The sequence below is a fragment of the Ursus arctos genome, unplaced genomic scaffold (genome assembly GCF_023065955.2).
Source record: "Ursus arctos isolate Adak ecotype North America unplaced genomic scaffold, UrsArc2.0 scaffold_27, whole genome shotgun sequence".
NCBI lineage: Eukaryota > Metazoa > Chordata > Mammalia > Carnivora > Ursidae > Ursus > Ursus arctos.
In genome coordinates, this window is record NW_026622952.1 from 1,732,713 (window position 1) to 2,021,070 (window position 288,358).

General features: G+C 39.3%; 6 protein-coding genes across 19 annotated transcripts in view; 4 read left to right on the forward strand and 2 right to left on the reverse strand.

Moving 5' to 3' along the window:
- Window positions 1-2,919: 2,919 nt before the first annotated feature.
- HOOK3 (hook microtubule tethering protein 3) lies at window positions 2,920-107,515 on the reverse strand. 2 transcript variants are annotated; one of them, XM_026485726.4, is made up of 22 exons: window positions 107,235-107,515; window positions 99,119-99,204; window positions 81,186-81,258; window positions 77,643-77,693; window positions 75,980-76,112; window positions 71,735-71,802; window positions 63,893-63,955; window positions 62,413-62,496; window positions 57,210-57,373; window positions 52,880-53,020; window positions 51,112-51,313; window positions 46,846-46,956; window positions 46,191-46,278; window positions 39,667-39,736; window positions 37,106-37,246; window positions 27,366-27,453; window positions 22,520-22,554; window positions 19,064-19,146; window positions 17,353-17,453; window positions 15,705-15,809; window positions 15,461-15,532; window positions 2,920-12,791 (listed from the first exon to the last, which is right to left on the reverse strand). In XM_026485726.4, exons 1-22 carry the CDS (start codon window positions 107,289-107,291, stop codon window positions 12,651-12,653), a joined length of 2,157 nt encoding a protein of 718 aa, XP_026341511.1. In that variant the 5' UTR covers window positions 107,292-107,515; the 3' UTR covers window positions 2,920-12,650. The 2 variants fall into 2 exon arrangements, with proteins under 2 accessions (XP_026341511.1, XP_057159320.1); XM_057303337.1 differs by lacking the exon at window positions 37,106-37,246.
- Window positions 107,516-107,695: 180 nt separating this feature from the next.
- RNF170 (ring finger protein 170) lies at window positions 107,696-146,365 on the forward strand. 11 transcript variants are annotated; one of them, XM_044379288.3, is made up of 9 exons: window positions 107,713-107,927; window positions 113,599-113,674; window positions 113,825-113,895; window positions 114,338-114,481; window positions 128,997-129,072; window positions 131,564-131,669; window positions 135,508-135,581; window positions 139,241-139,351; window positions 143,466-146,365. In XM_044379288.3, exons 4-9 carry the CDS (start codon window positions 114,345-114,347, stop codon window positions 143,733-143,735), a joined length of 774 nt encoding a protein of 257 aa, XP_044235223.1. In that variant the 5' UTR covers window positions 107,713-107,927; window positions 113,599-113,674; window positions 113,825-113,895; window positions 114,338-114,344; the 3' UTR covers window positions 143,736-146,365. The 11 variants fall into 11 exon arrangements, with proteins under 11 accessions (XP_026341513.1, XP_044235223.1, XP_026341515.1 ...); XM_044379289.3 differs by lacking the exon at window positions 107,713-107,927 and adding an exon at window positions 108,231-108,253; XM_026485730.4 differs by lacking the exon at window positions 113,599-113,674.
- An 8,850-nt stretch (window positions 146,366-155,215) lies between these two features.
- THAP1 (THAP domain containing 1) lies at window positions 155,216-166,986 on the forward strand. Its single transcript, XM_026485734.4, has 3 exons — window positions 155,216-155,555; window positions 158,665-158,860; window positions 163,288-166,986. The coding sequence occupies exons 1-3, from the start codon at window positions 155,485-155,487 to the stop codon at window positions 163,660-163,662; spliced, it is 642 nt and encodes a 213-aa protein (XP_026341519.1). The 5' UTR covers window positions 155,216-155,484; the 3' UTR covers window positions 163,663-166,986.
- Window positions 166,987-199,321: 32,335 nt separating this feature from the next.
- Window positions 199,322-202,062, forward strand: LOC113245537 (elongation factor 1-alpha 1-like). Its single transcript, XM_044379295.3, is given in 4 exon segments — window positions 199,322-199,724; window positions 199,727-200,063; window positions 201,327-201,847; window positions 201,850-202,062. Coding segments are annotated over 4 exon segments (1,383 nt in total). The 5' UTR covers window positions 199,322-199,372; the 3' UTR covers window positions 202,023-202,062.
- An 18,036-nt stretch (window positions 202,063-220,098) lies between these two features.
- On the forward strand, window positions 220,099-238,964 carry CHRNA6 (cholinergic receptor nicotinic alpha 6 subunit). 3 transcript variants are annotated; one of them, XM_048226377.2, is made up of 7 exons: window positions 220,104-220,433; window positions 222,564-222,703; window positions 233,269-233,313; window positions 234,663-234,772; window positions 234,864-235,156; window positions 235,448-235,842; window positions 237,833-238,964. In XM_048226377.2, exons 1-7 carry the CDS (start codon window positions 220,355-220,357, stop codon window positions 237,962-237,964), a joined length of 1,194 nt encoding a protein of 397 aa, XP_048082334.1. In that variant the 5' UTR covers window positions 220,104-220,354; the 3' UTR covers window positions 237,965-238,964. The 3 variants fall into 3 exon arrangements, with proteins under 3 accessions (XP_048082332.1, XP_048082334.1, XP_048082333.1); XM_048226375.2 differs by having other exon boundaries at window positions 220,099-220,433; window positions 234,864-235,842; XM_048226376.2 differs by lacking the exon at window positions 220,104-220,433 and adding an exon at window positions 229,092-229,132 and having other exon boundaries at window positions 222,657-222,703; window positions 234,864-235,842.
- A 13,096-nt stretch (window positions 238,965-252,060) lies between these two features.
- The window catches only part of CHRNB3 (cholinergic receptor nicotinic beta 3 subunit), a 59,287-nt gene continuing 22,989 nt past the window's right edge, over window positions 252,061-288,358 (reverse strand). Inside the window, exons 4-9 of the mRNA XM_057303367.1 lie at window positions 285,093-285,261; window positions 270,310-270,461; window positions 269,211-269,255; window positions 255,155-255,264; window positions 254,048-254,930; window positions 252,061-252,195 (exon numbers count right to left, since the gene is read on the reverse strand). Coding sequence (XP_057159350.1) covers window positions 252,061-252,195; window positions 254,048-254,930; window positions 255,155-255,264; window positions 269,211-269,255; window positions 270,310-270,461; window positions 285,093-285,261 — 1,494 coding nt within the window. The remainder of the gene's footprint in view (window positions 252,196-254,047; window positions 254,931-255,154; window positions 255,265-269,210; window positions 269,256-270,309; window positions 270,462-285,092; window positions 285,262-288,358) is intronic.

The window sequence follows — 288,358 nt, forward strand, 5'->3', positions numbered from 1 at the left end:
CTTAAATCTAGAATATATGAAGAATTTTCAAAATTTAATAAGAAAACAATCCAATAAAAACTTGGAAAATAATTTGAACATTTTATCTAAAAAGATGTATGGCAAATAAGAAAATGAAATGGTTTTTATGGGTCCGTAGGAAAATACAAATTAACACCATGAAATACTATTATCTACCTATTAGAATGGCTAAAATTAAAACAAAACAAAACAGACTCTTCAAACAAAACCACGACGAGATTCTACTTAACACCCATGGGGATGACTAGAATCAAAAAGAAAGACCTGAGTCTTGGCAAAGATGTACAGGAAGTGGATCTCTCATTCACAGCTAATGGAAATGTAAAATACACAACCCCTTTGTAGTACAGTTTGGTAGTTCTATTTTTTTAAAAGATTTTAAAAATGGATTCATTTGAGAGAAAGAGCACAAGCTGGGCAGAGACAGAGGGAGAGGGAGAAGCAGACTGCTCTCTGAGCTGTGAGCCAAATGCAGGGCTTGATCCCAGGACCTGGAGATCATGACCTGAGCCCAAGGCACACACTCAACCATCTGAGCCATCTAGGTGCCCCCAGTTTGGCAGTTCTAAGAAATTAAGTACATACCTACCGTATGACCCAGCCATTCCACTGTAGGTGTTTATAAAAGAGAAATGAAAGCATATGTCCACACAAAGGCTTGTGAAGAAACATTCATAATAGCTTTAATGGCAGTAGTCCCAAACTGGAAGCAACTCAAATGTCCACAAGTAGGTGAATGAATAAAAAAATTGTGGAATACTCATACAATGGAATACTATTTTAGTCATAAAGAAGGATGAATTATGGATACACACAATATAAAGAAATCTCAAATTATGCTGAGTAAAAGCCAGGGAGGAAATGAGTACATCCTATAGGATTCCACTTGCATTAGAATTATAGACGATGGAAAATAATCTATAGTGACAGAAAGCAGATCCATTGTTGTCTAGAGATGTGGATAGGTACAGGGGACCTAGGAGGACTTGGAGGGATTAGCAAGGCCCCCTTGGAGGGGCCTAAAAACACTTTTTGGGGTGATGGGTATGCTCATTGATTACTGTGATGGATTCATCACGAATGTATATGTCAAAAACTACACACTTAAAAATAATTAAAAATTAACAATTCATTAATAAAGAAGATATGAGAAATAACAGCATGTTTGTATGTTAATGGGAACGATTCATTAAGGGAAAAACTGAAAATTCAAGGGGTGGGTATCTTTGGAAACACATCTTTTAGAAGGCACGTATTGTGCAGACACATAGACATTTATATTCTCAACAATTTCCTTAAAACAGTTTTAGAAATTAACTATCAAAGTGTAGAAACATTCAGCCCATTTTATACGCAATTAACGAAATATGAGCATATTTGTGACTTTAACTTATTGGAGTCCTGTTGTCTACCAGGTTTTGCTCTCACCGAAGTTATGTGCCTGACTACCTGTACCTCCGTGACTGCGCTTGGCACAGGCACTGGCAAATAGGGAGAGACTGATGGCTTCAGAATAGGATCTTCATAGGAGAAATCCTCCTTCTGCCCGAGTGCCAAACAGCAGCAGCCAGGCTAACTTGGTCGTTCCCGCACTGAGAAGTGGAGTATTTGGGCAGCTCTTGAAGCTGCTCTGGTCTGTGACAAATTTGACAAAAGCGATGCTGTGTAGTTTCCGAGGCTACGTCCTAAGAAGCTCTGAAGCTTTCACGTGGGTCTCTGAGAACTCGCTCCGAGGAAGCTAGCTGTGTCCTAAGTTCATCCAGCCTGAGACCCCGTTTTGTGACTGTCCAAACGAGTCATGTCAGGAGGTTGTGTGTGGAGTTGCCTGGGCAGCCCTCAGGTGTTCCGTCACTATCAGTCTCGGTATCAGCTGTGCGATAGAAAGCCTTCGGAGGACTCTAGCCCCAGCCATCATCTAACCGAGCCTGAATGAGGGGTCCCTACTGAGAGAAGCCTGGTGTCTTCAGATGCAAGAGTGACACTATGCTGTTTAAAGCCATTAAGATTCGGAGTGGTTTGTAATGCAGCGATAACCTGAATAGTACAGAAATGTATTTTAGGCAGACTGGTAGGCTTTCACCTCCATGACGGTTCTATTAGGGAACTTTTCTGTGTTGTGTTTCGTTTGACCAAATCTTTGAAGGCAAAAACATTTTTTGGTTTATTTTTTGTGATTCAACCTACCTTTCTCCTTTGCTTCAGTATTAAATACCCAGAAGAGACACTCGATAAATGCTAGTATGGTATCCCCATGGTAAGGAGTGAAAAAAACTTATATTTATCTGACAGTAAAATGGGCACTATTTCGACTACATAGGTTTTTTTTTTTTTAAATCTTGGTGTTAATTTCACTTTGAAATTACTTAGCTGATTATTTTAACGTAATCAATTTCCACACTGCTATTGCCACTTCACCCGATACTGAAGATGTTGTATTTCAATAATGTTTAGTGTGGAGATGGGGAAAAGGGTAAATTTTAAGGGTGTACAAGGCAGGAAAAGGGGCTTTAGTCACCTAAATAGGATGCTCCAACAATAAGGCTTTACACTGTTAAAGAATGCAATGACTCTGCCATGGGTTCTTGCCGTTCTTAAGACTGACGGTGTTCACACGATAACTCTAAGACGGTAGAAGCCATGTTTAGTTTTTATCCCTTAAGAACTTTAGATAATCAGCTTACAACTACTGAGTACCCAGCCTAAATCAAAACACAATCTATGATAGGTACTGGAAAAAAACCTCAAGGAATATTCCTGATTTATAATAAATCAGTGGCATAATCTTTAAATTGATAGGACACTATGGCAAGTGTCAAAGGCAAGTGGATGCATACTATTAGGCAATTATTAAATATGTGTTTATCATGGTTTAAGAGCAGGAAAAAAATCTACACTGAATTTTTATACAAGTCTTTATTTACAACTTGTTTAACAACTGTACACTTTTTGCAGCCTTGAAAACATTTTTGTACTTGAATGGGAAAATATAGTTTGACCAAATCTTAACTTTATTCTTCATATACATATATTATATGCATACATATTAACATATACATATAATTAATACCATAACAAGTTGGCAGTCATAAAATTAAAATGAGTAAGTGATATCAAAAGGAAATACAATATAAGATTTCAAAAAAATTAAAAATCTGTCTTCTGGTGGTTTATTGGACATTATGTTGTGATTTTAGTGAAAATTTCTTACTGAGGCTGAGTCCTTCACCTCAGAAAAATAGTGAGAAAACCCACCAATCTAATATACAATAAATGGTCGGTAAACTTGGTAAACACATGGAAAAATCCTTGGATGCCATTACGTACAATGGTGCCGTATCTGTATTGATTCCATTTGTGAATGGAGAAATTTAGAGTCCTATGTGGATTTATGTCACTTTTGGATTACAGTGACAAAAAATGAAGTCATCAAATTATAAATTCATTAGTCAACCAGAAATCAGAATACACCTAGTAATACCCTTTTTGCAACAGCTACACTGCCAGGTGGATAACTGTGATGCCAAACAGGAAACTAACAACATTCATAGAACAATCGCTAATACTTAAGACAGGAGTATAAGGCTTTAGAGCTGGGACTGTAGTCAATACAACTCCAACTCCAATGTACTAAGGTGTTTTCCAGCTCATCTGAAAAGTTTAAAAAATACTATAGGAAAAAAAAGCCTTTTTCTATCCTCAAATCTTTGATAGAATTTATTAATCAAAATAAGGCAAATTATTAAATTATTAGATATGTTTGAATTTTACCATTCATTACACAACCAAAAATTGGGTGTTATAAATGGTGGGGCAATTGTCAAAACATGAAAACTGCAAAACAAGATAAACCTAGAAATTATTCTTCTAAGTGCAAAGCATTCTGAATTACACGTAACCTGTACACAGCAAAGTTAGTGACAGCAATGACATTTTAGTGCAACTAAATTTTAAATAACTAAGGCTATTAAAAAACAAAAGGCTACTATTAAAAAAAATAAAAGGCCTCAAATCATTGATTGGCATTTGTGTACAGTCATTTCCTGTATTTATACTAAAATACTATTTCAAGCATAATGAAAATTTCCCTTAACTAACAGAAGTCTCTGTAGTACACACATTAAATTAGGCCAACAAGAAAAAAACAAAAAACAAAAAGACCCTCAAATCACACCATTTATCCATCTGTACTTGAACAATAATAATTTCATAATTTGCTTGGAATTTGACACTACTGGATTGAGTCTGTTGCCTGATTTAAAACATTTAAAAAGGAAGAGGAAAGCATCATGACTTTCCAACAGGATAGTTTTAACTAAGCACCAAGCTGACTCAAAAGAAATATGATTAGTCCCTTATTTTCATTAAAAAACTCAAAGATGCAGCCATATACATCCTTTCGTTATGTTAAGAAGTGTAATAATAAATACTAAAAATGTTTAAAGTCACTAGAATAAAATGCTTGCTTTATACACGAAACTGAACTTGATTCATAATCAAAGCTCTTAAGAGCAAGAAACTATGAAGAAAACCAAAGAAGTAATTTGGATCGTGATGTGCCTTTAGGGGATAGATAATCAAATGCAATGTTAGGGAGAAATGTTTAAAGGGACAGGGGCGCCTGGGTGGCTCAGTTGTTAAGCATCTGCCTCCGGCCCAGGGCGTGATCCTAGCGTTCTGGGATCAAGCCCCACATCAGACTCCTCTGCTAGGAGCCTGCTTCTTCCTCTCCCACTCCCCCTGCTTGTGTTCCCTCTCACTGGCTGTCTCTCTCTCTGTCAAATAAATAAATAAAATCTTAAAAAAAAGAAATGTTTAAAGGGACAGAAACAAAAAAGCTTTCGCCACTTTCATTAGATCTACATATATTTAAAAATAACGGGATAAATGTTTAACAACTTGTATTCGTAAATAAAGAATTCACTAGTTTCTGCTCTAAATGTGTTAGAAACTATGTATAATCAGTTTGAAAAGACTACAAAAAAGGGGAGAAGAGCCTGAAGATACGAAGTTATGATTTATGAAATGATTTAATTATATCACTTGAAAAGTAAAGTGCTGAGAATCTGTTTAAAAATATATTGAAAACTAGGGGCGCCCAGGTGGCATAGCGGTTAAGCGTCTGCCTTCGGCTCAGGGCGTGATCCCGGCGTTATGGGATCGAGCCCCACATCAGGCTCTTCTGCTATGAGCCTGCTTCTTCCTCTCTCACTCCCCCTCCTTGTGTTCCCTCTCTCGCTGGCTGTCTCTATCTCTGTCGAATGAATAAATAAATAAAATCTAAAAAAAAAAAAATATTGAAAACTAGTTTCAAAGAATGGTGTTTTGATTTTTCCAATGTCTTTAAAAAGGGCTGGTATTAATTTTTTTGGTAAGAGAAACAGCTTTCTTCAACTATGGCAGTAAAACCTAAGAGTTATTTTAAGTTAATTGAATAATTTTTGACTGTATTTTCTCTTTGGGCATTACACCACTGTAAAAAAGCATTTTCTGCAATGATGGAAATGCTCTGTATTTATGCTGTCCAATATGGTAACCACTATCTCTGTGCAGCACAAATCACTTGAAATGTGGCTAGGTGACTGAAGAACCAAAGTTTTAATTTTATTTAATTTTAATTTAAATCCCCATGTGGCTAATGGCTAACAAATTGGAAAATGTAGGTCTAGAATCTGCTCTTAACGTAAATTAGCAAAAAGCCACTGGATGATAAAGGCATTTAGAAGAGAACTTATCCATTCAACAACTAATTAGTAGATATTCAAAACATTTTATTTTGTCTGTGTGTGTATGAGGGTATTTCATTTTTAACTTTTTACTTTGGGGAGACAAAAGCAAATCCTCCCTCAAAGGTCAGAGTCTACACTTCTCTATTTCAGTGTTACTCTCTTCTAGGTGACTTGCTTAAGCAAAGAGCATCAGGAGAACAGGGGGTAATGCAGAAGAAAATACTACCGAAACTTTTCACAGTATAAAAGCATTTGTCTCATGTAAAAGCATAAAACAAAACAAAACTCTAAGAGAATGTTCATATGAGTAAATCTTCCTATTCTTTGGCAGTAACCATGTGTCAATGTTTACCTAACAACAAATATTTCAGTTACTTTCGGACTATGATTTGAATATTCAAGTTACAAATGGAAAAGTCCTGACTCTTAAAGATACCTCTCAGTAAAACCAAGCTGAACACTTTGCTCTGTTCGAACTTAACAAGAGCCAAGCTCATTCAGCACATCTGTTACAGCAGAACGAGGAATATTTCTGTAGCATTCTGCCAGCTGCAGCGTCTGCCTTGTCCCCACAGCTAACCTCCACCTGTTCCCAGATTCTCTGACTTCAGAGCTCCTGGAACTTGGCTTGCTTTCCCCTGTCTTTGGGTCTAGGCAATGATGAAGAAACTACGAAAGAAAGTGAAGGGCAATTGATAGGTTTGTATTTTAGGAGGCAGAGCAAAGGTTAGAACATGTTCTGATGAACTAGAAGACTGGTTACTTTTTATTAACGCGACTCCAGAAAACAAAAAGTTTCAAATATATTGGCATTTGAGACAACTTGGTTTCAGGAGTATTGACTTATAAGTCTTATTAATGTGAAATATAAAATGTAATTAATGCTTAGTAGCCCCCATTCAGCTTCAAATAGATCTCTAGACTTAGATTTTCAGATCCCACTTTAGACATTTCAGGGAGAACACAGAGCCCATTTCTTTGGGTGATCTTTCACACTTTTCTTCTTGAGTGCTCCAAAATAAGGAAAAGAACCCTAGGGTAAAAGATACAAATCGAAAATGCCACAGAAAAGTAGAAGAGAAATAATTATCTAATATTAGTAAAGTGCTGTGAGTCTTGCAGTAAAGTATAAATAATACATAAATGATTAGATGTAACAGTAAATAATATTAAAGACACTCATCTCTAATAGTGACATATATAAACACTACAGAATGTATATACAGTACTCACTGCCCATAGGTTGACAAATACACCAAGAATAAACACGAGTCCCTTTTACTGATTTTAGCAATATAGTTGCTAAGCTAATTATTTTCGTTTGTCAACTTTGAGATCTCTTAAGTGATAACACCTGCTAAGAAGTCCCCCACATACATTAAAGCCACACATGCTTTGGTAGTTTCCCTTTTCTCACTTTGAGATTACTCTTGTCATGATAGTTAATTCTTCCTTTAAGCTCTGAGTAGATATAATTCAGGATATTTGATAGCCCCACACGCCTGAAAGTTTGAGGCTACAGACACTTTTTCTGATGATTTCATCTTCAAGACTCTATAAAGATCTAATTCTGAGCCTAGGGGTAATTTATCAGGTACGTAAAGACTCTCTTGAATATGTTTTTTAAAAACTCTACTCTTGCCTTCAATTTAAACAAAATTTTGTTGGTGGGCTACTATGTGTAATTAGGGAGGAACATAGAATTGAGCCTAAGGTTTCTAAACTAGATAAAGCAGCAGATCTAGAGAAGTTGGTAGTAATTTTCAGCCCACAGGTTTCTTCTCATCTTATCAAATCATAGTATCCTTAATGGCTTCAAGTCACTATCTTAGATTTAGAAATGGGTAAGAGTTTCAAAATAAAAATAGATGCTTTCCCCTCCACTGATAAACGTATAGTGAATATTGTATTGTATGCCCAGTTAATGCCTACTGAAGGGAAGGACGATCAGAAAATAAATTATATTTTTGTCTACTCTTCTTTAATGATCATGTTAAGGAAGTCAGAAGATTTTATGTAAGCTATCACTTTAGGAACATTTGTTAAGACAGTTATTTTTAATTGTGTTAGTACTTCCATCCGCCTGGATATTTGTTTATAATCAGGCCATTTTGTATCCTGATAATCCATTCTAATTTCTAGGAATGGATTTGCCTTAACAGCCTTCTGTTACTTTCTCAGATTTTTATGCTCACTTATAAATACAGCATATAAACCTATCTTACAGAATATTACTGGAAAATACTGGAAAATAGAAAAATAATGAAGAGAGACATCATATAATTGTTGATATATAATTGCTAGGAAACATGTATAGACCCCCTACAATTGTCAAAACTCATATACTTGCCATAATTAGGTTCAGGTCTCTTGTTTCTCAAACGAATGTCCCTTTCTCTATCAATTTAACCACAATGTGAAGAATCCTAGTTCAAGATCACATTAAATAAACTTCATAAGTTTTTATATTTCATAGATAACACATGTGAGTTGGATTGGATTGATAAAAAGCTATTTAACAACATAATCAATACATTCATTCTCCCCAAGAACATAATCAATGATTTAAAAGAGATGGATGTCATCACATTTGTGATTTTCATTTTATAAAAAGGAAGCTAAATATTAATACTTCTGTGATTTTGGGGAATGGGGAAGGGCAGAAATTAGCTGTGTCAGTAGCAAATTATTTTGTTTTTTGGGTTTCTGAGAAATGAACAGTTTTTACTACAAAACTTTAGAATAAAATTATTATGCTTAAACTGGACAATAAAACATTTTCAAAATTTTCAATAAAAGGAACATACACCAATTATTATTTAAATATGCTTTATAAAGTAAAAAATTAGATGACAGATACATTGAGAATAGCCTTCCTCATATAAAAACTTCGTGATATAAAATATTAAAATCATTATAGTTACAAAGAATAAGCTCTGAGACCACTTTTAAATGTAATGAAACTGGTTTGTGCAACTATTAAAATAAGCTGCTGTTTCAACAGTTGGGACTACAGAAAAAGAGATTATCATTATTGAATGGAAACCTCCTTAACTTATAAAAAGGGAAAATAAAAAGCACACTAACATAATTCTCAAAGACTCTGATACCCCATTTCTCTTGTTTAATACACTCCTTCATCTACTTCAGGGTATCACACGGGCTTCACTTTGAAGAAGCATAATGCTACATCGCCTTGACAAGAATCCCTTCATAATACAAGGGTAAGAAGTCCAAGTTTCCTTCCATAGTTTAATGCATAGACAACAAAAAGCATTTTGTCTTAATGTTATTCTGCAATTAGCAAAAAGCAAGACACCAAGCACTTTCCTCTCATTTTAGGATCACAGTTGTTCTTATCCACAGGGCTATAAACTAGCTAGGTTTACGCTAGCTGGTTTACACATGTTCCAACTGTTAACATCCCAAAGTCAGAGATCTAGACATCTGGGAATTAAGTGCAGAGAGTTAAGATAATTTTAAAAATTTAGATTTTTGTTTTAAGATACTTCTCATACTCGGATAGAGATTTTCAAATTTTTAACATGGTGTTATCTTGAAAAGATGAATGCTTGTCTGAGAACAAGAGACACTCAAAAATATTTATCATTAGCTAACAAAAATAAACAAAGCTGTTATTCAAAAGGAGATGTAAGTAAAGTAGCTAATAAAATTATCTTTTCTTCAGCCTAACTCATCTTTTACTGAACAATCACTTATTGCTGGTCTATCTGCACAGTGTGGATTTTCATGCCTGTGCAGGGACTAATGAGATAAAAGGCCAATGTTTCTGGCTGGAGAACATCTAGCTTAATTTTGTACAACTGAGCTTTTACTATATAAGCAAAACAATAAAACTTCAACAAAATTAATCCTATTATAATCTAATCATCTCACATCCCAGCAAGCCGATTTTACCAGGCTAGGGCTTATCAAACAAATAAGTCAATCTTAATCAATTTTGGAACATGGGTCCTTTATTTAGGGACTTCTTTTCCTTGGTTATTATCAAATAATTAGACAAATGATAAAAAGATATGATTGAGTTTTTGAAGCTCTTTTAAGATATGTACAGTTGTATTATTTATTCTTTTTCTATGTGGTAAACTATGACATTTGTCGGATTCTTTTTTTTTATTACAAACTTTGTAAATACACACTGCAGAACATAAATGTTATTCTTTCATATTCTTAAGTTATTTACTTTGTACTTTCTTACCCTGGTTAGAAGGAAAAGAGAAAATAAGCTTTTTGTTGATAAGAGTTCAACACTGCGGGGATGGGTCACCCTAACCTAATGCAGTAACACTGTACTTACTCCGTTGCTGAGGCCAGGGCTAGCTCCACTGTCCGAGCGAACTGTGGCTTCATGAAGCTACTGTATTCAAGGAGCTTGTAAAAATATAGCACAGTATAGCTCACATCTAGATAAAGCGCCCAGTGGCTTTCAACTTCCAGACAGACCATGCATCATCACAAACCTCCTGAGAAATTATTAATCATTACTGGAGAAATAGCAATTTATAAATCCTGTCCAAAGCTGGGCAAGAGAAACAGGGTTGTCACTGCTACAGCTAAGTTTTATTTCTGCTTTTTGAAAAAGCATCAGATGCTTAGAAATATAATTTCTTCTATGTAATGAAAGTAACATACTAAACTATAAGGGTAAAGGAGAGTGAAAGTTATGAATGTAAACACCAAAAAAATAGCATGCAACAGATGCCATAGAAAAATAAAAAGTAAACGTGCTTCTAAAAGCCTGGCACCTTTTCCTCCTGTTTAGAGAAATATATTTGAGTTGATAGGTAGGTAGGAGACCAGAGAAATAGAGAACTGAAATTAAAACCTCTCATCTCATAGGATATAATCCATTTAATGAATAGCTCATAGACTCTTTAATTTTATCTATCTTATTCCACAGGTAGTATAATTCCCAAATAATTTTAATGTTACCAAAGTTAGTGTTCATGTCCTGTTTTAAAACAGCTAAATCCTTATGCTATTTGAGAAATAAGGGGTTGGGGGTAGAACCATCTTAACTAGTTTTCAATCTTTTATCGTTAAAACTATGTTGATGAGGTCTGCTTAGCCTCCTGAAACCCCACAATGCATTCTGCTCATGCAGTTCTATTATTACAGATTCTTCCTGATTTACAGTCTTATCAGGTAGAAGCATTCACACTGCACTCAGACTTCTGTACTTGATGTAAAAAATTAGCACAATGCATGGAGTCATTTCTGTGTATACTCTTAATACCTTTCTTCAAGTACAGTTTCTGAGGACAAATGAAAACACTATTTTTAGGTCAATTTTCTTATTAAAAAAAAAAGTAAGGATTTAAAGTCAAATACCTGAATATAGTTTCTGAAAATTCTTAATTACATGTAGCTTGATTTAGTGTTATTTGTTTGTATTTAATATACAGGTCTAAAAGAAACCTGAACTTTCAAATAGCAAGTACACGAAATAAAATCTTATTAGAGGACCAATCTAAAACCAAAACCAGCCAACCCAATTTCAATAATTTGCTTTAAAAAAAAATTGGATATGATGCAAGAAAAAGGCTGGAGGGGAACTTAAATATAATTTGGGACCAAATTCTTAAGTCACTATGGAAAGTCAGAGGCATTTCATTTTCAAATGAATAATATTTCACATTTATACAGCACCTTATACAAAGTGCTTTACAATCATTATTACTTGACAGCCATTCCTCAATGTAAATAAACATGGTTTACAATCTGCCAACAAATCTAAGAACTCTGCGGCAACCAAATACTCAAGAGAATCTATTCGGTAGCAAAGTCTTGGACTAGTACATAGAATTAAGAAAAAAATGTTAAGAGACTTGTCATAACATCACATACAAGAAGTCACTTATTGATCTTAATGACTGATATTAGGATGTTAGGTTTAGTAATTACTGAGAAATTGAAGGGTTTATATTAAAGAGTAAGTAAAATGAGATGCAAGTCAACAAGGAAACTGTTCAAAAGGTAAGGCTACCTATTACTTGTAAGTACATGAAAGATGACTCTTTTAGATGTGGAGGGCAAATGAAACTATAAATGTCAGCCACATTGCTAGAATTTGATGTTCAGTTACTAGGCTATTCCAAAACGAGAAAAAAAATTAATGCACTGCCTGATTTTTTTTCTTCTGTAATTTCTCCCCAAATAACCTAACCAATGCATTTATCTTCTGTCAGCAAACAAGATAGCAAGAAATAATGAAATTTTATGTATGTTTTAAAAATATTTTCCAAATCTTTGGACAAATTTAGTTTCCTATAAAACAATGTGGAAAACTCATTTTTTCCCTCTAAATAAATCTATCAGGTGCCTTAGGTAACATGTGATTAGCACCTCTGCCAATGTATTTATGTCTTTGCAAAAAGTGCACTTGCCAACCATTTTATATAGTAAATATGCAAGTTATTTGAAGTGCATTTGGAAAACAATTGAAAACACAGATTAATACATCATAAAAAGATTAATTCCCTTTAAACAAAGACATTCTTATAAAGCATGGTAACACAGAGGCACAATAAAGAATATAAATTGTATATCAATTATTGGCAGAAAATCTAATTCATTACAAAGCCTACACCATTGGGGAAAGGACATTTTCATACAAAGAAAAGTACTACACTATTATACAACACTTTTAATAGGGCATTTAAAAATTTTTGGCACATTAAAAGGAACCGAAAGGACTACAAAATAAAGAACCAAGAAACTAAAATATAGATACAGGAGAGAAAGTCCTCTAATGAGAAACAACTAAATATCAACATAAAAGAGACAAAAAATAAGCTGGCTGAATTTCCTGAAATGTCGTCATATGTAACAGAAGTATGCTTTGAATGTAGGCTGTTTTTTTATTCTGATGGCAAGACTTGTCTACCTTGCTGTGGCTGGTTGAACGTGGCCCGGATAAGATCTTCTTGTGCTGGTTGCTTGTCTTTGCCTAGCCAGAAATGATTGCCCTGAACCTGTACTAGCAAGTCTATCTTCAGCCGCCTTTTTATGCAGGGTCATTCCCTATACAACATAGGAAAAAACAGTCATCAATGAGAAAAAGTAGACCATACTCTCACAAAAGAAAATTTCATCATGCAGAATTTGTCACGTTGCATCATAAGGCACAATTAGGGATGTTAATTCTGCTCATTATAGATTAAAATCTTATAGAGACATTTTAGTTCCAACAATTAGGTACAAATCTTCTCTTGGAAAAATTAAGGCTTAATTTTCTGAATTTACAATAACCAAAACACCAGATAACAGAGACAGAATTTTGGAAAACATTACCCATATTCAATCATACTTCCTTTTCAAATCAAACGTATAAACTGATCTCCAAGAACAAAGAATGCAATTGATTGGTACCAGTTGATTCACATGGGGCTGTGGAAATCACACGGCTTATTTTGAGTGGAAAACACAAATGCACATGTTGTTTCTTAAGGAGGAAGGCCACACTAGGTATAATACATACCACCGGGGTGTTTTTCTTCACTTCAGGCAGGCTTGTATTCTCAAGCAAATTAAGAAAAATTCCTGACAGTCCACAACAGAGGGCCCAACCGAGAGCAGGGAGTCTTTCTTGAAGACTGGAGTAGGATGGCCTACTAGCTTAGAAGGGAGAGGATATACAATTGCTGGGCCCACCTTAACAGGAGGGAGGAAACCTCTGAGAGTGTGCCTTTTAAACTGTTTTAAACTGTCTGTGAGGAGATCAGGGAAAAAGTGGTCTGGGTACTTATTTAATAAGCCAGTAAAGAACCCTGACCAGGGAAACATTAAGAATGGAGAGCGACTATTCTCACCAGTGATTGGCTACGAGTAAACTGATGGGAGGAAGTGGACACCGAAACAAGGAAGAAAGGAAGAAAGAAGCAACTGAGAGCCAAAAGGACAGCAGGTACCTAACCCAAGCTATGTGAAAATTCCTAGGGCTTTCCTAGAGTGAACTGGATAGACTGGCACAGAAGACGAAACACCAATCTTCCCATCACTTGTTAGCTTCTAAGGAAAACACTAGTCATGGCTTTGTGTCTTTAACAGAATTTAAGTCTCTCATATATACCCAAATAAACAACATTTCTCCATTTTCCCAATGAGAAAATCCAGAACATGTTTTTTACTCAATTTGTAATCAAAGCATTTAAGAATCTGAAGAAAACTGACAAATATCTATTGGTAATCCTTAAATTTATTAATGTGGCTACATATATTACCAATTCTATTTTATTTAAAATATACTATCTTTTTTTCACTTTCACATTCCACGCAACTTATTCCAATCCTTCACACACCTTTAGGACCCCAGTAGCCATGACTGGGTCGTGCTCTGAGATACTTAATGCCTTTTCCCAGTGCTTGTCACCTCCCTTCCATTCAGTAGTCTGAGACGCAGAACTTTCTGAATGTGTGTATGAAGCTGTTCCTGGCTATCTTACTGGAACATAACTTGTGTGCGTCTACTAGGAGTTATTCCTTTACTCCCTGAGAGCTGAAAAGTAGGGCTATTCTGTAATACCATGTCACAGAATAGGTAAGTTCAGTTCTACAACCACAATATGCGAAGTCCTACAAATCAATCAAATCTATGAAATGACCAATAAGGTTTAAGGGGCAGAGTTCCAAGGTCACTGACATTAACCTTTAAAGAGGACAAAGAGGAAACAGAATAGGTAGAGTCAGAACCAGTTCTCAGAGAACTTCCTTAAATAGTTTTTCCTTTTTTAATTTTTAATTTTCAAGAAATCTATATTTGTTAACCAAAATAGTATTCTAAGCCCAGTTTGATTTCCTTTGTTTTTTAGAATTGTGATAAAATTTGAAATATGTTGTTTTAACCACGACAAAAATAAATGTGAACATGTCATGAAATTATATGAATTTCTGACAAAGGTCAAATCCCATTATTAGGAGACCTGGGACATTACCCTTTAAGACACAGTATCAGTCACAACTGTAAAACAGAAACAACCACAAGATAACTGTAGGGGTGTGGGGGAGGGGAGGATGATGAAAAAAAAATCTGGTTCAATTTCTTGTCTTCGGCAACTAACATTTTGACAGGGCAGAAGTGGTCTTACTGGGAAGAAAAACAATGAAGAAAAAAGGGAAGTCTAGGACAAAAATACTGAAAAAAGTACAGCACACTCTTCAAATCCAGAAAATCTTACTGAAGCCCAGAATGTTGACAAGCATTTATTTTCCCCTGCAATATTTTAAACATTTTTTTGAGTTGGAAAATTCAGTTTCAAAACCTCCAGTTGTTCAGGGTTTAACACCCTGAACATTTTCCAAACCCTGTGAGAGAAACCACCTCACTCTAAGTACCACTCCTGCGAAGACAACAGGATAGCCCCTCAAAACAAACGCTACTGCATCTGTGCTTTGATATTATTAAAGTCCCCTTCTCCTAGAATAAAATGGTTCTCAGAGACAGAAATCAAACTGTCATTTATCTTTCTATCCTCTAGGAATAATGATGGTTTCAATACGTCCTAACCCTGTTTATGGTGGTTCTCATTTCTCCTTTTCAATCCTAAGATCAGCGTTAGGTTTGGTTAGTGTGTGTTAGGATAGCAATTACTTTCAGATTCATTTGGTAGAACTACTTCTATAATACAAGTAGTGTAATAAACATTACTTATTCACTGAACTTTGCAATGTGTTTTGAAGTGTTATTTTCTTACCATATTGTACCAGGCACTAACAATATATTTCTCCTCCATTTCTCTTTGACTCTTTGTTTTCTCATATTCTTTCTAAAAAACAAGCACATGTAAACATGTAAAGATGAAAAACAATTCAATATCAATAAAATGCAATTAGTTATCTAAATTCATGGACACAGTTGTATGTAGCAAGGCTCCTAGAAAATAAAGAATCAAAACCCAAATGTCTTATCGTATAGTATAGTATAGTATAGCAAACTACCTCTAAAGAATGGAACAGTCGGTCTCGTTCCTGGAGCTGATTTTTAAGAGCTTGTATTTCTGGTGCTGCTCCTTGATTCTGCTTAGGGTCTAAAGTACGGATAACCTGCAAAGAGGAACAAAGAAAAAAAATTTTTAAAGATTTTGTTTATTTATTTGAGAGACAGTGAGAGAACAGGAGAGGAGGGAGGGTTAGAGGGAGAAGCAAGACTCTCCACTGAGTGGGGAGCCCGACTTGGGGCTCGATCCCAGGACTCTGGGACATTACCTGAGCTGAAGGCAGACACTAAACTGATTGAGTCACCCAAGCTCCCACAAAGAAAAAATTTTAAAGTTTCAGACTTAAAGAACATAACATCTAAGGAAGCAGTTCTTTAAAAGAAAAAACCAAGGATAAACCTTGTAAGAATCATAAAGCTGTCTTAAAGGGTACTCTAAAATTTGAATGTATGAAATAATATTCAATTGTTACAACTTTTGATTATATAAAACATTTAGCTATGTAAAAGAATTAATTATAAGAATCCTGGCTTAAAATTAATAAATAATACTGTAGCAGCCATTACTGACAGGTGTCTTCCCTTTCCTCTGATGGTTAAAAAGTCTATCACTGTGACCCCATTGCCTCTTCTGCCAGTGGCCTGATTTAGGCATGGGCATATGATGCAATTCTAGCTGGCCAACTAGCGGTCTTCTGGGAACGGTCTTTTTGCTTTTTGGCTCAATACTGTTACTATCAAAACCTATCAAACCTATAGAAAACTGAAAGAGAGAAACAATAAAAATCCATTTCCTTTAATTCCAATTCACCAATTGCTGTACTGCCACATTTTCTCTTCCCTCCACAACCCACGCTTGTTTGGGAGCCTACTGTAAAGTAATCTGCAGACCTGGGAACACATAACCCCTAAGTACTTCAACATGCATCTTCTTAGACTAAGGACATTCTCTTACACAATCACAATACCAACATCATCTGTAAGAAAATGAACAATTCTGTAAGTCATCACTATTCAGTCCAAATCCACATTTCCACAGGTGTTTCCAAAACGTCTTTGATAAACCACTGCTCCTTCCACCCTCAATTCAGGACCCAAATATTAATGCATTACATTTGGTACTTTGGGCCCTTTTACATTAGAAGAGCCTCTTGTGCTCCCCCATACTCCAATTACTATTTTTGTTTTTCATACATTGACTTTTATCCCCAATTCTGGATTTATTTGATGATTTCCTGAAAGTGTTATTTAACTTGTTCTGGTAATCTCACTTTCCCTGGGAACTGAAAGTTGCGTCTAAAAGACTGCTTAGATTCAGGTTAAATATTATTGACAATGATATGCTATCAAGAGGCACAAGATGTTGTTGGTTGTCTACCATCAGTGTAGCTAATTTTGATTACTATCCCAAGGAGGTGACTGCCACTTACTTTCCACAGAAAGGACCATTTTCCTCTTCGTAATTAGTAACTACTCAGTGGGGTGACCTATTTTGATCACTGTTTCTTCCTTGGTGTTTTTCTTTGTCAAAAGATTTCTTTTGTTCTTCTCCTGATAGTTCTCGGTGTGAGAAGTCACTGTACATGTGCTTAACTGGATGACCAGTGACGCATGATCAGAAAGTGGAGAAGCCCAGAAACTCATACTTACACTTTTGGCTTTCTCTAAGTATTTTTTATATCGTTCCTCCATTTGCTTCATTTCCTCTTCTTTTTTCCGTAAAGCTTCTTGTAATTCTTCAATTTTTAAGGCTACAAATGACAGAATGAAGAAAGAAAAAACCTTTTTTTTTAGATTGTAACAACTTGAAAAGCATTTCAAATGACAAAATAAGTAGAAACTTTGAGAGATTGTTTGGTCTGTTCCTATTTATAATTTTATTTTAAAAATTCCTAATTTTTTGTTCTTATAAAAAGCTTTTTTTATGAATAAAAACTTCAGTTTGGAAATGCATAAATTAAAAAGTAACCATCAATGGATGAGTGCACGAACAAAATGTGGTCAATATGTATAATCAAATACTATTCAGCCTCAATTCTGATACATGCGATAACATGGAGACAATATAAGTGAAAATGAAAGACATTCTGTTAGAAGTAGGCCAGACATGAAAGGACAAATGTATGAATCCACTCAGATGAGTTACTTAGAACAGTTCTCAGAGAAGGAAAGTAGAACAGTGGCTCCCAGGGGCTGGGAGCACAGGGGAGAATGGGGGGTTACTGTTTAATGGGCATAGAGTTTCAGTTTAAGATGATGAAAAGTTCTGGAAATGGATAGTGCTGGTACAACAATGTGAATGTACTAAATGTCACTGAACTATATACTTAAAAAATGGTTAAAATGGTCATTAAAAAAATACTTTATTTATTTGACAGAGAAAGAAAGAGAGAGAGCATGAACAGGGAGAGCGGAGACCCGAGGGAGAGGAAAAGGGACAAGCCGACTCCCCACTGAGCATGGAGCCTGTCACAGGACCGATCCCAGGACCCAAGATCATGACCAGAGCTGAAATCAGATGCTTAACCAACTGAGCCACCCAGGTGCCCCTAAAATGGTCATTTTTATGTGATATATATTTCACCACAGTTGGAAAAGGTGGTGGGGGGGAAGGTCTATGTGCTGCTCCACATAAAAGCATTAATAAAGGGCGCCTGGGTGGCTCAGTTGGTTAAGTGACTGCCTTCGGCTCAGGTCATGATCCTGGATTACTGGGATGGAGCCCCACATGGGGCTCCCTATTCAGCAGGGAGTCTGCTTCTCCTTCTGACCCTCCCCCTTCTCGTGCTCTCTGTCTCTCTCTCTTTCTCTCTCTCTCAAATAAATAAATAAAATTTAATTTAAAAAAAGCATTAATAAAGTCAGGCTACCTACATGTATAAATATCTAAAGCAGTAAAAGTTTGGCTGATTTACATGCAACCAGACTATGAAAATAGCTAATTGCATAAAATATTCATTACCATCCACAGTTAAGGAAAAACTCAAAACTATAATTAGAAATACTGTAAAGATGATTATATACTCATTCTGTAAGACAAATTATTTAATTGGTAGAATATGTAATAGGACCTATTTCTGAAAGAAACAATTTTATATAAACTCATCACTAGGTGTCTGGTCTGGGTGGCTCAGTCAGTTGAGCATCCAACTCTTGGTTTCGGCTCAGGTCATGATTTCAGGGTTGCGAGATCAAGCCCAGTGTGGCAGCAGCTTGGGATTCTCTCTTCCCCTGCCCCTCCCCCCTGCACGTGTACTCTCTAATAAATAAAATCTTAACAAAAACACAAAAACTGTGGCAATTAGTAATATGTTAACTATACTCCAATTAAAAACAACTATACTAATTAGGAAAAACTCACAGCTGTTATTAAACCGTGGTTCAAGATCTTCAATAATGGCTCTCTTCTTCTGCAATTCATTATTGGCTTCATGAAGCTTCTCCCTGCAACAAAATACGTAACACATTGTCACCTACTACTGTTTCTGGTTTTTTTTCCACTTGAAATGAAAGATCTAAGTTCTTAATGCTTGGGATACACTTGCATAGCACACAAGTGCTACCAAACAAAAAAAAGATAAAAAGCCTAATCCACATGAATTTAGTATATGTTTTTAAAATTGGTAAAAACACACACACACACACACACACACACAAAACAGAGAAAAAAATCTCAGACTCTGAAGTAATAATAATTTCTTTTACATAAATATGCACAACAGGGTACAGAGAACTTAATGGTCTTCATCTTCTTTTCTAGGAATAGGATATTATATGAGTTAATTTAAAACTTTCAGAGGTTTTATAAGGCAGAAATCTTATTGCAAAAATGGTGCTAAAAATAAAAAGAGAAAGAACATTATCCACCAATAAGAAAGAATTAATGATACATGCACCTACATGGATAGATATCACAGAACAACACTGAACACAGGAAGTAAAATACAAAAGGGTAATACTGTAGGATTCCTTTTATAGGAAGTTCGGAATGTGTCAAAACTAATGAAAGGTGATAAGAGAGCAGCATAATGACTAGTTTGAGGATCGAATGAATCAATTAGAAGGGAGAATGAAGAATCCTGATGAGTTGCTGGAAGTATTCTATATGTTGATCTGGGATATTTATGTATGTAGAAAAACATTCATCAAATTTAGGAACTTAGAATTTGTCTACTCTATGTAAGTTATATTCCAATACAAAAGTAAAAAATTAACAGAAAGTAAGTTTCTTCCTGTTAGTTATAATATGTGTAATTCTCTACTTAGTTTGGCACTTTGTAATATGAGAGGGGAAAAAGGCTGCATAAATTGGAAAATATAGAAAAAAACTGAGAAGAAAACAGAGTACTTTGTTAAGTCTATTTCTGGTCTTTTCTATGGGTAATACTCTAACAAATCTATTTCTTTTTCAACAAATTGAGTGTGTGACATATCTACATACAAGATGAGTATATACAGTAGTTAAAAGAATAAGAAAATTTAAGCCCAGTAAACAGGTCATGAAGCAGAAATTATCCCAGAACCTTAGGGAACCCAAACCCAGAATTTTAATCTTTCTCATGACTTTTGTGATGAGTCTTTGTGTGTATTCCTAACCAATATATTGGTGAATTTTGCCAAATTTTTACTTTATACATTATACCATATGTATTGTTCTGTGACTGCCATCTTTTACTTAACACCATACTCTTGAGATTCATGTATATGGATGTGTTAGCCCTAAGTTACACATTTTACTGCAGTATAGTGTTCCGTTGTTTGAACATAACTCACTCTAGCTATTGTTTTACAAATTGGTGGTATTTGTATTGGTTCTACTTTTCTGTGATTGCAAACAGTATTCTTTCTTACTTTCTTCTACATGTCTCCTGACACCCGGGTAACAGCATTTCTAGGAATCAAGGGTTTATGTAGGGAGTGGAACTGATGGGTCACAGAATATGTGCATGTTCAGTTTGCTAAGTAAACTGATACATACTCAGTGGAGTAGACACTGCTGAACATCTTTGGCAATACTTAGTATGTCTGACTTTTAGTTTTACCAACTTGGTGTATGTAAAGTAGTCTTCATTGTAGTTTTTAATTTGCATGAGAATGACCACCTTTTGATATATCTATGGACTCTCTTGTGGACTGAATTTTATCTCCCAAAAAAGATATGGTGAAGTCCTAACCCCCAATACCTAGGAATGTGACATCACTTGAAAATAGTGTCTTTGCAGATATAATTAGTTAAGATGAGGTCATGCTGGATCAGGTTGGGCCTTAAGTTCAATGACTGGTGTGCCTATAAGAAGGCCATGTGAAGACAAAAGGTACAGAGAGGAGAATGCCTGTGAAGATGAGGTGATAAGAGATTGGAGTGATGTGTCTATAAGCCGGGGAACACCAAGGATTGCTAGCAGTCAGCCTGAAGAGGGGCATGGAACAGATTCTCCCTTAGAACCTCCAGAAGGAACCCATCCTTTTGACTTCTTTCATTTTAGACTTGTAGTTGCAAGAACCGATAGAGGATAAATTTCTCTTTTTTTAGCCACCCAGTTTGTGGTAATTCGTGGTATTTGTTATGGCAGCCACAGGAGACTAACAGGCCTCATCCTCACTAATAAATTCTTGTTGATTTACCATGTAATGGAACACAGAACAGTGGTCAGTTTTATGAAACAACAGGTATTCAAATTTTTTTGCAATACAGAAGTGGGAAAGAAAAAAGGACAGAATTCAGTACTGAATTCTGACTCTAGGTAACCTCACAGTGGCTAGAAGGTAACATTTTCTCTTCTATTAGTGCATTAAGAATTTGCCCATTGTTAGACTTGCCAGCAAGTATCAGTTCCTAGGATTATCTCACTTTTCCTATATTAAAAAAAAAATTGGATAGCATGAGACAAACTGCCAGATTATAGAACTTTTTTTCCAATCACAGTAGAGCAAGTCAAAGTTATCTCTATGATACTGAGGATGTCTGGTTTACCACAGTGGAACAGTGGAACACTCCCAACAGGCTAGTAATTCATGGCCACCCTACACTCAGTGTTTGTTAGGAGAGTGTTGCTAGAAAGTGATAGGAAGGATTAAAATTGTTAATGGGTGTGAGAAAAATAAAAAAACATCCCTAACAATGTCAACCTCAGCTAAAGATAAAGATGGATGAAGATTTTTTCTTCATGAGAAAACATACGTAATATTTAAATTTTACTTCATTTTTAGATTAAAAAGTCACTTTCAGATATATTTGCAATTCAAGGAGATGTTTGAAAATCTGCTACTGATAAGCTCTGTAGTACTTCAAAACTTTACTTAAAAAGGACGATTCAGCTGGCTATACTCTAGAGCTGGCAAACTACAGTCTGTGGGCCAAATTCAGCCTGTTGCCTGTTCTTGTATAAAGTTTTACTGGAACAGTCGCAACATTAATTTATCATCTATGGCTGCTTTCAAACTATAGAGCTAAGTGATTGTGGCATAGACCATGGCTTGCAAAGTCTAAGGTAACTGCTGTCTGGCCCTTTACCGAAAAAAGGCCTGGCCACTCCTGATTTAGAGTGTCTCAAACTCCTAGCTATAGTTAGAAATACTACCACAAAGATATAAAACTCTGGAATCTTGTATGAGAAAACAGCTCTAAAGCAGTACTTATTTTGTCTTAAGGACACTGGGAGGAGATGACCCTTTAGACACTATTAATATGTCTTCTAATTTCCCGTATCTTCAGGGGCCACCTGTGCCATTGTCTAGATACTCTGTAACCACCTAACAAAATACTTCTATTTCACTGGAGGATAGGAGAATGAGACTCAACAGCTTTTATACTTACAGATGTTCTTCAAGCTTCTTTTTTAGAAGAACTGACTGAAAATGGAAAATAAAAGAAATTTATTTAACATTTTAACTAACAAATTATTTTTAAAAAATAAAGAGTACAGTAGTAACAGACTCTGAATGAGTTCTCAGTAAGTTCTCTGGTCAAAGAGCTCAAAACACACAATGTACCTAAGTCTATTTCTTTTTGATTAGAGAGAGCACAGCCCATGAGTGATAGCAATTAGTATAAGATACCTAGAAACTGCATATTTGAAGTCTCTATTTATAGTCAGGAAGAACTGAATAGGGGCGCCTGGGTGGCTCAGTCGGTGAAGTGTCTGCCTTAGGCTCAGGTCATGACTGGGATCAAGCCCCACATCAGGCTCCTTGCTCAGCAGAGAGTCTGCTTCTCCCTCTCCCTCTGCCTGCTGCTCCCCCTGCTTGTGCTCTCTCTCACACTCTCTCTCTGTCTGTCAAATAAATAAATAAATAAATAAATAAATAAAATCTAAAAAAAAAAGAAAGAAAAAGAAAAGATGAAGAAATGAATAAAAAGGAACCAATAGGCAGGTAGAATTCTAGTAATAATAGATTTTTCCCTAACATATTTTTTATCTACTGTATTATTTTCCTTGCATCACGATAGAGACAGGTATCAATTTCCATAATTACTGACTTAGAGATTTCTGAATATGCACACAAATAATTTATGTGATTGTATGGGAACGTGAAGGATGCTGTATGCACAGAATTTAATTTACTGAAGAATGCAGCTTTGGCTGAGTATTTTTAAAAAAGTCTCTGGGGGCTGGGGGTGTGTGTGTCTGGGTGGCTCAGTCACTTAAGCATCCGACTCTTGATTTTGGCTCAGGTCATGATCTCAGGGTCCTGGGATGGAGCCCTGTGTTGGACTCCATGCTCAGCGGGGAGTCTGCTTGAGGATTCTCTCTCTAAAATAAATATAAAGTCTTAAAATATATAAAAATAAAAATAAAAAGTCTCCTAGGAGTGCCTGGATGGCTCAGTCAGTTAAGCACCTGACTCTTGATTTCAGCTCAGGTCATGATCTCAGGATCGTGAGATCGAGCCCTGTGGCAGCTAGCACTGGGCATGGAGCCTGCTTAAGATTCTTCCTGTCCCCCCAGGTCATGTGTGTGCTCTTTCTGTCTGTCTCTCTCTCTCAAAACACACACACACACACACACACACACACACTCTCTCTCTCTCTCCTAAAAAGCAGATTTTAGAATTGGCCTAAAAATAAAAAATAATGGCATTCTATAAAGGACGACTAGGTTTTGTAATTAAACTGAACACTTGCAGGGTCCAGATTATTAACAAATTCCATGAAACATTCCATTTTGAGATAAACTTAGCCAAACCCAATTAATACAGGCTTATAAAACAAACTGTCCAATCAGTCAATAGCAGCAGTGGGGCCCTTCACACGGAGTTCTTTGATTTTCGGTCACCTTATTTAAAAATGATTACTATAATTGTTTATTCAAGTCCATTGTAACACAGCTCTGGAATTCATCAAATTTACTTCTTTGCTCAGTATGTAAACTGTATCAAGATCAATGGACCACAAGGCCCCCTATCAGTGCTTCCCCCAAATATAAAAGAAAGGCAATAACCCTGTTAACTTTCAGTTATTGCTTTGTTCATTCTTTAGTACAGATGGTAAAATGAAAATACTTTCTAAATATCGTAATTGTCATTTTGCATTTATGTTTTGACTGGGCTCTAGCAAAATTAGTTTTAACTGAGATAATACACAATAATCATCTCATAAATGGTTAATACACCAGGCACTGCAGTCTCATGTTAATCTCACAACTGTGAGCAATTATTAGCCCCATCTTATAAGTGAGGAAGGTGAGACTGGGGAGACAGACATTCAGTAACTTTCAAGTGGCAGACCCCAAAACAAACGCCAGGTCTGAAAAAAACAAAACAAAACACATCTAAAAAACAAACCCGGGTCTGCCAGACTCCGAAGTTGATGCATGGTCTTTACTTCCATGCTCCCTAGGCTCCACCACCTGTCCACTGAAGACTGTTACTACTCAAATAGGTGGCAGGAGAAGGCCAGACTGCAACCGGAAGCTTCAAAATAATTTCTAAAAATGTACTAATCATAACAAGGAGGTAGAGCAGGAGTGGGCTGGGGGAAACAAATAAGAGCAGAGGTCTTTTTGGTTTGACTCGTTAAGTTTTCAATATCCTTTAACTATCTTAAGTGTAAAAGGCATAAACCTGTAAGGCAAATAACATATTCATTTGCATAAAATTCCCATAATTAAAAATTTCAATACCATCAACTATGATGGAAGAGAATGTACATAAAAAAAAATTTGCTCAATATATAGAAATGAATAGGAAGCCATACTTACAATAGCCTTTTGAGCAGAAACCATGCCAAGAGACAGAGAGGACATATTAGTATGAAGCAAACACAGCAGCCAATAGAAGGAACGATTTAGTAATTCATGAACAGAAGTAAAAATTATGCATTTTTTTTCAAAAATGTACATTTTTCTTTCTTCTATGGTCTCCTCATCCTGTCTTGTTCTCTTGAGTTTTACACACTGTGGCTAGCTCAAATTATCCATATGACTGGATATAACAATGCTTTTCTGCTTCCATGCTAAAAATAAATGACATAAAAATAATAATAAAAATGTGTAAACCATCCTACTCTGACTTAAGGTCACATGAAAGGACTGTGCTTTTGGTAACAGAAGTGGGCAGAAATTATGCTGTTCTTCAGAGAGGACCAGCTCCATTTGGCAGGTTGTTCTACATACTACCTGATATTCCTGAGATGCAACACTATAGGTTAGTGAAAAAGAAGACGAAAACATCAAGCATTTGCTGGATTTGAGGCATATCACAGTAAGGAAAGTTCCTATCTGAACCTTCTATCCATATAAAAGAACTCTAAGGGAATATCTAAGAATTTAGAGCAACACCTCTCTTTAACATCTGGGCAGATAAATTGACTAACTTATGCAAATAGTACTTTAAGGGCTGGCATCTCACTTCTGAAGTATGTGCTCTTTAAGTAATGGTGCACAGCATATTTAATTAGATTTGATTACCACAGTGATACCTAAATCAGGCTACGCAAAACTATTTTTTCCAGAATAAACTCCTTCTGTATGTTCTAACACAAGTAAGAGACTCGAGTACATATGGTGGCTGTTGCTATAACGCTAAGGCAGGGCTGACACTGACGCTCCGCCATTCTTATTTCCTATGTATCACACGCCCCTTCCCTTTCTCCCATAACAAATCAACAAAAAGTCTCCTCCAAGTTTTAGAGACCAAGCGATTTCACTGAAGAAATCACCTAGGTTCATCTCTAAGATAGTCTTAGTTAGCCTTATTAATATTTTAATATACTAATGTTGGTTTTGCTTCACCTCTTTCTGGCTTAGCATTCTGGATTAAAAACATGTTTAAAAAGTAAACCATGACATTTCAAACTAGTTCTATCTCAATAAGGGAATAAGGTTGTTTAGATGTTGGTGACCATTTTAGGAACTAGGAATCAATTTGGGAAACTAAGACGGACTACCCATACATTAATTAAAGGATAAACCAAAAACCAGTGATCTTAGGAAGAGCATACTGCCAATATAAAACAGACATATTTTCTGAAACTCATAAAATTAGGTCAATGAGAGCTTTTTAGATCTAAATTCGCTGGTTTTAAGTAATATACTGATTTAATACCCCTTCATTGGTTCCTTTTGTTTTCATACTCTCTTACGTTAATAAGACTGGATAGAAATGATGTATCTATAGTTTTGACGATTCTCCAAAAACTATCCATGAAAGCAACTATGCAGAGGTTTATACTCAAAGGTCAGAGTTTATAGCAAATTACACTAGCAACAATAAAAAAAGAACCAACTGTCTGAAGCAAAGATTGGTCACTAAAATAAGGTCCCCCTTCCTTTACAATATTTTTGAACATTCTAGTTGCAGTTCCATTGCTTATTAAACGGAAAGGATTTGCAAAATTTATTTACACTTTCATCAGAGACTGACTACTAATGTGCTACATAAGCACTGTGATAACTTAGATAGTAAGCATGAGAAGTTGAAAGTCCATCTAGTTCTGGCTCAACACATTTACTGTATTCTAATGTGAGCATGCCAGTCAAGCAGGCAAGGCTATGACAGATATGCAGAGTATAAGGAAATATTACAAAAAAGGTCCGTGAACTTATATTTGAGTGGGGCATGGTTGGGGTAGCAAGAGGGATTCAGAAATTCAGAGATTGTTATTTCTAAGGATAGCGTGATTTTTAAAAATATCAATTACACATAGAAAATTTCTACTTGAACATGCTAAATTTCTACCAGCATTTTTGTTGTTGTTGGCCAGAGGGAAAAACCCTGAACTCTGAAAACTGAGATAAATACGTTCATAACACAAAGCCTCAGGGAGCCCAGCCGGCCCAGTCAGAAGAACATGAGACTCTTGATCTCAGGGTCATGAGTTTGAGCCCCACGATGGGTGTAGAGGAACTTAAATAAATAAATACTTAAAAAAATCCTAGCTTCCCCACTTCCTAAAACAAACAAAAAACCCTACAATGCCTCGATTAATTCCTTAGTTAATAACTACAAATAAACTTCTAATTCCCAGCAGAGTGATTCCAATCAGTACAATGAAGTACTGTCTGGTCCTTTTCATAAGGAATGTTAGTAAAAGGAAAATATTGCTTCTTTTCTATAACCAATATAATTATAAATTATTCTGATAGAGACAATCAAATAAAAAACAAAACTTATAGCTTTTCTTAACATTGTGAAACTACCGGTTGGTACATATTAAAACTTACATCTTCTGCTTTTGAGCCTTGATCCTGTAAAGATTTTTGCAATTCTTCAACTTGTGACTGTACTTCCAGAAGTCTCTGATTCACCAGCCTAGAAATCAAATGCATATTAATTTTAGAAGTTTAGACTTACTTCTATGTTCTCCTTAGGTTGTCATATTGGTTAGAAAGACAGTATAATTAACAAAACAAACCCTCATGTTAACATAGTAGTACATCTCACTGTTCTGGTTATTTTTTGTTTCACTTGAAATTTCTATGCACAAGTATACTTATACATATCTAATTATCTCAAGTTCAAATCAATACATGTTTATCCAAACTATGTGTCAGGCACTATGTAGGTTCAGCAAGGTGCTAAAAGATCCCTATACTCAAGGAATTTAGTGGGGAGACAAAATGTTAAAATACAATATAAATACTTCCACACAGCACACAGAGGTACCAAAAAGGAATGACTGCCTGAAACAGCAAGAACTTTATCCTATTGTGTGGAGGAGTCAGGCTTGACTGAACTGAGACTAAAATAAGAAATAAAATACTTAAGTGATTAAGGGTGGAGAGCAGATTTAAGACAGAGAATATACCATGTCCAAAGCACACAGAAAATGAGAGGGTATAGTGAGTTTAAGAATGACATGTCTGAGCCTACCTTAAAAAAAAAATAATTTTTAAAAAGGGGGTGCCTAGCTGGCTCAGTCAGTAAAGCATGTGACTCTTTATTTCAGGGTTGTGAGTTCAAGCTCCACGTGGGCCGTGGAGCCTACTTAAAATTAAAAATAAATAAATAATAACAAAGTCTTTAAGAATGGTATGTCTAAAAACTAAATTATAAGGGAAAGAATGGCTAGAGATGAAACCAGAGAAGAGGAGAAGTTGGGTACAACCTTGCAAGAAGTGTGCAAGTATTTAGAACTTATCTTATAATCTGGCCTAAAATCTGACTGAAACGGAATAACCCACCCAGCCTTTAAAACAATGCTGATTCTGGAGCTCAATAATTCCCTAAGTTATTATGATGTAACATTCAGTACAGCAACTAGGTTCCCTAGGTCTTGGGCAATCACCCTAAAGGACTGCAAGAAGGGTGAAACTTAATCAGACAACATTCCAGACAGATCACATTGGTTTGAGAGAGGAAGATGTTATTAAAAAGGTCAAAGTGAAGGCATGAAGATCAGGAGGAGGTTACCACAGTTATTACTGAATATGTCTAAAAGAGGAGGTAACAAGGATGAAATGATTTAAAGGGCAAAAAAATACAAGGAATAAGAATTAATATGTAGGATTTTGGTTTGAGCTACTCAAAAACATTTACTGAGAAGGAGAATACAGGAGAAACATGTTGAGAAGGGAAGAGAAACTTATTTTGTATTTATTGAAAATGCAGTGCCTAGAGATATGTCAAACAGATCTTTGCATGTGAAGCACAAAGTCTGAATTGAAGACATAGATAGGAGAGCCATTTAGAGTTAACTGAAGCCATGAACAAAAATAATACTAACTAGGAAGAATGTGAAGAAGAGTGGAAAAGAGGAACAAAGATGGTCCATGGCCAGTCACCAACCACAGGGTAGAAAGAGAAACTTCACCCTGAAGAGAATTAGGAGAAACATAAGAAATTTTAACCGAAATTAAAAAAAAAAGTTTAAGGAAGGGGAAAATGATCAACAATACTGAATACAATAGACATGAGGAAAGATAAAGTCTCGAAAGCTCCCACTGGATTAGCCATTTAAAAGATACTGGTTATTTTAGTAGGAAACACAGTGAAATGGTAGAAGCGAGATTACCTTGAATTAAGGACAGAACAAGGTAATGAATTTTTAGAATCCAAACAGCCAGAAAATTCAATAAGCAATTTTTTAATTAAATAAAATGTAAGAGGGGCGCCTGGGTGGCACAGCGGTTAAGCGTCTTGTCTTCGGCTCAGGGCGTGATCCCGGCGTTATGGGATCGAGCCCCACATCAGGCTCCTCCGCTAGGAGCCTGCTTCTTCCTCTCCCACTCCCCCTGCTTGTGTTCCCTCTCTCACTGGCTGTCTCTATCTCTGTCAAATAAATAAATAAAATCTTAAAAAATAAATAAATAAAATAAAATAAAATGTAAGAAATTCTTACCATAAATGCTCCAAGTTCTATAATTATTGAAAATCATAGTAAAAATTCAATCAAATCTATAATAATAACTGAAGTTTTTCAAATCAAGGAACAGAAAATTTGGGTGCTTTTTAAATAGTGAAGGAACTATCTGGAAATCCATATCAACATGGGGAGATACATAAATACATTACCAGACCCTGTAACTTTGTTCAATCTTTTCAGAAATATGAGAATACATTTCAAACTATTAGAGTATTTCAACTATCCATCTTGGCCATTTTTGAAATTATGTAGTAAAAAGTACTGTAAACCTTGGTAATTAACATAATAAGTAATAAATCCATATCAAGATGCTCCTTTTAAGTATTTGAAAACAACTCACATATCTAGTGAGGGGGAAAAGACAAAAAATCAAAGCAATATAATTGTTAAAGTGTGAAGTATACACACACACACATGCACACACACAGGTATGAAACTCTACAAATATAAATGAAAAAAAATGAGCTCATCTTTTTTCAAAAAATGCAAACTTCAAAAAATCAAAATAAAGAAGCATTATAATACCCACTTCATGGTGTTGTTTAGAAGAGTAAGATAATATACAGAGTGTCCAGCAGAGTACCTGTACGTAATAGGCACTCTATAAATGTGAATTGCCTCTACCTATTTTCTCCCCCTTCAGAAGTTTAGTTAGTTAACATTTTAAGTAAAGTCTACTTAAATATAATTGTCAGGAGGGTATAGAAAGAGGGTGAGCTTGAAATCATACTAAACTCTGAGTAGAAAAGGAACAAGGTCATGTATACTCTGACAAAGCTCCCTGAGTGAGGCTCAGCAGGTGTTACAGATTTAAAAAATGCCAACTTACTGGGAAAACTAATTGGAAAGGACTTTGGAGGTTTGCTACAAACCTTTCCTTCTGACAGACAATATACTGGTGGTGAACAAACTGCATTTAAGTTAAAAGATTCAGTGGAACTAGTAAGAGGTTAAGTTAGAGACAACTCAGGGTAAGAACAAACTTATTAAACTCAGTAAGAACAAACTCAGAGTAATTCACTTAAGGGAAAAAGCATTCCACGAGGGGAAGACAGAAAAAAATGTTTTGCCAACATGGCAAAAGATAAATGGACAAGAAAGAGGGTACGGATGGGGCGCTTGGCTAGTTCAGCTGGTGGAGCATGTGGCTCTTACGCTCGGATTTAGTTCAAGCCCCATGCTCGGTGTAGAGATTGTTTAAAAATAAAAATCTTAAAAAAAAAGAAAAAAAGGTATGGATTAGGTAGAGGCTTTGAATTCAGGTAGCCTGGGTCTGAGCCCAAATTCACTCACCTGTAAAACTTTAATAAAGATAAGACTGCATATTTAAAATGAAATAACATAATGTTTGGAACAAACAAAATCTTAATAAACATTAGCTGCTATTATTATTGTTCTAGGTTCGAGATGGTCATACTTTGAAGGGAAGTTATCACTCAGTACTGTAATTCAAGAAATTACATCTGCCAGGAAGATGGCAGAGTAGGAGGACCCTAAGCTTGCCATGTCCCACAGCTACAACTAGAGAACACTCACATGAGTGTAAAAAACCCAGGAAACGACTTGAAGACTGGCAGAACAGACTTCACAACTAAAGGTAGGGAAGAGGTCCCACTGAAAAAGGTAGGAAGGGCAAAGTCAAGGTCTGGGAGTGAAACAGACCATGACTGCCCACAGTGGTGAGGAAGCCAGTGGCATGGAGAAGGGTAGAAAACACATGTTCACATCAGGGAATCCTGAACAGGGAGGACGGATCTCTGTAATATTTGACTTTGAAAGTGAATTTCATGAGTTCTTAAAACCAGCAGGACTTAAAGCCTGGAATTTAAAAAACTGGTGAGCTCGGCTCTGGTAGAGCTCTGACTGCAAAAGGAAGCAGTGCCCCAACCCTTAAAGAGAGAGCATGACCAACAGCAGTGTAGAAACAGCACAGAAACAGCAGCTTGAAAAACACCGAGGGCAGACATGGCCCGGAGAAACAGGGATCATGCAGAGACCCTTCCAGGAATAAAGGAACTGGTAGATGCCATTTCACTGCCCCCCAGCATAAACACACAGCCATCACTCCTACCTGACTTCTTTGCAGCAAGCACTACCTCATGGTTCTGCCCTTCCCAGTCACACTCCCCTTAGGCCAAGTGCTGCAGCCCCCCCCCACCCCCAGACTGGCGCAAACCCTGCCAACATCACATCTCCCAGTCTGTGTGTTTTGTGGGACCTCTGGTCTCATTTGTGGGGCAGATCTCACTTCACAAGCACACCTTTGCACACCTTGTTAAAACACTCCCCACCCCTGTTGGGGACCAAACACTACCCATAATAGGCAAAGAGAGCCTCTATAGACAACTGGAATGATGGAAAAAGAGGTCAAGACTCAGCAGAGCACACAAGTAGGACACACTCCCTGAAGTGCCAGGCCCTGGGGAACAGGTGACACTGCACTACAGGACCTCTTCTTCATTAGGCTGTTATCATTAAGAGCAAGAGAAGTAGCTGACTTTCCTAACAGAAACAGACACAGAACATAAGAGGAGGCACAGAAATATGTGCCAAATGCAAGAAAAGGACCAAACCACAGCAAGAGGCCAAAGTGAAATGGATGTATGTAACATGCCTGACAGGGAATATAAGGTAACGATCATAAAGATACTCACTGGACTTGAGAAAAGAATGGAGGACATCAGTGAGATCGTTCACACAGCATTAAAAAGGAACCAATCAGAGATGAAGTACATAATAAATGAAATTTAAAATGCACTTGATGGAATAAATAGCAGGCCAGATGAAGCAGAGGAATAAATTAATGACCTGAAAGAGCAATGGGAAGTAACCAAGATAAGCAAAGGAGAGGAAAGAAAATTAAGCAAATGTCCAAAGGTAATAACACCTGCATGATAGGGATCTCAGAAGAAGAGAGAGATAAGGGGGCAGAAAATTTATTTGAAGAAATAATAGCTGAAAACTTCCCCAATCTGGGGAAGGTAACAGATATTCAGAACCAGGAGGCACAGAGGACCCCCCTCCCCATTCAAACCAAAAATGTCCATACTGAGACACATAAGATGGCAGGAAGTAGGGATTAAATTTTTTTTTTTAAAGAATTAAGAGAAAAGAAAACAATTACATACAAGGGAAACCCCATAAAGCTATTGGCAGATTTCTCAGCAGAAACCTCGCACGACAGAAGGGGTGGCATGATATTCCTTTTTTTTTTTTTTTTAAAGATTTTATTTATTTATTTGACAGGATAGAGACAGCCAGCGAGAGAGGGAACACAAGCAGGGGGAGTGGGAGAGGAAGAAGCAGGCTCATAGCGGAGGAGCCTGATGTGGGGCTCGATCCCATAACGCCGGGATCACGCCCTAAGCCGAAGGCAGACGCTTAACCGCTGTGCCACCCAGGCGCCCCAGGCATGATATTCCAAGTGCTGAAAGGGAAAAATCTGTAGCCAAGAATACTCTATCCCACAAGGCTATCATTCAGGATAGAAGGAGAGATAGTGTCTCAGACAAAAAAAAACTAAAGAATTCATGACCGCTAAACCAGCTCTACAAGAAACATGAAAGGGGACTCTGAGCGGAAAGGAAAGGCCATAAGGGAGTATGAAAAGTAAAAACCATGAAAGTAGTAAAAATAAACATTTCTCTAAAATTCAGCCAAGGGATTCACGAAAGGAAAGAATGTAAAATATGACACCATAGCCCTAAAACATGGGGTGGGGAGAGGAGTAAAAAAATGGGTTTAAACTTCATTTAACTTATTATCACAGAAAAACTAGAAAAGAACAAAACAAGTAACAACAATAAATAAACAGCAATAAATACATATCTAACAATAATTACACTGAACGTAAATGGACTAAATGCTCCAATTAAAATACACAGGGTGACAGTAGATAGAAAAACAAGACCCATCTATATGCTGCCTATAGGAGACTCATTTCAGATCTAAAAACACTTGCAGATTGAAAGTGCGGGGATGCAGAAACATCTACCATGCAAATAGTTGTCAAAAGAAAGCCAGGGTAGCAATACTTATAATGGACAAAGTAGACTTTAAAATGAAGACTGTTAGGGGCACCTGGGTGGCTCAGTTGTTTGGGCATCTGCCTTCGGCTCAGGTCATGGTCTCAGGGTCCTGGGCTTGAGCCCCGCACTGGGCTGCCTGCTCAACAGGGAGCCTGCTTCTCCTGCTCCTCCTGCCCTCTCCCCGACTTGTGCTTTCTTTGCTCTTGCAAGTAAATAAAATCTTTATCTGAGAGAGAGAGAGAGAGAACAAGCAGGGAGAGGGAGAGGGAGAAGCAGGCACTTTGCTGAGTAGGGAGCCTGATCCCAGAACCCTTGAGCTGAAGGCAGACACTTAATCGACCGAGCCACCCAGGCGCCCCTCAAATAATAAAATCTTTAAAAACAACAACTACAATAAAAAGACTGTTACAAGAAACAAAGAAGGACGCTATATAAGGGAACAATCCAACAAGAGGATATAACAATTTAAAAAATTTATGCACCCAATATGGGAGCACCCAAATACATAAAACAGTTAATAACAAACATGAACTAATCTACAGTAATACAATAATAGTAGGGGACTTAAACACCCACTTATATCAATGGACAGATCAAACATATACCATACATAAAAATAAACTCAGAATAGATGAAAGACCTAAATGTGAGACCTAAAACCATAAAAATCCTTAAAAAGAGTGCAGGCAGTAATCTCTCTGACATCAGCCATCACACATTTTTCTAGATATGTCTCCTGAAGTAGGGAAACAAAAGCAATAACAAATTATTGGGACTATATCAAAATAAAAAGTTTCTGCATAGCAAAGCAAACGATCAACAAAACTAAAAGGTAACCTATGCAGTGGGAGAAGATATTTTCTTTCTTTCTTTTTTTTTTTTTGAAGATTTTATTTATTTATTTGACAGAGAGAGACAGCCAGCGAGAGAGAGAACACAAGCAGGGGGAGTGGGCGAGGAAGAAGCAGGCTCCCAGCAGAGGAGCCTGACATGGGGCTCGATCCCAGAACGCCGGGATCACGCCCTGACCCAAAGGCAGATGCCCAATGACTGCGCCACCCAGGAGCCCCGGGAGAAGATATTTTCAAAGGACATATCTGATAAGGAGTTAGTATCCAAAAGATATAAAAAACATACAGAACTCAACCAAAAAACAAAAAATTCAATTTAAAAAAGGCCAGAAGACATGAACAGACATTTAAGATTTTATTTATTGATTTGAGAGAATGAGCAAGTGAGCATGAGTGGGGGGGGGGGGCAAAGGGCAAGAGAGAAAGAGAGAAACACAAGCAGACTCCCCGCTCAGCAGTGTGCCCGACATGGGGCTCAATCCCAGGTCCCTGAGATCATGACCCAAGCAGAAGTTTGACGCTTAACTGACTGAGGCACGCAGGTGCCCCATGAACAGACATTTCTCCAACCAAGACATCCAGATGGCCAAGAGACACATGACAAGATGCTCAACATTACTCATCATTAGGGAAATACAGATCAACACTACAATGAGATGTCACCTCATACCTGTCAGAATGGCTAAAATCAAAGACAAGGGAAACAAGTGTTGATGAGGCTATTGAGAGAAAGGAACCCTCCTGTACTGCTGGTGGGAATGCAAACTGGTGCAGACACTGTGGAAAACAGCACAGAGGTTCCTCAAAAAGTTAAAAATATAGCCACTCTATGATCCAGTAACTGCACTACTGGGTATTTACCCTAAAATACAAAAACACTAATTCAACAGGATATATGCACCCCGGTGTTTACTGCAGCATTATTTTCAATAGCCAAACTATGGAAGAAGCCAAATGCTCACTGATAGGTGAATAGATAAAGAAGATGTGGTATATATAAATGGAATATCAGTCATAAAAAAGAATGAAGTCTTGCCATTTGCAATGACATGAGAGACCTAGAGAGTATAATGTTAAGTGATATAAGTCAGCCAGAGAAAGACAAATACTATATAAGATTTCATTCGTATGTGGAATTTAAGAAACAAAACAAATAAGCAAAGAAAAGAAAAAAAGTCAAACCAAGAAACAGACTCTTAACTATAAAGAACACGCTGATTGTTATCAGAAGGAGGTGGGTGTGGGGATGTGGGAGAGAAGGGACTGGGATTAAAGAGTACACTGATCATGATGAAAAAGTAAAATAAGATAAAATGATTAAAAAAAAAAAAAAGAACAAACACAATACTAAGTTGTAAATAGCTGTAAATGCCATCGGGACTTGGGAGGTATCCATCATCGACAACACAAGTGCTGTACAAATGACAAGTAGTTGTTTTGTTTCTGATGAGAGAAGACCAATAACTGTAAAGCCTGTGAGAAACAATGCGAAGCATTATAAAGGAAGTTGTGGGTGTTGATTCACTGAAAAAAATTAGGGTACAGAGAAGGCCTTCCTGTAAGATGGTTAAACTATAGCCTAGAGGCAAAGGATTATGGAGTTGAACAGAGGGTGCTCTCACCACGTGACTTCGTGATTGCCAGCTGCTTTCTGCAATTCCCTTTTCTCCCCTTTTCATTTTAAACTTTTTCTAAGTATTTTTAAAAAGTATTCATTCTCTATGTTCTAAGAATTGATCTCCTTCTGTTTATGCTTAATTGTGCTCTAATAATCACCTTGTATTTATACTGTTTGTTGATTCTACCTCAGCAACTTTAAAAATTAAAATGCCAAGAAGGGCAGGCCATGTAAAATTGTCATAACAATGTTGATTCACAAGACTGACTCATACCTGGGAAGTGCCAAATCAATCAGGCATAATAAACAAAGAATCTGTAATATCAGGCAAAATATGAAATCATTAATAAAAATGTCAAATCCCTCAAAAATGACAGTACATCACTGCACTAAGGAAAGGAAAAGACATCATATGTTTGGTATCTAAGAAACATTTCCAAAACAGGAAAGAACCAAAAGATTGTCATAACAAAATATAAAAGTAATCCTTTCCAAAGTAAGCTACTGCTTTAAAGTAGCTTTGAATGACTGCATAATTCAATATACTGAAAACTTACAAGCAGAAAAGTGTTTTTCTTGTTTCATTTGCAGATTCTAAATTCTCATAACTGAATTGTTTTTAAGATGAATGACATAATTTAAGGCTCACAAGAAATGTTTTTTTTTTTTTAAGTTCCTGTCAATTCAGTTATAATGGATCCTATTTTCTCACATCAACTGATCCTTCAACATATTAGCTTATAAAAACAGGGTCAACTTATTAATCTGGTAATGCATACAGCTGAAATTGTTGTGAAAGACTGAATTAATGATCAGACTCTTTTTCAATATTCTAGGTTTAATTACTAATTAGAGAGGGAAAAGGGGAGGGGCCTGATACCATTCTGCTTGAAGAAATAAAGAGGGAAATGCTGTTGCAAAGCGGCACAATACTTTTCCGCACGTCTGTCCATAAGTAGGAATATGGATTAAAGTCCTCTTAAAATGAAATGGAATAACACATTATCAATACTCAAAATACAACTCAAATCTTTGTTTAAGGGAATCAAAACCAAGGAAAAGAGAAAACCTGTGTCTAAATGCCATCTGTATACATTCCTACCTATTCTCTGTCTCCAGTTCATTCTTGCGTAGATTTGCATCATCCAGAAGACTCTGCAATAAGGCAATTTTTTCATTGTCTGAACCCTCTTGGTTAATTTTTAACATCTTATTCTCATGCTGAAGACGAATAAGTTTCTCCCTGAATGAGCAAAAGAAAAACTGATAATGCGGCACATCAATACAATATCATTATCAAAATCCAGCTGTGCACAATTACAGATTTCACAGAGAACAGAAATGAAAAAACAAAATACCTGCAAAGAATTTAGCTCTTGTAACTTGCTAAGACATTACATTTCAGGTGTTCAGTACTTTCTTTTCAGAATGGATAATCTGAAGATAACAGCATCTTCAAATATCATGATTTGTAATGAATGATATTTCAAAATTTTATTTCCTTTTTGGTTTAAATGTTTAAGCTATGAATGCATTTATATATTTGTTCCTTGGTTCTCATCAAAATCATGATCTCTAATGCTACACTTTTTTTTTTTTTAAAGATTTTATTTATTTATTTGACAGACAGAACAGCCAGCAAGAGAGGGAACACAAACAGGGGGAGTGGGAGAAGAAGAAGCAGGCTCCCAGCAGAGGAGCCTGATGAAGGGCTCGATCCCGGAACGCTGGAATCATGCCCTGAGCCGAAGGCAGACGCTTAACGACTGAGCCACCCAGGCGCCCCATCTAATGCTACACTCTTGAACCACTGATCACTTAGTGTCAAGATATAATATTCAATGAAGAATGCCTTCAAGATACGCATTCCACCCATTCCTATAAATATGTTAAATTGTTTTCTTGCTAATAAGCTGTATTAGAGCTGCATCTGCTATTTACACTTTTTCATAATCTTTTCATATCATTAAATATTATACATTAATGATAATATAATACTTTAAATGACATGTTAAACAATATAGATGAATTGTTACTTATTTAATCAATACCCAATTATTCAGAATTTGATTGTTACCAATTTTGAGCTTTAACGTGTTAGTAACAGTCAGTTTTATTGGTTATTTCCTTAGGATTAATTTCTAGAAAAGTAATTTTGTGGATATTTGTAGACAATATCCACATTCTGCCAAACTGCACAAAGAAAAGTTGTACCACCACACACAAAAAAATGTAATTATGTGCAGTGGTAAACTCATTGCAGTGATCATTTCACAATATAGACATATATGAAATCATCATGTTGTACACCTTCAACTAATACAATGTTATACTTCGTCTCTTTTACCATTTCATTTTCTTGATAGCTCTTCTGGAGACAGTATATTTGAATTTGTATTGAGTCATACTCAAAAAAGCCATTTTATTTGTTGAATCTTTATCATTTTTCTCTTCCTCAGGTTTAAAAATCCAACTGCATAACCTTAAAGCTTCCTTAAAAATTGTTTTTAAAAATTTTTATTTCTTTACTTACTTATAGATGAGAGAGAGTGGGCATGCATGCCTGAGTGTGGGGAGGGGAAGAGGGAGACAGAAAATCTTAAGCAGACTCCACACCCAGCACAGAGACCGACACCCGGCTCGATCTTATGACCCTGAGATCATCACCTAAGCTGAAATCAAGAGTCAGACGCTTAACCGACTGAGCCACCCAGGCACCCCAAAAATTGTTTTTTATTTTTCTGGTATAGCCATGTGCTTAGAAGCATTCATAAATAAAAAACGTTCATTCATTCTACAAATATTTTTGGTCCAATAATAAAGTACCACATCAGATGGCAGAAAAGTAAAAGGCATACAAGATGCTTCCGCTGTTGGTGCTGCATTATACTCCTTTTGTTTGTCCTCCTTACATAAATGCCAACAACAATAAATTAATATTCTCATCATTTATTCAACAAGTGACTGAATGCCTATGGTAACTTTCAGAGTTCCTAAAACTCTTACACAACCATGATTTCATTGAATACCCCTCAAAGATGTTATGAAGAGTCAAGGCCAGTGTCAATTTTAAAAGGGGGCAAATAGTCCCATAGAAGGTAAAAGCAATATTCAGCATTAATCATTCTCCTTCTGCTGGACAGTTGGTGCCTCTCCCCTAATTTTTCATTCTTACATATCAAGTCAGGTATATAGTGAAATAAATGGAATTTAAAAAAACGCTATGACTAAATAAGAATGTAAAGTAATATTGAGGGAAGAGTAGTAGAGATGGAGAAATATTCTGTCTACTATATCTTTCCCAGACCATTTCACGTAGTTAATAAATAAATCTTAGTGACTAATTTTGCAGGCTGTTGGCCAGGAGTAACCTTTGTCTTTAAGTCAAGTGGTTTCACTGCTAAATGTCTGATAAGGATACCCAATCACAAATATATTAGTTTGCTGTGAATGTGTAAAATATTGTCCTACTGAAGTGGGAAAATCAAGTCTCTTGGGCCAACTAAAGAAAGCTTCTGAAATGCTGCAGACATGGACATTAAATACTGAGTTCATGTTGAAAGTGTTAGTAACAATGAAGAAACTGATCTTCTTTATATTGCAAAGGAGTAAGTTTCCTCCAGGAACACTGTGCAGTACAACTGAATTTCATGATCTCCTTACCTGATTTCAGGCGTAACGATCTCTGCTGCCAGACTATCTGAAGATTCTTGACTTCCCAGAGGCATTAACCCTACAATTATACAAACATGGTTGCCAGGTTTAAGAGAGAGTACATCGATTTCCTTTAGTTTCTATATGAAACCCTACTTTAAGCATTAATTTTAACATTTAAAGTCTTTGTTTTAGTCAAGTAAAAGCCCATGTCACAGTTGCCTTATATTATCATCACTTTAACAGTTGTGAAGTGTATAACTGAGGGGCAGTAGCTCCATTCACTATCCTGTGGAACCATCACCACTACCTATTTCCAAAACATAAATTAGTAACCATTAAACAATAACTCTTCTTCCTTAGCCCCTCATAACCTTTATCCTACTTTCTGTCTCAATGAATTTGCCCATTCTAGATACCTCATATAAGTGGAATCATACCATTTATGTACCCTTTTGTGTCTGGATTACTTCATTTAGCATAATGTTTTGAACACTCAAACATGTTGCAGAATTTCTCAGGACTTCCTTCCTTTTCATGGCCAAATAATATTCCATTGGATATGTAGACGTATACAAATACATATATGTACATTTGTTTGATCTGTTCATCTGCTGAGGAACATTTAGGTTGTTTCCATCTTTTGGCTACTGTGAATAATGCTGCTACGAACATTGGTAAACCAGTATCTGCTTGAGTCATTGCTTTGAATTCTTTTGGATATTTACTTTGGAATGAAATTGCTGGATCATGTGGTAATTTTATATTTAACTTGTTGAGGAACCACCAAACTCTTTCCACCAGTGGCTCCCCATTTTGCATTCCTACCAGCAGGGTTCCAATTTCTCCACATGCCTCCCAAGAATTATTTTCCTCTCTTTCTTTTTGGTAATAATCTATTCCAAATGGATGTGAACCATCTCATTGTGGTTTTGATTTGCATTTCTCTAATGACATTGATATTGAGCACCTTTACATGTGCTTTTTTTTGCCATTGGTATATCTTCTTTGGAGAAATATCTACTCAAGTCCTTTACCTATTTGTGAGCTTAGTTGTTTTTTGCTGTTGTTGAGTTGTGTAAGTTCTTTATATATTCTGGGTATCAATCACTTACCGAATATATGATTTAAAAATATTTTCTCTCCATTTTATGGGTTGCCTTTTCACTATCTATACAGTTCTTTGATGCACAAAGGTTTTTAATTTTGATGAAGTCCAATTTTTTCCACTTATTGCCTGTGCTTTTGGTATCAATTCCAAGAAATCAGATGCAAAGTCATGACAATTTCCCCTGGTTTTCTTCTACAAGTTTCATAGGTTTAATCCTTACATTTAGGTCTTTTATCCATTTGAGTTCATTTTTTTAATATGGTCTAGGGATACAACTTCATGGTTTTGGATGTGGATATCCAGTTTTCCAGCACAGTATGTTGAAAAAGACTTTCAATTCCCCCACTGAATGGTCTTGACACCGTTGCTGAAAATCAACTGACCACATACAGGAAGGTTTATTTCTGGGCTCTCTATTCTATTGTATTGGTCTATATGTCTATCCTTATGCCTATACCCACTGCTTTGATTGCTACCTTTTAAGTTTTGAAATCATTAGGGTGAGTTCTCCAACTTTTTTCTTTTTCAAGACTGTTCTGGCTATTTAGGATCCACTAACATTCCATGTGAATTTTAGGATGGGTTTTTGTATTTCTGCAAAAAATGCCAATGATATTTTAATAAGGACTGTGCTGAATCCGTAGACTGCTTTTGGTAGTATTGTTATCCCAATACTTTAATAGTTTTCAGGGTGCAAGTCTTGCCTCCTTGGTTAAATTTATTCCCAAATATTTTATTCTTTTTGATCCTATTATAAATAAAATTTTCTTAATTTCCTTTTTGTATTGCTTATTATTAGTGTACACATATATAATTTAATTTTGCAGCTAATGTAACGGAGTCGCATCCTGCAACTTTGCTGAATTAATTTTATTAGTTCTAAGAGGCGTTTTTTATTTTGGTGATCATGTCATCTGCAGAAATAGTTTTAGTTCTTCCTTTCCAATTTAGATTTATTTTTTGGCCTAATTGCTCTGGCTAGAACATCTGTGCTATGCTGAACAGAAGTATAGAAGTGGCGGTAGTTGGTATTATTGTCTTACTTCTGGTCTTAGAGGAAAAGCTTTCAGTCTTTCATCACTGAGTATGATGTACACTGTGGGTTTGTCATATATGGCCTTTATCCATGTTGCGGAAATTCCCTTCCTAGTTCTCTTCCTAATTTATTGAGGTGTTTGTGTTTGTTTTGTGTGTGTTTTATGATGAAAGAGTGTTAGATTTTGTCAAATGCCTTTTCTGCATCAACTGAGATGATCAGGTGGTTTTTCCCTTCATTCTATTCATGTGGTACACTACATTGATTTCTGTATGTCTATTCTTACCTGAATTTCATACTTTTCAGTTATAGTAGCTTGACAGTAAGTTTTGAAATCAGAATGTGTGAGCTCTCCAACCTTTTCCTTTCCGTGATTTTTTTTTTTTTTTTTGTTATACTAGCTTTGTATTTTCATATAAATTGTTGGATCAGTTTGTCAATTTCTACAAAAGAAGTCTGCTTAGAATCTAATTGGGATTGCACCGAATCTTTAAATAATAAAGAGAACTGCAATCTTAACTAGAGTGAATTTTCTGATACCTGAACATGGACTGCCTCTCCCTATATCTAGATTTTTTTTTTTTAAGATTTTATTTATTTATTTGTCAGAGAGAGAGAGAGAGAGAGCACAAGCAGGAGGAGCAGCAGGCAGACAGAGAAGCAGGCTCCCCACTGAGCAGGGAGCCCGATGTGGTACTTGATCCCAGGACCCTGGGGATCATGACCTGAGCCAAAGGCAGGCACTTAACTGACTGAGCCACCCAGGAGACCCCATATATCTAGATCTTTATCTTGGCAATGATTTATAGTTTTCAGTCTACAAGTCTTACACTCCTTTGTTAAACCTATTCCTAAGTATTTTATTATGATACTATTGTAATTTCATCTTCAGATTATTTACTAGTAGTACACAGAAATATAGTTGGTATTTATATACTGATCTTGTATCTTGAGACTTTGCTGAACTCATTTACTAGCTCTATGATTTTTTTTCATTCTCCTTTCCAATCTGAATGCCTTTTACTTCCTTTTCTGGCCTGACTGCACTGCCTAGAACCTCTGATACTAATGATGGATAGAAGTGGCAAGAGTGAATATCCTTATACGCACACCTATGTTTATTGCAGCATTATTTACAACAGCCAAATTATGGAAGCAACCACTAGGTCCGATGACAGATAAATGGATAAAGAAGAGGTGCGCATACATACACACACACACACAAGGAATAATATTTGGCCATAAAAAGAATGAGATCTTGCCATTTGCAACAACATGGATGAAGCTAGAGAGTATAATGCTAAGTTCTCTCTCTCCCTCTCTCTTGGTCCCTCCCTACTCCCACTCTCTCTCTCAAAAAGAAAAAGAAAAAGAAAAAGAAAAAGAAAAAGAGACAAACCTAAAAACAGACTGTCACTTAACTATAGAAAACAGTTACTAGAGGGAAGATGGGTGGGAGGGATGGATGAAATAGGTTATGAGTTTACATAAGATGGCCTCTCTTGATGATATAGGAGCGGAGAGTTAAAGAATTAAGGCTTAAGCTGATTCCTAAATTTTGGGAAAACTCATATGGTTGATTAGAGATACATGAAAGGATTACCAAGGAGCAACAAGGGTCCAGTTACATTCAAAAATAATTTTGTGTGTGTGTATGTGTGTGTAAAAACATACACAATTTTCTCAAAAGCAAAAATCTATTACTGACAACTATAAACTAAAAAGCCTCCGCACAGCAAAGAATACTATGATCAAGATGAAAAGGCAATGTATTACGTGGAAGAAAATATCTGTAAACCATACATCTGGATAAAGGGTTAATATCGAAAACAAAGAATTCATACAACTCAACGGCAAAAACAACAATTAAGAAATGGGCAGAGGATATTAATAGGCGTTTTTACAAAGAAGACAAACAGATGGCCAACGGACACATGAAAAGATGCTCAACATCAGTCATCATCAGGGAAATGCAAATCAAAACCACAAAGAGATGTCACCTCACACCTGTTAGAATAGCTATTATCCAGAGGACAAGAGATAACAAGTTGTGATGATGTGGAGAAAAGGGAACCCTTGTGCATTGTTGGAGGGAACGTAATTTGGTGTAGCCATTGTGGAAAACAGTATGGAAGATCCTTAAAAAATTAAAAATAGAACTACCATATGATCCAGCAATTCCTCTTCTGGGAATTTATCCATAGAAAATGAAAATCCCAACTTGAGAAGATATCTGTGCCCTCACTATTTACAATAGTTAAGACATGGAAACAACCTAAATTTCCATCAATTGATAAATGGATAAACAATTGTGGTGTGAATGTGTATGTAAATATTATTCAGCCATAAAAAGAATGAAATCTTGCCATTTGTGATATTATGCACCTTGAGAGTATTATGGTAAGTGAAATAACCCAGATATAGGAAGACAAATACTGTGTGATCTCACTTGTATGTGGAATCTAAAGAAAACAAAACAAAAAACAAGAACACAAAAAAACCAAGCTCACAGATAGAGAACTGACTGGTGGTTGTCAGAGGTGGGATGTGGAGGGTGGAAAAATGGGTGAAGGGGGTCAAAAGGTACAAACTTCCAGATACAATATAAATAAGTCACAAGGATATTATGTACAGCATGGTAACTATAGTTAATAATACTGTATTGCATATCTGAAAGTTGCTGAGAGAAGATCTTAAACGTTCTCATCACGAAAAAACAAATTTTGTAACTGTGTATGTTGACGGATGTATTAATTAGACTTGGTGTGGTGACCATTTCACAATATATACAAATATCAAATCATTAGATTGTACACCTGAAACTAACATAATGTTATATGTCACTTATACCTTAATAAAAAAAAGAAAAAAATAAATATATATAATTTTCTTTAGCTGGCCCTGGTTAATTTGGAATAGAGAAAAAAACTTCAGGCTACCTGAGTTGGGGTTTGACAAGCTTTCAGCATAAGGAAAGATGGTGGTGATGAAAACATAGTTAAAATGGCTGCTAGGCAGGGTGTGTAAGCTGGAAAATGAGGCCAGAAGAGGGCTGTCCAGCTTATCAATAGAAACAACAGAGAGGGGGTTAAAGGTGAAATAGGTAGAAGGAATGAGGAGGAGAAAAAGGAAGGTGTAGTCAGAGGAAAGGAAGAATTCCAGTTTTGGGTAACTGAAAAGCCAAGGGGCTGGTAACTAGATTGGGAGTGAACAACTGGGACGCTGTCCAAGTCACCGTTTGGGCTCCACATCTGTCAGCATGATGACAAAAGTGGTAGGGACTAACTCTGAGCTAAGTGCTGCTCCTTTCTTGCAAGGAGAGTTCTACTTTGGACAGAAGTCCTATAACGGATTGATATCCACCCCACATCTCAGGTGAAAAAAAAAAAAAAAGTCACTGACTTAGAAAAGAGGTCATAAGAAACTTTCCAGAATAAAACTTCGCAGGTTATTTATTTATTTATTTATTTATTTATAAAGATTTATTTATTTATTTGACAGAGAGAGAGACAGCCAGTGAGAGAGGAAACACAAGCAGCGGGAGTGGGAGAGGAAGAAGCAGGCTCCCAGTGGAGGAGCCCCATGTGGGGCTTGATCCCAGAACACCGGGATCACACCCTGAGCCGAAGGCAGATGCTTAACGACTGAGCCACCCAGGCGCCCCCCAGGTTTATTATTAACAGAGATGATTTAGCAAATGTTTATGCTTTTGACCTAATAAAATTCAAATATTTAAATATAATTAAAATACAAAATAGGCAAGTAAATCTGGTCTCATTACTATAGCTTACTTGCCATAAAATCTGGGTAACAGTTTAGAATTTATATCAACTTCATGGCCTGTACACTAATTTTTCATTTTCATCATTTGGTGCAAGCACTTTAAAATGAATCTAAAAATTTTTTTAAAAATTTACATATTTATTTTAGAGAGAGAAAGAGATAGTGCAAGTGGTGGGGAGGGGCAGAGAGAGAATCCTCAAGCAGACTCCCTGCTGAGTGTGGAGCTCAACATGGGGCTTGATCCCAGGATCCTGAGACCATGATCTGAGCCGAAATCAAGAGTTGGCCACTTGGGGCGCCTGGGTGGCACAGCGGTTAAGCGTCTGCCTTCGGCTCAGGGCGTGATCCCGGCGATCTGGGATCGAGCCCCACATCAGGCTCTGCTGCTATGAGCCTGCTTCTTCCTCTCCCACTCCCCCTGCTTGTGTTCCCTCTTTCGCTGGCTGTCTCTATCTCTGTCGAATAAATAAATAAAATCTTTAAAAAAAAAAAAAAAAAAACGGTTGGCCACTCAACTGACTGAGCCACCCAGGCACCCCTGAAGCTAAAATTTCTACTGTTATCATAAGAAATAAATAATCTTGGCTACTGAACTGTTTCTACCTTGAGTTGTGAGCTGTCCTTCTTGAGCCTGTACACAACGAAGCTCTTCAATGGTTTCCTTCAGAGAATCCCTTTCTGTTCTTAACCTCTGGAGGAACATTGAAAAGAAGGAAAGTTAACTTTAAGGAAAATATTACAACAAACTTTTTCCCATTTAACAATACTGAATATCTACTATGTGCAAGGCAATGTTATCCAGTTAAACGTAAGAAACAAAAGTGTGTACTCTGTCCTTAAGTATAATTACATAAATAACATTCCTTTCGTTAGACATAAAAAAATCAAACAGCAAAGACTTTAAAGATTCATAAACCATTACAAAGTAAAAACATTTTTAAAAAATTCAAAATATGCTGAACAAAAAGAATGGTGTCCTCTGTATTAATTCTACAGAAAACGAAAAAGCTACACAAATTTATAGAAAGTAATGAGCAGAACAATGTATAAAAAGCAACAGTGGTAGAAAAGATAAAGATATGCAAAAGAAATTAGTGGAAGTAAAAATATTTTTTTAATCTTTTAGATTTCTGAAACACAAACATAAATCTATAATTTAAAAACAAACAGGATCTCTAATTTAAAAATTTATAAATAGAAGGAATTAAATATTATCTTAATTTTAGCAGTGCTCCAAACCAAAACGCCTTATACTCACATCCTTTTCTTTTTGAAGACTGTCAACTTTTTCTTTTAGCCGCTTATATTCAAAATCTAATTTATCTGCTTTCTTCGATTCTTCAGATAATCTATTTTGTAGTTCTACTACCTGATTCAGAAAAGTACCATTAATTTGTATAATTTGAAATATTAAAAATTTTCACTATTCTCTTCTGCAGAGCTATGAAAACTTCCTCCCCCCAAAATACTCAAAAATATGTGTATGATATAGCAGCCTACCCCAACAGAGAGAACCAGTAACAAACACCTACCCAGACGTTATGGGTTCTAAAACCAGATCATCCAAAGTAGCAATGAACAAAATTATGAAGAAACCTACAGGATGGACTTCCATTTTCTATTATACAGGTAACAAAGGAGTCTGAAACTCTTTCAGCACAAAGCCAAAAAACACAAGGGGAAAAAGTCGAATTGCACAGCTAAGCTTACAAGAAAGTAAGGGAAACCTTCAGAGGTGAAAACTGTGGTGAGAAGTTTGTGTGGAAGCTATGGGGTACCATGAAGTACCCACTAACTGTAAATACCAGGAACCTAGAGCTTTGAATTTAAAGGAAGATGAGGTTGTTAAACCACCTTGGGCTTTAAAAGGTGCTGAGTCAGTACACAGGTAGGTTAGGAAAAAATCCATTAGCTGGAAAAAACAGTAGGGAAGATTGCCTATCTTATAGCGAGTGCTCTGGGTTTAATGAAGTGTAACTTGAAATTTTGATTCTAACTATGGCCTGCTAATACGTAGATTTGCTTCCATTTTTACCACATGGCTTACCTGGCAAATCCTAACTCAAGCAATTAATTTAGTCTTGGTTGATAGTGCTGTGAAATATCTGGCCTAAATGAAACATGTGTTGTCTGGAGGAACACAACATCAAACCAAACGTCCAAATATTCCCGAAGAGAAAGATGAGCCAGATGAAAGCGCAAAGGCCGTAAAGAAGCCACTATGAACACCAGTTAGAAAAACATTAACAGTACAACAACAACAACAAAATAGTAGAATAAGACCTATAAAGATTTGATTGGAATTATCAGTTATAAAATACGAGGTTTAATACATAAAGAAAATAAAGACAGAAACCTAAATTACGAAAGAAGATGATCGGGCAGGTTTGACAGAACACTCAGAGAGAATTTGTAGAAAGAAAAATACTATCATTGAAAAACAGTATATTAAGCCACAGATCGAAATAGGTAGAGAGAATTCATGTATTATAGAATTGTAGTGCAATATTTCTAGTTGTAGAGTCCTTATTTATCTTGTAATTCACTGTTAATACTATCTCTGATGTTCTAAAATATGTTCAGGCATTTTTTTTTAAAAGATTTTATTCGTTTATTTGACAGAAAGAGAGAACACAAGGAGGCAGAGGGAGAGGGCCGAGCAGGGAGCCTGATACAGGACTCAATCCCAGGACTCCGGGATCATGACCTGAGCTGAAGGCAGGTGCCTAACCAACTGAGCCACCCAGGCGCCCCTGTTCAGGCATTCTTTTCTTCAAATAATGTCTTTCTATAATTCTTGCTGTTCTCTCTTCTGAAACTCTAATTAAAATCATCTCGTTTTAATTTAATATTCTTAAATTTCACATATAGTTTCTTTGGGGTACATTTATTTTGGGTAATTTCTCAGCCCACATTCATGTTCACTGATTCTTTCAACTTTATTGTGTGTTGAAGATTTCATAATAAAATGTCGGGAAGAAATATATCCAGCAAAAAAACTTGCTAGTCATTCATGGTGTACAGAGATATTCTACTTCTTTGACTCATTTTAAGCTAGTGTATCATTTTGATGCCTAAATCAGATCAGGAACATATGAGACAGAAAACTTCAAGTCAATCATGCAGTAAAAAGATTCTAGGTAAAATAAACAAAGCAAATTTAACAATGCGAAAACAACAAATCCTCAGTGACTATGAGATTTAACTCAGGAATGCAAGGATGGTTTAAGTATCAACAATCTGTTAATATAATCCATCACATTAATAGAAAGGAGGCGCAGTACCGGAATCTCTCCATGGTGTAGGAAAAGGAGCTGATTAAATTCAACATCCATTTAAGATAGACAACCTGAGTAAAATGTGCTAACACTATACTGGTAAAACATTTAAAGCATTCTATATAAAATTGACAAGAAATGGTTGCCTACTAAGATTACTTCTGTTCAGAGATGTATTACAGGTCAAACATGCTGATTAAGAAGGAACAAAAGGGTATGGAGTAGAAAAAAAGAAATAAAACTGCTTTTATTTGTATGACTTTGTACTTGTCATTGTATATGACTTCTGACGAGATACTCCACAGACATTATTAGAAGTAATATGAGAATCTGGCATGGTTGTAAAATGAACATAAAAATCAATTTCAATCATTTAAATGAGCAACAAACTGAAAATGGTATACCTTCTTTTGCTAATTGCAGTTACAAAATCCGAATAAGGTACCTAAGAGTAAATATAACAAAACATGTACATGACATTTAGAAGAAAATTATAAAACTTAACTGAAAGACACTGAAGACCTAAATAAATGGAAAGATGTATTCACCAATACGAACATTCATTGTCATAAAGATGTCAATTCTCCCCAAATTAATCAACAGAGTCAATGTTATTCCAATTCCCAAAGGTTTTGGATAAAAAGGAAAGGAAAAGGTCTAATAGACAGTTTTGAAAAAGAACAAGGTGTGTTATCTGTGTTATGAAATATCAGATTACTAAAAAAATCTATAAATAATAATAAGTGGGGTATTGGTGTAAGAGTAGACAAATAAACCAATGAAGCAGAAGAGAGTGCCAAGAAACAAACTTACATTTAAGATGGAAACTTTACATATGTGGTAAGAAAGAACTGCAGGTCCCTGTGGAAGAGACTACTAAATAAATGCCACTAGGCTGAATGGTTGCCTACATAGACAATAAGTATCCAATGGATCCTTAACCTAGCATCCTACACAAAAACTAATTCCATGTGGATAAGAGACCCAATTGTACAAAACAAACTTTAAATCTTTAAGAAAATAGAGATTGGCTTATACCCTTATGTAGGAAATGATTTCTTAAGACATAGAAGGCACAAATCATAAAAAGATATTTAAAGTTCATTATCTTAAAATTAATCTCAAAAAAAGTAAAGCGATTACAGACCAGCAGGAAATAAATGCAGCAAGTGTAACTGACAAAAGATTAATAGCAAGAACATATAAAGAACTTTCAGAAATCAGTAAGAAAAAGAAATAATACAATTTAAAAAATGAATAAAAGATTTAAAATGGGCCACTCACAAAAGAACTGTGATCAGTAAATATATCTGTAATTAGGGTAATGCAAAGTATAATCATGAGGAGACACTATTTCATATTCATCCAATTGGCAAAATTTCAAGTATGACAATACTATATGTTGGTGATGATGTGGAACAACAGGAATTCATAAAAACTTCTGTTTAGTAATACAATCACTCTGAAGAACAATTTAGCAACATCTAATTAAATGAAGATACTCTAAGGAAGAAATTCCTTATAGCTGCAAAACTTTCACACATGTATAGAAGAGGACATGTTCAATAATATGCATAGTGGCACTTACAATTAAAAAAAAAAAAAAGTTAAAACATCCTGTATGTCCTTCAACAGGAAAATGGGTAAATTGTGGTATAGTGACTCAGCAGGATGTCATACAGTGGTACAAATGAGTAAAGCTATACCTATCAACATAAACAAATTTCCCAAATATACTGCGCAAAGTAAATGACAGAAGAGTCCTTTTACTATATCATTTATATATTTCTGAACCATGTCAAAAATGTTATACATTATACATAAATGAACTAATATATATGCACCAAATGAATAAAGAGATGCATGGTAATGAAAACTACAAAAGAGCACAGTGGTTATTATAATGGGAAGGGGAAGAGTCTTTTATTCTTTAAGCATAGATACTTGTATTATTCTTTCACTTCTGCGGATTTTGTATTACATAATAATTTAAAAATAAAAAACAATAGAAGGATCTGCTACAGACACTAGTCAAAAACCTCTGGATAAGAATTAAGTTTCAACGTTAACTATACTGGAATTAACATTAAAAACTGAGTTAAAAAAAAAACAACAAAAAAACGTAAGTTTCGTAGGTAAAAAACAATACTGTGAAAACAAAAGTAAGTGGATTTTTGGTAAGCCACAATGTTATAATGGAGAACTTGCTTGAAAACATCAAGAAACTTTGTTACTATTCTTTTTACCTGTCTCTTATATGTCTCAAGTTGACTTCGAGCTGCATTGGCTTTTCTTAACTCTTCCTCTAGACTGACAGTGTTCTGCATATACATAGTATTCTTTTCTTCTAAGAGTTTAACCTGACGCCTCAAATCACCAAGATCTTCTAGCTTCTTTTTATATGATTCCACTTGGCCTTCTAGTTTAGACACTTTATCAGAAGAATGTCTAGAATGAGATGGGAAATCAGAAATCAGAAACACATCCAGAGTTGTAAAGCTGTTTTAATAGTGCTAACCCAAGAGGGACTGCCAGAAAAGAATACATTTTAACGAAATGATAAGACCAAAGGTGATTCCAGATTAATGTTTTGTTAAGGCTAAAAAATATGACCAAAATTATAGCAAAATGTGTAATGGAGAATGTTACATAATTTAAGGAAAGCAAGTGGTGGTGGTGGTGGTGTGTGGGAGGGGTAACCAGCAGAGTCACATGTAGCTCAAAGCAAAATAAATTGTGCAGGGTCCACATGATCTGGCAATTAGACTGTTATTAATGACCACAGGAAGAGTTATTTTCATGGAGTAGTGGGGGCAGGAGGTGGCAAATTTTAGGGAGTTAAGGAGACAATGTAAATTTCACCTTGTGTAATCTAAAATTTGTTCTGGAGGGACAGAGAGAGTAATAAGTCTTTTTTTCTAAGAGGAAAGAAACCTAAACATATAAAAATATGCTAAGGTGGGAGATCCAAATGTGAAGAGAAATGATGACTGATGTAACACAGTCCTTGTGTAAGCAAGAAGTGTTGAGACCCAGAGCACTGAAAAAGGGATCAGTACTGGACATGAGAAAGAATAACAAGTCTACATTCTCAAAGCAAAAATGAAAAGATAGGTGGGAATGCAGGGCAGTTAGGAGGTGCAGGAAGTCAGGACATGGAGAGTCCCACAGTACATGGCCCCTTTCCTTGATGCAGTAGGAGACAATATCATCTACTGAGACTAAGGCATGGAGAGGTGTGGGGGTGGGCATCCAGGTGAGAAGTTATGGAAATATGTACTAGCTATGACAGAAATGGGAGACAGAACTATCTATGATGACCAGCAGAACGGTGGACCACAGGTAAGAACCCAACGAAGAGTCGATCATGAATTTGTAGCAGGACAAAACTGTATCACTATGTGATTTTCTCTATTCCTTTCAGTATTCAAAGAGCAGAAGTAAAAATGGCTGGAATGATCCAACAGAGGATAGATTATACAAGTGAAATGGTCAGAAAACGAGGTGGCAGGGAGTGAAGGCACTTAGTGAGAGAACAGGCAAAGTGCAGAAAAAACGATCCAGCAAGGAAATGACGCCTCATGGGTGTGACAGCATCCGAGGAAGAGGAAGACTGAGTGACCAGAGGACTTGAAATTAAAGAAAAGGAGTCATTATAAGAAAAGCTCCAGAGCTATACAAGTATGAAGCGATGGCTGGAGGTTAATTTTTCCTTAACATTTATATAGCACTTACTTGCCAGATACTGTTCCAACTGTTCAGAAATATAAACTCAGTTCTGCATATAAATCTGAGAGAGGTATGTGCATCATCTCCATTTTACAGATGAGAAAATGGTTACACAGAGATAAAAGAAATGGCAGCACTGGAATGTGAGCTCAGGTAGTCCAGCAGGTGTAAGTCCTCTTAAACACCGTGCTATGTTCAGAGATCCTAGAGTCTGTAACATCATTGGTAGAGCTGTTTTGGGAGATGACAGGCCTGAGATTCTAACAAGATGGGAAGATTGTTTACCTAAGTACATCTATTTCATCTTTTAGAGACTGAGCTTCATCTGCCAAAGTGGTTAGTTCATCATTCTGTTGCCGAAGTTCAGAGATTTCCTTTTCTAACTCTTCACAGCGTATACGATAATCATCTTTGGCTGCTTCTAGTCTGTAACCAAAACAAAACAGACCAAGAAAGTACTATTTACTGTCTAACAATTCTCCTTTGAACAATAAAAGGAAATAAAAAACGTGAGCATAAACTCTTGAATCTTCTGTGACCATAAGCTCTATCTCCAAGTTTTAACTGTCCTGAAAACGGATTCCACTGGTCCAAGGCTTGCGGAAACTTCACAACTGATTACCACTCCTTTATTTAGAAAATTAGATGTCAAGAAATATTTTTCAAAATACAGCACATATAATTCATTTAAAGTTTTATTTCTGTGAAATTAACATGTTCCTTTGTTGAAAATTTACAAAATACAGAAAAGCAAAATTTTTATGTCATTTCTATTTCATTTTCTAGAAAAGTAATAACTAAATTGTATGCACCAGGCAATATTCTCAGTACTTTACATATGTTAACTCATTTAATACTCAAAATTTCTAGAAGGTAGGTTATTATTAGACCATTTTATAGTGGATGAAATAGAGGGACGCCCAAGGTTACAGAGATACTAAGTGGCAAAGCCAGGATTTTTAGAATGTCTAGAAAAAATTCAAATATTAGATTAACACTCATCCTCCTCTTGTTCTTAACTTTACTGAGAATTTCACATATCAAGCTTATTTTATACTATTCCTTGTCCTTTAACTTATGGACTGAAGGAACTAAAATAATAAATTTAATAGTTATTGTAATAGATAATAATATTCAACAGGTCCTGGGAAAAAGTTCATTTTAATATAGTACTGTACTGAATTTGCTCTGTTTTATTTAGGATTATTTAAAAAAATATTCATAAATGAGATGTTAGTACTCTTTTTTTTATGTTAGTATTTTTTTTAAATTATTTTTGCTAACTTTGATGTAAAGGTAGGGAAAAGTGGAAGCAAATGCTTATACTCCAGCTGTTATTGTCTAGAAAATTGGATTTAACTCCCCCCACCTAACTCTTTATATTTAAATATTTGAAATCTATAGACAATTTGAAAGATAAATCAGTGAATACCTGCATACCCTTTGCCAGATTCACCTATTAACATTTTGTTTCATATACTTTCTCTCATTCACTTAAAAAAAAAAAAAATACACACACACACACACACACACACACACACATGAATTTCTTGGAGAACAATCTGAAAGGAAGATGCAGAGGTCATGACCTTTCATTCCTAATAAATACCTCAGCAAGAAGGACAATCTTTCATACATCATCATAATACTATCACCATATCTAAGACAACTAATGTTAATTTAATAATATTATCTAACATGTAGTCCATATTTAAATTTCTCCAACTATAGTAAAAATATCTTATAGTTCCCTCTCCCCACCCTGAACCAGGATCCAAAGAAATTTTTCACATTGTCTTTACTGGTATTATCCCTTTGTCTTTCCCTTCTTTTGTTTTTTATAACTTTGGATTTTTTGAGTAGTCTTAGCCATCTTTAAGGATATTCCTTACTCTGATTATTTCTTCATGATTACATTCAGGTTAAGTATTTGGCAAAAATACTACATAGGTGACACTGGGTACAATGTGGGTGGTGCTGCTAAGTTTTGATGATTTGGTTAAAACGGTAAGTGCCAGATCTCACCATTAAAAGGTATATTGTCCCTTTTGTAATTAAAAATAAACTATGAGACTTAAATCTTAAAAGCTACCAATGCTCCAAAAAAAAAAAAAAAAAAAATTAAAGGTAGAAGGTCACAATAAAGATGAGCCAGAAGCATTATATCTGACTATAAAGAATAATAAAGGGGAAGGGCACCTGGGTGGCTCAGTCGGTTAAGTGACCAACTCTTGATTTCAGCTCAGGTCATGATCTCGGGGTCATGAGATCCAGTCCCGCGTTGGGCTCCCTACTCTCCTTCTCTCTCTGCCCCACTCACACGTGAGCTCTTTCTCTCTTGCTCTCTCTCTCAACAAAAAAATTAATAAATACTGAGATATATAAATATGTAGTACTAATAAAGTATTTGAGTTAAGTGCTTCAAAATATAAATTGCAGTATGTACTGCAATGATAAAAGCATTAGACACTATTTCCTTTATAATGAAAACGCAGGACAATTCTAAATATCACTTGCCCAAACCATATTTTAAAAGACTAGCCACAATTTAGAAACAAAAGGGTATGGTCATACTTAAATTCTACTATCTACTGATTCTGTCTTAGAAAGTCAAGATGCAGGGCACCTGGGTGGCTCAGTCAGTTAAGTGTCTGCCTTCAGCTCAGGTTGTGATCTCTCCGGGTTCTGGGATCGAGTCCCGCATCGAGTCCCGCATCCGGGTTCTGGGAGTGGGGTGTCTGCCTCTCCCTCTGCCCCTTCCCCCAGCTCATGTGCGCTCTATCTCCTCTCAAAAATAAATAAAAATAAAATCTTAAAAAAAAAAAAAAAAAAGAAAGAAAGCAAGATGCAGATGAAGGGTACTCAAAACTTTTTGGTCTCCTTCACACTCCTAAAATTACTGAAATTTCAAAGAACTTTTGTTTATATAAGTTTTATCTATTGAGGTTTATTTATCATATTGAGAAATTAAAACAAACATCTAAATACATTGAAAATAACAGCAATAAACCCATTATATTATAGATAACACACTGTTTATGAAAAATAACTATATTCTAAAACAAAAAGTGAGAAGAGTGGTGATGTTTTACATTTTTATGATTCAAATAATCCAGTTTAACAGAAGACAGCTGGCTTGTCATAGCTATTTCTATATTCACCTGTTGTGATGGCTTTTTGGCTGAAATTTATGAAGGAAATCTACCCTTGCACAGATACGTAGTTAGAAAAGAGGGGTCTGGAAGACTCTCTGAAAGGGTCTCAGTGAACGTGAAGGGGTCCTCAGACCACATCTTGAATTGCTAATGTAGACGACAGGAGGTGGACTGTTTCTAAAGTTTTAGAAAAGACTTAAGAATCATTTTTATTCTTTCCTGTTAAGGCAAGATATTCTACTTCTTACTGCTAAGTCCTTCAATTTTGTGGTTCTGTTTTGTCTGGCAGGACACCAAATTTTTCCTTTTCTTCTTTTCCCTTTCACCATCCAATCGCCAAAGGGCCATTCTTTCTCCCTTCCTTTTGGCCCTTCCCTTTCTTTTTTTTAAAAAAGATTTTATTTATTTATTTGACAGAGGGAGAGACGGCCAGCGAGAGAGGGAACACAAGCAGGGGGAGTGGGAGAGGAAGAAGCAGGCTCCCAGAGAAGGAGCCTGATGTGGGGCTCAATCCCATAACTCCGGGATCACAACCTGAGCCGAAGGCAGACGCTTAACGACTGCGCCACCCAGGCGCCCCATGGCCTTTTCCTTTCCGAGATGATGTTTAGAAGACTGTCCCTTTAAATCAGCTTGCCTTTTAAATAAGTCTGTCTCTATGAATCAGGCACCTGGTCTTTATATTATGTCTCTTTACACCAAGTGCCTGCAAAGGGCACCAATCTCTTTTAAACTCAGTGCCTCTATGTTTTTATGGTGTTTGGTCCTTTAAGATGACATACTTAACTATGAAAATTTTCCCCTGCAGTATGTAGTCTAATCTTTTTTTTATTTTAAAAGTAGTTCCAGATTTTGAGTGAATTTAATCTTTCTGGTGATCTCTCCAACTCACCCACAGGTCCCTTCACTAGTGTTTTTCTGTCTTCCTCTAATTTTTTTGTTAGTCTGCCTTTACTTGCCTCCAAGCACCTAGCAGGATTGGGTGGGACAGGTGTGTGGGATGTGTGGTTCATGTTTCTTTTCCTCACAGTTACATTTCAGATAAGGCTTTCTGTCTTCAGGTAATAATGAGTGTGTAGTGGTTTTTTTTTTTTTTTTTTTTCTAATTTATTTGTTTGGGGGTGTGGTGGGGGGACAGAGGGAAAGGGAGAGAGGGAATCCCAAACAGGCTCCATGCCCAGTGCAGAGCCCAATGTGTGGATTGATCTCATGACCTGAGCTGAAACCAAGAATTGGACACTTAACTGACTGCGCCACCCAGGTGCCGCCGAGGGTGTAGCTTTGACAGATTTTTCCTCGACATGAAGTTGTTTCATGTCATGTGGGAAGATTTGGGGGAAGTTGTTTATTTCATATCCTCCTTGGTCTGCAGCTACCCAAAAGTCCTAACATTACATTTTTAACATTAAAAGATAGTTACCAGATTTTTAGAAATCGGACTTTAGTGAGTGGTCTTTTACCTGAATGTTTCTTCTTGTAGCTGTTCCAGCTGAGTTTGGAGCTGCAGATGCCTTCTTCCTGCAGGACTGTTAGGATCTTCTATAGAATCAGATTGATTAAGTCTTTCCATTAATACCTGATTCTCTGCCAAGAGACTACTTTTCTCCTCTTGCAATGCTGCAACCTGTTAGAATACAGGAAGACAGCAATTATTTCTTCCAATTACACTGGCATCAGCATAATCACTTGTGAATTACCATTATGAAAGCCTGTTTTAATCAACTGCCACTTTATTATATTACTTTGGAATATTGCACAGGCAGAGCAATATGTAAGAGTAAGCAAGAATTCATTCTTTATATCTAAAAAGATAGTTCACAAATAAGATATGTAAATGGCAACTAAGCACACAAAAAGATACTCATGATTAATCATTAAGGAAATGCAAATTAAAACCACAATGTTATACCTATACACTCTTACTAAAATGGCTCAAATAAAAAATACTGGCTATACCAAGTGTTGGGAAAGATGTAGAACTTTTTTTCCCTTTGCTTTTAAAAGTAGGCTCCACGTGGAGCCCAACACTGGGCTTGAACTCATGACCCTGAGATCATGCCCTGAGCTGGGATCAAGAGTCAGATGCTTAACCGATGAGCCACCCAGGCGCCCCTAAAGATGTAGAACAAATGGAAATCTCATACATCTCTGGTGAGAATGTAAAATGCTTCAAGCACTTTGGAAAGCAGCTTTGCATTTTCCAAAAAAATTAAACATGCAACTACCACATGACCCAGCCAGTATTTACTTACTCAAGAGAAATAAAAGCACATGGCCACACAAAGACTTATAAAGAATGTTAACAGCAGTTTTGCTTATAATAGAGAAAAACTACAAACAGCAATAGGTGAATGGAAAAATTCTAGTATATTCATGCAATAGAATACTATTTGGTGATAAAAAAAAGAATTAACTACTGATACTATCAACATGAATGAATCACAAAATAATGAAAGAAGTCAGACATATAAAAAGGGTATATACAATGTATTATTCTTTTTATATGCAATTCTAGAAGATATGAACTAATCTATAGTGACAAAGCAGAGCTGGGGACTACAGAGGGAATACAAAGAGTCATGAGGAAACTTTCGAGGGTGATGGGTTCATTATATTAATTGTGGTAATGTTTTCACACATTCATACATGCCAACATGCATCAAAATTGTACACTTTAAATACGAACAGTTTATTATATGTTAATTATAGCTCAATAAAGTGGTAAAAACAAAAGTTAACTGTCATTTCTAATTCTCACTTGCCACCCCCCACTTTCTCTTGAGCTGACTCTGGTTGGGCTACTGGCCCCACCATTCCACAGAACTGCTCATCAGGGTCACTACTGACGCTTCCATGTCACTGTGAATAATCAACACATGACACAACCGATCACATCCTCCTCCCTGAAGCAGTTTTTCTCACTTGGCTGCCAGGACACCTTACTCTCCTTTCCTACCAGGCTTCTCTTTCTCCTTACTCAATTCCTCTAATGGGTTAGAGTGCCCTACAGCTTTCCTTCCCTACAGTGATGGCTTCCAGCTTCATGGCTGTAAACATCATCTATTCAGTGACAACTTGCACATTTCTATTTCTCATCTGGAACCCTAAACTGGGTATTACTTCCATGTGGATGTCTAATAGGAATCTCAAATTTAAATTGTCCAAGTGGAGCCCTTAATTACTCCTCATTCCCCAGTCCTTCCAGTCCTTCCCATTTCAGTGAAAAGTAACTCTATCCTTCCAGTTGCTCAGTCATAGTCCTTAACATCTCTACCTCATACCCACATCCAATCTGTCAGCAAATATCACTGGCTCTACCTTCACACATATTTTTAGCACTTACCAGCCCAAAATTCTGATCTAAGCCAACATATTTTTTTTTTTGCCTGGATTACTGCAACGACTTCTTAATTAGTCTCTTAAATTTGACCCTTGCCTCCCTTTAGTCTATTCTCCATACAGCAGCCCCAGTAGTCCATCAAAACAAAACTCAGATCACATGACTACTTTGCTCAAATCCTCCAATGGCTTCCCATTTACTCAAAGTTAAAATCTTTACAAAGGCTTATAAGGCCTCTCCAGACTGATTTCCACTTCACACACACACTCCTCAATGGGTACTCAGTAATGTTTGTTGAATAAATGAAGCTAAAATGCCAGCTCTATAATTGTCAGATTTCCATAAATGCATGAGTCTTTTCTCAGAACAGAGCAGTGGCTCTGTTCCATGGCACTGGCCTATTTCATTCATTTCTGCTCTTTCCTCCTTTTTAAAAAATGAGGTATGCCTATATATTTGCCAGAAGTCTTTTTCACACACAGAGAAAAAGGACACTACAGGCATACCTCATTTTACGGCACATTTCAGTACCGCAATTTTTACAATTGAAGGTTTGTGGCAACCAAGTCTACAGGCACCATTTTTCCAACAGCATTTGCTCACTTCATGTCTCTGCTACATTTTGATAATTCTTGCAATATTTCAAACTTTTTCATTATTATTGTACGGTGATCTGTGATCTTTGATGTTACTATTGTAATTGCCTTGGGGTGCCACAAAACATGCCCATATAAGATGGTGAATTTAATTGATAACTTTTGAGAACGTTCTGACTGCTTCACTGACCAGCTGTTCCTTTCCTCACTGGCCTCTCTCCTCAAGCCTCCCTATACCCCGAGACATAACAATATTGAAATTAGGCCAATTAATAACCCTACAATGCCCTGTAAGTATTCAAGTAAAAGCTTGTACATCTCTCATTTTAAATCAAAAGCTAGAAATGATTAAGCTTAATGAGGAAGGCATTTTGAAAGCTGAGAGAGGCTGAAACCTAGGCTCCTTGTACCAGTTTAGCCAAATTGTGAATGCAGAGGAAAAGTTCTTGAAGGAAATTAAAAGTTTAAAGCTACTCCAGTGAACGTGCAAATGATAAGAAAAAGAGACAGCCTTATTGCGGATACAGAGAAAGTTTTAGTGCTCTGGATAGAAGATCAAACCAGCCACAACATTCCCTTCAGCCAAAGCCTAATCCAAACCCACAATAACTCTGAGATATGTTTGTAATGAAAAATAATACACAACATGATTTAAGAAAAAAAAAATCAGACAAGATAAAGGAGCTTATAATGAAAAGTTAGTTTCCTGTTGAGTTTTTCTACTTGAAGAGACAACTAATTTTAACTTCCTAACTTCTCTGTTTTGGACTGGTATTTTACATTTCTAAGTGTTTTACACCACCATTTCGTGCTTCATCAACCTTAGACATTATCTAGTGACTCCTCTGACAGATTAAACTATACCTACTTGTGTCATCCTTCCTTTCCACAAATACAATTATATCACTATTCTTGTTTCCTTTACTGGTCATCTCTGCAATCCCAAACAAGTACTTATGGACTCCTTTCACTCAATCCCCTACCCGTTCATTCACTCACTCAAATGTTCATTGTGTGGCTACTATATGGAGCATGGACCACAGGACCATGGAAGGCATTCCCAGGAGGCCTAATCTAGTACTGGGCACATCTCAGTGCCCAATTAATATTTTATGACCAATAAAACAGGTGATTTTGAGCTGAAACTGGATGACTAGAAGGAACCAGCCATGTAATGGATGCTGTGCCTCAGAAGTGGTTCTTGATTCCCTTCGGGTAAGGCAAGAACATTAGTGACCTTACCTTTCCCTCTTGTCTCCTGTCCTCATCTACTGCTCTCATTTGTACTTTTACTTTGGCAATAACATTTCTCTACAGACAATTCTAAATGATGAAATTGGTTTATATTATTACTTTAGAGATCACATTATCAAGTGGGTTACTACTGTTTTCTGCGGAGCTAAATGTATTATAGGCCAACCCCTTCTCTTAACTTCTCTGCAACCCTGCCATTCACTTTGCAATCTGTCTATACCAAGGATTGGTAAGCTCTTCCATAAAGAATCAGTGAATATTTTAGGTTTTGAGAGCTATAGGTCTCTTTGGCAAGTACTCAACTCTCACTGTAGCATGAAAGCAGTCACAGATAATATGTGAAGAAGCGGGGCTGTGCTACAATAAGCCTTTACCTACAAAAACAGATGGTAATCCTAGTGTATAACTTTCATGTTATATTATCAGAGATTATATTCTAGTCATAAAAATAATCAACTCATTATTATTACTAATCTTAGCATTTGTGTAAAGTTTTCGAAATTCTGAAAAGCAATTAATGGCATTTATATTGTGACTAGATAAATATCATTACTGTATGACCCAGCAAGTGTGCTATGATTACACTTCCTCCTACAGGTAACCACAGCAATGACCAACACCTCTGCCTTTCAAAGTAAAATGTTTCTATTATAAAACATTATGAACTCTGTAGTCATGACCCAGCTTTAACAAGTATCAAAATATGGCCAATTATGTCTTATTTGTACCTTTCCTTCCATCCCCCATCTCCATAATTTTGAGGTAAATCGCACATAATTTTTTACTTATTTTTTTTAATTGTAAGAGCCTTCTTAAACTTTATCCTATTAAATTTTTTACTTTAACAATTCTATTTTTAATTTACTTAAGTGTTTGATTTCTGATTTTAGCATCATGTCCCAGATGGAGTATCTTTACTAATTTCACTGAGGGTTTTAAATAGATTCGATTAATCTCTGCTACTACCCCAAATTTCTCCACTTCCTCTAGGACTACTTTCCTGTTTATCTTGCTTTCTCTTTTGTAATGCAGATTTTCCTTAGTTAAGTAATCAAAGCAAGGGCAACTGTAAGCTATGCATTCATAAGCTTCACATTAGGGCTTATCTATAAAGAGCTGGACTTTATGTAAATTATGAGTATCTACTACGGGATATTGGCATACCCTACAAATGAGGGCTTTAAAAAAATCTCCCCACCCCTCTCTATAGCTAGCACAGATAGTCCTCCTTTCTTTTCTTGTGTCCTTATACCATTTTCATTTATTATCAATTTAATGGGGTTGCAGGAAGGAAAGAAAATTAATATATTTGATGAGTCTACTATCTTTAACCAAAAATCTGTTCCCCCCCTCCTTTTTCATTAATTAGGATTGCATGATAGCCAAACTATACTGTATGGTAGTACATAGTATGTTTGGTCTTGCTTACAGTGGTGCATTTCAAATAGGTGGTACACAGAAAAGATCTCTAACCTGCATATCCAGTTCATGGCATCTTTGAGCAATTTCTTCCTTTGCTGACAAAGCTTCATTTAGTTCCTCTGTAGTTTTCTTCAACTAGTTAGAAACAAAGAGATACAATAAACATTTCAATATGAAGTAGCAACAATTAATAACTACATAGGCACAGTAAGCAATTAAAACACTTTCCTCTCATTTCTTTCTGAGGGGCAGGGAGAAATCGAGAGCTCTTCTGACGAGTCCAAAGCAGCCATTTCTAACTTCGATTATCTTCTAGTCTTAAGTCTTGTCTTTTCTGTATTCTGAATCTGGTTCTTTCCTCTTATCACGTTTCCTTACACCTTCCTATCTGGGCTACATGATTCTTGGTAATGTTGATTCTGTAATAACTGAGGAATTTTCCCTTGATAAAATATGCAGGTTCTAGAGTATGGGCATTTCAATTGTTGAACTATATACTATTTCAACACATGTTCTTCAGTCGTATTAAACCTTTATGTTAATTTGTATAACACAGTTTTAAAAATACTTTATTATTCTGATTCTCAACACAAACCAAACATTTCTGAGTTGAGTCCAATAAACCCTAAGTTAGCAAAGCGTGGACAAATTAATTAATTAAAACTGATTACTTAATTTAAAAAACTGATTAAAAATTATATTAGCTTTTCCTTTCATGTGACCAAACTTCTGGGTAATACAGATAAAAAAAATTCATACAAGGCAACAACTTTAAAATTTAACACCACAAAGTAAGGGAAGCAAATTACAACTTGGGTTAAAATTTAATCATGCCCAAAGATTTTCCTACAAAACATTTAGAAACCACTGGGAAGAAAAGAGAGAGGATAACACGTCTATTCACACTTTGGAACAGATGTCTCAGGACAGAAACTGACAATGTAAGTCGCATTTTACTGGAAAGCAATAATTAAAATTACAAAATAACTTTTTGGTTAAAATCGCAAGAATACACGGCAGAATTCCTTCAAATACAGAATTCCTTCAAAAATACAGAATTCCTTCAAAAATACAGATTTCTTAGTGCATTTAACTATCTACTGACTGTTCAATCCTTCACAATGATGAAGGGTGGAGGAGACATCTGCAACGGAAAACTCATGTGAAATAAAAGGTATTTTGTATTATAAGTAAATCAAAAGATTAAAATGCATGCCACTTTCCAGGAATGCATTGTTGTGTTAAATGTGGCATACAGAAAGATATCGCCAAGGAAAAAAGAAAAATCATGACTAGCAAACACGAATTACAATGACTTAAATTCATTTTAAAGTGTGTCATGCAATATTTTAATTACGAATTATAAATTTAATTACAAATATGTAATATCCACCAGTAAAGTAGCTTAAGTCTTGAATTTAAGTAAAAAACAATTTATAAGCAAATTCAACTGAAGCATTCTTTTCATTAATATCTAAAGTTTATTCTTTTCAAACTCTACATGGATTAAAAAGAATGCAAAATTAGATACCTGGCGATCAAGGTCAACATAGGCATCGTTTCCAGCAGAGACAGGAGATTCCTTACTCATCAGCTGAAATTAAGATTTAAATGATTGTAACTATGAGGCAAAATTACATCATATAAAATATATTAGACAACACGAACACCCAGCCACTACAGAATTATAAAAATTAAAATGAAAACACAAATGTAAAAGGAACATCTTCCTATACACTGAAACTTTTCAGTCTGAAATTTTTTTCATCCCAGGATTAATGCCTTCATTTAAAACTACAGGTCTAAATTCTGGTGCTTGTTTTCACTGTAAGCCCAGTCATAAGAATCAAGACAAATCTTTAAGTTTAAAAAGTGGCTAAATATTTTAAAACTGACTTTTCAGTAAAAAACAGCAACACTTAAGTAAATCTATCTAAAGAATAAATACGGGCAACATCAATATTAGCCAAAATGAAACGGCTGATGTTTATAACACACACACACACACACATCTATGTCTTAGCCTCTCTCACCCTTGTGTTGCAAAGAGAGGATCCGTAACGTGTGAGGGTTTGGGGGAGAAGGGGATAAAATTCTGACTGTGACAAATGTCAGGGGCAGACTCAAATGGTTCCAATTTTCTATTGTTTCCTTATGTTCTGTCTGAAGGACAAAAGAAAGGGGGACAATTAGAAATGTGGGGATGCACTGTTGAGAGATCTTGTAATTTCAGCCTTCAGCATCATTCTGGAGAGAACTGAAACGTTACGTTCAGCTGTATTTTTTCCTCCTTATCAGAGGTTCTCAAAGTGAAGTTCTCAAACCATCAGCGTTGCCTGGAAACTCTTCAGAAATGCAAATAACTGGGTCCCAGCCCAGAGGTACTGACTCAGAAACTCTGAGGTTAGGGCTTAGCAACATATTTAATAAAGTCCTCCGAGTGATTCTGATACATACTGAAGTTTGAGAATCACTACTCTATACTAACCGATGAGAAGAGTTCAAAGTCCTTCAGCATAATTAGAAAAAAAAAATCTCAGGAAGAGTAAAAAACACTGCTTTCAGTGTTTATGTTTTTCTTGTGACAATCATAAGATTTTTAAGACTTCTTGCAACTGAAAAAAATCATTCCACTGTAAAGAATATACAATTCATAAAAATATAAAAAGAAAAAAACCATTATTCTACCATCTAGAAACAATCACCTTTATAATTTTGAACATTTAAGAAGCTACCATCCATGGGTGTAGCACACACAGGTCAAGTGAGAAAGACAAGCATACTACCGTGTGACACAGGCTGTGACAGGCTCAGAGAGGCAGCACCTAATCAGAGGTAGGTAGGAGAAAGTCTAGGAGTATTTTCCCCCAGTCTTTTTCTTTTTCTCACTGTTACAGTTAAGTCCTCACCATAACACAGCGACAACTCTGAATAAAAACCTAGGTGTCCCACACTCTGAATACCACCTTTTCTCAACCCTGGTCTCTCTCAATAACGTTTAGGTTATGTGCTCCTCAATTTGAGGTTTCCAAGCTCTATACCTCCCTCCTTTCTCCGGGGCTTCTAATGAGAATCCATCATTCTGATATTCACTTCCTTCCTTACTCTAGACTTTATAGTAAACATTACTGTTTTTGCCTGCTCACATTTACTCCTCCTCCTTCTGCTAACACCATCATCTTATTTTTGGGAATTTCCGTCCCCTGCTTTAGCTTCCATGGTTCATCATTTGTTTAACCAACTACCTTCTATTTCTAGTCTAGACTTTTCAGTCTATTACCTTGGTGACCTTTGTTAATATCTCAATTTTCTTATCTTCCATTCCTTCTTCCTAGCAAAATCTTAGCCTAAGATCAATTTACCTACCTATCTCTTCTGGCCATACACCAGATTGCTAAGTACTGAGAAAGTGAAAAAAAAAAAAAATTAAATCATAAAACACTGTTAATAGTTTCCAATTTCAACTGGGCCTTTAAAGTTGCCCCAAATGTACAATAATGCTTCCTCAGTCAGCAGTCTCTTTATTCCTTTGAGAGATTATTCTAAACCTTTTCTACTTCTCAAACCTCCGCACTCTTCAGCAGAAAAACCTGTCTCCAAATAAGAATTTCCCATGTCTTATCCACAAAACTGGCAATGTTCATGCCACCCTTTCCTTTTTCAATCTTGTCGTAAGACAACTGCTATTCTTCCCATTGAAGGCTAATCCCTCCACTTGTGCTCCCTGACCCAATCTCTTCTCAGCTTCTTTGGTAGGATGGCTATTATAAAAAAGATGGGCAGAAGTGCCTAGGTGGCACAGTCTGTTGAGTGTCCGACTCCTGGTTCCTCAGCTCAGGTCATGATGTCAGGGTCATGGGATGGCGTCCCACGTCAGGCTCCACACCCGCTCAGCACAGAGCCTGCTTGAGTTTCTCCCTCTCCCTCTGCCCCTCCCACTTGTGTGCTAAAATAAATGAATTTCAATTTCAATATGCCCAGAAGAATTAATAGCAGGTGTTAAAAAAAAACAAACCCTTATACTAACACTCACAGAATTATTCACAATAGACAAAACGTAGGAACAACCCAAATGTCCCTCAACTGATGAATAAACAAAATGCTGCACATCCATACAATGGATTATTCAGCCATAAAAAGGAACAAGTATTGATACATGCTACAAAATAACCTTGAAAAATATTATGCTAAATGAACAAAGACACGAAAAGCCACATATCATATGATTCCATTTAAATGAAATATCCAGAATAGGGAAATTCACAGAGACAGAAAGCAGATTACTGGTTGACATGGGCTGGAGCGAGGAGGAAATGAGAACTGCCTGTATAGTGGGTGTACAGGGTTTCCTTTTGTGGTGATGGAGAAAGTGCTGGAACAAAATAGTGGTAATGTTTGCACATTATGAACATACTAAATGTCAATAATGGCAAATTTTGTTATGTGTATTTTACCACAGTAAATAAATGTCAGCAATACCTGAAAAAAGAAACATAAATAGAATGTACCTGAAGAAAAAAAAAAAAAAAAGACTACCATTTAACAGAAGCCCTTCTTACTTCCATTATTCTATGCAGCTACCCCGTTTCTCCCCCAAAGTCCAATCAGTCACCAAACCTATTGATTCAAGCTCCTATAATTTTCAAATCTGTCCACCTGTCTCCACCCTGAGTGCCATAACCTAGTTCAGGCTTCCATCATTCTTCACTGGATAATTACCGAGGTCTCTTAACTGCTCTCCCTTCTTCTAGTCCAGTTTTCCTCCAAACCATTCTTCTCATCATACAGATTTTCTTAAATATAGACTTAAATGTATTTTCTCCTTAAAATCTATTCACTGATTACCAAAATCCCAACTCCCTAATGAAACTGCTCAATATTCTAATGATTTTAGGTCTCTTGTTTCATTTCTAAACACTCCCTACCTCACCATGTTTGCTACAGGCATTCGTCTTTCAGTACATCCAACATGCCACGTAGGTCTTGCTTTCTCTCGCCTCCTGTACTTTAGAACAATTTCTGCCCTTTCCTTATCTCATCTCATCCTTCCATGCTCAGTCAAGAGCCACCTTCTCTGAGAAGCCTTCCCTTAAGTTCCCAAACTGAGTTTAGCTACTCCTTTGCGGTACGCCTGGTATTTTTCCCATCATGGTACTTTTCATTTTGAATGCTTTGAATGTATGTGAATTGCTTGGTTAGCCATTTCTCCCATGAGATTTAGACTTTGCAGGGGCAAGAGACCAGGTGTGTCTTGTTCATAATTACATCCCGAATGCGTACTACAGCTCCTGGTGCATATTAGGTGCTTGATGGTATGTGCTAAATGAATAAAAGGAATATGCACATAAAAGACATACCATCTATTCTTAAAATCTAATTGTATGTACAATTTAATATATTGCTTGGTTCACTTGACATTTTAAACTTTTTTTTTTTTTAAGATTTTATTTATTTATTTGAGAAAGCAAGCAAGTGAACAAGCAGGGGGAGCAGCAGAGGGAGAGGGAGAAGCAGGTTCTCCACCAAGCAGGGAACCCAACATGGGGCTCGATCCCAGGACCCTGGGATCATGACATGAGCCCAAGGCAGACGCTTAACCGACTGAGCCACCCAGGTGTCCCTCACTTGAGAACGTGTGTGTGTGTGTAGGGAGGGGGATGCGCAAAGGGAGAGGAAGAGAGAGTCTTAAAGCAGACTCCACACTGAACACAGAGCCTCACGGGGTGTGGACCTTGGTTTTGTCTCAGGTTGTGTCATGTCTCAGGACCCTGAGACAAAACCAAGAGTCAGATGCTCAGCCGACTGCACCAGCCAGGCGCCCCCTAAGAAAAAGTTTTTAAAACAAATCAGTATCAGCTATATAATATTCCGCAAGATGTAGGTACCCTAAACACTTGCTTCCCAATGGATGCACACTGTTGTCGTATTTCTATTAATATAAAATAGTTTGGAGGTTCCTAGCTGGCTCAGTAGGAAGAGCATGTGATTCTTGATCTTGGGGTTGTGAGTTCAAGCCCCACACTGGGTCTAGTAGAGATTAACTTAAATAAACAAACTTCAAAAAAATTATATAAAACAGTTTGAGAAACACTGTTGTGCCCAATCTTGGTCTGAATTTTTAAATAATTCCTTGGGCTAGATTCATAGAATTAAAAATCATTGGTCACAGATTTTAATTTTAAAAATATTCCTGATTATAATTACAAACCTGTAATTTTAGAAAAATTGGCAAATACAGAAGAGCATAGAACATCCAACCATTTGGAGATGGCTAACATTTTGTCATTTTCACTCATCTTAATTTCTATTTTTAACAGAAATGGGATTATACTGCTCATGTGCTTGGTTTCCCTAATAAGCCTTACGCACACTGTTATATATTTTTCAAAAATATACTTAAATGCTACCCAATATGCCAATATATTATTCTACCATAATTTATTTATTTATCTGTGCCCCAACTGCTGGGCAGTTAGGTTACTTCTAATGTTTCAGTACTAGAAAATAATGCTGAAATAAACAATAAACAGTCTAGGCATGGGCTCTGAACCCAGACTGCTTAGACCTGAGTTCTAACTCTGCCACTATTTTTTGTGTGAACTCGAGGATACTCATACTATGTATGCTTCAGTTTCCCCTTTTATAAAATGGGGACAATAACAGCCTATACCTCAAAATATTAAATTTTCATTTTTTTAAATTTTGGTAAAAGATATAGAACATAAAATTTGCCATTTTAACAATTTTAAGTCTACATTTCAGTGGCATTAACTATAACTGTAGTGAATTTTAAATGAGTTAATAGACATAACGTGTTTAGTAAGTACCAGCACTACCTAGCACACAGCAGGTTTGAGATAAATGTCTGCCATTACTATTACTATTATGTATCTCTGTATTTCAGATGTCCTTAGGATAAATTCCTAAAAACAGAATTACAGATCAATTATAGTAAGGCAGAACTGTGAGTGGCCCCTTATTCTTTTTCCTACTTTTGCTTAGTAACAGACTTCTCATATTTTGGCTGGTTTTCTGACTACCCGGAATAAAGACCACATTTCCCACGGTTTCGCTGTGTGGCTACGTGAGTAATATCTGGCTAATATGGGTGAGAACTGCTGAAAGTTTATTTAGAGGAAGTGGCTAACTCTTCCTCCAGTCCTTCCTGATGGCTGGAAAGGGAATGTGATAGCTGAACTTGAGAAGCCACAGCTGAGGCACTAAGTGGGAAACACACATTAAGGATGGCAGACTAAGTAAGAAACAAGAAAGCTAGGTCCCTGATGACTACAGCGCAGAATCCAGGACCACTTAAGAGCAAAATAACTTCTATCATCTTGCTTGAGAGATCATTATTTTGACATTTTAACACTCATGACCTAATATCTCATATGATATAAAAGAGTATAATATTTTTAAAAAGATGTACCAGTTTATCTTCCTACCATCAGAGCTGACTGATAAACTGACCATCTTTTCAAAGATTTGCCTTTTTGAAAGGTCCTGTATAGTAAGGAATTTGGCTGGTCTTTGTCCTGTTACTGGCAAGCAGCCTCTCAATCTCTGGAATTTCCTTACTGATAAGAGTATCTTTGTTATTTGTGGGCCCCTAGGTAGTGTAAGCTAAAAAGTTGGATGACTCAGCCTGCTTCTTCCTCTCCCACTCCCCTGCTGTTTTCCCTCTCTCACTGGCTGTCTCTCTGTCACATAAATAAATAAAATCTTAAAAAAAAAAAAAAGTTGGATGACTCAAATTGGGGGCTGGCCATGCCAGAAAAACCAACCAAGTATCAGAGGACTGGGTCTTTGAGCCACTTGATAATCAGCCTGATTTCTGGGGGGGGAGGGGGAGGAGGAGAGCCGGAAACTGCATTCAACCCCATGGTCACTGATACAATCAATCATACCTACATAATGAAAGCCCGATAAAAACTCTGGACATGAAAACTCAGGTGAGCCTCCCCAGTTGGCAGTACTTTGGAACTGCTACACAGTAATGTGCTGGGAGTGTGATAAGTCTTGATTCCATGGAGAGGGAACAATAGAAACTTTGCATTTGGGACCTTCTAGACCTTACGGTATGCATTTTTGGGGTGGGGGGAGCTGGTTCCGGTTTGTATTCTTTTGCTATAATAATATTGTCATCATTCCTGAGTTCTGTGAATCAGAACCCTGAGGGGGTAGTGGGAACACCTGGATTTATTTTTAAAAAAACACAACTTTACTTAATTTGCACTTAGCACTTTTCACATTGTCTTTTGTATTTTTTTCTCTGTCAGTTGCATGTTCAAGTCCTACATTGTCCTCTAATATCCCTAACGGTTTGTTCCATTGCTTTCATGATTAAAAAATTCTCACATCCTGAGGTCAACTGGTTATTAATCTACATTTTATTTTTACTTTTATAGTTTTATGTTTCACATTTGATGGAGTTCAAGGCCTGCTACCCCAAAGTATAGTACCTTGGCACACTGAATACTTCAAGCTGAAGGGAACTGCAGAAATAGCAGGTACAGGAAGGATTTTCTATCTTCTCCTGAAGCAGGTCATGAAAGCCTCATGTGAGAGGTGCCCTCCCTATACTCAAAGGAAAGAAGCATCCTTTTCTCCGAAGATAAGAGGGATTCTGAAAGAATTCTGAATCAACAGGACCTGCTGTTTCTACCAGGTTACTACTCTTAGCTCAAATCCTTGTTTGTCCTATCATATTTTTCCATGATTCTCCACTCTTCATCAAACCTAGCACCAAAACACTCAGGTTTAAACCCTTCTTTGAAAAAATAAATAAAAAATAAACACTTCTTTGGTCTTCATTTCCTTAAGAAGGTCTCTATGTCATGTAAAACTTACATTAAATACATCTGTATCCTTTTTCTTGTTAATCTGTCCTTTGATACAGAGGTCTCAGCTGAGAACTTGGATAGGCAGAAGAAAAAGATTTTTCCTCCCCTACAGTTTCGGTATAAATATTTGTCTAGAAATAGCTTGGGGTATGGTTGGAGTTGGAAGACCCACTTTCTGCCAAACAAGAAACCAATAATTAAGTGTAAGGTAGACTGCTGGTTTAAGATATGTATTTATAATGGCTTTAGGAATTAGTCTACTATTTTTAGTTCATTGGGGCATTTTTAAAAATTAGGAGTAGTTACTGAATAGCTATATCTACAAGACAAATGTGTGAGATTTAAATACAAATGACAAATTTAAATGTACGATATTTTTAAATAAAAATGAGGCAAGCTATATCATAAGTGCAAAGAAAAAAATTCTCAAAAAATGAGGAGAATCTCTTTAAAATTTCTACGTCTACTGTTTACGTTCCAGTTTGCTCCTTTAATTTCTCACAAACAGTAAGCATAAAGCTCCAACATACCTCTTGAATGGCTGTCATGACAACGTGTTGAACAGATTCCTCCATCATCATAATGGCCTGGATGTACTCTGAAAACAAGAACAATCTGGAATGTCACTGTTCAAGTTAAAGATACTCAAGGAGTAAAGGCTCACACTTCATGAATTCTTGTAAGTAGTTTTCTATGTTTTCATTCTTCCCAGGAATTCTTCGTATGTGGTTAAATACATGCATCACAGGTAAAGTAAAGGCCGAAAATCACAGTATTTCTCTTTCCTTAAGATAACCCCCCCCCCCAACATCACCATTACTTACAAAGTTGAGGCTACAGGTAAAGGTCACAGGAATACAGTCTCTTAGGAATGTAAGACAATGAAATGGTAAAGCCTAAAGCCAGGACGGAAAGAACTCCTTATTACTATTCCTAAAAATTTAAAAATTATCTGTCTTTCACATTATACTTTGTCACAGGTTAAAAAAAACTCTGATGTCTGTGCTTTATTCTTGTGTGACATCAAAGCATTGCATCATGTACAATTCCTACCTTAATACTTTCTACTACAGAATAGAAAAATCTTAATAAACCTCAGCGCTGCATAGGACAAAGAATTAAAATGAAGATAGAAAGTGATACCATAATTAAACAAATATTGCATAACCCTGGGCTTTAAAATATACACATCACTAATAAGCTAAAATACCAACTTCGTCAATCTTACTTACCCTCACCACTACCAAGAAAAGAGAAGGATTTCTTAGCTGTCAGTAGGAAAAGATAATTTCTTGCCTTCTAAAAAAGCCCTAGAAGTAGTTTTCCTTATTTGCAAATTCAACAATGAATGGACAACGTGGTATTGAACAAAACGAACAAAAAATATCAACAGGCCAGCTGGGTTCTAACAAATATGGTAAATATGTCTTAAATAAGAAACATTTAGAAAAGTAATTAGGGAATTTTAGCCTCAACCTGCCTCTCTCCCTATACATCTAAAGAAACCTCTCCATACATACACCAAAAACTTGTCTCAGCACTTCAAGTATTGCATGATGAAATTGTTCAAGTGATCTTTTGGTAAGAGACTCATGAATTTGGAATGCCAAGCTGTATAATGCTTTGCGTGATGGATAACTCATTAAAATAAACCAAAGTATTTTGGCAGCACTACTAAATTATGACATTCTGACATTCCGGTTGTTAATGCCAAAGCTTTTCGTTAATCAAAAACATATTTTTAAGCAAGTGTTATTCCAAGGATACTTGTACCCAATCAAATGTGTGGTGACACATACAAATATACACAACACACTTATATCAAAGGCATTTCTTAGGACAACAGTAAGAATGTATCAGGACCACTATTTGAAAAAAAAATCCTTTATTTCAAGCTCAATTTTTTGTTCTGTTCTGTTAACAAGGAGCATCCTGTAAGTCTTGGAACACAAAGTAGTGCTTTTAGATATTCTGCTCAGAGGTACCAAACACAGAATCCCAAGGCTCTGGAGAAAATGGCAAAGCTAGGATGACTAAACAGCCCTTGAAATAAAAGACTGTGAACATGGAAAAGAAAAAGCAGTGGCATTGATAATGGGGAAGGAAAATTTAATGACAGCCTATTGGAAGTGAAGAAAATCACAGTGGGAACAGGGAGGTTAGGAAGTTAGTTAGGTGTGAGAGGGGAAGCGTTAGTTAAGAAGCGGTGTTGCCACGTCAAGGCCCTTCCCCGCGAACACCGTAAAATGCTACATGATAAAATGATGATGAGAACTATGTTAATGTACAATCTTTGAAAAGCAAAAACAGAAACAAAAACCCTACAAATCTTTAGTGTCCAAAATACAAATATATATGATTATTGGGTGCAGATCTATGAGGCAGTGCTGAGAATGAGGTGTGCTAGGTCAGCGAGATTATCTGGAAAACTTAGCTTTCAGGGCCAGAATTTACAGCAGATTAGTATAAAGAATATGATGTTTAAACATGGAGAGACATGGGTTGTTGTCCTTGCCTAGCCTTTCAGAAACCAGAAATCCTGGGCAAGTCTTAGAATACTTAGTTTTCCTCATGTGTAAAAAGTATTTTTTATTGTTAGTACCTAGTAGAGTACTAGGCAGAAGAGAGACACTCAGTAAATATTATTAGTGTGTCTCCTACTACTAATCTTTGCTTTTTCAATTTTAGCACCATTTATTTTCCCCAATTTGAGAAGTCAGATGGCCTAAATAAATGTATGCTAGGTCAATGTTCCGAGCAATCACTCCTTACTTCCAGTAACTGAAAAACTCATCTAAACATAAGGCCTTTTTTATTTGTATAGTGCTTTACGGATTACAAAGGAAATACGCACATACAATTTCATTTACTCCTCATGACCACCAGGTTTTGCATCCTCATTCTGTAGATGAAGAAACAGCGGCTGAGTGCCTAGTTCAATGTCAGTCAGGTAGCAAATGGAAGATCCACTTTAGTAAGCCTCACGTTATCCATCATAAATGTGCAGTGACAAGTAATACTGAACTCAGAAATTCATTTACTTTGATTCTTAGTTCTCAACTATGTTTCTGAAAACAGAGAATGCCCTCTGGATAAATATGATGTTAAAATCCTGTTAAAGTTTTCATCACTTATATACAATTTCAGGGGAGAAACTGAATCTAGGTGTTACAGGAGAAACTTGGTCTGTGTGAGAAGCTGGATAAATATTATGATTCTCTGATTTTCCATAGGACTATGGATATAGGTAACATCCTTGTGTTCTCCTATTTCTACCCTGTAGTAAATACAATTAGCCAACTCTTAACAGCTATATGCTTCCAAGAGTTGATGAATCTCTTAACAGAATAAACACGTAAGAGTCATTATCTGAATTCAGTGAATAATATTAAATAAATTTTTATACACCTTTTAAAATCAAAGCATCTAATTAGAGATTTAATATGTCTTGAATCTTATTTATACCAATCTTCTAACCTTTGACAAAAAGCATTTCGATATTTTAGTAATATACAAAACTCACAAATGTAGAAAATTCTCTATTTTAATTCTTGAGTTGAACTGAATAAACAAACTAAAACTTACTATATGAGCATGCATGCTAAAATCTAAAAGGAATGGGGACAAAGAGAAATAAATACATTGTTAGAAAAAACTCTCAGATCACAGACCAAATACTAGTCATAGCTTCAAGAAAACAATGTTGACCATTATTAAACTTGTCACAAGAACAATTAAAATGTGTAAGTCAAATAAAAATCTATTTTGTGTCAGTAGGGGTAAGGTAGAAGGAATAAGAAAAAAACGTTTGGGCTTAAAAAAAAAATCCATCTTCTATGAAAGTCATAGTCTAGTATAATAGTAAATACTGGCTCATCATTGTTTAGAGTAGTCCCTGTCTACCCTTCTGTTTCATCGCCCTTCATTCCTTCCTCACTATTCTCTAATTCTACTTGTGGTTTTCTTAAATCTCTCAAAGGTAACCTTTTTCTGACATTCAGTTCCTACTATTCAGATTACTCTTAGTCCATCCTCCTCCACATCTCTGCTTAAATAACTTCCCCGCCCATGCCTGCACTGGCCCCTCATTACACTTTACCTTCACAGCACTCAGCACCACTCAGATCACACAGTTGTGTGTGGCATTGCTTACTGCCCTACCCTCCACTCACCTAACAGTTCCACAGGGGCAGGTGCCATGTCTGTTCTGTCTAGCACTGTGCTCCTAGCCCCAGCATAATGCATGAGTTCAGTAAATTTTGTGAAATAAATCCTTCATATTCGCAATCTAAAGTATCCAATTTTAAGTTCCCAGAGCTGAACTGATCCAGTTTAACCTTCTCATTACTGATATTAATTTAGTTGGACCGTGTCCAATTAACAGTAAATTTCATCACATTCAGTATAGTTAAAAATAATCAACTCAAAGAATTATGCAGTCTTGCTTAAAGGGAAAGAATATCATCAGGATCAAATTTATTCTAAATTGCAAAACTCTTTCACTTGCAAACAAAGTACCAGAAAAATTGTGGAAAATGGCATTGTTTGGGGCACCTCGCTGGCTCATTTCGTAAAGCGCACAACTCTTGAGCTCTCAGAGTCATGAGTTTGAGCCCCATTTGGGTGTGGAGCCTACTTAGGGGGAAAAAAAATGGCATTGTTTGAGGGTGGCCTTATGAAGGTGTTATTGTTTGTACTGGTGATTTATATATAATATATACAATATGTATTACTTTCCTTATTTTAAATGCATACACTAACATCATATAAATTACCTTGCTTCTGTTCACAGTTCACAGCACAGCCTAAGATGAGTTGAAGCATCCTTCCAAGCTCTGCCGCATCAGAATGTTCACCAATTAGGTTCACATCAGGAAGGGTAAAGTCATTAATTTGCTGTCCTAAAATCTGAATGGGGACAAAAGAATTAGAACTACATTTACATTTTATGTTTAAATAAAATATCTGATACAGATTAGTTTGTCAGCACCAGAAACTCATTGCTAAGGACAGAGCTGTTATGTCAGTTTCACTCCCAATTTCTATTTTTACCTCCCATACCTAAATTATGACAACCTCCATCACCACAACTTAGACCCCAATCTGGTATGTACGTACACTGACCAAAGAAACTGAAAACTTTGACCTCTTCACCACCCCTAGAAAGACAAATTTTTTGAAGTTCAAAGTAGAGCCAGAGAAGTTCTGAACAAGGGGGCACCAGAAAGAGGGGAGATTAAATATAGGTTCATGCCCCAACAGTAAGATTCCCCCCAAATATGTTCACTCCATTTGACTCCAAAATGCTGATAGCCAAACACCTATATTAGGAAGGAGAATGGAGGATTCCTTTATGGGGAAATTGGCCCCAAATGAAATGAAATATATGCTGACAAATGGTTAGGTCCCTGTCTAATAAGCATACAGTGAAAAAAGAAAATCCTAAAAGCACAGAAGCAGGATGAATATGGCTCTAGTGTTATGGGTGAACAGGCTAAAGAGGTCATGCAGTGTCTGGTGGCTCATGGTAACGGGTATGAATCTGATTCTCAATACAACAGGAAACCATAAAAGACTGAGAAGAGTGGCATAATCAGACTTCTATTTTTAAAAATCATTCTGGATTTAGAGTGAAGACTAAAAATAGACTGTAGAGGGACAAGAGTGAAATCAAGCTTACCAGTCAGACTAGAAATCTAGGCGAGAGCTAATGATGGCTTGGAATAAGGTGGTAGCACTAGAGACAGAAAAAGCTGTATTTTGGAGATTTAACCAGTAGGTCTTATGATGATCACCAAAAGAAGGAAGGACTACAGAATTATTTATAGGTTTTGGGCTTGAGTAATAGGGTGGACAGCAGGATTACTTACTGAGTTGTGAAGATAAATGATGTAAGTATACATGTAGGTATAAATACAGGTAAACTTCTGGGGAAAAACAGTAAGAAAATAACACAGGCTTCCAGGCTATGCCGTGTCCATTTGATATTTGGGATCGTGAAATTTAAAGTAAAACTAGTTCCACTGCCTGATTTTTTCCCCCAAGCTATGCCTTGACTATTCTGATGCAGACTCAGAGGATAAACTGAGTTAATCCAGGGATGGGGGTTTGCCAAGGAAAAAAACTAAAGTAAGCAAGAGAGTTGACTATAATAATACCTGGATTCTAAACCACCTTCACAAGGGAAGAAAAGGAGAGTTAACAGATGGCAGAAAAGAAAGTACATAAATTCTCATCTACAAACTATCCATATTATAGTGAAAAAGAGCATTTACAAACTACCTAATAAACAGTTGTTTGAACCAACATCCTAAAAACCATATAATGGAAGATAAATGGATTACTCATTTTGAGGTAAATTTTCCTTTACTTGAAACTACTATAAAATTAAATTATCCTATAGTAATACTTCTAAGCAGAGTGAGAGAAAGTCCTTACCTCATGATTATAATCCAGGATTCCCTTTAAAATTTTCTTTAAATTGCTTATCTGTTTAGAAAGAGATAAAACAACTAGGTAAAAGGCAAGAACAGATCAAAATATAATTTAACATAAAAATTTTCTGGGGGCGCCTGGGTGGCTCAGTCGGTTAAGCATCTGCCTTCGGCTCAGGTCATGATCTCAGCGTCCTAGGATTAAGCGCCAAGTCACTGGGCTCCCAGCTCATCAGGGAGCCTGCTCTTCTTCCTTTCTCTCTCTCCCCCATCCCCTCCTCATGCTTGCTCACTCTGAAATAAAATCTTAAGAAAAAAAAAATTCCTGAACCAATTGTTCTATTAACCATAAATAAATATAAAAAATAAAATTCAACAGTATATGTGAATTACCATAATCATCAAAAAAGGACTATCAACGGCTTATGTGATCTCAAGAGATTTATAAAAAAAATTGTTTCCAATCATGTTAAATTTTCAACGTTATGATTACACTGACAAAAATTGGAAATCTCTTAAAGTAACCTAAGTATAATGTCTCCAAATTCTCTCCACTGTCAGAAAAGACTGTTGTTACTTTAGTTAAGCACTAAAGTAAATATTTAGGAGCCATATGGTTAAAAAAATACTATTATGTCTTGAAATGCTACTATAACAGTTAGCACTGCAAGATAGTTGTGGTATAAGAGGCATCCTGGGGGCTCGGTTGGGCATCTGACTCTTGATCTTAGCTCAGGTCTTGATCTCAAGAGTTGTGGGTTTGGGCCCCATCTTGGGCTCCACACTGGGTGTGCAGCCTACTTAAAAAAAAAGGAAAAAAAAAGCATCCTAGAAGCAAGATAAGATGAGGAATCTACATGTTTCCTCTCACTCAGCCACTCCAAAGCAAGAGTTCACTGGCCTAAACGTTATCTGAGTGAAATGACAGGTAGAATCACCTATACTATTTAAGCTATTATTCTTTTCCTTTTCTTTTTTGACCCAACTCATACAGTTAAAATTGTGTTAAATGTGTACACAATACGATTCTATTGACCATCTACCTAGCTGTCTGTACTCAATGTTAGTAGCTGATGTCCTAGGACAGAAGACAGCAGAATCTGTGACTATCAAGTAAAAGTGACTTAATCATAGCAGTGTGATCCAGTGCAATCAGACGTATTATTTTTAAGGCAAAAAAAAAATTTTTTTTTCAAGATGTGTGTACTTTTTTTTTTTGGAGAGAGAGAAAAACAGCACAAGCATTGGGGTGGAGGATGGGGAAAAGGAGAGAAGCAGACTCCCCACTGAGCACGGAGGCCGACTTGGGGCTCAATCTCATGAACCTGAGACCATGACCTGAGCTGAAACCAACAGTCAGATGCTCAATCGACTGAGCCACCCAGGTACCCTGAAAACTTATTTTTAAAAAAATCTCATAAAGAAAACATGTTTATACTTCTAGAAAAATTTGGAGACATGGAAAATATATAATACACTTTATTTCCTTTATTTTACAACGTTCATTTTTTTCATATTTTAACATTTGAAATTAAAATGTCTCAAAAATCAATGTGTTCATTTAAAATGGTAGTTTACTTCCCATTGAAAAGAGCTATATATGTTATAATCAATGGTATCTTAAAATTGAAGAAATATAACATAGGATAAAATATGGAGAATAGGAATGCAAATCAGAACTGACATTTCATAAAACAAAAAAACTGACACTTCCAGTTCTGAATGTTAAGAATATGATAAAGTTTCCCCCCTTCTCTATAGTACCGTCTGCCACACTCATGACACTGGAGACAGTGTGCATTTTACATGTGTGTTGTGTGCACGAAAGGTGGGGTATGTAACTCTCTCTTTGGTCAAGACAGCAAGCAAACACAAATTGATTAGTAGCATTATTTTAAAAAAATCCAGAATTGCTTTACACATGTTATAACATTAAAAAGTAATCACTTAGGCGTGCCTGTATGGCTTAGTCAGTTGAGTGAATGACACCTGATTTCGGCTCAGGTCATGAACTCAGGGTTGTGAGATCAAGCCCCACATAGGGCTCTGCACTGAGCCTGGAGCCTGCTTAGGATTCTCTAAAAAAATATATATATATACACATATATTATATATACATATATAAAATATATTTGTGTAAGTCATTTAATTGCCTATTCTTGAAAGAGTATTTAGAAATTAAAATAGTAGCTTAAACCAGTGTCCATTCACTCTAGCTTAGTAAACAAAGGAATTAAAAGGAATTAAATTTTGGCAGACCCAATATTTAAGCAACCAATGACTATTTTTCATCGAATATGTGTTTTATGGAAGAAATATAAAGACAAGCCAAGCTTAACATATCTCAAGTCCAGGGATTTCACATGCTTACTCATTTGCATTTCTGAGTCTCTACCTGACTATATCAAAGAGAAATGGTTTAGAGCTTTCCAAACTGGCAGTAATGATCATCACTGGGTCATAAAAATCAATTTAATGTAACAAAAATTATAGAGATGGGGAACAAATCAGTGGTTTCCAGGGAACAGGGTGAGGAGTGTGTGGTGTGGATGTGGTCATAAAGGCAGCACCATGGAGTCCTGCAGAGATGGAACAACTCTGTGTCTTCACTGTGGTGAGCATTACAGGAAACTACATTATCACTAGAGCTGCACAGAACTGTACACACAGGGACAAAAGGGCATATGTAAAACTGGTAGAACCCAAATGAACTGGCTTGTACCTATGTCAGTTCCTTAGTTTTGATATTGTATTATAGTTACGCAAGATGTAACCACTGGGGAAACTGGGTGAAAGGTACACAGAACTTCTCTGTACATTTTTTTTTGCATCCCCCTGTGAATCTAGAATTATTTCAAAATATAAAGTTAAAATAATTTAATGGGTTGCAACTAATATTTTTTCAAAATCAAAACATCAGTGCCTAGAATAAGGGAAAAAAACTTGTTCAACTCTGTATGCGCATATGTTTAGGTGGACAGGAGGCTGCAATGTAAACTGTGTTTCTTATTGTGGGTTTTAGCTTTCTCATAGAAGCTTGAGAAATACTGGAACTTAAGGCTACTAGGAAAGAAATTAAAATACTTCATTCTCTTAGTGTTCTGGGCTCAGTTAACAATGACCAATATTTTCTCATTAATAGCACTAGCAACTAACACTACATATGCACTAACCCAAGTACATTATATATACTAACTCATTTATTTCTGTGAGGTAGATCCTATTACAATCCTCATTTTACAAATGGGGATTTGAGGTACAGAATGATTACAAGACTTTCCCAGACAGCGGATGGTAGAGTTGTGATACAAACACAGGCACTGTGGCTCTGAGTCCATGCCCGCGGTCACTGTGTTTCACTGACTGACACTATATATGTATCTTTGTGAACAACTTCAGGTTACCTCCAATCTTTAATTCTGGATTATTTCACTACAGGCAATCTAGGCTTCTAAAGCTCACTGAACATATCAGATGAAAGTTCAACAAATATTATATACACACAACTAAAAGACTATCTAACAGACGGAAAATAAAAAGAAAATACCTTCAGCCTCCAATTATCTCCTACTTCGGTTTTGATTCTGTTTAGCCAATTTTCATCAAAATATGCAGGATCTCTGCAAATAAGAAAAAGCTAGCATATTAATCATGCAGCTATCAAGCTTAAAAAAAACCCTGAAACCTATCCCATAATTCACTTAACTGCAACATAAAAATATATTTACCACATATTCGCCACTAAATAACTCAGTCTGGAGACTGGATGCAATTATAGTAGATTTCTCTAAAATTAACCCGTTATCGGCACATCACAAAACATATGTATATTATCAAAAACAAACTAAAAGGTGAAAATGATTACAATTGATATAGTTTTAAAAACAAATTACAGATGAATAAGCTACCCTGAAATTAACATAATTTTTAGATACAATATCTAAAACCAGTCAAAATTGATGACACAATTTTAAACAGACAAAAGAAATGTATCAAGAAAAAGGTTAACATAAGCCTTTCAGTTAATATTTCAATAATCTCCATCAACTAATACTTTGAAAGTCACCAATAATGCTATTAAAATTTCAATTTCTGGGTTGCTGGGGGCTCAGTTGGTTAAATGTCTGACTTTGGCTCAGGTTGTGATCCCAGGGTCCTGGGATGGAGTCCCGCATGGGGCTCTCTGCTCAGTGGGAAGCCTGCTTCTCCCTCTCCTGCTCCCCCTGCTTGTGCTGTCAAATAAATAAATAAAATCTTTAAAAATTTTTCAATTTTTTTTTTTTTAAGGATTTGAGAGAGAGAGACAGAGCACAAATATGCAGCGGGGGGGGGGGGAAGGGGCAGAGGGAGGGATGGTCTTAAGCAGACTCCGTGTTCAGTGCAGAGCCCGACATGGGGCTTGATTTCACAAATCTGAGATCATGACCTGAGCCAAAACCAAGAGTCAGATGCTTAACTGACTGTGCCACCTAGGTGATCCAAAATATCAATTTTTAAATAATATAGAGTGAAAATAAATAAGTAAATAAATAGTATAGACTAAGGGGGCACCTGGGTGGCACAGTCGTTAAGCGTCTGCCTTTGGCTCAGGGCGTGATCCCAGCGTTCTGGGATCGAGCCCCACATCAGGCTCCTCCGCTGGGAGCCTGCTTCTTCCTCTCCCACTCTCCCTGCTTGTGTTCCCTCTTTCACTGGCTGTCTCTGTGTCAAATAAATAAAATCTTTAAAAAAAATAGTACAGACTAAGAACCTATTTTCTCACATGTAATACTAAGCATTAGACAAGATGGACACTGTTTGCAAAATGCTTAAAATCTAAGATAATACTAGTGTGGACAAATTGAAACACCTATGAATATACCTATACTTATTTTTCTTAGGAAAACCTCCCCAAACTACTACAAATAGGAAGAAAAAAATTTTTTTAGCCCAGCATGATCCTCATTTTAAAGTTTTTGAAACCAATGCTCTAAGACATGATTTATTCAAGACCACAGATTGAACACCTATGTTTGTCCTGCTTTAGCAAGTGCTAAGTCCAGAGATCTTTCCACAACACCACAACTGTCTCCATTCACCCCAAAAACATAATGGCAATGAGAGAAATATGTTAGAAAAAAAACTATATTTCAACTTAAACTGTCACTCAAACTGATACAATCAGCACTAAATTTTGTTCATATATTTAAATAAAGTAACATGCTACTTACAATTTTCAATGTCACTGTTAAAAAAGAAAAATGTATTTAGGTATAAAATTTATGAAAAAAGCAGTTACAACTAAATCAGTTCTAGAAATCTATTTTTTTATTTTATTATTTTTATTTTTTATTATTTCATAATTATTTTTGGAGCCTGTTATTTTGGAGCCATATAGCTTTTAAAAATAGCTTTATTGGGATATAATTTATATACCATACTATTCATCCATTTCAAGTATACAATGCAATGGACTTTAGTACATTCACAGAGTTGTATGACCATAACCATGATCTAAATATGATGTTAGGACATTTTCATCTTCCCAAAAAGAAACCCTTTATCTATTACCCATCACTGCCCACTTCCCTCTCTCTCTCCAGCCCCTGGGAATTACTCATCGCCTTTCTGTCTCCATGGGTTTGCCTATTCTGGACATTTCATATAAATGAAATCATACACTTTGTGGTCTTTTGTGTCTGGCTTCTTTCATTTAGGATGGTTTTCGGATTCATTCATATTGTAGTATGTATTACCACATCATTTCTTTTTTATGATTCAACAATATTCCATTTATGGATATAATACATTTTGGTTATCTATGTATCAGTTGATGTGCATTTGGGTTGTTTCTACTTTTTAGCTATTATGAATAATGATGCTTTGAACATTTATGCACCAGTTCTGTGTGGACATGTTTCTTGTGGGTATATGTTCAGGAGTGGAACTTCTGGATCCCATTGTAACTCTGTGTTTAACATTTGAAGCAAGGCCAAACTGTTTTCCAAAGTAGCTACACCACTTTACATTCCCACCAGCAATGTATGTTGGTTCCAATTTCTCCACAGCCTTGCCACCACTTGTTATTTTCTGTCCTGTTAATTACAGCCACCCTAGTGGATGTGAAGTGGTATTTCACTGTGGTTTTGATTTACATTTCCTTGATGACTAATCATGCTGAACATTAGCCATTTGTATACTCTCTTTGGAGAAAAGTCTATTCAGTCTTTGCCTGTTTAAAAATTGGGTTATCCTTTTATTATTGAGTTCTAAGAACTGCTTTTGGGTTTGGGTTTTTTTTCCCCCTTAGTATTCAAGAAAAAAAGCCTTCTCAGACATAAAACACGTAAATAATTTCTCACATTCCATGAGTTGTCCTTTCATTTTCTAAGAGTTCTATAGTTTTAGTCCTTCTACTTAGATCTATGACCCGTTTGTGTATGGTATAAGGGAGGAGTCTAAATTCATTCTTCTGCATGTGGATATTCACAACCATTTTATTTTTAAGCTTAATCTAGCTTTTTTAGAAGTTCAACAAAAGAATAAAAAAAATTAAGTAAGAGAAACTTGAGCAACCTTGCACAAAAAAGAGAAACTTATTGGAAGATCACTGAGGTATGTTATGGTATTAGGATAACTAGACCTCACAAAGTACTAGAATAAAGACCTGAAAGCTGTTAGGAACCCAGACAGTATGCTCCTTCTGACTTTCGTCTTTGTTTCTGCCCATCTATACCATCCTCTCTGCAGACTGACTTTTTTCTTTTTCTCCATATACAATGCTGACGACAGCTGCAGACAAGTTCCAAGTCTTCGACACTTTAGTTCAAACAAATAAAGACCAGCCATCATTCAGTCCCAATTCTAAATTCCCAGATCATTCCAAATAATCCAGATAGAGTCTGTTTTTCATCCCTAATCCAACTTATATGTGACCAAAAGGATAGAAGCTTGCAAGTAGGTCACACACAACTTTAGGGGGAACAATGACCACAGTTGGCAGGGTAAGGGTGAATTTTCAGAGAAAGTGACTATTATAAAATGGGCAGACCACCCCAGAAAGTATCCTTCTTCCTTAAAACCTCTTGTAAAAATAGATAATGCAAAGAAAAGCAACAATTGAGTGAATTTTACTAAAATACTAAGGAATCATTATAAAAATAATTCAGCAATTAGAAAATATTCAGTATTTTTTGGGGCGCCTGGGTGGCACAGCGGTTAAGCGTCTGCCTTCGGCTCAGGGCGTGATCCCGGCGTTCTGGGATCGAGCCCCACATCAGGCTCCTCCGCTATGAGCCTGCTTCTTCCTCTCCCACTCCCCCTGCTTGTGTTCCCTCTCTCTCTGGCTGTCTCTATCTCTGTCAAATAAATAAATAAAATCTTAAAAAAAAAAAAAAAGAAAAATCATTAAAAAAAAAAGAAAATATTCAGTATTTTTTGATACTTGAATAATCTAAAAAGCCAATCAAGTGTTAGTCTTTCCAACCAAAAAAGACACATAAGGCAAGCAATCTGAGTTTGGTGCTATGTGGCAGATGATTATTACTCAAAGCCAAAGGCACTGAGCTTACTAGCTAAGGGGCAATTCAGGGTCACACAAGTAAAAAATACTTACAGCAAGCTCATAACTTTATAAAAAAGAATGCTTTAAAATGTCTAAGAAGGTGCGCCTGGCTGGTTCAGTCAGTAGAGCATCTGACTTCTTGATCTTGGGGTCATGTGTTCAAGCTCCATGTTGGGGGCAGCGTTTACTTTCAAATTAATTTTAAAAATGTCTAAGAAATTAAATACTCCAAGAACTCCTAGGATACTTAATTTGCAATTTAAAACAATACTTATAGGTAAAAGAACTCGGAAATACCTGAATAAAATATTGCAAATCAAACACTATAATACAGCTTATATCTTAAAAGATCACCAAATCAAAATCTCAGAATCATCGAGCTAGGGAGGGAAGACAACAAAAACAACTGCTAAGCACCAATAATAATATACTAGGCACTGAATCAGGCACTTTACATTCACAATGACATTGCAAGGGAGGTGTTACTATCCCTGTTACCAATAAGGAATATCAGACTCAGAAATCAAGTAATTTCCCCAAGTTCAACCAGATAATTAAGTGGCAGAGTTGGCGGTAGAATCGTTTTTGTTAGATCAGGAAAGTTCAACACAAGACTGGTTCGAGCAAACAATACTAAGGTCCTGTGGCTCATTATCTCCTTTAAGCTGAATAAACTAGGTCAGAAGGAGAGAGGGACCAACATGGTTCATGACACTCTATGTTCATTTAGGGCAGGAATCTGTTCTGTCCTCATTCACTCATTCCCAATACCTCATATCTGACACATAGCAGGTTCTCAATAAATATCTGCAGACTGAAATACATTTGGAAAGTGGAGGTACTTTTAAGCTATCGATAAACTTCCCATCTACTACTTGGGCAGAACACAGCAACAATAGTAGTCTTACAGTCTTCTTACATCCAATGTGACTTTTCCTAGTAATAAACTTTGATTCAATATGTAGGCATCTAGCCATAACTCTGTTTCTATAAGTAGTTTACAATTTCAGCAATATTTTCTAAGTACCCCTTAATTAATGCTCTCGGGCTATGACCAAACAATATAAAGGCAACAGATCATAGTTCTGCACAGACACGTAAATAACAACTGATAATCTTACTGGAGTGTTCTTCATGAGTAAGAAGCTATCTTTAGCTGACTCTTGCTAAGAAAAAACAAATAGAAACTATGAAACATACAAAACCATTTCCTCAGATTCTTCCAGTAACACATCTATTTGACTATAATTTATGAACTGGTCCTAGCTTAAACTTAAAAAAAAAAAGGCCCATTAACTTTAATCTGCAACATAATTTCAGAAATATATTATCTGCCTGCACTTAATTGCCTTCACAAAAATAAACACATTAAATTTCATTTGTACTGCTAAAATTATTTAAGCACTATAATATTCTTATTGAACTCAGCCAAATTAAGATGGGTCCAAAACCAACACTGTATTTTGGTTCCATCTCTTAATATGGCATTTTTATTACAAACCTTAGTACTTTTTAGATACGTTGATTCTTAGGTCTGTTTTCTAATTATCTTTCAATTACCCAAAACAATCATTTTGGTCCCCTGCCATTAAATGTGTATTCAAGAGTTAGCTATAATAATTTTCACAACTATAATGACAACAAAAATATAGCAAATTATGCTTAGCCCCTACTACATTAAATTAAGCAATAAAGGCACATAAGGGATAGGCTTTAAGCCAAGAACCAGCAACTCAGGGTACTAAAAAAAGAAAAGTATCCATTTAAGAAGCTTTCCACCAGTGTCCACAGCTTGACCTTCATTCTCTCTCTGTTGGTCTATTTTCTTTGTCCCCCTTTCTTAAACTCTGAAAGCTAAGACTAATGGCACTTAGAGGCATAACTTACTACTTCTGCTTTTAGTTTTTCAATCAATATGTGGTTGCAGTATAATAAAAAACATATCTGGTCTTCGTCCCTGGTTCCTGGCACTGAGCTCCTAAAACCCTTAGAATTTCCTAAGTGACAGGAATGTCCTTTGTAATTTATAATGAGTGCTTTCTGACCATAACTGAGTTTATGCTAATGAGGTGATACATCGTGGATGAATCTAGATAGCTTCAGGATGGAGGCTGGTTCCAAAGGAACCAACCACATGACTGAGGACTGGAACTTTCAGTCCCACTTCGACCTCCAGAAAGGGGCTGGAGGTTGAGTTCACAATTTCAATCACATCTATGGCATGAAACCCCAAATAAAAGTCCTAAGCAGCAGGGTTCAGGGAGTTTCTAAGTTGGTGAACACACTGATGTGCTGGAGGGTAGCATGCTTGCAGAGAGCATGGAAGCTGCGAGCTCTGTGCTGCCCACAGCCCCATACCTTGCATGATGCATCTCTTTCATTTGACTGTTCTTGGATTATACTCTTCATAATGAAATTATAATCGTTAAGTATAAAGCTTTCCTGAGTTTTGCGTCATTCTTGAAAATTACTGAAAGCGCTGGGGGTAGACAGGAGTTCACAGGAACTCCTGAATTTGTAGTTGGCCAGGAAGAAGTGTGGCTGAGCTGAGGATTGCACATCCACCTGGCATGTGAAGTTGGGGCAGTTTTGTGGGACTGAGGCCTTAACTTGTGGAGTCCGCACTGACTCAAAAGTTAGCGTCAGAACTGAACCGCAGGACATCCAGCTGGTATCAGGGAAATTGGTGATGGAAAATGAGTGGTGGTGAACTATTCTTGGAGACAAAAGATAAATGATAAAAGCTGTTTTCTTTTAATTTCAAAGTCAAAATAAATCCACATTCATTCATTCAACAAACAAGGTACCAGAATGGTAACAAGTAGTCCAGATCACTTAGGATATACTATTGTTGAGTACTCTGGTTTTTATCCTGAGTGAAATGGGGTACCAATGTAGAGTTCTAAGCAGAAAATCTGACTTACTAAAAAATCACTCTGTCTGCTGGGTTCACATAAGGCTGTGGGCAGCCAAGTACAGAAACACCCTTATCAGGAAATTATTAACACGATAAAGGCAAGAGATGACGGTGGCTGATGTAGCAGGAAAAGTAACAATTCTTATCATAAAACTTTTCCAGGGGCACCTGGGTGGCTCAGTTGATTAAGCATCCTTGGTTTTGGCTCAGGTCATGATCTCAGGGTCCTGGATCAAGTCCCATGCTGTGCTCTGCGCTCAGCAGGGAGTCTGCTTGAGGATTCTGTCCACATCCCTCTGCCTCTCCCTCTGCTCGCGCATGCTCTCTCTCTCTAATAAATAAACCTTTAAAAAAACTTTTCCAAACATACAGAGAAGTAAAATATCATGAACAACCATATGCCAATCACAGAGAACATCCGGCCATACTTGCTCCATATTAGATTTTGACATTTTACTCCTAAAAACTCCACCACACATCTCTAATAAGGCACTTTTTCTGACATACACCTAAAACACAAACACTCTCCAGATACCATCTAATATTCAACCTATTTTCAAATTTCCTATATCATCCTCTAAACGTCTGCTATAGTTGATTTGTTCAAACAAGATTCAAGAAAAATCATGCATTGCATTTGTTTTTGCAATTGTGGAAAGAACACTTAATATGACATCTACCCTCTCAACAAAATTTTAAGTGCACAATATTAACTATAGGCACAATGTTGTACAGCAGACCCTAGACTTCCTCATCTTGTATAAGTGAAACTTTCATATTTACTGAAGAGCAACTCATCATTTGCCCCAACTACTAACTCCTGGCAACCATCATTCTAATCTCCGTTTTCATGCATTTGATTATTTTAGATATGTCGTACAAGTGGGGTCATGCACTATTTGTCCTTCTGTGATTGGCTTATTTCACTAAGCATAAACGTCTTCCAGATTCATCCATGTTGTTGCATATGGCAGGATTTCCAAGAACCATGCAACACATTTGGTTACTGTTTCTCATCTCTTCAGGCTCTTTAGTTTAGCATAGTCTACCCCCCCTTTCTTTTTTCTCATGGCATGGATTTGTTGAGGAGACTAGGTCAATTGTCCTGTAAAATATCTCACTTTCTGGATTTGCCTGATTGTTTCCTCATGATTTAGTGTAACTTGTTCCTCTAGGCTCTGCGCTTTTCTGTAAACTGGAAGTCAGAGCTAAAGCCCAGATATAAATATACTTTATAGATGTATTTTAAAAGTATAGTAATATCAGGATTTCCTGGCAGATTTGATGTCTGATGGGGAAAAAAAAGAAAGGTTTTATGGTTTGAGCAACTGGAAGGACATGCCAACAACTGAAATGAGAAAGATTTTTGACTGAGTGGGTTTTAGGTAGAAGACAGGGAGCTTAGTTTTAGATATGACAACTCTGAGAGGTCTTTTAGACTCAAATGCAGACACTGAATAGACAACGAGGTTAAGTCTGGAGGTCAAAGCAAAGATTCATGCTGGAGATACAAACTTGAGAGTCATTAGGATACGGATGATGTTTAAATCCATGAGTCATCAGTAAGTGAATGCAAACAGAAAAGGGGAGAGGAACAAGACCTGACTCCTTCGGCACTCCAGAATTAGGAAGTACGATAGAAGAGGAAAAATGAGCAAAGGAAATTCAGATCATCAGGTGAGACAGGAGAAAAATCCAGAGACTAACGGTATCCTGGAAACCAAATTTTTAAAAGTATTACAAGGAGATTAAGTCCTTTGAATGCTGCTGCCAGGTCCAGATAAGGACTGAGAACGGGCCATTAGAATCAGCAATGTGTAGATAACTGGCAGTCCTAACAAGTGCAATTTTAATAAAATGGTGGGGGAAAAAAATTCCTGACTTAAAAGTGGATTTAAAAGAGCAGGAAGATAGGAATCCGAAAGAGCTTGGTACAGACTATTTTAAAAAGTTTTTGCTACAAAGGGGAGGAGAAACTGACTGACAGAAGTGAGATCATTAGTATTTTTATTTTTATTATTTTTTAAAGATTTTATTTATTTGTCAGAGAGAGAGAAAGCGTGTGAGCAAGCACAAGCAGGGGGAGCAGCAGGCTCCCCGCCGATCAAGGAGCCAGACTCAGGACTTGATCTCAGGACCCTGGGATCATGACCTGAGCTGAAGGCAGACACTTAACCAACTGAGCCATGCAGGCGCCCTGAAATCAGAAGTATTTTTAAAGAGAAAAGAAGTAACGATTTGCTTGCATGCTGGTGGATATATCCAGCAGAGAAGGGAAAACTGATGATATAGGAAAGAGGGGCAAATTGGTAAAGTGATGATCCTGAGTAGGCGATAGGCAATGGGATGCAATATACAAAGTGCAAGTACTGACTTTAAGATAGAAACCTTCCCCACCAACCCTATAGCTCTACCTATCATAACAGGTAGCAAGACAAAGTCAAACTAATGCTGGCAGGTGGGTACATGTAGTCATGGGATTCTATGGAAATTGTTTTATTTGTTTCAACTTCCTCAGAAGTAGGATGTTTTATTTGTTTCAACTTCCTCAGAAGTAGGACCTACTTTGTAAGGTGATCAGATAAGAGAGATAGGGAAGGTGGCACCTGAGGTCTGAAGAGAGAAAAATGTGAGATAGTCATCTGGAAGACTGGGGGAATGAAACACTAGGGAAACACAGTATGATTGTGGGATTCCATAAGGTAACACCTGCAGTTTTTGTGGTGGGACATTTAAAATGAGATGCATCAGCATGTTTGCATTTTTTTTTCCAGCTCGGTTCAGCTGCATAGGTAAGAAGCAGAACTGGTAGGACATTAGATTTAACCAGAGTTGCAGTTTTGTGAAACAAATACAATATGAGAGGGGCAGGGGAGCTAAAAGTGTATGCAGGGGAGTAATTATGATTGACCATGGAGTTTTAGCTATATAAGAGGAAAGAAAGAACAGTAAAGGTGGACAGTATTAAGATCCCACTGGCACTAGAGAATTAAAGAATTATTGGAGACTTGATACCAGAGGAAGGGAGATGGAAAGACAGGAAACAATAATCAGTGGTAATGAGAAAACTGAGATTATGTGGGGATTACACTTTATCAGTAATTACAAGATATAGGGTATGATCATGGGAAGGAGTGCCTGAAATCTAGTAGAAGACAAGGTCAGTGGAGAGGAGTTCGAGAAACTGGTAGGCAAGGATATGAAGGATCATCTAGGTATACATCCAAATCAACAAGAATGCAGGTAAGAGTAGTACTGGAAAGAGCCGGCAGTGTGCCAGGATCCAATATTGTCGAGAAACGAGAAGAGATGACAACAACGAAGGGTAGTGGATGATGTCCTAAGATTCAAAACTAGAGTTTCAGGAAAGATGAAGGAGAATGGTCTGGGAGCAGCATTAAGGAGTACCACCTCTGGGCTAAGCAGTACTTGAAGACTGGGAGAAAAAACAGCCATCACTTGAGAAGCCTGCAGAACCAGTGTCAGGGGAAAACCAGATTTCTTTCAGAGCCAAAGGTGGATCAGGCAAAGTGCTGATTGTTCTTTGGCACAAGTCCTGAAGGTTAACCAAGAATCACAGGCTTAAGAGCATAAACAGCCAATTCAAATTTCTTGCTATTTCATATAAAACATCCTGTGCTCTCTCTGAAGTGGATTCTGCTTTGTTAAATATTTTTTTTTACCAATATTAATTTTCTTCAAACCAAAAAGCTGAAAATAGAAAGTTCATTTAACAACCACAGTTCCCAGGGCACCTGGGTGGCTCAGTCAGTTAAGCATCTGCCTTTGGCTCAGGTCATGATCCCAGGGTGCTGGGATGGAGCCCCGCGTCAGGCTCCCTGCTCAGGGGAGTGGGAGGAACCTGCTTCTCCCTCTGCCTGCTGCTCTGCCTACTTCTTGTATTCTTTCTCTTTCTGTCAAATAAATGAATAAAATCTTAAAACAAAACAAAACAAAAAAAATCACAGTTCCCTTAAGACATAAGGGGAAAAAAAAGGTTTTCATTTTGTATTTGTTAATGTACAGATGTAAAAGGAGGGAGTACATCTTAACGTTTTTGGTGACTGATCTATAGTAAAAATTAAACAAGAATCTAATCATCTATAGATGATGTCTGTCTGGTCACTAGGCAAATCAACATAATCAAAAGTCCTGAAAATATGGGAAAGGAATCTTTTTAATAAATACTGCAAAAAAAGAAGAAAAAAAAAGCCAATCCATAATACACAAAAAGTAATTCAAAATTCAACACAGACCTAAATGTAAGCACTGGAACTATAAAACTTCTAGAGGAAAACACAGAAGAAAATCTTTTTTTTTTTTTTTTAAAGATTTTATTTATTTATGTGACAGAGAGACAGCCAGCGAAGAGAGGGAACACAAGCAGGGTGAGTGGGAGAGGAAGAAGCAGGCTCATAGCGGAGGAGCCCGATGTGGGACTCGATCCCGGAACGCAGGGATCACGCCCTGAGCCGAAGGCAGATGCTTAACGACTGCGCTACCCATGCGCCCCTTCACACAGAAGAAAATCTTAAGTGACCCCAGGTTTGGTAAATATTTCTTATTAGAATTAAAAAAAAAAATGTTGGCTAACTGAATTTAAATTAAAAAACAAACAAACATGGGGGCACTTGGCTGGCTCAGTCAATGGAATTTATGACAATTTTTGAGGTTGTGGGTTCAAGCTCCACACTGGGTATAGAGATTACTTAAAAATAAAATCTTAAAAAAAAAAAGAATAAAAAAAAACATGAAAGAAAAACAAATTAGATTTTATCGAAATTTAAAAACTTTTGCCGTGCCAAGACACTATTAAGAAAATGAAGGGGGGGCGGCACCTGGGTGGCTCAGGTCATGATCCCAGGGTCCTGGGATCTAGCCCCCCATCAGGCTCCCTGCGCAGCGGGGAGCCTGCTTCTCCCTCTTCGTCTGCCACTCCCCCTGCTTGTGCTCTGTCAGATAAATAAGTAACAAATCTAAGAAAGAAAGAAAGAAAGAAAGAAAGAAAGGGAAAAAGGAAGAAAGAAAGAAAGAAAGAAAGAAAGAAAGAAAGAAAGAAAGAAAGAAAAGGGAAGCCACAGATTGGAAGAAAATATTTTAAAACATACATCTGAAAAACGACTTGTATTTAGTATTTATATTTGTATTTATAAAGAACTCTAAATTCAGTAAGACAATTTAAATAAAAAACAGGCAAAAGATTACAGGAAACCATTCACAAAAGAAGATATATAGATGGCAAAAACATGAAAAGATGCCGGACACCATTAGTCATCCTAGGAATACAAACGAAAACCACAGTGAGTTATTACTAAACAGCCATCAGAATGGCTAAAATCAAAAAGACTGCCATATACACCTGAAATTAATGTAATATTGTGTATCAACCATACTTCAATTAAAACAAAACAAAACAGGAGCACCTGGCTGGCTTAGTTGGTAGAGCATGTAACTCTTGATTTCACGGTTGTGAATTCAAGCCCCATGCCAGATGTAGAGATTACTTAAATATAAAGCCTTAAAAAAACCAAAAAAACTGAAAAAACAAAAAACACTGACCTTAGCAAGTGATGGTGAGACTGTGGTGAAATAAGAACGTTTGTACACTGCTTGTGGGAGCAAAAACGGCACATCCACTCTGGAAACACTTTGGCAGTCTCCTAAATATTATTTCTAATAGTCTCAAACTAAAATAACCCAGATGTTCATCAGCAGATGAATAGATGAATAGATCATGGTATATCTATATAATGGAGTATGTATGGACTATTACAGGCAACGACACGAATGAATTTCAAAATAGTTATGTTGCATGAAAGAAGCCATACCTTCTCCCTCAAATAAGAAAATGTATTGTGTGAGTCGATTTATATAAATTTCTAGAAATTGCAAATTAATCTAAAGTAATAGAAAGTAAGTCAGTGGTTGCCTGGGGATGGAAAAGGGGTGGCAGAAAGAAGGGACTAACATTTTTTTTTTTTTTTAAAGATTTTATTTATTTATTTGACAGAGAGAGACAGCCAGCGAGAGAGGGAACACAAGCAGGGGGAGTGGGAGAGGAAGAAGCAGGCTCATAGCGGAGGAGCCTGATGTGGGGCTTGATCCCACAGCGCCGGGATCACGCCCTGAGCCGAAGGCAGACGCTTAACCGCTGTGCCACCCAGGCGCCGCGGGACTAAAATTTCTTGAAGTGACTGATTCGTTCATTATCTTGGCTGTGGTGATAGTTGCACAGGCATCTACACAGGTAAAAATTTATCAAATACTATACTTTAAAAATGTACAATTTACTATATGTCAATTTCATCTCACTAAAGCTGCAAAAAAAGAGGAGAGCATTAAAAAGAAATGAACTATCAAGCCACATGGAGAAATCTTAAATGCAATATTGCCAAGTGAAAGAAGTCAATCTGAGAAGACTACATATGGTTATGATTTCAATTACATGACATTCTAGAAAAAGCAAAACTATGGAGACAGTAAAAAGATCACGGGTTGCTGGGGGTCTGGGGAGTAGATGACTAGTAGAACAAAGGGGATTTTTAGGGCAGTGAAACTACTCTGTGTGATACTACAATGGTAGATACGTGTCATTACGTATTTGTCAAACCCATACAGAAAATGTACAACACAGATGAACTTTAATGTAAAATAGGGATTTTGGGTGATGATGCTTTGGAGTAGTTCATCAATTACAACAAATGTACCACTCTGGCATGGGATGTTGACAGTGGGGGAAGCTCTGCGTAGTAGGGCAAGGAGTATGTGAGAATTAGCCATACTTTACACTCAATTTTTAAAAACCTTTTCTTTAAGTAGTAAAATATACACAAAATTTGTTATTTAAACTTGAGTGTGTGGTTCAGTGGCATTAAGTGCACTCACACTGTTGTGCAATCATCACTATCATCCACCCCCAGAACTCTGTCATCCCATACTGCAACTGTTTGCCATTTCAATTTTGCTGTGAAACTAAAACTGTTCTAAAAAACAAAGTCATACTAATTAAAAATAAGGGGGAGGGCATGAACCTACGTGGACAAAGAGATAAGACAACAGCAACAAAATTTTAGAAGCTGGAAAGCAGATGAATGGAAAAGGACTAAAAGGGTGGAGAGAGAAAAAATTATACTAACAAGAAACATACTTAAGCCCATTCATATTTGATAAAATTTCTATTGAAACTACAGAAAGATACAGTTTTTCACTTCTCAGCTCAGACAAAATGAAAAGATTTGCAATTTCCAGTGAAACTCTTTGCTCAGTACCCACACTCTTTTGGCTTTCCTCATACCTCTCTGGTACCTCTGTTGTCTGAGGTTCCAACCAGAATTAAATGTCAAAGTTCTCCAATGCTCGGGCTACACATATTTCCCTCTTATGCTATAGTATTCCCTAAGTGACTTAATCCACACTAATGGCTTCAATTAAGAGATACCCAAATTGATTCTGGACTTCTCTTCTGCACTTTAGAACTATATGATCTAATGCTAACTTATTTTCTCTTGATGTCTCAATTCCACTCAAATTCAATGTCCCCCAAACTAAACCCATGATATATCCAGCACTCCTCCACAGCAGATCCCCTTTCAGCATTCCCACATCAGTGGTCTGCCCCCTCTTCTGGTTATTTGCTCAAGTTAGAAATTTAAAAGTCAATTTTGATACCTCCCTTTTACTCACTAACCCATATCAATCATCAACATTTGGTTTTCTCTACTATTTTGAGTCTATCCATTTGTCTCTATCTCCTTTACTACCTCCTAATCCAAAGTACCATAATCTCCTTTCTGATTTACTACAAATTTCTTTCCAATTGATCATCCCTCATCATTATGGCCTCTTCTAATTCATTTTACACCTGCAGCCAGAATATTTTCAAAATGCAAATCAAACTGGAATCTAAATAAAAACTTAAAAAAAAAAAAAAGAAAAAGAAAACTGGTGCGGCCACTGTGGAAAACAGTATGGAGGTTCCTCAAAAAGTTAAAAATAGAACTACCCTATGGCCCAGCAATTGCACTACTGGGTATTTAATTCAAAGAACACAAAAATACTAATTCAAAGGGATACATGTACCCCAGTTGCTTAACAGCATTATCTACAATAGCCAAATTATGGAAACAGCCCAAATGTCTATCAACTGATGAATGGATAAAGAAGATGTGGTGTGTGTACACACACACACACACACACACACACACACACACAAATGGAATGTTACTCAGCGATCAAAAAAGAATGAAATCTTGCCATTTTAACAACATGGAGTACTATGCTAAGCAAAATAAGTTAGAGGAAGACAAATACCATATGATTTCAGTCACATGTGGAATTTAAAAAACAAAACAAAGGGATAAAAAAGAGAGAGGCAAAGGAAGAAACAGACTCTTAACTGTAAAGAACAAACTGATGGTTACCAGAAGGGTTAAATAGGTGATGGGGATTAAGGAGGGCACTTGTTGTGATGAGCACCAGGTATTGTATGGAAGTGCTGACTCACTGCATTGTACACCTGAAACTAATATTACACTATATGTTAACTGGAATTTAAATAAAAACTTAAAAAAAATGTAAATCTGACCTTGTTAACCCTTCCTGCCTCCACACCTCCCAAATTGCTTCTCATATCCCTTGGAATAAAGATACAAGGCCCTACATGGTCTGGCAACACCTCTTGCCATTCTCATTTTGTAACATGCTCCCTCTCTCTGCTTTAGTCACTCAAACCCTCTCTCTTTCTGTGGTGGTGTTCACCATACTCCATCAGCTGGTATGGCCTCATCTGTGTATGGTCTTCTATATGCTAAGAAATCTGTTACCAATCATCTTTCAGATTTAATTTATTTTCTCAGGTAAAATGTTTGTGACTTCCTTAAATTAAGTATGTCTCTTTACAAACGTTCCTAACATTGTGTATTTCAGCCCTGTGGCACTGGTTGTAATAGCAATTTTGTTTTCATAGTTATTTAAAAATCTGTTTTTCCCAAGGTTATATATTCTCTGAAGGCAACTGACCTGTGAGTTGTGGCTCACCCCTGTATCACCAGCGCTGGACACAAAGTAGCCAATCAATAAATATCAAAGGGACAAGGAGGAACGGAACTTCCTTGAAGTTGTACATATTATACAGTTATTAAAAAGAGATAATATGCAACAATATGAATGAATCTCAGACATTATGTTGAGTGAAAGGAGTCAGACACAAAAGAATACACACTGTATGATTCCCTTTATAAGATGTCCAAAAACAGAAAAAACTACTTACTGGCCCAGAAGTCAGAATCATGGTTATCATTGCGGAAGGGGTATTGATCAGAGATGGTCATGAGGGAACCACCTGGGGCTAGATGGGTGTATGTTTCAATCTGGGTGGTGGTCACACAGATGTGTATAAATAAATATACGACATACGTACACACACACATTTCATCACTTTTTTTGGTATACTTTTCTGTATATGTTTTACCATAACAAAAGGAAAAAAGGAAGACATCTTGGGGGAAAAAGTAAAAAACTAAGTACTGATGAGAAATATGCCTAAAAGACCTTGGTAAATTAACTACTTTGCAGAACATAATGTATGCCATGATTTTGATTTGGTAAAACAATATACACATACAGTTCTTCTAGTTTCTGCAAATGACAGAAATCCTACCCTAACTAAGCAAAACATTCATTTACTGACACATACCTGGAAAGCTTACTTAGCTTCAGTGAAACTCTCGAGACCATTCAAAGACTAAAAATTATTAGGGCACCACTCAGAGGTGACCATGAAAATCACAGGATCACTGTTCTCAGAGTGCTAGAACCAAGCCTGACCAAGTTTCAAATGAGTCTTTTCAAGTACCATCAAAAAGTCTGTGCACCTTTGTATCTGTTACAGAAGAGAGCAACAGCAAGCTAGTTTCAACCATCAGTCCCTAGCTCTACAGACACACAGATTCTCTGAAATGTAGGCATCTGAACTGCTTTTCAGATGGGCAACTCTATATAGCTTACTGCAAAGTGAACAACATCAAGAATTCATTTACTGTTGATATTGATTCTTAACAAAACTGTAGGAAATCCCATCTAATCATATGCAAATCTTCCAGTATCAAAGGCCTACAGGTGGTCAGTGCTTCAAAAGACAAAAGTATAACCTAAGTCACATCAAGCCTAATGATTTCTTAAATTTATAAGTAATGTTTTATTTGAAAATTCCAAGATCAAGTCGGAGGTAGCCATACAACATCAATTTTACAACCTCTATTTTTTCAAGTACTTAGAAGAATTAGGTATGTTTCCTATATCCCAAACAAGTATGTCATTCTTTTAATCATTTGGTAGACATGAGTATCCATCATGCAGGCTGAATCATGACAAACTGATGATATTTAACCATTTGTGACCTACAAAGGGCATTTTCATATGATTCAGCCAAAAACCAAACCTTGTGCTAGGACACAAGAGTGAACAAAACAAATTCCTTGCCTGTGTGGATCTTACACTATGTGTGTATATACATGGGTGGCAGGGAGAGCAGTACAAATGAATATACAGTATATAAGATGGTGTTAAATACCTCAAAGAAGAACATAAAAGGTTAAAAGGGCTACAGCAGAGCATAGGGGGAATGGTTGTCACTTATTTTATGGAGTGGTCAGGGAAGGCCTCACTGATAACATTTGAGCAAAATTCTAAAGAAAGAGGGAGTAAGCCTCTAGATTCTTCTACAATGAGAAAATCTTATCACTAACATGAAAATTTCTGCCAAGCTTACGCTGAAACACACAAGAACAAATAATTCTGCTAAAATCAATGGAGTGTTCTAACAATTATGGCCCTAATTAAACTTTCAGACAATCTGCACCTACACAAGTACATGCCATCAAAATTATAACTGACATTTATAGCTCTTATTCTACATGCCACACACATTTCATGTAAACATCTTATTTTTTTGTCCATGTTTTCAATCTAATAAATATTCACATATAAGAATCCACAAAAAGACAAAGCAATTTATTCTTACATTTTTTGAAGAACCTGGGCCATCACAACCCCATTCGTTAAATCTTCTACGGTCTGGCATGGCGCATCCACATTAAATGTCTGGATCTGGGGGAAAAAAGGGGGGGTTAGGGGTTAGATTCCATGGTTAACTGTACAGGAGATTTCTTAGGCTTCTTATTGTGATTATCTCATCTTGAGAGTTGGAATAAATTTTAAAAAGCAGTAGAGTTGGAAAATTTTTCCCTTATGGGAAATTTTCTACAGGTTCTCATTGTCATTTTTTCCCTTAGGTAGAAAAGAAATTGTGGTGGACACCTGGTGACATCCCAGCATCCATTCTCCTCACAGATGACCACTCTAAGCAAGTCATGGTACCTTCATCCACTCTACCAGTGACTAACTTAGGATTCACAGGGCAAAGACAATTTGAACCAAAGAGTTGCAGGGAGATGCTTGAACTTGAGTTTCTAGGAAAGAAAAGCCAATCTCCTCTTGCTGTGAACAAGTATGTTGCCTCAACTGTCACGCAGTCATCTTAGGGCTCTTAATGGAATACAGTTTAAGATGAGGCCAATGCAGTGTACGACAGAGAAGAGGGATACAAAGAACTAGGTCCTTGAGGCCAAAACTGAGCCACTGAATTTAAAAAAAAAATGTGAAGCCTATTATGTGAGATAGATGTGTTTAAGGCTGGCCAGGTTGAGACTTTTTACTCAAAACCAAAACTTCTTTTTTTTATGATTTTTTATTTATTTGACAGAGATAGAGACAGCCAGCGAGAAAGGGATCACAAGCAGGGGGAGTGGGAGAGGAAGAAGCAGGCTCCCAGTGGAGGAGCCTGATGTGGGACTCGATCCCAGAATGCTGGGATCACGCCCTGAGCGGAAGGCAGATGCTTAACGATTGAGACACCCAGGCGCCTCAAAACCAAAACATCTTTATACAGATGTAGAAGTTATATTCACTATAATTAAGGTTAGATATTCAATTTTGATTCTAAATGTATTCTGAATTAGATCTAACTTTGCAAAAAACAAAAAACCAACGACTAACTCTGTACTGGTAAGCATGACATGGCCGAGAAATAAAAATTATTTCCATGGGTAAGATAATACAGCTGAGCCAAAAATTATTATACCCAGTAGTGCAACCAAGACTCAGAAGGATATAAACCACTGAGAAAAGACATGTGGCCAAGCTCTCCCACAGTTTATAGGTTAACAAAATGAAAGAGTATGACAGGATGTGCAGACAGCAACACAAAGATTAGAAGTGAGAGCGGGATGCAGTCTAGGAATGAAAAACAGCTTAGCATGGGATGGGGGGTGGGAATAGGAAGAGCTGGAACAGGGAAAAGAATACAATGGTGAAAGATGGGGGCACTATTGTGCAAAACCTCATAAGCCATGTTAGGACTTTATTCTAAAAGCAATGTGGTGAGGGGGGCAGTAAGCAAAGGACTCCAAGCTGGACACTGAGGCCATGAGATTTGCACTGTATAAAGATCATCCTGGCTGCAGTATGAAGAAAGGACTGAAGGGGAAGAGGCACAGAGACCTATTTTAGTAGGTTTACATTATTAACACAGATGAGGTCAAACTAAGTAGAGACAATGGAAATACTGGGAATAACACTCAGGTCTTCTCATGTTTTTATTTATTGGGTTACATACTCAGAAGTGAAATTACTGGGTCAAAGGATGCACGTTTTAAGGTTTTTGATAAATACAAAGTATGCATATTTAAAGGTTTTGATAAATTAATTCTAGTAATTCTGTTCTAGTAATTTTCTCACTTTGTAACAGTAGGTGTCTACTTCTCAGTACTGTATCATTTATCAAATCTCAAAAAAAAAAAAAAAAAAAAGCTACTGACAAATGCAGTCAGCAGCTGCTTTATATTTCCTATACCAGAAAGTCTTGTGGGTAGTGATGGTTATGGTGGTGGAATTATCTTAAAGATCACATAGCAAGTGGTTTTTACCTAGGTATCCATTTGGGAGAGTAATGAAAAGAAGCCATTCCCTGACACTAACCTCACATACAGTAAAGGTTCAATAAATAATTACTAAATGAATAAACGAACAAATAAATATCTGCAGGAACTGAAATTAAATTTTATTCTATACTATGTCCAGCTGCCTCGTCAATAGTAATGTGGTAACAACAACATAGTTTAAAAAGAAATAAACACCTGCTTTCATTTTATAGTTGATAAATCAATCTCTCTCTCTCTCTCTCTCTCTCAGGTTTAGAATGAAAAAGAGGCAATAGTGAGGGCCACATCTCATTTATCTCTTTACCACTAGTCTTAGCACAATGTCTGACACAAAATAAGCCCTAAGTGAGTATGTTTTGAATGTAATGAACTAATTCTATCCCAGCTTTGCTCCTAATTTGCTGTGTGAACCTGGGTGTACCACTTTACCTCTCTTAAGAGTTTTTTAATCTACCAATTGGGAAAAATGCATTATGGAGAGGTGTTTTGCTAAAAGAATAAATGAGAAAATGAATGTACATTAGGTACTCTGAAAGGTCTAAAGCAGTGGTTCCCAAACCTGGTGTACATCAGAATTATCTGGGAAGTTGAAGAAGGCTGAGAATCAACAAGCTCATCAAATAATTCTTATGTGGTGGGACACTGGTTGGAACCCTCAGATCCAAAGCAGATTAGAAAACGGTCTCTGGCCAATTAGAAGAAAAAAACTCAATAAAGCAAGTAATTCTTCAATAATGTAATAATTTACTACTAAAATTCTGTTTCTCTCTTGGGACTTAGAAAAAAACGATCTTCATTCTGATTTCTAAAATGTGGCTTCTGAACAATTACTTTCTCTGTACTGGCTCGTAAAGTAAATAAATACTTGATCATGAAGGATACATGTAACAAGCAAAGCAGGTCCTAAAGAAAATCTAGCTTTATGGAGTTTCCTTTGGGGATGATAAAACTGTTTTTGGAATTAGTGGTGATGGTTGAACAACCTTGTGATCATACTACAAACCACTGGACTGTACACTTCAAAAGAATGAATTTTGGGGCACCTGGGTGGCTCAGTCGGTTAAGCATCAGCCCTTGGTTCAAGTCATGATCCCAGGGTCCTGGGATCGAGCCCCACAACAGGTTCCCTGCTCATCAGGGAAGCTCCCACTCCCTGCTCCCTGCTCCTTGTGTGCCCACCCGCAATCTCTGTCAAATAAATAAACAAAATCCTTAAAAAAGAAAAAAAGAATTCTAAAGAAAAAATTTTTTAAAAATGAATTTTATGGGATGTGAATTATATTTTAATTTTAAAAATCTATCATCTACCAGTTCTCATCAACTCTGAGTTAATATCTACAGGATGTGTCGGGACAGCAGTAGGGTAAAATTTAAAGATAATTACACCTAAGTGCATTAAGTTGTGAAATTCTACCTAAAAGATTATAACCTCTCTTTCAATCCCAAGAAGCTCTATCAACATCACCCAACCACCATCTCACCCTCCCCACAAAAGCATGAGGAAAGTAAAGCATGAGATCACCTGGAATTAGTATCTCCACAACAGCAGTTCTCAACCAGGGGTGATTTTGCTTCCTATGAGACATTTTTTGTTTTAACACATAGGTGTGTGCTATTGGCATCTAGTAGGTAGAGGCCAAGGATGCTACTTTTAAATGTCCTCAAATGCACTGTCACAAAGAATTCTCCAACCCCAAATGTCAATAATGCTAAAATTAAAAATCCCTGCTCTAGAGCAGTGGTTCTCAAGGTATATGGTCCCCCGGCCACTAACAATAGCATCACCTGGAAACTTGTTAGGAATCAGAACCTCAGGCTGCAGCCCAGACCTACTGAATTACAAACTCTGGACATGGGGCCCAGCAATCAGTGTTTTAATGAGTCCTCTAACAATGCTAATCAATACCAAAGCATAAGAACCACTTGAATGAATGCAACTGAAACGCAGAGATAAAGTCATACTTACCTAAGGTCACCCACACTTAGTATGAAATAAAAATAGGATTTGAACCCAGGTAGTCTAATGTCAGAACCTATGCTCTCATCTACCATTTTATATTCACCCTCAATTTTTAAAAAAGAAAGAAAAATAATGTTTTTAAAAAATATGCTTTAACTTTTGTACACTGATTATTCTTCCATCACAGAACAAAAATTGTTGGTACAATGGAGTTAGGCAGAGAGAATGGAATGTGGAAGATACCATCACAAAAATGATACCTTCCCCAAGTCTATACACTAGTATACATTTTATTGACTGCTAACTAAGTAATATGAAAATTACAAGGATATGCTAGTGTTGCTGGGTTTCCAGAAGAAACATATTTAGCCTATATGACGATTCTTTTCCCACTTAACTTCTTGCCATTAACTGGTAGCATTCCACATTCTTTCTGGTTTTTTAGTCTCTAAAACCTAGGAAAGAACAATCTTTTCATGTAAAGTTCAAGAAATTAGGCTTGACAGGTGTAATACGCAGGGCAGATTTCTTTAACAGGTAAGAATACAATTTGACTCAAAGGGTGGGGAGAGGAGGTAGCGTGGAAAATTTCAAGCACATCCTGTTGAACTTGCTTGCTGCATAAACTCTGATTTGGAATTTAAGCTTAAGGTGTTTTCCACTGGTAGGATACTCTCTCTTTTCCTAAGTATTCTTCTTTCAAAAAAAATTTGGAACATTTGATTCTTGGGTTAGTAGCCTCTCTGATAGAATAGCAATTTATCCGGCATTTAAGGTAATTCGATGTCCACAGAAATGAATTCTGGATAGGTGACTAATAGTCATCCCTTTTAAGTGCCTGAGGTTTTATTATTTTAACTATTTCTAGTGGAAGAACTTCTAAAGTGCGGTATCTACCTCCAATCTAGTACTAAATGCTATATAGTGAAAATAAGCTTTTGATATTAAAGATCATAGTTATGATCTTCAATAATTGAGCATGGAAGTTCTTGAATTCTGTAAGGCTGTCAGCTCAAAGAATGAATCACATAGGCCTGAGTTTTCAGTTCTTGGATCTTCTAGGTCACTGGCAGCTGTCTGTACCTTGCCGAGTGTTGCAGTTACCTCCTAACCTTCTGTGTGCACAGAACCCACACGACCAATGTGGCTGTAAGTTTATGTAGAGTAAATTAGTCCAAATGGGAGTCTTGTCTTTTCTTAAGTAGGCTCCATGCCAACTGTAGGAGTGGAACACACGACCCTGAGATTGAGAATCACATGTTCTACTGACTGAGCCAGCCAGGTGTGCCAATAGGAGTCTTGTCTTTGGAGTTTATTGCATACATTTTTTCCCTTACACTTGGTTTTGGAATTGTTTTCAGATAAGCTGGCCTCAGATATGAGGGGAACTACTAGACTAAACGTACACTTCTAGCTACCTCATTTTCTGCATAAACATTTATTCTGCTTTGGGGCGCCTGGGTGGCACAGTGGTTAAGCGTCTGCCTTCGGCTCAGGGCGTGATCCCAGCGTTATGGGATCGAGCCCCACATCAGGCTCTTCTGCTGTGAGCCTGCTTCTTCCTCTCCCACTCCCCCTACTTGTGTTCCCTCTCTCGCTGGCTGTCTCTATCTCTGTCAAATAAACAAATAAAATCTTTAAAAAAAAAAAACAAAAAACATTTATTCTGCTTTTTATAATGACAACTTAGAGAAGCCAGCATTTAAACTCTATTTTGAAACATTTCAATGCACAAGTTTTAAAATGTTTCCAATCTTAGAATTGTACATCTTTGTGTAGACTCTGCCCTCCAGTTGTTACTGAAAATCTGTAATCTTACTTTCTCCAGAAATTTTCCTTGATGAGCCTTCCAGTGACATTTCAAAAATCCTTTTCTACAACACCATATTCCCTGACCTCTCTCCATATCTGATAACCTGGATTTTCTGTTTTCTTGACATTTACCAGATTCTAAATAGATGCTCTCATACTGTGTGCTTCTCTTGATATCCCTTCAAACTTCCCTCTAAGACTCTTCCTCTAATTTTTTTTTAAAGATTATTTATTTATTTGACAGAAGAAGAGATAGCCAGTGAGAGAGGGAACACAAGCAGGGGGAGTGGGAGAGGAAGAAGCAGGCTCCCAGTGGAGCAGGGAGCCCGATACAGGGCTCCATCCCAGGACTCTGGGATCACGCCCTGAGCCAAAGGCAGACGCCTAACGACTGAGCCACCCAGGAGCCCCTGATTAGCATTTCTCACTCAAATAACTGCAATGATCACTATCTTTTTGCAGATGCCCTTGTAAATACACCTGTTTTCAAAACTTGTCTTCCTAGACTTCAAAGAATGTAGCCTTACTTCAGATTCAGTTAGCGTCCTCATCTTTGCCCTCTTGCCTTTTTCTAGCATTGAGGGAAGAACTTACTTGTACACTCAAGAAGGCACACCTTAAGATCCTTAATCTTCTGTTTACAACCTCTGCCAAATCTATTCCTTCCACAGTATCAAGAATGTAGTCATTCTTTTCCTTTATCTCTCCCCTGCCTTGGCCACATTATGCAGTTTAGCAGTTTTTCTCTTCTCTAAAATACAGTAGTGAAACCCATCTTCTCATCTGAAGTTGGAACCCACTACATTTGTAAGCTGTATGTTAACTATAACATTATTGCAAAAAACAAAAAACACCTTGAAATCCCATGAATAGCCTAACAAAGTTACAGAATATATCAAGCCCTACCAGTGTATATATTGTTTCAGAAAACATAATTGGCTCCTGACACAGAACACATTATGAAAATCTCAGAGTAGGGGCGCCTGGATGGCTCAGTCGGTTAAGCATCTGCCTTCTGCTCAGGTCATGATCTCAGGGTCCTTGGGATCCAGTCCCGTGTGGAACCCCCTATGGGGCTCCCAGCTCAGCAGGGGAGTCAGCTTCTCCCTCTCCCTCTGCCCCCGCTAGTGCTCGCTCTCTTGCTCCTCAAATAAATAAAATCTTAAAGAAAAGAAAATCTCAGAGTATTTACACTACCTCTGTTACAACCTACCCAAGGCAATGCTTCTTTAACCTTTCCATGTAAGTGCCCCCACACAGGAAAGTGACATCTATATTTCAGGGATCTGAACTTGTAACTCAAGGCACCACTGAACAGAATTTCTTTGACATCTGTATCTTACCTCTAACATTAACCCAAATGCTGTGGTCACCTCAATAAATATATTAGTGTCTTATTCTAGAAATGACATTTAACTCCCAGAGAAAGCACTAGGTTTATCCCGTGGCTCTGCAGACCTCTATACATACAAACACCCCCCGCTCCCCCCATAAAAACTGACACCAAAGTTTGTGAAACACACAGCCTGGGTTTTAGGTCCGGTTCTTGAAGAGGCTGCTAAAGGCACAATTGTTAGCATTAAAACTAAACAGATATTTACTTTAAAACATGACAATTTTAATAGGTGTTTAATAATTTAAGATTTGAAGCCTATAACGTCGCCCCAAAATGTCAAGTTCCATTACTGATTCCCACATATATTCCAGATTTGTTTTTATATTTATACCTTTAGTAAGTATCTCCACACCACTTACTTTCTAATCTCTGAAGTCGCATTTCAAATACCGACTCTGGGTGCCTTTTCGTATTTTTCCTACCCTCCCTTTCAAAGTACTTTTCTCTTCCAGTGGGCCCGGCTCATCCCTCAAGGGGCTACCCTCGGTCCTCCGTGAACGCTACAACAAAGGGGAGGAACGTCGTAACCAGGGGTCCCGAGTGCCTCTACCGGCTGTGCCGGACGCAGAGACAGCCAACGCTTGGGTGTCCCTGGCAGCGCGCGAGAGAAGCGCCAGAGCCCCATCAGCTGCAAACAACAACAATCCTAATCACAGTGCCGCCTGCACCCCATCATTAGCCTCCACCGGGCCGGTTTCCACTCGGAGAGCAGCCAACACGTCAAGCCCGGCAAGTTTCCCTCGGACTCCGGGCTGAGCCCCCAGCGCCGGGCCGCTCCCCGCCGCCCCCCGCCCGGCCGGGCCGCCGGGTAGACGCGGCCCGCACCGGCGTCCCCCGGCTCCGCCCGCCCCAGGCCCCGGATGTGACGGCACCGCCGCCCTCGGCGCTCGCCCCCCGCGACAAGTGTGGGGGATCCCGGAAAGGAGGCTGGGGGAGGGGGTCTTCCCCCGACCCGCCAGTCATCACATACCCAAGTGAGAAGGCTCTCGCACAGCTCCACCCGCTCCACCGACTCCACGTTGAACATCTTCCCCAGCTGGGGCTTGGCAGCGCCTCCCCACCTCACCAGAAACCGCTGCCGTTCGGTCTGGGGCTGCGTCGGAGGGTCCGGGCAGTTGACCTGGCCTCTGGCCCACCTTCTCCTCGGGCCCGGGCCGCCGACTACCGCCCCGGCGCTGCCAGCGGCTCTCGCACCGTCACCCCCGCTGCCCCTCCTTCTCCTTTCACTCGGGACCGCGCGCCCGCCGCGCGCGCCCCCGGCCACGCCCGCAGCCTCGCGTCCCCGCCTCCAGCCCCCCACACCCCTCCTCCGGAGAGCGCCGGCCCTGGCCAAAGCCGCGGCCGACGAGCCACTGCGCACAATCGCGCTCCGGCCGGCCCGCCTCCCTGCCGCCGCCGCGCGCGCCCCGACGCCGGCCCGCTGCGTGTCGCCTCGCGCACGCGCCCGGCCCTGGCGGCGGCGGCGGCGGCGGCGGCGGGTCCTCCTCGCCTGTCCGCTCGCACTCTCACGGAAGCTCGGCAGTGCGCGTGCGCCTGTGTCCGCTCTCCAAATTAAAAAAGGGACAGCTAGTGGTTGCCCGGGAGGGGTGGCGGGGGCCGTGCCCGGAAATAATCTCTATTCTCAGTCACCGGGAATTGGCGAGGTATCCTCTGCGGTGGAGAGGTACGCGCCCCCTCCCCCTCCCAGCGGCCGGGCCGCGGCCGGCCACGCCCACCCGGATTCGGGCTCGCGGGAGCGGCCGGCAGGGCTCCGGCGTGGGCGGGACTGCCCCCGGGGTCGCCTTCGGGCTTCGGGGCGGGGGGGGGGGGGGAGATGCTGACTTGGACCCCGGAGCTCCGCCTTCGTTCAGACAGCCCGGGGCTAAGCTCCAGAGTCGCCCGGCTCCCGCCCGGAATTCCGGAGACGGTGGAAGGGCCGACGTGGCGGGCGTCTCGTGGTTCTAGGTGCTTGGCCGGGGAGGAGAGCCGGCCGTTCCTTCCTGGGTCGCGGTGAGCCTCGACTCCCTGAAAAGTTCGGCTACTTAAGTAGGGAGAGGGTGTGCGCCAGTTGTTAGTCCGTGAAGACCTCGTTAGTTCTAGGGCCTGTTTCTCCTAGTGCAGATCTAGGAGTTGGCCTTCTTGTTTAATGGCTTGGTGGATGGTCTGCCAGCGAGCCCACCCACCTTTTTAGAGGCGTGGATTCCTGCAGAGATACCAATATATTTTTATGCGGTATAACGTACGCAGAGAAGTGCATACAACGTACGTGGTTAAAGAAAAATAATAGTAAACACCCAGATAAAAACAAAACACTGCCCATACCTCAGGAGTTCTACCCACACCTAGTGTTCCTTCCTGAAAACAATTGCCTCCCTAGACTGACTTTTATGATACTTCACTGCTTTTACTTATAGCTTTACTGTGTATGCATGCCTAAACAATATAGTTTTACTTTGCTTGTTTTTGAACTTTTATGAATGCAATCAGTGTATTTTGTGGTTTTGAATTTATAGTAAATTTGTGTATACCTATAGGTAATTTTTATTGCTCTCTAGTATTCCACTGTATGATTATAACAGCGTATCCATTCTGTTCATGGACATTTTGTTGTCCCAGTTTGGGGCTACTAAAAGCAGTGCTCTAAGTATTCTTACACCTGGATACTAGCGCAAATGTGTAGGGGGTTTCTTTAGGATATGTACTCCTAGGAATCCTGGGAGAATCGTTGAGTCATAGGGTATACATAACTACCAGGTAATGTCAGACTTATTTGGAGTGCAGCAAACTTAACTTCCTAGAGCACACCTTTACTTTGGTTTGCGAGTTCCTGGAGCCCCCATTTTCCCATTAGGAGTAGGTTTTGTCATTGAACATTCAGAATTGGAGTGAGTTTTTAATGATGCCTTACAGAGTACCAATTAACAGTTCACATTTGATGAATTTATCATTTTGTAAATGTAAGAAAAAAATCTTACCTAAAGTCTTCTCAATGGTCTTTAAAAAAAATGTATTCCTCCTTCCACCAAGGGCAGAGAAATCTTTAGAAATGATAAATGTGTCTTACCTGCCTTTGTTTCCTTTGTTGGTGCCTCAGGATCGCTGTCAAACCAGAGTTCCTACATTCCATACTAGGTTGTTTCTGTAGAATTCCTAGCACTTTAATGACCATTACCCTTATTAGGCACGTAAAATCAGTAAGTATATGTTACATTGACTTAAGCCTGACTCACCTGCAACTTGTCTTTGAAAGTGGAGAACAAGATGCTAGTCTTTTCTGGAGGGACTGTGGTGTAGTGAACACCTTCACTCCAGCTGCTCAGGTTTTCAAGGCTTTGACACAAATGACCTAAGCCTCCTTTTTCAGTCTTGACTGCTCACCCACAATGCATTTATGTATGATACTGCAGTGTTCTTGAGATTTCATTTGTGGCTCCAATTACCCTCAATGAAGGAAATTATATTAAAAGCTTCTTGGATGTAATTGCGGAAGTCATGTGGCCGTCATGTTTCTACGTGAACTTTGGTAAAAAGACTGAGTTTCTCCTTTGGAAGTTACAAAATTTCCTATATTTCCCTTATTCTTAATAATTTTTTTTCTGAAAGTTTTGGAAAAGACCAAGGAGAGAGGTGAGTGCAACTTGTCTTAGCTGTTTCCTTACTCTGGTTAGTTGGAGACTGGTTCTCATCTATAGCTGTTTATCAGACTGATTTATTTATTTTTATAGCTGTTTATCAGATTTAAATAAATATGGTAGCGTCCTGCGTGGCAATGTTCCCAAGTTTATGCTGTCTTCCCAGGGAATACATACTTAGAGCTTTGATTAAAAGAGAATTTCAGATGCAACATAGTGCAGCTATGGGGAAGGCACGGCTAAGTTTTATAGTGGTTCTTGACAGTTGTTAATAATAGTAATCAAGGGGTGCCTGGCTGGCTCAGTTGGTTGGGTATGTGACTCTTGATCTTGGGTTGTAAGTTTGAGGCCCATGTTGGGTGTAAAGATTACTTTAAAAAATAAAATCTATAAAAAAATCAGTAATCAAAATATTATGGCTTCCATTTACTGAGAGCCTATATGGTGGTCCAGGCAATATGCTGAATTCTCTACCTTCATTATTTCGTTATAAACTCCATAAAACAAAGAATTACACTTTTTTTTTGGTCAAACAAGTGGGCATTTGAGGGGCACCTGGCTGGCTCAGTAGGTAGAGTATGCGACTCTTTTTTTTTTTTTTTTAAAGATTTTATTTATTTATTCGACAGAGACAGAGACAGCCAGCGAGAGAGGGAACACAAGCAGGGGGAGTGGGAGAGGAAGAAGCAGGCTCATAGCGGAGGAGCCTGATGTGGGGCTCGATCCCAGAAAGATGGGATCACGCCCTGAGCCGAAGGCAGACGCTTAACCGCTGTGCCACCCAGGCGCCCCAAGTATGCGACTCTTGATCTCAGTGTTGTGAGTTCAAGCCCGTGTTGGGTGTGGAGATTACTTAAAAGTGGGCATTTGGTGTGGTTAAAATTAATTTTATGTATTTTACGTATGAGGAAGCTGAGGTGTAAACTTTACATTAGTACAGTTGTGTGACTCCAAAGCTTACACTTCTTTGACATTAAGCTACTCCTCAATAAGAGCTAGTTAATCGGTAGCAAAACCAAAGCTAGAAACCAGTTCCTCTTCAGGCTTCTATCAATTAGACCACGATTTCCAAGATCTATGGTGTTTTCCGTGAATCCCAAATAGTAAAAATAAAGTCCTGGTAACTCTTATTTTCATATTGGTAATGGGGGAAGGAACTTAAAAAATCCTCAAGCCCAGTTTTTACATTTTGCAGAAAATGAAAGGTCCTTAGAGATTAAGTGAGAACACAGTTGTGGTAGTAGAACTGGAACTAGAATCTGGGCTGTTAATGTCCAAGCAGGCTTGAGTTGAGAGCCTGTGCTATTGGGCAAAACCAGCAGCACAGTTCTGGTCTAGACAAGACCTGACTGTGTAAAGCGCAAGTTGGAGAACTGAAGTTCAGATTGGAAAGACTGACTTTTCAAGATTGAGGTATTAGTCATGTCCTCAAGTAGAAAACTTTCTGTCGTTTATCCTCTGTAATCTTAGATCAGTATCTTACCCCATTTTTGAGCTATTAATTCCTACAGTTCCATTTTAAAATTACGATTATAAGAAAAACTGCTAGTGGAAGTTGAGCTATTGGCAGCCCCCAAGAGGATCAGCCATTAGTAGTTCTCCCTGTGAGATCTCTGGGTTTAGCTGGGCTTTCCATGTGACAGGAAAATGCAGTTAACCTCTCTGTTCCTCTCAGAAATTTATCAGCAGGGGCGCCTGGGTGGCTCAATCGTTAAGTGTCTGCCTTCAGCTCAGGGCATGATCCTGGCGTTCTGGGATCAAGCCCGGCATCAGGCTCCTCCTCTGGGAGCCTGCTTCTTCCTCTCCCACTCCCCGTGCTTGTGTTCCCTCTCTGGCTGGTTGTCTCTCTGTCAAATAAATAAATAAAATCTTTTAAAAAAAAAAATTTATCAGCAGCCTCTTCCCCTCCTCCCCTCTCTCAGCCCAAACACTTTCTTTGGGGATACCAGCATTTGTGGAAGTGAAAAATAACTCTTCATTTCAATAATATTGGAAACTTCTGCTATAAAATGATGCAAATAACATTATATGGTTCTGCAATACTTAGAGCATCTTGGATCTCTGAGCTCTTGGAACTGTGCTTGAAACAATATCTATCATAAGCAATATCTTATTTGCAAAGAAGTTTAATATACAGTGGAATGAAAAAACAATTTGTACAGTGGAATTCAGTCATGTCACCATTGGTTACACATGGAAGGACACAAACAAATGTAACCCACTAAAAAAAAAATACAAAGGAGCCTGGGGGAGAAAAAATAACTATCCCTCTACCCTATTAGGTTCTTGGCTGAGACGTCCCTGTAATAGAAGACATTAACAAGAAAAAAAAAGAAGGTGAATAATTTGTATACTTCCTGTGTACATGGGAGTTACCCAGGAAAACTGAGTAACTCCAGAATGGCCCAGGTGGTCACATTAAATACCACCTTTGCTAAAGACAAAAGAAAGATGTTGGGGGGGAGGACCCAGTTATGGGAGGTTACCAGGAAAAGCACAGTAAACAAGGGTAAAGTTGTTATGCAGATTTAAGTCTGTGCCTTCTCCATTCGTAACAGGCTCTAGGGATTTAGTCCTCCTCTTCTGGTATAGAGAGGGAAATACCTTTACAAATGGAGATTTCCCTTGTAAATGTCTCTTTTACAGAAGGGTAACTTCTACTTGGGTTTCAGAACTTTTCCTTTGCTCTTTTGAAAAAAGATAACCTAAAGTAATTCTTAAAACAGAGAGTCATTATTTGGGGGTAACAGATTCTCCCCTTCAGTAGTAAACTGCCTAAATTTATATCATTGGGAAGAATCGTTTCAACTCTGTGAAGTAATTAGATTCAGTAGAGACTGGAAATCTTGAGACAAGGGGATAACATTTTGGCTGTCTTTTGTGCAGCTGCAAGTAGTTCTCACTGCCCTTAGGACTTTTTGACACAGCTGTACAAAGCATCTCTAATTTTAAAAGAGAAACCTGGGGCTCCTGGCTGGCTTAGTCATTGGAGCTTAAAACTCTTGATCTTGGGGTTGTGGGTTCAAGCCCCATGTTGGGTTTAGAGATTACTTAAAATCTTTTTAAAAAAATAAAAAGAGGAAACCTGGTAAAATAAACATCTAAATTTACTACATGGCCCACCCCTAGATTATTTGACACTGTTTGTTCAGTTTCAGTTGGCAGTTCATTTGACTGTTCTTTTGAATGAAAAGAATGAACTTAGAGCTGCTTCTCTGAGTTTCGTGGTGTGTGGCCTTCATAATGGTCATTTAAAACCTATGATTAGAAAGTTCCTGATACATTAGGCTATTACTATGTGTAAAGATGGAAATTGGCTTTGATCTGTTTGTTTGCTTAGGTTTCTTCCATAAGGTAATTTCCTTATTAGCAGCCAATTCAGATTCTTTCAAAGGTGTTAGACTTTCACAAAGTTTCCTCTTAACAGAGACTGGCTAGGTTAATGAATAAAACTTTTCAGTGCAATAAGTTACATAGATACAAATTTTATTTTAATTATGAATAGTCATGTATGTTTAAGTATTTCCTTTATTTTCCTTTAGGTGTCTTATGAGGCTAAATCTTTCTGTTTTGCAATATAAAAATATGAATTATCTGTGATACTTGGACTCTGATGTGGTTGGGTTATTTCCCTTCATACCTATAGAAATTAGGTATTACCATTTTTCTCAAGCTTAGTGTATGGGAAGGAGAGTTTCATATCCTCCCTTTTCTCTTCATAAGGAAATGCAGCCTCAGAGTGATTCCATATTCCAGGCAGTTCAAAGAATTCTGAACCATAAGCTGAGCTTAGTTCCAGGTGAGGCTAATAGTTTTTCAAGCACCAGAATTTTCATTAATTCAACTAATCTTAGATATAAATGTCCTATAGCCTAAATGTCTTTTACTTTTCAAATTACTAACGTTATAAATAAGGTAAGTCACTCATATTTAAACATATATTTATTAGGTCCTACCGTGTGCAGAGCACTACACAGGAATATTTACAGAAGAAGAAAATACATTCCCTATCCATACATGGTACGTTCTAGGACATATTCAGTGCTGTGAGGGTGAAGAGGGATCTGATTTACTGGGAGAATTGATTTAGTATACAAGAATGAGAAGAGCAGTTGGCCATGAGGAATGCCTTTTTTCCCTTAAGATTAAAGGAACAGAGCTTGAAGAAGAAAGGGTATTTTTCAAAAATTTGTTTTCAAAAAATGTAAATAGATGATAAATTAGAGTAATTGTTTACCTTAAAGGAGATAAAATTTTGTACTCCTCAAAATAATGTGTCTGGCAAATTTTAAAGAACTCGTTAATGGGAGAATCCCCACTAGAATTGTACTTAATGCAACTTTCCTTAAGTGGGTTCTTTAAAAAATAATATACATTAGAACTCAGTTATATTTATGTGGTTTTGATTAGTATATCTTATTTTCACTGTGTCATTTGTAACTTTTGTTTCTTTATCTTTTAGACTTGGAATGGCCAAATATCAAGGTGAAGTTCAAAGTTTGAAATTGGATGATGATTCAGTCATAGAAGGAGTAAGTGACCAAGTACTTGTGGCAGTTGTGGTCAGTTTCGCTTTGATTGCTACCCTGGTATATGCACTTTTCAGGTGAGACTAAAGGACAAAAGAATTGAAATAATGTATATTTGCAAGGGCCACTGCTTTCTGACTGCTTCTAGTAATTTTTAATACTTCATTTAAAAAAGTGAGTAATAGAGCTCAGTAATTGTGATGTGGAAATGTTGGGGTTTGGAACTGACAGCCAAGAAAGAATTCTTGAGATAATCTTTAGTGCAAAAAAGAGGTTTTATTAAAGAATGGGGACAGGATCTGTGGACAGAAGGAGCTGCACTGAGGTTGTGACGGGTGACTGATTATATACTTTCAGGTTGGGAGGGGGTTAGGAATAGCATAAGTCTCTAAATAATTTTTTTTTTTAAGATTTATTTGTTTTAGAGAAAGGGGTAGGGTGGGGAATAGCAGGTGGAGGAGAGAAGCAGAATCCTTGCTGAGTGCAGAGCCTTACGTGGGGCTCAGTGACCCGAACCGAAACCAAGAGTGGATGCTTAACTGACTGAGCCACCCAGACACTCCTCTAAAGAATTTTGGAAGGAAGAGTTCCAGGAGCTTGAGGGGGCTAGCTATTGTTAGGAAAAGGTCATTTATTACTCTCTAATAAAATGTTAGCGTGAGACCCTTTAGATGTATATCAGTGGGCCATATGCATGGAGGATGATTGCTAACATTTCTTGGGGTGGGGGGGGGTAGAGATAAAGGAAGTTTCCAAAGGAATTTTTATATGTTAAAGTAGACTTAACAGGACCCTGTGAGGTCAGGATAATGTTAAGCTAAGATTGCCTTTTGCCCTTAGCGAAGTGTCAACATTGAGGCAGCTGAGCTCCTAGAGGAAAGGTCACTCTACCTGTTTCAAGGACTTGTCAATGAGCTGTGGCAGTATAATTTTTTCTTTTGCCTTTGTTTCTCACATCAATTGTATATTTACTAAGGTATTTTATTTTTCACTAGGCTCTAAGTGCTACCATATATTGTTCCTGTGATCAGCTGTCTTATGAGATAAAACTTAAATACCGTATTTTGAATAAAATATTAATATTTTCTATGGAAGTATCATTGTTTAAAAATGTAATTTTCATAATTGAATCCCTCAATTTGTAAGTGATATAAATAATAAGTACAAGATGTTTTCACTCTTTAAGTAGAAAAACAGGCAAAAAAAAAGTTGGACAGTATGGAGGGAATTAAGATTCAAGTTAAAATTACTGTTATAGAATCAGGTATAATTCTTAAAGGCTTCAGGTGTTTATCATTACACAGAGACTAGGATATAAACTAGGAATTTAAGTGTTAACACATGGAGATAAATAAAATCATGTATATGTATGTATCATTGAAAACAAGTAGAAAAAAGTATACAATAGAAAAAAGATTAATTTTAAAAATTACAAATCAGTGAGTTTGCTGTAAAATTATAGGAAAGATTTTTAAACATCAAGTTTCTTAGATATGATACAAAATGTGAGCAACAAAAGAAAAAACAGATAAACTGGACTTCATCAAAATTCCCAACTTGCATGCTTCTCATCAAGAAAATGAGAAACACCTGGGTGGTTTAGTTGGTTAAGCATCTGTCCTCAGCTCAGGTCATGATGTCAGGGTCCTGGGAACGAGCCTCACATTGGGCTCCCTGCTCAGCAGGGAGTCTGTTTCTCCCTCTCCCTCTGCCTCTCCCCCTGCTTGTGTGCGTACCATGCGTGCTCTCTGTCAAATAAATAATCTTTAAAAAAAGAAAGAAAGAAAATGAAAAGGTAACCTGTAGAATGGGAGAAAATATTTCAAATCATATATCTATACAGCACTTGTTTTTTGTTTTAGGTTTAAGTAGGTTCCATGCCCAGCATGGAGCCCAGCTTGGGGCTTGAACTCATGACCCTGAGATCAAGACCTGAGCTGAGATCGGGTTGGACACTTAACCGACTAAGCCACCTAGCCACCCCTATCTATACAGTACTTGTATCTAGAATATATAAGGAACTCAAAACTCAATAATAAAAAGCCAAATAATGTAATTAATAGGGCAAAGGATGTGAATACACATTCCTTCAAAGAAGATATGCAAATGGCCAATAGGAACATGAACTATGCTTGACATTGTTAATCATCAGAGAAATGCAAATTAAAATCACAGTGAGAAACAATTTCATACCCACTAGAATGGCTCCAATAAAAAAGTCAGTAATAGGGGCGCCTGGGTGGCTCAGTTGTTAAGCGTCTGCCTTTGGCCCAGGGCGTGATCCTGGCGTTCTGGGATCAAGCCCCACGTCGGGCTCCACCGCTGGGAGCCTGCTTCTTCCTCTGCCACTCCCCCTGCTTGTGTTCCCTCTCTCGCTGGCTGTCTCTCTCTCTGTCAAATAAATAAATAAAATCTTAAAAAAAAAGTCAGTAATAGTTGTTGAGGATGTGAGAAGATTGGAACCCTCATATACTGATAGTGGAAATCTAAAAATGATTCACCTCTTTGGAAAACTATCAGTTCCTCAAATGATGAAACATGGAGTTACCATGTGATGTAGCAATTTCACTCCTAGGTGTGTGTGTGTGTGTGTGTATGAGAAATAGAAATGAAAACACATCTACACACAAAAACTTGTAAAAGAGGGGTTCCTGGGTGGCTCAGTTGGTTAAGTGTCTAAGTCTTGATTTTGGCTCAGGTCAAGATCTCAGGTTTGTGAGATTGAGCCCACGTGGAGCCTGCATAAGATTCTCTTCACCCTTTCCCTCTGCCCCTCCTCCCCCCTAAAAAAACAAAACAAAACAAACAAAAAACCAAAAACACTTCTACAAGAATTTTCGTGGCAACGTTATTAATAACAGCCAAAAGGTGGAAACAGCCCAAATATCCATCAACAAATGAATGGATAAACAAATGTGACATATACATAGAATGGAATATTTTTTAGCAATAAAAAAGAATAACATACTGACACATGCTACATCATAGATGAGACTTGAAAACATTATTGCTAAGCGAAGTAGGTCAGATATAAAAACCACATATATGAGTCTGTTCATATGAATGTCCAAATAGGGAAATCTATAGAGACAGGAAACAGATTAGTGGACCGGAGTGGAAGATCAGGATATAGGGAATTATAGCTAAGGGGTACAGAGCTTTTTGAGGTAATGGAAATATCCTAAAATTGTGGTGATGGTTACATATATGTGTGAATATGCTAAAAACCATTTTGAGTGGATAAATTGTGTGGTATGTGAATTATATTTCAATAAAGCTGTTTTAAAAAGTGAGTCATGGGGGGCGCCTGGGTGGCACAGCGGTTAAGCGTCTGCCTTTGGCTCAGGGCGTAATCCTGGCGTTCTGGGATCGAGCCCCACATCAGGCTCCTCCGCTAGGAGCCTGCTTCTTCCTCTCCCACTCCCCCTGCTTGTGTTCCCTCTCTTCGCTGGCTGTCTCTATCTCTGTCAAATAAATAAAAAAAATCTTAAAAAAAAAATTAATAAAAAAAAAATAAAAAGTGAGTCATGACTAGGCAAATACAAATAGAGTATCTGTTCTTTATTAAGAATGAGATGTAGATATAACTTTATCATGTGGAAGTCTCGGGGATAAATTGTTGAGTGAGAACTGATGATTGAAAGACACATCACAAAACCATAAGTCAAGTAAACCATACTGTTTAAAAATTATTTTTGATAAAATTAATTTTATTTTAAAATGTTTTTCTTTTCCCTTATTTGTTTTTCTAATTTTTCTGCTATGGATATTTATTACTTGTATAATAAAAGTGTTTTCCCCACAGACTGGAAAGATAAGAAGCCCAAACCAAAAGTTGGTTGTTTTCTTTTTTTTAAGATTTTATTTATTTATTTGACAGAGAGCACAAGTAGGGGGTGCAGCAGAAGGAGAGGGTGAAGCAGGCTACTTGCTGAGCAGGGATCCCTACGTGGGACTCGATCCCAGGACTCTGGGATCATGACCTGAGCCAAAGGCAGATGCTTAACTAAGCCACCCAGGTGCCCCCAAACCAAAAGTTTTATATTTGAAAAACTAATTGTATGTTGTAGATGTCAAAAACTTAACAGTGTTATGCTGGATTAATCTGAATAACCAGATAAAGATCACATTTGGGTTATTTACAGTTTGGGTGAATAATTTTAAACTGGTAAACATTCAAGTGGGTAAAGCTGTAAAAACCATATAAAATGGTTAAAGGGACTGGGGATATTAGCTTAGTGGAAAAGACTGTTGGACATAAGAGCGGCCTTTAAATATGATCAGGGCTTGTTTTTTTTAAGAATTAGATTTATTCTACGTGGCTTCGTGGACAGAACGAAGGCCAGTAGGTCAAGATAAATAATAAATTTTGGATCTACCTAAGAAGTAACTTTTCAAATTATACAAGGTGCTCCGTATTATACTTAGACATTGTCTTGAATCTGTCATATGATTGGGTAGGAGGTCAGTTTAAGTCCCTGTCCAGCTCTTCAGATTCAAATTCAATTGCCAGTTGTAATCCTGTTACTTCAGCTGAAGTTATCAATTAGTAATGAGTTGGGAGAGGGGTAGCATGTGTAGTTTACAATTTAGATAAAACTTTTGTCTTTTTTCTGTAATTTCTTTGAAGTTTTCAACCATTATAATTCTTTTTGTGTATTGTGGTAAGATAAATACAGCATAAAATTTACCACTTTAAGTATACAATTCATTGGCATTAAGTACATTCACAATGTTGTATAGCCGTCACCACTGTCTCTTCCCAGAACTTTATCATTCCAAACAGAAACTGTACCAATTAAATATTAACTTCCCATTCCCCCTCTTTCCAGCCCTTGGTAACCTCTATTCTACCTTTTATCTCAATGAATTAGTCAATTCTAGGTTCCTCATAAAGTGGAATCATATAATATTTGTCCATTTGTGTCTGGCTTATTTCACTTAACATAATGCTTTCAAGGTCCATCTACATTCTAGCATATATCAGAATAGCATTCCTTCTTAGAGCTGAATAATATTCCACTGTATGTATATACCACATTTTGTTTATTCATTTGCTTTTGATAGACATTTGAGTTGTTCCCACCTTTTGACTATTAGGAATGATACAACAGTGAACATTGGTGTACAAATACCTGCTTTCAATTGGAATTGCTGGATCATATGGTAATTCTATTTTTAACATTTTGAGGAAACTGTTTTTCACAGCGGCTGGTCCATTTTACATTCCCACCAGCAGTGCACAGTGGTTCCAGTTTTTCTGTATCTTTGCCAACACTTGCTACCTTCTATTTTTTTATAATTGTCATCCAAATGGCTATGAAGCAGTATCTCATTGGAGGTTTTTTTTTAAAGATTTATTTATTATTTATTTTAGAGAGAGAATGTGTGCGCATGCAAGCAGGGGGAGGGGCAGAGGGAGAGAGAATCCAGAAGCAGACTCCCCACTGAGTGCAGGCCAGATCCCAGGACCCCCGAGATCATGACCTGTGCCGAAATCAAGAGTCAGCCGCTTAACAGGCTGAGCCACCCAGGCGCCCCTCTTATTGGAGTTTTGATTTGCATTTCACTCTTGATGAATGATGTTGATCATTTCGTATGCTTATTGGCAATACATATGTCTTCTTTAAGAAGTCTATTCAAGTTCTTTGCCCATCTTTGAATTGGGGTGTTTGCTTTTCATTTTCGAGGTATGAGAGTTTTTGTTTGTTTGTTTGTTTTAGTAAGGTTTACACCCAACGTAGAGCTTGAACTCAAGACCCTAAGATCGAGAGTCTCATGTTCTACCGACTGAGCCAGCCAGGTGCCCCTATGAGAGGTTTTTTTTTTTTCATTGAAGTATAGTAGACAGAAAAGTTATGAGAGTTCTTTATATATTCTGGTATTAATCACATATCAACTGTATGATTTATAGATGTTTTCTTCTATTCTGTGAGTTGTCTTTTTACTTTCTTTATAGTGTCCTTTAATGCACAAAGTTTCTAACTTTGATAAAGTCAAATTTATTTTTTCCTTTAGTTGCCTGTGTTGTTGGTGTCCTATTTAAGAAATCATTGCCAAATCTAAGGTCACGAAGATTTTCACCTATGTTTTATTCTGAGATTTTTGTAGTTTTAGCTCTTAAGTTTAGGTCTTTGATTCATTTTGAGTTAATTTTTGTATGTGGAAGGAAGTAAGGGTCCTTCTTCATTGTTTTGCATGTGGATATCCAGTTTTCCCAGTAGCATTTGTTGAAAAGACCACCCTTTCCCCATTGAAGGGTCTTGGCATCCTTACCAAAAATAACTTGACCATTTATATGAGTTTATTTCTGGACTCTGTGTTCTATTCCATTGGTATATATGTTTGCCCTTGGGTCAGTACCATACCATTTTGATTACTGTAGATTTGTAGTAAGTTTTGAAATCAGAAAGTGTGTGTCCTACAACATCACTCTTTTTCAAGATTGTTTTAGCTTTTTGGGGTCCATTGACATAACATACAAATTTTAGGTTGGGTTTTTTCTTCTTTCTATCTTTCTTTCTTTATTTTATTTATTTATTTTTTTAGAGTAGATTATTTTTTCCTAATCTTTATTTTTAGTTGTAGTTGACATACAACCTTAGTTTTAGGTATACAAATGGTAATTCGACAATTATATTCATTATCAAATGCTCGCCACAGTAAGGGAGTTTAGTTACCATCTGTCAACATATTAAATTACAGTATTATATTCACTGTATTTCTTATGCTGTACTAAACATCTTTGTGGTTTATTTATTTTATTATGGAGAGTTTGTACCTCTTAATCCCTTTCACCTTTTTTGCCTGTCCTCTTCCTCTCTTATAACCATCAGTTTGTTTTCTGTATTTATGAGTCTTCTTCTTTTTGTTTGTTTGCTCATTTGTTTTTTGGATTCCAGATACAAGTAAAATCATATGGTGTTTTTGTCTTTCTCTGACTTATTTCACTTAGCATAATACCAATAGGGTCCATCCATGCTGTCATGAATGGCAAGATTTCTTTCTCCACCCCTTCTAGATTTCATTCTTTCTTATGCTGAGTAATATTCCATTGTGTACCTGTATCACATCTTCTTTATCAATTCATCTATCAAAGGACACTTAGATTGTCTCCATATCTTGGCTATTGTAAATAATGCCGCAACAAATATAGGGGTGCATATATCTTTTTGAATTGGTGTTTTTGTTTTCTTTGGGTAATTCCCCAGAAGAGGAATTACTAGATTGTATGATATTTCTATTTTTATTTTTTTTTAAATTAAAACTGCCATTTGATTTTCCACAGTGACTGCACCAGTTTACATTCCCACCAGTAGTGCACAGAGATTTGCCTTTCTCCATATTCTGGCCAACACTTGTTATTTCTTGTCTTTTTTTTTTTTAATAATTTTTTATTATGTTATGTTAGTCACCATACAGCACATCCCTAGTTTTTGATGTAATGTTTCATGATTCATTACTTGCGTATAACACCCAGTGCACCATGCAATACGTGCCCTCCTTAATACCCATCACCCGCCTCTCCCAATCCCCCCTCCCCCTCCCCTCTGAAGTCCTCAGTTTGTTTCCCAGAGTCCATAGTCTCTCATGGTTCATTCCCCCTTCTGTTTACCCCCCCTTTCTTCTCCTACCGATCTTCCTATTTCTTATGTTCCATAAACGAGTGAAACCATATGATAATTGTCTTTCTCTGCTTGACTTATTTCACTTAGCATTATCTCCTCCAGTGTCGTCCATGTTGCAGCAAATGTTGAGAACTCATTCTTTCTGATAGCTGAGTAATATTCCATTGTATATATGGACCACAACTTCTTAATCCAGTCATCTGTTGAAGGGCATCTCGGCTCCTGCCACGATTTAGCTATTGTGGACATTGCTGCTATGAACATTGGGGTGCATATGGCCCTTCTCTTCACTACGTCTGAATCTTTGGGGTAAATACCCAGTAGTGCAATGGCTGGATCATAGGGGAGCTCATGTTATTTCTTGTCTTTTTGATAATAGTCATTCAGACAGGTGTGAGGTAGTACCTCATTGTAGTTTTGATTTGTGTTTCCCTGATGATTAGTGACACTGAGCATCTTTTCAGGTGTCTATTGGTGATCTGGATGTTTTCTTTGGGAAAATGTCTATTCAAGTTCTTTCACTGTTTATTAATCAGATTATTTGGGAGTGTTATGCTGAGTTGTATGTGTTCCTTATGTATTTTGGATATCAACCCCTTAGTGGATATATCATTTGCAGATATCTTCTATTCAATAGATTGCCTTATTACTTTATTGACAGTATCCTTTGGTGTGCAGTCTCAACAGCTTATTTTTGCTTTTGTCTCCCTTGTTTGAGGAGCAGATCCAGAAAAATATTGTTAAGGCTGATGTCCAATACATAAAATACATACATACATATTTCCTATGTTTTCTTCTAGGAGTTTTATGGTTTCAGGTCCTGATTTAGGTCTTTAATCCATTTTGAATTTACTTTTGTGTATGGTATACGAAAGTGGTCCAGTTTTAGTCATTTGCATGTAGCTTTCCAGTTTTCCCAAGACCGTTAATGAAGAGACTTTTTCCCCGTTGTATATTCTTGCTTCCTTTGTTGTACATTGATTGGCCATATAAACATGGGGTTATTTCTGGGCTGTCTATTCTGTTCTCTTGATGTGTGTATCTGCTTTTGTGTCAGTACCATACTGTTTTGATTACTATAGTTTTGTAGTGTATCTTGAAAACTGGGATTGTGATACGTCCAGCTTTGTTCTTTCTCAAGTGTGTTTTGGCTATTGGGGGTCTTTTGTGGTTCTGTACAAATTTTAAGATTATTTGTTCTAGTTCTTTGAGAAATGCTGTTGGTATTTTCTTTTCGTTTTTCAAAGATTTATGTATTTATTTTAGAGAGAAAGAGACAGAGACAAAGTGGGGGGAGGGGCAGAGGGAGAGACTCTTCAAGCAGACTCCCTGCTGAGTGGGGAGCCTGACACAGGGCTCGATCTCATGACCCATGAGACTGTGACCTGAGCCGAAATCAAGAGTCAGATGCTTAACCAACTGAGCCACCCAGGTGCACTGAAAAATGCTGTTGGTATTTTCATAGGAATTGCACTGAGTCTGTGGATTGCTTTGGGTGGTATGGACATTTTAACAATGTTAATTCTTCCAGTCTATGAGTGTGGTATGTCTTTCCACTTGTTTTTGTTGTTTTCAGTTTATTTCATTGGTGTCTTATAGTTTTCAAAGTACAGATCTTTAACCTCATTGGTTAAATTTATCCCTAGGTGTTTTATTTTTTTTTGGGGCAATTGCAAATGGGGTTGTTTTCTTAATTTCTCTTTCTGCTATTTTTTTATTAATGTATAGAAATGGAGCAGATTTTTGTATATTAATTTGGTATCCTGCAACTTTACTGAATTCATTTATTCTAATAATTTTTGGTGGAGTCTTTAGGGTTTTCAGTGTTTACTGAACCATAGACTAGAACAAACAATCCTAAAATTTGTATGGAACCATGAAAGACCTCGAATAGCCAAAGCAATCTTGAAAAACAAAACTGGAGGTATTACAATCCCAGACTTAAAGTAATATTACAAAGCAGTAGTAATTAAAACAGTACAATAGTGGCATAAGCACAGGCACATAGACTGGTGCCTGGGTGGCTCAGTCAGTTGAGTGTCTGACTCTTGATTTCAGCTCAAGCCTTGGGCTCAGGGTCGTGAGTTAAAGCCCCAAGTTGGGCTCCACGCTGGGTGTGGAGCCTTGTTAAAAAAGAAAAAGTACACACATAGATGAATGGAACAGAATAGAAAACCCAGAAATAAACCCATGCTTATATGGTCAATTAATCCTCAACAAAGGAGGCAAGAATATATAATGGGGAAAAGACCATCTCTTTCATAATGGTGTTGATAAAACTGTACAGCTGCATGCAAAAGAATAAAAATGGACCACTTTCTGTCACCACACACAAAAATAAACTCAAAATAGATTATAAAGACTTGAATGTGAGACCTGAAACCATAAAAGTTCTGGAAGAAAGCATAGGCAGTGATTTCTCTGACAACAGCCATAGTAACATTTTTCTAGATTTGTCTCCTGAGGTAAGGGAAATAAAAGCAAAAATAAACTATTGGGACTACCTCAAAATAAAAAGCTTCTGCACAGCAAAGGAAACAATCAACAAAACGAAAAGACAGCCTACTGAATGGGAGAAGATATTTGGAAATTGATATGTCCAATGAGGAGTTAATATCCAAAATATATGAAAACTTATACAACTCAACACCAAAAAAAAAATACAATTAAAAAATGGGCAGAAGACCTGAACAGACATTTCTCCAAAGAAGACACCCAGATGACCAAAAGATGCTCAACATCAATCATCATCAGGGAATGCAAATGAAAACATGATAAGATATCACCTCACACCTGTCAGAATGGCTAGAATCAAAAACACAAGAAACAGCCAGTGCTGGCAAGGATGTGGAGAAAAAGGAATCCTTGTGCACTGTTGGTGGGAATGGAAACTGGTACGCCACTGTGGAATCAGTATGGAGGTTCCGCAGAAAATTTAAAATAGAACTACCCTGTAATCCAGTAATCACTCTACTAGGTATTTACCAAAAAAACACAAAAACACTAATGAACAGGATACATGTACCCCTGTGTTTATTGCAGTATTATTTACAATAGCCAAATTATGAAAGCGGCCCAAGTGTCCATTGATAGATGAATAAAGAAGTGTGGTATACATATACAATGGAATATTACTCAGCCCTAAAAAAGAATGAAATCTTGTCATTTGCAACAATATGGATGGAGCTACAGAGTGCAATGCTAAGTGAAATAAGTTGGAGAAAGACAAATACGTTATGATCTCACTCGTATATGGAATTTAGAACAAAACAGATGAGCAAAGGGAAAAAAAAAGTGAGAAAGACAAACCAAGAAACAGAGTGTTAACTATAGAGAACAAACTGCTGATGGTTACCAGAGGGGAGGTTGTTTAGAGGATGGGTGAAATAGGCAATGGGGCTTAAAGAGTACACTTATGATAAAAAATAAAAATAAAATGTGATTATTGATAGGTCTGTAAGTTGCTGCCATTTTGTCAGCTGTTCTCTGGTTGTTTTTGTTGTTCTTCTCGTTTCCTTTCTTTTGCTCTCTTCCCTTGTAATTTGATGATTTTTTTAGTGTTTGCTTGGATTCTGTTCTCTTTATGTTTTGTGGGCTTTTGGTTTGTAGCCCCCATGAGATTCATATATAACGTCCTATGTATATATAGCAGTCTCTATTAAGTTGAAGGTACTTAAGTTCAAACACATTCTACAAGCAGTACATTTTTGCTCCTTCCCCTGCATGTTTTATGTACATGATGCCATATTTTACATCTGTCTTGTTTGTGTCTTTCTTTTTTAAGTAAGCTGTACACCTCACATGGGGCTTGAACTCATGACCCTGAGATCAAGATTCACATGTTCTGCTGGCTAAGTCAGCCAGGCACTCTTATCTTTTGTGCATGTGCGTGTGCATGTGTGTGTGTATCTCAGCTAATTTCGGTAGATATAATTGATTTTACTACTTTTGTATTTTATTTTAATTTTTTAAAAAGATTTTATTTATTTATTTGACAGAGGGAGAGACAGCCAGTGAAAGAGGGAACACAAGCAGGGGGAGTGGGAGAGGAAGAAGCAGGCTCCCAGCGGAGGAGCCTGATGTGGGGCTCGATCCCAGAACGCTGGGATCACGCCCAGAGCCAAAGGCAGACGCTTAATGACTGAGCCACCCAGGCGCCCCAACTTTTGTATTTTAACCTTCATACTAGTTTTATGAATGATCCACTACCTTTACCATATGTTTGCTTTACTAGTGAAATTTTTTCCTTTCATAATTTTGTTACTCATAGTTTTGACTTTTTCTTTTCTGCTTAAAGAAGTCCATTTAACATTTCTTGTAGGGCTGGTTTAGTGGTAATGAACTTCTTTAACTTTTGTTTGGGAAACTTTCTGTCTCCAATTCTGAATGACAGCTCTGGCAGATAGAGTATCCTTGCTTATAGGCTTTTTACTTTTGGAGTTTGAGTATATCATACCAGTTATTTTTGGCCTGCAAAGTGTCTGTGGAAAATCAGCTGATACCCTTATGGGGTTTCCCTTGTATATAACTATTTTATTTTCTCTTGCTGCTTCTATTGCTCTCTTTAATTTTTGGCATTTTAATTATGTGTCTCAGTGTGGACCTTCTTGGGTTCATCTTATTTGGGGCTCTCTGTGCTCCCTAGGCTTGGATGTCTGTTTCCTTCCCCAATTTAGGGAAGTTTTCAGCTATTATCGCTCCAGTAAGTTTTCTGCCCTTTTGTTTTTTTCTTCTGCTTATAATGTGAATGTTAGTGTGTTGTCATAGAGATCTCTTGACCTATCCTCATTTTTTTTTAATCCTTTTTTCTTTCTGTTCAGCTTGGGTGCTTTCCACTATCTTGTCTTCCAGTCATTGAGCTGTTCTTCTGCATCTTCTATCTGTTGTTGATTCCCTCAAGTGTATTTTTTATTGCACTTTTGTTTTTTTCAGCTTTAAAAGAAAAAATTTATTTGAGAGAGAGAGCAGAGAGCACAAGCGGGGAGGGGGAAGGTTCAGAAGGAGAGGGAGAAGCAGGCTCCCTGCTGAGCAGGGATCTGTAAGCGGGACTCAGTCCTAGGACCCCAGATCATGACCTGAGCCGAAGGTAAATGCTTAACCAACTGAGCCACCAGGTGCCCCTATTTTTCAGCTTTGGTTGGTTCTTTTTAGATTTTCTCTTTGTGATGTTCTCACGGAGTTCATCCACTCTTCTCTCAAGTCCAGTGAGCATGTTTATGACCATTACTTTGAACTCTTCATTAGGTAGGTTACTCATCTCCATTTTGTTTAGTTCTTTTTCTCAGGTTTTGTCTTGTTCTTTTGTTTGGAACATAATCCTCTCTCCTCATTTTTTTCTCATTCTCTGTGTTTGTTTCTGTGTGTTAGATGTGTCAGCTGTGTCTCCTGGTCTTGAAGGTATTGGCCTTAGGTAGAAGGTGTCCTGTGGGGCCCAGTAGCACAGTCCTCCCTGGTCACTAGAATCAGTGCTCCAATGGTGTCCTCCCTGTAGGCTGCATGTGTCCTACATACCCAGGCCTGGGTATGTATATTGCTGCCATTTTGGTGGGTGGGGCTGGTTCCTGCACAGCTGGCGGAGAGCCCCAGCCACAGCTGCTGCAGCCATGCTGATGTGCAGGCCTGGCTCTCCTCCCTCTGTCGGGCAGGAATTGCTTTGGAGCAGGTGCTGGTTCTAGCCAGGACTGCTGGCTGGGTGCAGCAGGAAAGGGTGCCTGCCAGGCTGGGGTGGTTGGGTGGGGCAGGTCCACAGGTAAATGCTGGGATGGGGTGAGTGAGCATGGCTAGCAAGGCTAGCAAGGATGGAGAGTATCAGAACTGTCTCCCATGGCCATCCGGCTACCTAGGCCAAAGGAAGGCAGGAAAAATGGTGCCTACCAGCACTTCCTTTTCCAGAGAAAGTTCCTATAGATCTCTGCCTTTCTGACACATGCCCTAAAATTAATCAGTAAATGTCCTTCACCTATAGTGCAGGTGCTTTTCAGGCTGTTGGTCTCTGCTGGTTCTCAGACCAAGTGATAGTATAGCACACTGGGTTTTTAAGAGCAGAGAATTGGTTTCCTGTAGCCCTCGAGCTCCTGGAGTTCAACTGCTGTTTTTCAAAACTAGATGTTATGAAGGCTTGTGTTTCCAGTGCATTTCCCTGGGACTGGGGGCGCCCCATGTTAGGCTTCATCCCCTCCCTTTTCAGAGTTGACCTTTGTGCCTGTGATATCCCTCCCACTTGTGGGATGCTATGCAAGGGGTTTGGATCCTGACCACATCTCTGCTCATCTTACCCTTCTCGATGTGGACTTCTCTTTATGTCTTTAGCTGTGGAGGAACTATTTTCCCGGTTTCAGAGTGAATTGGATTATATTATAATTATTCAATTTTTAGTAAAAAATTCTAATTTCAAAAAAAAAATGCAATTTTATTTTCTGTTCTCTGTACCCCTCCCCTCATAGGTGGAAAGATCTAATTAGATGTGGATAAGTGTTCAAATGCATGATAATATAATTATATAGTTGCTTATTTTGAAGGAATTTCATGGAAGAAATAAATGTGTTAATTGTTCTTCATATGATTTGTAAGCCTGCAGTTACCTCACATCTACAAGGTACTAGGCCTCTGGATTTCATTTGCCAGTTGAGCCTGAAATCAGCCCATACCCCGTGATCTTAGAACTCCTCACAGAGTAACCTGGAATGTTCAGTCCTGGAAGTGGAGACAGTTGTAGGCCATCATTTACATTTATGAAGTTACCAGTAGTTCTTGGTTGAAAATTCGACCCATAAAGAAAACTAATTTGGGGCGCCTGGCTGGCTTAGTCAGTAGAGCATGTGACTCTAAATCTTGGGGTCCTGAGTGGGAGCCCCATGTTGGATGTAGAGATTACTTAAAAAAAAAAAATCTTAAAAAAAAAAAAAGAAAACTGATTCATCTGACAATATTTTGTATTCAGAGTTTATTATATTTTATTCAACAGAAATGCACATCAGAACATTCATCCAGAAAACCAAGAACTAGTAAGGGTTCTTCGGGAGCAACTTCAAACAGAACAGGTACCATTATTCTACAAATACGTGCGTTTGTATAAGGAATAACAGTATTCCCCTTGCATATGAAATTGTGATGAAACAGTAACTAACTTTTTGGAAACATGCAGTGATTTCCTGCTTTATTAATTTAAATTGTTCTATTGATTGTGTATTTTCAGATTAGGTAAATGACTAGTTTTAACTACTCAGATGTTTTCATGTGTGTGTGTGTTTTTTTTTTTTTAACTTGCTTTAAAAACAGCAGTTTTCCTGTTATTTATGAGGAAATAATCACTGTCTAATTGGCTTTAATTAAATGTAGTGGAAAAACTATTTTTTCCCCAAAGACCCACATATTCCCTGAAGACCTACAAAGAGGTGACTACAGGGGGTGCCTTTTTTTTCCTCTTCTTTTTCTTCAGTGGTCAAAGTTAGCAAAACTAGTTAGGCAAAGAAGAAAACTTTTCTTTCTCTTGTATGCTTTTAACCAGATGGACTCTCTACGAATCAGAAATAGATTTCACGAAAGCTGGAATAAGTAGGATATTGTACACCTTCATGCCAGAGTCGCTAATATCAAAAAATTAAAATTAAAAATTGATTTCCCACTCACCAATCAAAATTTAATTCCAAAGAGTGTTTTACAATTTATCCATTCACCAAATATTTATTAAACATCTACCATACGTCAGACATTATTCTAGGCCTTGAGGATTCAGTTGTGAGCTAAACAAATAAGAATTTCTGCCTTCAAAAAATTTAAATTCACTGATATAAAAATAGTTTAAGCATGATAGTAGTACTCTGTTCCAGAGCTACTGTTATTAATAATTCATGCTGGGATAGTGTTTTATAATTTACAGTGTGCTTTTACATACAGCTATCTTATTTAATCTGGAAACATGGTCGGTGAGGCAACAATTATCATTCCCATCTGACATACTAGATGACTAAGATGTACTCAAATTCACACCGGAATAACGTGAATGGACCCGGCTGTACAGAAGACCCGCACTGAGCTGCATCTTCCAGATTCCTTTGCACCACTGTACAGTTCACCCCCTCCCACCTTCCTCAGACATGGCATTCAGCTCTAGTTGGAATACAGCTAGTGACTTAGCCCTTTTTGTGCTGTCCTATATGGTAGCCACTACCCGTATTAGGCTATTTAATTTTAAATTAGAATTAAGTAAAATTTAAAATTCAGTACTTTTTAGTTATGCTAGTCACCTGTAAGTACTCAGTACCCACAGATAAAGATTTCCATCACTGCATAAAGTGCTGTTGGGCAGCACTGATAATTGGTTTTTGTTGTTTTGGTTTTTGTTTTGTTTTGTTTTAGTTAATTTCCAAAGAATAATAATGAAGACAAAAGATAGAGAGTGGGACGTTAAGAGCTGTTTGTTTTTCTTTTTGCACCATTAAAAATGATATAAAAGACTATAATATTAATGTGTGACCATGGCTCATAGAATATTATAGTATTTTAGGACTGATTGAAGAAATAGGAGGTTTTAGTTATGTTTATTAGTTTCAGATGACAAAATCTTTGGTTCATCATGTTTAGTGAATTTTATAATTTTTTTTGGTAATTTGATGTTTTTAATGCCGGCTACATTGTTTATAAGAGGTGTGCTGGGTGCTATAAAAATAGGTTTTTATATGTATTTTAAAAGATACACATTACATACTAGTGCTAGATACTTTTCTAGTTCCTGGGTCACTATAAGGAGTCCTGTAGATAAAGTCCTTATCCTCATATACTTACATTCTGGCGGGTTCTTTATATCTGGATGCTTCTCGTAGTGGTGATTCTATTCCCCATACCTGTTACAGTCACAACACTGATGTAACCGAGGAACGTTAAATTTTATTAATCTGACCATGGGAAAGATTAAGCCCAAGTTACCAGTGTATTGAATTTTCCTTCTTCCAAAATGACCAGTATTCTCCTTTGAAAGTTTAACTCTGGGCCCTTGTGAGGTACAGCATACATGCAGCAGCTTGTCAGAACGTATGAATGAAAAAGATGTTAAAAATGGTTAAAGTGGGGAGGAGGGTGGGGACACTAAAGAGGGCACATGATGTGATGAGCACTGGGTGTTATAGGAGACTGATGAATCACTGACCTCTGCCTCTGAAACTAATACACTACATGTTAATTAATTTTATTTAAATTTTAAAAAATGATTAAAAGCTGATACCTGGGAAACAGCTTGACATTTCTTTAGCTTTTGCATTAGTTCAGCCTCATGTTTTTCAGCATAACTTACTCATTCTAACAGAGTGAAAGAGAAACTCCAGAGTTAATGTAGGTCATGTTCAGGAAGGAAGGTAGAGCCCAGGCAGCTTAAATCAAACAATTATATAGCCTCATAACTTTATCAAACGTATAAGACTTTAAACTAGTGCACATCTAAAAGCTGGTGAGGATTATGCCCTCTGGACTGTGTTCAGTGTAACTGCGTTCCTAGAGATACTCTTGTGTACTTGTGAATATCTGTCCTCTCATCAGGATGCCCCTGCTGCTCGACAGCAGTTCTACACTGACATGTACTGTCCAATCTGTTTACATCAAGCCTCCCTCCCTGTCGAGACGAACTGTGGACATCTCTTTTGTGGTAAGCAAATAACGCTGTATTGGGGGAAAGCGAGTATTTAGATCAAGACCCATATGTGTACACGGGCTGGAGTCCTAATTTTGTATTTCACGAAAGGGGTAGATTGCTCCTGATATCCTGCTGTACTTGTTAGCCACTCTCGTTTAGTGTCTGTGAGCTCAAAGATTAAAAAACACTAGTTGTTCAACTTCTCAATAAACAGAAATGTGTTTCTTTGAATGGTAATTCAAGTATATGAATACCATGAGGAATTCACTGAATCCCTCATTGTTTAACACTTTTTGGTAGTTTCATTTATTATTCATCCTTCCCAAGGCAGGAAAGTTCTCTTAAGGACCCTGCCCAAGACCTTCCCTTTAGCCCTCTTACCTCGTTTATACCCTGCATCAGCACAAAAGTTATTAGCCTGGGTTTTGTCATGACCTCAGCGGGTTGGTGAGCGAGAATGATGAACCTAGAGCATACAGTAGGACAAGAAGGGAACATAGATTGCACGCGTGCTTAGTCTCAGGAAGGAGGGCTTTCTACCTCTGGGTGTTTTTCCTGACCCTCCAGAAAGATTTCATAAAGATGGGATATCGTATAGTCCTTGTTTATTATGGTCATATGAGACTGGGGAGAGTCGGTTATTGCATACCTACTATGTGCTGGACACTTACCATACTTCATCTCCTTGAATCCCGCGTATGAGGAAACTGAAGCTGAGTTAAGAAATTCTACAAAGGGTAACCCAGCTGCTAGAAGAGCCAGATTTTAAATGTAGGTCTAACTTCAAACCCTGTGGTCTGCTATGTGATTAGTAGCTTCTACGACTACTCTCTATTTAACATTTATCCATTCACTAGATCTGTTGTTTTATTTGTAGTATTTCTTTCTGTCTCAATGGTTGTATTCAAGACAGGATTCTAATTGCTCCCCAAATGTACCCATTTTCCACTTTAAGACAATTTAAAATGTAGCATACAGTGATCCGTTAAGTTTCTTTTTCCCCTTTGTATCTGTTGTGTGAGTTTATATAGAATTTTTAGGTATGTAGTGCTATCATTTATGCTTTGGGGGATGACATAAATAATTTGAAATCCAGATCATGCACTGCAGGGTTTTCTATACCTGCGCTCCTTCAGTAAGTGCTGACCAATCCCATTATTTCATCATCCATTAATTTTATCCTCTTCCCTAAAGTTTTTTCCCTAAGCTAGCTAACAAGTTATGAAACACTCATTTCAGTGTCTATCTTTGTCTGTTGGCAATGCTAATGAGCAGCAAAATCATGGAGTATCATAGAGAGAATTAAAGGGCCATCAGAGAAAGCAGATACTTTCCCCTCTCAAACCTCAGGTAGATATTCCTAATCAATTGGACATTCTTTCCAAGTCTGGATGTGGCCTCAACCATCCTTTAACACAGTACTTCAGGCAGGTGTTAAGAATCAATGAGATTTGGCAGGCTAGATGAGCTCCATTTGCCAACCCAGGCTTAGATGATTTACTGAGTGGATAACCCAGTCAATTGAAAGATGGCTGTATTGTGTTCTTGGTTTCTGGGTCTGAGGTAATTGGGTAGATTGCTTCTGATAGCCTGCTGTTAGATACTTTTATTTACTGTCTCTAGGTTCAAAGATTTAAAAGACTAGTCGTTCCACTTCTCAATAAACAGAAATGTGTTTCTTTGAATAAGTAGTTCAAGTATATTGATACTACATATTTCAAGAGCACCTTAGCTTAGCTCCTATATATGGCACTACAGTTCTGTTCCTTTCCAGTGAGCTAAGAATAATAGCAGCAGCAGACTTCATTTTATTTGCATTTGTAACCCACAGTATTTTATTTAGTTTTTTGGCAGTCTTATGAAGCGTTATTCCCATTTTACAAATAAACGGACTCAGATTATGACCCATATTAAAGTCAATCAGTCATCTCTCCCACCATCTTATTTAAGCGGATCTCTCATTTTATAGCAGGGAAAGTTGAAGAAAAGGGAAAGCCTTGAGCATATCATAGCAGATGTGTGTGAACTGGAGCGTTTGATTTGCTGGACCGTAGTTTTTCTGTGCAGTCAGTGGCCATTACATAATTTGCAAAGCAAGGACACCTGTACTCCAGTTTGTAGGAAAGAGATGTGGGATTAAATAAGTTAGTGTATGTTAAAACACATTGAATTTTTGAGTGAACAAGTAGTAGATAAAGTTGAGGCATCATTGTGGATGTTAATAATAATACCAAAAAGATTTATAAGTTTTGCTTTCATATAGTTTCTCTATGAAATTAGATTGCTCAAATTAATAAATATTATCTAACACAGCACTCTGAGAGTAGGAAAAGATACCAGATATTGTTTGGCTTTTAAATTCATCTTTAAATCATCGTACTGGTTTCTGCCCATAGTCACTGTACTGTCCAATGTGGATAGCCTTTGCTTAGCCTCTTGGATTGCTCACTAGTCTCCTCATACGGCATTTATTTTACCTCTGGCATTTGCTCCTTTCTATTCATAAAACTGGGAGCATCCTCCTTCCTGTTTTCTACATCTAAATCTTCCCTGTCCTACAAAGTTCAGTTCAAATCCTTTCTCATCTACAAATTATTCTCTGATGCATCCCAGAGTTCTCCCGCCCTGCATTCCTTTTGTACTTAAAGTTAATAAACGGTTCGAGATTTAACTACCTTCTGATTGATTTCACTATGTCACCTTGGTCTTCTCAATTTGACTGTCATTGCTTCTTCAAAATTCTGGACATTTATTTGATCTAGAAGAATCAGAATAAGGAATGCAGGAGGGCTAAGCTAGGTTGCTAAGACAAGAGTAAGAAAACAGAAAAGATGCTGGAGGCTGGAAGCATTTAGTTCAGATTCACAATGGGACCTGGATTGTCTGAGAAATAGGTGTCCTGCAGAGAAGAAATGAATTGGGCCCTTAAACATCAGACACTATTTTAAAATATTCCTTTTTGGGGTGCCTGAGTGGCTCAGTCGGCTAAACGTCTGCCTTCAGCTCAGGTCATGATCCCAGGGTCCTGGGATTGGGCCCCATGTCAGGCTCCCTTTGCTTCTCCCTCTCCCCTCCCACTTGTACTCTCTCTCTCTCTCTGTCAAATAAATGAAATCTTTAAAAAATAAAATAAAATAAAATATTCCTTCTTCGTTAGTGGCCTGAACTTTAAGTGCTTCTACAGTTAGCTTACCTGCCACTTTTTGAGGTCTATAAACTCTTCCTTTAAGGTGTTTTGCTGTTCATGAACACCTTTTAGCAGAAGAATCAAATCCACCGAGTATAAAAGTTGATTGAATTATTGAACTGGATTGTAAACTTTATTAGGTCAAACAGCATGTAATCTTTGTATACTTTGGTTCCTTGTTCATGGTGCTTAATTATTATTGATGCCACTGTAACTTGGCTTTCTAAATTCTTAAAAAAAAATAGAATTGGTGTTTCTGTAATATGTATACCAAATTTGGAACAGAAAATCCATACTGTGATTTATTGGTTGTCATATTTGCAATAATGTTTATTTATTCTATTTATTTTACATAGGAAATGCAATACTTCTATTAAGCCTCAGCATTGAAGCAGTTAATGCATGCTTGCTTTGGATTGTATAAAGCCAGAAATTTATCTGTATCTTAACTAGTAGTTTAAATAAAAATATTTTCAATGGCTGGGAATTGTTACTAGATTTGAATTTGCCTAAAGAGTTGGTTGGATGAAATAAAAAATATTTTAAAATAAGATGATACTATAAAAATATTTCAAATATTTGAAACTTTCTGAGGATTCATGGGCTTTTAAAATTTAAAACATTTAAAACATTAGTATTAATGGGCTTTTTTTTCCTCATTAGGTACCTGCATTATTGCATACTGGCGATATGGTTCATGGCTTGGGGCAATCAGTTGTCCAATCTGTAGACAAACGGTAATGTTTGTATCCAGAAAGCATCATTTATGCTAGTTGATTTTGTAAATTTTTATAATTCTGTATCTACTTTTGAATTGCTTTGATTTTTTTAAAGTTTTTATTTAAATTTCAGTTAGTTAACATGCAGTGTAATATAAGTTTCTGGTGTACAGTGTAGCGAATCAACACTTCCATACAACAGCTGCTGCTCAGCACGCCAAGAACACTCCTTAATCCCCATCACCAGTCTCACCCATCCCCCACTCACCTCCCTCTGGTAACCATCAGTTTGTTCTCTATAATTAAGAGTCTGTTTCTTTCTTTGCCTCTCTCTCTCTGTTTTTCCCCTTGTTTTGTTTCTTAAATTCCACATGAGTGAGATCATAGGGTATTTGTCTTTCTCTGACTGACGTATTTCACTCAGCATAATACTCTAGTTCCATCCATGTCATTGCAAATGGCAAGATTCATTCTTTTTTATGGCTCAGTAATATTCCATCATATATATATACCACATCTTCTTTATCCATTCATCAGTCAGTGGACACTAGGGCTGTTCCATAATTTGGCTATTGTAAATAATGCTGCTAAACATTGGGGCGCTTATATCCCTTTGAATTAGTATTTTTGTATTCTTTGGGTAAATACCTAGTGCAGTTGCTGGATTGTAGGGAAGTTCTGTTTATCCAAAGCTTCTATGATGTTATTTTCCATTATTTTTTTTAATGTCTTAAAGACAGCAAAAAAGGGAAATTCCCTTCCAGATCCTTCAGTTATAGTAAAAAACAACTGGTGAATGAATCCTCCCCCAAATTTTAGTAACTCTTCATTGTAATACCAGCAAAGGAATAACTGAACTAGCTAACAGGCTTAATCAAATATTTCCCCTACATATACTTCTTTTGAAATAAAAAAATATTTTTCCCTTTCAATTTACTTATAATCTGCCCTTCTCCAGTGAAGGTCTAGATAGCTTTATATGATGAATAGTAACTTTTTAAAATGTCTCTTTTAGAGACATATCCATATTACATGATCCAGAACAGATCAGACTATTTTAGTTAATATAGAAGCTACTTCAGGAGAGAGATAAGTTTTTATAAACATGTACTGAAGACTGAAATGTCAGCACAGATTTTCTCAATTTCTTTGACAAACTGGAAAAACAAAATACTGAAAAATTTGAGAAAATGAAGTTCTTAGTTTTTAAATTAGTAAATACAGTACAATAGAACATTCTATCAGTTGTATAGTTTTTTCATAATTTCCTGTATACTTATTTTATTTTTCATTTAAAATAAAAATACCTACCTTTCTAATAATGAGTTATGAACATGTAAAAAGACGGCAGCTCCTTAGGAAATCTTCCAGTGCGCAAAGTGAAATCCAGAAAGGATAGAGAGCTTTCAAATAAAGATGTCAAATTAAACACATACATTTACTTCTGCTCCTCTTTGGAACCCCATTAAAAGAACAGGACATTTTGTAAAGGCATAAACCCACCGAGACCAAAAAATGAAACAAAATGGTAGATGAGGCAACAATTTTTCCAAAATTCTTTGTAAACTATAACAGACATACAGAAAAGCACACAAAACATAGAAGTACTGCTCATTGCTTTATCACAAAGCAACACTTCAGTAATCACCACTCAGATGAAGAAATAGGAACTGGCCAACAGCCCACAGAAGCCTCCTCACGACCAAATCTCCCCCCCCTCCTTCCTCTCCTAGAGGCAACTACTATTTGACTTTTATGATAAGCATTTCCTTGATTTTCTTTATAGGTTTATTACCTTAGCATATACCTCTGAGATTATTGTCTAGTTTTGTCTGATTTTTGGACTTTATGTGAATAAAACCATACAGCATGTATTGTTACACATAGACACACATACCCTTTCAACCTCTGTTCTGGCTATCCATTTACCCCCATCACTGCCTCATTTTTTGGTGTAGAGAGGGAAGTTCAGGGCTTCTTTCCCCCTTGTTTCTACATTCCCAAATTCTGCCTCTTTCACATTTGACTTTGTATCACATGGCAGGAGGAAAATTGGTTGTTTTTCTTTTTTTGTACTGCCTCTCTGGCTGATTTGATTATGTGAAACAAGCCAGTCAACAGTGAAGTTTCTTTGCCAATACTACCTCTCATAATCTTTAGCTATCTGCCAGCAGCACTGTGACTAGGCCATAGGTTTCACATGAAAGAATTAGTTCCACCACCTGTCCCCTCTTCTTGGCTCTAACCATGGCTTTTCATAGGGTGTATATGTATTAGCAGGTGATACACTTTTGACCATCCCACCCATAAATTGCTAGTCTAGAAAGATAGAGATAAAATTGTTTTTATATACTAGCTTTTGGTTCTCTAACTACAGAATAATCCATCCTGGAAGTAGGACAGGTGGTAGGGACCTGTTCCCCACCCTGTTTCCCTGGATATAGTGCCCAGGCTGCGGCTTCTGACTCACATGCTCACCACTTCTCTTCCTGAATGCATACACTAACATACCAGTGGCCCTACCTGCACTTCAAGGGCCAGCTTGTTTCTGGCTTTCTGGGCACCCCAGGCAGAAGTCCTTATAACCCAAGCATCATAATAACCCTCACCACAGCGCCTTATAACAGGTCTGCCTCCCCTTCTGTCTTGGGTGTTGTGGTCAGCAAGGGGCAGGGCTTTGTCTTCAGTTTTGGGGTCTGTGTAGCACTTAGCACAGTGCCTGGCCTGCAGTAAGTGCTCACTTATTCATTTAAAGATACATTTTTATTAGCAAATTTGTGAAGAGAGGCTGTACCTGCTTTCCTACGACCTGCTGCTCTTCATCACTCCTTTGGCTGTTTGGAAAGCATCTGAGTAGTGGGAGGTCCTGGTTTTACAGCTGAACTGAGGAAGGATAAAAACAGCTAGATAATTTAAACCTAAATCTGTCACTGCTCCTTCCCATTTTTATCTCCTTGTACAGTGATCATTTCTATAGGCACTGATATATCTTAAAATGTACTTGTTTTTCAAGATACCATCATTTTCAGGTTACCTCAGTGTGGTCCTGGGACATTTGTGTGTCCTTACCTCTACCAGGGAGGAAACCAGGTTAAAAATATTACGTATCAAGAACTTCCTTTTTTGATGATAGTAGGGATGGGTGCTTGAGAGTGGTTCTCTGCCGTAACTTAATCTCTGTTTTTATGGTTGGTAGCATTCAAAGATATTTCAAATACCAGTGAGGTTGAAGAATAATGATTTTAATCACAAAAGAAATCCCTAATTTTTCACTCTCACAATGATAAGCATATATTTTTATGTTACTTTTCTCCTGAATATTTTCTCATCATTCTTATATCTTCAAATATTTGTTAGCCCAAACAAAGAACTACTGACTTTATCCCTGATGTGAACTGGAAAATATTAGAAACAGTGTTTGGTTGAGGTACCCATTTGATTTTATGGGAATTCAAATTACATTTTGCACTGGATTTTATTACAAGGCAATGATAACTTACTTTCCTCCCCATGTTGCCTTTATTAAAAGAAATGAGTGAAAAAAAAATAAAATGAGTGAAATACAAATTTAGAAGCTTTTCTCATTCTACTAAATAATAACCCAAAATGAAAACAATTAATGCTGCAGAAAGGTATAACAATGTTTGTTTTGTTTTGTTTTGTTTTTTAATATACAGGTGACTTTACTGCTAACAGTATTTGGTGAAAATGACCAATCTCAGGATGTTGTATCATTGCGTCAAGATATTAATGATTATAACCGGAGATTCTCAGGGCAGCCCAGATCTGTAAGTATTGTTATAGCAGGTGCAAAGTTAGAGTATAATGATGCTTCTCTTTGGTAAGGTGAGATTTACCGACAAATATTCTTTGACTATAAAAAATCTCATTGTTTGTGTGTTGGGTAAAGTTTCAACCTACATTGTTGTTGTCAATCACCGTTACAGCTTTCCCAAAGACTACAGTTTTCTAGCTTAAAAAAAAAAAAAGCATTATAAAAGTCTTTATGAGAGAGATTTCAGGAAAAAAAAAAAAAAAGAAAAATTGGAGGGAAATGTAGAACAATTGACTCCTGTGCGAATCTAAAATAGGGATTGTCTAATGAGAAACTTATAACTGAGAACTGGAGAGTTCTATAGTTGTGTTTTCCACTTTTTTATTTACCCTGGCCTCTTTGAAATGTTTCCCTAAGTAAATCTAGGTGTTGGGGAGGTTTTCTGTTATGTCATTTTAGTTACTCAAAAGCATTTGATTTTTAAAGAACACATTAATTTTACAGTTGACCTCCCCCCCACCCCGAAAAGGTGTTTGGTAGATTAAAAACTGTCACATTTTACTGGCTCATTCCAGTTTTTTCAAAATCTAACAAATTCTAGAAGTGTGTGCATGACTAAATATGTACTTCAAAAATCAGTATTGTAAGTACAAATTTATATGGAAAGCCTAGACCTCTGAGCTGTAGAGCATATGTCTAAGTGTTTGCTTACATCTCCACTTGGATGGTCCATAGGCATCTCAAACATGGTATATACGATACTGAGTTGCTTCCCTCCTCAACTCAGTGTATTCTTTTCTCAGTCTTACTCAGCTGTTTTGATTTCTTGCTTTCCCTCATTCCGCTCATCTGATATATAAATAAATGCTATCATTTCTTTTCTCATTTGGGGAGATCCTGTCATTTTTAGCTCATAAAACTGTCCTGTGCCTGTAGCCATCATGCTAGCCTAAGCCACAGTCATCTCTTGCTTAGGATAACTGCAAGTGTCCTCTTCACTTTGACTTTTTTCTCTGCACAGCAGCCTGAGTAATATTTTGAAAACATAAGTAAGACATGATATTCTTGTATTTTAAAACTTCCAATGTGCTTACAAGGCCCTACATGACCTGGGCCCTCCCTCCCAAGTCTCACCCAAAATGCTTCACCTCCATCAGCCGCCTTTCAGTTCTCACATGACCCTTCAGTTGGCAATGCTTGTCCCTCTGCTCTTCTCATGGCTGACTGCTCATCCTTTAGGTCGGTCTTAAATAGACCTTCCTAAGAGAGGCTTTCTCTGATCAACTAAGGTATTCTCTATCATTGTCCTCTGCCCACCGTTCCTTTGTAGCATTTGTCACAAACCATACTGAAATCTTGCTCATTATCTTTCTCTCAGTAGACTAAAAGCCTCATGAGCGCAAGGACTATACTTATATATTCACCGCTATATTCTCATCGCCAGTATCAGTGCCTGGGATACAGTAGGCCCTTAATATTTGTTGAATAAATTAATGAATTATCCTTAAGAATTGATACTGCTACTCTCAGCCAAGAATATAAGCTATTAAAATTAAACACTTGTGTGCTCTTGTGCTTCCTTGCACGTATTTCTTATACTGTGATGTCATGTACATTTAAGGGCATACAGTGTCAACTTGTGGATAACGGGTAAATCTTCTAGATGTTTAAACAAAAAGAAAGCTTAATCCAATCACTGTTGTCCTCCCCAGTTATTTGGGGGCCTCTTCTGCTATTTTTCATCCAGCAATTTTTTTTCTTATATATCCTCCAGTGACATCTGTAGGATGATTCTTTGAAAATCAGCATGTTCCAAAGTCAAGACCTACCACTGAACTTAAAAAAAAAAAATCATTTTAAGATACTCATTCCTGTTTCTAAGTGTGAAACATATCATTGCTCAATTATTAATTTTTGGTAGTTGTCAGATATTTGATGAGTAAGAAGTCCTGGTCTGTGATGAAATTACAGTGTAATAGACACATTTAGCTCTTACTTTGATATTCTGCCTCATCTAAAGTTGGAGTAAGACTGAGATTAATATACAAACATTTCTTAATGACCCATTTCATACTTCTTGTCTACTTATTATAGATTTTGTATAAGTGATACCATATGAGAAGTGAAGAAACAGCTCTGGTAAAGGATAGGAAAGTATTCAAAAGATATACTGGCTGGTTACTAGAATATTTAAAATAGTTTACCATAGTCTTGTGAAAGTTGTGCAGCTGTTTTGCTTTACATGTTAGTTTCTCCCATAGAGAATAGAAAATTAACATAGGAACGGATTCTAAAAAGACCATTTTGGTTTTTTGTGACCAGTTTTCCAAAAAGGATTTACAAGATTATCTGGTCGAGTTTATAAAACTGTTTCCTTATCACTTGCTTAGTTCTTCCCAGTTTTGTCTCCACTTCCCTCTCTACTTATTTGGCACTCATGACCTTGGACATATGGTAATTATACAGATTGTTAATTAGAGCTGAACTGTGCCCAGTGGAATGACCACAGGAAGTGACTTTCTTCCTCTGGCCAGTTTCTCTGTATCTACCAGCCCCTGAGAAACAAGATAGTGAAAGGAGTTATGTTGAGAAGTCATGGTAGTTCACTACGACACAGGACCATATAGTCCAAACAGACTACCCAAAACAAATGCAAAGTTTGCAGGCAGAGGATAAACTAACTTGCTGAAGGTCATACAATATTAGTACTCTTTTGTTAACAGCTTTATTTAGATGTATTTTACACACCATAAAGTGCAGCCTGTTTAAAGTATATAATTCAATGGTCTTTAGTGTATTCAGAGTAAATATAATCCAGTTACTGTCATCATCTAATTTTAGAATATTTTCTTCATCCCAAAAGCTTTGGCATCCCTTCCCACTCTCCCCTTTCCTGTCCCATCCCCCCTACTAATTTACTTTCTGCCTCTATAGATTGGTCTATTCTGGATATTTCATCATTTCATTGAAATGGGATCATATAATATATGGCCTTTTGTCTCTGTCTTATTTCACTTAACATAGTGTTTTCAAGGCTCATCCATGTTGTGATATATACCAGAACTTCAGTGCTTTTTATGGCCAAGTAATATACACATTTTGTTTATCCATTCATCAGTTGATGGACATTTGAATTGTTTATATGTTTTGGCTATTATGAATAATACTTCCATTCATATTTGTGTACCAGTTTTTATATGGACATATGATTTCATTCCTCTTGGGTATATGCCTCATTGTGGAATTGCTGGATATTATGATAACTGTTTAACATTTAGAACTGCCAAACTGTTTCCTAAGAGGCTGTTCATTCCCACCAATAGTGTGTGAGGGTTCCAATTTCTCTGAATGCCTCAATTTTCAAAAATTTATGTAATTTGTTAACTTTCAGCTATGAAAATTATGCTCATTTATGTAAAAACTAGTAATTGATGCTTTTGTACATATTCAGAAACTGAATCATTTTCATAAAGGTAGAGTCTGGCATTCCAGAAATCTTTGTGGCAATTAGTAATTCACTTAAACTCAAGCTAAGCCAAATAAACATCCTAGGAAGGAGTCCGTTTCATTGCTCTTCCTAGACTGTCAAAGGCATCCAAGTTAATGTGTCTTTAATGTAGACTACTTGTATATTGTCTGGCAATTTATAAAGGTCTTTTGTATACAGTATCTCTTTTAGTTCTTAATAGTCCTTGTGACACATACTTGGTTAGTTGTTGCCCGATCTCAGTTTGGTTAAACTTTCCCCAGGGTCACCTGACCACTCAGAGATTGACTTCGAGTTTAAACCCAGACCCAGCTCGAGCCTCAGGCTCTACTCCTATATACACTTAAGTGCTTCATTTGGTTTAATTTACTAATTCAAATTAGAGAGGACTTGAGTTTTGCCTCACTATATCCTATATTTTAAGTTTGTTGATATTTTAGTTGCCTTTCAGTTATCTGCAGTAAGATCTATTTTATAAGAACCTAGTTATCAAAGATGTTTTTAAATAAAATGCATGACTAGAAAATATGTGAAACTCCTTAATTCATGTTAACTGAGTTTGCACATCATAAGAAAAATATATTATTTTGATATCTGACATGTTAGATGACAAATCATATTTTGTTCTTCCCCCTGCCAGATTATGGAAAGAATTATGGATCTACCCACTTTACTGAGGCATGCATTCAGGGAAATGTTTTCAGTTGGGGGCCTTTTCTGGATGTTCCGCATCAGGATAATACTTTGTTTAATGGGAGCTTTTTTCTATCTTATATCACCCCTGGATTTTGTACCTGAAGCCTTGTTTGGAATTCTAGGCTTTCTAGATGATTTCTTTGTCATCTTCTTGTTGCTCATCTACATCTCTATTATGTATCGCGAAGTGATAACACAGAGACTAAACAGGTGAAAAAATGTGAGTTTACTAAAATCTTTCGGCTAATGTGTGAAACCAGACAGAAGGGCCCATGGCAGTCTACGGCATTGGAATATTATTGTACAAGCTTAAAACCGCTGTATGACAAACATTTGATTTCATTTGGCGAATGCCAGCGAGATATGACTGGAATTTGTACATTACAGGTTCTAATATTAAGGCTAGAATTATAATAATTTACAATTATATCTTAATTCTGTGTTGTCTATAAAGTCTCTGGAAAACATATAGAATTATATAAAAAGGGATGATTTTATATCTTTTTCTTTTTCCAAAAATTACTCAGATTAATTGGATGTATAGTAAGATACTGTTTTATAGTTTATCCCATTTATCCTTCTCAGTGTGTACCTACGTGATAATATATTGCTGTGAGATGCATCTAATTATTTTTGTTACAATAAAATGTTGTACAATATTGGGGGGAAGTCAGTGTGTCTTTTAGTACTAGCTACGTTTTAGGCACTTGCAGCAATTGTGCTTTTCCATCCTGATATAATTCTTTGCTATCAGCTAAAAGTAAAAGAAGGAACTTGGGGTTTATAATTGATTTCATGTTCTGGTTTATAAGACAGTTCTTAATCAATGGAAGAATTAACAAGGTACAAGACATTTATCTGCAGTCGGCACACATGATTTTCTCAGTTGTGACGTTTAAACAAGAGTTTGGGGGTCCTTTTATAGGAATAATATATAAAAGTAACTTGTAAAAGGAAATTTTTTTCAGGAACTTCTGTGATACTGCAAACACATAGTAGTTTGATGCATTTCTGAGGAAAGTAGATTCTTCATGGCAATGAGCATCATAGACCCTGGGAGGGGTATAGGAACGCTATTTAAATTTGACAAGAGAAATTACTGGTGAGCTATACCAAAAGAATGGACAAATTTTGTTTTCTCTTATCAGAAAACTTTTGTAATACTGTCCCTAGATGGCAGCATATAGCCCAGATTCCTCAGGTCTAACAGAATGAGCAAATGTTGTCTGAGGCAATTCAATAAGAAAGTTATCTTTTTTTGATGGCTACAGCGTAATGCTCTCATCTGCAGTTTTCTGTTTTAGAAGAATCAAAACCACAGGTATTATGAAATCCTAACTCCCTCAGCTGGCACTGCTCGTCTCTGAACTGGACAGCAGGGTAATCGATGCCAAGGGGTCCGTGTTGGCTCTGTCACCTTGCAGTCACTGATGGTCATACTGTCCATTCATGTATTAGTGAGCCTTGTTATGTATTGATAGGGAGAGAAAACCCAAATCGATCACGTTCTCTCAAGTTCATCAGATTAGTCCTCAATTAATGAAATGCTGAATGAAGTATCAATAACAGTATTTTCTAATTTGGGTGTAGGACAAAGCTGTTGCTTGTCATAGAGAAAAACAATAATGCTTAAATATAGCACATTATAAGTAAAGCATTTCTCGCATACTTGACATTTTATCCTTAGGACAGTTGTGTGAAGAAGGGGCAAGGCATTGCCTTCCTTTTCATAGAGGAAATCCGTATGTTACAGGTCAGAGTTTGGTCTGAAGCCATGCACAAATACGTGACTGAACAGGTATCTGACCCTTAGTAAGCTCCTTAGTATGGGTTCAATTGATGTGAAGGCTATTTTGAAGAGGGGAAGCAGGAGAGAAACTGGGATCCTTGGGAAGTCTTTCAGAACACACTGGAGTAGCAGCACTTAGGTGATTCTAAGAGGAAAGGTCTAGAAAGATTACATATCAAGACTTCATGAATTCTGATTCTACACTTCCAAATCAAATGTCCAATATGGTGGCATGCTTCATAGAAACATTTCAGCTGCAGTCACCAAGTTGAAAAGCTAATGAGTCGGGACTTTGTTAAACCACCATTTACCAGACTAGAAACAGATTTTTCGCCAATTACAAATTTGGTGTGGGGCTACAGCAATGTCATTTTTTTGAAAGGATTTAATTTTCTCTGCATGTATTCTGCTCCAAGTGTCGTGTTTCTAGTTACAATTTTCCTGTGATATTTGGAATTCCTTCTAAGACTTTCCCAGTAGGAGGTGTATTGTACCAACTTTTGTAACATACAAAAACACTATATAATGTGAAGTCTTATTAAATTGAAAAGAACATATGGACATCTCAGAATTTTAGGCCTGCTTATTATGTCATCTTCACTGATCACTGATAATAAACGTAAAAGGGATCTGAGAAAGTATTTAAAGCAAGTAGAATCGATCAGTGTTTTAAATATCATAGTAATACTCCTATGATTCGGTTAGATAATATAAATCAAAGGAACAATTTGGATTTTTGTAAACTGCAATATGTAACTTTCACGAAAACAGACGGTCCAACCTCAGGAGCAGAAGATAACTTTGGGCAGCTCTTGTGGGGAACAAGATGGTGGAAACAATTATTCTAACTGTCCACTAGAACAGTGGTTTCAGCTACTACAGTCCTCAGCATTTGAGAGCAACAAGGGACGAAAGGACTTTGTCAGTCCCTGTGGCTATGTGGATACAAACCTCAAAGGGCTGTTTCAGTGGACTGGTGGTTTGGTACAAACTTTGTGACTTAGGTTGTTTGAGCAGTTATTCTTTTGAATAAAAACAACATATCTAAAACTAAACTTGTGTTATATTCCTGTTTAATATTGTTTGCTTTAAAATTCAGAACTCCTGAAAATAGTGTTCAAAATAATTATTGCGAAGACTCTTTTTCACTAATGGACGTTCATTGTCTCATCACATTTCTAATTAATTATGCTTAGATATTTTTAAACTGAAAAAGTAGAAATGTTTTTGTTTTTGAGGAAAATTATTTAATCTGGGCAGTCTATTCTGGTAATAAAGGTGGAACTGGAATTCAAATTTAGGCTTATACCCTGATTCCCCACCCCTATTTCTTTTGAGTATATATTTGATAACTGAAACGTTACCCTTTTTTTATAACTTATTTTTTAAAATTTTTAATTCCAGTATAATCACTTTACAGTGTTAACATCAGTTTCAGGTGTACAATATAGTGATTCAGCAATCCTATACATTCCTCAGTGCTCATCATGATAGGTGTATTCTTAATCCTCTTCGCGTATTTCACCCATCCCCCCACCCATCTCCTCACCCATCATAAGTTCTCTATATTTAAAAGTCTGGTTTTTTCTTTATCTTTTTTCTCCGTTTGTTTTGTTTCTTAAATTCCATATATGAATGAAATCATATGGTATTTTTCTTTCCCTGTCTTAATTTCACTTAATATCATACCTCCTAGATCTATCCATGTTTTTGCAAATGGCACAATTTCATTCTTTTTTATGGCTGAGTAATATCCCATTATTTATGTGTGTGTGTGTGTGTGTGTGTGTGTGTGTGTGTGTGTACCACATCTTCATCCATCTATCAGTGGATGCTTGGGCTTCTTCCATATCTTAGCTATTGTAAATAATGCTGCAGTGAACATATCTTTATTTTTTCAAATTAGTATTTTCTTTGGATAAATACCCAGTAGTGGAATTACTGGGTCACATGGTAATTCTGTTTTTAATTTTTTGAGGAAACTGCATACTGTTTTTCACAGTGGCTGCACCAGTTTGCGTTTCCACCAGCAGTGCAAGAGAGTTCGTTTTTCTCTACCTCCTCACCAACACTTGTTTCTTGGGTTTTTTATTTTAGCCATTCTGACTGGTATGAGGTGGTAATATCTCATTGTAGTTTTGATTTGCATTTTCCTGATGACTAGTGATGTTGAGTATCTTTTCAGTCTGTTGGCCATCTGGATGTCTTCTATGGAGAAAGTCCTGTTCATGTCTTCTGCCCATTTTGTAATTGGATTATTTGCTTTTTTGGTGTTGAGTGTAGAAGTTCTTTATATATCTTTGACACTAACTCCTTATTGGATAGGTCTTTTGCAAATACCCTCTCCTATTGAGTAGGTTCTCTTTTTGTGTTGTTGATCGTTTCCTTAGCTGCCTCTAGAAGCTTTTTATTTTGATGCAGTCCCAATAGTTTTTTTCTTTTTATTTATTTATTTATTTTTTTTTTTTTTAAGATTTTATTTATTTATTCGACAGAGATAGAGACAGCCAGTGAGAGAGGGAACACAAGCAGGGGGAGTGGGAGAGGAAGAAGCAGGCTCATAGCGGAGGAGCCTGATGTGGGGCTCGATCCTACAACGCCGGGATCACGCCCTGAGCCGAAGGCAGACACTTAACGACTGCGCCACCCAGGCGCCCCTCTTTTTATTTTTTTTTAATTTCCCTTGCCTTAGGAGACCTATTTAGACAAATGTTGCTACAGCTGTTGTCAGAGAGATTACCACCTGCTTACTCTCTCCAAGGATTTTCATGGTTTTAGGTCTCATGTTTAGGTCTGTGATTATTTTGAATTTGTTTTTGTGTATGGTGACATAAAGGAGTCTAGTTTCATTCTTTCGCACACAGCTGTCCAATTTTACCAACACTGTTTAAGAGACTTTTTCCCATTACGTATTCTTGCCTCCTTTTTTGAAGATTGACCATATAATTGTGGGTTTATTTCTTGGCTCTCTATTCCATTGATCTGTGTGGCTATTTTTATGCCGGTTATCATACTGTTTGATTACTATAGCTTTGTAATGTAACTTGAAGTCTGGGATTGTGATACCTCCAGTTTTGTTTTTCAAGATTGCTTTGGCTATTCGGGATCTTGTGTGGTTCCATACAAATTTTAAGATTATTTGTTCTAGTTCTGTGAAAAATGCTGTTGGTATTTTCATAGGGATTGCATTGAATCTGTAGATTGCTTTGAGCAGTATAGACATTTTAACAATACTGCTCTTCTAATCCAGGAGCATAGAATGTCTTTCCATTTGTGTTGTCTTCAATTTGTTTCATCAATGTTTTATAGTTTTCAAAGTACACGTTTTTCACCTCCTTGGTTAAATTTATTCCTAGGCATTTCATTCTTTTTGATGCATTTATAAATTGATTTGTTTTCTTAATTTCTCTGCTACTTTATTGTTAGTGCATAGAAATGCTATGGATTTCTGTATATTGATTTTGTATCCTACAATCTTATTGAATTCATTTATCAGTTCTAGTAGTATTTTGGTGGAGGCTTTAAGTTTTCTACTTGTGATGTCATCTGCAAAGAGTGGAAATTTTACTTCCTTACCAACCTGGATGCCTTTTATTTCTTTTTTTGTCTGATCGCTGTGGGTAGGACTTCTACTATGTTGAATAAAAGTGAGAGTGGACATCTTTGTCTTGTTTCAGACTGTAGGGGGAAAGCTCTCAGCTTTTCAGCATTGAGTATATTAGCTATGGGTTTTTCATATATAGTCTTTATTAATGTTAAACTATGTTCCCTCAGGCCTACTTTGTTGAGGGTTTTTATCATGAACGGTGTTGTATTTTGTCAAATGCTTTTTCTGCATCTATTGAAATGATTGTATGGTTTTTATCCTCTCTTGTGATGTTGAAATGTTCTTTTCTGAATCTGTGCCCTTATGTTTGCACCAACACCTTCCCTCACTCCTCTTTGAAACACTAAATGTACTAATGTACTCCAGGCTCTTTTTTGCTAAACAGCAATGCATAAACCTGGGAATGGGTCAGAATAGGAAAGGGCACTCAAGTTTTTATGGCCCTAAGACTTAAAGAGTTTCCTAGGACCAGGCCAGTGGGCTCTAAGAGCTGTTGACAGGAGGTGATACCATTATAGAAATAAAGACAAACACTGAGCTTTTGTTATTCTCTCAGAACCAGACCATCTTCATGGCATCAGTATTTGTTTTAAGCATTGATATACTGCCTACAAGCAAATTTGAGGTGTTATCTTCATCCACCTGCATCCTCTGATTTGTTCCATGTTCCAGAAGGGTGCACAAGAGGAGTAAACACCCAGTTGGAAACACTGAACATGTTTGGACACTGTCCTTACTCTCTTTCAGACTGTGGTATTAAGCTGTAGGCCTTTTGAGGGGAGTATAACATGTGACATAGAAGAGGGCTAAAGGCTAACGATGTTTTGACAAACTCACTGGCATCTAACAGTTTGAATTTTGTTTAAAAATAAATTTTTGAAAAGGTATTTAAAAATACGTGACATTCATGGGGCACCTGGGTGGCTCAGTCAGTTAAGTGACCGACTCTTGGTTTTGGCTCAGGTCATGAACTCAGGGTCTCAAGATTGAGCCCCGTGTCAGGCTGGGCAAGGAGCTTGCTTAAGATTCTCTCTCTCCCTCTGCTCTCTTTAAGTAAATAAATCTCTAAAAAAACAAAGTAATACCTGACATTCAGATTAAAACACTAATCCTTCTAATCAGTCTTAGAGAAAACCTTTAATTTATATCTACATAAAAATTACTCTAATCTTTGTTTCACTAATCCTAGACTATTAGAACTGGAAGGGACCTTAGGAAACCAGATGAAAGCTATAGATAACTCCCCAGAAAAAATGCATATATATATATATATATATATATATACACACACACACACACACACACACACACACACACACACGTATGTATAATTTTCTTTCATTTTCAGAGGATTCAAAGACCTGGCCATTCATGGATTCCAAATTAAGAATTCTTCACTTAGTCCACAGCTTTTCTCTACAGATAAGGATAATGAGGGCCAGAGACAATGAACGCTAGGGTATTTTTAATAAAAGTTGTTTACAGAGAAAAAGAAAGCATAGTTGGATATAAATTAAAATCTGAACTATTAGATATTAGTGAGTTTAAAACATCTTTAGTCCTTAGCTCTCTCCTACATCAAAACAAGTGGCCTGTTTTTTTCCAGTTTATCCAAAAAGAAGACAAAGTTTACCCTTCTTGAGTAATTATTACAAAACTTATCCTTTTAATGTCAAGGGTTACATTTTCTTTTTTCCTTAAAAACTGTATTCATCTATTTCCTTAAGTCTATTAGTAAGTGAATTAGCTCTTGGCCTCTTAAGACTTTGAAAACCAACAGACTTCAACATTCCTCAGTTTACCCCTATTTAGTTTCATTCCCTTAAACGGTCATATAAAGCTAAGGCATATATTCATTTTTGATATTTATGTAAGGTAGCAAATGAAGAGATCAAACGACTATATAAACATCTCTCCCATTCTCGAAAAGAAAGGCAATTTTGCATATCTTGTGTAGCCCTTGTTTGCCTAATAGGCTGTTTTATTTTATTAAAGTAGAATAAGCACCAGGGATTTTTTTTAAACAATTTATTTAAATTCAATTTAATTAACATATAGTGTATTATTAGTTTCAGACGTAGAATTTAGTGATTCCTTAGTTGCATATAACACCCAATGCTCATTACACCAAGTGCTCTCCTTAATGCCCATCACCCAATTACCCCATCCTTCCATCCTCCTCCCCTCCAGCAACCTTCAGTTTGTTTACACTAGAGATTTTCTAAATCATCAGGGTCAGATGATGAATTATCATAAAGTGAACACACTGTTTATTACCTCAGTCAAAAAGACACATTACCACCATCCCATAAGCCCCCTTTCATTGCCTCTCTACTCCAAAATAACTTCTGACTTTTACTTACTTTTTACTCTTTAAAAAATAGGATCATATATTTGCTTTTCTGTGACTTCTTCAATATTATGTAGGAACCATCCATATTGTTGTGGATCCTAGCTTCTTTACTTTGATTCCCTATAGTATACTACAACTTATTCATTCAACTATTAACGGCCATTTGGATTGTTAAAAAGGCAGATTATCGTCTTTGAAAGTAGTGTTCCCGGCAGCCACTCCTTGACAAGTAGAGAATACTTATTTGAGCCTTAGGAAATGTTGAGAAGAAATGGGCATTTCGACGTAAGGAAACATTAGGATTATTTTCAATAAATAATAAAAATGTAGATTTCACTTCCAAGTTACAGATAGTTACAAGAAAGAAAACAGAAAAAAGGTGAGTGAAGAAGAGAACTTCATTGAGGGAAATCCAACCAAATAATGAAATTGACTACTTTCACTCTAAACAGATTAAAAATGATCACCAACCTCAAAGGGTGCTCTGCACTGGCTGGTGATCCTTGCATGCTTCTTTAGTGGCTTGCATTATCAACCTCTGACAATTTTTATACATTCTTTCTCTTCTGACATTCCCCACTCCTACACTCCCAGAGCTGATGACCCCACTTCATAAACTGCTCCCATCCTCCAAGTCTTCTATTTTGTGAGGGGTATAGAGCTCTCTTCTTTTTTAAAGGCCATCTGCATCTCAGTAAAAGCTATCACCATCCTTCCATCTAAATGCTCAAGCCAGAAATTCAATACAAGTCAACCTTAATACCTTGATTCCTCTCTCTTCCTCATTTTCATATCCATCTATCAGCACCAAGCCTTGACATTTCTGCCTCCAACATATTCTCAAATCCTGGTCATTCCATCTCCACTGCCACTACCCTAGTCCAAGTTACCAATCTTGTGTTACTTGCCTGAAATGGCCTCTTAACTGGGCTGCTACTCACGTGCACTGTTGCCCCTCTGATAAACTCTTCACCTAACAGCCAGAATGATGTTGAAAAATGTCCTGTCTCTCCCCTGCCTAACAAGGGGCATTGGCTTCCTGCTGCATTTAAAGTCACCTACTTCACCCTCACTTCATGCCCTTCTTTCCCTGGCTCCCTGGGTCTACACCCCAGCCTCCATTCAGTTCCCAGAAAATACTGAACTCACTCCTGCCACAGGGCCTTCGTACACACTCCCTGTATGGAGAATGCTCTCCCCAGCCTCCCCATTTTCATTCTTTGCATTACTAGATTTTTTCCCATTCTTTGGTTCTCAGCAAAATGTTCCCTTCTCAGACTACCTAACTACCCTAGCCAAAGGAAGTTAGTTAGCCCTCCTCTAACCTCCTTCACTCTTAAAATATTCTAATGTATTCAGGCATCTCAGCACAATGTTATTTTATTCACATTCTTATTGTCTGTCTTCCCCTCACTAGGATAAGCTCTGTAAAGATAGGGACTGTTAATCTTGCTCACCAAGAGCAAGATAATGCCTGCTATTTGCTCAATAAAGGTTAATAGAGAATGGAAGGGGAAAAAAAGGAGAGAAGACAAGATCATTTCTTACTCCTTCATTGTTACCACCCAGGTGTAAGCCATCATCTCTCACCTGCATTGCCACAGAAGCCTGCCTACCAGTCAGTCTCCCTGCCTCTAAGTTCCCCCTGCTATCTATATTCAACACAGCAGAGTGACTGTTTTAAAAGACTGGATCACTACTCTGCTTAAAGCATGTTCTCCATCTCAGAGTAAAAGTCAAAGTCCTTATGCTAGCTTACAAGTCCCTATGTGACCTCATCCTGTTTCCTCTGACTTTATATTCCCCGCCCCCACCCCTCACTCTGCTCCAACCACACTGGCCCCTTTACTGTTCTTTGTACAGGCTGGGGGACACTGAGCATCAGTTTTGCCTTACCCATTCCCTCTGTCTGCAAGCCTCTTCCCCCAGATATCCTCTTAGCTAACTCTTGCCCATTCCAAATCTTAGCTCAATAGTCACTTCCTCTATTAGGCCTATCCTAACCATTATATTTAAAATTGCAACCCCCTCACTGCCGCAAGTCATATGGTCACCTTTTAACAGGTGCCTCCTCCCAACTCCAATAGAATATTAGTTCCATGAGGGCAGAAATCTTTGTCTTATTCACTTATTTAGCCCAACCCCCTAGAACCTAGCAAATGTTTAGTATTTGCTGACAATTGATGAGGAGTAAAAAATTTCAATGAACTCTTAGTTAAAATACACTTTTCAGTTCACAAGCAATTATCACATTCTGATCCTTATTGCACAGCAAACCACGGAGGAAATTACTGCCTGTCTATCTCTGGAAATGCTGATAAACTATTATTTTAGTATTTGGTAAAGGGATATGCTCTGAAATTATAGGCACAAGGTTTCTGGGCCCAGTTGATTTAACAAACATTTTCTAGATACTTAATTTATGCCAGACACTGCAAGGTGCTGGGGTTACAAGGCTAAGTAAGACTAAGTCTTACTCCTCAAAAGGATCTTAGTTCATGAAGTGGGACAAGGACACAGACATTACAGTATGGTTCATAATCATAGAGAGGTTAAGTGCAAGTTTTCATTGGAACAAGAGAGGTGCCCAAGTTGGGGAGCTTAAGAAAAAGAAGATAAGGAAAGCTTGTTAGCAAACATAACGCTGAGGCCACATCTTGAAGGTGGACAGGTCAGAGAAAGGCATTTCAGGCGAAGGGAAAACAGCCTATTTACGGAAGCCAGGAGAATGCCTGCCCTGTGTAAAATATAATGCTAGGAAAGAGTTAAGTTAAAGACAAGTGGGTGGAGTTGATGGTGAAAAGGTAGAGGTAGCTGGTCCTCAAGGGCTTTATGACTCACCCTAAGAAGTCTGGATTTTATCCAGTAGAGAAGGTAGCTTCTGAAGGATGTGAACTCGTGTATAACAATTACTTAATGTGGAAGAAAGATTGGAGAGACAAAACTGGAGAGTCAGGGGTTGTTGCGTAGGTCTGAGGGCCTGATCAAGAACAATGAAAAGAGAGATGGAGAGGGGTGGATTTAATTGGTATTTACTTATTTTATAAAATTTTCCTGGCCATCAAATGGATGTAGAGGGTGAGAAAGAAAACTAAGATTTCCGGTTTAAGCAACTGAATCGATAATTCACAGATGATAATCCGAAGGCAGAAAAATTTACATAAGAAATAGGAGACTTAGGAAATCATGGCATTTTATTGAATTCAAGCAGCAGGGTGTGTAGAGTCAGAGGAGCGCAGAGGATGGAACCCCAGGGAAACATCAGGATTTAAAAGGGGGTGGAACCCTGGGGAAACATCAGGATTTAAAAGGGGGTGGGGGGCAGAAAAAGTATAATAGAGCTATGGAATTTGTGAAATCTGCTATCCAGATCTCCAGGCTCTGATCTACACAGAGGGGAGGTGCACGCAACAGGAGGCAGATGGTGGGAAAATAGCTGCAGCGGTTCATGATTTCCAACAGCACCTGCACAACACTACAGCAATGGAAGGTTTCAGAAGTGTGTCTGTCTTTTTTCATTGCTAAAATTCTGGCGCCTGAGCTCTCAGAGAGCCTTGTGATATCTGCAGCGACAAGTAATGGATGAAGACTAGCGATGTAGAAAAGGATCCACAAAGTTTCACAAATCGTATACCGTCCGTGGCTGCCCTTTTAAAGAAACGTGAAGAATTACCCAATGACCTCAGCTTTACACCTGTCCTCCTTTAGGCCACCAGACCCAAAGACCACGCTGCTCTCCGCCCTAACCCGTCCCACATAACACAAGGAAATCACACAGGTTGCGAGTCTGACCCTGCACTGACGCTCCGGACCCCTCCCCTAGCCTCTCCTCCCAAACACTTCCTTTCTCCCTTCCGGAAGCTCGAGGCCCCACCCACTTCCGCAATGCCTGGCTTTAGCCAATGGCCTGCTTCCCAAGGAACGTTACCTCTGACCTAGGGGCTAATCAGAGACAGTGAGAGAAACTCCTCGCGAGAGGTGAGGTTGAAGCTGCCTCCGCCATCTTGGAGATGGGAGACGGGCGATGGCTGTGGTCCTTCTGCTAATGCAAACAACAAAACGGGCACAATAGTCAACCCGAGTGAGCTTATCATCACTGTAACTGTTGACCAAAGCTACAGAAGAAGCGAGGGTGTCAAAGCCCAGCGCGGCGACATTGATAGCAGCTTCTGCCCGCTGGAGCGGCAGAAGTGAAGTGACTGAAGACCGGAAGGATGGTGCAGTCCTGTTCCGCCTACGGCTGCAAGAACCGGTATGATAAGGATAAGCCCGTTTCTTTCCACAAGTAAGTACCCTGCGCGTCTCGCGGGGCTGGCCCCAGCTTGGGCTGGGGGCGCGCGGCCGGTTAGGCTCGGGGGCGGAGCCAGGCGCGTGTCCGCGCGAGACCTAATAAGAGGGGCGGGGCAGAGGCGGAGGCAGGGGCGGGGCACGACCGGGCAGTACTAGCTGTCTCTAAGGCCGCGAGCGGTGGCTGTACCCGCCCCGGGTTGGAGCTCCTGTTCCACCGCCCAGGGCTGCGCGTTCTCGGCGCGCGTCGCCGAGGTGACCGTTTCTCGCGCTCGAGGGTCGGAACCCGTGCGCGAGGTTCGCCCGCCGCCTCGGGTTGGCGTGGTCGCTACCCAGGAGCGATGTCTGACTACCCCGCGCGGGTCGTGAGGTCCAAAAAGCCGAGAGGCATCTGGATTTCGCCCCTGGGGTAGTAGAGAAGCTAGGTGGTAATAACGCCTTAGAAGTAAATTTGAAATATAAACAAAGACCTTTAAAGTGACGAAGCCACTCTTTTTTATCCTTGCTGTGGATGGGAGGCCAGCATCACAGTAATTAAAGATTGATTTTTGGCCAGAATTTCAGGGAGGATGTTTTTACCCAGTTTCTAGGAAATAACCTTAAAGGACCTCCAAGTTTTAGAAGAAGCTTCTGGTACTGCCAAGATGAATACTTAATGTTTTCAGTGTACAGTAACGATAACGTGGATAATAATAACACCGGCCATAATCAAGTGTCATAATAGAAGTCAGTATGAGCTATTACGGGCGCCTAGAAGAAGCCCTCAGAAAAGAACCTGCCCCACAACTTTCAGGACTGTTTTATCCGGAAGTGCTGCAATTAGAGTCCTGGAGGGAAGAATGTTCTCTTGAAAATGGGAAAAGAAAACTGCAAAATGGAAACGACTTAATGATAATCGATGTCTGCAAATGTGACACAATGGCATTTTCATTCAGCCAAATAAAGTATTTACAAATTTTATTACATTTACATTAACTTGTTTTGTAAGAATACCCGACTATAAATAGATGATAGCTAAGAAATTAGAACCCATGGTAAATTATAGGAATTATTTGTAGGTAAATAATTACAAAAGCAAATATTAAATATTCCTTCAGGTTTCTTGGTGGGGTCGTTTGTGTCTAACAGGGGATGTAAATGCATTTTATGTTTGATATGAGACCCGATAGAAATGAGTGCCTTACAACATAGATCTTGAGTGCTGATTGATGTACCACCACCACCACCACCACCCCCTGCCCTCCACCTCCAGGACCAGAGAGAACACTTAACACTTCCAGGATCTACCTCAGTATATCCTGATATTACTTCTTCATTTATTGGAATTTCTGGAAGATGATGAATTGACTTCCAGTTCTTCGAAAGTGTAGGAATAGATCAGAAGATGGTGACACGGTTACATACAGTCAGCTGCCCACAACCCCATTTCTAATGATATCTCGGAAAGAATCTAAAAATGTGGAGAACCTTTCATTGGTACTGGAAACTAAGGGTGGCATTCACATATCGGAAATAGTTTCTGCTGTCTATGAAACAAATCAAAGGAAGAGCTGATCTGCCTCGCATTCTTACCTATAAAGAACAGTTTGGGGACTAGATGGGAAATACCTTGACAGAACTCCATAAACAGCCTGAGCATTGTAGTGCTTGAGACAGGAGGTGCAAGGTACTGAATTTTACCAGTGATTGCCACCACAGTTTGTATTTCTGGAGACCATTTCCAGCAAGGATCTTCTAGGGGTACTTTTACCAGTTTCTACACGGTGTTCCTAAAGTTCTTCATGATAGCAGAGTCAGGTTCTAGCATGCCCTAGGTAGAAGAGAAACTGGAACATAGAATTGAAACATCCTTTGGCTTCTTTCCAGTCTCCCTAGTTCACTAAATACTTGACCTGGAAAAGCAAAATCACAATAAATTTAAACTCTTCCCAAGCCCCCTTATCTGGGCCTGATGGACATATTCCAGTTGATTTCGAGGTAAATTAAGATAAATAATATTCTTATGCTGGAATTAAAAACAAATTGGAAGACTAAAATGAATAAATACAAATTTTAAAAATTAAAAAATAAATAAGAACTTCCCAAACTTGGGGAGAGACTTGGACATTCAAGCTCATGAAACTAGTAGACCACTCACTTTCAATTCCAAACACTCTTCTCCAAACATATAAATAAATAAATGAATTAAAATTTAAATTTATCATTATGATTTGACTATAATTTGATTAATTCATATTTGTCAGACTGATCCTAAGAGAACTAGAACCTTCTTTTTTTGCAATATGTAGATATAAAAATGCAATTTTGTTTTCATTGGTAAAAAAAAATCAGTACAGCTTCACCCTATAGTATGTATTTTACTTAAAACTCTTAGTGTCTTTGACATAAAAAATTAAACATTAATAAATGAGATAGAGGAGATACACCATTTACCCTTGTATATTTACATGTGTGTACAATACCTGTATCAATTAGTGAAAGTTGTTTACTGTAATAGAGGAAGACAAGCAATATTACTATCTCCCATCATCTCCTCTTCCCATTGCATGCATCTGTTTTTGCGGCTGACTTTTGATATGTATATTTTTATATTTTATAAATTTTTAATCAGCCTGTCTGATTAAACAAATTGTATATATCATTGTATCTGACATTCTTATAACTATTCTGTGATCAGAAGATTCCTATAAATAAATACTGCTTTTTATGCTTTTTATTTTTTTAATTTTTATTTAAATTCTAATAAGTTATACAGTGCAATATCGGTTTCAGGAGTGAAATTCAGTGATTCATCACTTACATACTACACCCCCAAATAGTGCTTTAAAAAAAAAAATTCCATGCTGAGAGGGCTGACTTACATCATACGCTAGTGGGTGGTCACTTTATTTAAAGGATCTTTAAAACAAGTACATTCTTAACTAGGGTGAATAAAGGCACAACTAAAAACTGTCAAAAAAAAGATAGCAGAGCTAGTGTTTTAATCGAATTTCCCGTAGCTTCTTAACACCAATATAAGATAGTTCTTTGCTAATCAGAAAAGTCTGGATGTGCTTTTTTTTCCTTTTAAAAGAAGGTCCGAGAAATGAATTATCTCTTCTTCTTAGGTTTCCTCTTACTCGACCCAGTCTTTGCAAAAAATGGGAGGCAGCTGTCCGAAGGAAAAACTTTAAGCCCACGAAGTACAGCAGTATCTGTTCCGAACACTTTACTCCGGACTGCTTTAAGAGGGAGTGCAACAACAAGTTACTGAAAGAGAATGCTGTACCCACGATATTTCTCTGTACTGAGCCACATGACAAGGTAACGTGTGTTTTCAAATACTGGGCCTTCTATTTATAAAATTCAAGTTTTTATTGTGGAAAATTCAGAGTAGTGTTAAGAAAATAAATGTTACCTGGAAGCCATAACTTGTACATAACCACCATTAACAATGATATACATTTTAAAAATACCAAAGTGCAGTTTATTAAAGTTAAACATCCTCACACCAAGAAAGTCAGTCTAGCTTTGTAACTTACTTTAAGGCACTGGAGGAGATAATGCTAAGTGAAATAAGTCAAGCAGAGAAAGACAGTTATCATATGGTTTCTCTCACCTATGGAACATAAGAACTAGGAAGATCGGTAGAAGAAAGGGATAAAGAAGGGGGGGTTAATCAGAAGGGGGAATGAAGCATGAGAGACTATGGACTCTGAGAAACAAACTGAGGGCTTCAGAGGGGAGGGGGGTGGGGGAATGGGTAGGCTGGTGATGGGTATTAAGGAGGGCAAGTATTGCATGGTGCACTGGGTGTTATACGCAACTAATGAATCATGGAACTTTACATCAAAAACCAGGGGTGTACTGTATGGTGACTAACATAATATAATAAAAAATATTATTATAATAAAAAAAAGGTCACTCTCTACCCCTACACGTATGTTGATAAGTTTTGGGTTTTCTTTATCAGGGACAATTCAGTTTCAAAGTATTTCCCCCTCAATTTTTTTTTTTTTAAAGATTTTATTTATTTATTCGACAGAGATAGAGACAGCCAGTGAGAGAGGGAACACAAGCAGGGGGAGTGGGAGAGGAAGAAGCAGGCTCCTAGCGGAGGAGCCTGATGTGGGGCTCGATCCCATAACGCCAGGATCACGCCCTGAGCCGAAGTCAGATGCTTAACCTCTGTGCCACCCAGGTGCCCCTCCCCCTCAATTTTTAATTAAATCTTATCAATCATTCTCTTTTTAGCATCCCACTTCTACTTCAGGTGAAAAGTATAATTAAAACTTAAATTGTTTTCTCATTTTAGAATGCTCCTATTTCAAGGATTCACCAAAAAAGTCTAATATTCTTTCTTGGTAATCAAAGTGTAACTGACACATGATGATGTTACATTAGTTTCAGGTGTACAACATACTCATTAGACAAATCTACATATTATGCTATGCTCATCATAGCTGGAGCTATCGTCTGTCACCATATAAGGCTATTAGAACACCACTGACCCTATTCCCTGTGCTGTACCTTTCATCCCTGTGACTTGTTCATTCCATAACTGGAAGCGTATACCTCCCTCTGCCCATTTTTTCTATCCCCCCTTCCACTCCCCTCAGGCAACCATCACTTTGTTCTCTATATTTATGGGTCTGATTCTGCTTTTCTGTTTGTTTTTTCTGTTGTTGTGTTTTTTAGATTTCACATATAAGTGGAATCACATGGTATTTGTCTTTCTCTGACTTTTTTCACTTAGCATGATACCCTCTAGGTCCATGCATGTTGTCCCAAAATGGCGAGATCTCATTCTTTTTTATAGCTGAGTAATATTCTGTTGTGTGTATATATGTGTGTGTGTGCATGTGTATGTCTGTACATATATATGTATGTATAGATATAAATGTATGTCACCCCCCCCACACACACACAGGACATCTCTATCCATTCATCTATTAATGGACACTTGAGTTGCTTTCATATCTGGGCTATTGTAAATAATGCTGCAGTAAACATAGGGGTGCATATATCTTTTCGAATTAGTGTTTTCATTTTCTTTGGGTAAATACCCAGTAGTGGAATTACTGGATCATATGGTAATTCTATTTTTAAGTTTTTGAGAAACCTCCATACTGGTTTCCACAGTGGCTGCACCAGTTTGCATTCTCACAAACAGTGCATGAGGGATCCCTTTTCTCCATATCCTCACCAGCACTCGTTATTTCTTGTCTTTTTGATACTAGTCACTTTGACAGATATAAAGTGATAACTCATTGTGGTTTTGAATTTCATTTCCCTGATGATTAGTGATGTTGAGCATCTTTTCGTGTGTTTGTTGGCCATGTGTATGTTTTTGGAAAAATGTCTGCTCATGTCCTTTGCCCATTTTTTAATGGATTATTTATTTCTTTGGTGTGGTGTTGTATAAGTTCTGTATATATTTTGGTTATTAACTCCTTATCATATATTGTTTGCAGATATCTTTTTGCATTCACTAGTTTGCATGTGTTTTATTATTATTATTATTATTATTTGTCAGAATGAGAAAGCACAAGCAGGGGGAGCAATAGGCCAAGGCAGAAGCAGGCTTCCCACTGAGCAAGGAGCTTGATGTGGGACTCAGTCTCAGGACCCTGGGATCATGGCCAGAGCCAAAGGCAGATGCTTAACTGACTGAGCCACCCAGGCGTCCCACATGTTATTTTCTTTTTTTAAAAAGATTTATTTATTGTAGAGAGAGCATGTGTGAGGGAGGGGCAGAGGGAGGAAGAGTATCTCAAGTAGACTCCCCGCTGAGCACAAAGCCCAACCCAGGACTCAGTCTCACAACCCTGAGATCAGGACCTGAGCCGAAGTCAAGAGTGGGGTGCTTACACGACAGAGCCACCCAGGCGCCCCACACTAAGTTGCATTTTAATTTTCTTGATGGTTTCCTGCCCTGTGCAAAAGCTTTTTATTTTGGTGTAGTCACAATTGGTGTAGTCCACACAATGGTGTAGGAAAATGTTGCTAAGGCAGATGTCAAAGAAATTACTGTCTGTGTTTTCTTCTAGAATTTTTATGGTTTCAGGTCTCACATTTAAGTCTTTAATCCATTTTGAATGTAGTTTTGTGTATGGTGTAAAGAAGTGGTCCAGTTTCATTCTTTTTCACGTAACTGTAGTTTTTCCAGCACCATTTATTGAAGAGTCTGTCTTTTCCCTATTATATATTCTTACTTCTTTGTTATAGATTAATTAACCATGTAAGCATGGGTTTATTTCTGGACTCTGTTCTATTCCATTGATCTGTGTTTCTGTTTTTGTGCCAGTTTTGATTCTGCAGCTTTGTCGTATATCTTGAAAACTGGGATTGTGATAGCTCCAGCTTTGTTGTTCTTTCTTGAGTGTGCTTTGGCTATTTGGGGTCTTTGTGGTTCCATACAAATTTTAAGGCTATTATTTCTAGTTCTTTGAAAAATGCTGTTGGTATTTTCATAGGGATTGCATTGAGTCTGTAGATTGCTTTGGGTGGTATGGACATTTTAATAACGTTAATTCTTCCAATCCTTGAGAATGGTATATCTTTTCATTTATTTGTGTCATCTTCAATTTGTTTCATCTGTGTTCTGTAGTTTTCAGAGTATAGGTCTTTCACCTTAGTTAAATTTATTCCTAGGAGTTTCATTCTTTTTGGTGCAGTTATAAATGGAATTATTTTCTTAATTTCTCTTTCTGCTATTTCATTATTAGTGTATAGAAATGCAACTGATTTCCATATGTTAATTTTGTATCCTGCAACTTCACTGAATTCATTTATTACCTCTAATAGTTTTTGTTCGAGTCTTTAGGGTTTTCTATATACAGTATCATGTCATCTGCAAATAGTGACAGTTTTACTTCTTCCTTACCAATTTGGATGCCTTTTATTTATTTTTCTTGTCTGATTGCTATGGCTAGGACTTTCAGTACTATGTTGAATGAAAGTGGTGAGAGTGGACATCTTGTCTTGTTTCTGATCTTAGAGGAGAAGCTTTCAGTTTTTCACCACTGAGCATGATGTTAACTATGGATTTATCATATATGGCCTTTATTATTTTGAGGTATGTTCCCCTAAGCGAACTTTGTTGAGAATTTTTATCATGAATGGGTGTTGAATTTTGTCAAATGCCTTTTCTGCATTTATTGAGGTGATCATATGATTTTATCCTTTGTTTTGTTAACGTAGTGTTTCACATTGATTTACGAATATTGACCTATCCTTGCATCCCTGGAATAAATCCCACTTGATTGTGGTGAATGATCCTTTTAATGTATTGTCGAATATGTTGATATTTATTTTTGCATCTAAGTTCAACAGGGATATTGGCCTGTAGTTTTTTGTTGTTGTTGTAATGTCTTTATTTTTGATATCAGGATAATGCTGCCCTCATAGAATGTATTTGGAAGTCCTTTCTCTTCTATTTTTTGGAATATTTTGAGGAGAATTGGTATTAACTGTTTAAATATTTGGTAGAATTTACCATTTGGTCCTGGACTTTTGTCTTTTGGGAGTTTTTTTATTACCTTTTCAATTTCATCACTAATGATTGGTCTGTTCATATTTTCTATTTCTTCCTGATTCGTTCTTGGATGATTGTATGTTTCTGGAAATTTAACCATTTCTTCTAGGTTGTCCAATTTGTAAAAATGTCGTTCTTAAATTCCACAGGTGGATTCTTTTAAGCTGTTATTTGTCATTACTAAACTTGAACATACTCTGCATTATTGTTGTAGAAGGAAGATCTCCTGGAGCCACAAGAACAGCTTCCCCCGCCTCCTTTAACACCTCCCATTTCCCAGGTCGATGCTGCTATTGGATTACTAATGCCTCCCCTTCAGACCCCTGACAATCTCTCAGTTTTCTGTGACCACAACTATACTGTGGAGGATACAATGCACCAGAGAAAAAGGATTCATCAGCTGGAACAACAAGTTGAAAAACTCCGAAAGAAGCTCAAGACTGCACAGCAGCGATGCAGAAGACAAGAACGACAGCTTGAAAAATTAAAGGAGGTTGTTCACTTCCAGAAAGAGAAGGACGACATATCAGAGAGAGGTTACGTGATTTTGCCGAATGACTACTTTGAAATAGTTGAAGTGCCAGCATAAAAAAATGATGTTTATATTGGTTTTTAACGGGGCAACACCACACACCCTCTTCTAGCCTATAAAGGAGTTTCATTTGAAAAAATAACACTTGATTACTTGTATAAAAACAATTCAGAATATTTTTTTAAAAAAATAAATTAGATATATACTGTAAAATTGTAAATTTTTTGTTTGTAATTTCAGGGTTTTTACATTTTAACAAAATATCTTAAAAGTTATAAACTAACCTCAGAACTCCAATGTAAGTTGGTTTCAATTTGAGGAGTTTTGGTTTTTGGGTATTTATAGAAATGTAAAAATGAAAAGTAAAGTGAATGTAAACAGTAGAGCAAGGACAATTTAAGTTTAGAATTTAAAATTAATGCAGGTTATTCAAAGAATTTAGTTACATTGTAAGTCAGAAGTATAGGTCAGATCACGAGATATAACTTCTCAGAATATATATATTCTTACATATTCTTATTTGTAAAGTCAGAAGATTTGTTTATCTTTCTTAATCACTTGTCAAAGATAAATGGACAAGTCAATACTTAAAAAAATAAATTGGTTGTCTTCAGAGCAGAAAATGAAGAGTCATTCTATACCTAGTCAATATGAGTAAAGAAGTATGAAAGTGGGTCTGTCTTTTTTCCCCCCACTGTCTAGCATTATTAAATTAGAAGCGTATCTCCAGTGGAAGAGACATTCTTCAATAAAGTAGGCGTTGTTATTAATAAAGTAATAACAATAGGGGCCTGATGCATAGTATGCCTTTTTCTTTCATTATTCCCAACCTTAAGGAGCATCTAGTTCCCAACTGTTGTTATATGTGTATCCAGATTTCTAACAAATGTGTTGTGTCAGTAGAGTTTGATTTGTACCATAATATGACCAGTTGATTTTGGTCACATCTTCACCTAAAAAAGGATTTCTTCACTTTTAACACGTTAGAAATTATATCCCATTTACTTAAATGAGTGATTTGTATTCCAGAGCAACCTAATATGTAGTGTTAATGTTACTGAATGTTGAAATTTAAACACTGACTTTTTTGTTCAAACTATGAGTTGTATTCTGAGTTTGTGAGAAGTTTTAGTTACATATTTGAAATGAAAATATGTTCTGAGTAAACAAATACTGCCTTAGGAATTATCTACTTAGATTTAGAATAATTGTTCCAATTACAATTATTTTATATTTCAAAGTACACTGAGATAGTTGAAGTATAACAGGCCTCTTAAGGCAGTGTTAAAACTATGAAATGACATTCAAAAGTGTCTTTTGTAGATGTGGTTTTCAATGTATTTTACTGCTATGCTGCCGGTAGATAATACCTTGATTTTTTATGAACCAGTATTTCAAAAATAGAAAATTATAATCAGAAGATTACTTGAAGTTATATGGTCTGATAACATATAGAACTAACTCTAATGAATCAGAGGATGTTTTCTAGTTTCTCATGGATCTCATCACTGTTTTAGAAACCCATGAAGTAGTTTGGTTTTATATTTCATCTGTCTAGTAATTCCTGGAGGATATATGAGTAAACATCTTGCAAAGCACATATCTTATTGTCATCTACATAAAAGGAAATGTGTGTGTGTTTGTGTGTATGTGTCCCCAAAACCAAGAGTCCAACATTGAATTGTAAAAGTGGCAATCCTAATTACTTAGCATCTTAACATTATGATTTAACCTGGAGTTTCTTTTCATAACAAACATAAATCTCTATTTGGAGAGAACTGAGCAAGCAGTATGTATACCAGCTGTTTGCATTTAAATAAATTATCATAGTTTAACATAGGGAGTTTGAGGTACAGGTGGTTATTTCTGAATATGAGATGTAACATTTGGTGAATGTTTTAAAAATTCATTTTGTCTACTGTATTGCTCATTACATTGCCAAGTAAAGGAAATAAGTCCTATTCAAGCATGATGAAACTCAGTCTAAAACAAATGGACTCGGTCTTAATCTGGAATAAATGAGGGGAAGACTCGTATGAACTGCAGCATATTCTGAAAGATGACATTTATTTTAAGCACATACCGTAACATACTAAAATTTCCATTTATGTGCAATGATGTAATCCGGCAATAATGGTGAAAAGAAATAACTTTCTTATTAAAACTGTTAGGAAAACTATAAAATCATAGAATTTTAGAATTAGAAGGGACTTACAAATGACTGAACACTAGCCTGACTTCCAAACCCTACAGAAATCTGTAAAATATCCATGACAAGTGGTCATCTGTTCTCTGTTTACTGTTTACATTTAAGCAGATATTCTCAGATTCTTTAAAATGGGTTTCTGGATTAGGATAGAAATAGTTGCCATTCTTTTTATACTTGGTTATAGTGGAAATATAAACTTCACTTTGAACTGCTGCATAGTTTGAACTGTCAAATTCCCGAGTTAAAGAAGTTTTAAAATTTTGTAAAATAATTTAAATGTTTAGTAACTGTATATTTGTTATGTGAACTAAAAATAATTGTCATTGCAGTAAAGAAACAGTGGTGTTTAAAATTATTAGCAAAACTTTTTACTTGGAAGTCCAAGTACATGAGATCTTTTTTTTTCTCTCAACTATAATTGGTGTAATCCCTTTCTTAGAAGTGTGACAATAATGGTGAAAGCAAGTGAAAGTTTCACTTGATATGGATTTTTTTTTTGGTTCAATTAATATTCTCTGATCATCTCTGGCTATTAAAAATACTATACACACATACTCAACACCTATGGCTTTTATAAAGTCAGTAGTAAGCAACGTAAAACAATATACTTTTAAAAGTCCATATAATCTGTAAAAAGAAAACTCCCATTTATGTTCCAGAACTTTTAAAAGACAGCCATCCGTGAATAGCATTTAAAGGAAAAAGAGAGCAGATTCACAAATCTGCTTGCTTATTACTCCTCCTGATATTGGCAACCATGTGAATTAGATTACCGATGAATGAAGGGCATTGCTCTTGTGATGGTTACTGGTGTGTTTCTGGGCATTATGATTTTATATATTGTGTATTAAAATACAATCCTCAATGTGAAAAAAAATATCAAAAAGCAAACTGATTTACAAACAAGCAAAAAAGCAGTTATAATTATTGTACTTAAAATAATGGAAAAGTTTGCTCTTAGAACTCCATATCTTGATGTCTTTTTTACCTTGGATGTTGTTTTATTCTACTGAGATTTTTTTCTGAATGATAAATATTTTTTAAACTCAAAAAAATCTATTGAGAATTTTTATTCTTTTCTAAATTCATAGTATTTGGGGTTTTGAGATTATCAAAATTTCATTTTCAAAATATCCTGAGGAATATGAATAAACGTCCTTTGTTTTAAACTATTTTTGGTGAGATAAACTGTACAATATTAACGACAAATAGACAAATGATTTCTGGAATCGCTACATGTTCACCCTAACTACCATGATTGGTTAAAAAAATTTTTTTAAACAACGATTTAAGGTCTCTGCATATTGTCTTAAGGTCATACAGCAAATGAAGAAACATTCAAGAAAATCTAAATCTCTAAAAGAACATTAAGAGCATTTACACCACAACTAATTCTTGCCTTAAACCACCACCACCACCACCACCACCACCACCACCACCCACACACACACAACTCTGTGCTACAGAAACTCCATTCTGAGTGGATATGGCCAAGAAGACAATGCTTACTCTCCTTCCAGTACCCACTGAAGTCCTGCGGTATCTCCCAAGGACGGGCAGGCAGCCAGTATTTCTCATACTCCCCTAGATTTGTGTTGCAAAGGCTAATTTGCAGGCAAGAGCAGCCAAAAGGTCAAGACTCCCTCTACCCAGCTCCCACTCAAGGTGGAGGCTTTACCTCAGGTGCAGCAGGCCAAGAGTACCAGGACTCTGATCACCCTCTTCCTAGATGCTCATAGGGTGAAGTTTCCATGCCAGGAGAGGCAAGTCAAGAAGACCAGAAGCTACCATCCCAACTGAGTTCTGATCATAAAGTAGGCATATCAACCCTAGAGAAGCAGATCATGGCCCCTACCACCGTAGCTACAGAGGAGTGACATAGAGTTTTTTTCCTCCCAGGGGAGAGGAAGCCATAAGAACAGAGAACTCTGAAGCTCTCCCCGAGGGAACTGATTTTATCTGGAAGACTGTGGGGAAGTTCAGGACTAAGGGAACTCTCAAGGACAATGGAAAGTTTCATAGTAAAAAATTAAAAGGGGGCTGGTAGCTCCACCAGAGTAACCAACTAAGTTATAGGTAATTTACCGGAGAGAACAGGGAAAGAGGTAAGAAGAGCCCTCCTGGGGTCATAACAAGCTTCAAAGACAAGCCTCAAAAACTTCTGCAAAAAGGCCCGGATCTAATTGGATCAGACTACAGAGCAATTTGGCCCTAGGACATCATCGAAGCAAAGAGCAATCCACAGGCATGGAGCTAACATCTGAGTTTGACACCAGCAAAGACAGTTTAACAAAGAGACCACAAAAATAGAGAGAGGCCTGTTAAAAGCTCTATCACCCCAGGTGACTATGTGCATGCCCAAGGCTGCACCGTCCAAGAAATGAAATCAGAGACTTCATTCACCCTGAAGGGGAAATAAATGTCACTAAATTAGTCAAGTTATTAAATTTTAAAAAATCACAACAAGCCTGGGAGAAGAGTGGGTGGGTCACTAGGTCCAAAGATCCTACAATATATATAATCTAAAATGTCCAGTTTTTAATAAAAAGTTACAAGATATGCAAAGGAATAAGATAGTGTAACTCATACGGGGTGGGAAGGGGAGATGGGGAGATGGGGGCAAGCGGGAAACAGAAACTGAAAAGGACCAGATGTCAGAATTAACAAAGACTTAAAAGCAGCCATTATAAATAAGCTAAATAAATACTAGTTCCAAAGAACTAATGGAAACCATGCTTAAGGAAGTAAAGGAAGGAATGATGACAATATTGCATCAAAAAGAAAATATCATGGAGATACAAATTTTTAAAAAGGATATTCTGGAGGTATAAAGTGCAATAATTACAATGAAAAATTTACTAGAGAAGCTCAACAGTTATTTGAACTTGCAGAAGAAATATCAGTGAACTTGAAGATAGATCACACAATCTGAAAAACAGAGAACAAAGACTGAAGAAAATGAACAGAGCTTCAGAGAAACATAATACCTCTAAACGTACAATATATGCATAATGGAAGTACCAGAAGAGGGGAGGGTGGAATAGAAATGATGGGAAGAGGGAGAGAGGAGCAGAAAAATATTTGGAGATGGGTGCCTGACTGGCTCTTGTGTTTATGTGTTCAAGCCCCACCTTTGGTACAGAGATTACTAAAAAAATAAACTTAAAAATTATTTGAAGAAATAATGGGTGAAAATCCCACACATTTGATGAAAAACACTAATCTACAAATTCAAGATATATACTTATACTAAGATAAAGAGATCCACAACCAGATGCATCATAGTAAAAAATGATCAAAATCAAAGAGAAAAATGACATTATACGCAAGGGAACCCTAATAAGATTAACTTCTGATTTCTTACCAGGAAAAATAAAGACCAGGAGGCAGTGGGAGGACATTCAAAGTGCTGAAAGAAAAACCTGTTAGCCAAGACTATTATACGTAGCAAAACCATCAAAAATGAAGGTGAAGGTTTTCAGGAAGATAGTGCAGTAGGAAACACCAGGAATCTGTCTCCTCACCTAGGCAACAATGGCACTGATGTAATCTATCTGATATAAATATTTGGAACTCTGGAGTCTATTGGGGGCTTGCAACTTCCCAAAGAAGGCTTGGATGGCAAACTGTGGTTAATATCAATCAATTTCAGCTGTTAGCTCAGTGACACGCACCCATTTTCCACCCTTAGCCCCATGGCAGGCAGTGGAGGAGTTGTAGGAGAAACTTTATATATGCAGCTGGTGAAAGCTATGGTGAGCAATAAGGATCCTGTCCTCCAAATATCAAAGAACTGTGTTCTAAAAGGTGACTGCTATTTCGATCATAAAGGTGAAGACATAGAGGTGGGCAGCCATTGTCACATCCACCTCACTCCACAAGGTCCTCAACTCTGACCAAAGTGACTTCAGGGAACTTAAGGGGCTGGTGCCTTCTCTTCCCTAATTCATTTTTTTCTCCTCTTCTGGGAGCCAGGCAATAAAGGCTGGCTCAAACCACCCATACTTACAGGGAAATTGGAAAGTCATTGTGCATACATACCCAGGGAAAAATGAAATCTTGGAGAAAACCTGAGAAGATGTTAAGTTTACACTTTATGCTGACCCTTGGAAGATTCATAGTAGATAGGCTAAAACAATAAAAAACAAAATAAAACCCAGCAAACCCTAGGGAGGGGAGAGAATCAGATTTCTAGTTACCACATCATAGGATTCAAATGTCCAGTTTTCAACAAAAGAGTCATAAGACATACCAAAAAAAAAAAAAAAAAGGAATGTATGGCCCATTCAAAGGAAAAAAAATAAATCCAAAGCAACTATTCCTAAGAAAGATCAGTTGGCAGGCCTACTAGACAACTTTAATATTAAAACAAGTTTAATGAATATGCTCAAGAACTAAAGGAAGACACGGAGAAAGTCAAGAAAATGATGTATGAACAAAATGATATTATCAATAGAGATAGAAAACCTAAAAAGGAATTAAAAAGAATTTCTGGGGACCCTTGGGAGCTCAGTTGGTTAAGCCTCTGACTCTTGATCTCAGCTCAAGTCTTGACCTCAAAGTTGTGAGTTCAAGCCTCATTTTGGGCTCCAGGTGGAGCCTACTAAAAAAGAGAGAGAGAGAGAGAAATTCTGGAGATGAAAAGTACAATAAGAGAAATGAGAAATTCACTAAAAGGCTTAAAAAGCAGATTTGAGCAGGCAAAAGAATCAGCAAACCTGAAGCTAAGACAATTGAAATAGTTGAATCTGAAGAAAAGGGGAAAAAAAAGATTGCAGAAAAGTGAACAGAACCTAAGAGACGTGTGGGACACAAATTAGTAAATCAATATATGCATTGTTGGAGTCTCATAAACAGAAAAGAGAGAGAAGGGTCAGAGAGAGTATTTGAGGAAACAATGTTTAAAAATTCCCCAAGTTTGGTGAAAGACATGAATATAAATAACCAAGAAAGTCAACAAACTCCAAATAGGACAAACTCAAAAAGACTCATACTAAGACACATTAATAATCAAACTGTCAAGAAACAAAGAGAATACTGAAAGCAGCAAAATAGAAGTGACTCATCGCATATAAGGAATTCTCAGTAAGTTATCAACAGATTTCTCATGTGAAGCTTTAGTGGCCAGAAGACAGTGCACTGATATATTCAAAGTGCTACAAGGGAAAAAAAAAAAAAAACAGATAAAAACAACAACAAAAAACCCCCCAAACACCTGTAAACCAAGAATCCTGTATCTGGCAAAATTGTCGTTCAAAATGAGAGAGAAATTACGACCCTCCCAGATAAACAAAAGCTGGGGGAATTCATTACAGCTAGATCTGCCTGCAAGAAATGCTACAGGGCATCCTGCAGGTTGAAATAAGAAGAAACACCAACTTGTACAGCCACTCTGGAAAACAGTGTGGAGGTCCCTTAAAAAGTTAAAAATTGAGCTACCCTATGATCCAGCCATTGCACTACTGGGTATTTACCCCAAAGATACAGACGTAGTGAAGAGAAGGGCCATATGCGCCCCAATGTTCATAGCAGCAATGTCCACAATAGCTAAATCGTGGAAGGAGCCGAGATGCCCTTCAACAGATGACTGGATTAAGAAGTTGTGGTCCATATATACGATGGAATATTACTCAGCTATCAGAAAGAACGAGTTCTCAACATTTGCTACAACATGGACGGCACTGGAGGAGATAATGCTAAGTGAAATAAGTCAAGCAGAGAAAGACAACTATCATATGATTTCTCTCATCTATGGAACATAAGAACTAGGATGATCAGTAGGGGAAGAAAGGGATAAAGAAAGGGGGGGTAATCAGAAGGAGGAATGAAACATGAGAGACTATGGACTATGAGAAACAAACTGAGGACTTCAGAGGGGAGGGGGGTGGGGGAATGGGATAGACCGGTGATGGGTAGTAAAGAGGGCACGTATTGCATGGTGCACTGGGTGTTATACAGAACTAATGAATCATTGAGCCTTACATCGGAAACCGGGGATGTACTGTATGGTGACTAACATAATATAATAAAAAATCATTAAAAAAAAAAAAAAAAAAAAAAAGAAGAAACACCAACTTGAAGCAATATGAAGAAATAAAGATCTCAGTAAAGGTAAGCACAAAGGCTACTGTTATTGTAACAATGGTTGTAACTCCACCTTTTGTTTTCTACATAATTGCATAAACATTTTAAAAAATTATTAGCTTAAAATGTGGTATTATGGTAACTTTGGTTTGTAACTCCACCTTTTGTTTTCTACATAATTTAGTTTATGTTTTTGGACTCACAGTGTAATTTTGTGACATCAATAACTGAAAGGGGTAGGAATAAAGCAGTAAAGAAGCAGAGTTTTTGTATGTCACAAGTTAAGATAGTTTAAATTCAAATTACAATGTTATAACTTTAGGGTGTAAAATGTAATCCCCATGGTAACCACAAAGAAAATAGTTATAGAATATACACAGAAGGAAATGAGAAGGGAATTTAAATGTTTCACTATAAAAAGAATTCAATGAAATACAAAGATAGTAGAACAGGAAGTAAACAAAAAAAGCTATAAAGCATATTGAAATTAAGTAGCTAAATGATAGAAGTAAATCCCTCTTTATCAGTAATTACTTTAAATGTAAATGGAATAACTCTAATCAAAAGACAGAGATTAGCAGAATGAATTTAAAAAAACAAACAAACGTGATCTCACTATATTATGTCTCAGAGAGACTCGCTTTAGATCCAAAGACACAAATAGATTATGCATAAAAGGATGGGAAAAAGATATTCAATGCAAATGGTAACCAAAAGAAAGCAAGGGTGGCCATCAGACAAAATAGGCTTTAGATTTTAAAAAGTTTACAAGGGACAAAGAAAGGATATTTTGTCTTAATAAAAGTTTCAATACAGTAGTAAGACATAAAAATTATAAACATTCATATACCTAAAAACAGACCACCAAAATATATAAAGAAAAATTTGGCACAATTGAAGGAAGAAATAGTTCTACAAAAATGAAGATAAAGTAAAAAAGATTCTCAGATAAACAAAAACTGAATCTGTTGCTAGCCAACCCACCTTAAAATAAATACTAGAGGAAGCTTTTCAGACTGAAAGCAAGTGACACTCAACAGTAATTTGAATTAAAAAAACACAAAGATTGCCAATAAAGGTAATTGTGCAATTATAGAAGACAGTATAAGTGCATTTTTTACTCTTAACTAATTTAAAAAGCAATTACATAAATCTATGTGTGTAACTGTTAGCGTATAACATAGAGAAATGTAATCTATTTTACAGTAACAAGTGCGTGGGAAAAAAGCTGTGCTGAAGTAAGGAAATAACACCAGACAGTAATTTGAATCCATAAGAAGACATGTAGAGAAATAAAAATGATAAATAAAAGGTTAATAAACTATAAATATATACTTGCTGTCCTTTTTTCTCTCAGCTTTTTTTGAAGATATAAAATATATATACATTGTAGTAATTATAAAAATGTACTGTTGGGTTTGTAACATATATAGATGCAATTTGTATAATAATTATAATAGACAAATAGGAGGTAATAGAGGTACATAGAAGTAATGCTTCTGTACCTCACTGCAATTAAGTTGGTACAGCTCTGAAGTAAATTATGATAAATTAAGATAAATATCATAAGCCCTATAGCCACCACTAAAAAATAACTCCAAAATGTAGGAGGAAGAATCATTAAACGAATTAACATTTTAAGCTAGAAACCTTTACTTCATGCAAAAGAAAGCAATAAAGGAGGAGTAGAGAAAAAAGACACAAGCCATACAGAAAACAAAAACCAAAATGCCAGATATAAATCCAGCTACATCAATAACAGCATTTAATGTGACTGGATTAAACAATCCAATCACAAGGCAGAGATTGTCAAACTGGATAAGAAAAATAAGCTCCAACCATAAGCTGTCTACAAGAGAAACAGTTTATATTAAAGATAAAAATAAGTCAAAGTAAAAAGATGGAAATGACATGCCAGGCAAACAATCACAACAGAGCTGCAGTGGCTATGCTAATATCAGACAAAACAGACTTTAAAGGAAAAAAGAAAACATTACTAAATGTAGAAGGATATTTGGTAATGATAAAAGGTGAATCCATCAGAAAGATAACTATTATAAACATATATGCACCTAACAACTGAGCCCCAAAATACATGAAGAGAAAAGTGAAATAGACAATGCAACAATAATAGTTGAAGACTTCAATACTCCATCTTCAATAATCAGAACAATTAAGTTGATAATTGACAAGAATATGGAAGACTTTAACAACACTATAAACAAATTAGACCTAACGGACCTCTATGAAACATTGCACCTGACCACTGCGGAGTACATACTCTCTTCAAATCACATAGAACATATGCTGGGCCATAAAAAAACCAAAGTCTCAGCAAGTTTTGAAGTATTGAAATCATATAATGTATATTCTCTGACCAAGATGGAATTAAATAAGAATTCAATAACAGAAAGAAATTTAAGAATGTAAAAATTACAAAACACATCCTTATGCATCCAGTGGAACAAAGGAAAAATCGCAAGAGAAATTAAAAAATATTTTATGAACAAAAATAAACATGAAGTATCAATACTTATGGGATGCAGCCCAAGCAATGCTTAGAGGGAAATTTATAACCTATGTTTAAAAAAAGAAGCAAGATCTCAACTCAATAACTTAACCTTCTACCTAAGACATTGGAAAAAGAACAAACTAAGCCTAAAGGATGCAGAAGGAAGAAAATAATAAATATTAAAGTAGAAATTAATGAAATAGAGAATAGAAAAACAATAGAGAAAGTCCAAGAAACTCAAAATTGGGGCGCCTGGGTGGCACAGCGGTTAAGTGTCTGCCTTCGGCTCAGGGCGTGATCCCAGCGTTGTGGGATCGAGCCCCACATCAGGCTCTTCCGCTATGAGCCTGCTTCTTCCTCTCCCACTCCCCCTGCTTGTGTTCCCTCTCTCGCTGGCTGTCTCTGTCTCTGTCGAATAAATAAAAAAATCTTTGAAAAAAAAAAAGGAAACTAAAAATTGGTTGTATGGGAAAATCAACAAAAGGGACAAAATTTAGCCAGGCTAACAAACGATAATTAAATCCAATATGAATGACTGCTTAAAGGCATTTCACAGAAATGGAAATATATTTGACTGATAAACATATACAAAAAAATGTTTAATCTCATCAATAATTAGAGAAATGGAAATAGAGACCATAATGAGACATATAATTTCATCCTCGTTTGATGGTTAAGAATTAAGAAGTGAAAAGGTAAATAAATTTAAAACAAATCTTAAATAAATGAATATATTAACTGAACAGCAATCTGAATCATGTCTCTTAAGAAAGAAAAATACAGAATTGACTTTACTCATTCAAATTCCAGTCAATTAATATTATATTTTTAACCTAGCACTTTAATCATAATGTGTACACATAGCTCATGAATGAACAAACATAAAATTAAGCATACTGAGACAAAACATCTTCCATTCCATTCTTTTTCTGTTGAACACGAGATCGACTTTGATACTCAGCAATTAAAATGTCATATATTGTTTTCAAATATCCTTCTCTATTTTTAACGGACTGAGCCACCCAAGCACCCCACTAATCTTCTCTATTTTTAATAAATTAACAGAAAATCACTTGCTTATTGTATAGTTCCTAAACAAGGCCAAAAAATAAACATATTACGAAAAAAAAGTCTGACAATACAAAGTATTAGAGAGAATGTAGACCACTGTGATATTTTGCATATTGCTAGTAAGATTGTATACTGATACACCCATTTCGGGAAACAGTTTAGCATATATACTAGCACACCCATTATATTTATATGTCCAAGAGACATTCTTACACATATGCACCAGAGACGTGTACCAGAATGTTTATAGAAACACTGTTAGAAAAAAAAGAAAAAAGGAACTAATCCGAATGTCCATTGATAGAAGAATTGATGAATTGTGGTTTGGTCACACAATAGAATATCATATAACAGTGAAAATGAATGAATTAGAGCTCATGAAAAAATGTGGATGAATCATAATAAAATAATGTGGGCTACAAGCAAGTCTTAGAACACAATGTATAGTTTTGTACCCTTATTCTAAAGTACAAAACCAACAACATTAAGTAATATATTATTGAGCCACATAGGTATATAACTTAGTTTTTTAAAAAAGTATTTAGGAGTAACACAAAATTCAAGATGGTGGTTATCTTTGGGAGGAGCAAGGCTAAAGACGAGGACAAGGTGAGAGCCTTTAAGTACATGCGAGTTGTGGGCAATCGCCTAGTTCTAGGGTTGAGTGTGTTGGTGTGTATCTAATATAGCATTAAACAAGCTAATATAGAAAAATAAAAAAATGAACAGAAATTAAATAAAAGGATTAAAACAAAAGAGTACCATATATGGGCCAATGATGACAGTGGGTTATGAATCAAGGATTAAGCAGTTAATATAATTTTGTACACCTGAGGTTCCAAAAACAAAAAAATGAAAAAAAAATAGCAACAAATAGCCAATCTATTAGCAGTTAATATAGATTAGACACCTTACTAAACACTTCATACCGTTTGATCCTCAGGACACCTGAACGAGTCTGGAAGATATTATTATTATCCTCGTGTTACAGATGGAACCATGAGGGACAGAGAAATCCCACAGTTAGAGGCAGAGCTAGGATTGGAACTCCATCAGCCTGACTCAAAAATTGGCACCCTTAGCCATCATGATATGCTGCCTTCCCTAAGAAGTAAAAAAAAGTGGTCCTAACTCTAGATGAGAGGAGTGCATGGCAAAGAAAACCATGCCTGGGGCACCTGGGTGGCTCAGCTGTTAAGCGTCTGCCTTCCGCGCAGGTGGTGATCCCAAGGTCCTGGGATCGAGCCCTGCATAGGGCTCTCTGCTCAAAAGGAAGCCTGCTTCTCCCTCTCACACTCCCCTTGCTTGTGTTCCCTCTCTTGCTGTCTCTCTCTGTCAAATAAATAAATAAAAAAGAAAAGAAAACCATGCCTATTAGACGTGATACTATTCTTTTCAAAGCAAAGAATCTGAAAAACCAGGGCCTGACTAGGGTTCTAGACTCTTTTTTTTTTTTTTAAGATTTTATTTATTTATTTGCCAGAGAGAGAGACAGCCAGCAAGAGAGGGAACACAAGCAGGGGGAGTGGAAGAGGAAGAAGCAGGCTCCCAGCAGAGCAGGAAGCCCAATGTGGGGACCCTGGGATCACGCCCTGAGCCGAAGGCAGATGCTTAACGACTGAGCCACCCAGGCATCCCAGGTTCTAGACTCTTTAGAAAAAGAAACGGTTACATATTTTGAACATTCTGAATTCTAGCCTCTCAGGAGGAAGTATTTTAAACACTAGAAGCAAGTTGGAAATGACCTCAGAGACTTATTTGCACAAATTTCAGGACATGTAGGAAGCTTATGAATATTTGTTATGATTTGCAACAAATGGATGAAACGTAAGGGCATTATGCTAACTGCAAGAAGAGAGAGAAAGACAAACACTGTCTGATCTCACTCATATGTGGAATCTAAAAATGCTGAACTCAGAAACTAGAGGGTGGAGGGGTGATTACCATAAACTGGCGGGTAGGGTAATTGGAGATGTTGGTCAAAGGGTATAGACTTCAAGTTATAAGACAAATAAGTTCTGGGGATCTATTTAATGGCATGGTGATTATAGTTAATAATACTGTATTATATAAGTGAAAGCTGCTAAGAGATCTTAGATGTTTTCATTACCAAAAAAAAAAAAGGGGGGGTAGCTGTGTGACCTGATGGAGGCGTTAGCTAATGCTATGGTAGTACTCATTTTGCAATATATAAATGTATCAAATCAGCATGTCATACACTTGAAACTTACACACTGTTATATGTCAATTATATCTCAGAGAAGCTGGGAAAAAAGAATGCATGATAACGAATTTAAGTCACAGCATAATTACTTCAAAAATTATTATCATTATTGTTGTTATTCCTGCAGAAAGTACTTCTATATGGCAGAATCTTTTTCATTTGAAGTTTTGACTATATTTTGATTTGCATTGTTCTAAGTTGAAAGTTAAATTCTGATTCAGGTAATGATGAATAAAGATCCCATCATAAAGTTTTTATGTTATTCTACTGTATGTAATTCTCACTTAACTTGGAAATGGTAGTTTTTAGCCCTGTAATAAATTTTATTTTTTCTTGATGTACAATCATGTTTTCTTTTTAAAAATTTAATTTTATTTAAATTCAATTAATTAACATATAGTGTATTATTAGTTTCAGAGGTAGAGTTCAATGAATCATCTGTTGTATATAACACCCAGTGCGCATCCCATCACGTGCCCTCCTTAATGCCTGTCATCCAATTACCTCATCTCCATACCCCCCACCCCCCAGCAACCCTCGGTTTGTTTCTTATTGTTTAGAGTCCCCTTATAGTTTGTTTCCCTCTCTGATTTCATCTTATTTTATTTTTCCCTCCCTTCCCCTATGATCCTCTGTTTTGTTTCTTAAATTCCACATATGAGTGAAATCACATATTTGTCTTTCTCTGGCTGACTTATTTCACTTAGCATAATACCCTTTAGTTCCAACCACGTTGATGCAAATGGTAGGATTTCAATTTTTTTGTTGGCTGAGTAGTATTCCATTGTATATATATATACACCATTTCTTCTTTATCAATTCAGCTGTCAATGGACATCTGGGCTCTTTCCATAGTTTGGCTATTGTGGACACTGCTGCTATAAACACTGGGGTGCAAGTGCCCCTTCAGATCACTATGTTTTTAACAGCAAAATTCTTTAATAAGGTTTACAATGGAAAAGGTCTCAGAAAAAAAAAAGAAAGAAAAAATTTCTCCACTCATGTGCCCTCCTTAATGTTCATCACCGAGTTACCCTGTCCCCCCGATCCCCCCTCCCTCCAGCAACCCTCAGTTTGTTTCCTACGATTAAGTGTCTCTTATGGTTTGTCTCCCTCTCTCATTTCATCTTGTTTTATGTTTTCCTCTCTTCCCCTATGATCCTCTGTCTCGTTTCTTAATTTCCACATATGAGTGAGATTGTATGATAATTGTCTTTCTCTGTTTGACTTATTCCACTTAGCTAGGTCCATCCACATCATTGCAAATGGCAAGATTTCATTTTTTTGATGGATGAGTAGTACTCCATTGTGTGTGTGTATGTGTATGTATGTGTATGTATGTGTGTGTGTGTGTGTGTGCATATATATATATATATATACATCTCCTTCATCCATTCATCAGTTGATGGACATCTGGGCTTTTTCCAAAGTTTGGTTACTGTGGATATTGCTGCTATAAACACTGTGGTGCATGTGTCCCTTCAGATCACTACATTTGTATCTTTGGGGTAAATTCCTAGTAGTGCAATTGCTCGGTCATAGGGTAGTTCTATTTTCAACTTTTTGAGGAACCTCCATACTGTTTTCCAGAGTGGCTGCACCAGCTTGCATGCTCACCAAGAGTGTAAGAGGGTTCCCCTTTCTCCGCATCCTCACCAACATCTGTTGTTTTCTGACTTGCTAATTTTATCCATCCTGATTGGTGTGAGGTGGTATCTCATTGTGGTTTGGATTTGTATTTCCCTGATGCCGAGTGATGTTGAGCATTTTTTCATGTGTCTGTTGTCCATTTGGATGTCTTCTTTGGAGAACTGTCTGTCCATGTCTTCTGTCTATTTCTTGATTGGATTATTTGTTCTGTGGGTGTTGAATTTGATAAGTTCTTTATAGATTTTGGATACTAGCCCTTTATTTGATAAAACATTTGCAAATACCTTCTTCCATTCTGTCAGTTGTCTTTTGGTTTTTGCAACTGTTTCCTTTGTGGTGCAAAAGTTTTTTATCTTGATGAAGTCCCAATAGTTGATTTTTGCCTTTTTTTCCCTTGCCTTTGGAGACATGTCTAGCACGAAGTTGCTGCAATCAAGGTCATAGAGGTCACTGCCTATGTTCTCCTCTATGATTTCGATGGATTCTTATCTCACATTTAGGTCTTTCATCCATTTCCAGTCTATTTTTGTGTATGGTGTAAGAAAATAGTCCAGTTTCATTCTTCTGCCTGTGGCTGTCCAATTTTCCCAACACTATTTGTTGAAGAGACTGTCTTTTTTCCATTGGATATTCTTTTCTGCTCTGTCAAAGATTAGTTGACCATAGAGTTGAGGGTCCATTTCTGGGTTCTCTATTCTGTTCCGCTGAACTATGTATCTATTTTTGTGCCAATACCATACTGTCTGGATGATTACAGCTTTGTAATAGAGCTTGAAGTCTGGGATTTTTTTTTTTTTTAAGATTTTATTTATTTATTTGACAGAGAGAGACAGCCAGCGAGAGAGGGAACACAAGCGGGGGGAGTGAGAGAGGAAGAAGCAGGCTCCCAGTGGAGGAGCCTGATGAGGGGCTCCATCCCAGAACGCCAGGATCATGCCCTGAGCTGAAGGCAGACACTTAACGACTGCGCCACCCAGGCGCCCCTGAAGTCTGGGATTGTGATGCCACCAGTTTTGATTTTCTTTTTCAACATTCCTCTGGCTATTCAGAGTCTTTTCTGATTCCATACAGATTTTAGGATTATTTGTTCTAGCTCCACAAAAAATGCTGATGGTATTTTGGTAGGGATTGCATTGAATGTATAGATTGCTCTAGGAAGCATAGACATTTTAACAATACTTGTTCTTCCAATCCATGAACATGGAACATTTTCCCACTTCTTTGTGTCTTCCTCAATTTCTCTCATGAGTGTTCTGTAGTTTTCTGAGTATAGATCCTTTGCCTCTTTGGTTAGGTTTATTCTAGGTATCTTATGGTTTGGGGCACAATTGTAAATGGGATTAATTCCTTAATTTCTCTTTCTTCTGTCTCATTGTTAGTGTATAGAAATGCAATTGAGTTCTGTGCATTGATTTTGTATCCTGCCAGTTTGTTGAATTTCTATATGAGTTCTAGCAATTTTGGGGTGGAGTCTTTTGGGTTTTCCATGCACAGTATCATGTCATCTGCAAAGAGTGAGTGTTTGACTTCTTCTTTGCTGATTTAGATGCCTTATTTCTTTTTGTTGTCTGATTGTTGAGGCCAGGACTTGTAGTACTATGTTGAACAACAGTGGTGAGAGTGGACATCCCTGCCATGTTCCTGACCTTAGGGGAAAAGCTCTCAGTTTTTCCCCATTGAGAATGATATTCACTGCGGGCTTTTCATATATGGCTTTTATGCTATTAAGGTATGTTCCTTCTATCCCTATGCTGTGAAAAGTTTTAATCAGGAAAGGATGCTATACTTTGTCAAATGCTTTTTCTGCATCTATTAAGAGGACCATATGGTTCTTGTCCTTTCTTTATTTATGTAATGTATCACATTGACTGATTTGCAGATGTCAAACCACTCTTGCAGCCCAGGAATAAATCTCACTTGGTTGTGGTGAAAAATCCTTTTAATGTACTGTTGGATCTTATTGGCTAGTATCTTGGTGAGAATTTTTGCATCCATATTCATCAGCGATACTGGTCTGTAATTCTCCTTTTTGGTGGGGTCTTTGTCTGGTTTTGGGATCAAGGTAATGCTGGCCTCATAGAAAGAGTTCGTAAGTTTTCCTTCCATTTCAATTTTTTTTTTTTTTTAGAATAAAAGATCTTTATTTTTTTTTTTAAATGATTTTTTATTATATTATGTTAGTCACCATACAGTACATCCCCGGTTTCCGATGTAAGGCTCGATGATTCATTAGTTGTGTATAACACCCAGTGCACCATGCAATACGTGCCCTCCTTACTACCCATCACCGGTCTATCCCATTCCCCCACCCCCCTCCCCTCTGAAGTCCTCAGTTTGTTTCTCATAGTCCATAGTCTCTCATGTTTCATTCCCCCTTCTGATTACCCCCCCTTTCTTTATCCCTTTCTTCCCCTACCGATCATCCTAGTTCTTATGTTCCATAGATGAGAGAAATCATATGATAGTTGTCTTTCTCTGCTTGACTTATTTCACTTAGCATTATCTCCTCCAGTGCCGTCCATGTTGTAGCAAATGTTGAGAACTCGTTCTTTCTGATAGCTGAGTAATATTCCATTGTATATATGGACCACAACTTCTTAATCCAGTCATCTGTTGAAGGGCATCTCGGCTCCTTCCACAATTTAGCTATTGTGAACAATGCTGCTATGAACATTGGGGTGCATATGGCCCTTCTCTTCACTACGTCTGTATCTTTGGGGTAAATACCCAGTAGTGCAATGGCTGGATCATAGGGTAGCTCAATTTTTAACTTTTTAAGGGACCTCCACACTGTTTTCCAGAGTGGCTGTACCAACTTGCATTCCCACCAACAATGTAGGAGGGATCCCCTTTCTCCACATCCTCTCCAACAATTGTTGTTTCTTGCCTTGTCTATTTTTGCCATTCTAACTGGCGTTAGGTGGTATCTCAGTGTGGTTTTGATTTGAATTTCCTTGATGGCTAATGATTTTGAACATTTTTTCATGTGTCTGTTAGCCATTTGTATGTCTTCATTGGAAAAGTGTCTGTTCATATCTTCTGCCCATTTTTTGATTTGTTTATTTGTTTCTCGTGTATTGAGTTTGAGAAGTTCTTTGTAGATCTTGGATACCAGTCCTTTATCTGTAGTGTCATTTGCAAATATATTCTCCCATTCCGTGGGCTGCCTCTTAGTTTTTCTGACTGTTTCCTTGGATGTGCAGAAACTTTTAATCTTGATGAAGTCCCATAAATTCATTTTATCTTTTGTTTCTCTTGCCTTTGGGGATGTGTCATGAAAAAGGTTGCTTTGGCCGATGTCGTAGAGGTTGTTGCCTATGTTCTCCTCTAGAATTTTGATGGATTCCTGTCTCACATCGAGGTCTTTCATCCATTTGGAGTTTATTTTTGTGTATGGTGTGAGAGAGTGGTCAAGTTTCATTCTCTTGCATGTAGCTGTCCAATTTTCCCAGCACCATTTATTGAAGAGACTGTCTTTTTCCCACCGGATGTTTTTTCCTGCTTTATCAAATATTAGTTGCCCAATGAGCCGAGGGTCCATTTCTGGGCTCTCTATTCTGTTCCATTGGTCTATGTGTCTGTTTTTGTGCCAGTACCATGCTGTCTTTGTGATCACAGCTTTGTAGTACAGCTCGAAATCTGGCATTGTGATGCCCCCAGCTTTGTTTTTCCTTTTCAACAGTTCCTTGGAAATTCGGGGCCTTTTCTGTTTCCATACAAATTTAAGGACTGTTTGTTCCAGTTCTTTGAAAAATGTCCTTGGTATTTTGATCGGGATAGCATTGAAAGTGTGGATTGCTCTGGGTAGCATGGACATTTTAACTATGTTAATTCTTCCGATCCATGAGCATGGAATATCTTTCCATCTTTTTATGTCTTCCTCAATGTCTTTTAAGAGTGATTTATAGTTTCTAGAATATAGGTCCTTTACGTCTCTGGTTAAGTTAATTCCAAGGTAACGTATGGTTTTTGGTGCTATTGTAAATGGGATGGATTCCCTAATTTCTCTTTCTTCGGTCTCGCTATTCGTGTATAGAAATGCAACTGATTTCTGAGCATTTATTTTGTATCCTGCCACGTTACTGAATTGCTCTATAACTTCTAATAGTTTGGGAGTGGCTTCTTTTGGGTTTTCCATATAGAGTATCATGTCATCTGCAAAGAGAGACATTTTGACTTCTTCTTTGCCAATTTGAATACCTTTGATCCCTTTTTGTCGTCTGATTGCTGTTGCAAGGACTTCTAGTACTATGTTGAATAATAGTGGCGAGAGTGGGCATCCTTGTCGAGTTCCTGATCTTAAGGGAAAGGCTTCCAGCTTTTCCCCATTGAGAATAATATTTGCAGTAGGCTTTTCATAGATGGCTTTTATGAGATTGAGAAATGTACCTTTTATTCCTACACTCTGAAGGGTTTTAATCAGGAAAGGATGCTGTATTTTGTCAAATGCTTTTTCGGCATCGATTGAGAGGATCATATGGTTCCTGAGTCTTTTCTTGTTGATATGATGTATCACGCTGATTGATTTGCGAATATTGAACCACGCTTGCATCCCAGGTATGAATCCCACTTGATCGTGATGGATAATCCTTTTAATGTACTGTTGGATTCTATTAGCAAGTATCTTGTTGAGGATTTTGGCGTCCATATTCATTAGGGAAATCGGTCTGTAATTCTCCTTTTTGATGGGGTCTTTGCCTGGTTTGGGGATCAAGGTAATATTGGCCTCATAAAATGAGTTTGGTAGCTTTCCTTCTGTTTCTATTTTTTGAAATAGCTTTAGGAGAATAGGTATTATTTCTTCTTTGAATGTTTGGTAGAATTCCCCAGGAAAACCGTCTGGGCCTGGAGTTTTGTTATTTGGAAGGTTGTTTATCACTGACTCAATTTCTTCATAATTAATTGGCCTGTTTAAGGAATCAATTTCTTCCGGTTTCAATCTTGGTAGTTTATAGGTTTCCAGGAAGGATTCCATCTCTTCCAGATTGCTTAGTTTATTGGCATATAGCTGTTGATAAAAATTTCTAATAATCCTTCCAATTTCAATGGTGCTCATCGTGACCTCTCCTTTTTCATTCATAATTTTAATAATCTGGGTCCTTTCTCTTTTCTTTTGGATAAGTCTTGCCAGGGGTCTGTCAATTTTATTGATTCTCTCAAAGAACCAGCTTCTAGTCCTGTTGATCTGCTCTACTGTACTTCTGGTTTCTGCTTGATTGATTTCAGCTCTAATTTTGGTCAACTGCTTCCTCGTGCGTGGATTAGGCCTGTCCCTCTGTTGCTGTTCCAGCTTCTTGAGGTGAGAATATAAAAACTGCATTTTAGATTTTTCTATTCTTTTGAGTGAGCCATTTCAATTTTTTGTAACAGCTTCAGAAGAATAGGTATTAATTCTTCTTAAAATGTTTGGTAGAATTCCCCTGGGAAGCCATCTGGCTCTGGGCTCTTGTTTGTTGGGAGATTTTTGATTACTGCTTCAATTTCCTTGCTGGTTATGGGTCTGTTCAGGTTTTCTATTTCTTCCTGGTTTAGTTTTGGTAGTTTGTACATCTCTAGGAATGCATCCATTTCTTCTGGATTGTCTGATTTGTTGACATATAGTTGCTCAAAATATGTTCTTATAGTTGTTTGTATTTCTTTGGTGTTGGTTGTGATCTCTCCACTTTCGTTCATGATTTTATTTATTTGGGTCCTTTTTCTTTTCTTTTTGATAAGTCTGGCCAGGGATTTATTGATCTTATTAATTCTTTCAAAGAACCAGCTCCTAGTTTTGTTGATCTGTTCTGCTGTTCTTTTGGTTTCTATTTCATTGATTTCTGCTCTAATCTTTATTAATTCTCTTCTCCTACTGGGTTTAGGCTTTTTTTGCTGTTCTTTCTCCACCTTTCTTGTTTCTTGAGAAAGGCTTGTATTGCTATATACTCGCCTCTTAGGACCACCTTTGCTGCACCCTAAAGGTTTTGAACAGTTGTGTTTTCATTTTCATTTGTTTCCATGAATTTTAAAAATTCTTCTTTTATTTCCTTGGTGACCCATTCATTCTTTAGTAGGATGATCTTTAGCCTCCATATATTTGAGTTCTTTACAAATTTCTTCTTATCATTGAGTTCTAGTTTCAAAGCATTGTGGTCTGAAAATATGCAGGGAATGATCCCAATCTTTTGGAATCAGTCGAGAACTGATTTGTGACCCAATATGTGATCTATTGTAGTGAATGTTCCGTGTGCACTCAGAAGAATGTGTATACTGTTGCTTTAGGATGGAATGCTCTGAATATATATGTGAAGTCCATCTGGTCCTGTGTATCATTCAAAGCCCTTGTTTCCTTGTTGATCTTCTGCTTAGATGATCTGTTCATTGCAGTGAGAGGGGTGTTAAAGTCCCCTACTATTATTGTATTATTATCAATACGTTTCTTTAATTTTGTTATCAATTGGTTTAGATAATTGGCTGCTCCCATGTTAGGGGCATAAATATTTGCAATGTTAGATCTTCTTATTGGATAGACCCTTTAATTATGATATAGTGTCCTTCTTCATCTCTTATTACAGTCTTCGGTTTAAAATTAATTTGTCTTATATAAGGATTACTAACCCAGCTTTCTTTTGATGTCCATTAGCATGATAAATGGTTTTCCACCCCTCATTTTAACTCTGGAGGTGTCTTTGGGTCTAAAATGAATCTTTTGCAGACAGCATCTTGATGGGTCTTACTTTTTTATCCAATCTGATACCCTGTGTCCTTTGATTGGGGCATTTAGCCCATTTATATTCAGAATAACTATTGGAAGATATGAATTTAGTGTCATTGTATTACCTGTAAAGTCACTATTTCTGTATATTGTCTCTCTTCCATTCTGGTCTATGTTACTCTTGGGCTTTCTCTTCCCTTAAAGGATCCATTTTAATATTTCTTGCAGGGCTGTTTTAGTAATCACAAATTCTTTTAGTTTCTGTTTCTCCTGGAAGCTTTTTATCTCCTTCTATTTTGAATGACATCCTAGCTGGATAAAGTATTCTTGGCTGCATATTTTTCTCATTTAGCACCCTGAATATATGATGTCAGTCCTTTCTGGCTTGCCAGGTCTCTGTGGCTAGGTCTTCTGCCAGTCTAATGTTTCTACTCTTGTAAGTTATAGACTGCTTGTCCTGAGCTGCTTTCAGGATTTTCTTTTTGTCTCTGAGATTTGTAAGTTTCACTATTATATGTCAGGGTGTTGACCTATTTTTATTGATTTTGAAGGGGGTTCTCTGTGCTTCCTGGAGTTGAATGCCTGTTTCCTTCTCCAGATTAGGTGAGTTCTCCACTATAATTTGCTCCAATATACCTTCTGCCACCCTCTCTCTTTCCTCCTCCTCTGAGATCCCAATTAGTCTAATATTGTTTCGCTTTATAGTATCACATATCTCTTGAATTCTCCCCTTATGATCCTGTAGTTATCTCTCTCAGCTTCTTTATTCTCCATCATTTTGTCTTCTATATCACTAATTCTCTCTTCTGCTTCATTTATCCTCACAGTTAGAGTCTCCCTTTTTAATGCATCTCATTAATAGCCTTTTTTATTTTGACTTGATTAGATTTTAATTCTTTTATTTCTCCAGAAAGGGATTCTCTAGTGTCTTCTGTGCTTTTTACAAACCCAGCTAACATCTTTATAATCGTTATTCTGAACTCTATTTCTGACATCTTACTTATGTCCATACTGATTAAGTCCTTGACAGTCAGTACTGCCTCTTATTCTCTTTTTTGAGGTGCGTTTCTCCATCTTGTCATTCTGTCCAAAGAAGAATAGATGAATAAGAGAACAAATTACTAAAATGGCAACAATGATCCCGGAGAAATATACACTAAACAAATCAGAAGAGACCCGAAACTGAAAAAAAATTAAAAATAGGAAGAGAGAGAATGTAATCAGACCAGTGAGCAGAACAGAGCAATACTCAGGATCCTGTTGTATTTTGGTTTGTTTGTTAGAAAACTAGATCCCAAGCTTGTAAAGAAAGAAAAACTTATATATGTACAAAAAATTAAATACAACGAAAGGATAGAATGTAACTGTAAAGATGAAAAAGAGAGAGAGAGAGAATATAAGCAGATAGGTGAAGAAAACAGAGCCACACACTAGATTCTGGGTGTGTTTTGGTCTGTTTGAAACTGTATCCCAAAATTGTAAAGAAAGAAAAACTTATATATAGACAAAAATAAAATTAAATACAATGAAAGGGTAGAATGTAACTGTAAAAATGAAAATTTAAAAAGATTTAAACAAAGAGTTGATAAAATAAGAAATTCATTGATAAAGGAAAGAGAAAAATATTAAAATTGAAAGACTAAAGAATCATGGGGAAAAACCCATGAATTCTATATACTATTTTCCCCTAGTGCTGGAGTTTTGCATTTCTGTGTGATCAAGTAAACTTGTTCTTGGCTGGATGTTCTTGTTGATCTTCTGGGGGAGGGGCCTGTTGAGCTGATTCTCAGGGGTCTTTGCCCCAGGTGGAATTGCACCACCCTTCCCATGGCCAGGCTAAGTAAGCTGCTCGCTGGTGTCCGGCCACACTCCGTGCTCACCCAGCCTGTGACCAAGCATTTCTATCTCAGGCACACGACCCCAATTCAAGACTCCAAACCCCGCAGACTCCTGCGGCACACTCCCATGCCGCTCCGCCCCGGGGAGGGAGGGGGTGTCTGGTGTCAGTTCTGCTGCTTGCTGGGCCCCTGCTTGGAGAACGGTCACCTGACTGTGCCACGGTTCGCAGTTTATGGGCACCCCAAGCTGAGAGCCCACTCCTGGGCTCACTGATTGCAGCCGGCTTCCCCACTCTGGTGTCTGGGACCTCTGCTGCACTCAGGCACCTCCAGTCTTCCTGTGACCTTGAGGATCCTGAGACCACTCTGTCGCACTCAGGATTCTACCCCACTTAGCTTCCTGAGCGCCTTTCAGGCAGGGACGTCCATCACCAGAGCAGACTTCTAAAAGTTCTGACTTTATGCTCCACTGCTCTATCACTTGCCGGCAGCCGGCTGATGAAAGCTCCCTCCCCGCACGGTCTATCTTCCCATATACCGTCTCGGATTCACTTCTCCACACCTCCAACCTTGCAAAAAGTGGTCTCTTTTCTATTTGTAGAGTTGCAGCTATTCTTTCCTTAGATCTCTGGTTGAGTTCACAGGTGTTCAGAATGATTTGATAGCTATCTAGCTGAATTCCTGGGACCAAATGAAACTAATGTCGCCTTCTCCTCCGCCAGCTTGGACTCCTCTTCATAAAGTTTCTATAAGACAAAGAATATCATAGAATCTTCTTTCTTTCTTTCTTTCTTTCTTTCTTTCTTTCTTTCTTTCTTTCAGATTTCACTTATTTATTTGAAAGAGAGAGAGACTGTGCACGAGCAGGGGGAGAGGGAGAAGCAGACTTCCCGCTGAGCAGGGAGCCCGATGCAGGACTTGATCCCAGGACCTTGAGATCATGACCTGAGTCAAAGGCAGACACTTAACTGACTGAGCCACCCAGGAACCCCTAGCATAGAATTTTTCAATTTCTATTTTCTCATAACTTAAAATTTAAAACTGTTGAAATCTTTTTTAAGGAGCTGCTATCTTCAAATATATGAAGGACTTTCCAAAAGTAAGAGTGGACATAATTTTGTCCATTATTATTTTGGACAGAAGAATCAGGACCAATGAAGTTGAAACATAAAGTCTGATAAGCACAGAATCTCTTGATCTAGTATTGCAGTCTCTGGGGATCCTTGATGTCCTTGGGGCTTTGATTTTGGGGTGAGCTCAGAGTTCTTGTTATTCTGACCTCTCCCCAGCATTAACCATGATTTTTTTTACCAAGGCCTTCATAGAAGGGCATTATGATTTCGCCAGTAGGAGGCCTGATCACAATCCTTTCTGTGTGAATATTTGTCATTCTTTCCGGCTGCCGCTTGTCTGAATCCCCTTTTTATAGCTAGAGAATTCCCTTATCTGTAAGTACTTGCCAAAGACCAAGTCCACTTTCTACTATGAAGGACCAAAATGCCAAATACTGGTTTTCCAGTCTTTGTGGCAAGGGCATTAATGTCCACCTTAGTCTTTATATCAGAAGCTAATAATGCAAAAAGGTGACATAGGGAGTCTAGGGGAGAAAAAAAAGTGAGACATCGTCTCTTATAGGGATTAGAATAGAGCAAGGTTGGTCAGCACTGGCTATGGTGCTGGTGCAGCAGCTAGTGCTAAGGGTATTGGTGTTACGAGCTTTGGTATCTATGCTTGGGAGTGGGAGTAGCGGTGTTCATGCCATACCATTTTTGTGGCATGATTTGCAGCATTGTTCTTTTTTTTCTTCTTAAAGATTTATTTATTTATTTATTTGAGAGCAAGAGAGAGCGGCAGAGAAGGGCAGAGGGAGTGGGAGAGGAAGTCTCAAGCAGACTCTGTGCTGAATGAGGAGCCCAACGGGGGGCTTGATCTCATGACCTGAGATCATGACCTGAGCTAAAACCAAGAGTCTGATGCTTAACAAACTGCACCACCCATTTACACCTCAGCATTGTTCTTGACTTTTGACCTCAATTTTGGTTCTTTGAGTCTCTCGATAATTCTTATTTACCATACCATTTTAATTATCATCAAATCCAAGAAACCTTCCAATGATCAATGAATCAGCAGTTCATGTACGACTATGAAAGAGAAATGGCTGCCAATTTAATAATGATGCAATGTCTTCTTACCACCAGGAATTTTAAATCTGTATACTCATAAAAGATGTTTTTTAAAGATGTATTTAGACATAGTTCCTTATCATATATCACCTGTGGATACATGAAAAGGAAACTATTAACAGAACAAACGTCTTAAGGTATTCCTAAAACATCTTCTCATTCAGAGTCTGATTTTTTAGAATCCTTAAGAAACATTTTTTCTCCATGCAACATTGCTCTCTATGCCACTGAGAGCTTAGGTGATGAAGTATTTATCGAAAGGCGCCCCACTATTGTCCACTCGAGTTCTTCTGTGTCCCTCATACCAGTGCTTCAAGTTGTGATGCTCACACTTTCTTGATCTTACCATAGATGTCAGACAAAAGCAGGCTCATGTTCTTCCCTCAAGTGGACCTTAAATGGCTTATTGACAGAAATGTCCAGGATTGCCTTTTCCATCATGCCAATGGGAATATTAACCTAGTTTGCATACGTTCAGGCCATGACAACTATGTCACGACTGCCACCTGGCCAAAGGCAGTTATAAGGCACCATCTGTTGAAAGATATTCCTGATTTCAAAAGATTTCAAAAGTAAAAAATATGTGTGTAAGAATCAGTGAAATATGGTCATTTTTTCTCTGCTTAAGTTAGCCAGAATTGATTTCTGTTTGCTTAAAGCAAAGAGCCTTGACAGATACACTCCCTAAGTCACACACTCAAATTAGACATTCATAATAGCTAGGGTCTTAAAATAGAAATCTTGGAAATATGGTGCTCAGAAGGACTTAGTTTGCCCCACCTCATCACTTTCCCATTTTACCATCTAGTATAGATGCCTAGTAGCCAACTGGGTCCCCATTCTCCGTCTTCAGGGAATCATGATGAACAGGGGAACCACTCAGTTGGCTAAAGTAGGAGCATCAAAATAGTCCGGTCTGCTGAATTTAGGCTTCTTGCTTAAATTATGCTGAGAGGTGGGGAAAAGTTCAATACCTGATCAGCTTTTGGCTTGGGACAGCTGCAGGGTACCAAGAGTTGTGGTCATTGGCTAGCTCCTCCGTCATTTATTTGAACTTTTGTTTTGTTTATTGTTCACTGTTTTTTTTACTTTTGGAATCTGTTTTTTATGTATGTCCAGAAAAATTATTTTCTCTCTTCCCCTTAGCATTTCTCATTAGGGAACCTGTGGTATATTTGGCACAGGAGTCCCTGTTAGGTCAGTATAAGACTTTGGAGGTCCTAGGTCTCTGCTCACATTCATTCATTCAAGTTGCTACAAGATGCCTGGGTATTTACAAGTTTGGCCATCATGGGACTACTGAACACATTCCTGTGATATTTGATGTTGGCAGTCAGGTTGATAGCTGTTTAACATGTTACTAACATATTTACAGCTGAGTCATTTGATAGTTCCCATCAATAAAATGACACCAACACAGAATGTAAATAACGCATGTACACTGAACAGGAGAACTCACTTGGGGTTATTTTATCCTAGGAGCTATCTAGACAATCTCTTCCAATTCGAAGATGCTAATGATACTTCTCCATAGGTCAAGATTTATAAATAAGTAACTTGGTTCATTTATTAATATTTTAAAAATATATGGTAATTATCTTTTTCTCATTAGTTCATATCAACAGTAAGAGTAGTTACTATAAGGGGGGTTAGCAGAACTTTACATTTTCTTTCTTTCTTTCTTTCTTTCTTTCTTTCTTTCTTTCTTTCTTTCTTTCTTTTCTTGAGAGAGAGCATGTGTGAGGGAGTGTAAGGGGGGGAGGGACAGAGCGAGAGGGAGCAAAAGAATCCCAAACAGGCTCCATGCTCAGCACAGAGTCCGACACAGGGCTTGATCTCAGGGTCATGAGACTGAGCCCCAGGTCAAGCTCCACACTCAGCAGGCGGTCTACTTGGGATTCTCTTCCTCTCTCTCCCCCTCTGCCCGCCCTCACTCTCTTGTGCACTCTCTCACAAAAATGAATAAATCTTTAAAAAAGAAAAAAGAAACTAATGGGTAGAAAGAGGTAAATAAATTTGTGTAAGAACCAGGGAGTCATCTGGAAGAAATGGGACTAAAACCTGGACTCCCCTCCCCTCCCCAACCTTTTTTTTTTTTAAATAAACTTTTTATTTTGGGATAATTTCAGATTTTTAGAAAAGTTGCAAAGTTTCAGCTTCCCCTGTCTTCCTCTTACATAGTCTATGGTACCTTTGCCAACCAAGAAACCGATATTAGTATGTTGCCATTAACTAAACTCCAAACTTACGTTTCACCACTTTTTCCACTAATGTCCTTTTCCTGTTTCAGGATCTACACTGCATTTTGTTGTCACGTCTCCCTAGTCTCCTCAGGTCTGTAGCAGTTTCTCAGTCTTTCTTTGTTTTTCATGACCTTGACAGTTTCAAGGGTCACAGTGGACTCACTTCTGAAGATTCAATATTATTAGAACCTTTGTAAGGGACCAAGTGAGGTCTACGGGCAGGGAAGGCCCCAAGGGCTCCTTCAGAGGACCTCATATGAAGAAATGGTTCATCTGGCCTGGTGACAGGGAACCCCGGGGCAGGGCGTGAAAGTCCTGCTCCATCTTCCTCAACTCCCAGCAGGTGTGCTTAGGTAGCAGCACCTGAGCACATGGGCATAAAGTGCGTGAGGCAGCCAGACCAAGTGAGTGCCAAGAATGAGGGACTGTCCGTGTGAATGACCACTGGGGCTGGAACAGGATTTTTACTAGCTGTGGAGGGCTGCAAAGGAGCAGACACCACAGTCCGCTTTGGAATGACTCTCTCTACAGCAGCTCTTTGGCGGATGCTGTCCCAGCAGAGTGCCCATTACCATCCCTCACTCTGCAGTCGTTTCACTGCCTTAGCTTCCCAGGGCTGGCATCCAGTTCCTGCTTTTGCAGGAGGAGGCTAAGAAAGAGATAACGAGCTTCCTAGTGATCTGGTCATGGTGGATTTGAGTGATTGCTTTGAGAAATAAAAGTGATGTGGGATTCAATACCACCCTTCATGCTAAAAACACTCAACAAAATAAGAATAGAAGGAAATTACCTCAACGTAATAAAAGCCATGTATGAAAACCCCACAGCAAACATCATATTCAATAGTGAAAAACTGAGAGTTTCCCCCTAAGAACAGAAACAAGGCAAGAATGCTTGCTTTCATCACATCTATTTAAGATAGTACTGGAAGTTCTGGCCAGAACAATTAGGCAAGAAAAAGAAATAAAATGCATCCAAACTGGAGAGAAAGAAGTAAAATTATCTCTGTTTATAGAAGCTCTGATTTTATGTGTAGAAAACCCTAAAGACTACACAAAAAAAGCTGTTAGAACTAATTCATTAATTTAGCAAAGTAGCAGGATAAAAATTAATATGCAGAAATCAGTTGTTATCTATATACATGAACAACAAACAATCTGAGCAAGAAATTACAAGAGAAATTTCATTTACAATAGCATAAAAAATTCTTAGAAATTAACTTAACCAAGGAGTTAAAAGACATGTGTATTGAAAACTATAAAACATTGCTGAAAGAAATTAAAGGAGACATAAACAAATGGAAACACATTCCATGTTCATGGATTGGAAGACTTTATGTTGTTAAAATGTCAGTATCGGGGTGCCTGGGTGGCTCAGTCAGTTCAGCATCTGCCTTCAGCTTCTCCCTCTCCCTCTGCCATTCCTTTTTTTTTTTTTTAATGATACATTAGTCACCATACAGTACATCATTAGTTTTTGATGTTGTGCTCCATGGTTCATTGTTTGCGTATAACCTTGCTTGTGCTCTCTGGCTCTGTCCCCTGTCAAATAAATAAATAAAATATTTAAAATAAATAAATAAATAAATAAATAAATAAATAAAATGTCAATATTGCCCAAACAATCTACAGATTCAATGTAACCCTTGTCAAAATCCCAATGGTGGTTTTGTTTTGTTTTGTTTTTTGCAGAAATAGAAAAACCCATCCCAAAATTCATAAAGAATCTCAAGGGACAGCGAATAGCCAAAACAATCTTGAAAAAGAAAAACAAAATTGGAAGACTCACACTTCCTGATTTCAAAACTGACTGCAAAGGTACAATAATAGAAACTGTGGTATTGGCATAAAGACAGACATAGACTAATAGAATGAATATAAAGCCCAGAGATAGACCCTCACATAGATGGTCAAATGACTCTTGACCAAACCATTCAGGATAGTCTTTTCAACAAATGATACTGGGAAAACTGGATGCATGCAAAATAATAAAGTTGGACCTTACCTAACACTATACAAAAATTAATTCAAAATGCATTAAGGACCTAAATGCGAGACCTAAAACAATAAAACTGATAGGAGAAAACATAGAACAAAAGCTTCATGACATTGGACTTGGCAATGATTTCTTGGCTATGACACCAAAGGCACAGGTAACACAAGAAGAAATAGACAAATGGGATTTCATGAAAATTAAAAAATTTTGCTCATCAAAAGACACTATCTACAGAGTGAAAAGGCACCCCACAGAATGGGCAAAAAAAATGTTTGCAGCTCATTTATCTAATTAGAGATGGATTGATATCCTGAATATATAGATAACTCCTAAAACTCAATAACAAAATACCAAACAACCCAATTCAAAAATGGGCAAAGAACTTGAATAGATATTTCTCCAAAGAAAATATAGGAATGGCTACTAAGGGCATGAAAAATGCTCAACATCACCAGTAAATAGGGAAATGCAAATTAAAACTACAACAATATATAACCCCACATTAGCATGGCTACTATAAAAGAAAAATCAAAAAACAAAAAACCCCAGAAAACAAGTGTTGGCAAAGATTGGGGAAGATAGAGATCTTGTACACTGTTGGCAGGAATATAAAATGATACGGCTGCTGTGGTAAACAATATGGCGGTTCCTCAAAAAATTAAAAATAGAACTACCATATGTTGCAGCAATCCCACTTCTGGATATATACCTAAAAGAACTACAAGCAGGGTCTCAAAAAGATATATGTATACCCATGTTCATAGCAGCATTATTCACAGTAACCGAAAGATAGAAACAGCCCAAGTGTCCACTGACAAAAGAATGGAGAAGCAAAATGTGATATAGACATTCAATTGAATATTATTCGGCCTTGGAAAGGACGGATATTCTGCAATATGCTATAATGTGGATGAATCTTGCTCCAGTATGCTAAGGAAAATGAGCCTGTCAGAAAAAGACAAATACTGTGTGATTCCACTTACGTCAGGTATTTTAGAGTAGTGAAAATACAAAAGACAGTGGTTGCCAGGAGCTGGTGGGAGGGGAGAATGAGGTCCAGAGTTCAGTTTTTCAAGATGAAAAGATTTCTGTGGATGGATGGTGGTGATGGCTGCACAACGACGGGAATGTATTTATATCCCTTAACTGTACACTTAAAAATGGTTAAGATGGTAAATTTTATGTTATGGATATTCTACCACAGTAAGAAAAGAGTGACGAGGGATTATTGACTTAGGCTGGTGAGACAGGTCACAGGGCTGCCATTTATGAAGCGCCTGCCGCTGCACTTCCGGCTCGCGAGAACCTCGTGAGGTAGGTTGGACACGAGCGCTCCCGTGCGGACGATGCGGCGAGGACAGACCCTCCGGGAGATGCTGGAGGCGCAGGACTGGCTTAGCAAGGGGCTGTCCAGGAGGCTGTATTCATTATGGTTTGTTTTTTCTGTATTTATGATGTTTTGACATCTCTTGGGGGTCTTTTGGACCCGGGAGAGACTGCCCTTCCCAGGCCTGCGACTTCCTGGGGACAATGGGTAGGCAAGTGGGTAGCTTGCCTAGAATACACCTTCCTTCCTTCCTTCCTTCCTTCCTTCCTTCCTTCCTTCCTTCCTTCCTTTTTCTTTCTTTCTTTCTTTCTTTCTTTCTTTCTTTCTTTCTTTCTTTCTTTCTTTTCTTTCTTTCTTTCTTTCTTTCTTTCTTTCTTTCTTTCTTTCTTTCTTTCTTTCTTTATCTTATTTATGTGACAGAGAGACGGCCAGCAAGAGAGGGAACACAGCAGGGGGAGTGGGAGAGGAAGAAGCAGGCTCCCAGAGGAGGAGCCGGATGTGGGGCTCGGTCCCAGGACTTCAGGATCACACCAAAGGCAGATGCCTAATGACTGAGCCACCCAGGCGCCCCTAGAATACACCTTTCATGTGCAGACTGGCAGACGCAAGGCTGGGCCCTCCCCACCCTCTTCTCTGACTCTCGCACACCAAACCGGTATCTCCCCAGCCCTAAATCACCCCAGTGTCAGGAATGGGACACTGGAGACCACCCCTATAGCCCAAGCCACCGGAATTATCTGAACTAGCTAATCCTAAACTGTAACCGCCAGCCCCACTCCCCCCACACTGCCTAGCCTTTCCCTTAAACCCCAGTAGAAGCTCTGACCTCAGCTTTCCCCTCCTTCCTGTCTTCTGCCACCTCACCAAACCTGGCTTTCGCCCTGAGACCCCGTGTGGCCTTACAATGGCCCCTTCCCTTGGGAAATGCGAGTGATAAATTCTCTTAATGGCACTGGCCTCTCCTGTTGGCACTTGGTCACTTGTGTGAATTAAAATCGTGCAGCAATACTTTTTGAACACAGGTCTGACGGGCTGAAACCAGAGGTTGCCTCTGGAGGTCCATCTTTCTAAAAAGGTCATTTCCTCCTCTAGAAAGTTCCCATAATTCTGGCTTCACCTAGATGTTCCCTCTGGCTCTGCCCCTCCCCCAAACATAGCTAGAGTGTGATTACGCAGTGGAGTCCTTCTCCTGGACACCTCTGTGGTGTGCCCAACCCTCTCTTTCCCCGGCCTGGCACGCTGACCCGCGGGAGGGCAGAAGTGCAGAGGATCTTTGGACTCGGCTGCCTCGCCGCGTGAGAGCTTCCAAAGAAGCACTATTCTTCATTTAGACCTCTTGGTGCTAGTGTCACGTAGTCTGGGGACCCTTTGGCATAAAGCAATCACAGAGAGTTTATTAATTTACCCAAGGTCTCGCAGCTAGCAAATGGTTGTGCTGGGATTTGAACCTGGGTTCCAAATGTCAGTTGTCCTGATTTCTACAAATCTCATAGGCTACCCACGACCTCTTACTTTTTTCAAAATCAGAAGACCATCTCTGCCCAGCATTTCTCTGCTTCAAGTATGTGATGCTGCTGGAATGTTGCTATTAGACAAAGCAGCTAAACGACAATTCAGGACAGTATGTAATTAAAGGCTATAAAGAGAGATTGTGACAAGTAAAATGACTGGCTTTTTACACCTTTTTGCCTTTGATGGTTCTTCCCTGGAATGGCCTCCCCTCCCCAGCACCTGCACAATCCCTTTGGCCGTTTTGCTCTCCTAGGAACACCTGACCACCCCTTCTTAGTGTCTCTCCTGTGCCCTGGGAGACTTAATCATAGTTCTTATAATTCAGTATTGAAATTGGTCATTGACATGACTGTCTTTCTCTGCTAAACCTTTGTCCCCAGTAGAGTGCTCAGCCCATAATGGGCATCCAATTGTTAAGAAATAAGAGCCAAAACATGGAAGTAAGGCAAAGGATGACCGCATGTCTTCAGTGTCAGACCAGTGCATTATGGGACAGGCCCATCGAAGACTATTTCATTCTCCAAGAAACTATACCTTTGTCTGATTGACTAGTTAATAGTGATTAGAACCAAGACCCTTTGAAGTTGCATGCTAACCCGTAAATTTTTTTCCCCAGTAGGGATGCTTGAGATTTCTATCTGGTAGAAGAGATAACCCCACAGGTGACAGTTTATTTCCGTCTGTAGACAATAGCCTGTTTTGGTCATCATATTCCAGCATCTGGCTTCAGTACCTAGTCAGTCTTTCCAATACTCGACCAGCTCTATTACCTTGCTGATTCCCTCATGAAGAAGTGAATCTTTGACATATGCCCTGTTAAATGACAAAAATTCAAGGGAATAAATTTTAAAGATCTAATTGTCTTTATTAATTGAGTCATGAATCCGACAGTATCCCATCTAACAAGTAGAGGGGAGCTCCAAAGGGCTGCAGAAAAGGAAGCGTTTTTAAAGGTAGAGAGGGAGTGGTAAAAAGGAAATTATTAGCCAAGAATCCATTCTTTTAGGCAAGGTCACGCTCCTAAAGGGAACGGAAGGGGTCTATCAGTAAACTTCCTAGTGCTGACCGGGAAATTCCCATGTTGACTACTGAAAGGTCACATTTCTGGGGGGGTGAAACTGCGGTTAGACTAGGTATTAAGTCTTGGGGCCTCAACCTAAATGACACCATTTTGGGCCTGAGACTTTCTTTTTAACCGTAGACTATACATTTGTAAAGTGAAATGAAGTACTCTTTATTTTATTTTTTAAAGACTTTATTTATTTATTTGACAGAGAAAGAAAGAGAGAGGGAGCACTAGCAGAGGGAATGGCAGAGGCAGAGGCAGAAGCAGACTCCCTGCTGAGCAGTGAGCCTGATGCGGGGCTCGATCCCAGGACTCTGAGATATGACCCGAGCCAAAGTCAGATGCTTAACTGACTGAGCCACCCAGGCGCCCCTGAAGTATTCTTTAAATGCTCCCACTGACGCCTCAGATTTCAGAAACAGATATTTCTACCGGGTCTTAATTTTCAGGGCAGAGAAAAGATAATGAGAGAATGTGACCCGGTTTATTTTATGTGGCCGATATGCCAGAACTGGACAAACAGTGTAAGAAAAGAACATTTCAGGCTTGCACTCACGCATTTTGAGATAAACTCAAGTTAAGTTTATACCCCAAATGCAAGACTGGTTTAAGTCTGAAAAAAATCTATTAATGTTATTTACTGGAGTAACAGGATGAAAGAGACACAAACCAAATAGAATTATCAATATATCCAGGGCCAAAAAGATAAGTTTTAACACACATTCATGGTAAAAACAAAACAAAAAGTAAACTCTTACAAAACTAGGACTAAGGGGAACTTCCTGATAAGATCATGGGCTATCCGAAGGTGCTGGTTTTCACCATTTCTATTCAACTCTACCACATCCCAGGACAGTGTAATAAGATCAGAAAAATAGGGAAGAGGAGAATTTAAAAAGAAAAAAGAAAATAGAAATCCATAGAAAATATGATTGCCTTCATAGAAGATCCAGAAGAATCTTCAAATACAGTCTTAGGGGTTGATGAAAGAATTTAACAATGTTACTGGACAGAAAACTGATATAAAAAATCAGTTGCAGACCCTAGCACCAAAAAAATCTATTAAAAAATGTCATTTAAAAACAATACATTTAGCTTTTTTGCAACGGGTTTGCCGCTAGAACACAGATGTCGTGAAAACCACCGCTTAACCTAAACCAAAATGGGAAAGGAAAAGACTCACATCAACATTGTTGTCATTGGACACGTAGATTCCGGCAAGTCTACCACTACTGGTCATCTGATCTACAAATGTGGTGGGATCGACAAAAGAATTATTGAGAAATTCGAGAAGGAGGCTGCTGAGATGGGAAAGGGCTCCTTCAAGTATGCCTGGGTCTTGGATAAACTAAAAGCTGAACGTGAACGTGGTATCATCATTGATATCTCCCTGTGGAAATTCGAGACCAGCAAGTATTACGTGACCATCATTGATGCCCCAGGACACAGAGACTTCATCAAAAACATGATTACAGGAACATCTCGGGCTGACTGTGCTGTGCTGATTGTTGCTGCTGTGTTGGTGAATTTGAAGCAGGTATCTCCAAGAATGGGCAGACCCGCGAGCATGCCCTTCTGGCTTACACACTGGGTGTAAAACAGCTAGTTGTTGGTGTTAACAAAATGGATTCCACTGAGCCACTCTACAGCCAGAAGAGACACGAGGAAATTGTGAAGGAAGTCAGCACCTACATTAAGAAAATTGGCTACAACCCCGACACAGTAGCATTTGTGCCCATTTCTGGTTGGAATGGTGACAACGTGCTGGAGCCAAGTGCTAACACGCCTTGGTTCAAGGGATGGACAGTCACCCGTAAAGATGGGAACGCCAGTGGAACCACACTGCCTGAAGCTCTGGATGGCATTCTTTTTTTTTTTTTTTTTTTTTTTTTTTTTTTTTTAAATGATTTTTTATTATATCATGTTAGTCACCATACAGTATATCCCCAGTTTCCGATGTAAGGCTTGATGATTCATTAGTTGTGTATAACACCCAGTGCACCATGCAATACGTGCCCTCCTTACTACCCATCACCGGTCTATCCCATTCCCCCACCCCCCTCCCCTCTGAAGTCCTCAGTTTGTTTCTCATAGTCCATAGTCTCTCATGTTTCATTCCCCCTTCTGATTACCCCCCCTTTCTTTATCCCTTTCTTCCCCTACCGATCAACCTAGTTCTTATGTTCCATAGATGAGAGAAATTATATGATAGTTGTCTTTCTCTGCTTGACTTATTTCACTTAGCATTATCTCCTCCAGTGCTGTCCATGTTGTAGCAAATGTTGAGAACTCGTTCTTTCTGATAGCTGAGTAATATTCCATTGTATATATGGACCACAACTTCTTAATCCAGTCATCTGTTGCAGGGCATCTCGGCTCCTTCCACGATTTAGCTATTGTGGACATTGCTGCTATGAACATTGGGGTGCATATGGCCCTTCTCTTCACTACGTCTGTATCTTTGGGGTAAACACCCAGTAGTGCAATGGCTGGATCATAGGGTAGCTCAATTTTTAACTTTTTAAGGGACCTCCACACGGTTTTCCAGAGTGGCTGTACCAACTTGCATTCCCACCAACAATGTAGGAGGGATCCCCTTTCTCCACATCCTCTCCAACAATTGTTGTTTCTTGCCTTGTCTATTTTTGCCATTCTAACTGGCGTAAGGTGGTATCTCAGTGTGGTTTTGATTTGAATTTCCTTGATGGCTAATGATTTTGAACATTTTTTCATGTGTCTGTTAGCCATTTGTATGTCTTCATTGGAAAAGTGTCTGTTCATATCTTCTGCCCATTTTTTGATTTGTTTATTTGTTTCTCGTGTATTGAGTTTGAGAAGTTCTTTGTAGATCTTGGATACCAGTCCTTTATCTGTAATGTCATTTGCAAATATATTCTCCCATTCCGTGGGCTGCCTCTTAGTTTTTCTGACTGTATCCTTGGATGTGCAGAAACTTTTAATCTTGATGAAGTCCCATAAATTCATTTTATCTTTTGTTTCTCTTGCCTTTGGGGATGTGTCATGAAAAAGGTTGCTTTGGCCGATGTCGTAGAGGTTGTTGCCTATGTTCTCCTCTAGAATTTTGATGGATTCCTGTCTCACATCGAGGTCTTTCATCTGGATGGCATTCTGCCACCAACTCGTCCTACTGACAAGCCCTTGCGTCTGCCTCTCCAGGACGTCTACAAAATTGGTGGTATTGGTACTGTCCTTGTGGGCCTAGTGGTGACTGGTGTTCTTAAACCTGGCATGGTGGTCACCTTTGCTCCAGTCAGTGTTACAGCTGAAGTAAGGTCTGTTGAAATGCACCATGAAGCTTTGAGTGAGGCTCTTCCTGGGGACAATGTGGGCTTCAATGTCAAGAACGTATCTGTCAAAGATGTTCGTCGTGGCAATGTGGCTGGTGACAGCAAAAACGATCCACCAATGGAGGCAGCTGGTTTCATGGCTCAGGTGATTATCCTGAACCATCCAGGCCAAATCAGTGCTGGATATGCACCTGTGCTGGATTGTCACACAGCTCACGTTGCTTGCAAGTTCGCTGAGCTGAAGGAGAAGATAGATCGTCGTTCTGGAAAAAAGCTGGAAGATGGTCCCAAGTTCTTGAAATCTGGTGATGCTGCCATTGTTGATATGGTTCTGGCAAGCCTATGTGTGTTGAGAGCTTCTCTGACTGTCCTCCTCTGGGCTGTTTTGCTGTTCGTGACACAAGACAGACGGTTGCTGTGGGTGTCATCAAAGCGGTGGACAAGAAGGCAGCTGGAGCTGGCGAGGTCACCAAGTCTGCCCAGAAAGCTCAGAAGGCTAAATGAGTATTACCCCCAATACCTGCCACCCCAGTCTTATCAGTGGTGGAAGAACGGTCTCCGAACTGTTTGTGTCAATTGGCCATTTAAGTTTAATAGCAGAAGACTGGTTAATGAGAACAGTGCATCGTAAAACCTTCAGAAGGAAAGGAGAATGTTTTGTGGACCATTTGGGTTTTTTTTTTGTGTGTGTGGCAGTTTTAAGTTATTAGCTTTTAAAATCAGTAGTTTTAATGGAAACAACTTGACCAAAAATCTGTCACAGAATTTTGAGACCCATTAAAAAACAAAAGTTTAATGAGAAAAAAAACACCAATACATTTAGGATAAGAATATGAGCTACCTAAGAATGAATATAATAAAAGAATCTTTATGGAGGTGATTATAAACCTTTATTCTAGATGACCTAAATAACTTGATTCACAGATCCGGCGCAAAAGGCCATCAAGGTCATGAAAATAGTCACAAAGAAATATCACTGCACACCCACCAGAACCACAAAAATTCAGGAATCTGACAATATCAAGTGGGGAGGAAGATGTGTAAACATTATGACAAAACAATCACAGTATTGCTATCTGAGAAACTCAGCATTTACATATGAGGACATGTTCTAGATGTTAGACAAGCAATGTCTGTGTTAGTAAAAAACTGGAAGCTATTTAAATACACATCGAAAAGAGTAGGGGCAAATAACTCATGACATATCCACTTAATAGGATTCTATGTGGCAGTGAAAACGCACTGTTGGTCAACATGGGTGAATCTCGGGGCACCCGGGTGGCTCAGTCGGTTTAGCATCTGCCTTCGGCTCAGGTCATGATCCCAGAGGCCTGGAATCGAGCGCCACATTGGGCTCCCTGCTCAGGGGGGATCTGCTTCTCCTTCTCCCTCTGCTGCTCCCCCTGCTTGTGCTCGCTCGCTTGCTCTCTCTCTCTCAAATAAATAAATAAAATCTTAAAAAAAAAAAAGGATGAATCTCATAAACACAGTGTGGGATTAAAAAGTAACCTGCAGATTTCATACAGAAAATCCTATACAAAATGATACTCTTTATATAAACTTTGAAGCCATACAAAATATCACCAGCATAGCTTAGGGATACATACATGTGCAGAAAAATTATAAAGTGTGTTGGGATGATAAACTTATAATTCAAGATGAATACTTCGGAAGAGAAGGGGAGATGTGGTCAGGGAGAGGAATACAGGAGATTCCAAATTTTGTTGATAATATTTTATTTCTAAAGCTGGCACATTGTGAGGGGGTTCTTCATACTTTATGAATTATTCAGATTTTTTTTTAAGTTGCAACCAATAACCAGCAGGTGGCAGGGAAAGCTTGGTATTTGAAGTGTCTGAAAGGAAGAAAAGCCAGGTTTTTCGGTCTCCCTAATCACAAAAATAACGTCTCCTTGAAAGTCCCTGTGATCACACATCACTCTCCAAATTAAAACGGAGTAACCCAAACTGTTATTTTCCTTCCCCATACACATTTGCATTCTGGTAGTCTTCATTCTTAATAATTACAGTGTGATCTTTGCTTCGGAACTTCTCTAACTTTCCGGTGGGGCAATTTGGGCTTGTATTCTGCTAGCACCGTCTCTGCAGTGCTTTTGTGAAACGGGCTTGTACTGAAGGTCTGCGGTAACAGAGGGGTATTGCAGTCTCTCTCTCTCCCTCTCTCTCTCTCTCTCTCACACACACACAGAGTAAAGCTTCAGTCATCTCATCCCTGTGAGTTTCTTACCATCTCCCTCAGCTAAAGTGTAGACCATCAACCATATTGCTGACATCTGCTTTCCCAGTCACTTTGAAGAAATTTTTTTCTTTTTTTTTGGCCCCCAAATTCCACGCAAATGACACATTTACCTTACTTTGTTACATAGAGCAGCTAAGCAAGGCAGACTAGCTCAGCAAAAAGATCCATCTGCATATTTTCTTAAGTGATGCTGCAATCCTCTACCTACAGATACTGTTTCTCCTCTAGAGTAGCATTAGAAAATTCTAGAAATTCTAGAAAATTCTGTGAGGTCATGGTCTGAATCTGGTCAGCAGACATATTTTGTGGGGCCACAAGCTATTCAAGATGTTTTTAAAATGACATTTAAAAAATAAAATGTTTTTAAATTTGTCAAAATTAAGAAGAGAGGGACACCTGGTTGCTTAGCCGGTAGAGCGTGTGACTCTAGGTCTTGGGGTTGTGAGTTTGAGCTGCATATTGGGCATACGTATTACTTAAAAAAAGAAAAAAAGAAGAACAAAAAGAATCAAGAGAAATCACATCTAATTGAAAGTTTGTGTTTTTCTTGAAAAAAACCCCAGCAATCCTGGCAACACCATTCCACGTGGCCGCATGGGCTAGAGCAGAGCAGGGCTGTGGTGTATTTGAGGGGCAGATGCAGGTAACTTCCCCCACTTGCCCTTTCACTCCTGACTGTTGCTTGTTTGGCTCTAAGAGGTGTTTGAGTTGGCAGCCCTTGCTTAAAGCAACAGTCTTAAACTGTAGCTTGCTTTAAAAATAGTGACTATTGGGGCACCTGGGTGGCTCAGTCAGGTAAGCATCTGCTTTCAGCTCAGGTCATGATCCCAGGCTCCTGAGATAGAGCCCCACATTGGGCTCCCTGCTCAGCGGGGAGTCTGCTTATCTCTCTCCCCCTGCCCCTCCTCCTGCTTGTGCTCTTGTGCACACATGCTCTCTCTCTCTCTTTCTCCCAAATAAATAAAATCCTTAAAAAATAAATTAATTAAAAAAATAGAAATAGTAAGTATTTTCTCCTCCCCACCATACATTTCCCCTGTGAACCTTATGGGATAGAGACCCACCATGAAGGAGCTGGGTTCCATGTACACTGTCATCTATTTCTCTCGGTGATCAGCAATGAGAACAGCTGAAGAATATCCGATCAGTATTTGCATCCGTCTGCAGTTCTCCTGCCTTTAAATAAAGGTATTCGTTTATTATACTGTTATTTATTTATACTGTTTATTATACTGTTTTAAAAAAATGTCAGAGAGGAGTGTGACGTAGTTTTCTTCTTTTCTTAGATACATCACCCACTGGCTTCAAAGTTTAGAAGATCTCCTGCGTTTTATTCTTCTGTGAAACTTTGGGTAAATTCCCCATGGCGATGTCAGAGACTCATGAGTTTGCTGGAAAAGGGCATCATATACATTTTTTAAAAGATTTTATTTATTTATTTTTGAGAGAGAGAAAAGAGAGAGAGAAAGCACATGTGCAAGGGAGGGGGGAGGGGGGCTGCGGGGCAGGAAGGAGCCGAGTCACTACTGGGCAGGGAGCCCAATATGTGACTCCAGCTGAAGGCAGACAAGGGGGCATCATATTTAGAAATTTATTATTTTGGGGGCACCTGGGTGGCTAAGTCAGTTAAGCACCTGCCTTCGGCTCAGGTCAAGATCCTGGAGACCCAGGTCCAGTCCCGAGTTGGGCTCCCTGCTCAGAAGGGAGTCTGCTTCTCCCTCTGACCCTTCCTCCTCTTGTGCTTTCTCTCTCTCTCTCATTCTCTTTCTTTCTCTCAAATAAATAAAATCTTTTAAAAAATTTTAAAAAGAAACATTTTTTTCACATATGCGTAGCACATAAAATCTGGTATTGTAGGATATTTTATCATCAATATAAAGTACGTTTCTAGGAAAATAGTACTTATGTATTTGTGTACTTTGAATGTGATCCATTGTGCACTTTCCTTTAAAAGCTGCCTGTATAGTTTTTATGTTTCTTCATTTTTCAAAAATTTGTGGCTCAGCAGCTTTGGAAGTTGGAAATGGCCAGTGACTTTCTGGATTTCTGCATTAGCAGTAAGCTCAACTAACAGTTCTAGATAAATATCTTCCTCAGGGACCCCCAGATTCTTTTTCAATTATGCATCTAAATCTTGCCAAAATATACACTTAAAAATACACTTAAACAGCTTTTTTTTTTTTTTTTAAGAGAGGGAGTTGGGAGGAGGGGCAGAAGGAGTGGGAGAGAGAATCCCAAAGCAGGCTCCATGCCCAGCACAGAGCCCAATGGTGGGGTGGGGTCGATCTCACAACCCTGAGATCATGACCTGAGCTGAAATCAAAAGTTGGTTGCTCAACCGACTGAGCCACCCAGGCACCCTTTAAACAAGACATTTAGGAGACAAAAAATGGAACCTCTTGAATCTCATATATTCTTTCCTAAACTACAAGGTTTTTGTAGCAGACAATTTAGAACTATGAGAAAACATATCTCTCCGTGTGTTTTGCTTATTTTTTAGGCAACCAATGTAACTGTATTTTATTCTGTTTAATAAATTGTTGACTTTCTCTTAGAATTTCATATTAAACCTACACCTTATGATTATGACAAATTTTAATTTCAGACCAAAGCTTCACTTGATTAAATTTGTTAGACGCTCTTTTAATGCCTTGCCGAACGGGGAGTGTTCCAGATACACGTGTATTTATGTATACACACATGAGCTGCAGCGAGCAGAAGAGCCCAAGCAGTTTGGTCCAGTCTAATTTGGCCACCAGTTATATAAATATGACCTTAAGACTGTAGTCCTTGAAGTAATTTGATTTCGTGTTTAGCTTGAGAGCCACCATCATCCTGTCTTTTCGCTCCTTGACATTTAAAATGCCTCTTTACCCAGGAAGTCACTGGTACAGGTCAGTGCAGCGGGATTCAGGCAGTGTCCCCGCAGAGGCTCTAAAGCTTCCCCCCCTCCAGATTGCAGGTCTTGTCTGAGTGGAGAACCTTCATTATCATCGTGCCTTTACCATCTCACCATTTTATATGCAAATAAAGTCTCTGTACATTGTATTTATGTAATAGATCATTTCCTCGGTCAAATAAACGCTGACATTCACTGCTAAAGGTATGGAGAGTTATAAAATATGACCGCTGCCTTTAAGAGGTCATCTTCCGGCTTGGGTAAGTGGTTTGGAGTTTATCCACTCCCTAATTAGGCTCTTGAGGGTGTGGTTGCTCTCACACATCGTTCCACCCCAAATAATTAGGTTTCGAGTCAGCGTGACAGTTCCCTCCCTGCTCTTTGCCTGTGACGCCTTTAGGATTGGGTGTGTGACTTATTTCTGACAGTTGAGATGAAAGGGGAAGTCTGCTGAAGGAATCTCTGAGGTTCTTCTCTCTCCTAAGAAAGAGTCACAGGAGACAAATCTGTAGTTAAAATATGGTGGGTTGAAAAATGCCTCTCATCCAACTGAAACGCCATTAAGACGCTAGGAAGGGTAAAGGGTAAAGGTGATGGGAGAAAAGGACAAAATTTTGGAAGCTAGAAGAGAGATAGATGAGTGATAGTTGACTTTATGAACCCAAGAAAGTTGAAACCGAAGCCAGCAGTAGAGAAATCCATCAATCAATTGGCAGATCCCCAGAAAAGTCAGAAACTGGAAACACTGGATACTTATGAAATGAGGGATACACATGAGGACCAAAACAGGCAGATTTCTGAATGTCTGTATACTAAACACTGGACCCCAGATCTCCCTTCTTCCTCCAAGCAAAGGGCTGGGGCTTCATTGTCTTGAGATATTGAATCAAAGGGAGTCAGTCTGGCCCAGGTAAGTATGGGGCTGGGAGGAGGGTACCATGTTGAAAATAGGAAGATAAAGTGAAACTCTCCACACTGAATGATGAGACCCTTCCTTAGGGCATAATAAAGTGAGTGAGGCTCTTGCCCTGGGCACAAAATTTAAGAGAGTATTAAAAAAACTCCTTAGCAGTCAAGATAAGTAATATTTGTTTACACTAACCTACACGTTTATAATGCTCTTTGCTGTTTGTTTCTTCTTTCATCTCTGACCTAATGTGATCACTTTCCTTCTTTCTGAAGTACATCCTTTAGCAGGTACCAAGCGAAGGCCTCTTAGTTAACCCTTAGGTTGTATTAGCTCTGTTAGAGGTCTTTATTTCACCCTGGTTTTGAAAGATAGTGTTACAACTGTAGGTTGACTATAGTTTTCTCTAAGAACTTTGAAGATTCTAGTCTACTACCTTCTTTTTTTTTTTTTTTTTAAAGATTTTATTTATTTATTTGACAGAGAGACAGCCAGCAAGAGAAGGAACACAAGCAGGGGGAGTGGGAGAGGAAGAAGCAGGCTCCCAGCGGAGCAGGAAGCCTGATGTGGGGACCCCGGGATCACGCCCTGAGCCGAAGGCAGACGCTTAACGACTGAGCCACCCAGGCGCCCCTAGTCTATTACCTTCTGACCTCCATTGTTGCTACAGATAAACTTACATTCAGTCTAAATATCGTATTTTTGTACATGATTTGTTTTTTCTACCTACTTTCTTTTGAGATTTTTTTCTATGGTGTTCTACATTTTCACAGCAGTATAGATTTCATTTTAATTATCCTGCTTGATATTTATACCAGTTTTTGGATGCAATGTCTTTAATAAACTCTAGGAAATTCTCAGCCATTATTATTTCATTGATCCCACAAACTCTCTTGTGATGATAGCCTACTGCCCCCAATTAGATATATCTTAGAGCTTCTTTCTCTTTCCTCCATGTCTCTTAATATCTTTTTTATACTTTCCACCTGTCTCTGTGCTACATTCTAAATAATTTTTCAAATCATTATTAGTTCATTATGTCTAATTCCAGTCTAAGCCATCCATTTAGTTTCTAATTTCAATATTATATTTTTCTTTTTCAGAAGTTCTATTTGATTCTTTTTCATATCTGTCATTTGGTCATTTTGAGAGTCTCTTATTCCTTCATGTTTATGATAACCATCTTTCTTTTCTCTTTAGATATGTAAACTATATTTCAGAATCTGTATCTGATAAATGATTTAATAACTAAATCTCTGCAGGCTGTGAGGAGCTAAGTTCTCTGCTAAGTCTTAGTATCCAAAGCACATCCAAGTTCACTGAAAGCGTGCCTCAGGTCCTGCTATCACAGTGGGATAAACAGGGTTACCATCAACTTCTAAATCGACTTATTAGAAAGGAAATTGTGCTTGAGATAGGAGTGCCACTCTGGGGGATGTTGTGGACTGCCGCTATTGCGCCCAGAGTGTGGCTGTGCTGGTAGTGGTTGTTATGCAGTGAAAATGAAGAACACAAAGAAGATGGAGGACACTAGAAAGAAAGATACTTTATTAAATTGTGGAAGGTCAGACCGGGTCTCAGAACAAGCAGGTGCTTTGTACTGTAATTAATTAAAAGTATAATCTGAACTTTCTACTTAGAATACAGAAGTTTGGCCATTAGGGGCGCCTGGGTGGCTCAGGGCGTGATCCTGGCGTTGTGGGATCGGGCCCCGCATCGGGCTCCTCCGCTGGGAGCCTGCTTCTTCCTCTCCCACTCCCCCTGCTTGTGTTTCTCTCTCTGGCTGTCTCTCTCTCTCTGTAAAATAAATAAATAAAATCTTTAAAAACAAACAAACAAAAAAAGAAGTTTGGCCATTAGAATACTTTCACCAAGCTGAGATAGTTAGGTTAGTGATCTATTTCTGGACCATTTTTGAAAAAAAGGAATGTAACTAAAGTGGGAGACCCATGGGCCAGGAAAGTCTTAGTAACAGTCCAAAGTTGATTCTTCTGGGGGTACCTGGGTGGCTTAGTCGTTAAGTGTCTGCCTTCAGCTCAGGTCATGATCCCAGGTCCTGGGATCGAGTCCCACATCAGACTGCTCAGCAGGGAGTCTGCTTCTCACTCTCCCTCTGTGCTTTCTCTCTCTCTCTTTCTCTCTCTTACTCTCTTTCAAATAAATAAATAAAATCTTTTAAAAAACCAAACAGTTGATTCTTCTTTCTACCTAATCCTTTTCTCCAAAGGTCACTCTGGCTGTTTCTGAGAGGACCTTCAGTAGACAACTGCTTCTAAATGTTTTGTGAATTCCTCAGAGTTCCAGGCAGAAAATGGTCCTCCTCTGAGTTCTAGCTGTCCTACCTCCCGAACATAGTAGTCATTAAAGTGCTTCTTTCTCTCTGTAGATCAGTGTTTGAGAGAGGATAGTCTGAGAACTCTGGCTTTACGTGTTTAGTAAAAATTAGAGTCTCTGGAGATTTGCAATAATTAAAAAGAAATCTCCAGATGATTCTTATATACGTGCAAGGTTGAGAATCTTCTAGATTTTTAGGGATCATTATTATTTATCTCAGTTACCTCTCCCTCTGCCCCAATACCTCACATGTAGTATATACTCTATGGACACTTTTATTTTTTATTTATTTACTTTCAAAGATTTTATTTATTTGTCAGAGAGAGAGAGAAAGAGAGAGAGCACAAGCAGGAGGAGTGGCAGGCAGAGGGAGAAGTAGGCTCCCCGCCGAGCAAGGAGCCTGATGAGGGACTCATCCCAGGACCCTGGGATCATGACCTGAGCCACCCAGGCATCCCTCTATGCACACTTTTAAAGGAAAATGGGACGTTAAGTGTGTAGTAGCAAAACATGTAACAATGCAATTGGCCATGCTATAGAAAATTACCATCTTTGTAGGTCAAAACAGTTGAATTACTTCGGTTTAACCTCATATTTGCTAGGGAAAGTGAAAAACAGTCTTGCCAACTGTTTCAACTGAACAATAAGATGTCATATAAATTAGCCTTTTTAGTTTTGAACTTCTAGAGGACATGTGGAAACTAATTAAACATAATTTAAGTCTTAGGTTATAGATTCCTGAAGTTCAAACTAAAATGTAAAAACTATAGTGTGTTCTATGAGTTTGCAGTAGATTCTAAAACTTTTCTTGTTAAGTCATGAGAGCATTGGACTTGAAAAGAGCACAGGGTTTTAAAGTCTTAGGATGTCTTAAGGGAATTAGTTTAATTCATTTCACTCCCTTTCAATTCCTTCAAATATGCTAGAGAAAATACTTATGAATTATTAAAAACAAAAAGTCTGATACGTCAAAACAAACACAGCGTAAGGTGGAAATTAATGTTCTTCGACTATAGTTTCCATCATGTTAATCCCGTGTTCAAACTGTCCAGTGGTTTCCTATCACCCAAACACCAAATGTGTCAGCTTAGCACTCAGGTTCCTTCAAAGTCTAGCTCTGAGCTCTCCATGCACTCAATCAAGTAGCCAAATTCGTCTACTTAGCCTGTCCAGATACCCTAACTTTCTCACTTCTTCGTTTTTCCCCTGACAGACTGCTCCCCTTCATTCATGTCATTTAAGCGAATGTTTTCTTGCTTTCCTTCAAGGATGTCTGCACCTCCCTGTACCGTTTAATATCAGGCTAGTTTTTAAATTAAAACACTGGCCACAGTAGGCTACCACTGCATATTTGCTCACGTCATTGTATTTAATCGAGTAAAACTAAGAGTGGGGGCCTTGAGTTCATCTGGTCCTATCACCTCATTTGAAGGAGGAAGTTGCTGCCTAGAGAGGTAAAATCAGGGTCTTCCTGTGCAGGGGGCACAGGTGGTCTCTTGATGTGGCCGTGATTGCTTCCAGCACAGTGCTTTGACATCGCCTTCCAGACAGCAGTGCACTTCCCTGGCCACAAGTTTGATTTTTCTTTATCCTCCCCATGAAACTTTATTTATGAGTAACAGCACATTGAGGGAGCCACCCCGGGGCCTCCTGTGGGGGGGGTGCCTCCCTCCTCTGTCCCTCCATTCACTTGTTGTTTCTGGACTTTGGAGCTTCCTGGTGCCAACTCTCTCCCTAGCAATTCACATCCACAGCTAGGCCTTGGGCCTCTGCTTTGTTAGTTCGAGGAAGAGGGAGGTGTTCTGGTGTCAGGGCTCCAGAAAAGAGAGAGCAGGGGTTAGCAGATGGAGACTGTAGCCTAGCTGAGGGCCTAGCTGGTACCCTTACCGCCATGTTTAGAAAAATCCAGGTAAGGTTGGGGCACAAGCAACCCTGCTTCAGCAGGTGGAGGTGGTGATTCTTTCTGGTCCCTCCCTGCCCAGAACACCTCCCTGCCCCCCAGCCCCCCCATTCCTCATCCCAACTCTCAGAACTTAGGGAGGCTTTGATGTTGGGAAGGCAACCACGCTCAGCGAAATAGCAGGAAAGCCCGGGGCAGAGTCCAGCTCCCACAGAGGCATGGACAGCAGACTGAATAGCAGGGCAGTGTTGGGAAGGGGCTGCAGGCTGGGTGACGGATGTGATCACACCTTAGGATTAATATGATTTTAGTTATATTTGGACCCATGAAACCAGAGCCATACAGCTTCTATCCATTATTAGCTTTACCTCCCTGGACTTTGAAAAAGAGAAGACTGGATACAACATTTTGAGCTCTGCAAGAAAGGGAAGTTTGGAGCCTTATCTTGGAATTTTTAATTTTGCTTTTGTGTGGACAGTGTTCTGTATGCTAAAGACTCTTTGTTGCTTTTTGAGTCTTTTTTGGTCATAACAAGAGGTCCGTTTTTGTGAATGTTCCTTGGATACTTGAAAACATAAGTGTATATTTTCTACAGCTGTATTTCAGCATCTATCCCTGTGCTCAGAACATAGTAGGACTTAGTAAATACCTATGCTGAAGGAGTTTTTTTTATAGTAATTTTTTATTATGTTATGTTAGTCACCATACAGTACATCCCTAGTTTTTGATGTAATGTTCCATGATTCATTACTTGCGTATAACACCCAGTGCAACATTCAATACGTGCCCTCCTTACTACCCATCACCCGCCTCTCCCAATCCCCCCTCCCCCTCCCCTCTGAAGCCCTCAGTTTGTTTCCCAGAGTCCATAGTTTCTCATGGTTCATTCCCCTTTCTGTTTAGCCCCCCTTCTTTCTTCCCTTTCTTCTCCTACCGATTTCTTACTTCTTATGTTCCCTAAATGAGTGAAACCATATGATAATTGTCTTTCTCTGCTTGACTTATTTCACTTAGCATTATCTCCTCCAGTCCCGTCCATGTTGCTGCAAATGTTGAGAAATCGTTCTTTTTGATGGCTGAGTAATATTCCATTGTATATATGGACCACATCTTCTTAATCCAGTCATCTGTTGAAGGGCATCTCGGCTCCTTCCACGATTTAGCTATTGTGAACAATGCTGCTATGAACATTGGGGTGCATATGGCCCTTCTCTTCACTACGTCTGTATCTTTGGGGTAAATACCCAGTAGTGCAATGGCTGGATCATAGGGTAGCTCAATTTTTAACTTTTTAAGGGACCTCCACACTGTTTTCCAGAGTGGCTGTACCAACTTGCATTCCCACCAACAATGTAGGAGGGATCCCCTTTCTCCACATCCTCTCCAACAATTGTTTCTTGCCTTGTCTATTTTTGCCATTCTAATTGGCATAAAGTGGTATCTCAATGTGGTTTTGATTTGAATTTCCCTGATGGCTAATGATTTTGAACATTTTTTCATGTGTCTGTTAGCCATTTGTATGTCTTCATTGGAAAAGTGTCTGTTCATATGTTCTGTCCATTTTTGATTTGATTATTTGTTTCCCATGTATTGAGTTTGAGAAGTTCTTTGTAGATCTTGGATACTAATCTTTCATCTGTAGTGTCATTTGCAAATATCTTCTCCCATTCCGTGGGCTGCCTCTTCATTTTTTTGACTGTTGCCTTGCCTGTGCAGAAGCTTTTTATCTTGATGAAGTCCCACAAGTTCATTTTTTCTTTTGTTTCTCTTGCCTTTGGAGATGTGTCATGAAAAAAGTTGCTGTGGCCGATGTCAAAGAGGTTGCTGCCTATGTTCTCCTCTAGGATTTTGATGAATTCCTGTCTCACATCGAGGTCTTTCATCCATTTGGAGTTTATCTTTGTGTATGGTGTGAGAGAGTGGTCAAGTTTCATTCTTTTGCATGTAGCTGTCCAATTTTCCCAGCACCATTTAGTGAAGAGACTGTCTTTTTTCCACTGGATGTTTTTTCATGCTTTGTCAAAGATTGGTTGCCCAAAGGGCCGAGGGTCCATTTCTGGGTTCTCTATTCTGTTCCATTGGTTTGAAAAAAGTATTAATGAAAATATTAATGAGAATATAGAATCTCTAAGAAGTGAAGGAGCTTTTTCACACAGAACACAGTGCCTGTATAACAACTTTGGAATATCTCTAACATTTTTGTTTGGTGACCTCCGCATTTGTGGGGGCACGTATGTCCCAGAAACGTCTAACTCCATAAGATCACAGAAGCGCACTGCAGGCGGACTGAGTGGAAATCCCACCGCAGCTTGCGGGAGCAGCTCGGCAGCGGCGCTGCCCGCCTGCAGCAGGATCCACTCAGGAGCTTTTCCAGGTCCCACCACAGACCCAGCCAATTAGGATTTCTGAGGACAGGACCTGGAATCGGAGCTTTTAAAGACTGTCCCCTACCCTTGATTCTGATGCACACTGAGTTGAACTACTAATCAGGAGCCATGATATATGTAACTTTTCAGATTTTCTTTTTTGAAAAAACAAGAAATCTGCCATTTTATACAAAAATAGTCATACTTTCTGGGCTTCCCCACCAGTCCTCAGAGCCTCTTGTACACATCAGAGTACTGTTCTCTGGAAAAAGAAAATGAATGTGCATTGCCCCAACAGTACTCCGGTAGCTGCTATTATATATGCTTCCTAATTAAATCCTCACCGCAATCCTGGGAGTTTCTGTGGTGGGTTGAATGGTGGCCCCCCCAAAGATAGATATGTCTTGTGTCCTAACCCCTGTTACTTGTGAAAGTTACATCTTTGCCGATGTAATTTCGTTAAAGATCTTGAGATGAGTTCCTCCTGGATTACCCAGTAGGACCTAAATCGAAGGGCCAGCTTCCTTCTAAGACACGGAAGAGGCAAAGGCGCGGGCACGGAGTAGAAGGCCGTGTAATGACACAGGCCGAGATGGAAGTGATGTGGCCCACAAGCCAAGGCACGCCTGGGGCGACCAGAAGCTGCAAGAGGCAAGGAAGGGTTCCCTCCTACCGCCGGAGGGGCAGCATGGTCCTGCTGACACCTTGATTTTGACTTCGGGCCTCTAGAACTGTGAAAGAATACCTTTCTGTTGCTTGAAGCCGGCAAGTTTGTGGTAGTTCGGTCCGGCAGTCCCAGGAAATGAATACAAATTGGCAGTTATTCCTATTTACGATCATAGAGCTGGGTCTACTGTAAGTGGAGTACATTGTGTTACAATTTTATTACTGCTGGGTTGTAGGACAATGGTCACCTTGAATCAATTCTTCCTTTGAGGGGGTTTATGATTTAAGCACATTCTCAGAGATAATTGCTGCCATTTAGTGAAGGGGAAAAGCTGGAGGGAAGGTACAGAATTCCCAAAGGTCTGTGTAGGAACCATTCTGGCTGGAAGCGTGTGGCCCACCATGCCCGTCACCAGTAAGTGCTTAGCCTAGCGACCTTCACCGCACAGCCAGCAGCAGCACCCCTGAGGATGTGGTTGTGGCCGCCATCGCCCACACGCCCCGAGCTGGGAACTTGCCCGGTATCAGCTTGTGCCTTAAGTGGGGCAATCTCTGGGCTTTCACCTCTGTGTGGTATTATGTGCTCCGTTCCAACTCCTTTATATACTAGCTTTGGCTTCCTCGACTCATGTGAAGGGTCCATGGCAAATGAAAGTGAAGTGAACACTAACCATGGCCCATTTCAAAAACAACGCTCTAAAAATATATTGAACTTATAAAGTATTCATGGATCTAAAAGCACTTGAGGATAGTTTTAAGGTTAAAGTGTTAGCTGTAGATGCAGAGAGAGCGAGACTTGTATCTTAACTCACCATCAATCAGTGATGATGGACCTTTAATCAAGTTACTTCACCTGCTTAGTGTCAGTGTCTTCACCGACAACACGGAGTCTCACTTCCTCGAGTGGCTGGGGGATTAAAGGAAGAATGGAAAGGACTTAGCCTGCTGATGGGCACACAGGCTGCTGGGAGCGAGCTATCATGGTGACACACGGTCTTGCATTTCAACACAGTTTTGACCTTCTTTCACTGCTTGACCTCACCTCAGGTTCGAAGGCTTTCCCTTTTTCTTAAAATGTAGGTGGTCCAAAGGTGGGGGTGTAGGATTAATTCGAGCCTCTCTTATGAGCTATTTATTAAATGTTTCTTCCTGGTCTAAAATTAGCATTTAATTTGAATACTTACCCTACTGCTGTTTTTTTTTTTTTTTCCTGTATGGGAAATGTCAAGTGGTATGAATGTGAAATACTACTGACTAGGGATTTTGAACATGTGACAGTTTTAACGACAGTAGTTAAAAAAAAACAGGCATATGGGATCATTAAATTATTGATGATGTTTTATTGCAGTGAATTTATAAATAATACATGTTTAAAGGGTTATTTCCTTTACATTTCTTTAGGGACAACTAGAAAGTCTTCTCGTTTTGAGTTTAAAGAGATCTGACAGTTGGAGAAAGGTCAACAAAATGTTCATTCATGCAGTTTCTTTTCTTTTCTTTTCTTTTTTTTTTTTAAGATTTTACTATTTTATTCAACAGAGATAGAGACAGCCAGCGAGAGAGGGAACACAAGCAGGGGGAATGGGAGAGGAAGAAGCAGGCTCACAGCAGAGGAGCCTGATGTGGGGCTCGATCCCATAATGCCGGAATCACGCCCTGAGCCGAAGGCAGACGCTTAACCGCTGTGCCACCCAGGCGCCCCTGTTCATGCAGTTTCTATGCCAACCCCCCCCCAGACTTCAACTAAGTACTTAACCAGTTTTATAGAATGTATCAAACAGTCACCCTTATTTTTAGAGCAAATGAGGCAATGGCTTTAATTTAGCTACTGGAGGGGAAAATGCTTAAAACAATATTAATAATTAAAAGTTTCATATTAAGAAGTATCACTTTTTTTTTTTAATCAGAAAACCTCGAAATTGAAGTTAGTGTCTATGGATCAGAACCGAAAAGGAACACATTAGCTTGCTAGAATGTTATTTTATTTTATTTTATTATTATTTTTAAAAAGATTTTATTTATTTATTTGACAGAGATAGAGACAGCCAGCAAGAGAGGGAACACAAAGCAGGGGGAGTGGGAGAGGAAGAAGCAGGCTCCCAGCGGAGGAGCCTGATGTGGGGCTCGATCCCAGAACGCCGGGATCACGCCCTGAGCCGAAGGCAGACGCTTAACGACTGTGCTACCCAGGCGCCCCTAGAATGTTATTTTAAAAAGGGATGATGTGGGGGTGCCTGGTGGCTCAGATGGTTAAGTGTCTGCTTTCGGCTCAGGTCATGATCCCAGGTCCTGGGATCGAGCCCCACGTCAGGCTCCTACCTCAATGATGATCTGCTTTTCCCTCTGCCCCTCCCCCTGCTAGTGCTCTCTCTTTCTCTCTCTCCCCCAAAAGAATAAATTAAAAAAAAAATTTTTTTTTTTAGGGGATGATGTGGGGTGACTGGGGGCAGGAAGTGGGAAAACAATGGGTTACTTCCCCCTGGGTTGGAAATCCCCAGGAATTAGACATCAAATTTTATTTGATACACATAAGGGTATGGAGGCATAGGAGCCACAGTTTTCATCAGATTTATGGTCTTGGAAAAGTTAAGCTGCATTGTTTCTTCCTTTTTCCTTTTGGAACGGGCTAAGAGGAATGAGAGGGTCTGGGGTTGGAGGGGTGTGTGTGTGGTAGGGGCGAGGGCGGGGAGGGCAAGAGAGGACTCTTCCCAGGTCGATGACCCTCTCCCTCCCTTCAGCCTTTCCACCTCCATAAACCATGAGCTGCACTAAACTTCTGGTTGGTTTGAGAGCACAGCTAAACTAATTACTGGAATACGAACATAAAATGGTAACCAGCAACATCAGGAAAAGACAAAAAGTCTTTAATTCTTTCGTTTGTTGAATTAAATTAAAAAAAATTTTTTGGAAGTGTGCTTCCTTTCTTCTGTGTATTTGGTCTTAACTTCTATCCCCGCAATTTTCAGAAAGGGATTAAAGCATGATATAAACCCATAATTGAATTACAAACTCAAGCATTTTTCTGATGATGAGGGGGTAGTATAAATGTTTTCTTTGAACAGGAGAATGTATATTCTACATAAGCATTTGAAATACAGCACATTTTTCCTACAAGTTCAGGCCCGAGAGCTACTCAATTATGTTGTCTGTTTGCAGTGATAAGAGAGTGAGAGGGGCACCTGGCTGGCTCAGTCGGAAGAGCACGTGACTCTTGATCTTGGGGTTGTGGGTTCAAGCACCACGTTGGGCGAAGAGATTACTAAAATAAAGAAATAAACTTAAAAAAAAAAGAAAGAGAGAGTGAGTAAAAATGACACGAAAAATTGGGTAGGGAGAGGTGAAATGATTTATATTACTAAATTTAATCACATTTTTTCTGGTGACAGAGCTGAAGGAGTTTAAGCAACTTGTCCAACATCCCCCAGGTATCAGCGCCAGATACAAATCCAGGTCTATTTGACTCCAAAGTCCGTATTCCTCCCGCTGTGTTCTTTGCCTCCCGTGAAGCTCTTCTGTGACCCACCCTCATAAAGTCCCCCATCCTCCCACTCTGCACCTTAGTCCCCAGGGAGAGAGAGCATGCTCCTAGAAGAAAGCAGGGCTGGTTTGGGACCCAGTCCAGAGAATCGCTCCCCTAGGCGACAGGCGTGACTATAGAGGATTGTCGGGTAAAACAAAAGGCGTGAAACAACAATCTTCTTTCTTTCTTTTTTTTTTCAAGATTTATTTATTTATGTGAGAGACAGAGAGAGAGAAAGTATGAGCAGGGGGAGGGACAGAGGGAGAAGCGACTCCCCGCTGAGCAGGGTTGGATCCCAGGACCCCCGGATCATGACCTGAGCCGAAGGCAGAGGGGTAACCCGCTGAGCCACCCAGGTGCCCCCTTGGGCCTTCAGAAGAGCAGCTTCTCCCCAGTCAGCCCCTGAGCCTTGGTTTTTATTTTTGATGTCCTTTAACATGGGCACGTTTTTCAGCATGTCAGGCAAAATGAGAAAGCGGATCTTGCTGCCACGGATGTACGCCCGCCCCGCTGGGCCCCGCGGCCTTCTCCGTATGTGAGTGTGATGTTGGACATGTGGCAGTTCACACTGTCCTCTGCATCAAAGAGTTTCCCATGATACACCTCGCCAGCTAGGTCTCACCCGTCCCCATGGGACTCTCATCGGCTCTCCCATAGACATCTTAGCAGGAAGAGAGCCCCCACCGGCTCCGGCCTACTCTCCCCTCCGGGTGATGAGGCCTCTGGTGGCTGCGAAGGTGTGAGCCAACAAATGGCGTGTCCACACCCCTGGTAGTTCCTTTTTCAAATTTTTTGAGGGACCCCATACTGTTTTCCACAGCAGCTGCACCAACTTCCCTTCCTCCACACCCTCACCAACACCTGTTATGTCTGGTCTTTTTGGCAGTAGCCATCCTAATAGGTGGGAGGTAATATCTTACTTTGGTTGATTTGCATTTCCGTGCTGATCAGCGACTTCGAGATCGCTTTCATACACCTGTTGGACATTTGTATGTTTCTTTGGGAAAATGTCTATTCAGGTCCATTGCCCACTTTTTAATTGGATTTGTTTTGATATTGAGTTTTATGAGTTCCTCATATGTTTTGGATATTAATTCCTTATCAGACATATGGTTGCAAATATTTTCTCCCATTCCACAAGTTGCTTGCCGTGGGTCTGTCTCCCCTTTAACCAGCACCAAAATCTGACCAGAAGGCCCGGTTCATCAGAATCCTATTGACACTAAACTTACAGAGGCAAGAAGAAACTTATAAGAAAAGCAGTCGATGACAAGGATATTTCAGTAAACGTAGGGCTGTCCAGGTGGCATCCTGTGTTCAGTTCGCATCCCTCTGGTTCTCAAACACCTAATCTCTGGTCCTGGATGGTGATTGCTGAGCTCAGAAAGACAAGACACCAGAAACCCCGGAGTCAGGCGAAACCAGATGAGTGCTGCTCGAAGCCACACTTATTAAGACAGGAAAGGAAACCCCTATTTTAGGAAGTTTTCTAATAACAAGGGTAAGCCTTGATTAACCAGAGAACTCAGTGAATCAGAACACACTGTCTGGGCCCCAGCACCTCCTGTCCCTGGACTTGGGGCTCAGTCAAAGGGTGTCTCTTTCCCCAAGGATGACTGCCGAGACTGTGCTACAGAAAGATCTAAGCCAGGCAATGTTTTCTGTCCTCCTTCAGTCCTGCCTGCCTCGCGTTCCCTCACTGCTTTTCTTCACTGTTCTTGCACGAAAAGAGATCTAGGGGGACAGGGAAGTGATGACTCATCTGACATCAGATTGAGTCATTTTTATTTGCCCTTTTGTTGGCCTCAGGCTCTGATATTGGGAATAGTCGTGTTGCGTTTGTGAATGTTTTTATTTCACAGAAGACACAGGTGGATTGCAGTGGGACTCGGATGATTTAAAGGTCTGATGCGTGTGGCTGTCTGATAGCTCTCTGCTTTCCACAGTCCTTCGACTAGAAGAAGAAATCAAAGTGTGTTTGAATCATGCTGCCCAGCAAGGGCCAGGGACCCCTTCCCTTTGGTTTGTGTCTCTGGCTGTGTATATTCATGCCCGGCTTGAAAGGTGGGTTTTCTTTCTGCTTTATCTCGTAGTCTCTTCTCGGCTACATGTGTTCGCTCTTCTTTTCTAGTCGTGCTTGACTGAGCAGAGATGAGATATTCTATGTCTGAGTATGTAGAGGGTCTGCAGAGAATTACTACTGTTATAACTGCTAATTAATCGATTTCCTACTGGGTGGGTTTAACACGTAACATGAGATTTAGGGGGTGGGGAGGGGAGGACAATGGAACATTGTAAACCATACCTTATTTTATTGTCCCACTGAAATATAGTGATAATAATGATGCAGTTTTCTATCCATCTCTGCTATGGGTATATTCAACTGATTTATTTGTATTTGCATTTAATGTATATTTTTTAAAAGTGTGATTTGTTTGTTAGCTGATACTATGACTTAGTCCATGAACCCCTCCATTTTGAAGATAATCATTACTGTTTTGGGAAGCCTGTCATACTACTGTGCTGGAATGTGTCCTAAGAGTAAGATTATTCATTTTAAAAAGTTAGGAGTTGGAAACAGACAGCTGCTATTTGGCTGAAGAAAACCACATTTCCACATGCTGGTGGCTTTGTGGGGGCTTGCTTCAGGACTCATGGAGGGCTTATCTACAGTGTCTTGGGGGGGGAGATGGGTAACAGGGTAATGGAGAGAATTGTTTCTCGTCTGTTTTATGTAGAACTATTTCTACCATTATTGATGATAGTGGTAAGAGTGCTATGTTACATTTAAAATTGTTCTTTCCTGCTGAAAGCTCCGAGTTTCAGTGTTTCCAAGTGCATTCGTCGAACAGCTCTTTATTTAGTGATACAACAGCTATCCTTTTGTTCATTTTTACGGAATGAGTTCTCAGTCCCTTTAATTTTTTTTCTTTCAGGGTATAAATCTCTCTGGGAAATTAGTAGAACAGTATTTCAGATGTCAAATTTGGCTTCTATTAAGGGAAAATATAGAGGGGTATTAATGAAACGAATTATGTCGAATGAAGGCAAGTAACCTACTTTCAATACATTCTTGGAAAAAGACAGACATACGCATTAAACTATTTAAAATTTAGTGACTAAAATGCTATTATTTAAGAGCTAATTCCCAATTCTTTTAAAACTATTTAAATAAGCTTGCCTCAAAAACCTTGCACTTCCATAAATCTCCAGAATAATTGAATTCAAAGCTGATTTTAAAGAGTATGGTTTGTTAAGATCTTAATAAAATTACTAGTTATTTCAGTTTGTTTGGTGAAGGCTCCCCGCTAAGCGCTTCACTGGCTGTTGGATCAGCACTTTGACAAGAAAGGGCAGGACTCTTCCTCAGGAACCAGATCAGTGAGATCATAAGCTATCGCCAGTGACATAAGCAGAAACTGGAGTTCATGCTATCCCTTTACATGTTGGTGCAGTAGACTCTTTTTTTTATTTATTTATTTATTTATTTTTTTTTAAAGATTTTATTTATTTATTTGACAGAGATAGAGACAGCCAGCGAGAGAGGGAACACAAGCAGGGGGAGTGGGAGAGGAAGAAGCAGGCTCATAGCGGAAGAGCCTGATGTGGGGCTCGATCCCAGATCGCCGGGATCATGCCCTGAGCCGAAGGCAGACGCCTAACCGCTGTGCCACCCAGGCGCCCCAGTAGACTCTTTTTTTTAAAGATTTTATTTATTTATTTGACAGAGAGAGAGACAGCCAGCCAGAGAGGGAACACAAGCAGGGGGAGTGGGAGAGGAAGAAGCAGGCTCATAACGGAGGAGCCTGATGTGGGGCTCGATCCCATAACGCCGGGATCACGCCCTGAGCCGAAGGCAGACACTTAACCGCTGTGCCACCCAGGTGCCCCATGGTGCAGTAGACTTTTAAAAGTACTCCTGCCAATATTTTATTTGACATCACACTAGTTCTGGGACGTAGGCATTACTCTTTTCATCTTCAGGGCAGAGGTAACAACCGAGGCTCGGAGAGGCAAGGTACAGTGGACACCAGGGGCAGTCTGTGCGGGGTGGACAGAACGCAGGGGCAGGAGGGCTCAGTTGCCTCGGACGCCCCACTGCCCGTGTCACTTAGTGATGGAAGCTGCCAGAACCTCCCCATCTGTGAACACCCTCTCTGCCTCTCTAACTCTTCCCTCTGTTTGGCCATACAGGCTCTGCAGGCTGTGCCTCTGAAGAGAGACTTTTTCACAAACTGTTTTCTCAGTATAACCAGTTCATCAGGCCTGTAGAAAACGTTTCTGATCCCGTCATGGTGCATTTTGAAGTGGCCATCACACAGCTGGCCAATGTGGTAAGTGCCTCCAGTTCACCACCTGTTCCTGGAGGAACCCTGACTCTGCGGGTGGCAGGGGGGTGGGGGAGCAGAGCAATTCTCGACATTGTCCCAGTTATTGCACATGGTAAATATAGAAATTTAAAAAATACGAACAAACACACTGCCCCATTAATGCTATAATTACTCACTTCAAGGCAGTGTCTTTCTGGAAGTGCTTTCAGAGCGAGTTTATGAAACAAAGAGGCTAAGGGGAAGTTGAAGGGAGAATACAGAGGAAGCTAACTTCATTGTGCACCTATTATGCACCAGTCACTGTGTCTACACCTAGTGGCTGTCATCTGCATCTTATAGCTGGAGGGAAGCTCAGTTGAGCAAACTTCCTAAGGTTGTACGGCTCTAACATGGCGGAACTGAGATCTTAATCAAGCCTGGTTGACTCCAAAGCTCATGTTCTTTTCACCCCGTAGAAAAAGAATGGCTTTAAGTCTTCTACATTACGCAAGAAAGAAAAAAAAAATCACCTTCTTTTATATGGAGTTCCATCCAGGCCTGAAAAACAGATGTGAATTTGGCGTTCTTACTTTAATTTACGGCTTCTATGTTCAAGGGCAAGTAGGACAGCAGCTCTTTTTGAATAATCTTCATGCCCTAGTTGGCAGGAGAGGAGGTAGCGGGACCTGATATTATAACATAGTGCAGGGTTCTGGCTCCAAGGCAAGGGACGGGACTGAGCTGGCTTGGATCAAATTCTAGGAACAGGCAGGCTCAGGAAGTTGCGGGGGGGGGGGGGGGCTAAAGCATCTCCAGAAAGACAACAGCAAAGAGAGCTCCTTTCGTCAGTCCCAGCCTGTGGATGAGGAAGGAGTCACTGTCCTCGTAGACTTTGCCCCTGGGAAACAGTGGTGGCTCTCAAGGTTCACTGTGGAAAGACCTCAATTACAGATGTGAAATCAGGGCCCACGACTTTCTACAGCCATGCTTCGGGGTGGACGAGGCTGACCCTGGCCTGGTCCTCTGGCTTCTGGCCCAAGTTGGAAGTATATATATACTGGTACATATTTGTTTTAAAAAGTCACGTTTTCTTTTGCTTAGATGGACCCACTCATTCCTTTATTTTATTATTTTTTTAATAATAATTTTTTATTATGTTATGTTAGTCACCGTACAGTACATCCTTAGTTTTTGATGTAGTGTTCCATGATTCATTATTTGCGTATAACACCCAGTGCTCCATGCAATATGTGCCCTCCTTAATACCCATCACCGGCCTCTCCCATCCCCCACCCCCCTCCCCTCTGAAGCCCTCAGTTTGTTTCCTAGAGTCCATAGTCTCTCATGGTTCATTCCCCCTTCTGTTTACCCCCCTTCATCCTTCCCTTTCTTCTCCTACCGATCTTCCTACTTCTTATATTCCCTAAATGAGTGAAACCATATGATAATTGTCTTTCTCTGCTTGACTTATTTCACTTAGCATAATCTCCTCCAGTCCCGTCCATGTTGCTGCAAATGTTGAGAAATCGTTCTTTTTGATGGCTGAGTAATATTCCATTGTATATATGGACCACATCTTCTTAATCCAGTCATCTGTTGAAGGGCATCTCGGCTCCTTCCACGATTTAGCTATTGTGAACAATGCTGCTATGAACATTGGGGTGAATATGGCCCTTCTCTTCACTGCATCTGTATCTTTGGGGTAAATACCCAGTAGTGCAATTGCTGGATCATAGGGTAGCTCAATTTTTAACTTTTTAAGGGACCTCCACACTGTTTTCCAGAGTGGCTGTACCAACTTGCATTCCCACCAACAATGTAGGAGGGATCCCCTTTCTCCACATCCTCTCCAGCAATTGTTGTTTCTTGCCTTGTCTATTTTTGTCATTCTAATTGGCATAAAGTGGTATCTCAATGTGGTTTTGATTTGAATTTCCCTGATGGCTAATGATTTTGAACATTTTTTCATGTGTCTGTTAGCCATTTGTATGTCTTCATTGGAAAAGTGTAGTTCATATCTTCTGCCCATTTTTTTATTTGATTATTTGTTTCCTGTGTATTGAGTTTGAGAAGTTCTTTGTAGATCTTGGATACTAATCTTTCATCTGTAGTGTCATTTGCAAATATCTTCTCCCATTCCATGGGCTGCCTCTTCGTTTTTTTGACTGTTGCCTTGCCTGTGCAGAAGCTTTTTATCTTGATGAAGTCCCACAAGTTCATTTTTTCTTTTGTTTCTCTTGCCTTTGGGGATGTGTCATGAAAAAGGTTGCTGTGGCCAATGTCAAAGAGGTTGCAGCCTATGTTCTCCTCTAGGATTTTGATGGATTCCTGTTTCACATTGAGGTCTTTCATCCATTTGGAGTTTATCTTTGTGTATGGTGTGAGAGAGTGGTCAAGTTTCATTCTTTTGCATGTAGCTGTCCAATTTTCCCAGCACCATTTATTGAAGAGACCACTCACTCATTCCTTTAAAAAATATTTATTTGGTACTTATTCTGATCCTCTCTACCCCCAAATAGTGTTTTGTACTGGTTACTGGCCTCCTGCTGGGCTGGGAACCATAATTTGCTGTGGATTGGGCTGTTATAAAGAAAGTTTCACTTAAAGGCAGTCTATTTCACTGTACAGCATTACTTCAAATTCATGGTTGATATACCCTTTCAGGACATTGCTCTGAGGATGGTGGGTGGGGACGGCAGAATACAGATTTTGACATTTGCATTTGGCTGCTCTCAAAGATTTTTAAGAATTACACGGCTTAAATAAAACAAGTTTATTTCTTTCTTATGTAACAGAAATCTAGAGGCTAACAGTTTAGGAGGTTAACACCAAGTGGCTTCATGGTGTTAGTGACTGCACCATTGTGTTTGGTTGCTCAGGTTAGGCATTGCACAACACCCACGGGACACCAACCCCATGGACCATGATGCTAAAAGCATAAACCATACATGGTGACGGTGAGCAAGGTTCCTATCTTTCTATTTCTCCGTGTGCTTTCTTCCCTCAGTGTTGCCAAGGTGGTCCAAGGTAACTGCTGATTTCACTCATCATAGTCACATCCTTGGTAATAAGCTGGAGAAAGGGAGAAGGGCACATAACAGACATCTGTGACTTCCTTGAGGAGTTTTCTTAGAAGTCCTACTAACATCCTTGGCTTCCTATCTCACTGACAACCTCCAGCTCTAAGGGAGACTTGGGAAATTTAGTTTTTTAAGTTGAATTTTATTTACTGAAATAATTGTAGATTCATATACAGCTGTAAGAAATGATAGAAAGATCCTGTGTACACTTTGCCCAGTTTCCCCAGTGGCAATCACTAATATGTCTTCCATTTCTAAAATTTTGTCATTTTGAGAAAGTTATATAAAAACGAATGATATAGTACCTAATAGTGTGGGATTGTTTTTTCCACTCAGTATGATTTTCTGGACCCTCCTCCCAGGTGTTGATGGTATCAATAGTTCATTTCTTCTTGGTATGGAGTCATATTCTGTGATATTTATGCACTGCAGTTTATTTCACTTTTCGTAGCTTGAAGAACATTTGGGTTCATTCCAGTTTCATTCTATTACAAATAAAAGTGCTAAGAACATTTGGGTACAGGTTTTTGTGTGAACGTAAATCTTTATTTCTCTGGGATAAATTGCCAGGTGTGCAATTGCTGGGTCATGTGGTAGTCGCGTGTTTAGTTTTTTTTAAGAAACTGCCAAATGCTTTCCAGAGGGAATATATCTTTTTCATTCCTACCAGCAATATATAAGTGATCCAGTTTATCCACATCTTCACCAGTATTTGGAGTTGTAACTATTTTTTATTTTAGCCATTCTAATAGGTATATAATGATATCTCATTGTAGTTTTAATATGCATTTTCCTAATGACTAATGATATAGAATATCTTCTCACGTGCTTATTTGCTGTCTGTATGTCTTCTTTGGTGACATGTTTGTTCATGGTTTTTTTGCCCATTTTCTAATTGGATTGTTTGATTTTTTTTTTTTAACTGTTCAGTGTTGAGAGTTCTTGCTATATTCTAGATACTAACGCTTTGCCAGATATGTGGTTTGCAGATACATCTGACCTTTGAATAATGCAGGAGTTAGGAGCGCTAGCCCCTGCCATAGTCAAAATTCTTCATTAACTTTTGACTCTCCCCAAACCTAACTACTAATAGTCTACTGTTGACCCTACTGACCTTACTGGCCTTACTGATTACATAAACACTTGCTTAACACATATTTTGTATGGTAGGTGTGTTATATTCTGTATTCTTACAATAAAGCAAGAGAAAATAAAATGTTATTAAGAAAATCATAAGGAAGAGAAAGTCCATTTACAGCACTGTGCTGTAAAAATTCTACACGTAAGTGGACCTGCACAGTTCAAACCTATGTATTCAAGGGTCGGCTGTGTTTTACCCTAGTTTGTAGCTTCTCTTTTCATCTTTTTCATGTGGGCTTTCACTCAAAGTTTTCCATTTTCATGAGGTCCAATTTATCAATTTGTCCTTTTATGTGTTGTGCTTTCAGTAGCCTAAGAATTCTTTGCCTTATTGCAGATCCCAGAGATCTTCTTTTATTTTTTTAAAGTTTTATTTATGTTTTACATTTAAGACTGTGATCCATTTTGAGTTAATTTTTAATTTTTGTATAAAATGTGAGGCTTGGTGTTTCTGTTTGGTTTGGTTTGGTCTGCGGTGTTTCATTGCTCCCGTATCAATTGTTGAAAAGCCTATCCCTTTTTCCATTGAGTTGGTTGTGCACCTTTGTGAAAAATCAGTTGAGTATATTTGTGTGGGTCTATTTCAGGGTCTTCTGTTCCATTCCATTGATCTCTGTGACTAACCTTCCACCAATACAACCCAGCCTTGATTGCTGTAGCCGTATACTAAGCCTTTTTTTTAACTTTAAAAGATTTTATTTATTTATTTGAGAAAGAGAGAGAACAGGAGCAGGGAGAGGGGCACAGGGAGAGGGAGAAGCAGACTCCCCATTGAGCAGGGAGGCCAATGCAGGGCTCGATCCCGGGACCCTGGGATCATTACCTGAGCCATTGGCAGACCCTTAACCGACTGAGCTGCCCACGCGCCCAGTAAGTCTTAATATTGGCCAGAGTGATTCCTGCCATCTTATTTTTCTTTGTCACAATTATATTAGCTGTTCTGGGGCCTAAGCCTTAGAATAAGTTGCCTATGTATACCAAAATCCTTGCTGGGATTTTGAAAGGAATTACATTACTTCTGTAGATTAATTTGGGGAGAAGTGACATTTTTACTGTTGAGTCTTCCAACCCATGAATGCAGGATATTTCTCCATTTATTTAGCTCTTTTTTCATCAGCATTTCATAATTTTCAGCATGCAGATCCTGTTCATGCATTATTATGCATATATGTAAGTACTTTGTTTTATTTGAATCAATTGAAAATAATGTGCTTTTAATTTTGGTTTCTCCATGTTCATTGTTAGTATATGGAAACTGAATTGATTTCTGTATGTTGATCTTGTATTCTGAGATCTTGCTGAACTCACTTATTAGTTTCGGTATTTTTATAGATTCCATAAATGCAACCATGTCATATGCAAATAGAGGTAGTTTTATTTCTCCCTTTTCAATCTGTGCCTTTTTTCCCCTTTTTCTTGCCTTACTGCACTGACTAGAATTTCCAGTACTGTGTTGAATAAGAGTGGTGAGAGTGGACATCTTTGCCTTGTTCTCAATCTTAAGGAAAAAGCATTCAGTCCTTCACCATTTAGTATAACGAGAGCTGTAAGCATTTTATAGAGGTTTTCATCAAGTTGAGGATGTTCTCCTTTATTCCCAGTTTCCAGAGGGTTTTTATCACGAGCTGATGTTGAATTTTTGTTAAATGCTTTTTCTGCATCAGTTGATAAGGTCACATAATTTTTCTTCTTTACCTTGTTGATATGGTAAATTACACTGATTTTTGAATGTTGAACCGGTCTTTCATCTCATTTAGTCATGGTGTATAACTTTTTATATGTTGTTGGATTCAGTTTGCTAATACTTTATTGATAGATTCATGACAGATACTGATCTGTAATATTCTTTTTTTGTACTGTCTTTGGGTTTTGTGTCAGGATAATACTTCATAAAAAATATTTGGAATTGTTCCATCCTCTTCTATGTTCTGGAAGAGATTGTATAAAATTGATATTAGTTCTTTACATAGTTGGCAGAATTCTCCAGGGGAGCTTACTAGGTCTAGAGATTTCTTTTCCAGGAGTTTTTAACTATAAATTCAATTTTTAAAAATGACTATAGGCTGTTCAGACTGTTAATTTCATCTTCTTTGAATGTGGGTAATTTGTGGCTTTTGGGGTTTTAATCAACTTCTTTTAAATTTTTGAATGTATGATAAAGTTGTTTATAGTATTGTCTATTCTTTTTAAAGGCTACAGGATCTGTAGTGTTCCCAAGTCATTTCTGATGTTGGTGAGTTTTGTCATTATTTTTATTTTTGTCAATCTTGCTACAAGGTCATCAGTTTGTTGTTTTTCCCCCCAAAGAATCAGCTTTTGTTTCATTGATTTTTCTCTATTGTTTTCCTTCTCAATTTTATTGATTTCTACTCTTTTTTTAAGGTTATTTATTTATTTAAGTAATCTTTACATCCAATGTGGGACTCGAACTCACAACCCCAAGATCAAAAGTTGCATGCTCCAATGACTGAGTCAGCCAGGTGTCCCACAATTTTTACCCTTATCTTTATTTTCCCTTCCTTAAGCTTGTTTTGGGTTCATTTCGTGTTTCTTTTTCTAATGTCTCGAAGTAGAAACTTGGATTATTGATTTGAGACCTTTCTTTATTTATAATGTAAGCATATAATGCTATAATTTTATTTTCAGCACTGTTTTTTAGCTATGTCCTTCATGTTTTGATATGTTGTTTTTTCATTTTCATTCAGTTCTATGTATTTTTAAAAATCTCCTTTGAGGGGCACCTGGGCGGCTCAGTCGGTTAAGCATCTGACTCCATTTCAGTTCAAGTCGTGATCTCAGGATTGTGAGATTAAACCCTGTATGGGGCTCCGTGCTAAGTGCAGAGTGTGCTTGGGATTCTCTTTTTCCCTCTCCCTCTGCCCCTCCCCCTGCTCGTGCATGCATGTGTTCTCTTTCTCTCTCTCTCAAATAAATAAATAAAATCTTAAAAAAAATCTCCTTTGAGACATCCTCTTTGGCCCATGGATTATTTAGAAGAATATTGTTTAGTTCCTGTGGGTTTAGAGATTTTCCTGTTGTCTTTTTGTTATTGATTTCTAGTTTGATTCCGTTAGGGTCAGAAAACACACTGTATGTTTTCAATTCTTTTAAATTTTATACGGCTTATTTTATGGCCCGTGATAAAAATATGGTTTATTATCTTGGTTAATATTCCATGCATGCTTGAAAAATATGTGTATTCCGCTCTTTTGAGTGAAGTGTTCTATATATACCAGTTAGATCCTGCTGATTGATTATGTTCTTCAGATCTTCTATATTTTTGCTGATTTTCTGACTAGTGGTTCTATTGTTTGCTGAGGGAGGTGGTGTTGAAGTCTCCAGGTATAATTGGGGGTTTGTTCCTTCTTTCAGCTTTATCATTTTTGTTTCATGTAATTTAAGGCGATTGTTTGGTGTGTATACAGTTGGGATCATTATGTTTTCCTGGTGAATTGATCCTTCTAGCATTATGTAATGTCCCTCTTTGTCTATAGTAATTGTTTTTTTCTGGAGTCTACTTTGTCAGATATTAATGTAGCCATTCTTATTGGTGTATTAAAAGCCACCTGTACTCATGTGGGGCACCAGAAGTCCCTGTGGACCATATTCATTGTTGTCCTTGAGCCATGGTGGGCTCTGGGGATGGCTCTGTGATGCAGTACAGCCAGGATGCACAAAAGCTCCCTTCTCAAAGTCTCTAAGCCTCTTGCTGCTCTACCTGGAAGTGTTTTCGCTACCATACAGAATGACTCTGGCCACAAAGGCTTCTGGGTGAATGATCTTTCAGCGTAAGAGCACATCTGCTGTCCCGCCAATGGGGATTCAAGACAAAGCCCCTGTCCAATGTTTTGATGGCCCCACATGTCTGAAATGACGAACTTAAAGGCCTTAAAGTATAGTCCACCTGACCCTTCTGATCTCAGTCTCCGCTGCTCCAGAAGCTAATCAATTTGAAATTGTAACTCCAATCCTTTGATGCAAGCAGGGTGCCAACTAATTTATTTTCCCAAGAAAGAGATACAGGGCAATGGTCCCAGAAATGTGGAGTGCTACTCTGGGTCTCTGGCCTCCTCCAGCTGGGCTGTCTGATGGTAGTGTCCATGACCATCAGTGTGGTTTGGAATTGGGTGGAGAACAAGACTTGCGAGAACAAGTCTTGATCCGTAAAGTTGGCTGACACCCCTGAGGATGTCCACACCACATTGTGCCTCACCAGCTTGTGGACATGTTGGGGGGAGACAAGGATATTGTCAGGATGATATTGCCAACAGACGTGCATGATTTGGACACAGTGTAGGAGTTCACAGTGTACACGAGTTCTATCAACACAGTATACTAATGTACAGGGAGGATGCAGTCTTTGGAGGATGCTTATGACATTTATCCCTGAGACCTTTTGGACTGCATAGTTAGTCCATTCCTGATTGGCAGCCAATGAATTTATTGACATGGCCTCTGCTGGAATCTATAGGTCACAACATGACCTTTTCATAAGCAGAAGTCATCAGCCTTGGGCTTGGGTGATTATAAAGCCATGGACTGCTTGGCCAATGGATAAGTATAGCTTTTTTTCTTTTTTTCCCCCTTTTCCTGGTTAATAGGAAACCATGACTATAACTACTTTTGTTGACCCTTTAAAACTCTGGGGCTTACCATGACTTGACACAAACCCATTTGAAGAAGGAAGCTTGGCAGGGGGAATAGAGAACTACAGAGCAGCTCAGTGAGAAAGAGCAGGTTGGTGTCTGAGTCCTGGCCACAGCTCTGTCAACCACAGTTGAATTCATTGACTCTGAGGGTGTCCACGTGTCTTGTAAAGCAAGGTTGGTAAGTTGTTTTTGTAAAGATTTTATTTATTTATTTGAGAGAGAAAGAGAGTGAGAGAGAGACCATGAATGATGGGGAGGGGCAGAAGGAGAGGAAGAAGAAGACGCCCTGCTGAGCGGGGAGCCCGACATGGGCGTCCATCCCAGCACCCCAAGAACATGACCTGAGCCAAGGGCAGATGCTTAACCGACTGAGCCACCCAAGCACCCCAGTTGCTAAGTTTGGGGAACCCAGTGCTGGCCACTGGGAACACCCAATAACTTCTAAGCTGCTATGCTGTAAAGTTGCTGAAAGTTTTGGATATGTCTTTAGTAGTTTTTCCACTGAAGGCTAGTAGCTGCTTAAGAACACATTATATTTGGGATATTGGCCTGAAATGTTTTCTTCTAGATAGCTCCATGACTCTCTTCAGGCCATTTAGGTCCCGGCTTAAACTATCTCCTCAAAGAAGCCTCCTTTGACCATTCTGTCTAAAACAGATGTGTGTGCGTATGTGTGTGTGTGCATGTGTGTCTGCACGCACACACACACCACTCCATCCCTCTTTATTTTTCTTTATAGAACTTTTAACTATCATACATTATATTATATATCTATTATTGATTTTTTTGTCTCCCCAGTTAACAGTTTAGACACATGAAGGGAGGGAGTTTTTCCATCCTGTTTACTGCTGCAGTCCCAGCATTTTATAGCACATAGTAGGTACTCAGTAAATATTTGGGTAATAAATGCTTGAAGCAATCAGCATGGCTTGGATGAGAATTGGGATGTGTTGTAGTGGAGTGTTAGGTCCCAGCTGGAAAACTCCATGGGGAACTGTGGCTGACATTTCAAGGGGCAACTGGGCTCAGGACTCAGAGCCTAGAGAGTGCTGAGCACAGCTGAGGAAGGGAGGTTTCCAGGACTGGGGACGAAGATGGTAAAAACAATGAACCAGGTTCTGATACCTGGCACGATCTGCAGTACTTCCCCTCCCTCCTTCCCACTGCACCTTCTCTTCCTCCTTTCATGGAATCAGAAAGCGTTGCAGACTTTGGTGATCAGAAAGGATTCACAAGGGGCACCTGGGTGGCTCAGTTGCTTAAGTAGCTACTTTCAGCTCAGGTCATGATCCTGGTCCCTGGATCAGGATTGAGCCCCATGTCAGGCTCCTTGCTCAGAGGGGAGTCTGCTTCTCCCTCTCCCTCTCCCTCTGCCCCTCCCCCTGCTCATGCTCTTTCTCACTCACTCTCAAAAAAATAAATAAAATCTTAAAAACAGTAATAAAAACAAGAAAGTTTTCACATAAGAGGTGAGACTTGAATCAGATTTGAAAGACAGTCTTTAAACTACATTTTCTCTCCAAGTCAACAGGGTTGGAACCAGATGTGAAAATACATATTTCTGGTTGTATTTTATAAGTTGCTTTCTTAGTCCTCTTTGTTTTCCTCTATTGGTGTGAATAACTCAGATTTGGCTCTCTCTTGTTGTAATTCTTGTTCTAAGATCCACCTTTATTAGCAAGTACATTTAAGGCTAAAAAATATTATTTCTTTTTCCCAGGATGAAGTAAACCAGATCATGGAAACCAATCTGTGGCTACGTCACGTATGTGTCCTGCCCTTGGACGTGTCTTACTCATGTGCCAGCTTAGCAGTGCCTAATGGATAAATTCCACTAGCATCCCCTCTTTCCATCTCCAACTTATACAGAGCATAAAATATTATCTGTCTCCAAAGCCTAAAGTTCAGCTCTGGTAACAGCTGCTTGATGCAGACGTCACAGGTGCAGAAACATAATGATAAAATGCTCTAGGACACAGAGACCTGTCCCTTCTGGTTTCTGCCCTCGAGTCTCCTATTTTTATCTGTAACTTGAGCCCCGGAGTCAGATGCTTTCCCACTCTTTGATCCTGCTGCACCAGGCGCAGGGAAGTCAGGAAACGAGTATGAGAGCGTGTGGGTTAGATTCCCACCAGCTGGTTTGATCAGTTATACCATCTCATCCTTCCTTCTTCTTTTTTTTTTTTAAGATTTTATTTATTTATGCAACAGAGACAGTCAGCGAGAGAGGGGACACAAGCAGGGGGTGTGGGAGAGGAAGAAGCAGGCTCCCAGCGGAGGAGCCTGATGTGGGGCTCGATCCCAGAATGCCGGGATCGCGCCCTGAGCTGAAGGCAGACGCTTAAGGACTGCGCCACCCAGGCGCCCCCTCATGCTTCCTTCTTATCTTAATCTTTTAAACAGACTTTGTAACAAACTCATCATTGTACACTTGAACTATCTTTTTAATATTAGAAATGAGTTGCTCCAGTGTGAATATAATCTATGGAACATAGAAATTGAGTTTATAACCTTGGCCAGGTAATTAATAATCAGTAGTTAATTATCTAAGTCATACTGGCCAAAATCAGGTCAGCTACCTAGCCCCCTACTCCACATGGATTTAATGTCCCGACTTTTGATAGAAACCAATGTACTCTTGGGCGCCTGGGTGACTCGGTCAGTTAAGTGTATGCCTTTGGCTCAGGTCATGATCCCAGGGTCGTGGAATCGAGTCCCACATTGGACTCCCTGCTCAACAGGGAATCTGCTTCTCCCTCTTCCCCTCCCCCTGCTCATGCTTTCTCTCTCTCTCTCTCGCAAAAAAAAAAAAAAAAAAAAGAAAAGAAAAGAAAGAAAGAAAAGAAGGAAGGAAGAAAGAAAGGAAGAAAGAAACCAATGTACTCTTCATTTATTTTTTTAAGTAGACTTCATGCCCAGTGTGGGGTTTGAACTCATGACCCTGAGATCAAGACCTGCATGCTTTACCGACTGAGCCAGCCAGGTGCCCCTCAATGTACTCTTTAAATAAAAACTTACTTTTTCCTAAAAAAATCCCTGCTAAACCAACATAGAATTAACACTGGAAGAGAGTAACTAAGAATTTTTTATTCAACTGTCTTCTACTGCCTTTAGATCTGGAATGATTATAAATTGCGCTGGGACCCAATGGAATATGATGGCATTGAGACTCTACGTGTTCCCGCAGATAAGATCTGGAAGCCTGACATTGTTCTCTACAACAAGTAAGGGCTTCTGGCAGCAGCAGTCTCCTTCCAAAGTTGCCTTCGGTCCAGCAAAGGGGGTGTTACTAATGGTGTCTGGCTTACTTTGCAGTGCTGTTGGCGATTTTCAAGTCGAAGGCAAGACAAAAGCTCTTCTTAAATACGATGGCATGATAACCTGGACTCCACCAGCCATTTTCAAGAGTTCCTGTCCTATGGATATCACTTTTTTCCCTTTTGATCACCAAAATTGTTCCCTGAAATTTGGTTCCTGGACATATGACAAAGCTGAAATTGATCTTCTAATCATTGGATCTAAAGTGGATATGAAAGATTTTTGGGAAAACAGCGAATGGGAAATTGTTGATGCTTCTGGCTACAAGCATGACATAAAATACAACTGTTGTGAGGAGATATACACAGATATAACCTATTCTTTTTACATTAGAAGATTGCCGATGTTTTACACCATTAATCTGATCATCCCCTGTCTCTTTATTTCATTTCTAACTGTGCTGGTCTTTTACCTTCCTTCTGATTGTGGTGAAAAGGTAACCCTTTGCATCTCAGTTCTGCTTTCTCTGACTGTGTTTTTGCTGGTAATCACGGAAACCATCCCGTCCACGTCTCTTGTGATCCCACTGGTGGGTGAGTACCTCCTGTTCACCATGATCTTTGTCACCCTGTCCATTGCAGTGACCGTGTTCGTGTTGAACATACATTATCGCACGCCAACAACACACACCATGCCCAAGTGGGTGAAGACGGTTTTCCTCCAGCTGTTACCCCAGATCCTGATGAGGAGGAGGCCTCTGGACAAGACGAGGGGGACGAGTTCTGATAAAAACTACAAAAGCATTTCCAGTAGGCGCACCAGAGTCAACTTTGATCATTGCGGAGAGACCAAACTTCCTAAAGCACGCTGCAGCTGTCATACATCAAGTGAGCTGGCCGCCAGCGAGAGCAGATCGAGTCATCGGCCCTCACAGTGGACGACTGACAATTCAGAGCACTCGCCCGACGTCGAAGATGTCATTAATAGTGTTCAATTCATAGCAGCAAACATGAAGAACCAAAATGAAACAAAGGAGGTGGGTACATGGCCCCCTAGCCCCTCCACCTGAAGCAGGCTTAGGGGCACTTGGAGGAGCAGGGCAGAGCTCCAGCGTGAGCTGTTTGCAGGAGGGTCAGGGAGCATTCATTACTCTAAGACCGAGCTCGGTTATTATGCAGTTGTGCGTGAAGTGGCCTGGGGGTTGGGTGGAGTAAACCATAGCCTCGTTGCAAACCTCCACCTCTGGAAATGTTAACTCCAGTGAAATCCGGTCCAAATAAACACTCAGGACAACCTTGGTTAATCGAAGTGTTTCCTAAAAGCAGTGGCAGAGGGAAGGGTGGATGGGGAGACCTGCCCACAGAGCAGCCCACAGTCGGAGAGTGCTGGGAGAGGGGACTGAGTCCTCTGCAATTCCAACCCCATTTATTCTACTGCAGAGGGATTTAGGTGCAGATGGAATGAGCCTTGGGGGGATATTTTTAGCATCAACATATTCTGCTTTTGTTGCCCAGAATCTAACTATAGCAGCATGGACCTCCCCCATCCTCCAAAGAGAGAGCTCAAGAAAGTCATGCCAATTTTCCATTTCATCAGGATGGCTAGCTGAGGGCATCTGAAAACCTGCACCAGGGGTCTGGGTTTCACCTCACGCTGCAGAGGCCGTCATCTGTATCTCCTAGTGAAAGGCTGTCTCGAGACCTGAAGTCTGCCCCGTTGGTGCAGGGGAGGATACTGTGACTGCGAGTCGCAAGGCAGGGGGTGGGGGATGCATCACGGGACAGTGAGCCCAGAGCTGTACCTTCATGGTAACACCTTCATAAAATGGAGGCTAGAGTTATTGATTTAAACACCACCGGGCAGGTCAAGACACAACCTGAGCCGTCAGTCTAGGGCATAAGCTGGAAGCTGATAAATTGAAGGTCGGAAACTGGAAGTGTTACAGGACTTCTTCCTCCATCCGCGCCCGCGGTTCTTGGTCACACCGCTTTGGAGAAGGAAGACATAGACCAGACAGAGCAGTGGGCAGCAAAGCAAGGTTTATCGAGCGACAGCAAAGTGATAGTACAAAGCTGCCGAGGAGGGAGGGGACCAATTACCACTGGAATTTCTGGTCTAGGGGTTTTATGGGCTTGTTGGCAGGCTGTTTTAATCTGATGAACCCTCCCAGCGCCTGTCATCCAATCAGGTTTCTGTCATATGGGAAAGGGTGGAGGGCTCCTTCCAGGGTGTAAAATCCTTTTAAGGGTGGTTTCCTCTTAGGGCAGGGGCGGGGGCGGGGCGGGGGTTCTGGTCCCTGCCTGCCTGCCTTCCGACTGTCCTTCACCAGAAGGCCATGAGAAATGCAATGAACTCTCCACAGCCAGCACAGCTTTGGGGGCTGGAAGGTTGCTATTCCTGAGAGGGGGGCCCTCCATCACTCCTCACGTCCTGCACCCCCTGCCCCAAACCCATTTCCCAGACTTGCCAAAGAATCAGAATATCCAGTGGGGCCAAGGGCCAGAAGTTGAGGTATCTGAGTGGCTTTCTCGGGAGTGCTTTCTGCAGGAAAAGTCCTTGGGGCCCCGTGCAGTCCTGCTCACTCTGTAGCCACCTGCGGGAGGTCCTGGAAGGGCTTACACTCCACCCTCTTCAGACTGAGGTTCTGTGAACTAGGGGCGCCTGGGTGGCTCAGTCATAGTGTCTGCCTTTGGCTCAGGATGTGGTCCCGGGGTCCTGGGATCAAGCCCTGGGTCAGGCTCCCTGCTCGGCTGGGAGCCTGCTTCTTCCTCTCCCACTCCCCCTGCTTGTGTTCCCTCTCTCGCTGGCTGTCTTTCTCTGTCAAATAAAAAAAAACTTAAAAAAAAAAAAAAGTTCTGTGAACTATATAGGCAGCATGGCTTAACCAGGATGAAACGAATATTTGCTTTAAAAATTACCAGGGAAGTCTTCTTGAAAAAGAAGCAGCTTATTTATGAGACAAAGCACATTTCCTGTGGCTTCAATATGTACTTTTTAATTGTTTTGACTTTTTGTTTGCCTTTCAGGTGGAGGACGACTGGAAATATGTTGCCATGGTGGTGGACAGGGTGTTTCTTTGGGTGTTTATAATTGTCTGTGTGTTTGGAACTGCGGGGCTATTTCTACAGCCACTGCTGGGGAGCACAGGGAAGTCTTAAGGATGTATTTTCCTTTTAGCTTTTGAAACTTACAGATGCTGTATTTGTTCTATGTTCCCGACCATCAGGAAAGGGACATAAAGCTTTCCATCCAAGTCCCCCATTTACTGAAGCTGATGGCTAGATGGAAAGAGGACTTTATTGCAAATCGGGGGGCTGAACGCCCTCCTCTGTAGCACAGAGGGTACTTGAAGATGTCTGATAGCCCTGGAGCAGAGTGGGCAGCACCCACAGGCTTCTCCTCTCTGTACTTGTTCGACTTCCAGGGACACGAATGACCCATAATACAGTGAACCATGTAATCAACATCAAGCCACGCTAGAACGGGGTATCTTATCCCTCCAGCTTCTGCTGCTTATCATCCAGACGTGAAACTCCAGCTCGTACCTTGCCGGCACCTGTGGTGCTTGGAACTATTACACGCTCGCTTCCTTAGGCATGCCTCTGGGATGTGCTCAGACACGTCAACATTATTTGATATGTTAATTGGCAAAAAGTGATAGCAGGTCATCAGTGTCTATCTCAGCAGGCTGCACCTAATTAACATTCATCTGGCTAGAAACTCGAGTGGTAACCCAGCACTGTGCTAGGCATGGCGAGGGCAACAGAAATAGGTCCTGTCCCCAAGTGCTTGCAGCTTTTTAGGAAAAGCCATAAACACAAAGATCTCCAGGACCAGGTGGCGCATGGGGAATGTGGCTGGAGCAGCGGAGTGGGAGAGCGTGATGTGGTGTGGCCACACAGACACGGAGCAGCCTCTGCTGCCGGTCCGAGACAGTAGCGTTTCCATTTGTTCGTTGCAGCTGAGACAGCAAATAAAGTTATTCTGCAAGAAATTGTGATCTGGTACCTCTTGGAGCAATACCTTTTCTGAGAGGGAGCACTTGGGGAATTCTGTTTCATTCCACCCTCATTTATCTTCATATTTGTTGTATAAATATTATTGTAACTTAAAAAATGTATTTCAAAGCAGAAAAAAATAAATCTACTTAACAAAGGACCTAATTATATTCTGGTCTTTCCCCATCTCCTCCTTGTCTGTGCACACACATAATTTACACTTCAATTTTACCTTTCAGTTTTGTATTTTGCTGTTTTCTCAAAACATGCCAGGATTATTCCTCTGTGATGTTGCATAGGCTTGAATGTGGGGTGTCCCTACCAGGTGGGGGCCGGCGGCGCCGGTGGTGAGAGAATTCACGGGAGGCAGAACAAAGAGATCGGGGTTTATTGAATACATGGCAAGGGAGCAGCGGGCAGGACAGCGAGGGAGAGACGGGGGTCTCTCGATGCGGTGGTGAAGGGCTGTAGGAATAGGGCGGAACGACGGAGCTATGGGAACGAATAGAATTTTCCCTTTTTTGGAAACTGCGCCTGGGTGTAAGTCGCCCATGGGTCAACGAGGGCCTACGGCTGTTTCGAGGTGGGTCGTTCACGAGCCTGCTTGCGCTCAGCCCCGCGGTCGTGGTCGGCGTGGGCCCCTGTGCCTTGCTGGGTTTCCCCTGCTCACGCCGCTGCCTACCAGCGGCCCCTACGTTGACCTATACGACTTATGATTGCGTAATCTCCGAGGTGTCGCTGCACCACAACTATTACGTCGTGCGCATTCTCCCTTGTCGACCTCGTCCACGAGCCTCAGGCCCTCTGCCGTACAGCAGGCAGAGGTCGTGAACTTGAATTTCTCCGTTTTAAAGTATTTTTACTGCCTCTCCTGTTTGTAATCGTATCTGTATTTTATCTTTCTTACAATGCTTTGGTTTACTTGATACATTTATTTTTTTAATATTACGCCAAATCCATATTTAATATCATTGTTGAAAAAGTTTTATTTTTTAAAAGATTTTATTTATTTGAGAGAGAGTACCAGCAGGGGAAGGGGCACAAGGACAAACGGACTCCCCACTGAGTACAGAGCCCAACGCAGTGCAGCAGAACCCTGAGCTTGCTCCCAGGGTTACAGGATTTTTTTCTCCATAGGTGCCCACGGCTCTTGGTCACGCTGCTGCGAAGAAGGAAGACGTAGACCAGACAGAGTGGTGGGCAGCAAAGCAAGGTTTATTGAGCAACAACAAAGTGATAGTAGAAAGCTCCTGAGCAGGGAGGGGACCGGAGAGGGTTGCCACCAGAATTTCTAGGTCTAGGGGTTTTATGGGGTTGTTGGTGGGCTGTTTTAATCAGATGAACCCTCCCTGCACCTGTCATCCAATCAGGTTTCCCTCACACGGGAAAGGGGGAGGGCTCCTTCCAGGATGGTATAAAATCCTTTTAAAGGTGGTTTCTGCTTAGGGTGGGAGGCCCCTTGTCCCTGCCTGCCTTCCGACTATCCTTCATCACCAGGGCCCTGAGATCACGACCTGAGCCAAAGTCATACACTTAACCAACTGAGCCATCCAGGCGCCCCTAGAAAGTTTAATAGTGGTAAAATGTACATAACAGAATTTACTATCTTCACCGTTTTAAGCAGATGGTTCAGTGATATTCACCACCAGCCATCCACGGAATTCTTTCATCTTGTAAAACTGAAACTCTGTAGCCATTAACAGCAGCTCCGCATCCTAGCATCCTAACCCCACCACTCCGTCTGCTCCTGGCCACCATTCCACTTTGTCTCTATGACTTTGACTACTTTGGGTACCTTATATGAGTGGAATCACACAGGAGTGGTCTGTTTGTAACTGGCTTCCCTCACTAAGTATAGTCTTCAAGGTTCATCCGTGTTGTAGCATGTGTCAGCACTTCTTTGCTTTAAAAAAAATTAATTTTAATTGAAGTACAGCTGACATAAGAATTTATTTGCTTTTTGAGGCTGAATAATATTCCATTGTATGTACTTACAACATTTTGTCTTTCCATTCATCCATCAATGGACATTCGAGTTTCTTCTACCCTTTAGCTCTCAGGAATAATGCTGCTGTGAATAGGTGTGTACGAACGTCGCTGAGTTTCAATTCTTCGAAGTATATACCCAGAAGTAGAGTTGTTGGGTTATATGGCAGTTCTATTTTTAATTTTTTGAAGAGCCGCCATGCTGTTTTTCCACAGTGGCTGCAACCATTTTACATCCCCACCAACAGTGCATAAAGGCTCCATTTTTCCCACATCCTTGCCAACCACATCCTTGCCAACATTCGTTATTTTCTGCTTTTTTCCCCTTATAGTAGCCATCCCATGGGCGTAAGGTGATATCTCCTTGCGGTTTTGATTTGCATTTCCCTAGTCATTGGCATCTTTTCATGTGGTCATTTGTCGTCGTCGTCGTCTTCTTCTTCTTCTTCTTCTTCTTCTTCTTCTTCCTTCTTCATCTTCCTTCTTCTTTACTCTTTCTTCTTCTTCTTCGCATATCTTCTTTGGAGAAATGTATATTCAAGTCCTCTGCACTTTTATTTATTTATTTTAAAAGATTTTATTTATTTATTTGACAAAGAGAAAGAGAGCACAAGCAGGTAGAGTAGCACGCAGAGGGAGAGGGAGAAGTAGGCTCTCCACTGAGCAGGGAGCCCGACGTGGGGCTTGGTCCCAGGACCCTGGGATCATGACCTGGGCCGAAGGCAGTCACTTAACCAACTGAGCCACCCAGGGGCCCCTCCTCTGCACTTTTAAAAATCAGGTTGTTTTTGTTGTTGTTGAGGAGTTGTAAGAGTTCTTATATATTCTGGACATTAACCCCTTATTAGGTATAAAAACAGAACTTGTAAGGGATGCAAAGCAGGAGGATGGAGGAAAGTGCCCCTGGCCAGGAGCAGGGAAACCCCAATCCTGACTTCCTCACACATTCTCGTATACATGAACATACCTCAGACTTTCCAGCCCAACTTTCCAGAATTTGCTCAGGGATCCTCAGAGGAGAGAGGATCTTGTACTCACAAGTAAGGGGGACCAGCACTATGAATGTAAAAGAAATGAGATAAGCATGGGAATAAAAGGGAAGTCACAGCGTTTGTTCAGAAGAACAAGGGGAAGCGAGGATTGAAAATTCATAAAGGGTCACAAAGACAGTAAATCATTAAAGAATTCTTTGTTAACTGACACTTTATTTTTAGAATTGACTTGAAATTATCCTGGTTATAATTTCATTATCAATATCCGTGGGGGGGGGGAGTGTGGTGTCCACGTGCACACACTCACACAAGTGCACATGTGTGGGACTGTCTGTGTGCCTGAACTATAAGATCAGTGACTTTTAGGGATGGAATGGAACTCATAGATTATTTAGCCCAACTCTCTCTCTTTCCCTTTCTTCTTTCTTTCTTTCTCTTTCTTTCTTTCTTTCTTTTTCTTTCTTCTCTTTCTTTCTTCTTTCTTTTTTATCTCAAGAGGTAGAGTGGCTTGCCCATGATCACACAGCTAATAGATTCCACATCTTGGATGCCTCCACCCAGCCTCATCCTCCTGCAGGGCCTAGCGTGTGCCCCCTGCATGCAGTGAGGGGACAGGGCAACAAGAATGGGGGAAAAGATCTGAGCATGTCCCTTTGCCTATCCCCCTTTTGACTTTGAACTCTCATCTGGACCCTTCAGCAGTATCCAGCCATTGGGAACCAGAAATGCTATTGCACCCCTTTTACACACACACACACACACACACACACACACACGCTCTATTTCCAGTTGGTGTTGGGAAATGTCTAAAGGGTATTTTTGCTTGTTGCAATGACTATCGTCACGTAAGTCCTGGGGGCTGGGGATGCAAGGCATCCTGCGATGTGTGGGACAGGCCAGTGTAGAATTATCAAAATTCCCACGAAGGCCCCTTATGAAAAAGCAGAGGACTCTTGAGGGTCCTAGTTTGGAGTGCCGGCCTCTGCAGGCACACGCTAAGCCAGCTTGTTTGGGGGCAGTCACACACCTCCCACCCCCAGCACACCCTCGCCGGGTACTTCTTGGTGGCAAGAACACCTTTCTGCTGGACAAACAGTAAGATGGATCCTTCTCGCTCTTTTCGCCTGAGGGTCGACTTCTGCCCGTGAAGTCTTAAGACCTTTACCTGTGAGCCGGGATGATGCTAGCGCTTTCCCTGTAGGGCTGTTTAGAAGGTTACCTGAGTTAATCTTCATAACGTGTATTCTTTTGAGTATGATTTCCCTTTTTATGCTGCATTCTTCTGGCCTGGCTGGGTCTCCTCTGGTTGCCCAAAGCTGGGGCCACCCTTGAGCTCAGGGGTACATCTGATTTCACAACAGGCCAGGCTGCCCTGCCCCGACGGCGGTCACTCTGGAGTGAGATGACACACCAGTGGATGTATCACTGCTCTTGACTAGTTTCCCAAACCTAAGGTTGTCCATGACCCAAAGAAGCAATGTTACTTTTATTTTCACTATTATTTTATTGACATACTAAACAGAAAGTCTTGATACAAAGAGAAATTCATATCAGGTTAAACATAAATGGTAGTCACCAGGGTGTTCATTAAACGAATTCACTTTAATACATAATAGTAGGTGTTCCAAGAAAGAATTATGACACAATCAAAGGTCCAACCCAGCACAAAAATGTTGCTCTTTGGAAATTGCAGTGTTCTAATATAGCTGGTGACCATCTCTAAGGGGTCCGAGGTAATAGGTAAGAGTCTATAACTTTGCTGTATGTCATAGGCCATACCACTGTATTTACCACTGGGCAGGGGGATCAGACGGTTACCATCTTGATCCAGGGATTAGTCTCCACACGAATGATGAGCTAGCCTGATAGTATGTCCCCTCCTACCATACGGTATGAACTACACAACCCAGTCTGTGACATATTCTGCCAAAAATATTTAACCAGAATTATGTTGTAACTTCACTTCCAATTTATAGGAAGTGCAGAAAACAGAGGCATAAACTAAATGACACCGAAAGCAAGTGACCAGCTGAATCCCCAAAATGAGACATTCTTGGTGAAAATTGATCTGGTCCTTTCAACAAGTCAGAGACAAGAAAGACATGAAAATACATTTAAGAGGCATAACACGATGGTTGAATCCTCTTTCAAACAAGCTGGCTATAAATTTAGGCTGCTCTTGAGATAGGGGCTTGAATATGGAATCATTAATTTATCTAAGTATGATAATAGTATTTTAGAAATTTTTCAATGTAGGAAAATGTGTCTTGAAGGTGCATACTGAAAACTACACCCACATGTACACACACACAGAGCTGGAAATACTGAGAGAGGTTGAGCAAGGGTACAAATGTGTCCTCACTGCAGACAAATTAAACAGTCAGGTTTTCTGGTGTTGGTTTAATTCATCAACAAGTACTAATTAGGCCTTGGCCATGCACTCAGCTCTATTAGACGCTGTTGGGCATATAGCGGATGATATGCTGTGCTATCACTAAGGGAAATAGAATTCACTTAATAAAGTAATAGGGGACGATTATAGTCTACACTATCTAGCAGAGACTGCAAACACCACAGGCTTTCAGAGACAGGGAGCTTGGTTGGGGCCACATATTCTGTGAAGGCTTCATGAGGTGGGGTGTGAGCAGAGATCTGAAGGTTGAGGACAATTTAGGACAGCTCTCTGTGTGTCCGCATAGGTGTGTGTCCACATTCCCACGCTTGTGATGGAGAGTTGTACAGGTTTCACAACATCTACTTGTTGGAAATAGTGAAAGAGGACTTCAACCACCTACCTCCATTCTGACCTCAGTCTGTACTTTCTGGTTAAGTTCTTCTTTCCTGCATATCTTTTAACTCAGGCAAAAGACCCAGCTGTGGGCAAAGCATCCCGTGTTGGGGACTGAAACCATTACCCCTTAAGCAACAATGGCAACTGCTCTGAAGCCAGCAAGACCCTGGGGTGATTGACCCCAAGACAGTGATTGACTTGACCTTTACTGGCCACCTGCACGTACCCACTGACGTTTGTCCCCCATTTACTTACATAAACCTGGACGTATTTTCAGCACTTTGGAGACAGTTTTTGAGACATTAGTCCACTGTCTTCCCAGTGTTGGCCTCACTGAAATGAATTCCTTTCTGGTTTTACCACCACGAGTTTCTCCACCTTTTTTAAAAAAATATTTTATTTATTTATTTGACACAGAGAGCGAGCACATGCAAAAGCAGGGGGAGTGGCAGGCGGAGGGAGAAGCAGACTCCCCGGGGAGCAGGGAGCCTGACGCAGGGCTGCATCGAAGGACCCTGGGATCATGACCTGAGCTAAAGGCAGATGCTTAACCGACTGAGCCACCCAGACACCCCTGCCTTTGGATTTTGTCATCGGAGAGTGGCCAAAACTGGTCTGTTGGGGATCCCCGGATCCAGGTTCTCTTGGACCCCTGCCTCCCGGTTGCAACAGAAAAAAAAGATTTTTCTTGTTATATATTTGAAATTAAAATTTCTTTTGCTTTAAAGTTATCTTTTGTAGTTACTATCTTCGGGTTATTGTGATATATAAATATTTATACTTTTCATATTTGAAACGTGTCGTGTCCCACTTAAGCTCTGTGTACACATATAAATGTTTGACCTTCGCTGTATTTGTGTCTGGTCAGGAAGAGGCTTGCTATGGAAAGTGTTTCATGTGGTATTTTTTCAAGCTTTAAAACTGAATTTGAATTTAAATGCATTTTTCTAAGATTAGTGTTGTCATTTACCTAGCAGAGGAATGAGTCAGATAAAGTTAAGTAATGAGGCAAAGTCAACAGTGTTCTCAATAAAAGGAAGAACAGTGATTTGCCTTTGAGTCCACAGTCCGACCAGGGATTTAAGGCAGGGCATCCTTGGTTTTCATCACAATGTATCCCTGCAAATCCTGTTCTAAAGCAGTGATAAAGCAGATGATATTTCCCAAGGGAGCAAAGTTATGATTAGAAGTTGTGTGGTTTAAAAACTGTGAAAATCGCCAAAGTTTAGTATTTCAAAGCAGGAGAGAACCATGAGTCATAACCTTTAATTAACTGACCAGGAAACCAGAGGGCAAGTGACCCACGTAAGGCCCCACGGCCCACACAGCTAGGTAATGGCTGGTGTGGGACCCAACGGTCCTAGTGTCCTGTGTTCCACTTCATTATGTTGTTTCCCTTTAAAAATCCAGTAGAATGAGCAGAAAAGCAATAGATACGTAGACCATACAAGGAGCCCAACGTTCCACGTGTGTGCATAGCACATAAAAATAAAATTCTATGCTATAAAATTTGGTATCCATTGAAAAATGTACTGACCATATTAAATATTCCTTCAACACTTGAAAATATATAAAGGTGATTTCTGTTTTGGAATTTATAACTGTTTTTGAGGATGATTTGAATGGCATGATTCTCTCTACTAAAGCAGTCCAGGCTGTTTGAAAAAGCTCTATTATTTCTGTTCACTATGGTCTGTGTTTGTTCTAAAACAAAAGCAGATCTGAGCACTTTGTAGGCCTAGGAAAGGGAGCCAGGGTAATTAAAGAAACCATTTCCAGGAGGAGAGATCAAGGGCACAGGGGAAGGAGAGATTAGGTATGAAAAAGACAAAGGCTAGTTGGTATGAACAGGATGGAGAGATCTGACTAGGAGCAGGAGAGGCAGTTTGGAAACCAGCGCTGATGTCTGGGAGACTGTAAACAGCCAGGTGTGAAGAACCACATTAGTCCTCCTGCCAAATCTAACAACGCATGTGGATCACTAACTTCAAAACATGCTTCACTTTTTTGGGGCCAATAATTAATAATTTTATTCCCAACAGAATCATCTTTCCAGTCCCCATCATGTCCAGCATCCACCAGTCTGTAAAGTCAAGATTCATCAGAATCCTTAACACAGATCCACGCTCTTCTCATGATATAGTGATTTTTCAGTGTCCTAGCTTCTATACACAACTGGACATGTCTATAAGGACTGTTTTAGAAAAGATCAGTATAAAATGGCTGGCAGATGTGTTTCCTTTTTTTTTTTTAATTAAAAATAATTTTTTTTGGTCTTCCAAATCCTACTGGTATATCAGAGAAATGTAAAATGAATACATCCATAACAGCACTGGGAAGTTGGCTGAGAGACCTTCACAGACCAGATTGTTGGGGAATGGCTGAAATACATAGGACAGGAGGTCAGATTTATGATAAAACCTACATTGAAAAATGTACTGACCATATTAAATATTCCTTCAACACTTGAGAGAACCATGAGTCATAACCTTTAATTAACTGACCAGGAAACCAGAGGGCAAGTGACCACGTAAGGTGGAATTTTGGTCCCATGAAAGGAAGACGGGACCACCAAAGAAATTATTTTCTCTCTAACAGAACCCTACAATAATTCTAAGATTATAAACAGGGGAGACCTAAGGTATAATTGGTGGGTAATCAAGGAAAGGGCCAAGAACAGCTGCAGCAGTATTCCACTTGTCACCGTGGCTTCCGTGGTCTGTCCCAACTAGTGGGCATTCTGACACAGGAGAAACCAGAGTGAGCATTGGAGTCAGAGAAATAGTTCAGTGCTCCAGATTATTTATGGCTGCCGAGAAGAAAGGGGTTCCTTGAATGTAGAAATGAGCTAGTCACACAACCTAGAGAAATGCTTCCTTGGACATAGACAATAAAGAAAAGCAACTGGAGCCTGGTTTCCTGCAATCAGAAATGGTTTCCACTGTCAGGTAAAGAAACAATACCCAAAATCAACAAACACTGGAGTAGAACTACCACAAAAAGCATTTAAAAAAATCAGTAGAAGAATTAACCACTGAAAAAAAAATTATTAATGCAGACAACAGGAGATTAAGAACAACCACGATTAGTATTCCCCCAAGTTATTACCGAGCATATGGCATCCAAAAAGAAAACCTGAGTTCTTGGAAATCAAATACACGATTCTTCCACAAACAGTCACAACCTCACCTCAGTAGGTGGCCTGCATAGCAAAGTAGACAATGACTGAATATCAAATCAGTTAGTGGTATCATCACACTGACAATGTACATAATTAAAGAAATAAAAAATATGAAAGAAGAGTTCATAAGTTAATAAACATGGAAGACAGATCTGGGAATACTGAGATCCTTCTGGAAATTTCCAAAAAGAAAGGAAGGGGAGAATGGAGGATAGGGAATAATAAAACAGATAAGAGAAGAAAATTGGCATGAGTTGAAGAAAGACATTAATTATCAAGTCTCCTTCTCCAACAGAGAGGGAGAAAGAGAGAGAGTACAAGCCCTACATTTAAACACATACAGCATATTCAGGTGACATTTCTAAAGTCCAGAGATAGAAAGAAAAGTCCAAGAGTTTCATAAAGGGAGAAACAGGAATCTATAGGAATAAGGAATAAGAATCAACCCTCACCATCCTTCTCATCTAGAACATGGGAAATTGAAAAGAAAAAAGAAAGATCATGGCAAATTACAGAATACTATCCTCACAGTCCTGAGGGAAAGTAATTTTGAATTCAAAATTCCATACTCAGCCAACCTACCCTCAACCAGCTCAGGTTGAGGAGGGCCAACCTATCCAGTTTCAGAAACGCAAGGATTCAGAAAGGTAACCCCAGTCAAAACTTTCTAAAAGAATTGCGTGGAGATGTAGTCCTCTGAGATAATGAAATGAATCGGGGAAAGGAAAACAGGAGAAAAAAAAGTGGTGAACCAAGAAATGAGTAAAACAATTACTTGTTTATAATGTGGTTGTGGACAGAATGTATTGTCAAGAAATTATTCAGAAGAAAGAAACACAAAATATAAAAAATTAGTAACCTAGAACTAAAATTCTGGGTGATTTAGATAAAATATAAAAAGTGATAAAAGAAGAGGGGAAGTGAAAGAGCTAAAGGAATTGTTTCATTTCAAGAGCGGTGGTTACAGGCATTAAATCCCAATGCCAATGAAAAGAAGTTTGGGGGCGCCTGGGTGGCTCACTCCTCGTTTCTGCTTAGGTCATGGTCTCAGGACTGTGAGATGGAGCCTCATGTGGGGCTCCACACTGGGCATGGAGTCTGCTTAAGATTCTTTCTCTCCCTTTTGAGGCACCTAGGTGACTCAGTTGGTTGAGCATTTGACTGTGGCTCGGGTCATGATCTCAGGGTCCTGGGATCGAGCCTCATGTCAGGCTCCCCGCTGAGCAGGTAGTCTGCTTCTCTCTCTCCCTCTGCCCCTTCCCTCTGCTCCTGTTCTTTCTGTCTCTCTCCCTCAAATAAATACAATCTTTTAAAAAAAAGATTCTCTCTCTCTTTGTCCCTCCCCCACAGTCTCTCTAAAAAAATAAATAAATAAATAAAGTTTGGCTATATTCATTAATAAATTAATAGAAATGGATGCATAACTTTCGAACCAGTAGAGAAGAAAGAACAATAGACAAATTCAGTCAGGACTGAAAAGAAGCAAAAAAAGAAAGAACAAGAAAACATTACAAAGAAAACACAAAACAAAATGGCATGCATAAGACTAACCATATGTATGGTAACAATATATGTGATAGGGTTAAACCCCGTCTCAGCTGTAAACTGTTTAAGGGGAACATGTCCCAAACAAAATAATCCAGAAGGGATTACGATTTAAATCTGGGAAAAAAGAACAATTGCTTCAAGCTAAAATCCAGGATTTGGCAGCAGCAATTTTGGAGGGCAAAAAGCCTCTGAACTTACTCTCCCTGATGAATCTTTAAGAGGGAGTTGGTGGGGGTCGGGGGGCGGGGAGCGGACAGCTCCCTGAGGGGCAGGAAGACACATGGAAACAGAATGGAGGGCATCTTGACAATGATTTTATTTAACACCAAAAGCAAAGGCAATAAAACAGAAATAAGCAAGTGGGACTGCATCAAACTAGACCTCACAGCAAAGGAGACCATCAGCAGAATGAGAAGACAGCCTATGACGCGGGAAAACAGATTTGGAAACCATGTATCTGATAAGAGGTTAGTTACAAACTATACAAGGAACTTATACAGCTCCGCAGTAAAACACCAAATAACCCAATTTAAAAACGGGTAAAGGATCTAAACAGACACACTTCCAAAGAAGACATACGGATGGTCAACAGGTACATGAAAAGGCGCTCAACATCAGGAAAGTGCCAATCAAAACCACAGTCAGATCGCACCTCACAGCTGTTAGAATGGCTGTTACATGGGGCGCCTGGGTGGCGCAGTCGTTAAGCGTCTGCCTTGGGCTCAGGGCGTGATCCCAGAGTCCTGGGGTCGAGCCCCACATCGGGCTCCTCTGTTGGGAGCCTGCTTCTTCCTCTCCCACTCCCCCTGCTTGTGTTGCCTCTCTCGCTGGCTCTCTCTCTGTCAAATAAATAAATAAAATCTTAAAAAAAAAAAAAAAAGCATGGCTATTACAAGAAAGACAAGAGGGGCGCCTGGGTGGCACAGCGGTTAAGCGTCTGCCTTTGGCTCAGGACGTGATCCCGGCGTTATGGGATCGAGCCCCACATCAGGCTCCTCTGCTATGAGCCTGCTTCTTCCTCTCCCACTCCCCCTGCTTGTGTTCCCTCTCTCACTGGCTGTCTCTATCTCTGTCGAATGAATAAATAAAAAATCTTTAAAAAAAAGCAAAAACGAGAAAGACAAGAGGTACCAAAATGCTGGTGAGGACATGGAGAAAAGGAAGCCCTTTTGCACTGTTGGTGGGAATGTAAATTGGTACAGTCCCTATAAAAAAATGTTATGGAGGTTTCTCAGGAAATGGAGAATAGAACTACCATGTGATCCATCTGCTTCTGGGTGTGTCCAAAGGAAACGAAATCATTTTCTCAAAGAACTACCCGCATTCCAGTGTTCACTGCAGTATTATCCACAATAGCCAAGGTATGAAAACAACCTGTGTCTGTTGATGAGCGAATGGATCGAGAAAATGTGACCACACACACACACACACACACTGGAACATAATTCTGCCTTTAAAAAGACAGAAATCTTGTGGTTTGCAACAACACAGATGAACCTGGAGGGCATTATGCTAAAAAGTGAAAAAATCCAACAGAGAAAGACAAATACCGCATGGTTTCAGTTATATGTGGACACTTAAGAAAAAAAGTCAAACTCATAGAAACAGTAGAAAAGTGGTTGCCAGGGGCTGGCGGGAGAGGCTGGTAAAAGGTATCAACTGTCAGTTATAAAATGAACAAGATCTGAGGTTCTGACACACAACATGGTGACTAGTTGATCAGACTACATTGTATAATTAAAATTTGCTGAGAGTAGAACTTAAGTGTCCCCCCCCCCAAAAAAAAGAGAGAGAGAGAAGAAGAAGAAAAAGAAAAAAGAGAAGAAACAGAATGGAAAGCCTCGAGAGTACTGTTGAAACGGATTAGATTGGATGCGGCGACATAAAAACCCCTCAGCAAAGAATGTTCGGTACCTGTATTTTCTAGGAAAAGATAATGGGTGTTAATGACTGCACTCCCAGTACTCGATGACGTTGTTCCTACTGTCAGTTATTCTGATACGGCCCTTTAAGCAAGCCACACCTCACAGTGGGTTCTAGTTTCAGCATCAGAAAACCTTTCTAATGTTATGAATAATCCATGAATACCACCTGCCCGAGAGATCACCACAGTCAAGAGAGACTATTTTCAACAAATGCCGTGTTTGTGGGGGGTGGGGAGGGACTTGGGCAGCACGCATCTTGGAATCTTCATGAAAACAAGCATGCTGTGCCAGATCTGTCCCACCAGGGCAAGTCCCCAAATGGTGGTTGAGATTTGTTCACACACACTCACTGCTGTAGCAGCACGACATACAGCCAGTTTGCAAACTCAGGCAAAACCACCAAGGACACCAATAGACGCAGGAGGCCCAGGTCGGGGCACACAAATAGCTTGACCCGGAGACCGTCTTGAATCCCTGGGGGGTGTCCTCAGCAGGGCCTCAGTCCAGCTTCTGGGGGGCATCGGTCCAGCAGCCAGCGACACTCCTACTGCGTCCTGGCTGGAGAGTCAGGCCTGGAACCTACGACTCCCTGACGTCTGGGGAAGCCCAGGCAGGGGCCTGAGGAGCTTCTGCTTTATTTAAACCAAACTCGCTCCAGTGGCAACCACGAATCTACTGAAGGCAGACCCGCATTTGCCAATGTTCAGTTTCCCCGAGTCCCACGTGGGCCCTTCCGAAAAGCTCATGTACTTGGATACTGTATGGACATGTAGCTGGAGGTCAGTTCTAAGGTGTCATTTTGTCTTTGTGGTATTTTAGATGGCTCTGGATCGCTAGTGGGAACTATGGAGCCACATCCTCAAAGCAGGAGTAAAAATCAGAACCGAGCCTGTAACTGACACGACCAGAAAGAGCCACAGAAAGATTCGGTCCAGAACTTGGGCTACGAATTTCCAGTCTTGTACCACCTGCAAAAGAGAAAAAGATGCCTTCCATTCAAGATGCAGGGCAACTGTTCTGAACTCATTTCAAGGGACTGAAAAAGACAAATACTCAGATGTATAGCACTTCAGTTTTAAAAACGCACTGAACATATCCCCGCAGTGTCGGCTCAAATTCTTCCCGCGACCTCACCAGCAGGGCGAAGAGGAAACAGCCTGTGAACACTGTCATCAACGTTGAAGATATTCAACAGAACAACAGAATCAGGTTTGTATTTGTGAACAATTCGATCAAAACGGGAAAAGCCTGATTTTTACATACATACAAAGCCAGTATCTCTCACCACGCTCTTCCTGATATTACATAGGAAACAAGTCACAAACTTATATGACCCAATATGACAAGCCTCTCTTCCTCCACTCTGCATGTGGGTATGGCTGCTTCATCTCTGGAATGCTGGGAAACTGCCGAGGAGAGAAGTGATCAGGAAAGGACAGCAATCCGCGAGGGAGGGGGGAGACCGGGTCCCTTTGGAGGAAGGGAAGTTGAGGGACAGTGGGCAGCACGCTATCAGAACAAGGTCGGAGCAGGAAGAAGTTGAGAGGTGTGAAGGATAGGGGCCAGTTCTCTTTCGAAGGAAAAGAAATGTCCCGTTTCTATTATATGGGGATTTTATAAAGACAGACCCTTACAGGAGTTCTACAGGGGACATAGGGACTGATGGAGAACCTGAATGCATTCTGCACACATAGAGGTTTAGGAATAAAACTTTGGGGGAAAACCACAAAGAAGACACATTGAAATGTTTTAAAGTGTCAACCTTAAGTAGTGGGATTATTAATGATTTTAATTTTCTTACTGATACTTTCAGTATTTTCCAAATTCCTTACCTGATAAGGTGTTACTTTAATAATTTTTAAAAAGGCTATTTGAATCTTTGAATTAGAATTTTTAAAGGATGTAAAGAAACAACCACAAACAACCCTAAAAATAGCCGAAGTGTTTTGTCTATAGCAGCATTTTTCCTAATGCTTTAAAAATGTTTTTCAGTGGATGAAAAACACAACGAATAGTAAGAGAGAATATACTAGGTAAGTGTCCAGATAAAATACAGAAGGATAGGTCTCTAAAAAAATTTTTTCGGCACATGATGTGATGAGCACTGGGTGTTATACACAAATGATGAATTACTGAACTCTGCATCTGAAACTAATGATGTACTGTATGTTGGCTAATTGAATTCAAATAAATAAATAAAAATAAAAAATTCTTTCATAATTTTGTTTATGGGATCAACCTCTTGGCACTAATTTTCACTGATTTTAGAATAAAGTACTTGAACGCTATAAATTGGTCTCTACCTTGTTTCAAGCACAGGTACGATCTAAGTCCACGACTGTCTTGAGTCTGAAACCTGCACTCTCGCCACACTTTTTTTTTTTTAATCTGTAAGCTAAATTACTATGCCCTTTTCCCTCACCAAAATATCTGTTGGAACACTATATTTTTATATTAACCCCCAAATCTAATTCTGTTTTTTTATTTCCAAATACTACAGATAGAAATAACCATCATCGCACTAAAAATGAGAGATACATAACCAGAGACCAGGATAACCAACTTAAAATGTAGAATTAAATTATTTTAAATAGAATCATGTCTAATTGTAAGGAATGGTCCTTAATCGACTTCACTTTTGTTCCTTCTGTTTCTGTGAACTGCTTCCTAAAAATCCATAGTAAAATTCTTAGTCATGTCAGGGCTTGCTTAACATTTTACACATGGAAAGCAGAGAGCTAATAGCGTCACATTTAAACAACGACAGCATCTTGTTGTAAAGAGATAGGAGAACGTTGGGACGAACACCAATGTACTCACCTGGTTGATGAAATGCTGCTTCTTCACATGCCTTGAAATGTATCGGATGGACTCAGCGGCCTTTTCCAAGAAAGCAACAAGAACTGCTTCTCCCTCGCTCACCCGTCTTTGTTTCCTTTTTTCTAGAGCTTTCCCTTTCACCACTGGTTGACTCTCATCTTTATCTGGGAAAGAGTAGCGATCCACGTGGTCCTTCATACAAAGCAATGCAGGAAGCTTTTGCAGAAACAGGGTCTTCACCCAGGGGGCCATGGGGTGGTAAGTGGAAGAGGATCTGTGGTGAACGTTAATCACGAAAACAGTCACGATAATCGACAGGGTCACGAACACCATGATGAACAGCAGGTACTCCCCAATGAGAGGAATGACTTTGGAGGAAGAGGGGATTATTTCCTCAATGACCAAGAGGAACACCGTCAGGGAAACCAGCACCGACGTCGACAGGGACAGCTTTTCGCCCTCGTCGGAGGGGAGGTAGAAGACGAGCACGGTCAGGAAGGACAGCCCCAGGCAGGGCACGATCAGGAAGAGCGTGTAGAACAGGGGCAGGCGGCGCAGCACGAACGAGTAGGTGATGAACGGATAGGCGTAGACGCCGTCTCTCCTGCTGCCCTTCAGCCCTTTTGCGTTGAGGATCTCCCATTCTCCGTTATCGAAGAAGTCCTTCCGGTCAACGTTCTCATTGATCAGAACGAGGTCAACCATGGTTCCATCGTAAGTCCACGAGCCGAACTTCATGGAGCAGTTCTGCCGGTCGAATGGGAAAAACGTGACATCCATGGTGCACGAGCTTTTGTAACTGGCGGGAGGCGTCCAAACGACGGTGCCGTTCCATCTCACGATGACTTTGGTCATGAGGGAGCCTTCGAAACGGCCGTCGGCACTGTGGTAAGAGAGTCGAACACTGATGAGTCCGGTCTTTGCCCTCCCCTCCCTCTACTAGTTGCATTTATTATTTTCCTACTGCAGAGTCAAACAATACTTCAGAAAGGAACAGTTCTCCTTTATCCTCAAAGTCGTACATTTCTCTTAATTATTTTGTCAAAGTCAGGCTTCTCCATCTCTAGTCCTAATCTGACCAGTGTATTTTTCTTCCGGGATACTTACTTTTCAAAGAGAACTATGTCAGGAAGCCAGAGAGACTCTGATGGAACTTTAATTGAACGAATTCCACCGTATTCATCAGGATTCCAGCGTAATTGGTAGTCTGTCCATTCCTGCATCAAATGAGCATACTGTAATTTTATTCTGAAAATTCAGTGTGTTTGACTTTGGAATCTTCAAGTTTATGTTAATTTACCAATCCAGTATCCATTTTAGAGCTTATGCCCCTGTACCTGTGCTTGCTAGGCTTCTCAAGATACAGGCTGAGCCAGCCTGGCCGCTGATCTTCCCAGGCCCACAGAGCCATCCTACCTGGGATTTCCAAAATTGCCATGTATCTACCACCCAATGAAGAGTCTCAGCAGCAAACGCCACTGATTTGTGATCCATTTTTTCAGTCTATTTTCTTTTTTTTTTCAGCCTATTTTCTCTTAAGAAGCAAAAGATGGATCTAACTCAGTATATTCTAGGAGAATTGGTCCAGTAATATTTTAATCTCATGATAATGGGTACAAACAATTTTGAATATCACTCAAGTGTCTTGAACAAACATCCACCCACTATGGTAATCTAAAACATCCAGTATCCACTGACTAGTCTTGATGACATTACAATTTTAATCCAATGAAAAAATATTTTCCAGGAATTTCCTTTTAAGTTCTAATCTGAATTTATCTTGTGACCACCCAATTACAGTTTTAAATTATGTTCCTAATATTGTTAGCCTCCAGATACTTACATATTTTTCCTCATAATAGAATGAAATCATTTAGCATGTTTTACAAGGGCTAATGGACCCAGATTAACAAACCTGACCACTAATTGATTGGATTATGAAGGTCAAGAGGATGATGTATGGATGATCCAATTACAGCAGATGTGGACTTTCTTAAAAAGATTTGGGTTCAGAATCTTATGAAATCTGACCTGAAAATTAAATTCTTCTATCCCACTGTCCCTCATGAGGACAGCTGAGTAATGCTGTAGGATAATATTAAATGACATTCCAGAAAGTTTGAAGGGTGTGCCTAATATGACCCTTCCTGTCATTAAAAAATCAGGAGTCAGCAGATGGGTAACGGCACTAGATGGTAAAGTACTGAAATATGCTTCATGCCTGAAAAAGTATGAGATCGTACACCCCAGATGAGAGTTGTCTATCCTAGACAATATTTGTGAGGCTTGATCCTTGAAAAACAAATTGAAAAGGATATGGGTCATTAGAAAGCTGCAGTCTAAAGGATAAAAGATTGCATGCCTATTTATGGAAAACCATGCATTTGAACATTGACAGTGTAAGAGCCCAACTAATAAAGTATTTACCATGTTTACTTGGTACTCACAGGCTTCTCTTTTTTTCCTCCCTCCTCTGCCCACTTTGAAAAGCAAATACATTTTCCTTCCTATGAATAATTTGTCTCCTCCTAAGGAGACTTGTACTACCCGTAGCAGGTCTGAATCCCAGAAATGTTGAATGGAACTCAGAATAGAACTTTTTGTTTGTTTCGCTTTCACTTCTTTTACTTTCTTAAAATTGACATACAATAAAATTCACTCTTTGTGTATGGCTCTATATGCAAACAGTTGTATGATCACTAACACCATCAAGATACAAGGGCAACTCTGTTGCCTAAAATGTTTTCCTTGTGCTGCTCCTTTGTAATCAACTCCTCCCATCCCCCACCCCCTGGCAACCAGGATCTACTTTCTGATCCTGTAATGTTGCCTTTGGTCATATAAATAGAATCGATCATAGGTTAGAGAGCCTTTCGATCCTGATTTCTTTTATTTATCATAATGCATTTTAGATTCTTCTATATTAGTGATTTGTTCATTTTTATTCGTGTGTAGTATTCTCATCTATGAATATACCACAATTTATTTATCCATTCTCTGGGTAGGATATTTGGATTCTTCCAGTTTTTAATGATTACAGATAAAGCCACTATAAACCTTTTGTGCAGCTTTTTGAGTGAAAAGCGTTCTTTTCTTCTCTTGGGTAAATACCCAGGAGTGGGATGGCTGGGCCATATTGTAAGTGTATGTTCAACTTTATATGAAACTGCCAAACCGTGTCCCAGGGTGGCCGTCTCATTTTGCATTCCCGCTAGCAATGTGTGAGAGTCCTAGTTCTTTAGCCTCTTCTCCAGTACTTGCTATCGTCTCATTTTTAAAATTTCGATGATAAGAGTTCTGGAATGGTACCTCATTACGGTTTCTAACATGCCTTTTCCTAATGACTAATGATGTTGAGCATCTCTTCATGTGCTTTTTGGCCACCCATACATCTTGTTCGGTGAAGTGGCTGTTCAAACTTTGGCGTATTTTCTAATCAAGCGGTTTGTTTTATTACTGAGTTTTTAGACTTCCTTATATATTCTGGATAAAGGCCCTTCGTCAAATATTTGATTTGCAAATAGTTTCCCACAGTCTGTGGTTTCTTTATTCTCTAAATGGTGTCTTTCACAAGACAGAAGTTCTACACTCGGATGAAGTTTATTTTACCAATTTTATCTTTTAGGAACTAAGTCATATCTAAGAAATATTTGCCTAACTCAAGGTCACAAAGATTTTCTCCCATGTTTTCTTCTAGAGATTTTATAGTTTTGGGTTCTACATTTAAATCTAAAATCCATTTTGAGTTAATTTCTTAATTATGGTGTGAATATGGGTTGACGTTTTTCAGTTTCTTCGCATATGGATGTCCTATCGTTCCTGTACCTTTTGTTGAAAAGACTAAACATTCTCCATTGAATTACCTATACACATTTGTCAAAAATCAACGAACCATAAACTGTGTGGGTCCATTTATGGGCTCTTTGTTCTGTTTCATTAATCTGTGTCCCTCCTTTCCCCAGTACCACACTCTCTTAACCCTCATCACTTTCTAGTAAGTTTTGAAATCCCGTAATGTGAGTCTTCCGACTGTCTTCTCCTTTTCCAAATCGTTTCAGCTATTCTAATTCCTTTGCTTTTCTGCATACATTTTTAAGTCAGTTTGTTGTTATCCATAAGAAAAATCCTTCTGAAATTTTAATTGTGATTGCCTCAAATCTATAGATTGGTCTGGGGAGAACTGACATCATAATATTGAGATTTCTGACCCAGGAAAATCATTTCTTGCTCCATGTATTTAGGTCTTTGATATTTTTTAATCAGTGTTTCGTAATTTCAGCTTATAGACCCTGCACATATTTAGTTAGATTTATACCTAAGTATTTCCTGTTTTTTTGATGTTATTGTAAATGGTACTTTGAAATTAAAGGAAAAAATCAAATTGTTCATTGCTAGAATATAAATAATTGATTTTTTTATATTGACCTTGTGTATATCCTGTGACCTTGTATAAGCACATTTAATTTTAGGAGCTTTTTTGGTAGATTTTCTACATAAACAATTACATCATTTACAAATAGAAAGTTCTATTTCTTTTTTTCCAATCTGAATGCCTTTTATTGGTTTTTTTTTCTTGCTTGCTTTAAGTCACTGGCTAGGACCTTTAGTATGACATTAAATAGGAGTGGAAGAGAAGATATCCTCGCATTATTCCTGGTCTTGGGTAGAAACATTTAGTTATTCACCATTAAGTATTATGTTAGCTGTTGATTTTCATAACTGCTTTTTATTTGATTAAGGAAGATTCTTCCTGGGGCGCTTGGGTGGCTCAGTTGGTTAAGCGTCGGCCTTCAGCTCAGGTCATAACCCCAGGGTCCTGGGCTCCTTGCTCAGCAGGGAGCCTGCTTCTCCCTTTCCCTCTGCCTGCCACTTCCCCTGCTTGTGCTCTCTCTCTTTCTGCCAAATAAATAAAATTTTAAAAAGAAAAAAAAAAGGGAAGCTTCTTCCTATTTCTAGTTTGCTGAGATTGGTTTTTTAAAGATTTATTTATTTATCTGAGAGAGAGAGCGAAAGAGAAAGAGTATGAGTGGGGAGAGGGCAGAGGGAGAGAGAGGAGAGAATCCCAAGCAGATTCCCCACCCAGTGTGGAGCCCCACACTGGGCTGGATCCCAACACTTTGAGATCACGACCTGAACTGAAATCAAGAGTTGGACGCTCAACAACTGAGCCACCCAGGCTCCCCAAGGTTTTTTTCTTCATCACGAATGGATCCTGAGTTGTATAAAAAGCTTTTCAGCTTCTATAGAGACGATTACGTGATTATTCTTTAATCTCTTAATAAGATGAATTACATTGATTTTCTTTTCTTCTTTTTTTAACCCAACATGGGGCTCAAACTCAAGATGCCAAGATCCAGAGTCACATGCTGTACCGACTGAGCCAGCCAGGAGCCCTATATTGACTGATTTTCAAACGTTGAACCAGCCTTGCATTCTAGGGATCCACCCCACATAGTCCTGATGTATTACAGTTTTATATAATAGTTTTTCTTCTTATATAAGGTAAAATAGGTGACCTCTGCCTTACAGAGAATAAGGATGCACTGGCCAGGAGCGTGTTGCTCTAACGGTTTTCCTGATGTTTGAATTCAAATAAGAACACAGTGAGGTTTCCTTGAGAAAAATGAAAGCAGTGAAATAGATGGCATGTACCCTTGTGGTTTTGCTACTGAAGCATTTTAAAATAATATGTTTGTAGATGTAAAAAGTACATTCCCATAATTCACCAAATCTCTAATACAAGTCTGGGCTAATTACGAGAGGAAAGCAACCCATATATTCCCCTCTTGGCAGTGGGAATATTTTTCTTTGGGAATGTTTATATGATGATTTAATACAACTGCAGCATACATTAAAAACACTATTTTGTGGCTATGCTGATAATAAAAAAAAATAGTAAAGTATAAAAGTTACCGAGTGCTGGTGATGTGCAAGGCATTGGCCTAAGTGCTTTGTATTTATTAATGCTGATTTCTTCAATAACCTACAAATGACCTCTCATTGGTGCTGTATTAGATGAGGCACCCGTGGCTCAGAGAATTCAAGTGCCTTGTCCCAGGCCACACAGCTGGTCAGTAGAGAAAACAGGATTCAAGTCTGCTGCATGTGACTGGGTATGCCGGGCATCACAACTCCAGGAGGGGCCTTCCACATCGACTAGGACGTGAAGGGCACCCCCTGGAGGTGTGCCATGGTACACCAAAGCCACACTTTGCACTCTTTTCCCTCTTCATGCTACCTTACAGTGGAAAAACTTGTGGCTTAAAATTCTTCATAACGTCAGTTGTTTGACCAAGCTTTCTGTGGCTCTGCTCTCAAGGATGTTTCCGGGCTGCTGATTCTTATAAGGTTATTGACTCTGTACTCGGGCTAAAACAGTAGCTTATTCTATCTTTTCCTCTGTTAAAAAAAGAAAATGAAGACAATAACAACAGGAAATCTATTTGGCCTTAATGGTAAAATATCTGTACCAAAGTGGAGGAATTATCCAAATAAGCATGTTACATTGTGTCCAAGTTCATGGACAAACAAGGGGAGAGAAATTACGGATGAAGATGAACTGTTAATAACAGGAGCCTTTGGCTGACTTCCACTCAGGCAAGGTTTTGTTTGAGAAGGAAATGGCATGTCAGGAGTTCTTTATAGAAAGAGGAGAAAATGAATTCAGAAATAAAGTGGAGACATACTGCCTGCTGCCTCAAGTTCACCTGCCTTTCTCCTGGTAAGAGCACCCCAGTTTCCTCTTGGGGAACCACTTTACTGCATAGTCACCTACCAGCTATGGGTGGATCTGACTCTTGCTCCTGCCCCAGAAATGGGGCTGCGCCTCACACCTGCCCACTGTGATCTTCCAGGACGGCAGGTAACCACATGGGAAACAGTGAGATAGCATGAATCTTCTGGAACCACTGGAAAAGAGGCTGGCCATTCTCTCTCCTGCTGAACGTGAACACAGGAAGCACTTTGAGGCTGAAGCTGATACAGCCACTTTGCTGCCACTAGAGGAGGGCTGAGATGAGAATGGGGTCACCTGGAGGACGAGGAGCCCAGAGACACACAGAGGGAACACCATCCCTGGGAGTATTGCTTGAGCCCCCCGATCAAGCTGCGTGTAACCCTGGCCTTGTCCCTGGACTTTCCAGGCTGTGAAAGACAGTATGTTCTGTTTTTGCTGAAGCCAGTCTGGGTTGGGTTGTCTGTCGTGCGCAACTAAAAACTTCTCAGCCGATCCTGGGAGAATGTGAGTAGATCTTGAGTAGGTGGTGGGCCGCCGGCCGGCAGGCAGTGAGCCGCAGGGACAGACTCCGGCGGACTGGCGGATTGGCGCTGGCTCTGTCTTGAGTGGACAACGTTGGTGAGCTCAGCCACGGAGTCCAGTCGCACACTTCCTCCGTTTGGAACGTAAAGATTGCTGCAACAACACTGCCTGCTTCTTGGGTCCAGTTTCCTCTGTGCTGGAGGCACAGCCGGCCTTTCCCGCGCCTGGTTCCACGCTGCAGGGAAGGTGGATGGCAGCCATGCTAGGGCTTCTGCCTTCTTGCAAATGCCAGCAAACACACAGCTGGTTTTGCCTGGTTCTAAGGGAACCAGGGCAAACCCTAGGGTGTGGGGCTTTTCGGTCAGGAAGACCTCCAGACCTCCAACCACAGTATGAACAGCCGCGGCCCTAGAGAACAGAGTGGTGGTGGTTTATTGGGCTTACAGTTTGGGGGGAATGGAGACATTCCACAAGTACGAAAGGCTTATGCTCACACGGAACACGTCGCTGCTGCCCTGTACTCCTGGCCTTGTGGTCACTGCTCTGAAGGGGATGCAGTTTGGGTGTAATGGTAGGGAACAGCAGGGTGGACAGGGAAGGTAGTTCTGAGGAGACAACCTCAAAAGCTGAGACCTGAAGGGTAGGGAGGAGCAGTGAGTGGCGGTATGTGGTAGGGGAAAGGAGGGGGGCTTGGGAAGGTGCTGGGGCAGAAGTGAGTGAACAATGAAGGAGGGGTGCATTGAATCCTCAAGGAGGACGTAAAGAAATCTAAAGTGATTTAGGTTTCATTCCTTTTTGTTTTGTTTTGTTTTATTTATTTATTTGTCAGAGAGAGAGCGCACAAGCAGGGGGAGTGGCAGGCAGAGGGAGAAGCAGGCTCCCTGAGCAGGGAGCCTGATGCGGGACTCGGTCCCAGGAGTCCCTGGGATCATGACCTGAGCCAGAGGCAGATGCTTAACCAATTGAGCCACCCAGGCCTCCCCTGAGTTTCATTCCTAACCAGTAAATAGAAAGGAGTTAGGTGTGACTTTTGGTCAATGCTGCTTACTTTGGAGTACCCAGAAGAACAAAAGCACTAAATTGGAGTCAGAAGCCCTGAGTTTCCTACCCATATGGTCCTTTACTGGTTGTACTCCTTTGTGAGTTATTCTTCTATAACCAGACCTGGGGAATCAGAGATGTTCTCCCTGACACATCCATCCAGAGGGGTTTCCTGAATTTCAACCAACATATGCTCCCTCACGATGCGGACAGAGCCCCATGCCCCAGGACGACAGCACGTGCTACGTCAGAGTGTCAGGGTGAGGGTTCAGAGCCCTTTCCTCTATCTTGCTAAGGAGCTCTGAGACTTTCTAGTCACTTCCTGTTCTCCCTGAAACCCTGGGGACATCTGGAGACTAATCTCCTGTCTCTCCCCTCTTCAAGTAAGAGATTAGAAATAACATCCTGTGTTCCTATAGCCTGCTCCGGCCAAGCTTCACAAAGCCCTTTACAAACACCAGCTCTACCCTGAAGCAGTGCCTGGGTGGAGAGCTGTGTCATTGCAGTAAACGGGAGAGCACAGGATATGTCAGGGCCAAAGAGCAAAGTTAATCTGTGACTAAGAAAAAGAATGGAAAAATAGGTTTTTTAATTCTGAAAAGTGCAATTCCTATCCATATCATACATATTCCCTTAAAATTGTCCTTTCTTACAGACGTTATCTGAAATATCACTCATAAATGTCTAGCTATTATCCAGAACCAAATTTCATTTAAACCTAAATCAAAGACTTTTTTACTACAAAAAAATTCTTCTAGTTTTTCTTAGTTTAATACTAAGACCGAAAGATAGTAAGGAACAAGTAATGCTTCGATTTATAGCCTCTGGGACATCCCTGGGATCTTCGATGTTCTTAAAATCAAGTGTGAAATTCTTTTTTTCCCCTAAAGATCTTATTTATTTGAGAGAGAGCGAGCGTGAGAGAGCACAAGCAGGGGGAGAGGCAGGCAGAGGAAGAAGCAGGCTCCCTGCTGCGTGAGGAGCCTGATGCGGGATGCGATCCCGGGACCTTGGGATCATGACCTGAGCTGAAGGCAGATGCTTAACCCACTGAGCCACCCAAGTGCCCTCAAGTGTGAAATTCTGAAAACAAGTTAATGTTGATTCATTTTTATCTTAAAGGCAACAACATGACATATTACATGTCTCATATTCCCATTATAACCGTGAGTTGTCAGGGCCAAGAAATGGGATTTGTCATTAAGGGTGAAAAAGCCTCCAAAGGTGGCAGCAGGAAATGACATTTGTTGAGTCCCCACTACGTGCCAGACAACGCAGCAGTCGCATTCACACACGATCGCATTGCACCTCTTAACAGCACTGTGAGCTAGGCATCGCCTCTGTTTTATAGATGAAGAGACTAAGGGTCAGAGAGCCAAATGACTTGCCCAAGTTTACACAGCAGGATTTCTGATTCCTAACTCCTAATTCCTGCTCAATTCTCACTCAGCGTCCACCAAACTGGCCTCCTGTGCTGAGGTCCGAGTGAGGCTAGGAGAAGAAAGGAAACTAAGGCCGGAGATACATTCACAGACTTGTAGGTGCCATTGCAGGTTGTGGGAGGTACTTAGACTTTGGGAAGATCCCCCAGACCTTTACAGCCAGGCCGAGGCTTCCATGGCAGGTTTGTTTCTGATTTCTCCTCCGAGACCAGCACCAGGGATCTAGCCTATGAGGCCTGCATATGTTTGCTGAACTTTTTGTTGATCTAAAACGGGAATCAGCTGTTGGAGAAACAAGGCTGCTTTGAGATGTTGGCCTTGGCAGACGTTCAGGCAGTTTTATCTTCCTCGGGAAAATGAAGGGGATAGGATAGCAAAGTGCTCTCAGCTACAGTGAAGCCGGATCACTCAGAATCTTGCTGTCTTATTGGTGTCTACACCGGATGGTGCCCAGCCCAGCATCTTACGCAGTGCTCGGTGCTTGTGCCCGTAGTGCCCAGGAAATGCTTGTTGAGTGAGTAATTTTGACATCTGCTGTCTTAGTGATTACTCACATGATCGTGTCTAGGCCAAGGGTCCAATGCTTTATCATGAAAGAAAGCGTGGTTTCATTTCCCATTCGCCTTTAAGCTGCTCGCAGTACAGTTTTCCTAACCTTGAATGTGACGGAGCAGAATCTCGGTGGCGAGGCATTAAGTACTTTCTCATGTAGTTTTAGTGAGTCCGTGTTAATAATCTATTTATGATTTATAGGGTTTTGATTACCCTCTAGAAGTAGGAAGGAAGAAGACAAACGAGTTTCCAAAATAAAATCAATAAAATAAAAATAGCTCTACATAGAGGACTTTCTCAGGATGTCACTAAATTTATGCTCGATAAAGGTCTTTGGTTAAGAGGACGAAGGAAGAACATCTAAATAAAGCAGAGGAGAACTATGGAAATAGAGGGTCAGACGGAAGAATTGCATTAAAAAACCAAGCATCTCAGTCGCAGAAACCACGTAGAACATGTTTTTGTTCCAAGTACGGAGGGTTTTATTCTCTCTGTGATGTGACTCAGGAACATTTTTCAGTGTCTGGGCAGCAAATGGGAAAAGAACAGGTTTATCGTTCCTGTCTTTATTTTGACAGAGGCATACGGGGCGGCTGGGGAGTTCCCATAGGTTTGCTCTGGTGTGGGAGCTTTGGGGAGTTAGGTGATTGGAAAGAATATACAGTTCACAACTTCTCTACCTTTTTGGCTTGTGGAACGTCTATTGACCCTGTGAGACCTAACTTAAATATCTCCTTCCTCGGAAGCTTCCCCGATTTTCTCCCTGCTCATTGTCATTTTGTAGTGACACAGTACTTATGCAGATTTGCCTTATGGTGGTTATCATATTATAGTCGTTGTTTACACAAGAAACACTATGTCCTCTCCTTGAAGGCAGGGCAATTTACTCTTCACAAACCTTAGCAGAGGGGCTGACACTCAGAAGGCTCTCAATAAACTCTGTGGAATGAATGGAAGATGGAGTGAATCCTTACTTCATTCTCTCCGAAATGCCTTTCTAGACCATCAGATATCCCAGAGCCTGAGGGACCAAAACCTTAGAAGACAAGGACTAGGAAGGAAGTAGTCTCCGCAGGGACGGCACTGAGCGGGGCACTGAACATCTTCCATCCGCTCCCTTGTCCGAGGCAAGGGAAGGATTTCTTCATGGGAGCCCAACTTCACTTAACAGTGCCTAACCTTGGACAAGTGACTCCGATTCTCCAATGTTCAGTTTTCTCATCTGCAAAGTGGGGTCCTAACAGAACCTACCTCACAAGGTGGCTGTGAGAATGAACTGAGTTCATTCCTATGACACACCCAAGCAGAGCAACCCAGCACTTAAGTCCGTGGTCATTAACTCGTAGGTATTATTGTTAGCTACTCTAAAACCGAGATCTGTATAAAACACCCATGGTTTTTCACGTCAATTTTTTCTTGTTTTTAGAAGCTCTTTTCTTTGAACCTTTATCATCTCTTTTCTTTTATCCTTCATCTTTCTTTTACCTTTTTAGTTTTAAAAAGCTAAGGGCGCCTGGCTGGCTCAGTCAGTGGAACATGGGACTCTTGATCTCATGGTGGTGGGTTCGAGCCCCATGTTGGGTGTAAAGATTACTTAAAAATAAAATCTTACAAAGAAATAAAAAGGTACATATACATCATATGATGGAACTCAAATGCCTTCTATTCCATGCAGCCCTCCCTGACTGCCACCATGCCACCAATTCATCTTTCTTTTTTTGCTCCCACACTCTTTGTGTCCTGTGCTCGCTTCAGCAGCACACGCGCCTCACTGTTTGTCCCATAACATAGCATGTACTGACTAATACTTATCATGACATTTGCACTCCCCATCCAATCTGTGTGTGCAGAATAGCTTTGATAATGTTCTCTGTGGTTCCATGAAGTGTACAGAGGTTTCTCCTACTTTGGCTTTTCCACTGATTTAGAAGCAGGGCTTGATGGTTAGTGCAGAGACTGGGTATGGAGAGAAGGCCCTAAACGGGGAAACCCAGAGTCCAGCCAGATGAACTCCTGGACGCCTCGTCTCTGTAAACAGGGGCAGTGTGATACCTGCTGTGTGAATTCAGAGTGTTGAGAAATGTACATGAGAGAAGAGAGATGACAACCTTTTGCAAATTTGATGCAGTGAAAGTCTATTATTCTCTGGCTAATATAAAAAAGACAAGAAATAACAAGTGCTGGTGAGGATGTGGAGAAAAGGGAACCCTTGTGCACTGTGGGTGGGCATGCAAACTGGTGCAGCCACTGCGGAAAACAGTATGGAGATTCCTCGAAAAATTAAAAATAGAACTACCCTATGATCCAGTAATTCCACTGCTGGGTATTTACCTAAAGAAAATGAAAACACTAATTTAAAAAGATACAGGTACCCCTATGCTTATTGCAGCATTATTTACAATGGCCAAGATACGGAACCAGCTCAAATGTCCATTGATAAATGAATGGGTAAAAAAGATGTGGTATATATATATATATATATATATATATATATATATATATATATACAATAGAATATTACTCAGCCATAAAAAAGAATGAGATCTTGGCATTTGTGACAACATGGATGGACCTAGAGGGTATCGCGCTAAGTGAGACAAATCAGACAAAGACAAATACCATATGATTTCACGTATATATGGAATTTAAAAAACAAAACAAATGAACAAACAAAGAGGCAGAACAGATCCACATACAGAGAACAAACTGGTGGTTGCCTGAGAGGAGGTCAGAGAGGGATGGTCAAAATGGGGGGGGGGTAGGAGATAGACTCTCAGTCTGGAATGAAGGAGCCACAGGGATGAAAGGTACAGCACAGGGAACGTAGTTATTGGTATTGTAATGGCATGTAGGCGACAGATGGGAGTGACACTTGTGGTGAGCACAGCATGCAGGACAGACTTGTTAGAGCTCCGTTGCACACCTGAAAACTAATGCAATATTGGGTGCCAACCAGACTTTAATGAAAAAAAAATCTATTATTCTCATTACTTCTAAAAAATGGGAACCTAAGTCGTCGAGGTGGGTTTTTCCAAGCATTGGCTTGCCCTACTCCTATGGGCTTCTCTTGCTCTGTTTTGGGGCCTGGAGATGTTTAGGTTTTGCCTCTGTCTTGACCTGGAGGCCCTCACCAGGCCACTGTGATTCCAGTGGCACAGCTTAGCTGGAGGTCATTTCCACAGTTGTAGTTAAGTTCTGAGGAGCCGCGGCTTGTCACCCACGTCTACCGAAATGACGTCATGTTTTCAAAATCTCAAGCAAAGTGAAAAGCGCCAATATGAAAGGCCAAGAGTCCCTGGACCACTGTTTTGTGAGAGAGTAATAAAAGCTAATCTCAAGGAGCAGTTGCAGAGGATGTGTGTGTGTGTGTGTGTGTGTGTGTGTGTGTGTGTGTGTCTGTTAGCTTCCTAAACCCATTTGCACTTTAAAAGCTTTTATTCTCTCCCCTGCAAGCTCAAATACAGCACCTCGTACTGATTTTTATTACCTCAAAATACTTCTGAATTCCACAACCTCTCAGCTGCAGAAGTGGGGTACATCACTGAGGAAGGAGATGGGTATACAGAAAAATATGTTTATTTGAATTGTATTTTTCTATCTACATTACCAGCTTATTATTTTCTCCTGGACATCTTTATGTGCAAGTAAAATAATACACAGATCCATTTCGTAACTTGCTACCATACCTACCAGTCAAAGAATTGAAGGATTAGAGAGTAGTAAAAATGATAATAATTCTGTGACTCTGACCAAAGTTTTTGGGTGGGAGAAATATGACACGAAGGAAGCCCAGGGAAGCTCCCTACAATCTCGGTCCACTGTTCCTATAAACCCTTAGCAGAGCTGAACGATGTCTCGGGAACCTGGATAGGTATTAACTTATTTCAATACAAATGAACAAAAAACATTATGTATGTATGTTAAAATTCAGTGAGATATTTAAGATCCCTCACCAGGAAGATTTTAAGTCTATGGGAGGTGAAGCAATATCTGGACATTCAGGAAAAAACAAGTAAGTGCTGACGATGACAACAACAAAAAATAAGGAGACCAAACGTCTCACTTCCTATCAAAGAAGTGCCAGTATTTTCTCCTTTACATCACATGTGCAAAACTGGGCTTTGAAAGGTAGTTTCCCCTGACTGCTCTAGGACAAGCTGCTCTGAACGGACGCTTCGGTTTTAGCTGACAGGCTCCAGTCGCGCTCAAAGCAAGCTCTCTAAGCAGAGCTGAACCCGTTCAAAAATGCCTTTTTAGTTATTTACTTATTTATTTTTAATTTATTTTTAAAATTATATTCAATTAGCCAACATACAGTTCATCATTAGTTTTTGACGTAGTGTTCAACGAGGCATTGGTTGCATATAACACCAGGAAAACGTATGTTTCTTATTTTGTTTCAGGCTTCACTTTGTTCTGAAATTGATGATGAGAGGCCTTCTGTCCTCCCTGTTTTCTCTTTCTAGGGAGCAACGGGAAAGACTAGGGGCAGATTCCTCCCACGGAGGACCAGTGGGGATGAGGGAGAATTTAAGATCGCTGATTGCTTTCTCTAGTTGCTGTACTCTAGCAGGGGCAGGGGACGTAAGCGGCACTCTGGAGCTCCCCCCCCTCCTCCAAGTAGCCAGGGAGCAGTGCCCAGGCCTCGGTGTCAGAGTCCCTCCACACATGCCTCCGAGCTTCCAGGACTGGCTCTCCAGCTCCCGCAAAAGATAAGTAAATAATAGACCCTTCCCAACCATTCCCAAATATCTCCCCGAGGAACCCAATATGCTCTGTAAAATAACTGTTATTCAAATGGGTGTCTTTCTAAATAGAAAAGCATGGCAATAATCAGGTTAGCGGATATAATGCTTGGGTTGACAGTTACCTGTTTGAGCCACACATTTGTTGTCATCAGCTGATTCTTTTCATCCTAAGAAAGTGACAATTAGGAAGAGGTAAATTCAAATTAAGCGAAGTTGTTTTTAGATTTTTTTTCTTTTGTCAGAAAGACCTCTCTGACACATACATTTGAGGTATTCAAAGTGTAAAGGATTCTCAACTTAAGCACAGTTAAATGGCATGGGATCCTAAAAAATTATGCAAATTTGCTTAAAATAAAAAATGATAATTAAAGCAAGTAGCAGTTCATTGTGGTGATATTTATCTAAAATTGCATAACCCAGAAAGCATGGTAAGGTGGCAAAGCAGAATGACTATCAGCGAAGCCAGAGATTGGTTTTGCATGATTTTCTAGAAGGAATCCTTGGGCATTGAGTCAGCTGGGGGTAGAGGGTGATCCTGTGAGTGATGGGGCGGGAGATTGGGGCAATATGGGAGGATTATTCTGGAACTCTGGGGACCACGGCAGGATGACTTTGCAGAATGGGCTTGTTAAAGTTCACTGATCTCCCCGGATTGCAATCATGGCAGAAGTGGGGACCCCACAGGAACATTGGCAGAGAACGTGAAGGTATGGGTGGGGCAGGGGAACATGTGGGGTCCTGAGTGCATTCAGGAGGGTGATGGGGTCGCCAGGCACTCACTTGGGAGCCACCAACATCATCTGCCTTCTCTCCCTGCCAGCACCCCTGAAAGCTCTCACGCAGTCCCGGTGACACCGAATCAGCCTGGGGGCACCGAGGAGCCCTTGGCTCAGTTCTCCCTTCTCTCCCGCCCCTCGCTCCTGGGTGCTCGTCCCGGTGCCCAGCCAGCCCTCCAGGGGCAATGCCCGTCCTAGCAACCACATCGGCCCCCCGGCAAAAGGTCCCACACAGACAGCGCGGCAAAGAAAATTTACGCCACAACACTTCTCATTCCTTCCTCGGGTCATTTCACGGGCCTCTTGGGGCAGATTTTCTCTCACAGTAAGCTATTTTTAAAATGGAAATGGCAGACATGGGGAAAGAAAGCAAAATAAAATCTTAGACTCACAAACAGGTTAAGGAATGCATGTTCTTTTCCGCTCCGCGCCAAGGATTACTCACCACATCTACCAGCTGAGATATTTTCAATCCGAAATATACTTTTATGGTGTCATTAGAATTTAATACAGGGCGAACCCATTTCTGATAACCTTGGAATAAGTGTCTGAGGAGGGCGTCTTCGCTTTCGGCTATTGAGCTGAATCCTGCAGCGGCTGCAAAAATCATGAGGGGAACCGAATTAATGGGAAAGGCATCGTGGCTGGTTTAGCGTCCTACAGCCTGAAGCTTCATACAGTCTACACAGCCTAGTGCAGCAAAGGCAGCTTTGAGTGTACAAGGTTCTCGAACCGTTCTCCGTGCCCACAACACACGGCTGAAAGCAGACCCAATGCTTTATCCAGAGCTTGACTCTGTCACGGGATTTTCCCATCATGACATCAGCACTTTGACCCCAAGAATCCCCTACGCTACCCGCTTACCTCTCCCTCACATCTCACCTGAGTTGCCACCTCCTCACAGACACCGTCTCTGCCCACGTGCGACTGTCCGCCACCGCGCCCTATTGGCTCCATCCTGTCCCTTGCCACACTGTGTGGTGTATTTGGCATTGTCTATCCCTCCCCTGAGCTCCATGATGGCAGGCACAGTATCCGTTTTACTTGCTGACGTTTTTCCAGCACCTAGAACAGTGCCTGCCCACAGCACATGCTCATTTTACATCTATTTAGTGAATGGAATGAAAGGAATATGTTGGAGCCATTTTCCACACATATCCATTGAACACCTACTGCATCCCTTGTGCCGATTGTTCCCTTGCCTTCTTTCTAAGGAAGTCTTCCCTTATAAAGACCTTCCCTGGTCAACAACCAGGTGCTAACACTCTTCTCTACCCCTATATGTCTGAGAGCTTAAGACACACCCTAATTTTAAGCTTTGACCCTCAGGCTGAAGAAATGGTTTAGGAATGCAGTCTAGAGATAAGTTATGTTTCTTTCCAAAAGCGTTATGCTATCAAATTTAAAGCAAGGAAGCTTTGTTGTTGGTGTCTTGAATATAATCCAGCTCCTCTCGTGGTATATTCAGCACCCTATTCATTCTGCACTGCGTGGTTTACCAAAGAAAACCTTTTTTCCCACTGAGAGACACATGATGGGCAGTGATCACATGCAAGACACACCCCGAAGTTTACGCAATCAAAATGCAGATTATTAGTAGGAAGAAGAGCCAACATTCCTTGCGTGTGCATAGACCTTCGCTTTACTAAGGGAGTAGCAATGAAAAATCCACTCTGTTTTTAAATGGAAGTATAATTAACGTCCAGTGTTACATTAGTGTCAAGTGTGCAACATAATGACGCAACAGTCCCACACACGACTCCGTGCTCATCACCACAAGTCCAGTCACCATCTGTCACCCAACAACGTCATTACCACCTTATTGACTATATTCCCTATGCTGTACTTTTCATTTCTGTGACCTATGTATTGTGTCACTGGAAGTCTGTCCCCCCAGTTACAAAATAAGTAAATTGAAACCCACTCTTAATGCTCCTAGGGCTGAACAGAGGTGTCCATAAAATGGGTTGCATACTCGGGCTGCCCCCACCCTGTTCTCTAACTCTCTAAAAAGCATATTAAAGTGCAAATGAGTGATGGAGAGAGCTGTAACTTATGTTTGTGCTTAGTTATTTAAAAAGCTAACTGTTCTCTCGCTTTGCTACTTGAGCTGTTCTCAGGGAGCAGAGCTATGCTAAGGAGCAGGTCAGCTGGGCGGCCGCCAGGACAGCACTCTGTAAATGCCCTAAAACCTTACTGGAAGTGTAGGGGAGGGTGGGAGTTGAAATTCCCCGAAGCCTTCTGAGGGACGGGCTGTTCACTTGCTCAGGCTACACTTCACAAGTTTCCCTACCCCACATCCAGTCTTTACTTCCTCCCAAATCCATCGCAACTCTGATTATTTCCCACCATCCCCTCTGGTCCCACCCAAGTCACAAACTCCATCATCTCTCAGATTCGTGCACGGCTTCCTCATCGCTTCCACTCTTGCCCCCTTTACAGTTCATTTTCTGCTCAGCTCTAGAGCCATCTCTTACAAGCGGGAGAGATTATGTCACTTCCTGCTCAAACCCTCCTCATGGCTTCCCATCAAACCTAGAAGAGACATCTCACGTTCTCACCATGGTTTCTCGGGCTGTGTATGGCCCCTACCCTCTCCCACTCCTCCCTCAGCCCTCCTCCCCAGGGCCTCAGGCCCATCTGCTCTTTCCAAAACATGCCTGTGTGCTTCTGTTTGGGGCAGTCTCTTGCCCTGTAGAGACCCCATGACCCCACGCTCATTCCTTCATTTTGTCCCATCTTTGCTCACCTGTCATCTCCTTGAAGAGGTCATTTTGGGTTACGCAATCTAAACATCCTCCTCACACTTTATCCCCTTGACGGTACTTTATCTTGCATTGGAGCACTTGGACATGTCATATGTGTTGTTTATTGTCTGTCTGTCCCATGGGAAAATGGCAGCTCCAGGAAACCTTCCTCACCGCTGCCTCCCAGCTCTGTGGGGCTTGGCACATCATGGTTGCTGAGCCAACACCTGTGTAGCAAAGCAGTGAGCTACTCAGCTTCTGTTTGCTGAGTGGTGTTTGGAGATTTTGGGCCAGAGCTGAATTGCTCAGGAGAAGAGAGAGGCAGGGAGGCCACAGCTGTCCTCCCCCTGCCTTCCCCTGTGCGAGCAGCCCTCCAGTAAGGAGAATATTGTTTCCTGGGAACCGTGGCAGTGGCTGCTGCTTTCCTGCTCAACAGCCTATTTGCCCTTTCTTTTTCAGTAACAGGTGCTAAATTTATTCAGGATTGCATGGTGCCAGCCTAAAATGTTCCCTTCGCAGTCTCCCTTATAGTTGGGGATGGCCATGTGACCTACACATTGGCCACTTCGGAGACAAACAGAGCCAGGGGGTGAGGTTGTAGGAATACTGTGGAAGAGGACAGACTCGGTCCAACCTGCACCTTTCACTTTTTGGCTTTCAGCCTTTGCTCTCTTTCCAGCCTGGAGCTGGAACACAGTATCTAGGGATTTGGCCACACAGGTATCTCACACAGCCTGATGAAAGCTCCACACATAAGAAAGAGAGACGGAGCATGGGTCCCTGAGAGTGCTATAGGACCGCCAACCAGCCCAGGACTGCCTGCCTCCAAATTTCTTGGTGTGTGGGAAAAGCAACCCTCCTTTTGGGATAAATGGTTATAGCCATTGTTACATACATCTGAGGGCAGTTCTAGCAGCTAAGCCACAGAGCCCTGCCCTTCTCCGAGAGCCCCTGTGTCCCAGTTCAGGCCAGTGAGAACTAATTACTTACGACACCATCTCACAATGGATGGAGACACTCCAGGAAGGCTGAGAGCAACTGCGTAATGTCTGAACCCACACACACACACACACACACACACACACACACACACACACGGACTTCTTAGTTTGGACAGCCCTGCCATTATAATTCTGGACTTGAGAGAAGGTCCTGAGAACAGACACTGTACTTTTGAATTTCCTTTCCTGGCAGGACAATTTTACTGTCAGTTTGCAGGGAGTTGGAGTTGCACATCGGGAGGGACCTTCTAAAATGCTGACCTTGACAATTCCCAGCACTTGCGACTTTCAAAGCTACACGCTCCTCAGGGATGGCTGGATCCCTGCTCTTTGCCGGGATCCAAAGGGATATAAGCAGATCTGCTCTCTCAGGGACCGTTGTATGTTTTACCCACTTTGGCCAATGTCAGAAGGTGAGCTGCTGTCCGAACTGAGGAACAAAACTCGGAAATCTGTACTGACAGTGATGGACTGAATACCTAAGTCCCTTCAAATTCCTGTGCTGAAGCCCTACACATCCTCCCCCCCCCCCCCCCCCCCCCCCGCCGCCGCAGTGTGACTATCTTTGGAGAGAGAGCCTGTAAGAACATAATTTAGGCTAAATGAAGTCATCAGCATGGGGTCCTAATCCAATCGGACTGGTGTCCTTAGAAGAAGTGGAAGAGACACGAGAGAGTTCTCTCTCCATGCAGGCATGAGGAAAAGCCAGGTGAAGACACTGCCAGAAGGCAACTGTTTCCAAGCCAGGAAGAGCGTTCGCAGCAGAAATCACACTTGCTGGCACCTTGGTCATGGATTTCGAGCCTCTAGAACTGTGGGATAATACATGTCTGTTAAGCCACACAGTCTGTGGCGCGTCGTTACGGCAGCCCGAACAGCCTAGCACAAATCTGTATTGCTCAAAACAGGCCTGGCCTCCCAAAAAGGCCAAAGGTTTAATGCTTTCTGCCCAGCATCTTCAACCTTCCTCGACTTCCCCAAATAGAAGCTGAAGTCTTTGATGTTATTGGAGCAGATGCAGAGGATAGCCCTAGAAATGGCTCTGGTTTGTCGTTCCTATAAAACAGAACATGATAAGGAAGGGAAAGTGTGTCCACCATTGATTCTTTGAGGCTAGGGCCTCAGTAAACACTCGATGATGTTTGGTGAATGAGCAAATGCGAAGAGGCTCTAACGGCACCTGCCATGCCCACGGGAAGGAGGCAGAGTGAGCCCGGCTTACTGCTCTAGAGAGTGTAGAATCACCGACGTTCTCAGGATTTCCAGGACAAGCGGTCTCTGTTTTAAGGAATAAATGGATTTTTGAAAAGTTGTGTGTAAGCCAAATTTTTGCAAATGGCGTTGTATTTTAAACAAATTCAACAAGACCGGTGTTCTAAGCTTTATCTCAGCAATACATCGACAAGGTGAGAAGCTGCTCTCAGTAGATGAGAGACTCCCTGAGGGGGTGCTTGCCTTCCCAAAGTCAGCTTCCGGAAGGGGAGGGATGGGAGAGCATTTATACTCATAAATAATTTCAGCGTGAAAGAGGAAGGACAAGTGAAATGATGAAGAAGTGAAGACAGTGGGAAAGGACTTCTAAGATGATCTAAGCCCCTCATTTTATAGACGAAGATACTGGGGTGCATAGAAGGGCAGTGACTTACCCAGGGTCAACCCAGCTAATCCGTGGTGGGTGTGTTTTTCTGACTCCCAGGTTGTTGATCTTTCCACCAGCTCATCCTTGGACGATTGAGGAGACAAAAAGACTGTTTCCTATGCTGTGGTCTCCTTAATAAAAACTTTTAACAATTCCTGTGTATGGACCCATATTTATTGCTTTTGCTTTTTTTGTTGCTGTGTTGTTGTTAGCGTTGTATTTACCAAAAATATTTCACTGCTATTGAAAGCAATCTATCGCCAGGAAGAATGATATTCTAAAACCAGGTCACAGATAATGTTTGGTGGTAGGGAAATGGTCAACGCTGGTGATGGTGTCCCGTAATCCTACTCTGTCTCCCTCTGCTGCAGCTGAGCTTGGCCCCGAGGGCCTCTTGGATAAGCACTGTGCTCACTGTCTTTGGAGGTGGACACCCAATGCTTTACAGTGGGAGCAAACCTGTTTCAGACTTGACCATGGTCTCCTCACATCTCCTTGCATTAAGTCCTGCTTTGCACCCCCTACACACACACACACACACACACACACACACACACACACACACACAAACACATTTAGTCTAATGCACATCTCCAGAGGATGTGTGCTGGCTATTAAAGCTTGTCACCATTTCTTTTGGTAGAAAGGAGTTTCATTGGTCCCCTAAATCCCAAGTCTCCCCCTTTCTTCTCCCCTCCCTACTTAATCTTTGTCTCGTTTTCATTTTGTCAAAATATTTGTCTTGGGACTACATAAGCAACTCCACAGGTGGAGGACAAGAAGAGGGAGGACCAGAGGGAGAGCACATGCAAGTGATCAGACAGACGGAGAGCTCTCTGCCTGATTCTAGTAATTTCCTCCATGTGGAACTCATGCTGGGAAAGTGCTCTAGGAGGGAGCTCTGCTCTTGGCTCTGGACGCTGAGTCTCTTGCCAAACTCGTCACTGTTAGAACGAGAATCCAACAAATATTTATTTAACATTGAAAGCCACTGGACTCAGATTTAGAGACATGAGTTCTGGTCTTGTTTCCAAACCAGGCGATCTTAATTAAGCAAAGCATTTAACCTCTCCCGGTAAAAATAGAATGCGGATGATCGGTAAGCCCTTACCAACTCACATGCCCTACACTGCTAGGATTTCATGCCCATGAAACAGCCGCAAAATGTGACCTATTCGTGCCCGATATTTGTTATTCTGAAGACATAAAAAAGAGGCGCTGTTTAAGACGTACCATTGATTGGAGAACTTCACTCCTGGCTGCTATTTACTACAACAGAGGAGGCACTGGGTGAGGTGGCTAACGCTATGCAGGGATTCGACAGGACCCACTGACCAGGAGGAGGGTAGGACTCTCTCAACCCCTGAAAGTAGGGTCATGAGAGATTTGGATGAAGTACCCAGTACCAGCTTGAGACAAAGAAATTTTTCCTTGGAACCTACAACTTGAACCTCTAGCCTCGTTATTCTTCTTGCCCATGTTTCCTTTCCTTTCTTCACGCTCTCAGACCTTCTGCTCTCTCCTCACCCAATTATCAAAACCCACTTTCTGCAAAATTTTGACAAGTTCATGCACTCTGAGGTATACATAACTGATAAGACTTAATCGATGACAATTCTCATGCTTATTTATGGTTTTATTGAAGACAACACCATTGTTTGCCCGTAGCTAAGAGAGTAAAGAAGTAATCGAAGACTTTTCAACCTCAGCAAACATGGTTGGGAGAGACACGTTTTTTGTTCTGACACCTTTTGGTATATTTCGGTTTTCTCATTCCATTATCACCACCTTGTCCAAAAAAAAATCATACCACAAATATGTTAGCTTCTGCTGTCAACACATAGAACTAGCCCTCAGGGTGAAATACATAATAAATATTGAAGATTCTTGCTAGCGTGAGAGTTTATTAGAATGACTTCGGTTTTTTCCCTCTTGCATCCCCCACGCTGGAATCATTCCTAGGATACAGTAGATCCTCAGTAAATATTTATCGAATGAGTAAATACATGTCATTGTGTGGTAAGAGTGATGGGAAAATGAGTAAGATATAGTCCCTATTTCTGGGAGCAGACACAAACACACAAAGCATGAATTAGCAACACAAGAAATGTCACAAGGCCATACTCAATCATCCTTTCCACCAAAGCCCAGAAATCTAAAACTGAGGGGTTGCCCCTTGTAATTTGGAAAAGGTAGTTTTGGGTAACAAAAAGAAACTATTTTTTTTGCAAGGAGTAGCAGAGTTAAAGAACTTAAGGAAAGGTGGTACAGATCTGAAAACAGAAATAGACTTTAATGGATCTAGAAATGCTCACAGATGTGAGAGTGACTATAGTATTGATTTATTACAGATCTGTGACAGACACAGCACAGTACACATTCCCAAGCCCTTGCCCTAACTGATGCAGAACGAGCACCAGGCTCCCTTCCGTTCCCAGTTTTCTTATGTAACCATTGCTGTGCAAGGAAGAGGGTGCACGGATGAACGGAGAGGGTTTACGCAACCACCCCTGCTAAGCAGTGAGACGACTTCCCTGGGGAGAGGGTGGTAAGAATCAACTCTTTCATAGTAAATAGAACAGCAGATAAAGGCAGAAAAACTGGATATTAACTGTGTGCTGAAACACACAGAAGTTGATTATCATTTTTATGATTGACAAATTGCATTTCAGACTCCAGAGATCAAATGTAGTGATATTCGAAAGTAGGTCTGATGCCCTGGGCACTTAGAAAGAACTGCTTTTGAGTCCTCAGGATGAAAAAGGGCTACATTTTTAAAGATATGATACTGTTCAGGTGTGCGTGCCTAGATTTGAAATCTAGGATTTATTAAATCTAGGATTTAATTCAGGACTTGGGCGAATCTCACCCGGTGCCTCTGGTTCCCAATAGTCAAACATGGCAAAAATACTAGTGAGAAATAAATGCAAATTGCTGATGGGACAGCAGGGTTTTCTCACCGTCTGGCCCCTGGCTCTAAATGGTTTTCTTTGCGATGGGAAGAGCTTTGTGTTCTTCGGTTACATAAAAAGTGAAATGATTCCCACACCCAGATAGCTGGCAGGGACAAATGACCACTTCCCCCTAAACTTTGCAGTTATCTTCTCCCTCTTTCCATTCTCTTTTCTCTGTCTGTCTTTCTCTCTGTCCCTCTCTCCTTTTATTTGCCTTCTTTCTTTATTAAGAATTCTCTGACTTTCCGGTGGATAATAGTCACAGAAAACTCACACATGTTCATAGACTTTTGATGTCTATTTTTGTTTAATCGTGACATACAAACATACTAAATATACCCACGCACAAATTCATTAAAGTTTGTATATAGACCTATGGGCTATATTGGATAAAATTAAGTACCTACACACAGATATAATGATTATTCATAGACATGATATAAAAATGTTGCAGAGTAAATTTCTGTGCCAAATATTTTAAAGATTCTGAGAAGCATTCAGTGCATTCAGTAACATTTTTCCTGCTTTTATATCTTCCCACCAAGTTCATGATTCAAAAGGAATAGCCCAGAAAAATGACAACAGCATAAATACGATGGAATCCATAGGTATGATTTCTTTAGCAATATATAGATTTTCTAGAATTACTCATTAGAGCCATATCCTAAAGTTTATGCTAAAAATGCCTATACATTACATTTTGTAATTCTAATATTATCAACACCATATTTCCGCCTCCCCGGCTTAAATCATTCTACGACGTTGGAGTTTTAATTCACTTTACCCTGAGCTTACCTGAGGGAGTGACACCAAGGACGATGAACACGAGGATCAAGCCTGCCAGTCTCATGATGTCAGTTTAGGAAAGATAACTCCTTCCTTTTAAACAATACAGTATTTCCATCAGAAAGGGAGGTTTTGAAAAGAAAACGCAGTGGTTCAAAATCCGAAGTGGAACCCAAGGGGAAAGTAGACACCTGAAGTGGGATAAGCTAGTCTCAAGCCACCTCGCCTCGGTGCGATGATTCTTAAACTACACTTCATTGATTTCCAGTCAGCTGTCAGATCGTGTAAGTCTAAAACATATCTCTGGGTCCTAACTCCTGACTTATTAATTTCCTCTCTCACAAAGACACGCAGGGCAGAAGGGAAAGGATGAAGCCAGACAACCTGTGAATTCCCTGTGGTATTTTTCTCACGGTTGGAGAGCTAGCAAAGGAGAAAAACCGCATTTTATCACAGGCATCATGGAAATTATGAGAAGTTTCTCACACACATTATTCCTCCCTTGTGTCTTCATTTTGAACTTGGAGCTTGAGAATAATGAATGTGAGGGGGGTCAATAGGTACAAAATTCCAGTTATAAAATAAGTCATGGGGACGCAACGTGCAACATGGCACTATAGTTAACCAGGCGACTGCATATTTGAAAGTTGCTAGAAGAGTAGATCTTAAAAGTTCTCGTCATGAGAAAAAAAATGTGTAACTATGTGTGCTGATGGATGGTAACTAGACTTATTGTGACCATTTTGCAATATATCCAAACATTGAATTGTTATGCTGTGCACCTGAAACCAATATAATGTTACATGTCTATTACACGGCAACTTTAAAAAGAGAATAATGAATGTGTTCTCACGTGTTCTAGTGTCAGAACCTCCTCTGTGCTTCCCTTGAGGATTCTGCCAGGACTGGAAGTCTGGGTGTTAGAATTCCCCCCCTCCTGAGTGTCCACACAGCCACTGCCTCCTGAGGATGGCCGCCTCCACTGGGTGCCACCATTGTAGCGTGGTCCTGGCTGCTGGAAGAGCCAGCCAGCCTCTGGCTCCTTCTGCATTTTTGCAAAGTTCTCACCTATCTCCTTGCAACTTCCTTCCTCCCTGAAGACACACTCATCTTGTCTCCATCCCACTCTAGAAACCTCAAAGAATCTCGTCAGTGAGTCTAGACCTTCGGATCCACCTTATCCTTCTACAGGAGAAAATGTGGTCAGAGCTTGGTCTTGTTTTGTTTCCCTTATGGGACTTGGAGGCTGATAATGCCACCCTTCCTCTGATTCACCTTCTTTGCAGTGGATCAGATTTTCATTGAGTTCAGTGCTGTCCATACCCAGTGGGTCCCTCATAAAGGCAAATCTAATGAATGAGCAAGTGTAAGTTAAGGCTGGATACAGGAGAGGGCCAGGTGGGAACAGGTACCTGGATGGGGACCGAGCACGGGAGCAACAAGCTCCAGGGCACTGAGGAACTCCACCTGGACAACACTGACCCCATCTTTGGCCCTCCATCTGGGGCACAGCTGGTGCCATCTTAGCTAGTGGAGAGCTCCTCTGGCTTGCGGGTGGCTCCACCTTAGATAACTACCCTGTGACCGCACCCACTGGCCCCTCACTCCACAAAATCTGGGGATTAAGTTGGATAGCTGCAGAGAATAGGCCGAGAGTAGGGGTGGAGAATAGCAGTGTAGTGCCCTGGATGGTTGGTCCATTCGCCCCGATTGCCCCTGTCAGTAAGCTACCCTGAATAAAACTCTGTGTAAACGGTATGGCTTGCTTTGTTTTTCAGTATTAAAGTGCCTTCTCAGCCTGGAGGTACATTACTGACCCTCCTTCCCCTTCTAACACTGATTTAATCCAATTTAAAATTTTCTTGATGTTATCTTATTAGGCCCCCACTTTGTGCCATTAGCAATTTTCAAACACCAGGCCCTGCTCAATAAGGCACCAATATGTAACCAAAACAGCCCTCGCTGAGGAGACAGCACTCTGCCCCTCCTCATGCCCACCTCCCTGATCTTCTCTGAGAACCCCCAAGGATGGGTCTGTGTTCTTTTATCCCTGTATCTTCACTTTCTCTCCGGCGTCTATCACATGAAATGCTTAAGAGTGTTCCTTGGAAGAAAGGAGGAAGGAAACAATCAGACATTGATTTCCTATGCATCTGAATCCTGTTCCGGGCCTGCTGTGAATTTACAACCGTCTCAGGAATAAATTACCACTAACCCAGAGGTGCGGGAAGTATCACCTTTCTTTATTTCAATAAATCAAATAAAATGAAGCTTGCCGTTCCATGGAGCAGGCAGAAAAATCAGTCTCAATCCTCTTGCTTAGGGTGGCACGAGAATTGGGAAGGCTTACGTGGTGCCCACAATACAGGGCAGGCCTGTAGGCTCCAGTCCATCTTAGCCATGGCAGATGGGTCATCAGTGGCCAGCCCATATGGTCCTTTGGGAGTGGCCCTTGTACTACCCTTTGCTTGGTTGAATGCCCAGAATTCTGCCAGGACTGGAAATCTGGGTGATAGGTGGCCTCCTGAGGATGGCCACCTCCATTGGGTGCCACCATTGTAGCGTGGTCCTGGCTGCTGGAGGGACCAGCCAGCCCCTGGCTCCTTCTGCACTTTTGCAAAGTTCTCACCTATCTCTCCTTGCAGCTTCCTTTCTCCCTGAAAACACACTCATCTTGTCTCCATCCCACTCTAGAAACCTCAAAGAATCTCATCAGTGAGTTTAGATCTTCAGTGACAGCAGACATCAAGTAAACAGGAAGAGAAGTAGTCTTTAAGCAGCTTCTGCTTTGGGTCCCTATAAACACAAGGAGTCCAGAGCCCGGTTCCTTTCCTGGAAAACGTAGGAATAAAACATACAGAGTACAAAACACAATCCTTACCTCAAAAAATCATCCTGTTTTGAATGAGTGCGCTCATGTTCCCTCGCCTGTTCTATAACCAATAATTAACACGAGCGAGGCAGCCGCCTGGGCTCTGGTGTTGGGTCTGTCAAAGTAGAAATAATCAGAGGTCCCCATTATCCACAGAGCATAAGTTTGCATTCTAGGACCCCAAGCAAAACCTCTGCTCATACATCACTGACCAAATGGGCTCCATGTGAAGAGTGGGCTCACTCATTCGGAGGCTCTGGAATGCTCTCCAGACACGTATTCATGATAGTCACAAAACCGAAACTGAAGGTGAACGAAAGCAGATGTGCTTTCATCTGAAGATTGGAAAGTTATAATCAGTATTTTAAGTTATTTATTTATTATTTTTAATACACCCAGTGTGGGGCTTGAATTTACAATCCCGAGATCAAGAGTTGCGTGCTCTACTGACCGAGCCAGGCGCCTCTGATCAGTATTTTTTTTTTCAATTGTGAAAGTAGTATAATCCTAACTGTAAATTTTAAGAACACGTATGATTCATCTTCCTAATCTAACCACCATCAAGATCTTGGTCTACACACACACACACACACAATATTGCATAATTTTGTCTACCTTATAGATAAGTTTATCCTTCAGCAGAACTGTTACTATTTGCAATATAAAACGTGATACATGAAAAAAGAGAATGTGTTAATATCAACTTTGAGGGAAAAAAAGAAACTTTTAGAAATGATTTCATGACCTGTAGGAAGACAAAAGGGAGAATTGCAGATGGTTCCAGAGTAAGTTAAGTGGATTCAGAGGTAGTCGAGCAACCACAGACAGGGTGTTGATTAACAAGTGGATGTCAACCTAAAAGAAGGTCCCTGGTGACATTTTCCCGTGTGGCAGCATGGCTCTGACACATTCAACATCTTTCAAGTGCTTTCTTACAGGCATGGAAGATATGCTGTCAGATTTGCAAATAACACAAAAATAAGAGAATCAACTTGATTGCAAGGTCCCTTGCAATACTAGACTATACAACCTCGTCATCCACTGTTGTGACCGAATCAAGATCCAGAACAGCCTCAAAAAACTGGGATGCTGAGCCCATACCGACAAGGCGGGATAGCTTTGAATGATATTGGTGTGAATTGGGACAAAATATGTCCGTTTCTACAAAAAAAATTTTGAACACTTAGAAACACTAGATATATTGAAGCATTCATTCATGAATTGCCTTTATTGCAATTTATAAAATACTGACAGCATCTTGGTTACCATAAGAATGGTGTCCAGAGCAGCAGACCCCCTTGCCCGAGGCACCTGAAACCATCTCACTGAGGCCACATGCATTAAGAAAACCCATCTAGGGGAGTCACGAGACCCGGGGTTAGAAAGTGGACCTTATGAGCAATGATTAAAGAGCAAGGAGTTTCGGTTAGAAATAAAGAAGTCCTAGGGAACTGTCTTTTTTGTTGTGAAAAGTTTTGCTATGTGACTGTGAACCCCTGGACACCAACTTCATTTTACGAGCAAGGAAAGGGAAGCCCAGAGAGATGGAATCACGGTCCCGAGGCACACGGCTAGGTGATGGTAGAAGCAGGGTCAGAGTCATGTACCATGCCACTTAATAAGATACCTGTTAACCAGACTGTATCGATTTATAGAGAAATGGGGGTGGAGAGAACACACACCCTGCCTTTGCAGGTTCATCACCTCTGACTCTCCCCAGTTATTCATCACACTCTCTTCTTTGGGCCCTTCCCTAGGTCTTACCTCAGTCATTCCGGCCGCTGCCTGTCTGCCTTTCCATCTAGCCAGCATTACTAGAACTTCAAATACTCTTCTTACCACCAGTGGGGTGTTTTGTGGGAGGGATTCAGGACAGAGTGTTGGTATTCATAGGAGTCAAAGGTCTAGAATTTCACAGTATATGACTTTGAAAGTCTCACTGCCCTCCCAAATAATCTCCCAAGTAATGGCTCACTTTTCACTCTAAAGATAATTCTTTGGATTTCAAACTTATTAAATTCAAAGAGCCTGGGAGGGACAGCCCTTTGATACACAGAGTTTCAACCCTTTTCCTTCCTTTGCACTGCTCGCTTGTGTGACATCCTCCCAATTGGAACATTTCTCATTATCTGCAGAGATTTGAAACTCACGACTTTTAAATACGTGGCAAATTATTTTCTGAGATCAAGCCAGGAGCCAAGGGGCTCCTGAGAATGCTTTGCATTTCCCCAGGTTTAGCGTTAGCAGCGACTAGGACCCTGAGAAAAGACTTAGCGACGCTGGAGGTGCGGTACGGGCCTTGGGAGCCCCCTGGTGGACGGTAGAGCATACTTCAGTCTTAGGCCTACGGACTCCCTTTTAAAGGACGTGTGCTTTAGAAATTTTACGTTCCTTAAAATTTGAATTTAACAAACTAAAGTAAAAGCATGCTACTCAACTCCCAACCTAAGCACCAGAAGGCAGTGGGCTGTGGGTCTAAGAGCTCCACGCACCCTCACACAGCTCTCGGGCAGGGGGTGCAGGCCACCAGGAGCTGCGGCCTCCCAGCCTGGAGAGTCGAGGGCCGCCCCTGCGCGGGGGAGGCAGGCGCAGCGGCGCTGGGAGCGCCCCGCTCCCCCCGCAACCTTGGCGGTCACCGTGGGAAGGACGGCTTGAACCGAGAAACCATCTCTAAACTCACCACACACAGCAGCGTTTCCCAGACCTGTCTGTGCTTCTGAGAAACACACATTCCTGGATGCTTTCCGCAGGAACTCTGGACCCGGGGGTCTGGAATGGGGCCCGCGTGGTTTTGAAGAGAAGCCGGGTTTTACTGCCACAGACCACCGACTGGCACGGTCTTCCAAGTTAAGCCACCACAAGGACCGGGAGGAAACACTCGATGACAGTGGGCCCGACCACAGGAGACCACCACGCGGGGAGGAGGCTGCGGGCTGTCCAGGGTGGGGGTGGGGGGCAGCCCCAGGAGGCCCCAGGGTCCCCCCCCCCCACCACCCCGGGAGGACTGCCCAGGTCCAGGGAGGGCCCCCGGCGGAGGAGGGGCTGCTCCTGTTCTTCTCTTACAAAGAGGATTAAAGAAGACCCTTTCGGTGATACACACTTTACGTCACATTTCACGTCACATTTCACGAAGTGGACAGTCTCTTGTCGGAGCAAATGGACGGAAAGTAGGAAGCTTTTATTGGGTACAGAAAAAAGACCAAGGATGAGACAAATAGGAAATACCGGCCTGGCCGTCTTGCTGGGGTGAGGAGGCGCACAGGTGGTTGGGCGAGTGGGGACCAGCGGACTGGGTCCATGGCACGCCTGGCCCCGCACAGCATTGGCAAGGACCGCAAAGTCGTCCGGGTCTCCGTCAGCTGCTGTGGCTCCTGGGCGGCAGCGGCTGCATCTTGAGCCTAGAAGTTTATTTCAACACTTTCAATTTCATTCTTCACCTATTCCTTCTCGGAGACTTGACTGCCTCCTATGTGAATGATGGAGTTTTCCTTCCCTACGGTCAACTCACCACCATCATTTTTCAGTACTTTCTCCTGGTCAGGGAAACAGTGCAGCCATTCCTGGTCAGAATTGCCAGGCCTGAGGTTTGGGTTTCCAACCCTAACCTTTGGGAGGCGTTTAATTTCAATCCGGACTCCTCTTCAGCAGTGGTGCTTGTTTAGATGGCCAGTGGTCAGGCAGCCAGGCTCACCCCTCCCCTAGCAAATAGGGAGGAGGGTTTACATGGCAGGTGCTGGGGATTTAGCTTGTTCTACAGAACCAGCTCTGTGCTGAAGGGAGCTTCATCTCAGCCCCTCCTGGTGGGAGTGCAGCTCAAGCGGGCTTCGGCCAGGGTGGGCTTCTGGACCCAGGTGAGTGATCCTGGGTGCCCACCGCACATGCACAAAGAGGCTGCCAGAAGCTGAAGTGAGAGGGTGCTGCGGTCAAAACAGTAGAGTTCAAATCAGTAAACAGGAGCAAAGGGGATCCCCAGGGCAAGGATTCCGAGCTGCATCTCTCAGGGGTCAGAGGGACTTAGGAACAGAGCAAGTGGTAAAGAAGAAAGTTGGAAGGGAGCAAGAAAAGAGAGTCTTGGATTTCAGCCGTGAGTGCACCCAACTGGGAGCTCAAAGGTCTGTTTTATTGAGAGTCAGACAGGTGGTGTGTGCGTGTGAGTTGCCCTAATAGCACTGGGCTGGGGCTTGGTTATGAGTAATTGATCAGGAATTATCTATAAAAGGATTCTGTTGTGTGGGTAGAACACTGGCCTAAGAGTCAGGAACCCTGAATTTTGCTGCTCATTAATTGTGTGACCTTGGATAAATAAATTTTAGTGGAGTTAGATTCCTCATCTATCCAGTAAAAGAAGTTGGATTAGATCAGTTCTCAGTGCTCCCTTGGGGAGCTTTTAAAAAATAATGATGCCTGGGGATGGCACCCAGAGATACTGATTTTATTTTTCATTAATCTCTACATCCAAAGCGGGGCTTGAATTCACAACCCCAAGATCAAGAATCTTGTGCTCCACTGACTGAGCCCGCCGGGCGCCCCTGAGATGCTGATTTTAACTGGCCCACTGTGAAGCCCAGCAATCATATACTTTTTAAGCTCTCCAGATAATTTCAATCTGTAGTCAAAGTGTCAAACAATAGACCAGATGAACTCTGCTTCCCTTAAATTTGAAAATCCTATGAGTCTGTCATAGGCAGGGTAGCCAACCATCTGATTTGACCAGCACTGTCCCAGTTTTAAAACTGAAAGTCCCCTCTCCCAGAAAATGCCAGGTTTGAGCCCCATCATTCCCCCTCTGATATCAGTACAAAAGAAAAGAAGAGAGGTGCACTCACAGCTCTCTGGGTGTGTGTGTGTGCGTGTTTGGGGGTGGGGCGGGGGGGGTGTCGTGTGTGCAGGTAAGCTTTACGACTCCACCATTCACCTGCTACATAATTGCCATGTGCACAGCTAAGTACACATTTGGATAAACCCTACCTTGCATGGATTTCTAAAGATTATAGGTCAACCATCCTGGCCTATTTCCTGTTCTCCAGCCTGATGCTTTAAGAAAGCATCCCCCCCCCCCACCCCCTTCTGACTCTAGTAAAGGACAATTTAAGGGCAGAACAGTTTTTAAAAACGTTCATTCATCCAACAGGTATCCATTTAATCTTTACCTCCTGATTCTTCTCCCTCTCTACTCTGTATCCAGCCCCCACAAAAATGTATTTTCTCTGCCTTCAAAATATATCCTGAATCTCAAAACATCTCCCTTCTAACTATCTCCACTTCAATTACCCTAGTGCAGTGGTTTTCAGACTTGAAGGATGTTAGAACCACCAGGTAGGATTGTTAAAATTATAATTCTAGAAACCAGAGTTTCTGATTCCGGAGGTCTGAGGTGGGACCCATGGTACACATTTCCAACAAGGTCTCAGATGTTACCTTCTGCATCCAGGGCACCGCGTGGAGATCGGGTAGGGTGGGACGCAGGACTCCAGGAGAACATGACTCTTGAGCTATGGGCTTAAAAAAAATGGTGTATATACACATAACATAAATTTACAGAAAATCCTAACCACTTTTAAGCATCCAGTTTGGTCGTGTTAAGTACATTCACATTGTTATGCAACCGTCACCACCATCCATCTCCAGAGCTCTTCTAATCTTGCAAAACTGAAATTCTGTACCCATTAAACGCCAACTCCCCATTGTCCCCTGCTCCCAGTCCCTGGAAGCCAACATTCTACTTTCTCTGAATTTGATTACTCATATAGGTGGAATCATACTGCTGTATTTGTGTTCGTCTTTTTGTGACTAGCTTATTTCACTTAACACAGCATCCTCAGGGATCATCTGTGTTGGAGCACGGGCCAGAATTGCCTTCTCTTTTTAAGGCTGAGTAATATTCCATGGTATATATCTCTTCAGTTGCATATATACATCTCACATTTTGTTTATCCACTCATCTGTTGATGGCCCCTTTTCTTGCTTCCACCTTCTGTGAGTACGCTCTGTGCACATGGGTGTACAAATATCTCTTTGAGTCTCTGCTTTCAGTTATTTGGGATATACACCCAGAAGTGGAACTCTTGGATCCTATGGTTATTCTTTTTAATTTTTTGAGGAAACATCACACTGTTTCCCACAGCTGCTGGACCATGTCACCTCCCCACCTGCAGTGCACACAGGTCCCAATGTCTCTCCCCACCAACACTTGTCATTTTTTGTTTGTTTGTGTTTTGATAGGAGCCCTGCTGGGCTGTGGGGCTGCTATGCTTCGTGATTCAGAAAATTTATAAAATTGTAGTTCTTAAAAATCTTTAACGTGAACTTTATAGGGAAAGAAGATGAATGTTTCTTTGATGATATTTGATATTTCTTTCATCTACTCCCTTTACCTTCACTCTTCCTTCTTATTTTTTTTTCTTTTGTTCTTCTTTCCTCTCTATGCATTCCTCACTGGCTCTTATCCAACCCTCCCTCTTATAGAACAGTCATCTTCCCCATGCGGCAAGCTGT

What these genes read in the sequence shown, in the direction of transcription:
- HOOK3 (XM_026485726.4), bottom strand. Translation starts at nt 107,291, where the DNA reads ATGTTCAACGTGGAGTCGGTGGAGCGGGTGGAGCTGTGCGAGAGCCTT. An exon ending in TCATGACAGCCATTCAAGAG is followed by an intron (nt 63,956 to 71,734) that starts GTATGTTGGAGC and finishes TCTTAATTTCAG; the next exon opens with CTGATGAGTAAGGAATCTCC. An exon ending in GAACTGGAGACAGAGAATAG is followed by an intron (nt 27,454 to 37,105) that starts GTAGGAATGTAT and finishes TTTGATTTCTAG; the next exon opens with GCTGGTGAATCAGAGACTTC.
- RNF170 (XM_026485727.4), top strand. Translation starts at nt 108,078, where the DNA reads ATGCTGACTTGGACCCCGGAGCTCCGCCTTCGTTCAGACAGCCCGGGG. An exon ending in CCGTTCCTTCCTGGGTCGCG is followed by an intron (nt 108,254 to 114,337) that starts GTGAGCCTCGAC and finishes TTTATCTTTTAG; the next exon opens with ACTTGGAATGGCCAAATATC. An exon ending in CTGTGGACATCTCTTTTGTG is followed by an intron (nt 131,670 to 135,507) that starts GTAAGCAAATAA and finishes TTTCCTCATTAG; the next exon opens with GTACCTGCATTATTGCATAC.
- THAP1 (XM_026485734.4), top strand. Translation starts at nt 155,485, where the DNA reads ATGGTGCAGTCCTGTTCCGCCTACGGCTGCAAGAACCGGTATGATAAG. An exon ending in AAGCCCGTTTCTTTCCACAA is followed by an intron (nt 155,556 to 158,664) that starts GTAAGTACCCTG and finishes TCTTCTTCTTAG; the next exon opens with GTTTCCTCTTACTCGACCCA. An exon ending in GTACTGAGCCACATGACAAG is followed by an intron (nt 158,861 to 163,287) that starts GTAACGTGTGTT and finishes TTATTGTTGTAG; the next exon opens with AAGGAAGATCTCCTGGAGCC.
- CHRNA6 (XM_048226375.2), top strand. Translation starts at nt 220,355, where the DNA reads ATGCTGCCCAGCAAGGGCCAGGGACCCCTTCCCTTTGGTTTGTGTCTC. An exon ending in CCAATCTGTGGCTACGTCAC is followed by an intron (nt 233,314 to 234,662) that starts GTATGTGTCCTG and finishes TACTGCCTTTAG; the next exon opens with ATCTGGAATGATTATAAATT. An exon ending in ACCAAAATGAAACAAAGGAG is followed by an intron (nt 235,843 to 237,832) that starts GTGGGTACATGG and finishes TTTGCCTTTCAG; the next exon opens with GTGGAGGACGACTGGAAATA.